This window comes from Narcine bancroftii, chromosome 3 (assembly GCF_036971445.1).
Source record: "Narcine bancroftii isolate sNarBan1 chromosome 3, sNarBan1.hap1, whole genome shotgun sequence".
In the NCBI taxonomy this organism is placed as follows: Eukaryota; Metazoa; Chordata; class Chondrichthyes; order Torpediniformes; family Narcinidae; genus Narcine; species Narcine bancroftii.
The window spans coordinates 201,734,411-202,022,768 of NC_091471.1; the positions used below are offsets into that span (position 1 = coordinate 201,734,411).

Below are 288,358 nucleotides of genomic sequence, written 5' to 3' on the forward strand. Positions count from 1 at the left end.
ATGCCAGTGTCTTGCTGGTGGGACGTTTTGCCCGAGGCACTCCATGTCATCAGATCGTTGCTATGCCCTGCTACTAACACCATCTCTTTGCTTTCCCTAGGAGATCAGTGAACAGTTCATCCATCCTTCCTTGGTTGGCAACCTCAGGGCCGGTCCTGCTACAGAAGCACTTCAGGGGTTATAAGAAGGACCCACTGGTGGAAGCGATGCACCTCATTCACACCAACCCCCAATATGCGTTCGTGAGGTACCCTGATGGCCACGAGGACACTGTACTGATCCGAGACCTGGCGAGGGCCGGAGACCCTGAAACAGCCCTCCCTGCCACCAACCAGACTACGGATCTGATCACACTGCACAGGAGCATAATCCTGTAGTCCGAGCTGCCTGTCTCCCTGCCGGACTTCCAGGAGTCTACCCCCCGCGAGTGAGCAGACCACCCATTCCCCTGGGAGTCCCCCACGAGCACCCCAACACCAACGGTTCCCGCCCCAGTCTCTCCCGCGACAGCCTCCTCTCCTAAGGAGCAATCCATGGATACGCCAGCTCTTCGGCGGTCCGGCAGAAGGAGGAAGTCACCTGTGCGACTGAACCTCCAGTCTGAGGGAGCGTCCACCTTTTTTTTCTTCCATTTTTCTTCTCCCCCCCCTTCCTCATGATTGTTCACGGTGGTCTCTATTTTTAAAAGAGGGGGTGAATGTAATGATATGGATCTATGTACAACAGGCAGAGGCTGGCCCGCCCTCCTGATGACATCCTCTCCTAGACTCCCCCACTGTGACCCAGGCCATAAAGGTCGAGTCACCTCTTCCTTCCCTCATTTCCCTAGTCTTGACCCATGCTAGCAGTCTCATGTGTAATAAAGCCTATTGTTCCCCTCAGTCTTTGTCTCTGTGATTATTGGGGTAACTGGTAGTGCCCAACACTGTAAAAAGCTCAATTCAAGATCATGAGAGTGGCAAGATAGTCAAGAACTTGCTTATTAAAAGTTAATTTGTATTTTTGTAAAGAATGGAGCAAAGAGCAATGTTTATCAGATATGGGCTATTGAATTTAATTAGATTACTGTAAAAAGGAGGAAAAACCCAACACCCAACCCCAACCAACCAATTTTCCCTTGCAACCGCTGCAACCATGCCTGCCTGTCCCGCATCGGACTTGTCAGTCACCAACGAGCCTGCAGCAGATGTGGACATACCCCTCCATAAATCTTCGTCCGCGAAGCCAAGCCAAAGAAAAAAGAGAAGATTACTGTAAAGCAGTGGTTCTCAAGCATTTTCTTTCCACTCACATACCACTTTAAGTATTCCCTTTGCCATTGGTGCTCTGTGATTAGTAAGGGATTGCTTAAGGTGGTATGTAGGTGGAAAGAAAAAGTTTGAAGACCACTGTTTTAATCGTACCTAAATGACTCATTATGTGCACGATGTCATAACTCCAAAGGAAATGGGCCAATGACAATTTTTCTCAAGCAAAATATTTCTGTACCATTTGGGTCTAGAGCAGTGGTTCTCAACTTTCTCATCCCAGTCAAGCCAAGTTCCCATCATTTAGGGTTCAATTTTCTTCCAGCAACAAGAGCCTCACATGACATGTAAAAGTCAAGATATCCAGTTACATCTGGTGAGCCATGAAGTCAAGCAGCAGGACAAAACAGTGGTGCTGTAGTAACCAAAGTATATGCCATTCTCATTAGGTGCAAGGAGATATGATCTGTCTAAGTATCTCTTCCAGAGAGAAAAAAATAGGGAACAGTGGGTTTACTTTAAGACCTGCTGGTGATTTTAGAACCCACTTATCACTGACTGCTCCAGGCAAATGCAATATTCTACAAACTATTAACAGAGCTGTCAACACTGGGTACACCTAAGTGCAAGATTTTTTAGTCACAATTTAGGTGCATTGTCTGATGTCAGAAATTAGTCAAAAACTGTAAGTCCATCATTGACCAGAGAGCTCTCATTAGTACTTCACTGAGTCACTGCCATTCTCCTTTTCACTTTTTCAACTTCAAAATGTCATCTCTGACCTCATTACTTAACCTTCACGTTGGTATATAAAACAGAAAATCTTGAAATACTCTGCAAATCAGACATAATCTATTCATAGAGTGTTTTTCAGGGTTATAATCTTTTATTGACAAAAGGCAAAGGAGGAAAAACCCAACACCCAACCCCAACCAACCAATTTTCCCTTGCAACCGCTGCAACCGTGTCTGCCTGTCCCGCATCGGACTTGTCAGCCACAAACGAGCTTGCAGCTGACGTGGACATTTACCCCCTCCATAAATCTTCGTCCGCGAAGCCAAGCCAAAGAAGAAGAAGAGAATCTTTTATTTCATTACGAGATGTCATTAACCTAAAAGATTAACTCTGTTTCACTCTTTACAGAAGCTGCCAGGCCTGCCATATCCCCCTTTAAAATTTCGACATACTCCACAATAACAGGCCATTTCGGCCCACGAGCCCATGCCGCCCCATTAGACCCAATTGACCTGCAACCACCAGCACGTGTTGAAGGGTGGGAGGAAACTGGAACCCCTGGAGGAATTCCAATAGCTATCAGACCCCTGAAATTCCCTACACTACCCTCATTATAACACATGAGAAAACCAACAAAGAATGTACAGACACAGCATTTTTGTTGGCTTTACAATTTATTTCCAACTATGAATGATTTATGATTATTTTCTTTTTCCTTTTATATATTTTTCTCTTATCATGCTCAGACATATCATTGGTATTTAATTCACACATCTGTTAAATAAAACACAATGCTGGAGAGTCTCAGCAGGTCAAAGAGTGCTCTTTAAAAGCAAAGATAAAGATACATAGACAATGCTTTGGGCCTGACCCCTTCATCAAAGCATGAGCAAAATGTAGGCAGGTGTCTGAATAAAATGGTAGTGGGGGAGTGGCAGGGTGAGGAGCACAGGCGAGAGGTAATTGGTAGATAAGGGAGGGGGCACACCCATAAGCAGGGGAGGGGAGATGGTTCTGTGAATGGAGAGGGAAGGGAGTGGAGAGCTGGAGGAAAGGAGACAGAGGGATAGGAAAGAGAGGGAGAAGGGGGTGTTGATGTATCGGGTGTTGAACATTGATCGTACTTATCAATATAACAACAATAAAACTTAAAATTAACACATGCACAGACATGGACCTGTAACTGTAAGGATCAATATTTAGCATAGAGAGGTAGAAAGGACAGAGGGGCATAATGGTGTTACGATAACCACGATCTCTCAACAAGGCAACAAAAATTCACCACAGAATGAGGAATTATAGCATAAAATGTAACATGAAAATCCCTGCCCAGGACTTCTGTGCAGTCATATTAAACTTGTAGTCCTAATGTCAGCAGTCAGCTAGATTTCAGCTGTAATTAATTGCCATTTGAAAAAGATATTGATAAATAATTGAAACCTATTCACAGTAAGTGTATTTGACAACATTACTTCAATTCTTTGATGAGCATCAGGAAGGGCTGGTGGGACTGTTGGAGTTGAGATGTGCTGATAAACTAGCAAAAATATTTTGATAAAAACAAGTAATATATGTTTTAAAAACTGAAGCCAGGAGAATTAAATTGGACTTGGTTGTGTGGATAAAAATGAGCTCAAGGACAGAAAGCGTGAAGTTGTTTATGAGATTGGAATAGAGTGTGTAATATGTTTAAGACTCAACAACTTTTGGCAAGGAATAGAACCATCAGGAATTCTGGATCACCACAAACTTCTAGAGGCTGCATTGTATTGAGTTTTGGGGTATTAAAGGAAATGGAACCATTGAGGAAATGCTGGTATAATAATGATTCTGTAGTGGCTTTAATGTTTTAATTTATTGTTTTACCAACATTGCAGAATCAAGTTCAAGTTCAAATTCATTGTCATCTGATGGTAAATATACATGCAACTGATGAAACAGCGTATTTCAGACACACACATGAAACCCTTCACACAACATATAAAATAGCGATCCAAAATTAATACATTTATAAATAATTTATAGATTTCTAGGATTTTCAACAGTCCTACCGCCTGCAGGAATAAGCTATTTCCTAGCCTTGCAGTCCTGGTTTTTTATGTTTCTGTACCTTTTCCATGAAGGTAGTGTCTCAAAGATACTGCGGGCTGGATGCAAGGGTCCTTGATGATTCTCTGAGCCCTTTTCAAACAATACTTCCTGTAGCTATCAGCAATAGAGGGAAGGGTGACCCCAGTGTTCTCGGCAGTTTTAATCACCCTGTACACTTATCTCTGATCTGATGCCTTGCAGCTACCAAGGCCAGAACACTCTCTATTGTGCTCCGAAAGAACATGGTGAGGTTGGGGGCCTGTTGCCTTGCTATTCTCAACCTCTTAGGAAGTGTAGGTACTCCTATGCCTTCCTGACTAATGAAGAGGAGTTTTGTGGCTCCAGGATGGGTTGTCTTTTAAATGGACACCAAGGAACTTTGTGCTCCCCTCTCTCTCTATGCCAGAGCAATTGATATGTAGTTGGGAGTGGTCCTTTGTTCTCCTGAAGTCCACTGTCATCTCCTTTCTTTTATGTATGTTAAGACTCAGTTTATTGCTCTTGCACCACACAAACCTTTCATTCTGTAAGCCAACCTGATGATTCTGTGGGAGCTGAACCTGGTGGTACAGTCGTGTGTCAGCAGTGTGAGCAGCAATGGGCTGAGTACGCAGCCCTGAAGGGCACCAGTGATCATTGTGATGAGGCTTGAGGTTTTGCCGCCAACCCTGACCAACTGCGGTCTTTCAGTCAAGAAGTCCAGTTGCAGAGAGGGGTGCTGAGTCCTAGGGAGGACAGTTTCTCCATCAGCCTCTGAGGGATGGTTGTGCTGAATGCTGAGCCGAAGTCACTGAACAACGCCCAGTGTATGAGGCATCATTCTCTTGGTAGGTTAGAGAAATACACATAATAGAAGTAAACGTTTTGATCCTTACCCATGTCAAAAATGGAAAAGAACAATTTAAGTTACTACAATATTTTTCAACATGATTAGCTCAGAGGGTGAAAAATTCAAATCACGGAATTCCCATCCCTGCAGGCCTGAAATTACGTGAGTAAAAAAAAGGAAATCTGCAGATGTTACGACTATAGTGAATGCACAGAATTGCTGGAGAAGCTCAGCAGGTTCTGTACCATCCTTAGGAGGCAAAGATATTTAACCAATGTTTTGGACCTGAGCCCTTCATCAAATGTCAGCTTTTCTCTATGGCCTTTTGGGTGATTGGCCTGTGCTCCTCTTCTTGCCCCTCCTCCCCCTGCCTTCTTATTCAGGAACCTGCCTGCTTTAAGCCCATACCTTGGCGAAAGGCTTAGGCCCAAAACACTGGTTATATTCAATACCTTTGCCTCCTGTGGATGCGGTGGGACTCGTTGTGTTTCTCCAGCAATTTTGTGCATTTATTAGATCAAAAATTATTTCTGGAAGATTCCTGGGAGGCACAGTTAGCATAACATTTATCAGAGTGTTATTGCAGTGCCAGGTTAGAATCTGTCTGTAAGAAGTTTGCACATTCTCCCTTGTGTTTGTGTGGGTTTCTTCTGAGGGTTCCTGTTTCCTCCCACTCTTCCAAATGTACAGGGGTTGTGGGTTAATCTGGTGTAAATGGGCACAAGGGCCAGTACCTGCTGTATGTACACGTTTGTCTGAACTAAATATTTTCCTACAAAATCTTAATTTTCCTTTCCATTTCCCTGCTCCTCCCTTAATCATTCTCCTTTCTTTCTATTTTCTTCATCAGTATTTAACCTATTTTTCTTCCCCATCATGACTTCTTTCTTTGTTCTTTGTTGCCATTGGGTGAAGAATTTCACTGTTGATCCTACGAAATCCCAGATGCCCTCGGTTTTATTTTGATATGGTGATCAATTTCTGCTTTGATCATTTGTGGCAAGGTAATTTTTTTTCAGCTTGAGATTGCAAAAAAAAAGTTTTAATGAAACCTATTACTCTTGTGGAACATTCCTGCCTATTTAATGCCACACAGCATCCGAGAAGTGAGCTCGTTTGGTGCTACTGGTGAAACGCAGATTACAGCATTAGAAGTAAGTCATTGTGAGAGAAGATCTTGAGGAACATTAGGAAACTCAAGATATTTGAGGGGCAGTTCACCAAAGGTGGCCTTGAAATCACGCGGTGCTGCAGTAGTGAACATTTTAAATTATTTTCTCATTTATTTTGTGGTCTTATTGTAATGAAAAGAGTGCTGAGAAAATTTACAAAGATAATATGAGGGAAATACACAGAAACAGGCCCTTCTGCTCATGGTGTCTTGCACCAAATGTGATGCCAAGTTAAGCTGAAGTTTTTCTCCCTGCAAGTTATCCATATCCTTGCATTCCTTGCTTATTCACGTGTCCAGACAGAAGTCTTTTAAATGCCACGAATATCTCCTGGGAGCCTGTTCCTAGCACCTGCATAAAAAATAGTTGCCCTGCACATCTCCCCTTTAAACTTTCCCCCTCTCACCTTAAATGCATGTCCTCTGGTAACTGACATTTTTATCTAGGGTAAAGATTCTGATTTCATTTCTCTCATAACCTTACGAACTTCGAGTATGTTTCCCCTCAGCCTCCCATGCTCCAGAGAAAACAACTTCAGGTTATGGAAAGTTTTGACAGAGTCCACACAAAAAGAATGCTTCTGCTTCTTATTATGGCTGTGGCAGGATATCAAGGAAAGCCTTATAGAGAGTCAGGTCTTTGTCATCCCTAGGAATTTTACTGCATTAACAGAATATATGAGGACTCACAACAGAGTTCTGAAGCGTAGATGGACTAATTGGACTTTTAGATTTGTGCCCATTTACAAACTGAAATTAATGGGTAAATGTTTGAGATTCTGAAATTCCTCTTGGCTGTCCTCATCTCCCAACATGATACTGCCACCATGTACACATCTGCTTCCCCATCCACAACTCCACCAGACCCAGAGAAATAGTGTAAACAACAAGACCAAGCAGCTCAAATGGAACACTATTGCTTTCCAGCTTCTCTTGGCATCACTGGCCTAGACTGCAATGCACAGTGACCCTGTCCAATATACTGGACAATTAAGATTTTGATTCCTGATCACTTCTGGGTGTATGTTATAAATTTTGAGCAGCTGATCAGGAAAACCTGAACATTTTCTTATCATATGCCGTTTGTTTAGATATAACCTATTTTTGTAATTTCCTGTCATATTTTAAATCTACTTCAAGCATCCAAAACCATGAAGTGTCACATATCAATGAAAATTAATTTTCTGCATTCACACTTGGACTTCTTCCCTACTGATCTTGGTGCGGTCAGTGGTGAACATGGTGAAGGGTTTCACCAGGACATTGCGACCACGGAAAAGCTATATCAGGGCAACTGGAATCCATCAATTCTGGCCGGCTATTGTTGGTCACTGACAGGAGAAGCATCAGATGCTGAGTACAATTGAAAACCAGCAGCAAAACATTTTTAGGTTATTATGTGATTAAACATGCTAAATTCAATAAAAGTTAACAAGGTTTCTCCAACTTCCTACATGATACAGGTTGTACTTCTCTTATCTGGTGCTCTGTGGTCCAACAACTCCCATGGTCTGGCACGCTTGAATCTGCCGCTGTTAGTACAAACTATTTACACTCAGCACAGGTCTGGAACCCCACTCCCGATCGCTGGCTCTGTAAACGCATTGCGTTAACTGCTATGCTAATTGTGCCGCCCCACAGTATTATTTCCTGTTTTAAGCTTTGTTCTCCCTTTGATATTTTTACATAGGGGGGTTCCTTTAGGGGTCAATATCTGTTTTCTGTCATTTTCTGTGGTACGGCAATGGCCAGGTCCCAACATTGCTGGATTAAAAAGGTACAACCTGTACAGCAAATCTGAAATTATCTATGTGTTCAATTGAAGATGTCAATAATAATCCCCAATTATTTTTGAGAAAGCAAACCTTTTGTAAAGATTTGTTGTACAGTATTATAGAGCCATAGAGCCACTCAACATAGAAACAGCATCTACCAACCACAAATCCATACCTGCCATCAAAGATTCATTTACCTCCCACACTAATCCTATGCTTTTCTCTCCCTATTAGCATTTAAGTATGGATTGACTTGCCTGGATAGCACACAGAACAAAGTTTTCCACTGCATCTTGATACACATAGAAATACACAATTCAATTCAGTTCATTTCACTTCAATTTGGTTCAGTTCTGTCAATTCAACCTCTCAGATTCTAACACTCACCTATACACTGGCAATAGTTTACCACGGTCAATTAACCTTCCAACCTTCACATCTGTGTTAGACAGCAGCTTTACTATCTGAATTTGGATAATGTCTGATGTATTTCAATTACGTTTGAAGCTTGTTTCTCTCCATTTAAACACAATGCTCTTGAGCTTAGTCTGTTATTAGTTATGGACTTATTGGTGTTTTCAAAAGGATTTTTCATGCTCCATTCTGATCAGCTTATGAGCTGTGGCACCTTTTTAAATGGAGGAAAACTGGGCATTGTATTACAACTAACAGATACAAACCCATGCATTATGTGTGGGCTGAGACAACTCCAGGTACATGCCGCTTACAAGAGCTTCCTTAACTGTCGGTCTGTAGATGGAATTGTGGTGATATATAATCACACCACTAGGTCACCAGGGGTCATCCCGGTGACCTTGTATGTAAAGCAGTCCAAAGCTACAGTCTAGCTTTCCAGGTTTGTCTTGCAGAGAGACAAGACCTCTTACTGTACATATTAGTTTATTAAAGCTGTCCCTCATCGGACTTATCAGTTACCAACGAGCCTGCAGCAGACGTGGACATACCCCTCCATAAATCTTCGTCCGCGAAGCCAAGCCAAAGTCTTATACTGGCACTGCTGGTGTGGTTCTTGTCAGTACAGGAATAGATTGACATTTTTCTTGAGATACTTTCCATTCAACCTGTTAACTGATTAAGCTAATTGGTTTTTTCCTAACACTGAAATTGACTTCTTTATGGAAGCACCTTTCTCTGATCTGGAAACCTGGTTTATCCTGTTTGCACTGTTCCTCTCCGGCCTCATTATAGCCCCTGGAATCTACAATGAACAGCATCACAATGAGACTGGTATGATTCGCATCCCTTTCTGTTTTCCATCTGTTATATACAGAATGATACTGTTGGCTTTCAGATTATGTATGTTTGATTTGTACTGCAATTGTCTCCAGAGATGGTTGAGCATTGCTCTTAAACTCACATAGATGGGAACAACATATCATTCTGACATTAAGATTTAATATTGAAACCTACAAGTTTAGATATCTTGACTTCCATCTGTATCAGTTGTCTATCAGTGATACTAGCTCATCTTGTTTGTTTCCCAACCCATCCCCGCTTTTTCCTTTGTTTCTCTCTAGAAGGCATGGCCAGCATGACCTCTGTGCATGTCTTCTAACACTGCATTTCACAACCCCTACATTATGTTGCCTATGTTCTCACTCTCTCATTCACTCATCGATCAGATAACCTTTCTTTCAGCTTATCTCCATGATCTGACCTTATAAAACACTTCTCCATTCTCTGCCCTCCCTGTAGCCTCTTGTTCTCCTTCCCAAATTTAACAAATTGTTCATCTGAAAGATTGACTCTGTTTCTCTTCTCACAGATGCAGCCTGAAGTACTATTATCACCTTTTTTTTGTTTTTTATTTAACATGTAATTCATTATCAGGGATGTTAAACATCTTTTATAAGTAGGAACCTCACTGTCAGGATGAAGCAAAGCTTCTGTGAGTGTCATGTGATGAAGCCTGTACAGAGTCGGTGACATTAGGATGATAGCTGGATGATTAAATTAATTATGCACGGAACAAGCTTACTGAGGGCAAGGTTAGAACACAGCACCCCAATTCAGTTCTCAGGAAAATTTAACCTTTACAGTTTCAGAAAAGTGTGACAGCTTTGTCTTGTTAAGTTGGAACAATGTCCAGTTTGTTGAGGCCAGAATTTTGCTGGGCTTTTTGGGACATCTAAATTGTTTTCATCTGAGCACAAAAATCCAGATACCTCTGTGTTGACCTCATTCCAACTGCATCAGGAGATTCAGCAAACAACTTTGGAAGAATGAGAATGGCTTTAATTATTCAGATTGTGTTTGAAATTGGACAAGAAGGAGCATTTCCTGAAGTCACAGAATATTCAGGCCAACCATTCATTTTGTGGTATCTGTGTTACTGTCAATAAATGGAAATATATAGCAGAGAATGTATAAGGGAATCATATTAACCTAAAAATGCTTTTCAATGGTCGTCAGAAGCAAGGGAAAATTTGTGAAGAAAAATGTACTGTATCATTATTTTGTATTAAAAAATTGGTAACACCACTGATGTTGCTGTAACAGCAGTGCTGCAGGCCTGGGAGAGTGGGGAGTGGAGACACAGCACTGCAACACAGGGTCAAACTGCCCAGTCCTAATGTCACCGACTCTGTACAGGCTTTAAACGACCGGAAAAGGAGATGACAGTTGTTAGGTCTGCTTTGTTCATGAATGAGTGAGACAAACACCAGGCTGAGTCGAAATCAGGGTTCTTTGTTCTTTATTACCGGATTGTAACACTTGCGACTAACAAAGTTAGTCGGAGAATGCATTCTGCCGTTATCAGCAAAATGGTGATTTTTTATACCCTTGGATACATGCTTAGAACATCATCATATCATTACTTGTCCAATGACTAAAACTGTTGCTATCCTTTCCCTGCTAGCTTCCTGCCTCTCAATCCATCAATGTCTCTCTTATCTTGTAAGTACAAGGATGCATTTACATCTTGTTACAGCCCTGTACATTCCCATTTCATGATGTTTTACCTAACAGGAGTACAAGGACACCTCCCCTTCTTGTTACTGCCCTGTACAGGGTAACTCCCTACACATTCCCATCTCATGATGTTTTACCTTACACAGTGCTTTTCATTAAAATCCTGCAACTGCAGGGTCTGTGCCCAAGATGCTGGCACCGATGTTCAACAGCAGTAGACTCCAGGAGAGCAGCGAGTGGACCTACTCATGGCACCAGAAATGGGGAGAAAACCCCCAGTTGAGAAGAAGAAGCAAAGGTGATGACTCTACAGTGTGAAGACCGTGGCAGCAGACCAGCGAAGGGTTCAGCAACTGGATGACCCACACAGGGAGCGGACTGCTGGAGACTGGTTCATGGGAACCATTTATCTGATTCAAGAGGGTGCTGAGGGCAAGAAGGGCTCCCAAAGGGCCACAAGTGTTGAAGGCTTCCTGATAGTTTTTTTGGATCTGAAGCTCAGGTTGCCAAATGGATCAAACGGGCCTCTGTGGGGGCGTAGCGTGATGCTGTAGGAGGAAGACATGGAAAACGCCTCTCTGGCAGAATTAATTAATACTCGATTTTTAAAAAACTTTTAAAAATTCAATTGCTTTTAAACAAACTTCTAAGAGGTCTTAGAAGATGGCTACAAAGAAATCTAAACATCAAACTACAAAAAAAAAATTGGCTACAACTGAAGCAACTCTGTTGGAAGAACCAGGGCCTACCTTGAAGACTCAGCCTCCAATTCCAGTTACTCTCCAGCCACGATCAACAAAGGCTTCCCGGGTGAGAATCCAGGCTCCAGCGCTACCTCCTCGGGGAGCTGGGGAGGCTAGTGCGGGAGCACGGAGAAAAGCCACGGAAACGACTGTGGAGCCTGTGTGCATGCGTGGAACTTAGCGCATGCGCATCATGGAACTGACCGAATCGGAGTTTCTAGACCCGACTCCGACAACAATAGCAGGTCACATAAGGGCTAAACAGAAAGCCCATTTTCAGTTTCAGCCCTTAACTACATCAGCGGAAGAGGAAGAACCTGAAGGAGAGGAAGACAGTTTTCTACAAGAGTCACAAGGAAAAGAAACAGAAGAAGAAGCAGGAGATCAACATATTCAAGGTATAGTGGATACATATTATATTACCCCAACACCTCTTGACACACAGGTTTTTGATAAAATCTTTGAAAAATATGGATTTAATTAGTCAGAAAATTGATGCTAATTTTGCTGAAGTTAAAGCTGATTTTACAAATCAACTGGGAGACATTAAGGAAGAAATAACTGTATTGAAAACAGATGTGATAAAATGTAATAAATGTGTTGATAAAATTAAAATTAAAGTTTATAAATTTGAAGAAGATTTCCATGATTGTCATATGGAAGTGGAACAATGTAAAGACACAGTTAAAAAGATAGAAGATTCCCTAACAATGTGGGAAGTTCATAAGAAAGATCTATTGCAAAAAGTTGATATGCTGGAGAATCAGAGTAGAAGAGACAATGTGAAAATTGTTGGTTTTTCTGAAGATTTTGAAGGTAACAACCCAGTGAATTTTTTTCAAAATTGGCTACTGAAAATTTTGGGACCAGAGAATTTTCCAGATGGTTTGGAGCTCAATAGAGCACATAGAGCTTGTGGGAACCAAGGAGTTAAATAATCATGGAAAAGTACAAAGAATGTCAGAGTAGAACAAAATGGATAAACCACATTCGTAGGAATGATGAGTCATAAAGGTACACGGGAGGTGTTGATTAGAACAGAAGATTATGGCCAAGACGAGAACAAAGAAATAATTAGAAATATCTGGGGTATGGATTGACTTCTGATCAAAACAACAGGATGTTCTGGCCTTGGGGATTAAGATAGGAGGTCTACACCATAGATAATTGCAGAACAGGAAATTGCTTGAGATAAATCTTATGCAAGGAGCCTATCGAAAAAAGCCAACTCTTGGTCAGTGTAACAATGTTGATCTATATAAACAGAAGAGACTGGACGGTAGGAGTCAGTCTTGGGAAATAGTTCACCAAGAAGGTGACCTATGAACTAACGACTGAACCAGAGCTCTGTTAAGCTTTATTCTTGTGCTATGTAATAAACTGATTGTGAAACCGAATACCTTCCCCTATCACTTCATTCAACGAGCACGCTGGACTCAGCCGACACACAGACCAAGTTGAGGGTAGGGTAAAGCCAGAGTCCAACAAGTTCTAAAGAAATAACTGTATCCCGGGCAATCGTCACAGTCTGTCTTGATTAAGTGCCTTTGTTATCAAGATAGGGAAATGATTCTAAGAATGGGATTTCAAAAAGCAAGGGAACAAGTTCCTTTGGTAATCCAGAATAACAGAGTATGTTTTTATGCTGATTTGAGTAATGAAATTGTTAAAAGAAGAAAAAAAAATAATCCAGCTAAGTCAGTTTTGTGGAACAAGGGATATAAATGTGCTTTTGCTATCTAATAGGCCTTAAAGTTTTTTATTGACAATATCAATCTCAATTTTTTGCTAATGAATTTGAAGCTCTGGAATTCGCCAACTCGTTGCCTACATTAAGCAGAATGGAAGGTATTCTTCTCCATCTTAACATGAGGGGGAGCAAGAAAAATCAAAAGGAGAGATTTCATCCGGGGGGGCAACCGACTGAAGTGCAAGTTGTAATTGATGATGATCAAATTAACAGAGACCTTGAAGAAGCTTACCATACTTGACTGATTAAAGTTTACTTTTGATATTCTATCTGGGGGAGGCCGACTCTTTTTTTTCAGCTCCTCTTTTCTGAGGCCTCATGCCACTAGTGGCAAGGGCCACTTCTCATTATTAAGGGAGTTAGTGCTGACTTAATCGGCACTTCTGGGGGCTTTAAAAAAAAACAGGGGCCTCTGTTGCTAAAGAGGGTGAAGGAACATTGGAGGCAAATCTATGGGCACTCAGTGTCTCAGAAGGGACACTTGCTTCTCTTTCTCTTATTCTAAGGGGGATCAGGCGATACTAATCACGACTCTGTCTTCTTTGGCAGGCAAAAGAAAATTTTGTGTAATATTACATTTTCTGTTTTATACATGACAATAAAGGAATCTTGAAACATCCCCATGAGAGGAATTCCATGGGAAGAAAAGTGAATCAGGGGCAAGACTCACTAAAGTTAATGTCATCAACATCATATAATGGAGAAAATAATGAGATCAAACGATGGCAAAATGCTTAAGAGATGGAATCAGGGAATTATAAACCATTGGACCTTGCATCTTGGAGCTCAAAAAGTCAGAGACAAACAAAGATGAAACACTGAGACAACTGAGAAAAAAATCATCTGGGCATATCATAGTCACATTCCTTCAGAAAAGCTTTGACTTCTTCTCGCAGTTCAAAGAAACGCGTTAAAGCTCTCCCACGTGACAGCCAGTGGACTTCCGTGTGGAAAACTAAAACTGAATGCTCACTTCCAAAATCTTCACAAAGCGACTTGAAGAGGCGGTGGTTCAGAGCACGACCCCTAATCCAGTTGATGGTCTTCGCAGAAGTGTCAAGGGCCTTTTTCAACTTTGGAGGCAAAGCATGTCGATGAAGAAAACAGTGTGTACCTTGAAAGTGCGGAATCTCTGGTTTCATCAGTGCAAAAAATCCTGATTTATTTCCTAGCGTAGCAGGGGCACCGTCGGTACACTCAGAACCAATAATTTGGATATATAAGTCATATTTTGCAAAGAAGTTCTTCACACACTGGAAGACATCTTTTCCTTTTGCGGTTGTTTTCAGATCTTCACAGAACAGGAAATCTTCCATTATGACACCATCATGGACATACCTCACTAATGCGATGAGTTGACTGCAATTTGCAACATCAGTTGTTTCATCCAACTGGAGAGAGATTTTCAAGGGATTAGCCCTGATATCTGCGATAACTTGGTCCAAAATGTCCAAACAAATCACCAATTCGGCTCTGAATAACATTATTTGATAACGGCACTAATTTAAGCTTGTTTGAGGCTTCTTTTCCCAGAACAATTGTTGCCACTTCTAATGTACACGGTTTTATCACCTCTTCTGCAATTGCATGGGGCTTCTTGGATTTGGCTACTTTATACGCCACGTGGTATGAAGCTATCAGCAGTGGTTTGTCAGCAGATATAAAACCTAAATTTGGAAGGGTTGCTCGAGAATCAAAGCAGGCCCTTTTCAACATCATGGCCTGCAACATCTGCTTCACCATGCTGGTTGTTGAAGTGTTCCTGCAGCTTAGATGGCTTCAAATTTGCGTTTGAAAAGACAGCGTCACAAAGTATGCACTGGGGTTTTTGCAGATCTTCAGTTGTTCCAGTGCAAGTGAATAATCATCATCCCATTTCGTTTTCTTTGACATAATGAAGGGTTAATTAAAATTTACATTACACAAATAAATAGTAAGAAATAAAAATCGAATGCAATTCGCTACAAAACACGAAACAACAAGTTTGGCCCCCATTTTAAATGTCCCAATTAAAAAAAAGTTTTAGGGCGATGCCATTTAAAAAGAAACAGCACGTCAAAACTCACTAAAATTCATAGAGAATCTCACAGTACCCTTAATATAAACAAAAAAAAACTGAAATGTTATAACCATATAACCATATAACCACTTACAGCACAGAACAGGCCAATTCGGCCCTACTAGTCCATGCCGTAGCAAATCCCCACCCTCCTAGTCCCACTGACCAGCACCCGGTCCATACCCCTCCAGTCCTCTCCTCTCCATGTAACTATCCAATCTTTCCTTAAATGTAACCAATGATCCCACCTCAACCACGTCTGCTGGAAGCTCATTCCACATCCCTACCACCCTTTGCATAAAGAAATTTCCCCTCATGTTCCCCTTATAATTTTCCCCCTTCAATCTTAAACCATGTTCTCTAGTTTGAATCTCCCCCACTCTTAATTGAAAAAGCCTATCCACATATACTCTGTCTGTCCATTTTAAAATCTTAAACACCTCTATCAAGTCCCCTCTCAATCTTCTACGCTCCAGAGAAAAAAGCCCCAGTCTGCACAACCTTTCCCTGTAACTCAAACCTTGAAATCCTGTCAACATTCTCGTGAACCTTCTCTGCATTCTCTCTATTTTGTTTATATCTTTCCTATAATTTGGTGACCAAAACTGTACACAGTACTCCAAATTTGGCCTCACCAATGCCTTGTACAATTTCATCATAACCTCCCTACTTTTGAATTCAATACTCCGATTTATGAAGGCCAACATTCCAAATGCCTTCTTCACCACACCATCTACCTGAGTATCAGCCTTGAGGGTACTATTTACCACAACTCCTAAATCCCTTTGTTGCTCTGCACATCTCAATAGCCTACCATTTAATGCATATGACCTATTTAGATTTACCTTTCCAAAATGTAACACCTCACACTTATCTGTATTAAATTCCATCAGCCATTTCTCAGCCCACACCTCCAGCCTTCCTAAATCACCTTTTAATCTACGGTAATCTTCCTCACTGTCCACAACACCACCAATCTTTGTATCATCCGCAAACTTGCTTATCCAATTCTCCACCCCTACTTCCAGATCGTTAATATATATAACAAACAATAGTGGACCCAGGACCGATCCCTGAGGAACTCCACTAGTCACTGGCCTCCAATTTTCTACCACTACTCTCTGACACCTCCCATCCAACCATTGCTGAATCCATTTCACTACCTCCTCATTTATACCTAATGCCTCCACCTTTTTTCCTAACCTCCTGTAGGAAACTGTGTCAAAAGCTTTACTAAAGTCTTGCACCCCTGGTTGGGAAACCCTGTCTTAAAGTGACAGTCCCACTCAAATAAAATTAAATGGGAAAAGATAAGAAAGCAAAGAGCATTACAGCACAAGAACACATGATAAGAGAAGGCAGAACTAGGGCCACAGCTCCTTAAAGATTATATTACCATTCAAAATGATCATGGCTGTTCTATGTTGGTTTCAAATCCTTTTCTGTGTCAATTCCCATTAACTCTCAATGTTTCTTGCTTTCAAATATTTATTGATCTCCACCTTAAAAATATCTAATATTCTGGCTTCCACCACCCTTGGGGAAGGAGAAGTATAGAGATTCATTATGGTCTGAGAGATGAAATTCCTCACTTTGAAATAACTGAGCCTTATTCTGCTCTGTTCACTTGGTTAGTGGCATTTTAGGATCACTGCAGATTGCAGTGTTTCATTAGCAGGAGATGTTACTGGCAATTCCGTGTGCACCTGTCTGCATTAATACCTGGGAACTCCATGCTTGAGCACAGAAGGCCTGAACTTGTTGCTGGCTGCACTCCTGTTTATTTGACTACGTCCTGAGGTGCAGTTTGGAAGTGCAAGATTTCAGAGACACCTCACCAATTAAAGTAGGAACCTGCTCAATCAACTTGCTTTCAACCAGACCTGGCTTAGCTGGCAATCAAATCTGACCTAATCAGTGAATGTGTCTGACAGTCCAGACAGTTTGTCAAAAGCTATTGTTTGAAAAATGGTGGAGCATAATTACAGTACTGTAGAGCTCGTCGAAAGAACCAAAGACTTGTTGATCCAAACCAAGGCTTTTATTAGCAAAAGACAGGAGCTCTTCACAAGTGGCCGACCAGTCCGGAATGATCCGACCTGGCTAGGGACACAACCCTTTAAGGCCCAGACAATAGGTGTGGCTTAGCTCTCAGCCAATCGCTGTAAGCACAGTCTAGATACAGTAACTATATACACTATGTACATTGGTGATAGATCTGTACTATCACATTCACCCCTTCTTGGAGAACTGACCCTGGAAAAAAAAACAAAAACGAGGGAGAGAATGAAAGGAAGGGGTAGGTCAAGGACTGTAGCGGTCAGGGGGTCTGACCATCCGGCGTGACCGCCATGGTGCCAGGATTGGGGTCGCTGGAGTGGTGTCGCCAGCGGGCTCGTCGGGTGCGACTGCTCCGTCGTTCAATTCCCCAGTCGTGTTGTCGGCAGGGTGGCCCGGGTCATTGGGGTGCTGTTGGTCCTTCTGTTGCGGCATGGGGCCTGGAGAATAAAGAGTTGGGGAAGGTTGGGTTGGGGGGTTTGCTGGGTCTACCGCGTCCTGAGCTAGGTCACGCACCGAAACAGTGTCCTCCCGCCCGTCTGGGAACTCAATGTAGGCGTAATGTGGGTTCGCTTGGAGTAGAGTCACTCGGTCGACCAAGGGGTCGTTCTTTGAGTGCCGGACGTGGCGTCACAAAAGGACGGGGCCAGGGACGGTGAGCCATGCCGGTACAGTGGTTCCTGATTCAGATTTCCTCGGGAAAAGGAACATCCTTTCGTGGGGGGTGGCATTTGTTGCAGTACATAGGAGGGAGCGGATGGAGTGTAAGGCACTAGTGAGAACCTCCTGCCAGTGAGAGGTGGGGAGACCTTTAGACCGGAGAGCCAGTGTAACCGCTCTCCATATGGTGGCATTCTCCCTCTCGACCTGGCCGTTACCGCGTGGGTTATAGCTCGTGGTCCTGCTTGAAGCAATACCACACTCCAGAAGGTACTGTCGCAGCTCTGCACTCATGAATGAGGACTCCCTATCACTGTGGATGGAAATGGGGTACCCAAAGATGGTGAAAATACTGTGAAGGGCCTGTATCACTGAGGAGGCAGTGGTGTTTGGGCAGGCCACAGCGAATGGGAAGCGGGAGTACTCGTCGATGGCTGTAAGGATGTAGGTATTACGGTTGGTCGACGGTAGGGGCCCCTTAAAGTCTACGCTAAGACGCTCGAAGGGGCGGGTGGCTTTGATAACGTGGGAGTTATCCGGACGGAAGAAGTTGGGCTTGCATTCAGCGCACACCGAACAGCCTCGGGTCATGGAGCGGATCTCCTCGACTGTGTAGGGTAAGTTGCGCGCCTTGACAAAGTGAGCAAACCTAGTGACCCCTGGATGACAAAGCGCCTCATGGAGTTTCCGTAGTCTGTCCATCTGTATGCTGGCGCACGTCCCCCTGGAGAGCGCGTCAGGCGGGTCGTTGAGCTTACGTTGATAAGAGGACGCGCCTTGTCGGCGTAGTCTGGAACCCATTGGGCGTAATACGAGAAAAGGCCCAGGCAACGTTTGAGAGTTTTCTGGGTATGTGGGGGGGTGGGGGGGTAAGTCCATTAGGGGACGCATGCGGTCAGGATCTGGCATGACTATCCCGTTCTCCACCACACAACCTAGAATAGCGAGTCGTGTGGTCCGGAAGACACACTTGTCCAAATTGTAAGTCAGGTTCAGCCGACGGGCAGTTTGAAGAAATTTGTCTAGGTTGGCGTCGTGGTCCTGCATGTTGTGGCCGCAGATGGTGATATTGTCCAGATACGGGAAGGTAGCGGTTAGCCTGTTCTGGTCCACCATCCTGTCCATTTCCCACTGGAAGACCGCGACACCATTCGTGACCCCGAATGGTACCCTGAGAAATTGATATAGCCGCCCATTCGCTTCAAAGGCCATGAATGGTCGGTCCTCGCAGCGGATCGGGAGCTGGTGGTAGGCCGAACGTAGGTCAATAGTGGAGAAAATGCGGTATTGGGCGATCTGGTTCACCACATCCGTGATGCGTGGCAGGGGATACGCATCCAGGAGTGTGAAGCGGTTAATGGTCTGGCTATAGTTGACCACCATCCGTAGTTTTTCCCCATTCTTGACAACCACCACCTGGGCTCTCCAGGGGCTTGAACTGGGTTCGATGATGCCCTCATCCAGCAATCTACGCACCTCACTCCTAATGAATTGCCCGTTTTCGTAACTATATTGCCGACTTTTGGTGGCCACAGGCTTCCAGCCAGGGGTGAGGTTTGCGAAGAGTGCTGGCGGGGCAATCCGGAGTGTGGAAAGGCCGCAGGATTGGCCCCGGGGCACGGGGGCGAGTTGCTCGGGTGCTTCGGGGGTGGGGCGATGGCAGACCGAGAGGGAGGCATGGGGTCCCCCAAAGTGTAGGGACACCGTTCGGAACTGACACTGGAAGTCTAATCCCAGCAACACTGGGGCGCACAATTGGGGAAGGACGAATAATTTGAAGTGGGTGACCGTTACGCCCTGTACTTCCAACGTGGCGATGCAATACCCCTTTATCCCAGTCGAGTGCGACCTCGTCGCTAATGAGATCCTCTGGGTAGTGGGGATAATGTCAAGTCCCCAACGGAGAGCCAGATCTGGCTGGATAAAACTGTCAGTTGACCCAGAGTCAAATAAGCAATTGGTGTAGTGTCCATGCACTCTAATCAGTTCCATTGCTCTGGTGAGGGGATGAAAGCATTGCTGGTTTAGTGTTATTGAAGCAGTTGACAGGGGAGTTTTGCGCGATGACGTCACGCAACGGGATGATGTCACGCAACGGGATGACGTCACGCCATGGGATGACATAGTCAACGCTCGAGGAGCAGGTTGGAGGACCTCCCGGAAGTGCTCTTGTGGCAGCGTTGGCGGGTGAATGGTAAATAGTGGGGTTTGTAGTTGCTCGCGATTGGCGGTAGGTAGGTCATTGGTCGCGGCGGTTGGGCCCTGGCGGTCGTCAGCGATGGACGCTAGGGTGAGCACCTGGTTGGCCCGGGGGTGGCTGTGGCGGCGGTAGCAGCGGCGGTAGCGTCGGCCCTGGGGGTGTCTGTGGCGGCGGCAGCAGCGGCGGTAGCGTCGAGTGTTCCGCACGGGGGCGAGAGGCGGGCCAACACCATGGTTGCGAGGGTGGGCTGCCCCTTCCGGGTTCGGCGTCTCCGTGACGTCAGGCATTGCCGTCCAGGGGAGCCCTCGCTCTCATTGGACGAGAGCTCTGGGGAAGAAGAGTTTGAATGGGATAGTGGCGATTGGGCTTCACATGAGGCACTGTGTTTGCTGGCGGCCATTTTAGACCTACAGACTGCAGCAAAGTGGCCCTTTTTAAGGCACTTCTGGCACCTGGCTTTTCTTGCTGGGCACTGGGACCTGCTGTGCTTATCCTTCCCGCAGAAATAACATTTTGGGTTCGCACGGGGAAGGGCAGCAGCAGCCGACAGGCCGTCAGTATCTCGGGGGGGTGGTAGGGTAGAAGGGCACTCTAATCACATCAGAACGAGGGGTCCAGTCCCTAGAGAGCTCGGTGGACTTTAAGGCTGCATCCTCCATTGTGATTGCAATCCGGGCCACGTCCTCTAGTTTTTCTACCCCTTGTTCGAGCAAGCGCAGCCTCACTTCATTCGATCGGAGCCCGGCCACATAGGCATCCCGGACGAGATCATTTGTGATCTCGGCAGCAGTTTTGTCCACACAGTTACAGTCCTTGTCCAACGCCTTTAATACTTGTAAATATGCCCTGCTGGACTCACCGGGCTGTTGCTTCCTCGAAGCAAGCACGAGCCGGGCATGAACTCTGTTCACCGGTTGATTATACAGTTCTTTCAGTACCTTTATGGCTGCGGTGTAAGTAGTCTCATCCTGGATGTTCTCGTAAACTCTCAAGGACACCATAGACAGCAATGCTGTTAGACGCTGGTTATCCTCCTCCACCTCAATGAGTCTCAGGAAGTTTTCAAAGTTCAGCAGCCAGAAGTTAAAGGCTTTGAAGGCTGTAGCTGACTGTGGGTCGATATCAAGTTTTTCTGGCCGAGTTAAACGCTCCATCCCTTTCAAAAAAAATTGTTTTTGCTAATAAAATTGTAGAGCTCGTCGAAAGAACCAAAGACTTGTTGATCCAAACCAAGGCTTTTATTAGCAAAAGACAGGAATGATCCGACCTGGCTAGGGACACAACCCTTTAAGGCCCAGACAATAGGTGTGGCTTAGCTCTCAGTCAATCGCTGTAAGCACAGTCTAGATACAGTAACTATATACACTATGTACATTGGTGATAGATCTGTACTATCACAAGTACATAAGTAGATAAAAAACTGAAAAAATATTTTTCTTTAAAACCTCCAAAATTATAATACTTACCTTAAACTGAGTATTTTCTAATTACTCCGTTCCTTCAGAAAATGGTGGGGATGAGATTTAAGGGAGTTGGTAACAGGACAAAAACCTACTCAAGGAAGTTTGTTCAATATAAACTTGACTCACAACATCTGCATTGCAGATGATCAAAATACAATTGTTGTTTACACTTTGTGAAAGAACATGGAAGAGCACAGCACTTGTCAGGCCCTATCATCCATAATAGCTGTGCTAAGCTGACGTTGAAAGTAATTCCATATACCTGCACATGGTCTATATCCTTCCATTCCCAGCCTGTTCATGTGCCTGTCTAAATATCTCTTAAACATTGCGATTGCGATCTGTGTCAATACTGAACCAAAGCTATCTTTTCTTGTTCTGATTCTCAGAAACTGCAAAACTTCACTGCCTCTGGTAGTATGGCAGAGGCATTTTGCAGACTTATTTCCCCCACATGCCACCTTAAGCAATCCCTTACTCATCACAGAGCACCGATGGCACAGGGATTACTTAAAGTGGTATGTGAGTGGAAAGGAAAAAGGTTGAGAACCACTGTTTTAAATGGAGAGATCTTCTGTTTGTCCTTTCCTGGTGCAACTACCTTTGCATAAAGCAATGACCATTTGGAGCATCTACATATTTTTCTGCCAATAGCAGAATTGCCTGTATATATGATAAATTTAACTTGGAAAACAAACTAAATATATCAAGGGATAATCATAAAATGTCATTAAAAACTCAATTGAATAGCTTGACAAAAAAAAACTTTTCAATGAAATGGGGTTTAACATGCAGGTGAGGTGTGGAGTGAATGGTAGGTGGTTTATCTGGAAGAAAATACGACTGCAAAAACAAAAAAAACTTTTCAATGAAATGGGGTTTAACATGCAGGTGAGGTGTGGAGTGAATGGTAGGTGGTTTATCTGGAAGAAAATACGACTGCCATTCATGGGTAGGGTGGAGGAAATGTTGGCCTGTAGGTCCTAGGAGGATTCAGAATTGGTTTGAGGGAGGAATTGTGTGAAAAATGTCAAGAATGTTAAATGTGAAGCTTTGGGGACTGGGAACTAAATATCGTACTGAAATGAGCTTGAGCAGGAATCAGTGAAGCACTGAGCATGGACCACTTCTCAAAATGAGCTGAAGGAAGAGATTGGTTGGGAGAACACTGAAATAAATGAGACTAGACAATATACAAGGGTATTACAGCACCACCGACAAATCTCCATAGTTATCTGCTGCCCTCTTCTGGTGAAGATCTGTAACTGTGCCTCACCCATCAGCATTGTTGAAATCTCAGTTGGATAGAAATATTGGAGCAAAATTTATGTTTCACCATGAAGAAAATAAACAAGAGATTGAAATGTATAGAGGTGTGCATGTGTATTTTGTTGTATTTAAGATATATAGGACTTCCTTATTCCCTCTTAAGAGCCAATTGGGACGGGAGCATAAACAGGCTGGGAATGGAGGGAAACAACATGTGCAGGCAGATAGGTTTAGTTTAAACCAGTGGTTTTTACACTCCCCCCTAAACTTACATTCCACCTTAAGCAATCCCTATGCCATAAGTGTTCTGTGATTAGTTAGGGATTGTTTAAGGTGGTATGTGAGTGTAAAGAAAAAAGTTTGTAAACCACCATTTTAATCATCCCTAATTGACTTGATATGTGCAGTTTCATATCTCCAAAGGAAATGGGCCAATGACAATTTTTTTCAAGCAAGATATTTCAATAATGATTGGATCAAGAGCAGTGATTCTCATCCTTCCCTTCCCACTCACATACCACCTTAAGCAATCCCTTACTAATCACTGAGCACCAATGGCATAGAGATTACTTAAAGTGGTATGTGAGTTTAGGGAGGGAGGGGCAGTTTGAAAACCACTGGTTTAAACAAATATCATGGTCAGTACAGTCACTGTGGGCTCAAAGGCCTGTTGGCAGCTGTACTATGTTCCTTTAAATGTGAAATAACCCTGATAAATTATTTCTGTTTCTTGACATCACCTGCATAAGAACTAAGAACTATAAAATCAAAGAACATTACAGCAGACATAGGCCCCTTTGATCCTTCCAGTCTGTGCTGAACCATTTTTCTTTGCTTAGTCCTACTGACTTGCACCCAGTCCATAGCCCTCCCATCCATGTGCCTACCAAATTCTTCTTAAATGTTAAAATTGATCCTGCATTCACTACCTCAGCTGGCAGCTCATTCCACACCCCAACCACTCTCTGTGTGAAGAAGTTCCCCCTCATGTACACCCTTAAACTTTTCCCCTTTCACTTTTAACCATGTCCTCTGGGTTTCTATCCTCAGTGGAAAAAGCCTATTTACGTTTACTCTATCTATCCTCCTCATAATTTTAAATAGCTCTATCAATTCTCCCCATCCTAGTAAATGTTCTCTGCACTCTTTCTATCTCATTGATATCTTTCCTGTAGTTAGGTGACCAAAACTATACACAATATTCCAAATGTGGCCACACCAATGTCTTATACAACTTTATCATAACTCCTATATTCCATATGTTCATTTATGAAGGCCAATATGCAAAAGGCTCTCATTACAACCCTATCGATCTGTGATGCCAGTTTCAGGGAATTATGTTTCTGTTCTCCATGTCCCCTCTGTTCTACCACAATCCTCAGGGCCCTACCATTCGCCATGTATGTCCTTCCAAAATCTAACACCTCACACTTGTCTGCATTAAATTCCATCTGCCATTTTTCAGCTCATTTTTCCAGCTGGTCCAAATCCCTCTAAAACTTTGAAAACCTTCTTCACTGTCCACAACACCTCCAATCTTAGTGTCATCTGCAAACTTGCTGATCCAATTTACCACATTATCATCCAGATCATTGATATAGATGACAAATAACAATGGTCCCAGCACCAATCCCTGAGGCACACCACTCGTCACAGGCCTCCAATCTGAAACCAATCATCCACCACTACTCTCTGGCTTCTCCCGTCAGCCATTGTCAAATCCAGTTCACTACTTCACCATGAATGCCTAATACCTGAACCCTCCTGACTAACCTCTTTTGTGGGACCTTGTCAAAGGCCTTACTAAAGTCCATATGGACAACATGAACAGCCTTTCTTTAGTCAATCTACCATGCACAATGCCATATTTCCAAATACTTGTATATCCAATCTCTTAGAAGATCTTCCAATAATTTACCGACTACTGATATCAGGCTCACCAGCCCATAATTTCCAGGGTTACTTTTGGAGCCTCTTTTTAAACAACAGAAAAACACTGGGCCAGAGCCTGCCATGCAGGAGAGTCCTCGCCTGGCTCACGCCGTGAACTGAAGAAGGAGAAACGTTTGAGTGCCACTGCTAAACAGGGGCAGAGCCACAACACTGCTGTGCTGACCTGGAGAGCCAATGATACATCTAGCTCTTCTTCTCCTCCTCCTTCTGAAACCATAAGTGGAACAGAGAGTGATGAGGCGAACACCATCAGATCACTGCCGTGGGGAGACCCTATTCTAGCTTCCTTGAGGATCAATCCAGATGGACCTCATGATCTGCAGCCTTTCACGATGAAGGTCGAGGTAAATGGGGAGCTAATTGACTGTTTGTTTGATTCAGGCAGTACAGACAGCTATATTCACCCTACGACCACTAGTGCCCTGAATCTTACCTTATATCCGACTAAGCACAGAATCTCTATGGCTTGTTCTGAAATAAAACAAGATGCAACAAGTTGTTGTAAAGTAACCCTGAAGTTACAGGGAAATGAATATACGTAATTCAAATTGCATATACTCCCCAGCCTGTGCACTCTGATACTTTTAGGTTTAGATTTCCAATGCCAAATGAAAAGTATCATATTAGCATTTAATGGCCCATTACCGTCGATTATGGTACCCCAAGAAGGAGTTTGCTGGCTATCAACTCTAAAGATTAAACCTCCATACCTTTTTGCTAATCTAACCCTGGATTGTAAGCCTTATAGCTACAAAGAGCAGACGCTATAGCAAAGAGGACAGACTCTTTATTAAGGACAAGGTTAAGTGTTTATTGAAGGAAAAAAATTATCAAACCCAGTAGAAGTCCTTGGCGCACACAAGTAGTAGTGGTCAAAAATGGTGCAAAACCCAGAATGGTTGTGGACTACAGCCAAATTATAAACAGGTTCACGCAATTAGATGCTTACTCCCTGCCTCGTATCTCAGACATGGTAAACCAGACTGCACAATACAAAATATACCCCACAATTGATCTCAAATCAGCTTATCATCAGGTGCCTATTTACAAAGATGAAAGGCAGTTTATCACTTTTGAGGCAGATGGCAAACTTTTCCAGTTTAAAAGAATCTCTTTTGGAGTTACCAATGGGGTATCTTTACCATATAACCATATAACCACTTACAGCACAGAACAGGCCAGTTCGGCCCTACTAGTCCATGCCATAGCAAATCCCCACCCTCCTAGTCCCACTGACTAGGAGAGATGGATAAACTAGTAGATACTCATAACCTATAAGCCACCTTCCCTTATCTGGACAATGTCACTATATGTGGCAAAGACTTAAATGATCATGATCAGAACTTATAAAAATTCCTCCAGGTGGTCAGACATCTGCATCTGACCCTTAACAATGACAAGTGTGTGTACCGCACTAAACACCTAGCCATACTAGGCTATGTAGCGAGTAAAGGAGAGATCAGCCCAGACCCAGAGAGAATGAGACCACTCATGGATCTGCCCCCACCGGTGATACAAAAGTCCCTCAAGCAGTGCCTGGGGTTTCTCTCCTATTATGCTCACTGGGTGCCCAACTATGCTGACAAAGCACAGCCACTGTTAAAAACTACTAGCTTTCCCCTGAATGAGGAAACCCTCCATGGTTTTGAAAACATCAAACAAGATATAGCCAAAGCGAACATGTCAGCTATTGATGAGGATTTAAAATTTCAAGTGGAATCCGATGCGTCAGATTGGGGCTTAGCTGCTACACTAAACCAAGCTGGTAGACCAGTAGCCTTTTTCTTTCGGACAGTACACGAGCCAAAGTTAAGACATTCCTCTATTGAAAAGGAAGCACGAGCTATTGTAGAGGCCATTCGCTATCAGAGACACCTTTTAGCCGGAAGGAAATTCACATTGTTGACTGATCAAAAATCTGTCGCCTACATGTTCAACACTAAGTTGAGGAGCAAGATCATAAACAATAAGATTATGCATTGGTGAATTGAATTTTCTACCTATGATTATGACATACTCTATCGCCCAGGAAAATTCAATGACCCTCCAGACGCACTTTCTCACATGACCTGTGCAAGTCTCTAACTAGACCGTTCAAAATGTCTTCATGATGAATTATGTCACCCAGGGGTCATTAGATTTTATCATGACGTGATATCTCTCAATTTACCATACTCACTGGAAGAGATCAAAAGACTAACTAAAGAATGTCCTGTTTGTGCGGAGTGTAAACCACGCTACTATAAACCCTCCACATATACATTGATTAAGGTGTCTAGACCATTCGAACGCCTCAGCATGGATTTTAAAGGTCCTCTACCCTCAAACAATAGAAATATCTATTTCTTCAATGTCATTGATCAATTCTCTCACTTCCCCTTTGCTATACCATGTGCTGATGTTTCTGCTAGTTTTGTTATTAAATGTCTTGATTTCATTTTCAGTATTTTCGGTTATCCTAACTTCATTCACAGTGACAGAAGATCAGCTTTTATGAGTTTGGAACTTTGGCAATATCTTCCTGACAGAGGTATAGCTACAAGTCACACTACAAACTATAACCCTCAGGGTAATGGTAAGATCTGGAAAGCTATCACTCTAGCACTAAAATCAAAAGGTCTCCCCACCAGCCACTGGCAAAAAGTACTGGCAGAAGCCTTGAACTCTATCTGTACTTTGCTTTGTACAGTTACCAATTAAACTCCTCACCAACGTCTTTTTCTTTTCCCTAGAAAAGCGAAAACTGGATCGACCTTACCGACTTGGCTATCTAAACCTGGAGATATTCTATTAAGAAAACATGTTAGACCCAGTAAGGCTGACCTGCTTGTGGAGCGTGTACAACTGCTTCATGCTAATCCACAATATGCTCATGTTGTATTTCCCGATGGTAGACAGGACACTGTTTCCCTTAGGGATCTAGCTATGCCTGGCCTGCAACAATTCCCTCTTTGGAGCAACAATTCCCTCTTCATGGGAATCTGCTGACCGAAGTCCTTCAGCCAACACCTGACGACAAGAGTTCTTCAGATAAAGAAAAATCTACATCTGTGTCCTTTACATCGATCTGACCATATATCAAGGCCCCCACAAAGACCATTTCTAATCTTTGTTGTGGTTTCAGTGAGCTCAGTCGTAATGTGTTTACTCAGGCTCGCAGCTGGTACATTATTCTCATTTATTCTGTTTGCAATCCATTTTTTTTCTCCTTGCCGTTGCTTTTGCTTTTGCCATTATTGCATTTTCTTAAAATTAGTCAATTTTAGAGGGGGGTAAATGTGATGATGTAATGGGGAGGGGTGTATTATACTGGTTGCTTGCTATTGGATATGGTTTTAGAGATATTTCACTTTACTGGTATAACAGATGGAGAACCTTTCCCACTGGCCAGTTTAGAGGTGGCCCCTTTCAGTCTGTTAATAAAAGCTCAGTATTGGAATGATACTTGACTGGTCATTGTCTATGGCATATCAATGCTGTTGCCAGTTCCAGCTCTGTCCTGGCTTGGTGACTGGATGAGGTTCTCATTGGGGACCCCTTCAAACCTTTCCTCATCTTGCTTCTCCCCTGCCAAGGTGCCTACACATACACCCCACCAGCCAACATTCGGCGCCTCAGAGCCGGCTACAGCTCATTCAGAAAGGCAAGTCTATAGACGTAAGGGCGGAGAACTTCTGCTTTTACAATCAGGCATTTTCCCTGCTTGAAAGGGTCTAGTGTTAATCCAGCATATTTTCTCAAACAAGCAATAATAGTTTTTCTTTATTAATAGATTCCTCTTCTATACTTCAATTATATATCTTTGCTTATTGTTTCAGGTAGTGGTTCTGTACATCGAGTCCACGCTGCTGAAGATCCAGCTGCGCTGGGTGGGTCACGTCTCCAAAATGGAGGACCATCGCCTTCCCAAGATCATGTTATATGGCGAGCTCTCCACTGGCCACTGTGACAGAGGTGCACCAAAGAAAAGGTACAAGGACTGCCTAAAGAAATCTCTTGGTGCCTGCCACATTGACCACCGCCAGTGGGCTGATATCGCCTCAAACCGTGCATCTTGGCACCTCACAGTTTGGCGGGCAGCAACCTCCTTTGAAGAAGACTGCAGAGCCCACCTCACTGACAAAAGGCAAAGGAGGAAAAGCCCAACACCCAACCCCAACCAACCAATTTTCCCCTGCAACCGCTGCAACCGTGTCTGCCTGTCCCGCATCGGACTTGTCAGCCACAAACGTGCCTGCAGCTGACGTGGACATTTACCCCCTCCATAAATCTTCGTCCGCGAAGCCAAGCCAAAGAAAGAAACTGTACAATAGGTAGGTTTATTTTATCATATAATCTGCTGCTTCTTCAGCCTTTAATACAGAAATGTGCAGCAGGTCTTTAAGTAACTCCTACATAAATGTGGTTAATAGATCCTGAGACAAAATAAACACCATTTAAATGGAAATCAGATTTGCTGCAATCTTGTTGAATAGCAGAATAAACAATTCAGATGCTCGTAGGTTGCTAAGATTAGAATAGTTGTGTTCTGTTTTCCATTTTTATTTGCTGCATTTATTTATTCCTCTATATTACACTGACAACATGCTATCCTTTATCTATCTGCATTAGCTTTATTAGGCGATTTCAAGCAGGGAAAACACCTGTCTGTAAAGGGGGAGGTTCTTCACCCTTACACCTAAAGACGTACCTCTCTGAATGCACTGTGGGCGACTCGAGGGGCAGATTCCTACCCTTCTCTGAGAAGGATAATCGGCGGAGTGCTGCACTCTGCACCTGACCTGAATGTACAGCCGCAGCAAGCGGCTGGTTAGGGACGGGCTGATGATGCCATCAGCCCACAACCCATCTCCTCATTCACCCCTCTCCCTCCATGACTCCCTCAAGGCAGGGGTGGCAGGTGGGAGCCGTCAGGCAGCAGGGGTTGGCGGGCACCATCGGGGCAGCACTGGCCAGCAGGGGACGGCGGTACAGGCTTTGACAGACTCACTAGGCCACTTCAGCCTTCGGGGCCACTCTCTGCGGCTCAAAATGCGGAACACATAGCAGGAGCTGCTCTGGGAAACAGAGCAGTTCCAGCTGCGAGGGGGATTATGTGTTGGGAAGACGGCCATTGCTCTGCCGTGTATTTATGACAGGTGGTGCTATATTACCAGTCGTCTCGCCTCCATCGGGTGCTATGACGTGCCTCTCAAAATGAATGCGACGGTGGAGAGCCTTTTAGGGCTGCTGTCTGAAAGGTAATCTTTGATCCACCATTGTAGCCAGCCTCCAGGCAGAGGCCTGACATGTCTCAATTTAGAGTGAATCTGAATCTAATGTGAATCTTAAATGGTTTAGCTTCATTTTATTTGCACATTTAATTCTTTTTTCCTGGGATGTTTTAGAATAGTAAGATACAGAGATCTGTTTGAATTTAAATGACATTTTTAGAATTGCTTGCTTTGTTACTTGCCATCGAGTCTCATAGTTCATTAAAAAGCCCTTCCTGTAATTACCAGAATTGGCAAACAGCACGTCACATAATGAGGTAAAAATTTGCTCGACAATATTCATTAAAATGTTTGTCTAATTTAAATACTGTGCTGTAGGCTACAAGCTTAAGAAAGCAGTTAAAGACACAAGGCCATCCACTTGTTTGGGATATTTTAGAACCAGAACTGCAAAGGCAGAAGAATCTTTTGATGGATGAGATTAATAATTTATTTCCAGAGATGGCATAAAGCTGATGATCTAACCATTTGTCAGTTCATTATGTATATATTGACTTCCTTTTCCATCAAAGTGAATGGAAGAGGTCATTGAATGTGATGAAAGCTGCTTTGTTGATTGATTATCATGCTCTCTTTAGCACTGGATGCAGATTGGACTAGCCCTTTGAGAAGAGAGTTGCATCTGTTGTGATTGAAATGTATTGAGAGGAGAACTGCAAGGAATTTTCAGGAATTAATGGATCTCCAGGAGTACTTATGACTACCAAGCCAAATGGGGATGGAATGGATCTATTTCCCCTTAAATTGGCTTCCGTTTTGAGCATCAACTTAGGGATGGGTTATGTTGCATCTTGTATTCGTATGTGTGAGTTCTTGGATGAAGGAAAAGGTTCTTTACTTTAAAGTAGTTGTAAACAGCACCATGAACCATGCCATGAGGCTGCAAGCCTCCATAACAGCTCTGCATACTGTGTGCCTTCTGCTCTGTGTCAGCCCATGGTGGCAGCCATGTATAATCATACAGTGAGGCATTGTTAGTTGCATTGCAACCATGATCTCTATCATTACATCTCCCTTTATTAAAACAAAAGTAGCTTACTTTTAACTCACATGTCTTCTTCAGATAACTCTGAAATTTTAACTTCATTATCATTATTATCAACTGTTTTTTAAACTTGTTTTGTGTGTTCACATTTATATATACTAAAATTTGAAGAATGAATAAGATAGCACAACTTCATTCTATAACAGGTGTCTTTAAATTTGCTCAGTGAGTCTCTTAGGAGGATTCATGTGTTTTGATGATCTCCTGATTGATTGTCCTTGAATCTGAAATGTTGCCTCAGATGATGTCTTCTCAGATATGCATTCAGATTGTTCAACAGTATCCGTCTTTCCATCCACTGTGTCTGGTCCCATTTGAAGGTCTCGACATTTTCTTCCCAGAACAGCACCTTCACCTGTCTGAATGGTATATGATCTTGGCCAGATTTCACTAAGGACAGTTCCTTTCTGAGTCCATAAGTTTGTTTTGTCTTTTAGCCTTATTTGGCCACCAGTGTAGAGTTCCAGTAAGTTTTTTGTTCCTTTGTCAAAGTAATACTTTTGCTTTTCTTTCTGTTGTTCTTTGAATTTCCTCACTTTCTCCCCCTTTTGTTTTTAGGAGGTTCTCCTGAATGGGTAGGTTCGATCTTAGCTTACATCCCATAGAAGTAGTCCTGGTGACATACCGCACTTGAGCAGCATTGTGCAGTATACTAACATGCTCTGGTAGAAGTCTGTTCTGCTGTCTTTTGCCTTGTTCATCAGTCTTTTCACTGTGTGTACTGATTTTTCCACTAGACCATTGGACTGTGGAAAATGAGGACTTGACGTGGTGCATACAAAGTCCCATTCTTTGGCAAACTGTCGGAACTTTAAATTGCAAAACTAGGGTCCATTGTCTGTGAAGATCTCGCTTGCCACACCATGACTGGAGAATATGACTTTCATATCTGTTGTGACAGCATCTGTAGTGGTGGTGTTCAGTTTACACACCTCAGATACAGGAAGTAATAGTCTGTGACTACAAGATAGTCCTTCCCTTGACATTCGAATAGATCAGCGCCTACCTTCTGGTAAGGTCTGTGTGGTGCTGGGTGTGGCTTTAGTGATTCTCCAGGATTGCTTGGTTGATATTTCTAGCAAATTGTACAGTTTGACACTTAATTTGTTATATCATTGTTGATTCTTATCAAGTACATCACCTCTCGTGCTCTTTTCTTACACTGTTCAATTGTGAGATATCCTCCATGGATCCTTTTAGCATCAATTTTCTCAGACTCTGGGATAAGGAGTTTGCTTCCTTTATAGATGATGTCTTCAAACACTGATAGTTCCACCCTGCAGTTCCAGTACTCTGAAATGTCAGGTGAGCAGTCCTGTTTCATGTTGGGCCATCCATCCAAGATGTTTTCTCTCAGTTGTCTCAGTGTTTCATCTTTGTTTGTCTCTGACTTTATGAGCTCCATTTTTGGATCTGATATGGGCAGTGCACTTGTGATCATGTCCACAAAGACATTCATGTCCTCATCCATTTTGGTGTTTGTGGGCTCTCTCAAGTCAACAGGTCGACATGTCTGCTATGTACATTAGCTTACCCAGAATGTATGCTACATTCAGTATATAGAGTTGCAGCCTAATCATCATTCATTATATTCTAAGTGGACATTCATTTAATAATTTTGGAACAATGCAATCAAGGGCTTATGGTCAGTCTCTACACTGATTGCTTGTCCTGACACAGGCATATGTGATGCTGAGCAGTTCCTTTTCAATTGAGCGTGATGCAAACGCAATGGGTTGCCAGTCATCATATTTTTACAGAAGAACTGCACTGAGCCCACTATGTGATGTGTCTGATGTCACAGTTTGCAAATGCAAAGTTTCTCAGCAAGTTAGATGCATCATCAGGATTTTTGGCAGTTTCTTTAGTTCCCTCCCTGACTTTTCATGGTCATGATTCCACTCTCATTCAATGTTCTTTTCTGTTCATCTTCTCAATGGAGCCATCTTTTCTGAGAGATTGGATATGAATTTACCTATATAGTTGACCATTCCATTAAACCTCTGTATAGTCCTTTTTGCATTGTGGCCTTGGCATATTCCCAATTGCAGACACCTTTCTGGGATCTGGTCTGATACCCTCACTGCCAATAATATCTCCTACAAATGTTAGTTCGGTCACCCAGAGCATTTCTCTCTGTTCAGGTTCAGGTTTGCTTTCCTTGTTGCTTCCAGCACTTTCCTTAAGTCTCTCATCATGCTCCATTCTTGTGGTTCCCCATATTATGATGTCATCCATTGAGGTATCAACTCTATTCTGCTGCTCATAGATCATCTGGATAGTTTTGTGATACATTTCAGGAGCTGAGACAATTCCGAATAGTAACTTTCAGAATCTGTATCTGCCAAAAGGACTATTAAACGTGCAGTCTTGAACTTGCTTCATCCAATTTCAACTGCCAAAAATCCTGATGATGCATCTAACTTGCTGAGAAACTTTGCATTTGCAAACTGTGACATGATTTCTTCATGCGTCGGCAGCTTAAAGTGTTCTCTTTATTGCTTTGTTTAGATCACTTGGATCCAGGCAAATTCTTTGCTTTCCATTCTTTTCGTCCACGATGAGTGAACTCACCCACTCCGTTGGCTCATCTATCTTCTGAATTACTTTCAAGCTTTCTACCCTGTCCAACTCTGCCTTTAGATGCTTTTGAAGCACTACTGGAACTTTTCTCCATGGATGAATTATCGGTGGCACATTTATCCACTGATCATATGTTCTCCTGGAAGGCAGCCTAGACCTTGAAATAGGTCATTGCACTCCTTCATGAATTCATCACAGACTGTCTCTCCTTCACTTTCCACCATGAGGACTCTTTTTACCAAGTTCAGTTTCTCACAGGCTGTTAAACCTTGTATGACCTGTGCATCCTTTGGTACCACGATGAACACTAGCATGTGTTCTTTATCCTTGTGTTTCACTTTGACCATGCAATCTTCTTGCACTGGTATATCGGAACCTAAATATCCTGTCACCTTCACTTTTGTTCCATACATCTTTGGTCTGGGTCTAAACTTCTTAAAATTAGTCTCTGATATTACATTAATTTGTGCTCCAGTATCCAATTTAACTGAAATGTATATGTCATTCACTTTTAATCTCAATATCCAGTCTCCGTTTTCTTTCATGTTTTCAGTCACAACATCTACATAGAATTCTTCTATCTCCCTTTCATCTACTGCATGAACCTTGCTTTGTTGCAGTTGCTTCCTACAGCAATGGACATAATGGTTGCCTTTGTTGCACATATTGCATATTTTAACATATGCTGGACACTTTTTTGGTAGGTGTTGTGTACCTCATCAACAGCATGGCTTTAGATTCTCTTTCATTTTTGTTCACTGCTCATGCCTCTCTTTCCTCTTTGGTGTACTTTTGTAAAATGGTTTATGTCTGTTCTTGCTCACTGCATCCACATTGCAGCTCGTTTCACTGAACAGCTCTTTTGCCCACAATTTTACAGTTTCTGTAGCTCTAGAGTGCTATGGCTTTTTTACAAGTCTAGATTTTGCTCTCTTAGCAGTCTTTCCCTTAGACTATTATCTGGAATACCACACACGTCTGTCTTTTATCAGCAAGTCTGTCAGTCCGCTAAATTCACACATTTTGCTTCTGTTTCTCAATTCAGTCACTGATTAATGCTTTCTTCTGTTTTCTGTGCACGTTAAAAATCTGAGCCTCTCAAATGTCGCATTACGTTTAGGTATGCAGCATGCCTCAAGCTGTTCCTTTTTTCCAGTTTAATTTTGTCTCCTTCAGCGGCAAATGTGAAGTTATTATACACCTCCAGGGCTTCATCACTCACGACATGTAAGAAAACTGATGCTTTCACTTTATCACTTTTCTCGTCAGCTCTGATTGCCACTAAATACGATCAAAAACTTGGTTAAATCTGTTCCAATTTTCAGCCACATTACCTGTCAGCTGAAGTTTCGCTGGTGAGTGTAATCCTTCAATATTTCACTGTTTGTTTCTCTTCACTGATCAGTTGACTTTAGATTTTACCTAAAGTATTTCCTTCTAATTTCCTTCATGCCACTTCTGACATCATGTTTCATCTTGTATTTGTATGTGTTAGTTCTTAAGACATGGATTAAGGAAAAGGATCTTTACTTTAAAGTTGTTGTAAACAGCACCATGAGGCTGCAAGCCTCCATTACACTCTGCATACTGTGTGTCTCCTGCTCTGTGTCAGCCCCTGGTGGCAGCCAAGTATAATGAAACAGTAAGGCAGAGCTAGTTGCCTTGCAACCACGATCACTATCATTACAGGTTGGAGAATGGTGACTGGATACAATAGTTTTGGAGTCATTTCTAGAACTCTAGTTGTACATAAGTAGTTGACCAGAAATAATTGATCCATGTTAATATAATACAACCTCTCTATTGCTTCATCAAACTCCCATCTTCTCACACAATGGTCACTTCCCTACCTGAGAACTTGGTTTCTCAGCACACATGTTGAGCCTCATTAAGTAACTGTGGGGGACTGAGCTAGGAAGTGATCTTTGAAGCCTTTCTCTATACTCATTCCTGAGTCTCAATGAGAGACCATTGCCTAGAAATTGGAGTTGATCCTTTTTTTGTGAGCCAAACATGTTCTTTGTGCCTTGCTAATGCCACACAAATAAAGCTACCCAAGGAGATCGCAGCTGCTGCACTTTTGCTCTGCTGATCCCTTGGAAGTGAGCCAGTACTTAAACTACTCCCCTCACATCAGGCATAGCAGAGAATACAGTGGAAGGGTGACACAGGATCTGGCTGCCTGCCACATAATGAACTGACCTGACCGACTCTTCTGCTTCAAAATGTTCCTTGTCACGACAAGATGTAGGATGATGAAGGGATTAGAGATTACAGCTTAGACCTGCTCCTTTCAAAAGGTTGCAATCGGTCGAGGGAGCTACCCTGAACTTTTCAGCAAAAGGCTGGCCATTGAAGATTGATGCTGGGGGATACCTGTGCAACACATCACAGGGACCGATCAAGCCATTTATTCGCCATCCCATTTTTTTTTTTACTTTCCCCAACATGCTCCTGTTTTGTTTTGGAAGGGAACTGTGATGGTTGCAAGTTTTCTCCAGAAGCCCTGAGTTTTGCTGCAAGTTCTTACATGCGTTGTACCAGTTTTTACATCATCAGTCAAATGGCTGTCGTGGTAATGGGAATCCCATACATCAGTGCCCAGGCCAATTCCCTGATGATTGCTAGTTGACTTCAAAATAACCAAAGTGTGCACTGGGAACATTTATCAGTGCACCATGTGGTAAGATAGTTCACAATCATCTGGAGGCAACCACAGGAAAAGTATCATGCCGACCTTGTGTGAACTGCTTCTGTAAGAGTAAAAGGGTACCTGCAGCTTGTTCCAATTATTACTCTAGCAGAGTATATAGATATGTTTTTGGGAGATAAATTGGGAAAGGTTTGTTAGAGTAGGTCACATACAAACACTTTAAAACAGATCTTATTTAAAATACTGGAGATCTGCCCCATGCTAGGCATACCAGGGACTCAAAGCTTTTGCAAGAGCTTTGAAGAGTGCTCAAGAGACTTCACTAATGGATTGTTGTTTACAAAAGGCAACAGATGAAAGAACTTGCTGAAGCCTTAGATTGTCTGGAAGAGAACTTGTTGTTCTAGGAGGGTTATGTGGTTTTACAAGTAAAGAGAGCCAAACAGGCTTTTTTGTCTGTGTCAGAGAGAGAGAGAGAGAGAGAGAGAGAGAGAGAGAGAGAGAGAGAGAGAGAGAGAGAGAGAGAGAGAGAGAGAGAGTGAGACAGAGATCACTTGTACAGTGTTACAGCCGGCAGACAGCAGCTGGGACTGGAACAGGACAAGAGGGTAAGCTTATGGAAAGCCCATTTTGTAAGACGGCCTGGTCAAAGCTCTTGTGGTTCATGCAAGAGAGGACTGGCTATCACTTGGAATAAGTGAAACAAAAAGGAACTCTGTGATGACCTGAAAGAAAGAGGTTATCATCTGGAGAACCCTGACATGGTGAATTTTGTCAGCAAGACACTGAGGTGACTGATGGAAGTACATCAGTTGTGCATGCCCTGGAACAACAAATCTCTATCTCCAACCTACAAATAACCTTCCTGAGCGGTAACCATTTACCTTTCAAGCACCAAAGCCTGGTGAACTTTATAAATGTTAAATTTTGTGCTCAGTATAAGAATTGCCTGCAAGCAGTGAACTTGGAGGAATGAGAAGTGAAATTGGACTGTGAACCAAAGAACTTTTCTGAACTAACACACATATTACATACATGTGTACTTAGAATTAGAAGGGGGTTAAGTAAGTCAATAGAGATAAATTAAAGTTTGATTTTATTTTCATGTTTAAAGATAATTAAAAGCAACTGTTGTTTAAGTAATTTATTTGTCTTGGTGAATATCTATTGCTGCTGGGTTTTGGGGTCATCTGGGCTTGTAACATTACACATTCTGAAGATTGGACTATGGACTTCCAGGATTGGTCACTTGCTGGAATTGTAGCTTAACCATCAAAGTTCTTTCAAATTAATAATTAAGGACAAAAGAACCCCTTTACTGTGATAAAAGTTGTAGCAGTGATTGCCTATGCTGCAGCATCAACCAGACAACTCTTAATAGTTTAATTCTCTGGTGACACAGTTCATGGAGTAAACATTTATCGTTGGTCACTCTAGCTAAATGAGCTACCCACTGCATTTCCCTCCTGCCATTCATCATGTTAGTGTTGGAAGCAAAAGGTGGACAGGGAATATTGCTCATTAAATGTGGGATCAAAGATATATTTCCACTGACCTTCTTGAGCAGAAGATTCAGAGCAGACAAGAAGTCTGAGTCATGCAAAGCATAATTGTTTATGGAAATAAACAGAATCAAGAGACCTACTCTTTTTCATGAAAACAACTGTATTGTCTTTAAAAGAGAAATGCAGCAAAGACAGTTGCTTAATTAATCAGAGTACATAATGTGAGAACTCTTGACAATAAGACATGTATTCTCTCTCACACATTGGTGAGTCATTTGTGTCTGTTCAGTGCTTCAACTGTTTCTATTTCTGATTCCGATCATCAACAGATTTTGCTTGTTCTCTGATTCTGACCAAAGCTCAGCTAAAGTCAATAAAAGAAGTAGCTTCTCAATAGAAATATCTGATGAGATGAGCTAAGATTCCTGCCAGTGACCAAAAGAGTGTACTAACTGGCTGCGACAATACTTGTCTGCTCTCGTGTTAAAATGTAGTCATATTTAAAGTTAAAGCCACACAACCTGTCACCAGTTCCAGGACAACTAGGTTATTGATTGAATTAAATCAAACTCTTTTTTAAAATTTTGATATAAGATTCCATGATTCTCTACACTTCTTTGAGGTTCAAATTCTTCACAGTCAAGTTTTTATAGGTAGGCTTACAGGCTTCAAGTCATCAAATAAATTGAATTTGTGTTGGCAATTGGGATGACTATTTTTCCATGAAAAGTATAAATTACAGTATTTACCTTTGGTGCTTCTCAGAGTCAAAAATTTTTTGGAACAGCATAACAAACAATGTTGAGGTAATAATGTCCTAACATAAAATTGTCTAACATTGTTTTTTTTTTAATCGCTATTATAACATAGGTTACAAAGTGCTATAAATTCACTGAATGTGACCAGCAAAAAGAGTAAATAGCAGTTATTAATAAAAAAACTAATTCAAGTCTTGTTCATATCTGTGATTTCAAATTCAACCAGGGGTTTAAAATCCTACAAATATACCATCTCATGTGGAGAACTTTAATAATGTTTCATTGAAGAACCCGTTAGAAAAGGAATAAAGTGTGAATAAAGTTCATGCATCATTCAAAGAATCACAATTAAATTATGCAGCACAAGGCAAATGCAGTTCATTGAATTTGGCAGCAGTATCATAAAGATGGAATAAGAGCAGAGAAAATCATAGCTAGACAGAGCATATTCATTCAGGATAGACATTCTGTATCTCCAGGTTTCACAGTAAGAAAAGGTCTGCATGGATCTTTGGAGAGGCTGGAGTTTAAAAACTTCATGAAAAAAAATCAGGGAAGACCAGCAGCACCAGGGTGCATTTTGAAAGAAAAAGTTGGATGCAAGATTTGGTGGGAAGATAGAAAAATGAAATCAAGAGAAACTCATTCCTGGCAGAAAGGTAAAGAACAGTTGAAATGTTTGGATGGATATCAGAAGATGGATCAATGGGGCTGCAAGGAAAGTGATATAGAGACAAGGTGAAAAGTGGATATGTGAAGGAATAGACTATTAGAAAAGGAGATATTGTGATAATATAATGATTCCCATTGACTTGTTTTCTGTAGGCATTATATTCGAAGGCACATACACGAGATTCTCACACTGACGAGGCAAGCTGATCAGAATGGCTAATCAAACTCCTGCAGATGGTTATTCCAGTGTTCTCCCTCTTCTCATTATTTCTCCATTTTATCACAAAGCAAAAACTTATGTAATGACTGCTAGACCACTTAAAGATATTCTTACAACAATAATCTAAAAAAATTAAGAACAAAACAAACTAAAAACTGTTCACATTGTACGAGCATTGCATTTAAATAACCATGCAGCGGTATTAAGAACTAAAATAAAGCAGAAATCATTCAGAGGAGCAGCAGGCCTCGCAAACTGATGACACCAAGATGATAAAGGCATCAATTCTGTCAAAGGGGAGTCACCAGGGTGAGCACCATTTGGTTCAACTGACAGAAACCAGTACCAACGTGTATTTTTCAGTGTCACACACTCAAAAAGGTTTCAAATATAAATAGGTCACTAAGTTTAAAAGATTGTTCATTTAATCCTTGGAACATGCACCTGCCAAACAGATCCTGACAAGAGTTTTACAGTTTTCCCACCTCAAATCCGAAATGGTAGGTAAGGAAATTAAGTTGTTATTTTCTTTGATTGCTCAAGAACGTGATGAGGCAAGGCACTGTTGGATAAGGCACTGAGATTTTGACTTCTTATACCAGTGTACGTACAAGGTGCACTCACTATAACTGCTTGTTAGACCTCTGAGCTGTCGCTACTATTGCTGCTTTGCCCTGTTATTACTGTCGCGTTGCTGCTGGTATGTCTTCCGTGTGATGACTTCATCCTACAGGTAAGAGAGTTCTTGTTCTTCAGTAGCAGGAAGATTATCATCGATATGCAGGCTAATAGCAGAAGACTCCCGGCTCCCCCTACCACAGAGAGGATGCTGCCTTCTGTCTCCCTGTCAACAGCAAGCAGGCGTGGTTTCTGGTAGTGTTCATTGATGGGCAGGTAGTCCTTCTGGTTGATGACAATTTTATTGATACGGTCAAGCGATATGTGCTGGATGTTGGTACCTCTGCTCTTCTCTGCCCCGATGTCCTGAGCAACATCAGGCACCTTCGACGCTGACCGGCGATTGCGGATAAATCCCAATTTGTCAGTGCTGTTTCCTGAGGAGGTCAAGGAATGGTGCAAAAATTCCAGGCTTCTCTTCCCAATTCCTCTGTTTGAATTCCCTTTGGACCGAACTGTGTAAATAACATGGATGTACCACTCTCGGCCTGAAGTCACCTGGAAGGGGATTAGGAAAACGGAGCTTGGTTGGGTAAAACTCTAATATTATTATGAACTGTATGAAGTTAAACATACCATAACTATTCAGCGAATACATCATTCAGCATGTGAGAAGCAGGAGTACTGACCAGGAAGCAGATGATTTGAATCTCAAACCTGGGAGACATTTCATCAGAAGAGCATAAAATGGCAGCAGTCTGTTTTTCCCCATATAGACCATTTTGTAGGGGTCTGTTTTATGCCATTACCATTCATAAAGAATGTGCTCCTGTTCCAAGCCCACTATATGTCCTCCAAATGTATATATTTGGTTACAGGATATTTTGGCCCACAAGCCCATGCCACCCAATTTACACCCATTAGCCATTAGCCATTAGTGTTTTGAATGGTGCGAGGAAACCAGAGCCCCTGGGAGACAAGGGGAGAAAGTACAAACTCCTTACAGATAGCATGAGATTTGAACCTTAGTCACGATCGCTGACGCTGTAAAGGCATTGCGCTAACCATTACACCAACCGTGCCATCCTTTTCATCTACTGCAGAGAACGATAGCAATGACTTTCACCCACTTGTAGAAATAGCTAAATGAGACTCGTCAAGTTGCTCTCTAAACTTAAATTGGTCTGATTATTTCATGTACATATTCCGCAAGCATTAATTATCATGTTCAGAAACTATTTGTTCTTCATTACAAATACTCTCTGAACTGTTCCCTACAGAAACTGATGAGGCAGCAGTAATTTCACATTATCACTACATCAGTTACTCCTTTCAATCTTTAGTTTCAACTGCATTCTGCCAATATGATCTCCATCATTTCTGGCTTGAGAAGGTCTCAAGCACCTCTGTACTGTAATATTCCTCTGCATTTTTATATCCCTTACACCTTCAGTAATCATGATTCTATAGAAAGTGATGGCTAAATGTAAAACCAATGTAAAGTGCATCAGGCACTCAAGGTCAGGTTACCTGGCCAAACCCCTGTGTTCAAATTATCACACTGTCACAAGCAGACTGTTTCATTTCAAGTGTTCAATATTTCAAAAGTCTCAAGTGGATGGTTTGAGGACTAGTCAATGACCATATCCAAACTATTAACCTTCCTTATGAATGGTCAGCTTTCCCAGTAAAAAGAATTGTCCCAGGGCACTAATCTCAGAGTTTCCAGAACATGACACCAATAAGGAAAGACACTATGATATTGTATATACATGTGTAATAGTTGATACTATGTAAAAGATCCCCCCCCTCCCCATTTTTGGCCCCAGCCACCCGACCACCGGAGCTCCCGAAACTCTGACAACAGACTCTCCCTAGCCTCCAGCCGCCCACCTAATGACCTAAATGCTGACCTATCACCCGGTCCCGACCACCCACCCATGCCTCCCAAGCCTACCCAAGCTTCCAATGCCTCGTACAACGTTGGTACTTACCATGGACATAGTTGACCACCTAAATTTTACCCACCAAATTCGACTATTATATGTGTATATATGATATGGCCTGGGTATTAGGATGAATAATGGTAGAATGCACCTGGTCAGTTTCATGAACTTCGCAACACAGTGTAGAAACGGTCATCATTGAGTCAAACAAGAAAATCTGTGGATGCTGAGGTCTGGTGCAATATACAAAAGTGCTGGAGAAATTCAGCAGAACCATGCATTCAGCATCCATAGGAAGCAAAAGGCTAGGAATGGACTCAGGCCTGAAATGTTGTTTGCCTTTTCTTTCCTATGAATGCCGTGTGACCAGCTGACTTTTTACAGCACTTTTGTGTCTTGAATATGGTCATCTTTGCGCTCCATTAGTAGAAAAACAGATTTTCATTGAAAGATACAGGATTTTGCAAATGCACTTGCTGGCAAAATATATTAACACATCCTCCCATTTGTAATTTTTCAGCAATCTTGAACTCTGCAGTGACACCGGCAGGGTTACTTGGCTGTTTAGCATTCTCCAGAAACAAATGTGTGGAGGTAATAGGAGAAAGTTTTCAATGTGCCATATTGCAGCACAGAAGCTCATTACTTACAGCAAACTGTATCACTGCAAAGTTGTTTCCATTGTTGATCTCATGGGATGGGAAGGGTATAAACAGCAAGCAAGAACTTGCCCAATTCTCCACAGGTAGATCAGAACAATTGAAAAGCCCACGAGGAATAGTGGTATGAATGTCGTCGTCTTCTCACCTGAAAGAGTGGATCGGATGCAAAGCTGAAGCCATCAGATCCTGGTTGCTTCACAAGTGACATTGCATCTGGTACATCAACAGCCAACCTAGCATCGAAGAGAACGTTACCAAAAACTGGGGCTTGGGACTCAGGCTGGGCTTTATCCTGAGGGTAAAAGGATATTTGGTGTTACTGTGTGGCTAAGTTGTGAATAGGCAACTGAATCATGCATGCACTCCTTTTCCCAATAGCTAACGTACCAGAATCTTGAATCTGTACAGTATAGATGGAGAATCAGCCAGACAACCAAATTCATTATTTATTGGATTGTATTTTGGAACGTATCCATCTGCACCAGTGCATAAGAAAACCTTCTCAATGTTGCAGGTGAAGGAACCTCCCAGGTTCTGCACTGGGTCCACCATAACACGACCATAGATAACAGACCCTGAATATAAAAGGAATAAAAGATCTAAAGGTGAAAGCAGAAGATCTGTGGATGTTGACATAAATCAGAACATCAGCAGTTCATTTGCCATCTAATTCATTTTTCCCAACAGAAAATCGGTCCTTCTGTACCACAAACACATTGCTTGGGAATGATGATGCAAATCCGCCTTCTAACTTTCCATCAGTATAGATCTCTGCACTCTGTACAATCTTAACTTCCCCTCTGTTGTACCATTAAACATTTCTTTGAAGAAAGTTTTTCCACTCAGCTAGAAGTTCAACTTGAACAGAAGTTCAAGTCCAGCCAAATAGTTGCCACAGGAGGGGGTTAACCCTGTTTTAACCTTGGGCCTCTTGCTGCAAATTATAGTGGAAATGAGCATTGTGTTGAAAGTTGAAAACATGCTGACTGGGACCAAGCCATCTGGGGTTTCGGGGTGGGGGAAGGAAGGAAAAGAGAGAGAGAGAGAGAGAGAGCGAGAGAGAGAGAGAGAGAGAACGAGAGAGAGCGAGAGAATTGACAATCCTAAAATTCAGGGGTAGTGATTAATGTCTGGGGTAAGGCTGGAGGAGGAGGCAGGGGAAACATCTCAGTAAAGATCAGGAACTTCATTGGAATAAAAAGCCTGGGCAGGTAAGATAGTAAAATGGTTTTGTAAAAGAGATGGGAGAGAGCACTTTGGTGGAAATCTTTTGGCCTTGGGTGATTGAGACCTGAGCCTTGGTGATTAGGACTATTAATTTGGGACTATCGGGGGAATCAAAGTGTGGGAGAGCACTAGGGATGGGAATAGTACATTGCATGGGCCATTTTTAGTATGCAAGGATATTCAGTTCCAGTGGGTTTGGGTTCCAGTTGATTGCAGATTGTACTGCTGGGTTCTGAAAGGCATGGGTTAAACTTTAGAGTATATGTGCATTAATAATCACAGACCTGGAGGAAATACCAACAAAGAAAATGATAATAAAGGAAAATAAGAATTCATTGTTGAAGGCACCAACTTTTCACATGATGATCTGCAATTTTTTTTGGACTGCTCAAAATACACTTAATTCTTCATGCAATCATAATTGATGAAGGAACTGATCGTAGACCTCAGGAGGTCCAGGCATGACCACCCTCCACTACACATCAATAACTCTGTAGTGAAGAAAGTAGAGAGCACAAAGTTCCTTGGAGTCCACTTAACTAGTGACCTAACATGGACACACAACATCTCCACTCGTCAGGAAAGTGCAACAGCGACCACACTTCCTAATAAGACTGAAGTGGGCAAGGCTACCTGCCACCATCATTTCAGCCTTCTACAGGAGCTCTATTGAGAGTGTCCTGGCTAGCTACATCACAGTGTGGTATGGTTGCTGTACAGAAATGGATCAGAGGTCAATTCACAAGACCATAAGAGTGGATTACTGGAGTCTCCCTCCCCTCCAACAATGTGATCTACCAGGATCATTGACTGAGGAGGGCGCACAAAATCAGTGAGAACCTCTTTCACCCTGCACAAGCGTCTTTCAGCTTCTCCCATTGGGAAAGTGATATGGGAAGTGATACTAGGCTGAGGAACAGCTTCTTTCCACAGGCAGTGAAAAGACTAAACGACCAAAGGAACCGCTCTCACTAACCACCCAAGACTCTCATATTCATGGAACAATTTTATTTATATATATGTATATACGAATATTTATCTTGCATATGTGTTATGTGTCTCTATGTGTGTTATGTCTGGATGTTTTGCACTGAGGACCGAAGAACGCTGTTTCGTCGAGTTGTACTTGTGCAATCACATGACAATAAACTTGACTTGAAATCTCATTTGAAGTATGTGAATTTTTTTCCCCACCATCTTTCATCAGAAACTGGGGAACAATTCTACTTTTGGACTTCTGTTAATGCCTACATGAAATTATGCATGGTAGGAAAGAGCAGTGATTAAAGTTATCTTTAGAGCTGTAAATTTAAAATTAAAAATTATAAGGGACCTAAATGGATTGGAGAGGAATTGATAACTGGGGAAGTGATTAAAGTAATTGGTAGAAGGATTAGAGTGGCCACATTATTTTCACCTATTGAGTGTTGGAGGCTTTCAGATCAGCATGTGAAAAGTTTGGTGGAAACAATTTCCCCCCGCCCCACCCTACCCACACCTTCCATCACATTTAAAGGCATAGGTAGATGATGCATGGCTCTCTAACTAGGATTGGGAAGTGGGGTTAGAATGGAAAGTTATTTTTGAGGTGGAGAGATTCACTGGGCTTAATGTTCAACTGATAAGCTGTAAATTTCTGTGATTAATCAGAAACAAACATTAAAAACATGCCTTCATTGACAGGGTTAATCATATATGCATACATGCACAAGGACATATTCTGCAAATCACCATGCGGTTTTATAGATATATTACAAATTTCAGCAAACCTTCTGAAAATGCCACATCCGTTCCTTCTCCAAATCCCATTGAGCCATCAGACAGCCACAGCTCTCTCTTTGACAAGAGGACCATTTCAGTATTCAAGCTAAACTCAGCAGCCACAGGGTCACTCACCTTTTAAAAAGAACAGAACAATATAGTGATTAGGTCTTGCCAAGGTAATATTACTTTTTAATTCCATATCAAGAACGATGATTTATCGGGAGGAGTCACGTGATGGAGTAGTGGCCGGACGGTGAACTCCAGCCCTCTCCAGAAAAGTCGGGAAAAACAAGAGAAAATACAAAGGCACAGAAATACAAGTTAAAGAAAAGTGAGTATAAAGGTGGAAAGAAGATGGAGACAAAAGAAGAAAAATCAAAATCAACGGTAAGAAGAGAGGAAGAGAAGACAACGGAGGAAAAAGGTGAAGGCCTTACCTGTCCAAAGAGGCCCGCTGTGGAGAGAGGAGCCCACTACCTCAGGTCGGTAGAAAAAGAACTACAACAATGGCTCACAGAGCCGAGTAAAAGTGCGCAACCGCGCATGAAAAAAAACACACCGACAGGAGGGGGAACCAGCTGGGGAGTCGATCTCCACAGCCGGCAACGACAGCTGCAGAACACCTGCAGCAAGAAGAGACCACAGAAGACAATAGAAACAAGAAAGAAGAGGAGGAAAGGGCACCAAAGAAACAACAGATGGCCAACCCAGAGGAAGAAGAAGAGGAAGAATACAGTGAAATAGATAAAGGGAAAGGCAAGGTAAAGGATATACTTGCTCTTGTTAGAGGATACATGGAGTCATTTAAAGAATGGCAAACACAGGAATTCAATGATTTAAGAAGAAGAATAAACAACACAGAAGAGAAAGTGAATAAAATAGATATGACCTTAACAGAAATGGGGAAAAAAATGGACAAGATGGAAGAACGGGCAGTAGCAGCAGAAATGGAGGTAGAAGACTTAAAAAAGAAATTGGAGGAATCTAATAAAAAAACTAAAGAGACACAAGAACTACTAGCTCAAAAAATAGATATAATGGAAAATTATAACAGAAGAAATAACATAAAGATAGTGGGCCTTAAGGAAGATGAAGAAGGCAAGAATATGAGGGAGTTTATAAAAGAGTGGATCCCTAAGACCCTAGGATGTCCAGAACTACAGCAAGAAATGGAAATAGAAAGGGCACATAGAGCATTGGCCTCTAAACCACAACCACAACAAAAACCAAGATCTATTGTAGTAAAATTCCTAAGATATACTACAAGAGAAAAGGTACTGGAGAAGACAATGGAAAAAGTAAGAGAGGGCAACAAACCACTGGAGTATAAAGGGCAAAAAATCTTCATTTATCCAGATATAAGTTTTGAACTCCTAAAGAAGAGAAAACAGTTAAATACAGCAAAGGCGATTTTATGGAAGAAAGGGTATAAATTTACACTGAAGCATCCTGCGGTATTGAAAATATTTATTCCAGGACAACAAAACAGACTGTTCTCAGATCCAGAAGAAGCACGAAAATTTGCAGAACAATTACAAAAATAGACTGAGGGATGAAGACGGGTAATGAGAGTAAAAATGATCACGATTGATATGTATGTGGGTAAAGACAAAAATAGACTGAGGGATGAAGACGGGTAATGAGGGTAAAAATGACCACGATTGATATGTATGCGGGTAAAGAGGTATAAGAGTGAAGAGAGACAATGGGCATACGTGAAAGTATCTGTAATTAGAGGAAAACATAGATAGTATAGACAAGAATTAATAAGGGAAGGTAATGGAATAGAGAGAATAAGGAGGGAATTAAAAGAGTGACCTTTGTGACATATGAAAAGTGAAATCTTTTCTGGGGGGGGCTGGGTGGGGGAAAAGAGCGGTCACTGCAAAATCAGTTGACGCTTGCGAGTGGATTCGCAAATCCAAATGGAGAGGGGAGATGTGGTTGTCCGACAAGGGATAAAGGACAACTCAGGAGGGGAAGGGGAGATTGGGGATAAAGAAGATAGAAATAGGAGAATAAGGAAAATGTTGGATGTTGTAGGAATGTTGTCTGGTAAAGAGTTGAAAATAAGAAAACAGAAATGGAAAAGGAGGAAAGGTAATGATGGAAAAACGGAAAGAGAAGATAAACAAAATATAAAATGGCTACGCTGAACTATATGACTTTAAATATTAATGGAATACATAACCAAATTAAAAGGAAGAAACTACTAAATTTACTGAAAAAGGAAAAAATAGATATAGCATTTGTCCAAGAAACACACTTAACTGAATTGGAGCACAAGAAATTAAAGAGAGATTGGGTAGGACATGTAACAGCAGCATCGTATAATTCAAAAGCAAGAGGAGTGGTTATATTAATTAGCAAAAATGTGCCATTTAAAATAGAAGAGGAAATAATAGATCCAGCAGGGAGATATGTTATGATAAAATGTCAGATATATTCGGAGCTTTGGAATCTACTTAATATATATTCACCTAACGAAGAAGATCAAAAGTTTATGCAAGATATCTTTTTGAAGGTAGCTAATACGCAAGGGAACACACTAATAGGAGGGGATTTCAATCTGAATTTGGATCCAAATATGGATAAAACGGGGAAAAAAATTAACAGGAAGAACAAAGTAACCAAATTTATAATTAAATCAATGCAAGAAATGAAACTTGTGGACATATGGAGGAAACAAAACCCAAAAGAAAAGGAATACTCATACTACTCGACTAGACATAAAACATACTCAAGAATAGACCTATTTTTGTTATCAGCTAGTATGCAGGATAGAGTAAGAAAAACAGAATATAAAGTGAGAATGCTATCGGACCATTCACCCTTAATACTGACAGTAAAGCTAGAGGACATCCCTCTAAGAATATATAGATGGAGATTAAACCCCATGCTACTTAAAAGACAGGATTTTAGAGAATTTATTGAAAAACAATTAAAAATGTACTTTGAAGTAAATACGGAATCAGTGGAAGATAAGTTTATACTATGGGACGCAATGAAAGCATTCATTAGAGGACAAATAATAAGTTATGCAACCAAGATGAAGAAGGACTATAATCAGGAAACAGAGCAGTTGGAAAGGGAAATAGTAAACATAGAAAAAAAATTAGCAATAAAGGAAGATACAACCAAAAGAAGAGAATTGGCGGATAAAAAAATAAAATATGAAACATTACAAACATATAAGGTGGAGAAGAATATAATGAAGACAAAACAGAAATATTATGAACTAGGTGAAAAAACACACAAAATCTTAGCATGGCGGCTTAAGACAGAGCAAACTAAGAAAATGGTATTGGCAACAAGGAAAAAAGACAAACAAATTACATATAATCCAAAAGAAATTAAGGAAAACTTCAGAGAATTCTATGAACAATTATACCGAACTGAAAACGAAGGGAAAGAAGGGAAAATAGATGAATTTTTGACTAAAATTGAACTACCAAAACTACAAATAGAGGAACAAAATAAATTAACAGAACCATTTGGAACAGTAGAAATACAAGAGATAATAAAAAAATTACCAAATAATAAGACACCAGGAGAGGATGGACTCCCAATAGAATTCTACAAAACATTTAAAGATCTATTAATACCGCCCCTCCTGGATGTAATCAACCAGACTGATGAGACACAAAACTTACCAGATTCATGTAAAACAGCAATAATTACAGTGATACTAAAACAAGGGAAAGATCCACTCTCACCAGCGTCATACAGACCAATATCTCTGCTAAACACAGATTATAAGATAATAGCTAAACTATTAGCAAACAGATTAGCAGAACAGGTACCGAAAATGGTAAATTTAGACCAAACTGGATTTATCAAAAAAAGACGCACAACAGACAATATTTGTAAATTTATTAACTTAATTCATGCAGTAGAAGGAAATAAAGCACCTGCAGTAGCAGTTGCTTTAGACGCAGAGAAGGCCTTCGACAGAGTAGAATGGAATTACTTGTTCAAAGTATTGCAAAAATTCAGTTTACCGGAGAAGTATATTAATTGGATTAAAGCATTATATAAGGGACCGTTAGCGAAAGTGACAGTAAATGGACATGTATCAAAACAATTTAACTTAAGCAGGTCAACGCGGCAGGGATGCCCACTATCACCATTATTGTTTGCGCTAGCTATAGAACCACTAGCAGAATCGATAAGAATAGATAATAATATAAAAGGAATAAAAATAAAAGACAGGGAATATAAAATCAGTCTATTTGCGGATGATGTGATAGTGTACTTAACAGAACCAGAACTATCAATTAAAGAACTATATAAGAAATTGAAGGAATATGGAGAAGTGTCGGGATACAAGATAAATGTAAATAAAAGTGAAGCAATGCCTATGAATAACGCGGATTTCTCAAAATTTAAGAAGGAATCCCCATTCAGATGGCAAATGCAGGCAATAGATACCTAGGTGTACAAATAAACAAAAATCTAGGCCAATTATATAAACTCAATTACAATCCACTAATGAAAAAATTACAGGACGATTTAGAGCATTGGAAAGAGCTACCACTAACACTGATAGGAAGGATAAACTGTATTAAAATGAACATTTTTCCAAGGATACTATACTTATTTCAGGCATTGCCAATACAACTGACAGAAAAATTCTTCAAAGAGTTAAAGAAAATAATAAGGAAATTTTTATGGAGAGGGGGGAAACCGAGGATAGCACTAGATAAATTAACAGAATGGTATAAACAAGGAGGCTTACAATTGCCAAACTTCAAAAAATATTATAGAGCCGCACAATTAAGGTACCTATCAGATTTTTATCAAACAAGGGAAAAACCAGACTGGACGAGATTAGAATTAGATAAAATAGGGGAAAAGATACCTGAACACATATTATATAAATGGGACGAAAAATTGGTACAACATAGAACTTCTCCAGTATTACACCATCTCCTCAATATATGGAAGAAGATTCATGTAGAAAGAAATAAAACAAATTATCAATTACCAAAACTAATATTGATGCAAAATAAGCTACTCCCTTTTACAATAGACAACCTTTCCTTTAGAAAATGGGGAAAAAAAGGGATTAAAAGAATAGAAAATTGTTTTTCAGGAAGTAGATTCTTATCCTTTGAACAAATGAGAGATAAGTACAATATAACTGGAGATACAGCGCTGGCATATTACCAACTGAGATCCTACTTGAAAGATAAATTAGGAAGCAATTTGAGTTTACCAGAGGGAAGTAACCTTGAATATGTGATTACAGATACAATGTTAATCAAAAGATTTATAACAAATATGTATATTAAACTGCAAGAAAAGAAGAATGAGGAAACAAATGGTAAAACTAAACAAAAATGGGAACAAGATTTAAATATAAAGATAAAAAAGGAAACATGGGAGAAATTATGTTCTGGAACGATGAGAAATACAATAAATACGAGGCTGCGTATGATACAATATAATTGGTTACACAGACTATACATTACACCGCAAAAGTTAAATAGTTTTGTTTCAATGTTTTCGATGTAAAAAAGAAAGGGGAACAACAATTCATGCAATCTGGACATGTGAGAGAGTAGAAAAATTTTGGGATGATCTCAATCAGATATTAAATAAAATAACAGAAAACAATACACCAAAGAATCCAGAGATCTTTCTCCTAAGTAACATAAAAAATAAAGAATTTGGAATTGACTTGGAAGATGCACAAAAAAGATTTGTTAAGATAGCCCTAGCCGTAGCAAAAAAATGTATTATGTCAACCTGGAAATTGGAAGATAATTTGAAAATACAACAATGGTATATAGAAATGAATAAATGTATTCCATTAGAAAAAATAACATATAGTTTAAGAAATAATATTGAAATATTCGAACAAGTATGGGAGCCTTACATTAAATACAATAGCGAAAACCTACCGGGGACAAACATTACCTAAGTTGACGGAAGGAGAAGGAAAGAAAAGAATGGACTCTGTAGAATTTCTGGTGTATTTTTGTTGAATGACAACATTGTCTGACTGAATTAATGCAACCTAGATTGTATACCTAAAATGGATGAGAGGGGGGGGTGGGGTGGGGGGGGAAGAAAAAGTCACTGTAAATGTGTGAAAAAGAAAAAGTGTATATCATGGCTATTGTGATTTATGGTGTGAAAAATAAAAAATTTAAAAAAAAAAGAACGATGATTTATCCAAATACTGGCCACCGAGACAGAGGTGCACCAAAGAAGAGGTACAAGGACTGCCTAAAGAAATCTCTTGGTGCCTGCCACATTGACCACCGCCAGTGGGCTGATATCGCCTCAAACCGTGCATGTTGGCGCCTCACAGTTCGGCAGGCAGCAACCTCCTTTGAAGAAGACCGCAGAGTCCACCTCACTGACAGAAGACAAAGGAACAAAAACCAAACACCCAACCCCAAACAACCAATTTTCCCTTGCAACCACTGCAACCGTGTCTGCTTGTCCCGCATCGGACTTGTCAGCCACAAATGAGCCTGCAGCTGACGTGGACATTACCCCTCCATAAATCTTCATCCGCGAAGCCAAGCCAAAGAAAAGAAAGAAATACAAAAGAAGCCACAAGCAAAGACCATGGCTTGGACCATACCTGTTGGAATCGAATATCCAAATCAAATGTAATCGGTTTCCTTGGGTTGCAGACAATTGGCAGATTGTACTCTTGGTTGGGAGCTGAACTGCATGGGACAAGCTTCACAGTATATGTACCTGAATAATCCCGAACCTAGAAGAAATCCCAACAGGATTATGATAGATTAAAATAATGCACTGCTGAAGACGGCAAGGGTTTTTTTTAATGGCCTGGTCTAAGTATTTAAATGTATTTAAAGTTTCAAATGATTACTAAGGTTACAATTTATGTTTATGTAGCATTAACAGAATGAGAAAAATACTTTAGACTTATTTAAGAAAGGATTGGCCTGAAGAAAATCGAAACAAATTAAGACCAGTGGAAGTAAACGAGAAATCTGCAGCTGCTGGGGTTAGATGCTTAGAAGCATGATCTATTGTGTTTCTGCAGCACTTCTATGTACTGCACAAATTAACCATGTCTGGATGATCTTCCTTCCCAAAACTATTTGGTAAAATTGAACCTGAAAATCTACAGTCTCAATTCAGCTTGTCGGACTACTTGCTCTGAGTCAGAAGGTAATGAGTTCATTCTCTCTCTTGATATATCACCATATATTCCAGGTTGACATACCAGCTCAGCACTAAGGATATTCAGCACTGCTCAGATTGATATTAAATCAAGACCATGTCCTCATTTTTTTTTTCCTCAAACAACAACAAATAAACAGTTTATCTGATTCTTAACTCATTGTTGTTTGTTGGACTTTCCTGAGTATGAACCAGATGGCATGTTTTTCTATTTGTAACTAATGACGATTTCATTACTTGTGAACTATTGAAATGTACAAGATAAACTTCTACTATTTCCATTAATTAATTATGGTCTCACCTTATCAGATTTTTTTCATTGTCCTGTCCATCTCTTTACTTGCATATCTGCAAATTAGAATCAGCTTGTTTCATTCTTTCTCAGCTCTGATCAAGGTTTTCAATGTTAAAAGCTATTTGTTTCTCTTTCCTTAGTTGCTTCTTAACCTGATGTGTATTTCTATCATTTTCTCGTTTTATTTCAGATTTTCAGCACCTGCAGTATTTTTAAATTTTGTCACCAACTCTTTCTTCTGATAGGAATTGTAACTTCACGACGTTTACTCAGAGAAATTTTAATGTTTCATGAATTCTCAAGCCAACATGTCCAGTAAGTAATGCGAATGACAGAAGACATTTGCTAGAGAGGAAAGGTGTGGGATTTGAGCCATTGTAGCTATGATCAGCAAGACTGCAGTGAATGAAGATCTCTACAGCATCAAAGAGGTTGCTTGGAGCAGCTTATTTAGGTGCAGGGATGAATATGTCAATGGGAGGAGCTTGGCATAGGCACTGCCTGTGAGATCCTGATAAATGCATGGAGGGTGGTTAATGTAAGGGAGTAGGCATCGGTGTTAGGTCAGGCCATTCATGAAAGATTTCCTTGTTAGGTGGAGAACTTACAGCAAAGTCAGATGTGAAACTCCACTGTTGCATTGGCTGGTTGTAGGTTGGCTCACTGCGAACAAGGCTGAGTGTGAAGGAGAGCCCGGGGTGATCAGCAGACATTACCATTGATGCCAGTGACGTACCTGGAATGCAACACAGTCCACACTTCAGATTCCAGCAGGAGATACCAGAAGCATAAAGCTTAGAGTGCACCTCAGGGCGAAACTTAAGATGGTTAACGGAAAGCTCAACAATCACCTGTTTGCCAGTCCTTTCCTTAAAAAGGTAATTAATCATCAGCTAGGATAAGATTTGTCTGCTGGCAATAATTCTGCAGCTATTATGGGATGTCAAATGCAGGATTTGTTTCATACATGTCAGCAGTGCTCATTATTCAGACCTATATTACATTTTTAATCAGTCTTCCACTAAAATAAGCATTAATAAATATTTTATTTCAATCCATATTTTTTTTTAAATGGCCGAGAATGTCCTTTTGTGTGACTGGCATTACCGGAGTTGTTTTAAAATGTGTGGGGTCTCACATGAGGTAGCAGCGACAAAAAAAAACAAGCACCCCCTGCCAATAATGATCCCTAAGTAAGAGTCCCCAACAAAATCCACAGATTCCGCTACTTACCAGGGTGTGACATGACGAACTGCCCTCTAAACCGCACCTCTGTCTTGAAATTTACCACCAGCCTCCCTTCTTCATTGATCCTCATGCTGGTTGGATACAAGGCTCCTGCATCAATAGTCAGACTTTTATTCACAGCTTCAAGATTGAGGTCATTAAACCACACAGTAATGCCCACAGTCCACAAATAAACACAAAAATTGAGCATAAACATTGAACGGAAATTCTTTTTATTGCTTATATACCTGCTCAGAACCACATCAATCTTACCTTCTCAAAGTTGTACATTGATTCATTCTTTTTCTCACATTGTCACATTCTTATGTTAACATTCATCTTTCAGCATAATGTCAGATATTGAAGACTATGGGATGAAAATGATCTTCACCAATCCCACAGATCAGGCATGAGTGAATGGGCAGCTTGCTTTAGCATCACATCCCACTTCCCTTTCTTCTGATGTGCGTGGAAAAGTAATCAGGGCAGAGTGTAAAATGCTCACCAATTCACTCATGCCTGATTCATGCTATTGCTTAGGGCCAAGGTCAATCCATTGGGCATCCAAAGAGCTCTAAAGTTTTCACAGTTATATATTTCACAAAGTGATTTTTACCCAGATGTGTGAAATCTATGTTCAGATAAGCATACTAATTTTATTTGCTAGTTTAACACAAATATAATTGTTTGTGGAAGTAATTTATTATTAAAATTCACAGCAGTACTTCCCACACTCCTCCCAGTTTTCTCCTGTGCACTCCCTCCCTTATCATCCTCTTACCTCCTACCTATAGGTCTGTGCACCTCTCATTACCTCTTTCCCCCACCATTTTATTCAGTCACCTTCATCCATTTTGTTCATACCTTGATGAAGGACTCAGGCCTGAAACATTGGTTATGTGTCTTTATACTTTCTATATATGCTGTGTGACCCGCTGAGTTTATCCAGCAATGTATTTTTAATTGCGGAAGTAATATCTGGAACAGCATTTTCTTATCGAGATCATGCTTGTCGTCCTGAAATGTAAGGCTGGAATTAACACTGAATTTACACTGAAACTGTAACTCTGAAACAGGCTTCACTCCAGAGATTCAACACACAATCTCACAAATCTCTTTGCTAAAACAAAAACTCCAGTACTTGGTCCATCGAACACTGTAAAAAAAACCCCAGCCTTTTAATCTAACTCATTTGGATTATCAACATGCACAAGAGTGGATTGTTTTAGATGGGGTAGGGAGAGTGCAAGGTGGATGGGGAGATAACTGCATTACATATTGTGGTGGTACACCACCAGCCTACTGAAGGGGGCAACCTTGTACCTGCAGGAGTGTAAGGGGACAGGACAACACCTGGCCGGCTGCCAATCAGTCGGCCTGAATGGATCAAGCCCCACCCAGTCGGGTGTCAATCACCCTCCAGGATATATGCCTGCGCCGGCCTCCTGAGGCCTCACACTGAGTTGCTGCAGCCACAGCCAGCCTGGTTCTGTGGAAGTCTTTGTGGATTAAAGCCTGTTGTACAGTCTTTACCTTGTGTGTGTGTCTGATTCTGTCTTAACAGCACACCACACATATGAATAACTGTGCTGGCCTAACCAGCTAGACATTAATCAAGACATGCCGAGAACAAAATATGAAAGGCTGCAGACGTTGTGACTGTAGTAAAAACACACAGAAATGCTGGTTATGTAAAAATGCTCCGAAAGAACCTCCTGCCAGCAGGAGACCTGGAGCCTCTTTGACCACAAAGCCTGGAGGACGGTCTTCCAGACTGTAGCATTCTCCCTCTCCACTTTCCCGTTAACCTGGGCATTGTAACTGGTGGTCCTGCTCGTGGCAATGCTTTTGGTCAACAGGCACTGGTGCAGCTCGTCACTCATAAAGGAAGGCCCCCAGTTGCTGTGGATATGACTGGGTAAGCCAAATAGAGTGAAGAGGCTGTGCTCGGCCTTGGTGACTGTGGCAGTGGTCATGTCCAAGTAGGGGATGGAAGATGGAAAGGAGGAGTATTCGTTGATGATGTTAAGGAAGTATAAGTTACAGTCGGTGGAGGGCAGGGGTCCTTTAAAGTCGACATTGAGTTACTCGAAGGGGCTAGTGGCTTTAATAAGTTGTGCTCTGTCTGGCCAGTAGGAGTGCAGCTTGCACTCAGCACAGACCTGGCAGTTCTTTGTCATGGTCCTGATCTCATTAATGATGAGTGCTTTGACGAAGTGAAAGAACTTGGTGACTCCGGGGTAACAGAAATAATTATGGAGGTTTTGCAGTGGGTCAATCTTGGTGCTGGCACAGGTCCCACAGTACAGGATGTCTCATTAAGTTTCCCCGGCCTGTACAGGATGTCATAGTTAGAGGTGGATAATTCTATTCTCTGCCACAGTATTTTATCATTTTTGATTTTGCCCTGCTGTTGATTGTTGAACATGGGTGCGGCAGCCCGTTGATCGGTCAGCAAGGTGAATCTCTTACCGGCCAGGTAATGGCACCAGTGCCGAACTGCCCCAACCATGGCTTGGGCCTCTTTTTTGACTGAGGAGTGTTGAATCTTGGGGCCTTGTAGGGTACGTGAAAAAAATGTGATTGCCTGCCAACCTGATTAAGGTGGCTGCCAGAGCGAAGTCTGACACATCACTTTCCACCTAAAAGGAGGTGGATTCGTCCACAGCAAACATTGTGGCCTTGGCGATGCATCATGGCCTTGATGCAGTTGAAGGCTGCACGAGCCTCCTCCTATGATGTAGCTTTAATAAGGGGGTAGGCCTTGTCCGCATAATTGGGGACCCACTGAGCATAATAGGAGAAAAACCCAAGGCATCTCTTTCAGGGCCGTGAGACTATGTGGGAGGCGAAGCTCCAGGAGCGGTCACATGTGATCAGAGTCTGGGCCAATGACGCCATTCTCCAGGTTGAGTTGTATGGAACACAAACTTAGCCTTGGAATACATCAGGTTAAGGAGCTTGGCTGTCTCGAAAATTCTCTGGAGATTGATGTCATAGTCCTGCAGGTCATGGCCGCAGATGGTGATGTTGTTGAGATACAGGAAAGTGGCCCACAACTCGTACTAATCCACCATACAGTCCATCTCCCGTTGGAAGACCGAGGCGCTGTTTGTGTCACCAAAGGAGACCCGCAGGATGTGGTAGAGGCGGCTATCTGCCTCAAATGCCATATTATAGTGGTCCTCTTGGCAGATGGGTAGCTGGTGATATGCTGACTTTAAGTCGATGGTTGAAAAGATCCAATACAAGGCAATTTGGTGACCATGTCAGTGATTTGTGGAAAGGGGTATGCGCCCAATTGAGTGTATTTATTGATGGTCTGACTGTAGTCGACAATCATTCTTTTCCCCGTTCCGCACTAGAGTTCCGCGCTCTCCAAGGGCTATTGATGGTTTCAATAGCCCCTTCCTTAAGTAAGCTCTGTACCTCCACCCAGATGAAGGCCCTGTCCGTGGTGCTGTACCGTCTGCTTTTAGTGGCGACAGGTTTGCAGTCAGGGGTGAGGTTGGTGACGGAGGGGGACTTTAAGTGTGGAGAGCCTGCAAGTTGTACATGGTGGGTGGTTAGGTTGGTGGACGTGTACGGCAGGGGTTGGCTATCGAATTGCTGGTTATGAATGGTGAGGGGTGAATGGGGCCCAACAAATGCGATTGTCACGCTTTTAAGGTGACATTGAAAATCAAGTCCCAACAGTGCAGCAGCACAGAGCTCTGACATTACCATCAGTCTAAAGTTGTCATATATAGAACCCTACACCATTAAAGTCACAATACAGAAACTCTGAATGTCTCCTGTATATGACTTGGATTCCAGGGAGATCTTCTGGTTCACTGGCAGTACTGTGAGGGGGAGACTCTGCACTGTGTCCGGATATATAAAACTCTCTGTGCTTCCACTATCAAACAAACAACTTGTCACGTGGACATTTACCTTGATGTCCATCATTGACCTGGTGAGTTTTTGCGGACTGTCCTAGTTAAGGGTGATGGAGGCTAGGGTCAGCTCACTGCACATTGCAACATCCAAGATGGTGGCCCACACTGCCCGCATGTAGTGTTGCCCAATCCGGAAGATGGCAGTAAGATGGTGGCCCCCCATAGTGCATCAGAAAAGATCCGCACATGGTCCTGCTAGGATTGGGTTTGGACTTGCACATTTTGGCATAGTGGCCCTTCTTTCTGCAGCTGGAGCAGATCGAATCCTTCACTGGGCAGCATTTCCTCTAATTCTTGCCCAGGCCAGAGACGTAGCACTTTGGAGGTTCCCGGAACACTACAACTGACGTTGGGTCATTACCAGAACTGGTCAAGAGCATCAGGAGGGTTTTGTGAACCACTGCTGCTGTAGTCTGGTCATTAGTGGAGAGGGGAGGTGGTGATGCATCCCAGGATGAATGCGAACGGAGTGACCACAAGGTGGCTGCGTTGTCAGTTGAGTAGGTGTCCATATTCTGGAGAGCTACCTCTAGCATTCCTGCCAGCTCAACTACTCTCCGCAAACCAAGCTTCCCTTGCTCCAAAGTCTCTGTCGTATGCAATTTGACCTCATCCCTATGATGCAGACGTCCCCGATCAGGTCCTCTGTATACTTTGCGGCGGATACTGCTTTGCATTCACAGGCCCTGCCGAGTGCTTGCAGGGCCCGGAGATATTCAGCGTTTGACTCACCAGGTTGTTGCTTTCTGGTCACTAGAAGGTGTCTAGGATCAACAACATTGACCTTATGAAGGCATTACCCTTTGAGGGCATCCATGGTCTCCTGGTACATTGTGGCATCCCTGATCATGGAGTACACGAGAGTGCTGTCCCGGGACTGCAGTATTTGCAGTTTGTCGGTCTCTGATTGCTTGATGGTGGAGGAAGTCTGCAGGAATGCATCAAATCAGCACAGCCAGAGTTCGAAGCTGGTAGATGCCTCAGGCGATTGAGGGTCGACTTCCAGCTTTTCTGATTTGAGGAACTGCTCCATTATAGAAAACTTCAAGTGAATTAAATTGATGCACCATTAATCACTCAGGAGACTATTGTGGAGAAGCCAATAGGCTTTAATTAACTTGAGAACATAACATATCCTAACTCTTCAGCAGTCTTGCACTGAGTAATAGGGGGCTGTGGAACAGCCACCTTTATACAGGAGCCTCTGGGGAGGGACCACAGGTACAACTGGCCAATAGGCATGCTTGACCAGATAATTATACATGACAGTGGTTTACCACGGCCATCTAGTTGGAATGTAGCCAGACTGAAGAAGAGGTGTTTACCCTTCAAGTAGTCTGAGATTGGCAGTGCATGACACCATGGATAGAAATATCAACGGGGGAATGGGACAGGGAATTGAAATGGGTGGCCACTGGGAGATTCATGCTATTGCAGGAAACAAAGCCAAAGTGCTCAACATACCGATCTCCCAGTCAGCGTCCTGTCTCTCCAATGTAGAGGAGACCACAATGGAAGCACTGGATGAAGTAGATGACCCATGCAGATTCATAAGTGAAAAGTTGTTTCACTGGAAAGGTCTGTTTGGGGCCCCAAATTTTGGTAAGGGAGGAGGTGTGGGCACAAATGGAGCACCTCCTACTGTCATAAGGGTAGGTGCTAAGGGGACATTTGGAGAGGGAGTGCTGGAGAGAGAAGTTCCTGCGGAAAGGGCAATATGTATCTGGTGGTGGGATCATGTAGTAGGTGGTGGAAATGACAGAGGAGGATATATTGGTCACAGAAGCTGGTGGAGCAGTAGGTGAAGACTTTGGGAATCCTGTCCTTGTTGTGCTTGGGGGTGGAGGGGCCCAGGGCAGATGTGTGGGTAATATATGATATGTGGGTGAGGGTCAAATTAATTGTGGTAGAGGGAAAGCCATAATGTTTGAAGAAGGAGAACATCTCTGATGATCTACCATGGAAGACCTCATCCTTGGACAGATGTGAAGGGAATGGAGGAATTGAAAGAAGAAAATATAATCCTTAGAGGGGACAGGGTGTGAAGAGATGAAGTAGCTGTGGGTGTTGGTGGGCTTGAAGAAGATGTCTGACAAGAGTTTGTCTCCTGAGATGAAGATGAGTTTGAGAAAAGGGAGAGTGTTGGTAGAGATGGACCAAGTGAATTTGAGGTTAGAGGGAAGTTGGTGTCATAGTGGATAAAGTCGATGAGCTCATCATGGGTGCGTAAGGCAGCACCAAAGTAGTCATCGATGTAGAGGATGAAGAGTTGAGAGGCGTTGCTTGTTTAGGTTTGTCACATGGATTGCTCCACATATCCAGCAAAAAGGCAGGTATAGCTGGGGCCCATGGCTACCCCTTTGTCCAGGAGAAAATGGGATGAGTCAAAGGAGAAAATATTGAGGGTGAGGACGTTCTGCCAGCTGGAGGAGGGTGTTGGGTGGAGGGGGACTTGTTGAATCTATTGTCCAGAAAGAAATGAAGGTCTTTGAGGTCTTTGGTATGGGGAACAGAAGTGCATACTGATTGGATGTCCAGCAAGCATAGACATGCTTTCATCCCACTAGGCATTTGATACAAATCAGGTTCAGATTGGTGACTGTGATCAGTTTGTTTGAAAAGAAAGCAGTATTTGAGAGAATGCAACAATACCTGGACACCCAGGAATTCAATCAAACTCCAAGCAAAGAATATTCATTGTGCACCAGTACATGATTGGAATCTCCCCTGAAGTAAGGCAGGATTTTGCTATGTCAAAGAGTAAAAGCTCTTGGTGAGACTGTTCAAGGTTTTCTTTGAAACTAATTTGATGATGGACATCTGCTACTTCAATAAATGGGGATACAAGTCCTTTCTTACTTAATGCTGCAAATACACATTGCCAACTGAGAATTAGCATGAAGTGAGATAAGGATGTACATCCTGAGAACTATTATGCCAAGCCTGACAGCTTCCTGAACACAATATACTTGGAACCAATTTGTTACAATTTGTATTTTAAATTTGAATGTATTTCAAGACAGGGAGTTCCAAATAATGTTAGAGGTAGGCTTTCTTCTACATACCTTGTAGCTCTGCTTCTGGAGGGCTGCCAATCCCTTCTTTCCACAGGATGGCAGTGTCGTACACAAAAGTGAGCTTCAGTTCAGACTGCAGGTCAAAATGTTGCCAGCCACCAACTGATGCAGGGGAGTGGAAGACGTAGGAGATGAAAAGTGGGACACGAAGTGTAACATATGATTGCACCAAGTTCAGGACCTGCAATTCAAACATCAAAATTAAAATAGCATCCAAATATTGGAATTCACTTTGGTGATTTGAGATCTTCATAGTTTTTTTTCCCCATATAATTCCTCAGAAATTTGTAAAGTTAACTGTTGAAAAGAGGAATATGAATAACAAACACAAATTGAGCAAATAATGAGCTGCTGAAGAAATCAGTGGTCAGGCAGAATCCGTGCATAGTAAATGTTATGGAGACAAAGGATCCCGATAGATGCTGCCTGACCTGCTGAGTTCCTCCAGCGGCTCCTTGTTTACCCAAGGTTCCAGCATCTGCAGTTTCTGTGTTTCTCCAACAAACACAAATTGTCCAGATATTTTTTCCTCAGAATGTTAAGCACAAATACATGGGCTTCTGCCAAAGTCAAGTTATTGGCCAACTCTTTTTTTTTAAACTTTATTTAAAATTTTATGACATGAATGAAATAATAATTACATTTAAAGAAATAATAAAAAATAAGATAATAAAAATTAGAATACTACATAATTAAACTACACAAATTAACCCCCCCAATAATTATAACACAATATTAATCATCTAATTTAAAATTAGTCCAACCCTCCGCCCAAAATAAAGAGTGAAGAATTAATTAACAATGTTGTAAATAAAATAGAAAAAACCCCACTTACAAAAACAGGATAAAACTTAACAAAAAAAAATTACTAACAACAAAAAAAATATCAATACTAAAATAATACCCTTAAACATATATTTAAATCAAACATAATACACGTATTTAACAAATGAAATCCACTTTAAAACTAAGTTCAAATATTAAAATCATATATCAACCACATATCTGTTATACAAAAAATCATAATTAATAATACATAAATACAGAATTTCCATTAATACCAAGTTTCCTTTATAATTCATCGAGAGAACAAAAACATCCCTTAGAAAAACAATCAGATAAACTTTTTATTCCCTTCCCCTCCCCTTATATATAAAAAAGAAAAAAAAAGAAAAAAGTTCAAACTCTTATAAAATTCTCCATATTCTTCATTTATAACATCTTCAAAATTCTCTATCGAAATTAACTTAATTTTATTAAACTCTTCTCCCTCAATGTATTTGTACTTAATTTTCTTCTTTTTCTTCTTATCACCTTTCCCCTCATCTTCCTCTTCATCTCATTCAACATCCTCAATTTTTGACTTATTATCTTCTGTGACATCATCCTCTTAAAAAAGAAAGAAAAAAGAGAAACCCCCCCCCAAAAAAGAGAAAAAAAACCTCCTAATTCCCTCTCAATTACAATCAGAAAACAAAAAGAGTTAAAAAAAATTATTTATTTAAAAAAAATAATTTAAAAAAAACCTTCACTTCTTAACCCAAAAATTAAAAAGAAAAAAAAACAGGTCGGAGGTCACAACTACCTCCTCCTGTTTAAACCACCCAAAGCGGTAACTCCCCCAAAATATTGGGTGTGAGATAACTCACAGGTAACTGATGACTTCTGGAAACTAGTGCCCACCCAGTTCCCTCTCCCAACTCCCATTTCATTAAACTATCATCATTATTTAAACTATTTAAACTCTTCTCAAAAAAAAAGATAAAAGATTTCTTTTTTTAAATCAACGTTACCACTTCGGTCACCATTGCTTCCATTTCTTTTAAAAAACTGGATCCCACCTTACATCTCTACTCTCTTTGGAGACCTTGAAGGACTACATCGTTCCTGAAACTGCATGATTGGTAGAGACTGAGCAAAGTCCATAACCTCTTTAGGATTGTCAAAGAACTTTGGCTAATTTCCATCCTAAAAAATCTTCAGTACTGCAGAATACCTGATTGTTGCCTTATGTCTTTTTTTCCACAACCGTTCTTTCACAGAATTAAATTCGCATCGTTGAAACATAATTTCTTGACTCAAATCTTGATAGAAGAAAACAGGATTATTCTGAACCATCAAAGGAGATCTATTTTGCTGGGCATTTCTAATAGCCGTACATAAAATTGTCTCTCTGTCACAATAGTTTAAACAACGGATCAAAACAGATCTTGGATTCTGTCCTGAAAAAGATTTTCTTCTTAAAACTCTATAAGCACGTTCCAGTATTAAACCTTCAGGGAATTTATCCTGTCCTAACACTCGTGGAATCCATTCAGTAAAAAATTTTTCTTGGATCTGGTCCTTCTATGCCTTCTGGCAAACCAACAATTTTCACATTGTTCTGTCTAGATTGATTCTCCAAATAATCAACCTTTTTTGCTAAATTTTTATTTTGGATCTGCAATGTTTCAATTATTCTATTTTCATCTTGCAGTTGATCCTGTGCATCGACTAAACCTTGATCACACATTTCAAATCTTTCAATGGTTTCAAGCTTAAAAGCTCCATTATTGACTTCCGCCATCGCATTAATCTTGGAAATAAACAGGTTCACAAAATTAACTAAGTGACTCGATACAGAGTATATCTTATCTTCAAGATCCTTAACAGACATTTCAACAGAAGTAGATTCAGGCATAATGGGGTCTTGCTGTTCCTTAGAGACCATGGGATCTTCTGTCCCTTCCCTTAATTTAGTATCTTTTCTAGCAGTTTGACTTCGTATAAAAATCCCTCTCAAAGTCCCCCCAGCAATGCCTGGAGACTGAAGATCAGGGTTATCTTTAAGCCAAATCTCTTTAATCATCTTCACTGAATCGATATCTGGAAAAACCGTTGTAATTGAAGATGCATTTTGCAGCGCCACCACTGTAGCAGTCGAATGACAGCTCTTTAACTCTCCAGCTGGTGGCGCCCCAGCTGATTCAACTGTCAAAGTCTCAGTAACAGCACTCACAGTGGCCGTTGTGTGAAATACTGGCACCCGTCCAGGCCTTTGTTCTGAAAGCTGTTGAGTGCAACCTTCAGAGAGCCTCACCGGCTTAAAATGGAGCTTCAATGCTGAACTCTGTACGTCTTCCTCTGGATCCATTCTACGCTGAGTCCTGGCTTCTTGTAAACAAGTAGGCTCAGACAATTTCGGAAAATGTAGTTTTTTAACAGTCTGTTGATGTTTTCTTTTACCTTTTTTTTGCATATAAACCATTAGGCACTAATCCAACACCTCTTATTATTTATAAACTTTTAAAAGAACTTTAACGGGCACTTAAAGACAAAACAATAAATCAGAGTCAGGAGAGGTCTGGAAGGCACGTCTGTTCCCTACGCCATCTTGCCACACCCCCCAAGTTACTGGCCAACTCATTAAAATGTGAACAAAAGTCTACATAAGGGTAAACAATCAGATTGTGCATATCTCAAATCATGTTTCATCTCTCTTATAACCATAACTACTAAATTATACTCTGATATGCTCAAATCCTGTCATTAATCTAAGTGCAAATCTTACTCTGCTCCAGGGACAAATACAAAGGGTATTCAGAGTATTCTAGTGAAACAAGAATTGGGTGCAAATTCTTCACGTTCTTCCCTCATTCTCTCTCCATTCTTTTCAGAGTTTGTTTTCGCTGGGTGAAAGTGATTGGCCGAGATGAAGTCCCGGGGTATGTCCTGAAAGCCTGCGCAGATCAGCTGGCAGATATTCACAGGCATCATTATCTCTCCCGACAACAGTCAAAGTCCCCTCTTGCTTCATAAAGCCCACTATCTCACCAGTACTGAAGCTGTGATTTTATATCCAGTATCACAAAGGGCTTTGAAAAGCTGGTTATGGCACATACCACTTTAATTTGCCTACCTGCCAAATGTTTCATCACCCAAACTCTCCACTCTGCCCCAGAACACCTGGATGCCGAGGATACTTATGTTAGACTACTATTCACAGTCCATAGCTCCACCTTTAATACCAAAGTCCCCAGCAAAGTCATTGGAAAATTTCAAGATCCAGGCCTCAGGTCCCCCATCTCCTGCAAACAAATTCTTGACTTCCTGTCTCACATGGGCAACAACATCTCCACCATAATCATACTTCACACTCCCTCTACAACATGACTGTACAGCTGCATTGTGCTCCAACTCCATCTTCAAATTTGTTAAAAACATTACAGTAGTGGGTCAGGGGTTAAATAATGAAGCAGAATACAGGAAAGAGATTGAAAGACTTGTGGCATGGTACCAAGATAACAACCTCTGTCTCAACATCAGTAAGATGAAGGAGATGATCAGTGATTTCAGGAGAGGGGGCAGAGTCCACACCCCCGTCCATATTAATGGTGCTAAAGTTAAAAGAGTAGATAGATTCAAGTTTTTAGGAATAAATATTTTAGAGAGTCAATGTTAGTATAAAGGTTAGAGCAATACTATTGCAACTCCAGTGACCCATGTTAGAATTGGGCGCTGTCTGTAAGTTCTCTCCATGCCTGCATGGGTTTCCTCCAGGTGCTCTGGTTTCCTGCGACCCTTCAAAATGTATGGGATTATGGGTTGATTGGGGTATCTGGGTGGCAGAGACTCATGGGCCAGAATAGCCCGTTACTGTGGTGTACTAAACTAAATTAAAAATAAAAATATTTCCAATTACCTGAACTTGGACAAATACATTGGCATACGGTCATCCTTCCAAAGACTACAGAGGGAGAACGTCCCTCACCTCCCACCTTGCCCCTCAACAACTTCTACAGGTGTATTATCCAAACTGTTTGTGGTACAGGTGCTGCATGGCTCAAGTTCAGAAGAAGCTGGAGACTGTTCCCCGGGGCCTCACACCTCCCCTCTCCCTTTCCTTCCCTCCCTTCTACCCCTCGCTCTCTCTAACCCTCTCCCTCCACCCCTCCCTCTCCACCTCTCCCTCCACCCCTCCCTCTCCACCTCTCCCTCACCCTCCACCCCCCTCACCACCCCCCCTCACCACCCCCCCTCACCACCCCCCCTCCACCCCTCCCTATCCACCCCTCCCTCACCCTCTCTACCCCTCCACTCGCCCTCTCCACCCCTCTCACCCTCGCTCGCTCTCCCCCACATTCATTACACCCATCCCCTCCCTGTCCTCCTCTGCTCTCACTCCACACACACACATACCTCTTTTGCTCTCCTTCCCCTTCTCTCTTACTTCTGAAGTTCACAATCAGACTCCATGGTCATTTCACCTCTGATTATATAAAAAAAAGAGGAAGCTGGAGAATGCAGTGAATGCAGCTCAGAACTTTAATGAAAATCCCTCCCCTCCGTGAACTCCACCTACATCTCCTGCTGCTGAGGAAAGGAAGCTAACATACCTAAAGACTGGCCTCAGCTCCCACTGAGGAGAAGCTTTAAAACATGCACCAGTGGGCTTAAAGACAATCTCTTCCCTGAAGCCGTCATGCTCCTGAGTGGACCCCATAACAGTACTATCACCCTATCCTTACTTGGTCCTAATCGATAGCCTGAATACGCCTGAGATGGTCTGATCTTGGAAGCTAACCATACTCAGGCCTGGCCAGTACTTTGAAGGTAGACCACCTAGGAACACCAGGTGCTGCAGGTTTCTGTGAAAGGCACTGGACAAGTGGCAACTCTCTGCCTGCCTTACGGAAGATAAAAGTTAAAAAATTTCATGTATGTTACATTCTAAATGTAGTATTATGCGTCAACAATGGAACCTTTACATCTTGGCAACCCTCTACTTTATAAATTGTGTTCTTTACACTCTGTATTAATATTAGAGATAATCTGTTAGCTTGTTTGCAAAAGAATCCTGCTCACAGGATTGAAAATGTATTCAATTAGCAAAATATCATTTTAGAGGAGGAAAATGAGAACTTTGGAACAAATGAACTTAAAGTAAACCAATCCAATTGCCAAAGAAGGCAAGCTTGTTATTTCTCCTTGCTCACTACTATCTACTGTTCACAGAAGCTGCATTGCAAGGAAGGGGAATAATAGTTTCTCCCTTACTCCGATATTAGGATTTTCTCAGCAATTCTTCATAATGATTGAGTTGGAAAGCTGCCAGTCTCGCACTAGTATATTATTGTGACTCTTTCATTGCAGATCCAAAATAGTAAATTCATTTAGTGACCATGCGAAATTAGAGCCCAGCAACACATAAATCAAGAAAAGGCAAGATCAAACTAAAATAGTACAGGTATACAATCCTTTATCCGAAAACCTTGGGGGACAGTCTGTTCCGAATTTTGGATTTTTGCGGATTTCAGAAAGCCAGATTTAAGCCCACCCAAACTGTGCTGCCGTATCCACCCCCACCCCCTTCCAGTCGCGCTGCCGACTCTGCCAACCTCCCCTCGCCCACCCAACTTGCACTGCTGGTCTCCCCCCCCCCCCTCCCTCGCCTGCCCTACTCACGCTGTCTCCCCCCCTCGCCCGCCCGATTGGTACTGCCAGTCTCTGGCCCGCCCATCCGACTCGCGCTCCTGGTCTCTCCACCTCGCCTGCCCAACTCGCGATGCCGACTCGCTCCCCATTTTCCGGTTTTTGGAGCTTTCTGGATTTTCGATGTCTGGATAAAGGATTGTGTACCTGTATCTCCAAACTATAAACCCTTATTTTCATAAGACCTTATCATTTATAAGATAATCATTTGTCTTACCTGCCCGTCAGTTCCAATGGTACCTCCACAGTCAGTTAGAAGTTCAGACATATCATAATAGTTTGTGAACTCCCAGAGACATGCTTCAAGGTTAAGGTTACGGTAGAATTGAAGAGTATTGGCAGAGCGGAGTGCAACGCTGTATTGATACGGAGAGGGTTCTCCAATTGCTTCAAGGTTCTTCACTGCATCATTTATGAAGCCATAACGGGTGGCTATTTCGTGATGATCCAAAAGGTTGGAGCATTTATGGTTACCAACCCGAGTGCCATCGGGGCTTAGGGTCAACTCAAAGTTAGACAGAGGTCTGGTTGAGATGACAGGAAGCATGCCTGTCAATTAGAAGGGAGATAGTTACCATGTGGTTAAGAAGAGATAATTTCAGATACATAAGTCTCATATTATGCATGGATTTTCAACCACAGGCATTTAAATATTTTGGCAAAATCCACGCAAGTAATCAGAGCCTGTATCAGAGTAAGAGCTCAGCTGTCAAACAGTTAGATGACAACTTATTCCGGAAACCCCTGAGCTATTAATTAACTGTAATGCGAGAGGCTACTTTTCAAAGGAGTCACAATCCCAGCATTTTCCTTTGTGAATGGAAATCATGCGCCGGCATTTCCACTTATGCTCAAGTTCATTTTTATGAACAGAAGAATTCTTTGCAGGTTGAAGATAGCATCATCTCATTCTTGATCGGTTTTCACTTCCTGTTGGTGATTCAATATGTGGTGAATTGTGACAATGTGTGACCGTGTCCTCAAGCTTCGATTTTTATTGCTCCCTGCAAGTAATTTCTCTGGATAAACATTATTTCATTTGGAGATTTTGAACACATTAGATTTCCAATAATTTTCATCAGAAAGAGAAGTACGGGAATTCAACCCCTGAGGAAACAAACACATTGGAGTACATCTCCCATTTTGGGTTCATTTGATTAACTTGTGTAAGTCTCACCCAGTGCTGCTTACAGCTTGAGGGTTCCTTCCTCTCACATTTCCTTGCCAGCATATGGAAAATCTCTTAATAACCAGAGAAATAACATATCTATTTTAAGAATCAATTAAAAAATTTCTGCCACACAAAAGGTGTATCCACATTTTTTTTTAAATCACTTTTCACTTCCGTATTCAAGTACTTCCTTCTCAAGGTCCTGAAGATATAGAAAGCCTCAGTGCCTCATTTTTTTTGTCTCTTTCTAAAATGCTAACACAATGACACCTCATGATTCAAGATTCCTTTATTGTTATGTGCACAAAATAAGCAACGTTTATTTTCCTTTGTTTGGCCTGCAAAGGAAACCCTTCAGAGTCGCCTTCTCCAATTGCGCCGTCTACAGTTGCCCCATAACCTCTATGTTCACATAGACTCATGATCTGTGCAGCAGTGAACTGGAGCTAGAGGCATCCAAGTTTCCCTTCTCAGCTCCTGGTTCTGAACCTCCTATGGGATTAGGAAGCACCCAAAGCCCTGTGGGAGCCCTGCTCGCTATCAGCACCATTATGAATCCCAGACCTGATGCCTGGCCCCCTCGAGCCAGTCATCGTCAGCCACCAGTCAGGTGTGAGGCCTTTGGCTGCCTATCCCCACTCTGGTCTGCTGCTGCAGGACCCTCTCCTGGACAGGATATCTTGAGCTGTGGTGCCCTGCACTAGTTCTCTGCTTTCCTGGAGCCTGCAAACCTCAATGTCCGTGCCACATTTTTAAGCAGGAATCTCAGTGGTTCTTCAATTAAGCAAAATGCCACCTGTCCCATTCTACAGGCCTGTTAAAAAGGCAGTCAGGTGGGACGGCTGGGCAGGAAAACCCCACTCGTCTCAGCACCAGTTGTAGCAGAGCCATTAGAGCACCAGCCACAGTCCTGCCATCTTAGCAACCTTTGAGTACCTTGATGCTTTGCCAACTTCTTAAAGTTGAAACCATTAAAAAGTCAATGTTCTGGGTGTTGACGTTTCATTCTGATCAACATATACCAGCATCACTGGAGTTGGCAGGGCTGATGTGAAAGGCAACAAACAGGAACCTAGCTGCTGGAAATACAGACATTCAATGACCAAGGCTTTGGGCTAACAGGAATCTCCTAATGCACTTACCATCTAAATGAGGCATGGTTACTGTTAGTTTGATGAGGTTTGATTGGTAAGGATCATCTGAACCAGTGTAGCGCAACTTTGCAGAGAATGGTTCAGCACCCACTGCTCCTGGCACACGCAACTGGCAAAGACCTGGGAGGACATTAGTAACCAGAAGTTTCAGGTTGCAATTACATTAACGAGTAAAGAAACCCCTTTTCTGATGAATCGCATCATTCAACATAAACAGTAAGACATGATGATCAAAATTAACTATCTCTTTACTTTAGAGTTTTAATTATAGGAACAGGTATGCCTTGCAGAACAGCTGTAGTTTTGGTCTTGTTCTACAAAATAATAATAAATAACGATCATGGAAATTAATTGGAGTTCTGCTTTATCTTGAATAAGATTTAAAACTAAATCTTAATGAACTCTTGCTATACATGTACATTGTAATCAGAGTACTGATATCACTGTGACCAATTAAACATAAAGCAAGAGCTCAGAGCTGTGACAAATTGATTGTGTGGTTGGTATAAATCCAAGTTCTGTGGTGTATAAATATTTAACTGAAATTCTTCTCCCCAATATTTGTTTGATGCAATATCAGTTATATAGTATTTATAATGCCAGACCCCAATGAGGAATGAGGTTTCTCTTCCTCAATCAATTTCAAAGAGCCAGGATATGCTCAATGTTTCTTTCCAAATTATGCCATCTGATGGAAAGTATACCTTTGCATTCTCAAACATACAAATTTTCCCTACCCATTTGTATGGAGTTACAAAATTGTGTGCCTGTTATTTCTGCAGAGATTCTTCCATGGGAGATCAATAGAAAATCATCTCTGTCACTTATAACAAGGATAACAAGGGAAATTAGAGACAGCATTGGGTCCAAAAAGAGAGCATATCAATTGGCCAAAAAAAGTACCCCAACCGAAGACTGGGAGCAGTTCAAGATGCAGCAAAGGAGGACAAAGGGATTAATCAAGAGAGCAAAAATAAATTACGAAAGTAAGCTTGCGGCAAATATAAAAACCGACTGCAAAAGCTTTTATAAATATGTCAAGAGGAAAAGATTGGTGAAATCCAGAGTAGGTCCTTTGCAGACAGAATCAGGGGAATATATAATGGGGAATAAGGACATGGCAGACCAATTAAATTCTTACTTTAGTTCTGTTTTTACAAGAGAGGATACAAATAACCTCCCAAGGATGTTGGGAAACATAGAGACTAATGCAAGGGAGGAACTGAAAGAAATCAGTATCTCTAAGGTCATGGTCTTGGGGAAATTGATGGGATTGAAGGCAGATAAATCCCAAGGGCCTGATAATCTACATCCTAGGGTACTCAAGGAAGTGGCCATTCAGATAGCAGATGCTTTACGAATTATTTTCCAGAACTCGATAGACTCAGGATCAGTACCCATGGATTGGAGGGTAGCTAATATTACCCCACTATTTAAAAAAGGGGGTAGAGAAAAAGCGGGGAATTATTGGCCTGTGAGCCTTACATCAGTAGTGGGCAAAATGATGGAATCCATTATTAAGGATGTAATAGCGGAGCATATGACTAGCAGAGAAGGGATCGGACAGAGTCAACATGGATTTACAAAAGGTAAATCGTGCTTGACAAATCTATTGGAATTCTTTGAGATGGTGACAGGTAAAATAGATGGGGGAGAGCCAGTGGATGTGGTGTACCTGGACTTCCAAAAGGCCTTCGATAAGGTCCCGCATAAACGACTGGCTTCCAAAATCAAGGCTCATGGGATTGGGGGCAAAGTATTGATGTGGATTGAGAACTGGCTGGCAGGTAGAAGACAGAGAGTTGGGATAAATAGCTCGTTTTCTGAGTGGCAGGCGGTGACTAGTGGGTACCACAGGGATCTGTACTGGGACCCCAGCTGTTCACAATTTACATTAATGATTTGGATGAGGGGATTGGATGTAATATCTCCAAATTTGCAGATGACACTAAGCTAGGAGGGGTTGTGTGCACAGAAGAGGGAGTCAGGAAGCTCCAGTGTGATTTGGATAAATTGAGGGACTGGGCAGATACATGGCAAATGCACTACAATGTGGATAAATGTGAGGTTATCCACTTTGGTAATACAAACCGGAGGGCAGATTACTACTTGAATGGCAATAGATTAAGAGATGGGGAAGTGCAGAGAGACCTAGGGGTACTTGTACACCAGTCTCTGAAGGCGAGCATGCAGGTACAGCAGGCGGTTAAAAAGGCAAATGGTATGTTGGCCTTCATATCAAGAGGGTTTGAGTATAGGAACAAGGATACCTTACTGCAGCTGTACAGGGCCTTGGTGAGACCCCACCTGGAGTATTGTGTGCAGTTTTGGTCACCTTATCTAAGGAAGGATGTTCTTGTAATGGAGGGAGTGCAGAGGCGATTCACCAGGCTGATACCTGGAATGGCAGGAATGACTTATGAGGAAAGATTGCGCAAATTGGGATTGTACTCCCTGGAGTTTAGAAGATTGAGAGGGGATCTCATAGAGACATATAAAATTCTGGCAGGACTGGACAGAGTGGATGCAGATGGGATGTTTCCAATGATGGGAAAATCCAGAACCCGGGGCCATGGTTTGAGGATAATAGGCAAATCAGTTAGGACCGAGATGAGGAGGAATTTCTTTACCCAGAGGGTGGTGAATCTGTGGAATTCATTGCCACAGAGGGCAGTGGAGGCAGGTTCATTAAATATATTTAAGAGGGAATTAGATCTATTTCTTCAGTATAAGGGTATTAAAGGTTGCGGAGAGAAGGCGGGGACGGGGTACTGAACTTTAAGATCAGCCATGATCTCGTTGAATGGCGGAGCAGGCTCGAAGGGTCGAATGACCTACTCCTGCTCCTATCTTCTATGTTTCTATGTTTATTGTTCCTCCTTATTGACCCCCTACCAAATTTTCAGGACAATATAGTGAAAAATTCAAGGGCACGGTATTTTGGAAATTCTCTTTGGACTACTAACTATACAATCCAACATTACTACTGGGTTTTTTTCTCACATTTTTCTCCAATGCATTTAAAGTCAACGATTTGGAGAATGGGGCTTGAAGGAAACCCTTGGGAAGGTAGTGAACTTTCTTCCTGCAGGCTTTCAAGTATCTTCAGTGGCCAGTGAGCAAAGAAAGACTTGTATTGTGCTCAGGAGTTGGAGTGACTGAGAAAGTTTTACCACCACTTTATGTGTAGTGACTGAGGTGATTTGGTATGAAATTTCATACAGCAGTTCCCATGTGACAATATACTGCCTCTGCTTGAATTTAGTTGAGGGTCAGATATTGCCAAGCCCATGAGGGAGGATCCACCTGGTTGAAAGTGTGATCAGGGGTTGAGGTCAGAGTTGCATATTGCTGCGATGCCACATCTTTCCTAATAAGCAAATCATTTACTGACCCTCACATGGAAGGGAGATGACACTCAACATCTTCTCAACTGTCAGGAAGGCATAACAGCAACTGCACTTCCTGAGAAGTCAGAAGACTACTGGCCACCATTATGTAGGACTTCTATAGAAGCTCTTCCGAGAGTGTCCTGGCCAGCTTTATCACAGTGTGGTAGAGTTGCTGCAGGAAAATGGATCGGATATCAATCCGCAGGACTATAAGAGTGGCAGAGAGGATCAATAGAATCTCCCTCTTCCCCCACCCCCCTCCATATCTATGTGCTCTACCAGAACAGTTGTCTGAAGAGGGCATGCAAAATTATTGAGGACCCCTTCCACTCCGCACACTGCATCCTTAAGCTACTCCTGTCAGGAAAGAGATACAGGAATATCAGAGCTAGCACCACCAGGCTGAGGAACAGCTTCTTCCTACAGGTAATGAGACTCCTGAATGACCAAAGGAACTGCTCACACTAACCATCTGAGACTCTCATATTCATGAAACAATATTTATTTATTTATACCTGTTCTGCATATGTATTGCTTGTCTCTATGTGTGTTATGTCTGATTGTATGTCTACATGTTTTCCAGTGAGGATTGAAGAATGCTGTTTCTGGTTGTACTTGTACAATCAGATAACAATAAACTTGGCTTGACTTGAAAATGTAAACAATTAGCAAAATATCATTTTAGAGGAGGAAAATGAGATTAAGGTGGCAAAAGCACATTCAAACTGAATGTCTTGAGTTTTGGCCACTTACCATCTTCCCTGCTGATTGTAATGATGGGACTGAGCAGCTCCAGCCCTGCATCACCACCAGCAGTGAATGCCCGGGCTGCACATTGCACCCTGGAGCCTGCCTGGAAGTAGATGGAGTCCAAAGTAATAATCTTGGTGCTGGTGAAGAATGTGTTTGAATCTACTTCACGCAGAGGGCTGGTGACTCCGTCAAGGCCACTGGGTGCACTGACCAGCCAGCGGTAATGGGTTAAAGTGTCATTAATATTCTCAGCTGAACAAATCGAGCCAGTCTTATCATAGTCTGAGTACTTGGGATTGCAGGCCTAAAGAAAAAAAGAGAAGTCACCATGCAACAAACTAGTGAGACATGGAGCCGAGTCACTTTCATGCTTTCTATTAGTCGAATGAATATTCGTAGACCACTATCTACTTTTGGATCCAGAGAACTAGATGCAATAAGTCTTGAGAGAAAATATTGATCATGAAGTGATAAAATTTGACTCTTTCTGAATGTTTCATTGCTCACAGAAAACCTGCAATCGAATTTATTTTAAATTATTTCCAATAACAATGAGTGCCAACAAATTTAAAAACAATGGAAAAAAAAGTTGAATAACACTGGGAAAAAAAATGAACAGACATGCAGCACATGATGAACCAGTGTGCCAAATCCCAATAATTATAAGATCCATCTCTCTCACACTTCTCCATCCAATAAGCTTTCATTACCATCCCAACAGCCATGTCTATAGGTTAGGAATCCTATCTAACATTCACGGGCTGAATAAATCCTCAGGAACTGACTGCTACTCCAAGCATCACCCTCAGATTGCCTAAGCTCGTTATGTGGGAATGGCAAACACACCTCCAGAACACACTACACGGTACTCTCTAATAGATTTGCCTATCTCCTACAGGATAAGGTCGCCCACAATGGCTGCCAACAAGCACAAACTGGTGGAGCATAGGTATGAAACCTCCTCTTTAGTGGCCTGCAAGAGAAGGCATAGTCCACGGAGAGTCTGCAGAGAGATATAAGTAAGTGGGCAACTGTCTAGCAGATGGAGTACAATATCGTAAATGTGAGATGATTCACTTTGGGGAGAAAAACCAGATGAGATTATTACTTAAACGGTGAAAGAGTGCAACAGGGACTTGGGAGGATTTCTCCATAAATCTCAATGGGTTGGTTTGCAAGTGTAACACATAATCAAGAATTCAATAATGGCCCTTAATTGAAATTAAGAGCTGGGAGATCCTGCTGCAACAGAGAACTGGTGAAGCCACACCTGGAGTACTGCGTACAGTTCTGGTCTTCTTATTTGAGAAAGGATATACTAGCTTTGGAGGCAGAGCAGAGGAGGTTTGCCAAATGATTCTGAAGATGTGGTGGTTACCCTATGTGGAGAGATTGCATTTCCTGAGATTGTACTTGCTGGAATTCAGAAGAATGAGAAGGGACCTATAGAAAAACATAAAATTATGAAAGGGATAGATGAAATAGAGGCAGGAAATTTGTTTCCACATTTAGGTGAGACTACAATCAGGGAACGTTATAGCATCAAGATTCAAGGCAGTAGGTTTTGGATGAAAATGAGGAGGAACTGATTTTCCAAGAATAGTGAATCTGTGCTATTCTCTGCCCAAGGAAGCAGTAGAGGTTGCCTCATTAAGGACATTTAAAACATGGTTGGTTAGATTTTTGCATCGTTGGGGAATTGAGGGTTCTGAAGAAAATGAAGGTAGCTGGAGCTGAATCCATGACCAGATCAGCCAGGATCTTAGCGAATGGCAAAGCAGGCCTGATCTTTTTTCCTTACTGTTTTTTTCATGAAAGTCTGCACACCCCAACAATATTGGGCAACAATAGCCTGTAGCCAGGCTGGAGTAGTTAAGAAAAGATTTTCCATGTAATGAAGGCAAAGTTGCATGTAAGGCAGGCACCAAACATATGCACAAGGGGTGATTGTTCAATAATTCTATGGTTACAGTATTGATTTAATATGCATACCGAAATATATGTTAACACCTACAAAGATATCTTCAGTGTTTCTCCATCAGTCGTCCTCCTGCATATTTACCAACCAAGCCTATGGGTCGCTGATGAATACATTAAATATTAGATATGACAGATTTTGATTGAAGCCGCAAATCGGGATGTGATGGATCATTGCAAGGCCATTTTGTCAGGGAAGGTGAAATGAAAAAAAACCTGCTGCATTGGCCAAGAGTCACAGTTGTTTTTACTTCAGATGCGAATGCATGAAGATTGCCTGGTAGCTCAGATCTCACTAAAACTTAATTGTCATTTGCGATTGCAATTAGAAGTCCCATTGCACCGCCAAATTTGTGTTCAGGGGCTTAATTTTGCTGCAATGGATTTTAAGCAGGACTTACTGTAACGCAGATTACTGGGTAGCCAGCGGATGCATCAGGACTTCCTTTTGCTTTTGTTGTGTCATCATACATCAGGAGTGAGATGACCTGAGGAACAGCTGGGAATGTGACATCAGCCACACTGTCCATTTCTTCAATATATACAATAGCTTTGTTCATCTAAAGGAAGCAAAAACAAAGCAGAAAAGTATTCATCCTAAAGGAATAAAAAAGATAGACTCTGAATTAAGAATCCTGTTTGTGGATAAAGAAAACTGATGCAATTGAGTTCTTTACATTTACCATTGTTTATCTTTGTAATTCATGGAGCATTTTTGGTCAAGAATAGCCAGAACAAAAAAATGAAAAATCAACAATCAATAATCTGAATGCAATGGAAACTGAAATCAATCAGTTTAAAAAAGCTGCAAGGCGTCATGCACAATAATTTTGGCTCTGTACACTGAAAGGCCCTTCCTGTGCTAGTTTAAAGGAAGGATACACGTTCTGCTGATGAGTCTGTGTCAAACAGAGTGTGCGAAGGCTCTGGGGGAAAATGATTTGGGGCTTGGAAACAAGATGGGGGACACTGAGGTAGAACTGGGACATAGATGGTGATTGCTGTGATTGGCAACTGGGAATGAGGTTAGACTCACTCTTCAGGACTAGACTTGAGGCCCTTTCGTGCCAGGTCTTCACCTGCAGGCTGGCTACAAGCACAGAGGGAAAACATAAAACTTACCTTTCATGAAGCAGCCCTAAAAGGCTGCTCCTGCACCACATTCGTGTTGAGCAGTGCCTCATAGTGCCCTTCAGATCCAATGGAGGTGGAGCAACTGGTGCCATAGCGCCACCCATCATAAATATGCAGCAGAGCAATGGCTGTCTTCCCTACCCATAATCCCCCATGCAGCTGGAACTGCTCAGGAAGGTTCTTGTTAATTTCAGAGAGAGATTTGTTGCTTGTTGGACAAAAACCTATTCCTTCCGATCAGCTATTTCAGTGTCTTGCCGAAGAAACTTGCCCTATCAGGATTTTCCAGATGAATACCTCTTTCTTTCAGGTCACCACAGAGTTCCTTTTCTGTTTCTCTTATCTCAGTTGAAACACCACATCGTCAGCCATCTCCTCTTGTATGGATCATAAGGACTTTGAACAGGCTGAACTGAGAACTCACAACCCATCTTCAAAATGAGGTTTCTCCACAAGTTTGCCAGCTTGTCATGTTCCAGTCCCAGCTACTGCTGCTGAACTGTAGAACTGAATTCTCTCTCTCTCTCTGAGAAAAGCCTGCTTTTCTCTCTCTGCTTGCAAAACCATCATGCGACCTTCCTAGAACAGCAAACTGCATTCAGACAGACTGGGGCTCCAGACCTAATCTTCGAGTCCATTCATCTGTTGCTTTCCAAAACAATAATCCATTACTCCATAACATGTCCAATTAACACCTGCTTGTGAAGTCCTTATAGGCATTCTTCAAAGCTTTTGCAAAGGCACCCAAAACCTGGACTATCTGGCTTGAGCAGAACTCTGACATTTTATATGAGATCTGTTTTGAACTGTTTGTATCTGTGGATGACCTAACTAAAAACATCACAATCTATCTCCTTTAAAACATAAATATAAAATATGACATAATGCATCATAGTAGGGATGGGTTGTAAATTGCGAACTGAATGAGAGAGAAACAGGATAGGATTACAATTTAGATGACAAAGCTTGTGTTTCTCAGCCATGGGTATCATTTCCTGGAAACTGCTCAGTAGATCCTGCCCTCTTCCACCCCCACCCCCTCCCACTCCCACTCTACCCCTTAGGCTTCATTGAAGCTGACCTTCTGTGTTGTGAAGATCTGTTATGTATGATTTCCCCGTGCAACCTACAAGATGGAACATCACAGCAATGATGTTCAGGCATGTTTTGCCCCATTGGATGACATTGCACAGATCTGGGAGCCTTAGAGGCAGAGCACACCTCGATAGAAAATTTCAGACCCAGTGATCCATGGAGGCGGTTCCCAAAGTGTTTTGCAAAACCTTATGCAGAAAAAAATAAATTGCGCCGAACACAGAAACTTTGCAATATTCAGTGAACTTCAATCTGTGAACAGTATCGTGTTATAATCTGTGGATGATATAATCATAAACGTGTTAGTTAAGTAGGCATAGTGTAAAAATTCTATTTCTCAATAATAATATACAAATAATTTCCAAACTAAACATTGTTAAAAAAGTCTCAAAGTACTTCAGAGCAATGAAAAAGAACCTGGTCACACATTTCTTCTCTCCTCTTTCATAGATAAATTATTGATCGAGGAGCAAACTTACATACCAGAGAAGACACCAGAGTATACAGCAACCCTGGGCCAAAGTATTACCTGCGTTTCAGCCACCATGTTCTCGTCTGGCTTCAAGTGAATAGTGAAAGCTTCTCTCATCTCCCGCTCTCCATCACTCACAACTTCTATCTCTACCACATGTTCAGTCTCCCCTTCTTTAAACTCAAGATCTGAAATAAATATCCCAGAATAATCAGTTCCTTCATATTGGATTGGGGATACCATTCATCCTTGTGTCTGGTCCTGGTCTGCACTAGTTTATTTAATATTGCTCTTGTCAGATTTGTCTGACCCTAGTCCCATTATTCATGAGTGCCTTAAAGAACTGGCACAGAGATGAAGTTCTGGTGCTGATATTTCACTTCTAGCTTCACTTAATAGTCAAATAATTCAATTATTATCCATAAAACTGTAACTAGTTTGAATTCTTACATAAAGGTACGGTGATATTCACACAAAGCAAAAGCAAAATGATAAATCTAGTTTTTTTGTTATAAATAGAAATAGTTGTTACATTCTCAAAATGAAAATACTCTAGATGGGCTGAATTGGGCTGCCTGAAAGCTAGCAGTTCTCAAGGGAACTGTTCACAGCTCTGGAAGTTAAGGGCTATTGTGTGCATACAGACAAATGCAGAAGTCTGAAACTTTGGAGGATCACACAGAGATACATCTGACTGTCCACTTCCCTGCTGAACTCATCATTGAGGCCAGTGACAGGGCAGCTTTATGTCCAGGAGAAATGATGCAGGGATCGAAACTCCAAATATTGGAAAGGGTTATCAACGCTTTGAAAAAAACTCAAAATGCAAATAAGTTTTTATATATCATACCATTTTAAAATTGTTCATTTTTTTTGAGTTTTGATTACTTTTTTTGAAATGTTGATTTAAAAATTTAAGAACAAAGAATCTATTTTCATCATTTTTAAATGTCCCTCATAACCATTAATAAAAACTGTTCAAAAGCTCTGTTCCCATTTTTAACAGCCCATGAGCTGTTTCCCTTACCACACATGTGTGGCGTGTAGGGGTGTCTGTATATACATGTGTTTGTGTGGTGTTGTGTGTGTGTGGGAACAAAATGGAGGTCTTGTAATATAGGGTACAGTCAAAGTGCAAGAGGAAACCTGCTCAACACTGAAATAAGGACAGTTATTCCTTACCTGTAGGGTGATGAACCTGAGGAGTTCTCTGCCACAGAAAACAGCTGATGTTAAATCATTCAAGAAGAAATTAGATATTGCTCCTAGGGGTTAGAAGGAGGAAGGGACACGGGTAGAATGCTGGAATGAGGTACTGAATTGGAATGATTAGCTATGATCGTATTGAATAATGAAGTAGTGCTGAATGGCTCCTATCTTTCTCTTGCTAATTTAATCATGCAAAATCTGGACTTTAAATATAAAATATGTACCACATTGCAAATGAAATCTATTACAGATTACCAAGAGAGCTAGTAACTCATGTCTCTGACCTTCTGATAGTGGATTATAGTCTTCACCAGAAGTCGCTGATCCATCTTTGGTGTGAACCCGTACAATGGAGACCTTTGACGTATCACCCAATCGCAGCACAGGGATTATCACAATTGCTAATTCTCCAGGGTTCTGAGGCTCCTGCACGCTGTATTTTGTTTCAGAAAACCTTATAATTGGTTCTAGTAAAAATAAAGAGACGCATTGGTCACCAACTTCCTTTTGAAAAGAAAGCCTTGATAAGACGCATCGAAAACCTACTGTCTCCTTCATCCTGGATCTTGATCAGCGTTTCATTCTGTTCTCCCACTGTAGCTCCAAACGAGGATTCACTGTGGGCTGCACCGAGAACCAACCGAAACTCTTCCTCCTCTTCGTATATGGTATTGTCCACCAGAACCACTGTGCAGGGTTTCTCTGTCTCTCCTAGGTACCAAACACCATCAGATTAAATCCTGGCAAATGCTTCTGGTCATCACCTTTCAAAACACTGATCAGAACCACAGCCCTGGTATTATGATATGGATAAATAATTCAGTCAAAGGAGATCAAAACTGAATCCATATGATGAGTAAGTTTAATGCACTTTCAAAACATTAAATATAAAACTATTTTTAAAAAAATCAAGATTAGGGGAATAATGAAAGTATAGCTGCGCTGGATGGGTCACGTCTCCAGAATGGAGGACCATCGCCTTCCCAAGATCGTGTTATATGGCGAGCTCTCCACTGGCCACCGTGACAGAGGTGCACCAAAGAAAAGGTACAAGGACTGCCTAAAGAAATCTCTTGGTGCCTGCCACATTGACCACCGCCAGTGGGCTGATATCGCCTCAAACCGTGCATCTTGGCGCCTCACAGTTTGGCGGGCAGCAACCTCCTTTGAAGAAGACCGCAGAGCCTACCTCACTGACAAAAGGCAAAGGAGGAAAAACCCAACACCCATCCCCAACCAACCAATTTTCCCCTGCAACCGCTGCAATCGTGTCTGCCTGTCCCGCATCGGACTTGTCAGCCACAAACGAGCCTGCAGCTGACGTGGACTTTTACCCCCTCCATAAATCTTCGTCCGCGAAGCCAAGCCAAAGAAAGAAGAGTGTATTTGACAAGGCATAATTGAACTGGCAAGCTGTTGAAATATTGCAAAAGAATATTCATAGTGAGAATCTTGTTCATAAAGCATACTTTGGTCATAAATCTTAAATTGATGGGTCTGGGAACACCACTTGGACTGTTACAGGTTTCCTCCTGTAAGTTCAGCAGTGAAGAAACTCAAATGCCTGAGAAGTGAGTCAAACCATTGAAAACTCCATTTTACTGTGGAGGACCACAAAACCCAGCAGCAATAGATATTCACCAAGATAAATGGTTAATTAAACAAAAGTTGCTTTTAATTATCTTTAAACATGAAAACAGAATCACACTTTAACTTATCACTATTGAATTAACTAACCTAACTTAACACCCTTCTAATTCTAAGTGCACATGTATGTAATGTGTGAAGTTTAGAAAATTTCTATGATTCACAGTCCAATCTCACTTCTCATTCTTCCAAGTTCACTGGTATCAGGCAATTCTTATACTGTGCACAGAATTTAACATTTATCAGGTTCACCAGGCTTTGGTGCTTCGAAGGTAAATGGTTACCGCTCAAGAAGGTTCTTGTTGGTTTTCGGAGAGAAATTTGTTGTTCGCTGGACACCCACAACTGATTCCTTGTAACCAGCCAGTTCAATGTCTTGCCGAAGAAACTTGGCTCATCAGGGTTTTCCAGGTCACCATAGAGTTCCTTTTTGTTTCTCTTATTTCAAGTGAAATATTAGGCAGCCAGTCCTCTCTTATTGCATGAACCACAAGGGCTTTGACCAGGCTGAACTAAGCACTCACAACCCGTCTTCCAAATGGGGTTTTCCACAAGCTTGCCCTGGTCCAGTCCCAGCTGCTACTGCTGACTGTAAAACTGCAGAAGTGATCTCTGTCTCTCTCTCTCTGAGAAAAAGCCTTTTTGACTCTCTCTGTTTGCAAAACCACATGACCCTCTTTGAACAACAAGTTCCAGACACTCCAGATAGCCTGCATCTCTGATGAGTTCTTTCATCTATTGTCTTTTGTAAACAACAATCCATTAGTGATGTCTCTTGGCTACTCTCCAAAGCTTTTGCAAAGCATCTTGGCACTAGCCTGTCTAGCATGGGTAAATAAGATCTGGTTTAAAGTGTTTGTATGTGACCTACACTGAAAAAAAAACTGCCCCAATTTATCTCCCAGAAACATATCTATATACAATCCAAACACAACATAATCTGTCATCTGCTTGGAGTTTCTTAGTGGAGATTTGGCTGGAAATCTGAAGAATTCTATCCCACGTGACATTTCAAGAATATGGATGCATCTTTTTTTTCTCATATGGCATTTGCTTTGACACTCATTCCATCTCTCCCATCTCACCACATGCAAATGCTCCAGGTGATGAAAAGAATGGTTAAGAGCGGTAGGTTGATTCATTAATATTTCTCCTCCCTAACCTGTCATCCATCATATGATGTAGAGTGTTAAGTTTGTAGTGGAACACCAACTATCATGTACATTTTTTGACTGAAGAATTCTCCTGAACTTGCATGTCAGAGTTAATTGCTTACCAGGTAGGAAGGTAACAATGGAATCATCTGTGTTCGGCCTTTCTTCATAATCTCTCATGACCTCAGCAGTTCCTTGGCGAGTGTAACAGCGGACTGTGGATGTGTTACTGGTGTCACCACTCCGGTACACCATAGCTGTCACATGACCAGCCTTTTCCTTTTGTACATACTGAGAAACTTTGAATTGCATCTTGGGCACTGAAGACACAAAAAAAAAGAAGCAGACCCTTCCTTTAAAGTTCAAAAAGATCAGATTACCCATCTGAGCAGATCAGCAAGTGGGCTGGTTTTCGATTCCATGCCTCAGTACTTACAGTCAGATATGGAATCATTAATGGTGACCAACGTCTTGCTAGGCTCACCAAGCACGGCGTGCATTGGCATACGAAGTACAAGTTCAAAGATCTCTGGCCCCTCAAGGTCAGGCTGCCCTAGGTCATCCAGAATTATAACACGGAACTTCTGCATTGTGACACCAGGAGCAAAGTCCAAATTTCGGCTGATCCCAACGTAATCAACTCCAGCTTGTAAAGAAAATGAAATCAAACAATTTGTGACACAGAAGGCATGGTTCTCATGCAGTGACACACAGGAAGTGTTTAAAAATACCTTGTATGAGGATGCTAAGTTGTTAAACACCATCTGGCAAAGTCGATGGCACTAAGTTCTAAGTAGCGAAGATGTGGGTTCAAGTCCTCTTTGGAACCATACAAATTTATTTTTTGTTCCTTTCCTGTGATTGGCTTTCATGGTTAGCACAATAAAATACACAAATTAAATTGAACCATGAATAACTTGAGCATTGCCTTCCCTCTCCTGAACTTGATTCCACGATCACTAATTCTTGCCTCTTGCACATCTCCAGTTTTCAGTGTAACTTGGGCTCTGGCCTCCAGAATGTATTGCTATTTATGTATTTACAGCCTCCATGAACAGTGATCATTTCTGGTGCTCTGCTCTCTGATGGCCTGAAAGGTTTGGAGAGGAGGAATAGATGGGTGGAAAAGCTTGAAGCTTGGTTTCTGTCAAAATCAGGACTACAATTTAGAAACATAAATAATTGCAGGCAAATAATTAAAGCACTAAATATAACATCAAAATTGAAATCATTAGAACTATGAAATAATTAAAAACAAAACCTAACCTGACTTTCCTTCCAATTTGGAATTGCCTATTCCAGTGAGTGGGGACTTCACTCTTACACCAGACCATTGGTACACAACACCAGCATGTGCCACTCACTACATTTCTGAATTTTATATGCAGGATTCAAACTGACCTGCTGATGGTTCAGCAAGATTCTCTCTGCTTTACCTAAATTTACCATACCAGGCTACTTCAAAATTTAAAGATCCCTTTCAGGTCAGCCCTTAGGTTTCTCTTTTACTCATGAAAACAATCCCAGCTATTTAATCCATGTTGCAATTGTTTAAACGCTCAGTTAGTCAATATTTTTGTACCATCTCTACAGTTTAGTGACGTTTCTGTTAATAAAGAGTTAGGATGAGTATGATCAAATTTAAAGTTTTCTATAATTTTAACAGAGCAACTTTTTTAAAGTTTTTTTCCTTGAGAACTTAAATCCAGTACTTTGTTTCAATTTTTATTGACTTATTAACTCACACCGATAATTTTAACCATTCACGTTCTCCAAGCTCTTCAATCCATATGGATTCTTAAGGAAAACATGGCCTAGTTTATTTTCCTTTCATAGTATAGCAATGTGCACTGACCTGAAGATTAATCGGTCATGTATATGCTTAAACTTAAAATGTAAACTAGGCCCTGAGAATGCAGCCCCTGTCTGGCATTAATTCCCAATTAGAGGCAGAGGTGAAAGCAGCCAAATAGCAGACTGGATTCTGCTCTCTGTTGTGCATAGTTTCACAAAGACCATTACACTGGTTTCCATTGTAGTTCGTGTGTAGTTAAGAGTAACAAAACAAAAGGTTGCTGAGATAAAATTATGTTTCTGTCAGTGACGGATATCTCCACAATTGATCTTAGTAGTCTTGAGTTCTGAACTGCCAAAAAAAAGGAAAATCAAAACTACAAAGCAACACAAAAATGGTCCATTTGGCCCAATAGATCATGAATGGTGTTTATCCTCCAGATCAACTCCTCCTTCCTATTCTATTCCATAACTTCGACTGAGCAAACATTGTTGTGAAGTGAAGAGGACCTAGATTGACAGTGAAGCAACCTCTTCAAACTTCTACATAAACAACAAGCACTTGTGCAAGGTTACAACACTTGTGAGGTTTTGGAAGAAACACTCCCCGAATAACAAAATGTTAACATTGTGTACAGACTCGACCGACAAAATGAATAAAGCAACAGAGGAAATATCGTTTTAGATTTGTACATTCACACACCTTTGGCTGATGTTGGTTCTGTTTTGCGGGATCGCACAGTGACTGTTGCGTTCTTTGACAGGTCAGTCCCCGTCCTCCAGACCCGCACCTCCACATAACCTGCACTTTCATCAACCTGGTAATCCTGGTCTCCAAAATAGAATGCAGGCTCTGCACATAGGAATTGAAAAGGAGCAAGAGGAAGTGAAAACTGAAGTAATGTGGAAGAACAAAATGATCCTCAGAGCCTCGCACTATCATTCATGCTGCAGCAACTTCTTTATTAAACCTGAATGCAATCTTTGATCAAAAAGAAAACCCAGATAGTGTAGCAAAAGGGGATGATTTAGAAGCTTTTTTTTTTAAAAATCACACACCTATGATGCTGCAGAAAGCAGAGTATCCTGTTGCCATAATTATGTCATTTACCAGCCCTCTCTAATGTTGTAATTAGCTTCATTGAATTGGGCTGTCAATCAAATTTGTCGACTAACATAAACAAGGTTAATGAGTGCATTAAATGAACTGGAACCTTTCTTTCGTATAAGCACAAAAAAAAATGTAGTCACTCTTTTAAACCTTGCCAATTTTAGGATGGAATTACACAAATCAGTTTCCATGATTAGAATAAATTTCTTATCAGTAATCAAAGAGATTAACATTGCAGCATTTGTGCTCCAAAATTGCCCTCCTCCAGCTACAGAGAGATCAATAACTTCAGTCATAGCTGGGGTATCCTTGTTTGGTTAAATGGACAGGATTGAGCAGAATTTTTCTGGCAGGACACATACTATCTCAACAGCAGGGTCCAGTTTTGCTGGAAATCTACTTAAGGATCTTGGATCCTGCAATGAATTTGGTTGAAGTTCTGAGACCATTGGGTTTATAGAGAAAGACTTAGGAGACTAAGAGGGAAATAAGTTACCTATTAAAATACATAAACTTGTCATTTTACTTAATTATATTATAGAAAATAGACATAGAACATTATAGCACAGTGCAGGGCCTTCAGCCCACAGTGTTGTGCTGACCTATGTAAACCTACTTAACAACAATCTAATTTTTTCCTCCATCACACACATAACACATTATTTTACTTACGCCCATGTGGCTATCCCAGAGTCTTTTGTATGTTCCTATTGTACCAGCCTCTGTCACCACCCCAGGCAGTGCATTCCAGGAACCCTCCACTTTCTGTGTAAAAAACACACCACTGACACTTCCCCTAACTTTCTCCACTCACCTTAAAGAGATGACCTCTAGTATATTATAGTTTGTGCTTTGACATTTTTTAAAAATAATTATCTTTGAATATCAGAGACAGTAAACTAGTGAAGTCAATTGCAACTTTGACAGTTGATAAAACTACTCCCCAGGTTTTGCAGTTGTCAAGGCCATCAGGATCATTTTGGTGCCAGATCCCCTGCACTGAGACACTATTGCTTTCCACAACACACAGTGGATGGTAGGATTTTGAACCAGTGAAACAGCTGGATGCAAAGAGCCAAAGTGCAGCAATGGTTGCACAGTTTGTAGTGATCTTGGTCAAAGGGGTAGGCCCTTGTTTTCTGGTTAACCAACATGATTCAGCTTAGTATTAGGTATAAAAATAGCTTCAGTAATATGTATTTTCCTTTGGGAGAATAACAACCAGAGTCTCAATGTGGACAAGACGAAGGAGATGACTGTGGACTTCAGGAGGAGAATCAGGAACAACCATCCTCCACTATACATCAACAACTCTGTAGTGCAGAGAGTTGAGAGCACCAAGTTCTGTAAGGTAAAAACATCATGAGATGGGACCGGAGAAGGAGTCACCCAGTACTAAGGAGTAACAGAATGCAGATGTGACCTTGCACACTCAAGATAAGCTTTGCACTAACAAGAATGATGTGCAGCAGACTAACAGAGAAGGATAGCAACAGTTTATTCATTGGACAATGTCATGGTATGATAATTTACTAAGTACGTATCCTGAGGTATAAAAAAAACACCACTTGCTGATAACGGCAGAATGCGCCTTCTCCAACTAACACTGTTAGTTGCAAGTGTTACAATCCGGTAATAAAGAACAAAGAACCTTGATTTCGACTCAGTCTGGTGTCTGACTCACTCATTCATGAACAAAGCAGACCTAACAGTTCCTTGGAGTTCACTTAATTAGTGACATATTGTGGACACTCAACATTTCCACACTTGTCAGGAAGGCACAAGAGTGACTCTGGACTTCCTGAGAAGAGTGAAGTGAGCAAGGCTACCAGCCTCCATTATGTCAACCTTCTGATGGCTGCAACAAAATGTGGTGCAGATGTGCAGAGAAATAGATCGAAGGTCGAACCACAGGACCATAAGAGTGGCAGAGAGGATCGCTAGAGTCACCCTGCCCCCCATCGACATTATATAGCAGGATCATTGTCTGAAGAGGGCACTCAAAATCATTGAGGTCTCCTTCCATCCCGCACACAGCATATTTCAGCTGCTCCTATCGGGAAAGAGATACAGGAGATACAGCACCACCAGGCTGAGGAACAGTTTCTTTCCACAGGCAATAAGAATGCTGAATGACCAAAGGAACTGCTCACACTAGCCATCCGAGACTCTCATATTGATTAAACAGTATTTATTTATTTATTTGTAAAGATTAATACTTGTATTCACACTATGTATTGCTTGTCTGTATGTATATTATGTCTGGTTTGTGTCTGTGTGCTTTGCACTGAGGACTGAAGAATGCTGTTTCGTCAGGTTGGTACTTGTCCAATCAGATGACAATAGACTGATGACTTTAAGCACAGCCTAATGGTCAAAGTATTCCAACATTCATTAAACCTGCTCACTTCTCACTGATGTCAAATATGATGTATATGACTGACCATATCCTCCTGTGGGAACAGCAGGTACCCAGTACCAGCTATATCTACTACACCAGTACCTGTACAAGTGTACAAGCCATAACAACGATTTCTGCCACCAAAGAGGAGTCCCAGAATTTTTGATTTTAATCCAACATTTTAGACAGCTCTGTGCGCCCACAGAATTCAACATACTTTTCTTTATCTGTCTGGTTCATTTTCTCAATCAATGCTCCCTGAGTCCCGCGTCTCAAATTCTGATCAACTCAACTTGAAGATCTGAATCTTCAAAATTAGTTTTCAATCAGCAACTTCAGATCAGTCAAGTACATGGTGAAATACCTCCCCATTCACTGACACCTCCTGAAAACCTGAATTTGTCCAGTGCTGCATTGCATGGAGGTTTAAATTCATTCTGTCAAGCTTTGACAATCACTCCTTGTATCTCACAGTTTGGCCTGGATTGATCAGTGGACTGTTCTGCCATGTTGACTCGAAGATTGGAGGAATTGTAGATGGAGCTGAAGGTTTTCAGAGGTTGCAACAGGACATAGAGAGTGTTGGTCAGAAAAATGGCAAATGGAATTCAATCTAGACAAGTGAGAGATGATGCATTTTGGCAGGACAAATCGAAAAGCTGAGTACAGGGTTAACGGTCAGTTATTTAAGAGTGTGGATGAACAGAGGGATCTTGGGGTTCATGTCCATACATCCCTCAAAGTAGTGGCTCAGGTTGATAGGATAGTTAAAAAAGCCTATGGGATTCTGGGCTTCATTAACAGGGTGATTGTGTACAAAAGTAGAGAAGTCATGTTGCAGCTTCATAAGTCTCTGGTGAGACCACATTTGGAATATTGTGTCCAGTTCTGGTCGCCTCATTTTAGGAAGGATGTGGAGGCTATGGAAAGGGTGCAGAGGAGATTTAATAGGATGTTGTCTGGATTGGAGGGCATGTCTTATAAGGCAAGATTCGCAAAGCTGGGACTTTTCTCTTTGGATCGTAGAAGGATGAGAGGAAACTTGATTATGGTCTACAAAATTATGAGAGGCATAGATAGTTTGGTCAGCCAATACCTGTTTCCTAGGGTGGGAATAACAACCATTTGTCATGTGAATAAAAGCTCTCATGAATGGAGGGAGAACAAATGCTTTTATTAGCTTATAGCTAATGGTAGGGTTCTACAGTAGTCTTCAGAAGGGTTCTGGGTTTAGGCGGGAAACCAGGGTTATGTGAGCAGATGGGGGCGGAGCTGAAAGGCAAGGCCAGCCATCAGCACAACACACTACCAGTGAATCCCAGTTCACTGCACCACCAGAGGACATATGGATAAGATTAAGGGAGGGAAGAATAGGGGAGACATCAGGGGTAAGTTTTTTTTACACAGTTGTTGAGGCCTGGAATGCCTTGCCAAGAGTGGTGGTAGAGGCTGAAACATTAGGGGCCTTTAAAAGACTATTAGATAGACACATGGATGAAAGGAGAGGGTTATAGGGTTTAGCAGGGCCTGTACAATGCCCTGACTACATCTATTACTTTGCTTGATTAGGTGAAGTACATCTACTGGCGAGGATTATTCTGCTCTACCCTCCAACACACAGTAGAATTATGGAGGAGAAATACATCTGAGGTTTGTATGTCTATCATGTACTACCTCTATGGCGGTTTTACTTCTCCAGGATTTAGTTACATCTCTCTTGGCACACCACTGCAGCTTGACAAGTCTCACCCCATATCTAACAATGGTTCTCAAAAATTAATTGTTCCAAGCAAATCCACACTTAACACGAACATAACATGTGAAAGAATGCAGTTTCGTTAGGTTGTACTTGTGCAATCAGAAGATAATAAATTTGAACTTGAATTCAAATCAATTTCTGGGACTTGCTCGTCACTTTTAGCTTATCTTTCTTTGAATAAAGTACCCCTCGTCTGGGTATCTGTTGGTTTCTAGTGGTTATACTATAACAACACTTTTGAGTTGCTCATAGCCTGCAATATTCTCCAGCTTGGCTAAAATCTTTGCCCACAAATTGCTTGATGCCAACAACTGTTGTAATACCATGCAATCACACCGGATGGCTCTACCCTGCTGACAATGAACAAAATATTTGGTTTTCCGAATGTCAAAGAGGATATGACTTCAGTCTCCCAGAATACATCTTCAATTGAAAAATAACTTGTTTTGGATGTTTTCCAATGGAGGTGATGAAGAAAATGAGCTTCTAATAAGATAGGGAGTTAGTAGGTTATTTGGTCACATGGGTGTATTTGGGCCTGTTACTATGATGTATCTCTAAAATTTTTTAAAAAGATGGTTTAATTAGTCGTGAAAGCCTCTACATTTGTCATCGGTACTTTTAATCAAAACAAAGCAAAGGAAAATAAATGTAATTTAATTCTTAAACTAGTAGTTATTTTCAGTGCACTGCATAATATTTGGGACAAAGACACTTTTTCTCTTTATTTACCCCTGTGCTCCAGTTTTAAATTTGTAAACAAACAATTCATGTGATTAAAGACCACATTCCAGATTTTATTAAAAGTTATTTGTATACATTTTGACTGGACTATTGTGGTGTGCATTGTGGAGGGCCATGTGACCGCTCTGTCTGGAACCTAGTCAGAAGTTGCATCACCTGCCAATCAAAGTTAGACTCTGCTCACGCATTAGAACACACCTGACCATAAAGCCCTTTAATCACCTAATGATTACCTGGGTCAGACCTTTAAGCTTACAGTACTATAAAGTTCACCACATACAATCGCTCTCTCTTTTGGCTCTTCAGTGCTGAGACGAACCCTGCTCAACTCCAGTTCGTGATCTGTGGACAATGCTGTGCACCTCACAGGGATCAGGACGGTTAGATAGCATTGGAGCCATGCCCCAATTAGACAAGGAAAAACAGGTAGCGTATTGTAATCCTTGGTTATTATAAATCTGTACATAATTGCTTGCATTGGTATTGTTAAATCCAATGTGACTGAGTTGCACTGTGCTTCTAAGTCTGTACAGATTTGCCAGTATCAGTAGTGTTAAGTCCAATATGACTGATTATACTGTGTTTTATAATTGAAGGTACGAGTGTGTTTATCCCTGTTGCAAACCCCTTAGGTGTGTTTAAATAAAGATCCTTCCTGTGTTCACCCTGTGTCCAGACTCATTGTTCTTTGAACCCATCAAAACGTTCCCTTCCCACACAAAAATCATGAAGAAATTACAGTCCTTTCTATACATAGTCCCCTCATTTTAGGGCACAATCATGTTTGGGACATTTGGTGTTTGTGAGTAGTCAGGTATGTTAATTGCTTCATTGGTGCAGGTATAAGAGATCTAGGCTTGCTTCTAAGCTTTTGATCACCTTTGGAGTTTATATTGCTATTTTTCTACATGAGGATCAAAGTTGTGCCAATGAAAGACAAAGAGCATAGTAGTAAGCTCTGTAATTGCGAAGGAACTGGTAGCCCAAGGAAGACCTCCACTGTGGATGACAGAAGAATTCTCATCATAAGGCTTTTTCAGGTGCATTTGATGCTAAGAATGCACCTGAAGAAGCAGAGCGGCCCTTTAAATTGCTGTTCAGGTGGCAGCGTTTAAAGCACAACGCTGGCCATCTGAAGGACACAGCTGCACAGGATGCGGCTCTGAGCACACTCCAGCTCCTGCCCAGTGTCAGCTGTGATCAGCAGCCTGACCCTTTAACATCCACTTTCAGCCAGCTGCATTCAGGTGGCTGGGGGAATCACTGAGCTGAGCTGATTATCCCTCTCGGAGGAGGGTTACGTAGCTCGCCTCAAGAGTGCCTCCTGCACATCCAGGTGGCCTCAAAACCGCCGCATATTGCCTAAACATGCGGCTTTACATGCGGGGCAAATGGCCACCTATAATGAAGCAAAATCCCCAAATGCCTGTCTGACAGATCAGAAACATTCTTCAAGAGGTAAGTGTGGATGTGTCAATGACGATTGTCTGCAGAAGACTTCATGAAGAAGCTAAACTGCAAGATGCAAACCACAAATTAGCCATAGAAACCGGATGGCCAAGAAGTATTTAAAAGAGCCTGCAGAATTCATATAAAGGTCTTGTGGACAGATGATACCAAGATTAACCTGTATCAAAGTGATGGCCAGAGCAAAGTGTGGAGGTGTAAAGGAATTGCCCAAGATCCAAAGGATACCACCTCATCAGTGAAACAGTGACGGGGGTGTTATGGCCTGGGCATGTATGGCTGCCACAGGTACTGATGCACTTATCTTCATTAATGATGTAACTGTTGATGGCAGAAGCAAAATTAATTCTGAGATATTTAGAAAAATCTGCTCAAGTTTGAGCTAATGCCTCCAAACTTATTGGACGGTGCTGTTTGATGATTGATGGGGAATTGGGAACCTGCAGTTCCAGTAGGTGTTAAGCATGGGATCACTGTTCCAATCTCGACTAGGGAACTGGGGTCCACTGATGATGAGGAATCAGAAGTGACAAGTCCAATGGTGGACTTGTTGATAGATCAGGTCTGTGACCTCTTTGAGCAAAGGGCAAGGGAAGGCTCTTTGGAGCCTTGGACAGGCAATTGAGGATTCAGGGGTTGTGAACAAAATTCAAGAGACAATGTGGAGAAAGGGTTTTGTCAATATTCAGGTATCTGCCAGATTTTCCTTATGAAGGGCCCAGGCCGAAAACCTTGGATACTGCATGACCAGCTGAGTTTCTGCAGCACATAATTCCATTGCACTTTTGTCAATATTTATGTTTTATTTGATGATTCACAACTTCCAAAAAAATGAATTAATGAAACACAATAAGAAAAATGAGCATAACAGTTCTATACACAGCTGAGGAACGTCTTCTTAAACAGTTTATTACAGATTTGAGTTTATCAGACTCGCAACAATTGGTCCCTTGGCCTCTGGCTGTTAAGAAAATACGAAGCAGCCTATCCTCCACCCCCTCCCCCCCACTCCTGTCCCTGGAGTTCTCACAATTGATCTTTTTGAAATATTTCATTCCTCTCAGGTGATGTGTGCAGGTCATTATGCTTGTAACATGGTTCTAGTGCATCCCACTGCTGCCCATGCAGGAATGTCATCAGGTGGCACATGCAGCTTGTGCTGCCCATTGCCCACCAGCAGGAGTAGGCTGTGCCTGGGGTAAGTTTGCTGATGACACCACAGTTGTCGGTAGAATCACAAACAGCAATGAGGAAGCGTTGAGTGGTGCCACACGAACCACTTTGCACTCGACAAAACCAAGCAAGCAAAACCAAGGAGATGATTGTGGACTTCAGAAGGAAGCTGGGTGGAAACACGATCCAGTGTTCAGAGGGCTCAGTAGTGGAGAAAGTCAAGAACTTCAAATTCTTGGGTGTCAATATCTGCAAGGATCTGTTCTGAAACCTCCATGATGATGCAATCACGAAGAAGGCTCGCCAGCGGCTCTACTTTGTGAGGTGTCTGAGGAGATGCCACTGAAGACTCTTGGAAACTTCTACAGGGGTACTGCAGAGAGCATTCTGGCTGGTTGCCACACTGTCTGGTGCAAAGGTGCTCAGGACAAGAAAAATCTCCAGAGGGCTGCTAAATCGCTCTGCGACATCATGGGCACCAGACCGCTCCATCAAGGACATCTACAAGAGGTGGTGTCTTAAGAAACCTGCCTCAAAGACCCCCACCAGCCAAGCTATGCCCTCTTCACTCTGCTATCAATGAGGGGAAAGGTACAGGAGCCTAAAGACGAGCACTCAGTGGCACGAACTCAGCTTCCTCTCTGCTGCCATCAGATTCCTGAATAATCAATGAACCAAGGACCTTACTTTGACTTTTTGTGCACTATTCTTATTTATTTTTTGTAAGGTGGTTTATATGAATATTTGAACTGTGATGCTGCTGGAAAACAATGAATTTCAAGGCAATAAATCCTAATTCTGAAGTGGTCAGCACAGATTGGTAACCAATTCAAAGTTTTACAGAGATGTTGTTTGCACTCCTTCCGAATGTGCAGGCTACATTCAGTCAAAATTCAATCTTTATTTGTATTTGCTTCATAAAAGCCTTGGAATAGGACAAGTTCTTTCACTATTGTTACTCTTGAGCAGAATTAACATAGAATATTCAGCCTCGTAGCAATGATCCTGCTTCAGTCAAGCGTAAATCACAGGCTTTTGAGTGAATGTTTATCGCTGAGCCCGATTAACCACAACTCTTCTGAAATAAGAGTGTTTTAGATTTCATGACAAATCAGAAAAGGAAATGAATTGACACCACCACTCTGGAGGAGGAGATAGTCATTTTCTTTCATCTGCCTCCACAGAATAGTCGCATTGTTCCAGCTGAGCACAATAGTTTTTTTCTCAGTTGTGGTATACCTTTGTACCAATATGAATAAAACAACAGACTCTTTGTGTACATGGACAGTCCTTCATTTCCTGATACACTAGTTATTATTTTCTTACCATACATTTAGCTGTGCAATTGGCAAGCTCAGTAGCATGGAAAATAGCAATGTGGGCAGGAATTGGCCACTGGTCTACAGACCAATCTCTCATCCATTTTCTTGCTGTGATGTTAGAAATATAGTTTATTATCATGTTTACCGAGATACAGCTGAGAGCTTAGTTTTGTGTGCTATCCAGGCATTGCAAAGGTTCATTTTTGATTTAAAATTCATAAAAGCAGCCACGTGGTAGCAAGTTTAACCACAGTGTTAAAGCTGGGGTTTTACCATTTTAACACTACAGGCAAATCAGATCCATTTACAGCAGCTTCCTGTATCCCATTTATTTACGAGAATGTTGGCTTTACTACTAATCTTGGACTGCTTCCAATTATCTCTGAATCTTTATCTCTTATGAATTGACATTTTTCAGAATTGTGAAAATCAGAAAGAGATTACATTCGTGTCCTCATTCATATTCGAGCAGCTGCAACAATATTACAGCAGACAGACTTCCTTTACTATTCAGTTTCCTTAGCTCCTCTACACCCATTTTCACTGCAAAGACTGAACAATTTTTGTCTTGCTTGAACATTTCGCTCTTAATAGCCACATTGCTAAGGAATCAGCGGAGACTCATTTTACCGTTAGTGAGAGGCTATAATTTTCAGGATGTTGGCGAGTTCTGCATTGGTTCTGCACCCTATTTTGGCTTCAGGCTGACAAAGAACCGACTCCTCTGCAAGAACAAAGGTAAAGAACCTCGTATAGAATTGCTATATCATATTTAGTCTTTCTTAAAATAAAAGGTGCTAATCTATCGTCTCAAACATCTCACTTACCAAAAAGGAACCACAAAACTTATGTCTTCTGAAACTTGGACAAATTTCAAGATCTCAGACACAAATATCATCTTTCATCACATTTAATATGAAAGCTTTAGCCTGCATTAAAATACCAGAGGAAACAGATGAATTCTTAACAGCTTGCAGTTTTTAAACTTGATTATCCAAGTAATCCACGTAGGTCAATAATCTTTATACAGGATCTCTTGGGGTTTGCACAGGATGCTAACAACTTTGATCAATCAATCACTAGCAGACTGTCACATAGAAAATGGAATTTATTCCGTTTTGACTGCATTATCATCATTGTATGTGCAAGCCTATCAAATAAAGCCCCAGGGACTGACATTCTCAATCTGGCTCCCCTCCCACTTCCAGGATAATTTATGCCAATCTTTTACATTCATCGAATGAAACCCTACCTTCGTTGTTTTCCACAGTGGTGAAACAGAAGTGCTTGTAACCTTTTTTTTATCCCATAATGATTTCCTAATTTTCATTGCCCCAATTGCTTTGAAAGTTTTACATTAGTTATTTTGACTTGCAACAGAACTATTTCAGTTGTTTGCAGATTAGGATAACACTGGAATTTTTAATGTTCTTTTTTATCTTAAAAACATTGAATTTTAAGATATTAATGCCGAAAAATACAATACAACTCCAAAACAGAAGTGATAAGACCTCACAACATAAATTCCAGACTCTGCCAGGGCTGTTGTATTAGGATTGTTGATACTCTACACTCGGGTTCATTGGTTTTACACAGCTGCCAGCATTTTATTGCATAGCTAACAGATAAGGTTCCATCCTTTAAAGGGATATTCTATTCAAAGGCACATCATGCTGCTGAACTGAGGAGGTTAGGAAGAGGAGAAATTTGTAGCCACATGGATATCCCCAGTAGAGGTGCTGACTCACAGCTCCAGTGACCCAGGCTGATGTTGCCTTTGTGGAGTTTACACATTTTTTTCTGTGAACTCATGGGTGCCCTCATTTCCTCCCTCATCCCCAATATATGGTTGTTCGGAAGATAACTGGCCATTGTAATTTCCCCTGCTGATTAATTGAGTAGCAGTGTGAGATGTTAATGGGAATGTAACAATGAAGGGCCAGATTCCCTTCAGGATTTCTCTATAATATTATTCTATAGGTTTATCAGAAATTGACCAATGCTTTGTATCACTGGTGTCCTTCATTGCAACTTCTACCATTCTATCAGCCTTGATTAAGATCAAGGAAGCACAAAAATCAAGAATAGATAGTGATGGACTTCCATCCACTGTGCCACTTCTATCGGAAATAAACATGGGGCCCTTTACAGAATGCTTATCAACAAGTGAGCGCACTATGGTGTACAGAAAATTATGACCATACAACCCTACAGGTAGTCTTCCAAGGAATGGTATGTGCAGCTAGGTCAGAAACTAGTACGTTTCTAAGAGGTCTATGCCAGTGGTTCTCAACCTTTTTCTTTCCTCTCACATACCACTTTAAGTATTCCCTATGCCATCAGTGCTCTGTGATTAGTAAGGGATTGCTTAAGGTGGTATGCGAGTCGGAAGAGAAGATTGAGAATCACTGCTCTAGACCTAAATGTTACTGAAATATTTTGCTTGAGAAAAATTGTCCTTAGCCCACTTCCTTTGGAGTTATGAAACTGTGCACATAACGAGTCAATTAGGTACGATTAAAACAGTGGTTTACAAACTTTTTCTTTCCACCCACATACCACCTTAAGCAATCCCTTACTAATCAAGTGAATTGTTGTTTCACTTGGAAGCATAGTTTGGAGCCCTGAACAGAGGTGAGGGAGGAGTTGATGAGGGAGTCATGGAGGGAGCAGTCTCACAGAAGGCTGAGAAGAGAGGGGAATATGAGTCTGGTAGTGGTGGAAATGGCAGAGGATGACATGTTGGATGCGGAAGCTGGTGGGATGGCAGGTGAGGATAGGGGGAATGATGTTCTTGTTGCTCGTAGGGCCACAGGGACTTGGGCAGATTTGTGGTTTATGGAGGATATGCAGGTGAGGCCAGAGTAGATAGTGGTAGAGGGGGGAAACCACATTGTTTGGAGAAAGAGGTCATCTCTGATGATCTGGCATGGAAAACCTCACCCTGGAAGCAGATCCGATGGAGGAGGAGGAATTGAGGGAAAGGAATTGAATCTTTATAGGGCACAGGGTGGGAAGAGGTGTAGTCAAGGTCGCTGTGGGGGGTGATGGGTTTGTAGAAGAAATCTATTGAGAGTTTGTCTCCCAAGATTGAGTCAGAGATTGAAAAAACTGTGTTTCTAGAAATGGGCCAAGTGAATTTGAGGTTAGGGTGCAAATTGACAGCAAGGTGGATAAAGTAGATGAGCTCATCACAGGTGCATGAGACAGCTCCAAAATAGTCATTAATGTAGCAGAGAGGGGCCTTGCCTTTGTAGACTTGTAGAGTAGATTGCTCCACGTAGCAAACAGAAAGGCAGGCATAGCTGAGGCCCAGGCAGGAACCCTGGCTACCCCTATAACTTGGAGAAAGTGGGATGAGTCAAAGGAGAAGTTATTGCGGGTGAGGACAATTTCTGTCAGCCAGAGGAGGGTAGTGGTGGAGCAGGACTGGTTAGGTCTATTGTTGAGAAAGAAATGAAGGGCTTTGAGACAATAGGCATGGAGATGGATGTCTATAGTGATTAGATGCCCATGGTAAAAATTGAGGCAGTTGAGTTCAGGGAAATGAAAGTTGTTGAAAGGATGGAGACCATGTGAAGTATTCCGGATGTAGGCGGGGAGGGAATGGACCAGGGGGGACAAAATGGAGTCGACATTTGCAGATATCAGTTTCGGGGTGGGGGGGTGGGGAGGGCGAAAGCAATGGGTGTGCCGTGATAATTGGGCTTGTGGATCTTGGGTAAGAGGTAGCAACAGGCAGTGCATTGTTGGGAAACAATGAGGCTGGAGGCTGTGCTAGGAAGACAACTGGAAGTGAAGGGCACTGTGTTGATCCAGACTACAAAATTTCATCTTAAAGCAAGGCAGTTTCATCTAAGCTCCTGGAGTCAACCAGAGGAGAGAGTCCTAATCTTTCCAGATCCAGCTGATGTATGGTAATTAAGGTGGATTGATCAAGAGTCATACAGGTTCCTTCCATACATGATAACGACCATGTGATTCATAAAGAAATCTGGGTGATAAGGAGCAGCCCAAAGCATCTTGGGAGTCCAGCCCAACACCTTCTTAAATCTGAGGAAACCAGCAGCTCAGTTCAATTAGATGGGCCATTTACTTTCAGTGAAAATTCTCCACTCAGAAGTTATTGTTCAGGAGATCTAATAATATGGCAGCTACTATAAGAGATTCTTACAGGCAAATATCCTTTTACTGAACAGCAAATCTGTCAGAAGAGACTTTAATGATACTGGGCAATTTATTTATCCACCAGTACTGTGCACAACAAGGAGATGAGTGTTTGGTTCAGATTGACATCAAATATAGTGTGTTGCTTCTGACACTTTTCTGTTATAGGTGTGTTTCCGAATCCTATTTGCAGTTTGTATTAACAGCATTTTTATAATTATGGTTGACTGCATACAGAAAATCATTCTTCGTTACACAAGCTCAGTGTTCTCTGATTTCAGTCATGTACGATGTACTTAACATGATGGCACTTATGAACTTTCACATTCAATTATTATACTCTAGTCTCTGCTAAAATTTCCTAGTGGTATTTGATCTTTCTTTACTTTTCTCTTTGTCTTTAACTGCCTCTTAGTTTAAGTAAGGCTTCAATTACACTGAATAACTGGTCTTTATGTGCATCAGTGAGCCTTGGCATTCCATTCTAGTAATCACAGTTCAAGCGACATTAATATTGGTCGTTGTAGAAAAGGAACACCATTTTTATTTAAAGGAGCAACTCTGACTGCTGTCTTTCAGAAAGGATTCCAGCCTGAGTGAAATTTTATACTTCAGACTAGATGTTAGGAAGTAAATAAATTAATATTATCCAATATTGTCTTCAAGTTCGGTTTACTTTTGTCAAACAGGTTACAATTGTTTTTCAATAAATTGCCTGCTTTTATGTAAATCTTTTTTTGACTTTGATTCTATTTCTTTGCTTCTTTGTTAACAATTAATTAAAATGAATGAAAGAAAAATTGGCTTGTGAGATCTCCAGTGAACAAAGTGATCAAAATAGATAAACATAGCTTGGTCCAGGTACCAGGCTGTTTTGAAAACAGATGGAGGACTTTGTCGGTTATTTCTCCAGTGTTGCTCCTGTCAACTACCTGGCAAACCTGTAGCTTATATAAAAAAAAGAGAAAGAAATAAATGGAACAAGAAAATTTCTATTTAATTGATTCAATGTGGCTTTAGCAGTTTCTTGAAAATTGGTAAACAGCTCTGGTAAAAAGAACTCTAAATTCAATTTCTCCAAACATTTTTTCTATGAACTACAGGTGAACAAATATAGGATTAATGTAAATGTGTATTTGATGGTTAGCATGGATTGGTTGGCTGAAGGGACAATTTCCATTTAATATCTATCTCTGACTTGATAATCAAGTTTTATTTTGGCTAACAGCATAGTCCTGTCTTAGACAACAACCTCCACCAAGCTCTTTATTGATTTTTGCCTGCAACCCCCACTTCCCGCCCAATTTAAAGGTGAATGAGTAAGATGTGGCGCTCCTATGCAGATGGGTTTTAAAGTGCTGTCATAAGAGACTGGCCACATAACTCAAGTATCATAGATGGTGCACCCTGCAGACATTGAACCCCAGTGGTGGAGTGAATGAATTGTTCAGAGTGGGGTACAGGATGCCTATCAAGCCTTGTATTGGATGGGTATTATTGGCACTGTATTCACCCAGGTAAATGAAAAGCAGTCTGTCATCTTCCAGATTTGTGGCTCTAGTTTTAGAAAAGTTGGGCATCAGAAGGTGAGTCACTGAAGGTAAATTGAAGGTGGAGTACTTGTTGATACTAATGTCATTGAATGGCTGAAGTAGGTGGTTAGATTCTCTCTTGTTGGAGATGGTCATTGTCTGGGAGTCTGCAACTTCTGCAACTTACCAACTGTCAGCACATTTCTGTGTGTTGTCTGCATCTTACTGCATATGGTCATAAGCTGCTTCACTTGTACATGTTCTAAACAGCACTAAACAATGTGCAATCATCATCTAAGATGGATGGGTCAAGGATACCACCCTGAGGAACTCCTGCATTAAAGTTCTTGGGTTGGGATGATTAACATACGACAATCGCAACCAATCTTCCTTTGTGTGACATTTGATTCTAATCAAGCCTTTGATATGCATTGACTTTATTTTGGGCAGCACGGTTAGTATTGACAATGCTATTACAGCACCACTAAACCGGGTTCTAATATGGCGCTGTCTGTAAGGAGTTTGTTCGTTCTCCCCGTGTCTACTTGGGTTTCCTCCAGCCGCTCCAGCTTCTTCCCGCCTTTCAAAATGCACAGAGATTGTAGGTTAATTGGGGCAGCACAGGCTTATGGGCCAAAGGGCCTGTTACCATGCTGCATGTCTAAATTTGAAAATTTGAAACACTTAAATTTAAAAAAATTAATATAAAAAAAATGCTCCTCTAAAATTATATCTGTTCCCACTGCAGGCTCAGACAAATGTGCCTAGTAGTTGGAAGATCTCTGTTTTTGGTGCTTTGTGGTATGATTGCATTTACTGTTCCTATACAAAATTTGAAAAGCTGGCCAATATCCAGTGTAGACCATATTAGGGTGGTTTACAAATGTATCCAATTTTAAAATGGGACCTGCACATCCTCAATGAGAATTGTAACCAGGCACACCATCCTGTTCCATAGCATATAGTGAAAGCAGTGTCATCCCTAAAAAAAACCATGGGAACCTGATGGAGGTAAACAAGGAGTTTGCAGATGCTGAGGAACTAGAGCAATACACAAAAAATGGTGGAGAGACTCAGCAGGTCACATAGCATTCATGGAAAGCCATAGAAAGCCGATATTTTGGTCCTGAGCCCTTCTTCCTACTTGAAGACACAAATAATAGAAAACTGCAGGTGCGGTAAATCTGAAACCAAAACCGATAATGCTGGAACACTAGCTGGCCAGGCAGCAGCTATGGATAGTAAAACAGTCAGTTGAGTGAAAGGTCTACTTATCCAGTCCTGGGTCACAAAAGGAACATGATAAATCAGACATCATGGGTACAGCAAGGGAAATGGTGCAGAGATGCAGGTGGATCCATGGGCTGTTGGCCATTGGGGTTCTGTTCACATCAGCACAGTCTGGACCTACACCTTGTGCATTGCAGTGTGGTCAATGGAAGAGTTGGAGATCAGATGCTGCTCATCTGACTTGCTTTATCCTTGGTCTGAACACAGAGTACAGAATATTTTGTACTTTTCTGATCCAAAGGGCCAGTTGCAGAAATATTTGATTGAATGCCATTACCTATCTTCATAAAAAGGTCAATTTAGTTCAGTTATTTGTTTAATTTTCTTTATTTACTTGCAATTTAAATTCAATAGGACACAATGCAGGAGCTATTAAAGACTGGGTTTGAATCTGGCACCCCAGTGTCTGAGTGGGTTTCATTTGGGTATTCTGGTTTCCTCCCTCAAAATATATGGGGGTTATAGGTTAATTGGGGTATGTGGGCCAGAAAAGCCTGTTACTGTGCTGTGTGTCTATTTATTTTCAAAATTAAAAAAACTACCAAGATAGAAATTACAGTTTCAGTCTTAAGGTATGACTGTCTTAAAGTTTTAAAGAAGAAAGATCTATTTGGTGTCTATTTTATGAGTGAACAGATAAGTATTGCATGAATGCATTAAACTTTTGTCTGATGATCTCATACTTACCATCAAGTTAAAAGTGCAACTATTGGTTAAGATCTTCCAGCAGCTAGTTTTACTCAAGACCAAACATATAAGTAGGGTAGCCATCCCATATTGTGTCTGATATATATATAATATATAGATAGAGAGTGTGTGTGTGTGCGTGTGTGTGTGTGTGTATTTATCTATATATATATATATATATAGATACTTTGGCTTGGCTTCGCGGACGAAGATTTATGGAGGGGGTAAAAAGTCCACGTCAGCTGCAGGCTCGTTTGTGGCTGACAAGTCCAATGCGGGACAGGCAGACACGGTTGCAGCGGTTGCAGGGGGAAAAATATATAGATACACACACCATTTAAATGAAATGGTATTGTAAAAACAACAAATGCAAACACACAATATATGGTAACCTATGACCATGTCCTCTCGATTGGCCACCCAATATAAGGCATCTCAATCGATGTCTAGTTTTAAGCCAAGTGAAGCACACAGAGAGAAAGGGGGGTAAAAAAAACACTAACGTTTTGTCATATTTCCTCCAGTAGTACTCATGCTAAAATGCAATTGGAACCTTTACTGTTTTCTGAGCTCGATCTTGAAATATATTTAGTGGGCCTTTTATTCCTAACAATGGATTAGCTCCTCTTTTATTTTTTCCTTCCTGTTCTTTAAAGCAGGATTTCATGAAAGGCAGATTGAACTCAACACCCAGGCCTTCCTGCTGCTGATTGGATTTCCATTAGTTTTGTCACCTGCTTATGGAATTAGCGCTCTCACTGTTGGTGAATTACAAAGCTCCATACAAGTCAAATGAAAACCTGTGGAACAATGAACTCCTCCCTCCCTTGGGATTCTTTGATTTTTTAGGGCTAATTCTCAATTCATTCTAACAATATCTATTATACCAAGTGGCAATTAATGCTAAAATGAAAAAGATTATGATTTACTTTTAATCTATCATTTTACAGATTTTTAGCCTCTTGATATAGCTGGTGTAAATAATCCAAAATATGGAAAACCTGGACAGGAAAATCAAAGAATTTATTTGGAGAATAAATCTATGTAGATTTGTGACAGTGACTAAAAGCCCTTCTAATTTATACGTTAAATCATTCTTTGACATCACTCATAAACTACTGGCAATCAGAGTGATAAAAATCCAGGTTGAATCATTCCAGACTAAGCAACTTTGAAACCTGACTGGTGACAGATGACAGAAAATAAGGACCACAGAAATTTCTCCTGATCAGCTTTCTCTGAGCAGAACTTATGCATTGACACTTAGTTGTACAGTCCTATGTTAACTTTAGATCTTTGCTGGATCTTATATAGAATTAGATAATTAGTGTAGATCCATAAAACAGATTCAAAGCATGCCGGACCACAGAATGCTGGACTGGAGAGCTTCAAACTTTATTATTAAGTATGGAATTTGTGCAGTGTCAAATTGAGGAACTCGCAGTTTCTGTTTCATGTTGGCAATAAATGATCAGGTGAAAACCTTTTGATGAAGCAATTTAGATTATAACTGAACTTGCCTTGACAACTAATTTACTGCAGACATGGGCTGGAATGTGGGAAAGCAGCTATTCTGTATGTCAATATGAAGCTGAGAAAATTGTAGCCGAGTACTGCTGCTGGTATTATAGAAATTACAGCTCCTTTCAGCTGGCCTTGGAGAGACCATTGGAATAGCAACCGGCTGTTATAGATTCCAGAGAACCCCAAAAACCAGCAGTAATAGGTATGCACCACAACACAGAGTTACTTAAACAAAAGTCGTTTTTAATTATGATTGAACAAGTAAACAGAATTAAACTTTAACATTACTTAACCTACCTAACTACTTAATTCCCCCCCCCCCCAATACTAAATGTGTAATGTATACTTAAGGTTAGAAAAGTTCTTTGGATCACAATCCAATCTGACTGGTTGCAGGCAATTATTGTACTGTGCACAGAAATTAGCATTAACAAAGTTCACCAGTCTTTGGTGCTTAACAGGCAAACGGTTACCACTGAGGAGGGTTCTTGCTGGTTTTCAGAGATTCCTTTTCCAGGACATCCACAATTGATTCCTTCTCAACCAGTCTTGCTGACGAAACTTGCCCCCTTCAGGGTTCTCCAGATGATCCTCTTTCTTTCAGGACACCTTTCAGACAGCCAGCCTTCTCCTTTGACTAGACAGTCTTCCAAAAGTTTGCCAGCTTTGTCCTTCTGGAAATAATTTCTGTGACTCCTCTCTCTGTTTCACACCCTCCCTCTCTGAGAGCAAAACAGTTCTACTCTGCCTGCAAAGATCATATGTTCCCAGGCAAGCTGCTGTCGATACTTTGTTGCCTCTTGCAAAAAGCATTCTGCAAAAGTCCTGCAAATATTCTGTGTTTTAAAATGTGTGTGTGCAAGCTGCTCTAACAATTCCACCCAAACCACCTCTGTAACACGGACTCAGTGTCATAACAAAATTAACATCCCAAAACACATCCCTTCATTCTTTTGGTAGGAGAGAGAGATCATTCCAAATTTAAAGATAAGGATTATCATAATCTGTAGCCCATGACTGTTTTCTCTATAAAACTAGAATCTTCTTTTAATCTTTTAACTGGGACCAAACATCTGTGAAATTATCTCAATTTAAGTTATTGGCTGTCCTAAGCATTGCATCAACTAGTGAACTTGTGAGTGCAAGAATGTTAATTCATATAAAAGAACTTCAGAAATTTTACACTACTGGTATGAGAACTGGAAAGATGGTCAAGGTAAAATGCTCAGAAGTTCAACTGTGCAGCAGCCCTCCAGCCTTACTCCCAATTAATCATTAAAATTTTGTAATACAAATCCCCACCCTCAAGTTTTGGCATTCCCTACCCCCAGCTCTCTTACCCAATCCTCTACATGTCTATCATCTAACATTCCCCTACCAATCTGCCAGCTGCCCAGCCCCAATTCACTGATCTGCCAATTGCACACTTTACCACTCTTATGTCAACCAATGCATACAATACTAAGACAACTGTCACCTAATCAATCTATTGGTTATATTGTGTTATATGGTTATATTGTGTACATGGATATGAGGGAGTTGGAGGGTTATGGGTGGAGAGTGGGAGGAGGGAACTAGTGGAGTTGTTCAAGTGAACTGGCGAGGACTCGAAGGGCTAATATGGCCTGTTACCACACTGTAAACTGTTATATGGTTATTATCTAACAATTCCCCACCACCAAACCACCATTCAAAAATTGCCAAACTTCCACTGGCTGATTTCAACCCTTGTCTCTTCCCTGATGCTTCTGTTACAGAGCTGTCAGAGGACCCCAAAAACCAGCAGCAATGGATATGCACCACAACACAAAGGGGTACTAAAACAAAAGTACAAGAAAATAGAATTAAACTTTAACTTATTACTATCAACTTACTTAACCTACTTAATCCCCCCTCTAATACTAAGCGAAGGTGTGTGTAATGCGCAGGTTTGTGTAATGTGTATGTAAGTGTAGAAAAGTTCTTTGGATCACAGTCCAATCTTACTGGTTACAGGCAATTCTTGTACTGTGCACAGAAGTTAGCATTAACAAAGTTCACCAGTCTTTGGTGCTTCACAGGAAAATGGTTACTGCTCATGAAAGTTCTTGTTGGTTTTCAGAGAGAGATTTCCTGATTTCTTTCCAATCAGTCTTGCTGACGAAACTTGCCCCCTTCAGGGTTCTCCAGATGATCCTCTTTATTTCAGGTCACCTTTCAGACAGCTAGTGTTCTCCTTTGACCAGGCAGTCTTCCAAAGTTTGCCAGCTTGTCCCTCTGGAACTGAATCTGTAGCCACTTTCAGGTGGCCAGAATACCTGACTGTAAAGCCACCTATTCTACACCAATGCAGCTGTCGGGTGGCCACCTGAAAATGGAGAACCAAGCCAGGAGGAGCACGTACCTAACCCTCCTTGGGTAGGTATATTCTCCAACTCAGAGAATCCCCCGTTGCACCTGAAAGCAGCATTGGCAAAGCGGCTTGCAGCTTTCAGGTGCCTAGCAGTCCCCGCTGCCTGACAGTATCCCAGCGTGGGTCGTCAGGGCTGGGGCGGTCGGCGCGGGATGTCAGGGCTTGGGCAGCCGGTGTGGGATGTCTGCACTGGGATGCCCGGTGTGGGTTGTCAGTGCTGGAGCGGCCAGCACGGGACATCGCCGGCCGCCCCAACCCTGACTTCCCACACTGGCCACCCCAGCCCTGTAGTTCCACACTGGGGGGCTGTCAGGCAGTGAGCAAGGGGCTTTCGGCAGTGGGGAGGTGAGCTGTCAGAAGGCTGCCCCTGCCCGACTCAGGAACCGGTGTTTGCTCTGCGGCACCTCTCCCCGCTTCGGACCTTTCAGGTGGCAGAACACCACCTTCTGCACTGCCACCTGAACGTCCCTTCGCAGACACCTGCAGCTACATTCTCCAGGCAATTCCACCTGAAAGCATTTGTGTCTCCCTGCAAAAATCACATGCTCTCCCAGGCAAGCTGTATGCTGCAACTTTGTTGCTCTTTTTGCACAAAGCTCTCTGCAAAAGTCCTGCAAATATTCTGTGTTTTAAAATGTTTGTGTGCAACCTGCTCTAGTAATCCTTTCCAAAACTCCTGTAAGTACTCTGTCACACTTCAGATATCAATCTCTCCCATTCCCTCTCCAACCGATAACTAGTGCAAAACCTTGTCCACACATTAACCGCGACACCAATCTGTGACTCATTTGTCATCCTTCATTCAATCTGAAAAATATATGAAACATTTTATATTTCATAAGTACTGATGGGGTCTTAGGGAGGGATGTAATAGCATCATTGATGAAGTACCATAAGTAATTGAACTTTGTTGAACTTTAACCCTCCTGATAAGTATAACAGTCATTTTCTTCAAAATTTATCTCATTTATCCTTAATCTGGAGTAACCTGATCCATATTTTACCCAAGAAATAGAAGGCAAGGATGTATTTGGCTAAATCCATATTCAATAAGTCAAACTTTCTTTTACAAACTTCATCCAAATTTTTAAATATGCTCTGTTGAGAAGAACCTGGCAGAAATGTGAAGGTACAAGATGTGGAAGCAAGAAATAAGTACTCTTTTTAAGCACTCTGATTACACTGCGTGATTGGATAACCCTGTTACCTGGAAGTTAAGCAGTTTGAAGGAAATGACTTTGCAGGTTCAGTTGCGAGGAAGGCACTCCCCGCACCTACAGTTGTAAGGAAGACACTCTACACTTTCAGTTGGAAGGAAGACATTTTACACCTGTGGTTGGAAGGAAGACACTCTACACTTCAGTTGGAAGGAAGACACTCTACACCTGTGGTTGGAAGGAAGACACTCTACACTTCAGTTGGAAGGAAGACACTCTACACTTCAGTTGGAAGGAAGACACTCTACACCTGTGGTTGGAAGGAAGACACTCTACACCTGTAGTTGGAATGATGAAACTCTACACTTTCACTTGGAAGATATTCTGCACCTTCAGTGGTACAAGGCAAGAAAAATGAGGGTAATCAAATTAAAATATTTAAAATTATAAAGGGATCTAATAAAATAGATGCAGAGAAACTATTTTTTTTCTAATGAAAGAACCTCAAATAAAATGGCAAGATTTAAATTTGGAACTAGGTTATGTTGGAGCTAAACCAACTAATCACACAAAGGAAATGTATAACTTGAACTGTCTCCAAAAGGCTAAGTATGAAGCTTCATAAAAAATTTTCAAGATTAACATCATATAGATTTTTATTAAATCAAATTATTGAGAGACTGAGTCAAGTAGAAACACAGATTAGCTACCGACACCTTTGCATTCTCTGGATAAGAGACTAATATTGTACACAGTATTCAGACTGTGGTTTCACCAGTGCCTTACATAATCTAGGCATAATCTCCTGACATTTGTGTTCAATTCTATTAGCAATGAAAAATAATAATTTGGTACAATTCCTAATTAGTTACTGTAACTGCTTACCACACCTAGATCACTCTGTATCTCAGAGCTCCACAATCTCTCACTATATACATAACTCACATTTTTTATTGCCAAAGTAGACAGTTTTATACCCCCACATTATCTTTAATTTGTCAAATCTTTGCCCATTCACCCATTCTCTTTGTTTCTAATTACCTTATAACAACAGGTTCTAACTGAGAAAGGATATTTTGAAGAATAACTGCCAAATTTTAATCTATAAAATTCTATAAATTTAGAAACTGACTCAATAGAAGTCAATATTACTTTTTATCTCCTATCTAATTTCATTCTTGGCTTAAGTTATCAGATAATTATCAGGTAGCAATTTATTTGATCCCTTATTTTTTTCCTGTCTGAGATGTTACGTTCAAGATTTTGCTCCTGTGATTTGCCTCTGCAAATATCATCAGAGGGAATAAATACACAGATTACTTTTGCTCACCTATTAGATTTCATGTGCCATAGATTAATTCAACAAAAAGTTAAAAAAAAACATTTGAACATAATTCTACAAAATCTGTATCTTCACTGAGTAGCGATCTATGCAGTGTTTCAATATGAGTAGAATCATACAGGGTATTAAAATACCTTTAGACCCGACGGTATTTTTATTGGGTAGTTTGCAACCTTTGAAAGGTCTGGGATTAGATAAATTTCAACTTGCTTTTGTATATTTAGCATTATCTGTAGCGAAAAAATGTATTGCTAGTACGTGGAAGGATATGAATATGATTGATATTAATAGATGGCATAATGAGATGAAATATTGTTTAATAATGGAAAAAATTAAATGTCTCGTGTGATAATTATAATTTTTTTCTTCATAAGTGGTTGTTATATTCAGAATATTTACATTTTGATTTACATTGATTAGATTTTAATATGTATGTTTCATTTTTCTTTAATTTTTTTTCTTTTTTTCATGGCTCTCCTTAGGAGTTGGCTGAAGGGGGGGTTCTTTTTTTTCTCTTTTTTTATTTTACATAAAATAGAAAATGTAATATTCATGTTTAGTTTATTGTTATATATGTTACTTATTACCTGTATCTTGAGCGAATAAATAAAGTTTTAAAAAAATCATACAGGGTGATGCCAATGTAGTTTGTGTCCATAGAACAGGGTTTCCCGAACTTGGTTCCGTGGAACCCAGAGGTTGTGTTGAAAGGCAAAGGCGTTCCGCAGAAGAAATGACAGGGATTAATAGCAATCTACCTGTTTTTCTTTATATTATTTATTACCTCTCCTCAATTCTATTTGTTTCTGGGATGGCAGCAAACAGTGCACTCCACCCAAACAAGTTATTGTGCACCCCACCCCACCCCCACCCACCCACCCACCCACAGTACTAGTTTCATCTCCACGCACATTTGTCTGAAATGGTGAAGGGAGGGGGAAATGTGATGGCGCAGCAGACAAAGAAGGTCCATGGCAGGTTCGGCACCCCCCTCCCCCCCACTGAGTGAGTTCTTGAATGGCAGTTTGTGCCCCCCCCCCCCAGCGGTCACCCTAATGCCCGCCGCTTAGATCTCTTCTGACATCGACTTTGGGGGTTCCGCGATTTTCAAGTCCTCCCCAAAAAAGTTCAATGAGCTAAAAAGACTGGGAAGCCCTGCCGTAGAGGAATGAAACAAAGTGCATTTATGTCATTGTACCAAATTTGTTGATGAAGTATTTGTATCTTAAACTAATAGATTCATCTTGCAAAAGGTCAATGATACATGTTTTCTGTAGAGAGTGGTATAGTTGACAGGGCATTATAAGCCAGATGCAAGAGGAATGTTCCTAATGTTGGGGGAATCCAGAACAAGATGGGGGGGGGGAGGGGGGGTCACAGTCTAAGGATAAGGGATGAGCCACTGAGATGAGGATAAACTTTAATGAAAGAAAAAAACTTGCCATAGAAACTGAGCAGTGGACCGAGATAGAAAGTATCCTGCAAAGTAAGTTTTCTTAAGGATATATTGCCTTCCAAATGAGGACTACACCCACCATCTCCTTCCTATTCTTCTCCTTGCAACAGAGAGGGCATTCCCAGCATGAACTTTCAGCAATCTAAAATCCTGCTGCCCTCCACATTACTTATGTTTTTTTATTACACACAACCGCTGCGTTTCAGGAAATTATTGCGATTTTCCCGGAACACATGATGTGTAAAAAGATCAGAATGGGAATGAGGGTGCCATTCCCGTTCCAATATTTTACCTTCTAGACACCTAGTAAATTTCACAGAACACTTACAGTCTAAAGTTAACAGCAGGCATTCCGTGAGCAATGGGCTAATGAATAGCACGTATTGTGACACAAGAGTATTTTGAGGTGGTTTGGGAGGAATTGTTAGAGCAGTTTGCACACACACATTTTAAAGCACAGAATTTTTGAAGGACTTTTGCAGAGTGCTTTTTGTAAAAGAGCAACAAAGTATCAGCATACAGGTTGCCTGGGAGAGCATGTGATTTTTGCAGGCAGAGAGAGCACAGTTTTGCTCTCAGGGAGGGAGGGTGTTAAACAGAAAGAGAGGAGACAGAAATCAGTTCCAGAAGGACAAAGCTGGCAAACTTTTGGAAGACTGTCTAGTCAAAGGAGAAGGCTGGCTGTCTGAAAGGTGACCTAAAAGGAGGATCATCTGGAGAACCCTGAAAGAGGCAAGTTTTATCAGCAAGACTGATTGAGAAGGAATCAGTTGCGGATGTCCTGGAAGAGGAATCTCTCCCTGAAAACCAGCAAGAACCCTCCTGAGTGGTAATCATTTGCCTGTTATGTACCAAAAACTGGTGAACTTCGTTAATGCTAACTTCTGTGCACAGTACAAGAATTGTCTGAAACCAATGAGATTGGACTATGATCCAAAGAACTTTTCTAATCTTAAATACACATTACACACACTTGCACTTAGTATTAGAGGGGGGGATTAAGTAGGTTAGGTAGGTTAAGTAATAATTTAAAGTCTAATTCTGTTTTTTATTGTTCAAATATAATTAAAAACTACTTTTGTTTAAGTACCCCTTTGTGTTGTGGTGCATATCTATGCTGCTGGTTTTTTGGGGACCTCTGGACTCCGTAACAGTATCGATGAAGTGCGCTGCAAGTCCTGCCTCTTTATTTACTGCACTTCCAGTATGCTGTCTAAACTCATGTAAGGAAACAGAGATTTCAAATTTTGGTTGTTTTGTGTGAACAACCAAGGCTGAGACGTCGGACATTTTTCAGAGCGGTAAATCACACAAATTCTAACTAAAATCATAATTGTTTCCTGGATTGGTTAGCAGACACCATTCCAAATTATTACCTCAGGACTATGTAATGTGTCTGTTTGAGTTTATCGACCTTCATTCATTGGATTTTTTCCCTCAAACATGACAGATTAAATGCAGCCCTGAAACCCTGATTTATTCTCAAAATAAAAAGATTCCAATTGTCTTCAGTACCAAGTTGGTATTTCTCAGGTGAAAATGTAAAATGGGCCAAGTGTGAGTTAACCTTGCATAAAACAACAGGAGCTGTCAATGGCCTGTGTGACTTGATGCTCCCCTTTACTAATATTTAATAATTGAACTTGTTTCTCATCACTAAATTGATTATTTACTTATATGTAGTGAAATGAGTTGCGAGGTAGGCTCAAACACCACTGATTAGCCCCTAGCACCACCCTTCCTCATTTCCAATCACCATGATTACAGACATGTTACCTCCTTGTTATAGACATGCAAACGTCCAAATCACAAGTTCATTGGAAACTGAATGGCAAAGATACCCAACAGACTTACCATCTGCCACATCTGGAAGAATGATAATGCGAGTTGTGGGATGCTGCTTGCCAACCTGACCACCCATGGGCATGCTGATGGTAACGTTAAAACTTTCCTCTTCTTCATAAAGTGAATCATCAATGATGACAATGCGACAGAATCTTTCTATCTCTTCCTTGTCAAATCGAATCACACTGGTGTGATCCTCTGGCCGAGTGATAAAGTCAGAATAAGACAAGATGGTACTTGGAATCGTTCCTGTGGCAGTTCCTGGAGGAAAGACATGCACTCATCAAGCATTTTCCAGACCAAATCTGAAATGCTTCTTACATAGAAGACCTGCATTTACATAGCACTTTCCATGGCAATTTTTGTGTTTATTTTATTGGTTTTATAGAAATGCAAATATTTGTGAGCTCACCTTGTTGTGTAAAGCAGATGACCATGAGTTCCTGGCTAAGATCACCAGATCTCTTCACAGGAACAAACACTTCACCAGCATCTTCCTCTACCCTGTACTCTGACTGTGGAATATAGATTGTTGGCTCTGTTAGAAAGAAAAACAAGAGTTTGGGCATCATTGCAGAAATGGATCCAACACATTGTCCCTACCCGAATACACGGACACAGAGACTGCATTTGATTCTCAGGCTGAGCCTTGATCGAACACTGACATATTCAGACCATATTTTGCACTCACATTAAGACTTCTAGCTCTGGACCATTCAAAGTCGTGTCTAAAATGCAAGATCTGTGCCATCCACACAGGCTGGTGTAATAGTAGACCTAGTAGAGGCACCAATCACAGTGTCAGACACCCAGATTCAATCCTGACTTCCTCTGTGTAGAATTTATATGATCTTCCTGTGACTACGTGGGCTTCTTCTGGGTGCTCTGGTTTCTTCCCACATCATGAAGATATAAGGATTGGTAAATTGCCCAAATTTATCATTGATGGGTAGAATCTGGGAACAGTTGATGAGGATGCAAGGAAAATAATTGAACTAGACAGTGGTGAGTAACTCACGTCCTAACACTCCAAAGCATTTCCACCACAACAAATGTGATGGAATACTTTCCCCTTGTCCGAGTGAATACAGAAGGAATTCTTCTAAGAAGCTTGAAGCGATACAGTAAAAAAGTAGCCCACTTAATTGGTACCCTACCTCCACCAAAAGCAGTTCACCCCCAAAGGGGCAGAGTGTCCCATCTGCAAAATGCACTGCACTTACTCACATTGCTTATCCTGTGAGAATCTTCTAAATTGTACTTCTACTGGCAGGGTGCAGAAGGCTAGTAGCTTAAGTGAAAACCAAGATTTACAAAGTCCTAACCCATCCTGACTTGCAAATGTGGCATAGCTCCTTCAGAATCACCTAAGGAGGACCTTCACCAGGACTGGATTTGGTTTATGGAGGTGGCTGAGCACCACACTCAAGAGGCAATTATGGATGGACTACAATGCCAATTTTTAACATTCATACCCACTGCCACATGGCTACAGTGCATACTGTCCACAAAATACACAGCTCTTAGTTATTGAGGTTGATACAACACTTCCATTAGGATGGAGGGCAACAAGTGCATGAGAACACCTCACTGTCACACATCATTCTAATTTGGAAAGATAGGACATTTTCTTCCTTGTCACTGGAACTAAATCCTGGAATTACCTGCTCTGGAACAACACCACGCAGGCACAGTGAAACTGCACCTGGCACCCACACAGAGCCTGCACCTGACACCCACACAGAGCCTGCACCTGGCACCCACACAGAGCCTCCATTCAATGCACTGATCGTAGGGACTGATATGGAAGTTATACTCAGAATATCAAGGACTAATGCATAATAACTTTAGACTTTGCAAATGATTATTCCCCTTTGCTTTTAATCTTCATCTTTCTATTTATTTTTGAATATTCTCTGAACTACTATCCTGTTTGTTGCAGATGATGCGATAGTTACTTTTTATAGATGTCTCTAGATAAACAGTTGGTTGTGTCCCTTGCCAGCTTGTCTACCCTCTGCTCCTCATGAGGTTCTTTCTGTGATTGGACAGCACACTTTCTTGAAGAAGCTAACCCAAAAAAGTTCAACTTGGCCTGTCTCCAAATGTGTCTTTTAACCGAGAGTTCTATGCAGTGGACACTTCTGAAATTCTCATCAGAAATATGACGCATGTTCTTTGTTCAAAATTCTATTACTGAGTACCTCTCACACAGTAGATCCATCTCCTAGTGGGGCACATTCTTTGTGCGAAACAATGAATATTATTAAAAATAAATAATGTTTTAACTAAATCTGGATGCAGTGTGCTCACCATCGCCTGGATCAACAATCTCAATGGTAGATAATTCTGGGAACTCCAGTACTGCCATGACAGGGTCAGACAGAACAATGTGGAATGTTTCAGAACTCTCGTATTCATGATCAGCTAATATCTTTACTTTCCAAGTGGCTGTGGACTGGCCGGGGTTGAACTGGACCTGTTTCTGGGATTTTCCTCTGAAATCTTTGTCTCTTTTAGCAGTACCATCCCTGGTAGCAATACCTGCATAATAATGGAAACAAAAACTCACATCAATCTTGATTTTGCAGCTCCAAATTCATTTTAGCTTCACAGGAAGTCTATTTTTAAATAATTGTTCAATTTTATGGTGCAGTTCCAGATTATCATGAAGAGAATGGGCAGTTGAGCCATAGCACAAAACTATTTATTCCTATGTTCTGACCATGCACTCTAGAAAACATCAGGGTTGTGAAAAGTGCCTGTCATTCTTTTTTATTGGATAATATAGTAATGTGGCTGTGTGGGGTGCGTGGGGAAGCAACTTATGACTCGACATTGCTTGGAGGTGCTTGCATATCCCATGCTAGCAAAAGAACCTGAAGATGAAGAAGAGGAGCACTTATCTGAGGAAATGGGTGGACTGGAAAGCCTCACAAAATACCCCAGCTGCCTGCCCCAAGCAGGAATATGCATGTATTCATGGCTGTGATAATAGATAGCATCATACTCAAAATCCATTTCCAAGTAGATCCATCTTTTAAACTGAGAAGTTGTAGACTTATGGTGTGAATGAAATGAAAATCAAATGAGTTTTATATTGGGCAGAAGGTTCAATTCACAAGACTAAAGTCTGTGTTATGAAGACAAATACTCCTTCTATTCTTCCTCGCAGAGTTGTGCCATGGTATTAATTAGAAGGTCAGTATTTTGTTCTGCATTTAGCCGAAATGATAAAAGCAAAAGAAACTGTGCTTCAAAACAATTCCAAGACATAATCTTTGGCCCTTGTCAGAATGATTTAGGAAAGTGCTGGTCTTTTTGCTGGTCTTTTCATGAATCCATTGACCTCTCCCATCCCCACCCCCTTATGCTTGTGGTTCAGTGAAAGGGTGTTTAATTAATCAGAACCTGTTAAAATAATTGGCTCTTAAACGGTACTGCATCGCCATTACTTGCAAAAGAAACAAGAATCTTATGGAAAATACTTTTTCTAATAATCCAAATATCATGTTTTAAATGGAATTAATCAAAGTTCCCTGCATTAAATCATGAACTAAATAACCATGTTATAATTCTAGTTTCAGTTTCGAACAGCAGAGCAGTCCCATCCAGAAAAACCAATAAGTTTTCTTTGGAATCCATTTGTGAATTTGTTTATTTTTCCTTTTCTCAAGTGGGATACAGGATGACTCATGAGGCCCCAAAGTGGAAGACATGGTATTGAGTCGGTTTTACATTCAATATTTTGTACTTGGATTGCATTGTTAAACTGTACTCTCACATACTCCTTGTGGAATAGCAGAAGTCTGAGTGGGTACTTCCTTGAAACATCAATGATACCTTTATGAGTGAAACGCTTGGAGGTCTGAGAGGATGCTTACCAACAAAAGATGTTTCTCCCAAGTACCCCCTTCGCTTCAAAGCTACTTCCAAAAAATGGGAATCTTCATCCACAAGGTAATAGTCCCTCTCCAAGGAAATCCAAGCCCAGTTCAGACGGAATGGCTGAGTCTTCAATTTGTTCCCTCCTGCAATGGCATGTTTTGAAAGAGAAGGAAAAAAGACATTTTAAACCATCAAATTGCAGAAATTAATGTAGGTCAAATCAAATTCCTCCTGCAACAATCAACCAACAGACTACACTGCAGCACAGGTACAGGATCAAACAGATGCATGGCTACCCTTCTTAGATTTCATGGTGTGCAATTATTTTAGATAGGCAGAAATTTTATATAATTATTTTGGTATTCAAGATGACAATGTCATGATATTCCACTGGGCTTTCAAAGCAGCAAATTTCTAATGAAATACTGCATCAAGCACTGTCAGTTCAGATAAAGCATCACAGGAGGAGAATCAACATGGAAGGAAGCTAGTTGTCCCATTGCATTTGACCCAATTATTTGTGATGTAGGCCATTCATCTTCAATTTTCCCCATCCCTTCTTCTCTCCACCATAAGCCTGAAGATCATATAACCAGATAACCATTTACGGAGCAGAAACAGGCCATGTTGGCCTTTCGAGTCCGCACCGGTTCATATTCTAATGTCTGTGCAAAATCTTTCTGGTGCTGTTTTATCTAACTCGTTAACCTATTGGTGTGTACATCCTTCCATTTCAGATAACAAATGTACTTGTGTAATTGTTGACACGCACTTTTATTGGCCCAAAATAAATGGCATGTTTTCCATACATCCTGTGTAAATGTCAGCCCTCCTATTTTTCACCCCGCCCATCTGAGTGCCCAATGCCCCAACAGCAAACCCTCGCCTTGGCCACCTACCCATCCGAGCTTCTAACTTCGAAGTCCCACTCCGGCTGCCCGACCACGGAACCTTGCCCTGGCTGACTGCCTGCCCACCGGAGCTCCAAACGCTTCAATTGCCTGCCCATCCGAGCTCCCAACACCCCAACCATGGAGTCTTGCCCAGGCTGCCCACCCACCAGAGCTCTCGATGCCCTAGCCAGAGTTTCAGAGGCAGTATCATGGAGGCTGATTTTTCCTGGATCATACGGTTCAGGAGGTGACCACCCTATGGCCCAATTCATGTAAGCAGGTGAGTAGGTATCCTAAGCAGCGTGAAGGAGGAGGAAGCACAGGAATCTTCAAGGTGTGCGACACTTGTAACCCATTAATCAGAATGAGAGATTAATTGGAGGGGGGTGGGGGGAGCAATGGAAGGAAGGAATGCAGTCCAGAATATGGCACCTTGGGACGACAGACCCGTCAGAGGAAAAACAAACCTAGATATTAATCATCCAATGAGAATTCCATATTTTGGGGTCTGGAATGACATATCCACAACCGTCAGCAGAAATCCTTTAAGGTGTGCAGCCTCCCAAGTGCCAGGGTAAAGATCATTAAGAAAGTTAAGGCATTCTGCAGTGGAAGGAAAGGGCGACTTACAGTTTGTAGTATATTAACAAACTCCAAGTTAAAGAAGCATGAGGTTTGCAGGCAAATTTTAAGGAGTTAGAAAAAAGGTCAATGGATGCAAACTAGAATTCTGAAAAAGAATGAAAAAGAAAAAAACCTAAGAGCTGAAGGGGTTGTTAAAATCGTGAATGCATATATCAGAATCATAATTTATTGTCATGAACTTGTCACAGCATTCATTGTTTTGTGGCAACATCACAGGTGCAAATATAGCTATAAATTACATTTTTTAAAAATTAGTGCAAAAGAGGAGAAAGGTGAGGTAGTGTCTGTGGTTCAGTGTCCATTCAAAAATCTGATGGCGGGGTGGGGAGGGGGGGAAGAAGCTGTTTTGGTACTGCTGGGTGTTTGTCTCCAGGCTCCTGTACCTCTGTGCTGGAGAGATTGGCAGATTAAGATGAATCAAAGCACACAGAGTGAAGTGAATGCTGGACATTCAGAGACGACTGGATAGAATCTGAAACAAAACAAAATTGAAAGTCGATGGGGAGAGGGAATAGGAGTGGATTAGCTCGATTTGAATTGTATAGGGCAAGCGTGGACTTGGTCAGATGAGTTGGATAATCAATCTCCCACAGTTCTAGAATTTTTGTGATTCTGTGATAAAATTCAGGCTTTTTTTCCTCTAAAGGACCCATCATTTCCAATAAATAATCAGGGAATTCATGAGATAATATCCTCTTAGATACTTTCCCAGGCTCCTACAAACCCCTGATAAATTCATTGGGTCTGTAGTTTAGTTACTGTCGCATAACAGCATTCAGCAGACCCACAAATCAAACCATGACAAATTATCATCTCACCTATTTTAGATGTTAATTAAAGGATGTACGTGAGCCAAAACATGAGTAAAGGTGTCAAACAAGGCTGCTGCACAATATAAGCTTGCATGGATTGTTGGGACAAATGAGTCTTTTTCATGCTGGGGGGGAGGGGGTGAATTCTTGACCTGCAATGATTTAGCAAGAAAATCAAAAAAGGGGTCCAGGTTTATTGATGATACACAAAGATGTGTTACAATGCAGAAATTGTAACATTTCAACAGGATCATCGTCATTCTGGCTATCCCTCAAGGTCGAGGATGATGGACTTCGTTCCGTTGATCTATTTATGGGCTCTCAGGTGGCTTGAGTCCAATCTTACTTTTGAAAGTTCTTCCACATTCAGGACAGGTAGCTTCAGATGGCAGATCAGGCTTTGGTTGCTGCCGCCCCTCTTTCCATTTTCTTCTCATTCTGCACATCTGTTGGCTTCAAAAGTTGCTGTACCTCCTCGGAGAATGGTTTGCCGGAGTTTCCTGTCCTTGCCATTGGTTTCCCAGTTGTCGATGTCGATGTTATGTTTCTTCACGCTGGCTTTTAAGGAGTCTTTAAATCTTTTCTGTTGTCTTCCTCTTTTACGATCGCTTTCTTTAACATAGGAATAGAGGGCTTGTTTCAGCAGATGTTCATCTTTCATCTGAACAACATGACTGCTCCATCTTAGCTGGTTCTTGATGACATAGGCATCAATGTTTGGTGTTTTTGCTTCATTTAACACACTGACGTTAGTTCTTCTATCTTCCCTGCTTATATTTAAGACGCTTCAAAGGCAGCGTTGGTGGAGCTTTTCAATTGCCTTTAGATGTTGTCGTTATGTTGTCCAGGTTTCTGACGCGTACACGAGTGTTGGGATCACCACTGCTTTGTACACTAACATTTTGTTGTCCATTTGGATGTCATGATTGTGAAAGACTCTTGTTTGGAGATGTCTTAAATGCGCTGGAACAGCAACTGGATATAGATCGGTTGAATGAGTGGATATAAACTTGACAAGTGTAATCACTTCTCATTTGTTTTAAATCCTAATGAATATAGATTCAACTTCTCTAGCCTGCTGATGAAAGGACAATCTTCTATTTCCATGAATTTAGCCTGGTGAGTCTGCTTTGGACTGCATATCTGTAATGATAGTGATGGTGGTTGCAAGGCAACTAGCAATGCCTTACTGTTTGATTAGACTTGGCTGCCACCAGGGGCTGACACAGAGCAGGAGACACACAGTATGCTGGATCTATAATGGAAACTTAGAACCTCATGGCGCAGTTCGTATCAACTTTAAAGTAAATAACCTTTTCCTTCATCCATGTGTTGTCTTAAGAACTCACACATACGAATACAAGATGAAACAATATCCTTTCTTGAATAGGGGACAAAACTGTCCAGTGTCCTAGTTGTGACCTCACCAATACCCTGTACAATCAAAACAATACCCAAACCTGGAATGCTCTGAAACTCTAGACCCATTCCCATTCATTTCACTGTTAAGTCACCTGGCAAACCACACAGGTCTAGATGGCCTTCTTAAGGCCATTTAGATGTAAGCAGAGAAACTTACATGAGCATAAAACAATATTAGCTTAAAAACATCTCAGGATATCGAGGTTTAGAGATGTGTTGTATCAAAACAAGTCTTCATTTTATTTTCATGAGTGAAGGGCAGTGAAATGAATCAAAGCTCTAAAATAAAGAGATTTAATCACAGAACAAATAAGTAAGATTTTAAGCCATTGTTCTTATTGGATACCAAACATTCTAGGTCACATTGCAGGGAAGAATGCAGTCAATGCCTTAGAAACATATGCAACATAGGATTGGCTTGGAGTGATTAAGCAGTGTGGAACACGTCTGATGAAAATAATGACTGTTTATGCAGTGCTTCGGTTGGGTGTAGTGAAACCAGACAAGAACAGTGAAATTAGACCAGTAATGGAATGGGTTGTTGAGTTTCTCACACTTCAGTTCCTCCAACAGATTCCACACAAGGTCAGGTCATTGGTAATTCTGACCTTTGCCTCTCTGTGGCCACTGGGGCGAACCTCGGAGTCTTTGATTGAGAGACTGGTACAAGCTGTCCTTTGGGAAAGGTCATATGGTGTTAAGGATGTCAGTATTTAATTATGACATGTAAGGACTTGTTATAGAAATATTACTTCCACTCTGCCTGATTGACATTGATCAAAAGTATTCATGAAAATCAAGAAAATGTGACCCGGTTTATCTTACTGAAAACAGAAAGTTGCTCCGGTCGAAGGAAGTTTGAAAAAGTATCATGATATTCAAAACAGCTGGTCTCTGATATTTTATTTTCATGTCATGCTTTTGCTTCCTAGCAACAAACTTCATGTCAATAAAAATTATAAACAGACAATGTCTTCACATCTTTGTTGATAATATCATGTGGAATGATTTCAGAATTTTTGGCAGTTCTTCAGTAAATTGGATCTGCATTTAGGGATTTATCACTGTTCAAATGAGCATCATTAAAATTACCTGTTGGATGGTCTGTCAGGTCTCATCTTGTTATCTTTGCAGAACCTGCTTCTGTCCCATGTGAATATTTACCAAACAAGGTGTCCCAACTGCAGGCTTGCCATTAGTCCCCAGTGCTCACTAGAGCAGCTCCAAGAAATCCAAATACATGTTCTCCTTATTAATTCTGCATATTACATCCTCAAAGTCTCAAACAACTTTGTGAAATATCTATCCTTCATTAAAGTCAAGTTAAATTGGGTCTTCTTATGTTGTTTTTCACATAATTAGCTATTCTTTAATTATTGTCTCTAGATGACCTATAGCATTGGTTTTCAAACTTTTTCATTCCACTCACATACCACCTTAAGTAATTCCTAGGCCATAGGTGCCATAGTAAGGGATTACTTAAGGTGGTATGCGAGTGGAAAGAAAACATTTGAAAACCACTGTCTTAATCATACCTAACTGACTTGTTATGTCTCATAACTCCAAAGGAAATGGGCTGATGACAATTTTTCTCAAGCAAAATATTTCAGTAACAATTGGGTCTACAGCAATCATTCTCAACCATTTTTCCATACTCACCTTAAGTAATCCCTTACTAATCGCAGAGCAGCTATGGCATAAGGATTATTTAAGGTTGTATGTGAGTGAAAAGAAAAAGTTGGAAAACCACTGATAGTTTCCTGCATTTTTGTCTTAAACTAGGGAGCCATGTTTGCTGTTTTTTAATCCATTGACAAACTCCTGAATCTTGGAGTTTTACGAAACTTCAACCTATGCTTCTCAGCCTATGAATCCATATCCTTTCAAACTTTCGGGCGCAAGCCATTGGATAAGAATTTAGCCCTGCTAGTTTTCCAATTCCTTGTCTGATGTGCACATGATTGTTACAAGTTCTACCATGCTGTTTGAAATTAACCTACTGCCATCTCCGAGATATTTAGTGTCCCAGAGATTGGTTCAAAGTATTGGATTAATGTATTTGCCATTTTTTTGCATTATTAAATCACTTACCTCATCCTCCAGGGGTTCCACACTTACCCCAGCTATCTCATCCTTTTGATATAACCGTGGTTACTCTCATTGCTTGTTTCAACATTACTTGCAATTGTTCTCTCATAATCAGTTTTCTCCTTCCTTATTCAATCGTTGATGGCCCTGAAAAATATTCCTACATCCCTGGTCTTCCACTAGTCCTCACCACGTTGCATGCCCTGGTTTTAATTTAACTTCATCTTTATCCATCTCTGATAACCACACATGGTTCATCTTTCTCAAAGATTCCCTATTTCAAATTGGAAAAGCTTTCTGCAGAATGTAATAAACTAGCAACTTAATATCTCTCGAATTCCACCACCTTGTGGCCACTACTTGCTAGGGAATCCTTAGATCTCATGTTAATCTTACTTTATTACACATAACCAAATTCAAGATAGCCTGTTCCTGGGTAGATTCTCAAACATCCCTGACACAACCCACAAATGTCTTTTTTGGACACCAGATTTGATTTGTCCAATCAAGATGAGGTTGAAAGCACCCATGATAAATTGCAGTTATCTTAATACATACCTTTACATTTTATCATATTGAGAAGGCACACTTCATCAAGGTCTATAGAGTTCTCTTTCACAGCTTCTTTCCCTTATTATATATTATTTGCAGTCAAACTGCCCGAAACATTGGCTACATGTCTTTATCTTTGCTGTATAAAGGATACTGTTTGTTCTGCTGAATTTCTTCAGCAATGTGCTTTTGCTTCAACCACGGTGTCAACAGACTTTAACGTTTTACTTCCATTTCACCATCCATTGCATCTCTTTTGCAAAGCACTTATAACTTCCTTGATTTGTAATGATGGCCCACCCATTTTCCAACTTTGCCAATTCTCTTTGAACATTGAATAATCTTGAATATTAAGTTTACATTAAAATGCTGGAGAAACTCAGCAAGTCATGCAGTGTTTCTTTATGCAGTACGATATAAAACCAACGTTTTGGTGCTGAGCCTTCCATCAAGTTATGAGCAAAAATGCAAGCAGGTGCCTGAATAAAATGGTGGGGGAGAAGACCATGAGGAGGAGCATAGGCACGAGGTAATAGGTGGATATGGATGGGATGGCACAAGAGGAAAAAAGCTGAGAAGTGTTAGGGGGTGGGGATAGCTCTCTGAATGGCGAGGAAAGGGGTGAAGAGATGGAGGAAAGGAGATAGAGGGAGAATAGAGATAGCCCTTGCAGAAACTGCTGAAATTGATGTTAATGTCATCCATTTGGAGAGTATCCAGACAGAATATTAGGTGTCGCTTCTCCAGTTTACGGGTGGCCTTCATTTGACAGTGCATGAGGCTATGGACAGATATGTCGACAAGGAGATTGGGCATAGAATTGAAATGGTTGGCTACTGGGAGATCCCTGCCATTGTTGTGGATAGAGTGAAAGTTCTCAGCGAAATGATCTCCTTGTCTGCATCCAGTCTCTCTGATTTAGAGAACATAGGAACATAGGAAGTAGGAACAGGAGTAGGCCAAAAATGGCCCATCGAGCCTGCTCCGCCATTCAATACGATCATGGCTGATCTAATTTATGACCTAACTCCATCAAATGGGATGGGTCAAGTGACGGAGGTTAGTGTTGGCGAGCACTTCGGGTCCAGTGATCATAATGCCATCAGCTTCAATGTCATTATGGAAAGAGAGAAATCAGGGCCAAGGATTGAGGTTTTTGATTGGGGAAAAGCTAGATTTGAGGAGATGCAAAAGGACTTGCAGGGTGTGCATTGGGACAATTTGTTTTATGGGCAGGATGTAGTAGAGAGATGGAAGTCTTTTAAAGATCAGATTTTGAGAGTGCAAAAGCTTTATGTTCCTGTTAGGTTAAAAGGAGGGGCAAAAGGTTTGAGAGAGCCGTGGTTTTCAAGGAATATTGGAAACTTGGTTCGAAGAAAAAGGGAGGCGTACATTAGATATAAGAAGCATGGAGTTAAGGAGATGTTTGAAAGATACATTGAATGTATCTTAAGAGAGGAATTAGGAAAGCTAAAAGAAGGTACGAGAAAACTATGGCAAGCAGGGTGAAAACTAATCCAAAAGAGTTCTACAAATATGTTAATGGTAAGAGGAAAGCTAGAGACAAAATTGGTCCCTTAGAAAATCAGAGCGGAAAACTGTGTGTGGAGCCTAGAGAAATGGGGGAGATATTGAACAGTTTCTTTTCTTCGGTATTCACTAAGGAGAAGGATATTGGGAGATGTGAGATAAAAAAAGCAAATTGGGTAAATATGGGGAATATAGAGATTACAAAAGGTGTAGTTTTAAGGCTTTTGAAGAATATAAAGGTGGATAAGTCTCCGGGACCAGACGGGATCTTCCCCAGGACATTGAGAGAAGTGAAGGAGGAAATAGCAGAGGCTCTGGCGGTAATTTTCCAAATGTCATTAGATATGGGGATAGTGCCGGAGGATTGGCGCATTGCGCATGTGGTTCCGTTATTTAAAAAGGGTTCAAGGAGGAAGCCTGGCAACTATCGGCCTGTAAGTTTGACGTCTGTGGTAGGTAAATTAATGGAGAAAATTCTTAGAGATAGTACTTATAAACATCTGGATAGACAGGGTCTGATCAGGAGCACTCAACATGGATTTGTGGGAGGAAGGTCATGTTTGACCAATCTGATTGAATTTTTTGAAGAGGTGACTAGCAATGTGGATGAGGGTAGCGCAGTGGATGTTCTCTATATGGACTTCAGTAAGGCCTTCGATAAGGTACCACATGGAAGGTTAGTTAGGAAGGTGCAGTCTTTAGGTATAAATTTTAAGATAGTCAAATGGATTGAACATTGGCTGAAAGGGAGAGGCCAGAGAGTGGTAGTGGATAATTGTCTGTCAGGTTGGAGGCCGGTGACCAGTGGTGTGCCTCAAGGATCTGTATTGGGCCCATTGTTGTTCGTTATATACATTAATGATCTAGATGATGGGGTGGTGAATTGGATTAGTAAATATGCAGACGATACTAAGATAGGTGGAATAGTGGATAATGAAGGTTTTCAAGGATTGCAGAGGGATTTGGGCTGCTTAGAAAAGTGGGCTGAAAAATGGCAGATGGAATTTAATGCTGATAAGTGTGAGGTGCTTCATTTTGGTAGGAAGAATCAGAATAGGACATACGTGGTAAATGGGAGAGCATTGAGGAATACAGAAGAGCAGAAAGATTTAGGAGTGACGGTACATCGTTCCCTGAAGGTAGAAACTCATGTGAATAGGGTGGTGAAGAAGGCTTTTAGTATGCTGGACTTTATCAATCATTGCATGGAATATAGGAGTTGGGAGGTGATGTTGAGATTGTATAAGACGTTGGTGCGGCCTAATTTGGAGTTCTGTGTGCAGTTCTGGTCGCCTAATTATAGGAAGGATATAAACAGAGTGGAAAGAGTGCAGAGAAGGTTTACCAGAATGTTACCTGGGTTTAAGCATCTAGAGTAGGGAGAGATTGGACAGATTAGGTCTTTATTCTTTGGAGCGTAGAAGGTTGAGAGGGGATTTGATAGAAGTATTTAAGATTATGAAAGGGATAGACAGAGTGGATGTGGATAGACTATTTCCGTTAAGAGGAGGAAAGATTAAAACAAGAGGACATGAGTTAAGAATTAAGGGGCAGAGGTTTAGAGGTAACATGAGGGGGAACTTCTTTACTCAGAGAGTGGTAGCCGTGTGGAATGATCTTCCGAGAGAAATAGTGGCAGCGGAGTCAATTGTATTATTTAAGAAAAGGTTGGACAGGTATATGGATGAGAAGAAGATGGAGGGTTATGGGCATTGTGCAGGGAGGTGGGACTAGAAAGGGGTGTTTGGTTCGGTGCGGACTAGAAGGGCCTAATGGCCTGTTTCCGTGCTGTAATTGTTATGTTATGTTATGTTACCTGCCTTCTCCCCATATCCCCTAATTCCTCTATCATGTAAAAATGTATCTATCCGAATTTTAAATATGTTTAATGAGGCAGCCTCAACCACTTCCCTGGTTAGAGAACTCCAAACATTCACTACTCTCTGGGAAAAACTATTTTTCCTCATTTCTGTCCTAAATCTACTCCCCCGAATCTTGAGACTGTGTCCTCTCATTTTAGTTTCCCCGGCCAGCTCAAAAAACCTTCCCACATCTATTCTATCCATACCCTTCTTAATCCTATATGTTTCTATAAGATCTCCTCTCATTCTTCTGAACTTGAGCGAATACAATCCTAGACAATTTAATCTTTCATCATAAGTCAACCCCTTCATCCCAGGGATCAACCTAGTAAACCTCCTCTGGACCGACTCCAAAGCCAGTATATACTTCCTCAAATATGGACACCAGAACTGGACACAGTACTCCAGGTGCGGTCTCACCAGTACCTTATACAGTTGCAACATTATCTCCCTACTCCTGAATTCAATTCCTCTAGCGATGAAGGCCAACATTCCATTTGCCTTCTTAATAACCTGCTACACCTGCAACCTAACTTTTTGTGATTCATGCACAAGCACTCCCAAGTCCCTCTGCACTACAGTGTGCTGTAGTTTTTCACCCTTTAAATAATATTCAGCTTTTATTTTTCTTGCCAAAGTGGATAACCTCACACTTACTAACATTGTACTCCATCTGTCAGACCTTTGCCCACTCATCCAGCTTAATTATATCCCTCTGCAGACTCTCCACATCCTCATTACAATTTGCTCTTCCACTCAATTTGGTGTCATCCGCAAACTTGGCTACACCACATTTTGTCCCCTCCTCCAAGTCATCAATGTAAATGATGAACAGTTGTGGGCCTAACACTGACCCCTGCGGAACCCCACTTACCACTCTCTGCCAACATGAAAAACTCCCACTTATCCCAACTCTCTGCCTCCTGTCAGACAACCAATTTTCAATCCAGGCCAATATACTTCCCTGGACACCACTTTCCTGTAACTTACTGATAAGTCTCTTGTGCGGCACCTTATCAAACGCTTTCTGGAAATCCAAATATACAACATCAACCTGTTCCCCTCTATCCACCGCACCCATTATATCCTCAAAGAATCCTAACGTTTGTCAAACAAGATCTTCCCTTTCTAAAACCATGCTGTGTCTGCCTGATTGAACGTTCCAAAAGTTTCACTATTTCATCTTTAATGACGGCTTCAAGCATTTTTCTAACTACAGGCGTCAAGCTAATTGGCCGATAATTTCCAGTCTTCTGCCTACATCCCTTCTTAAAAAGTGGCGTGACATTTGCTGTCCAAGGAATTTTGGTATAAGACCACCAATGCATCAACTATAACTTCTGCCATTTCCTTCAGAACCCTTGGATGCATATCATCAGGACCAGGTGATTTGTCTGGCTTTAGTCCCATTAGTTTCTCCATCACTACTTCCTTTTTGTAACAACTATTTTATCAAGGCCCTCCCCAACATTCGCATCCTTAACTCCGCACTTGGGCATGCTGGACGTGTCTTCCACCGTGAAGACTGACACAAAATATTTGTTTAATGCCTCGGCCATTTCCTCATTTTTTGCTACCAGTTTTCCTTTCTCATCCTCCAAGGGTCCTATGTTAACTCTGGCCACCCTCTTCCATTTTATATATTTATAAAATTTTTTGTTTTGTTTTTATATTTTGTGCCAATTTACTTTCATAATCCTTTTTCCCATTTCTTATTACCCGCTTTGTAACCCCTTGTTGTCTCTTAAAGTTTTCCCAATCTTCCAGTTTCCCACTGCTCTTTGCAGCTTTGTACACCTGTGCCTTCAATTTTATACTCTCCTTTATTTCCTTTGTTAACCATGGTTGATTTTTCCCTCTCTTGCTGCCCTTTTTCCTGACCGGAATATATTTTTGTTGAGCATTACAAAATATTTCTTTGAAAATCTTTCACTGTTCCTCAACTGTTTCATCAATTAGCCTGTGCTCCCAGTCCACTCTGCCCAATTCCTCCCTCATCCTATGGTAGTCACCCCTGTTTAAGCATAATATATTAGTTTTAGATCTAACTATTTCCCTTCCACCTGAATGAGAAATTCAATCATACTATGATCGCTATTTCCCAGATGGTCTCTGACTATTACATCATTTACTCTACCTATCTCATTGCACAACACTAGATCCAGGAGAGCATTTTCTCTTGTGGGTTCCTTAGCATGCTGCTCAAGAAATCTATCGCGGATGCATTCTATGAAGTCCTCTGCCAGACTCCCACGACCAACTTGATTTTCCCAATCTATGTGGAAGTTAAAGTCCCCCATGACTACTGCCGTATCATTATTACATACCTCACTTATCTCTCTATTTATTTCCTGTGCCACTAAACTATTGTTATTTGGTTGGCGATAGATAACACCCACCAATAATTTTTTGCCTTTGTTATTCTTTATCTCTACCCAAATGGACTCAACATTATGCTCTTTAGATCTTATATCATTCCTCACTACTGCCTGGAGCTCATCTTTGAGTAAGAGTGCAACTCCACCTCCCTTACCATCCTGTCTATCTCTTTGCACCACCTGATACCCTTGAAAGTTTAATACCCATTTAGGGTCACCTTGTAGCCATGTTTCTGTGATGGCTACCAAATCATAGGCATGGGTACCGATTTGCGCCTCAAGCTCATTAACCTTATTTCTAATACTGCGGGCATTCAGATAAAGTGCCCTTATGCTCTTTGTCCTTTTAATATCTAGTGACTTCTGTAACCTTTTCTTTTGATTTTTCTGCCCACTATTTTTCTTTGTAATTTTCTTAAGACTATCATTGACCCGAAAACTCACTGCACCATCTGATTTTTTACTTTCTCCTCCCAACATTACTTTTCCTATTTTACTTTTCCTGGCCATTACTTTATCTTCCCTACCCTTTTTCCTATCACTCTGGTTCCCATACCCCTGCCAAATTAGTTTAAACCTGCCCCATTGCTGTACCAAACATACTTGCCAAAATATTGACACCTTTTGGATTTAGGTGCAACCCGTCCCTCTTGTAAAGATCATGCCTTCCCCAAAAGAGATCCCAATGATCCAAGAAGCCAAATCCTTGCCTTGTACACCAGCACCTCAGCCACACGTTCATTTTCCTTATCCTTACATTCTTTTCATCACTTGCATTTGGAACAGTTAGTAATCCCGAGATCACCACCCTAGCGTTCCTGTCTTTCAGCTTTCGTCCCAGCTCACTGTAATCCCTTTTCATTATCTCCTCCCTTTTCTTGTCAATGTCGTTTGTACCCACATGTACCAAGACATCAGGCTGCTCTCCCTCTCCTCTCAGAATATCTTGTACCCTTGCACCAGGGAGGCAGCACACCATGCGGGTATACTTATCTGGCTCACAGAACCTCCTGTCTGTACCCCTGACAATGGAGTCCCCAATAACTACTGCATTTCTTCTTTTCCTTTTCTTTTGCACCACTCTGCCAGGCTCATTGCCATTGACCTGGTGCCCGTGGCCATCTTCTGTCCGGTCATCTCCCTCAACAGAATCCAACACAACATAACTGTTGCTAAGTGGGATAGTCACTGGTGTGCTCTCCATTTTTCTTTCCGCCCCTGACGGTTTCCCACTTACCTGACACGGGTTCTGGAGTATTTATCGCCCTGAAAGTTGAGTCGATTAGCTCCTCACTCTCCCTTACAAGCCGCAGGTCATCAATCTGCAACTCCATATCCCTAATTCGCTCCCTTAGTAACTGCATCTCGGTACACCTGGTGCAGATGTGGCCATTTGGGAGGGTGGAGGTCACCCATTGTTCCCACATGTGACACCCAGTACAGAGCACTAACCCTATTGGCATGACTCTGAATACGAAGGCAAATAACTCAGCTTACCTTTTCTCCTTGCCTGCTTTCGCCGAAGCCTGAGAAGCCAAAGCCAGGAAGTCTCACTCCTTCACTGCTTCACTCCTTCACTTCTCCACTCACTCACTGAGCCACTCCTCGCTGGCCGCTCCCTCCCCTTTCACTCCTTTTATTGGCCCTTTGACCAATTAACCGTCACTTTCAGCAAGCTCCTCCTCCTCTGATTCACAGCCCGACTCTCTCCAAGCTCCTCCTCCGACTCCCAGCCGAACCAAGTAGGCCCAAGCCCCGGTAAGCCCCCGACTTTAATAGCTTACCTTCTCAAGGCCACAATGGGAGCACTGGATGCAGTAGATGATGCTGCAGATGCACAAATGAAGTATTGCTTCACTTGGAAGGTCCGTTTGGGGCCCCAAATGGTGGTGAGGAAAGAACTGTGGGTGCAAGTGCAGCACTTCCGGTGGTCACAGATGTAGGTACCAAGGGGGTGATTAGTGGGAAGGGATAAGTGAACGAGGGAGTCATGGAGGAAGCAGTCCCTGTGGAAGATCAAGAAGGGAGAAGAGGGGAAAATGTGTCTTGTGGTGGGATCATATTGTAGGTGAGGGAAATTGTGGAGAATAATATGTTGGATGTGGAGTGGTAAGCAGGGACATAGGGAATCCTGTGTTTGTTCAGTTTCAGTTAGATTACTCCCTTGTCTCCCTCTCTTCCCCATCCCTCTCGTCTCCTTTCATCCAGCATGCCACCAACTTCCCTCTCCATTCAGAGAGCTATCCCCTCCCCCATCACCTCAGTCTTTTTCTCTTATGCCTCCCTCCCATATCCAATTCTGATCTCTTGCCTGTGGGCCTGTACTCTTCCCCCTGTCTCTCCCCTCACCATTTATTCAGGTGTGTTCCTACATTCTGCTCATACCTTGGTGGGATTCAGCCACAAAACATTGTTTGTGTATCTTTGTCTTTGCTATATAAACAGCATCTGAAGTTCTCTTGTTTAACATGAATATTAAGTTTCCTGTCCTGGTCACCCTCTCACCAATTCCCTACTGTCACTATGAGATGATACATAGTTTCTTTGGCTTGGCTTCCCGGATGAAGATTTATGGAGGGGGTAAATGTCCACGTCAGCTGCAGGCTCGTTTGTGGCTGACAAGTCCGATGCGGGACAGGCAGACACGGTTGCAGCGGTTGCACCATCAATAACTCCAAAAGACTGAAAGTTAGGTAAAACTAACAGGATTTTATTCACAATGGAATGGAGGCACGTCCATGCTAGTTGACTCTCCTGAGCTGGGGAAGGGGCCGTGGAACAGACACCTTTATTCAGGAGTCTGTGGGTGGAGCCACAGGTACAGTCAGCCAATGGGCGTGTCCCAAAGTTAAAGATTCAGTGGTTTACCACATTTACATTTCACTGTTTGTACTGTCAACTCACCAAATACTGCATGTATTCAAATAAAAAAGGCCATGTGTTCTGAATTTTTAATGTTTTTGCATACTTTGAAATTCAGTTTCTATTGTACACATTTCATAAAATTCCTGCCTTTTCTTGTCATACTTTGATTTTCATTCTTCTCCTCACTATCCTGTTCCACTGCACTCTCATTACTTCCATCATCAGAACATTTACCCACTCCTACCACTACCAATGTCTATCAGGATGACAGATTTGCTTATGTAGTGGGTATCTCAGCATGGGGACGTATTGTGCATCTCAAGGACATGCAGCAGGACTGCACACAGCTCCTATGTAAACAAGAGAAAGGAAGCACCTTCTCACACCCACCCACCTGTCTTCCCCAACAGTGCCCTCTTGACCAATCTGCAGCTCCCACGTTAGCTTCAATAACACCTTAGAACCCAGAATGGGAGCAATTGTAGTGCACAAAATTGCTCAAGAACTCAACAGGTCATGCAGCATTCTTATGAAGTAAAAACCAGTTGACACTTTTGGGCCTGAGCCCTAATTCAGGACTGCTAAAAACCAGGCAGACACCTGAATTAAAATGTGAGACGTGAGAGGAGGTAGGGAAAGGGGAGGAACACAGGCTCACAGCAGAGATTACTGGTGAAAATAGGTGGGTGGGTAGGTGATAAAGTAGTTGAGAATTGATGGAGGGGGAGAGTAGAGAGTAAAGAAGGGTAGGTCTCTGATAGAAGAAAGAGAAGTGGGTGGGGAGCTGGAGAAAATAAGACAGAGGGATGTGGGAAAGAGACCATGGGCCAGGTTAAAGGAAATTGGAAGTCGATAATGATGTCATCTGGTTGCCAGTACAGAATATAAGGTATTGTTCCTCTAATTTGTAGGTGGCCTCAACTTAGCAGGACATGAGGCCATGGATAGATACATCAGTATGGGATGTGGAACTGAAGTGGTTGGCCACTGGGAAGTCTTTGCTATTGCAGCAACAGAGTGAAGGTGCTCAATGAAGTGACCTCCCACTCTGCAGGACAGCCAAAGAAGATGATATTTTTAAAAAACAAATGGTAAATGTTACGAGGTTGGCTTTCTTTTTTATTCCAAACCCACATTCCTAACTGAATTTAAATTCTATAGGTTCAAAGGCTGGACTTGAAATAGGCCTCATAAATGTTCGTCCGACTTTCTGGATCATTATTATTCTGGCAAGTTAGTGACCGTGTCACCACTGGATCTTAAAGACCAAATATATTGTCACAGATTATGTTGTATTTGGATTGTACATAGATATGTTTTTGGGAGATAAATTGGGAAAGGTTTGTTAGGGTAGGTAACATACATACACTTTAAAACAGATTTTACTTAAAATACTGGAGCTCCACTCATCCTAAACATGTCAACCCCAGAGCATTTGCAAAAGCTTTGAAGAGTGCCCAAGAGACTTCACTAATGGATTGTTGTTTACAAAAAGGCAACAGATGAAAGAACTTGTCGGAGCCACAGACTCTCTTGAGTGGAACTTGTTATTCTAAGAGGGTCATGTGGTCTTGCAAGCAGAGAGCATAAAACAGGTTTTTTTCTCTCTGTGAAAGTGAGAAAGAGAGAGAGATCAGTTCTGCTGTTTTACAGTCAGCAGCAGCAGTGGGACTGGAACAGGACAAGCTGACAAGCTTGTGGAAAACCCCGTTTAGAAGACAGGTTGTGAGTGCTTACTTCAGTCTGGTCAAAGTCTTTGTGGTTCATGCAAGAGGATAGGACTGGCTATCTAATGTTTCACTTGAAATAAAAGAAACAAAAAGGATCTCTGTGGTGACCTGAAAGAAAGAGGTTATCATCTGGAGAACCCTAATGGGGCAAGTTTCTTCGGCAAAACAATGAAGTGGCTGATTAATAAGGAATCAGTTGTGGGTGTCCAGTGAACAAATCTCTCTTTGAAAACCGACAAGAACCTTCCTGAGTGGTAACCATTTATCTTTCAAGCACCAAAGCCTGGTGAACTTTATAAATGTTAAATTCTGTGCACAGTATAAAAATTGCCTGCAACTAGTGAACTTGGAGAAATGAGAAGGGAGATTGGACTGTGGCTCAAAGAACTTTTCTGAACTTACATACACATTACATACACGTGCGCTTAGAATTAGAAGGGGGTTAAGTTAGGTTAGTTAAATCAATAGTGATAAGTTAAAGTGTGATTCTGTTTTGACGTTTAAAGATAATTAAAAGCAACTTTTGTTTAAATAACCATTTGTCTTGGTGAATATCCATTGCTGCTGGGTTTATGGGTCCTCTGGGCTCGTAACAATATTTTACAAATAACTAAGTCAGAGCCCCTCAGTTGAATGTCTCACCTGTAAGGCATACCTCAGAGTGTAGCATTCAGTTCTGCATTGGAATGTAAGCCAAACCAAATTGTACGATCATGATCTTTGAGAAGGAACAAAGGAGTTTTAGCCGAAATTTTACCTTGAATATCTATAATTTCATTTTTATTTATTCCATAATTCCATTAAATGTTTTAACACAGGCAAATTATAATTTTATTTAATAACTGGGAATTCCATCTATAAATAAACTGATCCATCTTCTTCTCACCAATTTGAGATAATTCAATATTAGCCCATATCAAAGTTTATCCACTTCAAACATCCTATTAATAAGTTTCAACTGTGCCAATTCATAATAATTTTGAAAATTAGGAAGTTGCAACGCTCCTAATGCATCCTTCCAAGTTAATTTCTGTAATGACTCCCTGACCATTTTATCTTTCCACTAAAACCTCCTCATCAAAGCATTCAGATTTTTTGAGGAATCTTGCAAGGAATAGATTGAAAAAGATATTGAATTTGGGAAAGATATTCATTTTGATATAAATGTTACAAATAAATATGCAAATCTTTCTTTGGCTTGGCTTCGCGGTCGAAGATTTATGGAGGGGGTAAAAAATCCACGTCAGCTGCAGGCTCGTTTGTGGCTGACAAGTCCGATGCGGGACAGGCAGACACGATTGCAGCGGTTGCAGGGGAAAATTGGTTGGTTGGGGTTGGGTGTTGGGTTTTTCCTCCTTTGCCTTTTGTCAGTGAGGTAGGCTCTGCGGTCTTCTTCAAAGGAGGTTGCTGCCCGCCAAACTGTGAGGCGCCAAGATGCACGGTTTGAGGCGTTATCAGCCCACTGGCGGTGGTCAATGTGGCAGGCACCAAGAGATTTCTTTAGGCAATCCTTGTACCTTTTCTTTGGTGCACCTCTGTCACGGTGGCCAGTGGAGAGCTCGCCATAGAACACGATCTTGGGAAGGCGATGGTCCTCCATTCGGGAGACGTGACCCATCCAGCGCAGCTGGATCTTCAGCAGCGTGGACTCGATGCTGTCGACCTCTGCCATCTCGAGTACTTCGACGTTAGGGATGTAAGCGCTCCAATGGATGTTGAGGATGGAGCGGAGACAACGCTGGTGGAAGCGTTCTAGGAGCCGTAGGTGGTGCCGGTAGAGGACCCATGATTCAGAGCCGAACAGGAGTGTGGGTATGACAACGGCTCTGTATACGCTTATCTTTGTGAGGTTTTTCAGTTGGTTGTTTTTCCAGACTCTTTTGTGTAGTCTTCCAAAGGCTGTATTTGCCTTGGCGAGTCTGTTGTCTATCTCATTGTCGATCCTTGCATCTGATGAAATGGTGCAGCCGAGATAGGTAAACTGGTTGACCGTTTTGAGTTTTGTGTGCCCGATGGAGATGTGGGGGGGCTGGTAATCATGGTGGGGAGCTGGCTGATGGAGGACCTCAGTTTTCTTCTGGCTGACTTCCAGGCCAAATATTTTGGCAGTTTCCGCAAAGCAGGACGTCAAACGCTGAAGAGCTGGCTCTGAATGGGCAACTAAAGCGGCATCGTCTGCAAAGAGTAGTTCACGGACAAGTTTCTCTTGTGTCTTGGTGTGAGCTTGCAGGCGCCTCAGATTGAAGAGACTGCCATCCGTGCGGTACCGGATGTAAACAGCGTCTTCATTGTTGGGGTCTTTCATGGCTTGGTTCAGCATCATGCTGAAGAAGATTGAAAAGAGGGTTGGTGCGAGAACACAGCCTTGCTTCACGCCATTGTTAATGGAGAAGGGTTCAGAGAGCTCATTGCTGTATCTGACCCGACCTTGTTGGTTTTCGTGCAGTTGGATAATCATGTTGAGGAACTTTGGGGGACATCCGATGCGCTCTAGTATTTGCCAAAGCCCTTTCCTGCTCACGGTGTCGAAGGCTTTGGTGAGTTCAACAAAGGTGATGTAGAGTCCTTTGTTTTGTTCTCTGCATTTTTCTTGGAGCATTTTTCTTGGAGCTCCAAGAAAAAAAAATATGCAAATAAAATCAAATAAACATACATAGCAACCACAAAATGGTTGAGTCATTGAATAAATGAGGGATTAAAACTACTTTTATTGGTATGTGAAACTGACAGAATCCTTTCCTTCACCCTTCATTTTTCAACTCACTTAATTTGCACTTTTTTTGACTGTCAACCTTCCTTCAATGCATTTGAAAAGATACTTGACGTCTAAAAGACAATTTAAAGAATAAGATAATGATGTTAAAAGAAACCTTTGAGAGCATCATGTAGGATTAGTTTGCACAATCAGATCAGATGAGAGTTCCATTAACTAACTTGAGTCTTGAAATTCAAATGTGATTATCTCCAGTTATAATTTGGATCAGACCCTTTATGAATCATCTTATTACCATCAATGCAAAGATTTGCTTAAAACAAGTACAGAATGAAGAATTGACATGACTAAGCAACAGTGAAGTATTTTTAATCAGACAACTGATCTCGATGATCATTCTGTTATCCATATACTACTGAGCAATATTTTGTACTCAGGAAAAGAGTCACAGAAAATTTGGTTCAAATTTCTAATTTTTCAATGTATCTATTGAAGCAAAAGTTTCTTCTCTGAAATTACATGTTTACAATCTACACATCCAACATTAACCTAATAATGAAAGGTTGGGATTTCAATTGATGATTGGCTTTCAATGTGCACTAACAAGGACTAAGAACCCGGCAAGGACTGAAAAAAATAAAGGAATCTTGAATCTTTCAAACAGAAGATTTGGACAGAGAAATTTTATTACAATATTAATTCCAAGTTCCACTCCAACATCATCATCAAAAGTTTACTTTCCACCATTCAGCTTTTGTACATCTGTAACTCTGTTCCATTTACACTCAACAAATAATTATTCTGGCATGTGTTTGTGTGACAATTAACTATTTGGTGTAATCCTGGGTCTCAGAACCAAGGATGTAGTGTGGTGTCATCTAAGCATGTATCATGATTAACAGCATAAACTCTGACTCCAACACATCACAGCATAATCAACACAAGTGTGAAAGATAAATAAGTAAATGGTTCCAAAACACCAGGTATGGATCACATTTCTCATGGAGTCAATTCCTGCAGAACACACATTTGTCTGGTGACTGTGGCAAAAAAGGGTTCTGCGTGTGAAGAGGATAAAATTTTGCCAAAATAAACCATTCACTCAATTCACCAGACATCTCTGAAAAATTGATCCTTTTGCCTCACTGATGTGCGCAGGCTGGCCTTTTCCAAACCCCAGACTGAATATATTGTTCAGCTGAATATATTGGGAAGTACTAAGGGTGATAGCAAACATAAATTAGGAACATTTTAACAACGTACACCAGTAAAAGGAAAGCTTGGCATGTATTAATTTGTTAGATTTTTTTTAAGGTTTCCTTGATTCATGCAAGACTTTGGTTGGGAACAAAATAACATTTAAAAACAGGTTAAACAAACATTCATAGTGTTAGATCTGAAAAATGTTAATGACAACTGCTGGCAACCTTAGGATACTCCTTGAGGACCAATCAGATCATTTTGAGAGAGTAAACTACCATTCATTTCAGATACTGCTAAATTGATGATTGTTTAGCACCTCTCTTGAGAAAAAGGAAAGTATTTTTCCCTCAGTCACAATAGATGACAGCTGCAAACTTATTATTTCAAAGGCTGGCTTTCTCAATTGTTTTTGTTAAGCTCTAGCAGAGCCCTGCTCTATGAGGGGGGTTAAAGGGGGGGGGGGGGGGAAGTCAGGGGTTGGATGATGACTACATGGGTGGCCATTTCAAACAAAGTGCTTGATGGTGACCATGACAAAGTCACCTCAGTCACTAAAGAAGTTTTAGTTTTACATAACCTTTGTTTCATAACTTTCCCAAATCTTTTTCAATTGAGCTAGTTTTCCAGCATGTCTGAAAACAATAGTTCTTGACTTTAAATTGATGCACATTTTTAAACTTTTCAACACTTAGAAACATGTGTCTTCCTTTGTTAATATAAATGAATGCATCCACATGGATGAGGCCACAATATTGTAATTTTGAATCTATTCTTCTTGCGGACTTGAACATTGTTTTCTTCAGTGTGAGGGACAACCATAACTTCTCATTTCACTACTAAATTTTCCCAGCTCGAAGACCACAAATTGGAAGCAGAGCACCACATGTTCTGGGCTGTCTTTAAATGCCCCATAAGGTCAAACACCATTGGAAATATGTGATTTATTTTTATTTTTCACTAATCCTCTCCAATTTTATTCAACTCAATCTCTACCCATGCTGGCTTAATATTTTCAAATAAAGAAGCAAGAAACCTTCACTAATCCTATTCAGGATTTAGATGCTAGACTTCACATTCCAAATTTAAATTTAGACATACAGCACAGTAACAGGCCATTTAGACCCACGAGTCTGTGCCACCCAATTTACCTACACCCCAGTACGTTTTGAACGGTGAGAGGAAACCGGAGCCCCTGGGGAAAACCTATGCAGATACAGGGAGAATGTACAAACTCCTTTCAGAGAGCACGGGATTCGAACTCCAGTTCCGATTGCTGGCCCCGTAAAGGTGTTGCGCTAACTGCTATGCCAACCATGCCACCCTAACACTTGGGTTAAAATTGTTCAAAACAGTTTTCATGTGGGATGCAGTCAGTTGCGAGAATGAAACATCGAATCTGGATGTTCTCTTGAGTTACAACTTGATTCCTGGAGGTGAAAGGCAAAAAATGGAAAGGCCAACTAGTTCATATTTTCAGTCAATCACTTAATTACCAGCAGTTTGGTTCATCCTTCCTCTGAAAATGTGTTTTCCATTTCAGCATCTAAGTATTTGGGCAGCAGAGGTTTAAATGGCCGGAATGAGTTTCTAACGTGTTGTAAATAATAAAAATAAATCTTGAATGATGAAAACATTTTTACCTGCAGACTACATATTTGAATAGGTTTTTCAAAAAATTACCTTAGGCACCTATACATTTAAAAACATAAAAAATTCCATTGAGCCTTAATTCACTGACCCTTTCCTTGAAAGTACCTTTACCTCACCAAATCTTCGTCCGCGAAGCCAAGCCAAAGAAAAAGAAGACCTATCAATAATTTTTTACCGTTCTTTAGTTTGTGTATTATGTTGATATAGATTATGAGAGTTGGCAGCAATCCCTGTATTAGTTCATATGGAATAGACAATTTATGGATATGAGCATAAGAATTTTACTGCATGGGTATGTGGCGCTTAACGTCCGATCACATGTGTGTGTGGCGCTTAAAGTCCAATCACATATATGTCCATGGTCTGATAAGGTTATAATGGAGTTCAGTCAGAAATCCCGGTCAGAGAATGTGAGAATGCGGTGTAGTTGACATACTGGAATGGAAGAAGAGGCAAGGGTAAAGGAAACTGCAGGAGGAGAAGAAGACCAGGTGCAGAAGAGGTTCACTGTTAAGGCGTTAGCCAAATTCTTTGCAGATCTTAACAGCTTGGTGAAGAGATGGACACAAATACTGAACACTTTTCACTGATAGAGGGGAATGCTCAATTAGTGTTTGCTGTATGTAAAGAATTTTATGAAGAGAAGAAAAAGCAAACTAGGCAAACAACACTGGACATATTCCTGATGAAGCCAACACCTCCCCAAGATCCTTCAGGCATTTCAGGGTGGACAGTTAATCAATGGAGGTTATTCAGCCTGAAACTCTTCCAGTGGAGACTACAAGGAAGTTGAGAACAGTGATGTGGATGACCCTGATCCTCTTTGTTAAACTGTGTGAGATATCAGCTAAGAAAATGTTTACATAAAAGTTTAATATGTGAAAAAAAATTAAAGTTTAATTTAGCATAAGTTCAGTATCCAATATAGTTTTACTAAGTATATACAGTAATATGATGTTTGCACAACATCCACATTGTATAATGCCCAGTTTCATAGAATGTATTGTGGATGTTAAGCGGGGTATACCTTGTTTCAATCCTACATATGTAATTCAGATATAGGCATAGTGCTGCCATTTCAAATGGTTATCATAGTGTGAAATTATGCCATTCATGGCCTGAAATCAGGACAATTTCAAACTCTGAAATTGCCTTAACTGGCAGGTTAAGGACTCCTTTAGCACTAAATGACTTGACCTTTCTTGGAAGTCTAATCCTCAATGTTGTTTGATGTTCTCATCATCTGCCGCAACATCTTTCCCAACAGCCTAAGTGTTTAAACTCGCCACCCAATCCAGAGCACCTCCCTGAACTCCTGATGGTCTCCACAATCCTTATACAAGTACCTCCTTTTCCACAACCAAACCCTGATTCTCTCCATGATTCATGACCTTCTCCCTAACTTTTTCCCTTGCCATCGTTTCTATGGCATGACTTCATCTCTGCCACTAAGTGCCCCTCAGATCAGCTCCTTAACACAATGAAAGTATCCTTGAGCCCTACCTCTGATTGTTCATCTAATACTTGTCTACCACTTAACTTTATGTCTTTTTAGATAGACTGTGTGATTTTACTGGCCTAAATTCCGACATCTCTGCATTGGTCGTTCACACATGAACATCCAAAACTCTAAATCTACCTTTCTTTACGCGAGTTTAGATAGCATACTGGAAATGTGATGAGTAAAGAGGCGGGACTTGCAATGCCACTGCGCCAACATCTCATTCATAAGCCCGATGTTCACAGAATGCCTGCAGTTCACTTTGGACTGCAGGTGTTCCAGGAAATTGACAAGGAGTCTAGGAGGTAAAATGTCGCAATGGGAATGGCATCCTCATTCCTTTTCCTGCTTTTTTTTTAATATACACAGCATGTATTGTGGAAAAATGGGAATATTTTCCTGGAACGCAGCGTGTAAAAAAACAAATTATGGCAGAGGCGGCAAGTATGTGGAATGAGCTGTCAAATAAAGTGGTAATGGGAATCCAACTGCAATTTTGAAAAGACAGACTGGTAAATGGATCAGAGAAGATCAGTGGAATGTGGGCCAAATGCAGGAAAATAGCACTAATTCCAGAAGACAACTTGGTTGGCATGGACAGGTTTGGTCAAAAGGCTTGTTTTCTGGTTGTGAAACTATGCATTAATGGCTTTTTCAGCTTCAGTAACACTACACCCTGATCATCTCCCTTCCCAGAACCCTCTTCTCACCCCAGTCTTTCCACAGTACCACAACCTCGGCCTCAGCACCCTATCCACGATCAGATCCTCTGGCATCTCTATTTCAGGAATAATGGGAGATCTCAGAGGAAAGGCATTTTAAGGTATTGAAAGCCAAAATGAGCAAGAGGCAAAATATAAAGGAATATCAAAGAACTGGAGATCACACAATCAGCATGTGCTTCCCATGTTTCACAACTTCAATATATAGTTTTACAAACTGAAAACCTGATGGGTCATAATATTTTGCTGATCTGACACCAAATTGAACTTAAATTCCATTGATTATTCTCTGTAATATAGATCTCTGCGGCATCAAATGCATGTTTACATTAATCCAAATTATAGGGAGAACTGGTGGTGCAGATCAATAAAGTGATACAGCATATTAAAACGGGGCATCAGGGACTGAAGCAGGTGTAGAAGGAAGAGAAAAAAATCATTTCTATTTTCTCCCTCTTGTGGGAGAAAGTCCTCAATGACATTCGTCCTAAATTTAACATTTACGACAAATAAGACGTACATGTCTTGTTGTCAAACCTTAATTCAGAAAGACAATTAATTCATTTAATCCATTTAGGTTGGAATCCTTTTTTTTTTTATTTTTTTTTCACACTGTGAACTATATCAATCAAAATACATACAAACATTTCCCTCTTAAATATACACAGTGGCATTTTCTCCCCTTTTTTTCCACCCCTACCTTCCCTCCCCCTTCCCACCCCCCTCCAAACCCATTAAACGTTCAACATATACAATACAATAAAACCATTAAACAATGTCATCCCACAATGAAAATAAACAAGAAAATTGTGTCATCTACTTTTACACACTGGATCAAGTCATTTTGTCTTCTTATCATTTTACTATTTTAGGGGGTGGAGGTCCGAGGCAAGCCCTCTCTGTTATGTTCCATGTACGGTACCCAAATTTGTTCAAATAATGTGACTATTTTTTAAATTATATGTTATTTTTTCCAATGGAATACTTTTATTAATTTCCATGTACCATTGCTGTACCCTCAGGCTCTCTTCTGAGTTCCAAGTTGATATTATACATTTTTTTGCTACCGCTAAGGCTATCATAATAAATCTTTTTTGCGCTTCATCTAGTTTGAGGCCTAATTCTTTACTTCTTATATTACTAAGAAGAAAGATCTCTGGATTTTTTGGTATGTTGCTTTCTGTGATTTTATTTAATACCTGATTTAGATATTCCCAAAACTTTTTCACTTCCTCACATACCCAAATTGCATGTACTGTTGTTCCTGTTTCCTTCTTACAGCGAAAACATCTATCTGATAATGTTGGATCCCATTTTTTTAACTTTTGCAGCATGATATACAGCCTGTGTAACCAATTATATTGTATCATGCGTAACCTCATGTTTATTATATTTTTCATAGTTCCAGAGCATAACTTTTCCCATATTTCATTTTTTATCTTTATGTTTAATTCTTTTTCCCAATTTTGTTTGGGTTTATAACTTATTTCATCATTTTCCTTCTCTTGCAGCTTGATGTACATGTTTGTTATAAATCTTTTTATTATCGTTGTTTCTGTAATCACATATTCAAAGTTGCTTCCTTCTGGTAATCTCAGTCTGCTTCCCAATTTGTCCTTTAAGTAGGTTTTCAGTTGGTGGTGTGCAAACATTGTACCATGAGTTATTCCTTATTTGTACTTCATTTGTTCAAATGTTAATAAATTATTTCCGAAAAAACAATTTTCTATTCTTTTAATTCCTTTTCTCTCCCATTCTCAAAAGGAAACGTTATCTATTGTGAAAGGGATTTGTTGATTTTGCGTCAATAATAATTTTGGTAGTTGGTAATTTGTTTTTTTCCTTTCTAAGTCAATCTTCTTCCATATATTTAGTAAATGATGCAGTACTGGTGAACTTTTATATTGCACCAGCTTTTCATCCCACTTATAAAGTATATGTTTCGGTATCTTTTCCCCTATTTTATCTAGCTCTATCTTAGTCCAATCTGGTTTTTCCCTTGTCTGATAAAAATCTGATAAATACCTTAATTGTGCTGGTCTATAATAATTTTTAAAGTTTGGTAACTGCAAGCCACCTTGTTTGTACCACTCTGTTAATTTATCTAACGCTATCCTCGGTTTCCCCCCTTTCCATTAGTATTTCCCTATTATTCTCTTTAGTTCATTGAAAAATTTCTCTGTTAAGGGAATTGGTAACGATTGTAATAGGTATTGTATCCTTGGGAAGACATTCATTTTAATGCAATTTACCCTCCCTATCAATGTTAGTGGCAATCTTTCCAATGTTCTAAGTCTTCCTGTAATTTCTTCATTAATGGCTGATAATTTAATTTGTATAGGTGGCCTAAATTCTTCTTTGGCTTGGCTTCGCGGACGAAGATTTATGGAGGGGTATGTACACGTCTGCTGCAGGCTCGTTGGTGAATGACAAGTCCGATGCGGGACAGGCAGGCACAGTTGCAGCGGTTGCAAGGGAAAATTGGTTGGTTGGGGTTGGATGTTGGGTTTTTCCTCCTTTGTCTTTTGTCAGAAAGGTGGGCTCTGTGGTCTTCTTCAAAGGAGGTTGCTGCCCGCCGAACTGTGAGGCGCCAAGATGCATGGTTGCAGGCGATATCAGCCCACTGGTGGTGGTCAATGTGGCAGGCACCAAGAGATTTCTTTAAGCAGTCCTTGTACCTCTTCTTTGGTGCACCTCTGGCTCGGTGGCCAGTGGAGAGCTCGCCATAGAACACGATCTTAGGAAGGCGATGATCTTCCATTCTGGACACGTGACCCACCCGTCACAGTTGGGTCTTCAGCAGCATGGATTCGATGCTTGCGGACTCTGCCAGCTCGAGTACTTCGATGTTGGTGATGAAGTCATTCCAATGAATGTTGAGGATGGAGCGGAGACAGCGCTGATGGAAGCATTCTAGGAGCTGCAGGTGATGCTGGTAGAGGACCCATGATTCGGAGCAGAACAGGAGCGTGGGTATGACAATGGCTCTGTACATGCTGACCTTTGTGTGTTCCTAAAAGTGGTTATTTTTCCAGACTCTTTTGTGTAGTCTTCCAAAGGCACTATTTGCCTTGGCGAGTCTGTTGTCTCTCTCTTTGTCGATCCTTACATCAGATGAAATGGTGCAGCCGAGGTAGGTAAACTGGTTGACCATTTTGAGTTCTGTGTGCCCGATGGAGATGTGGGGGAGATGGTGGCCATGGTAGGGAGCTGGCTGATGGAGGACCTCAGTTTTCATCAGTCTGACTTTCAGGCCAAACATTTTGGCAGTTTCCGCAAAACATGATGTCATGCGCTGAAGAGCTGGCTCTGAATGGGCAACTAAAGCTGCATCGTCTGCAAAGAGTAGTTCACGGACAAGTTGCTCTTGTGTCTTGGTGTGAGCTTGCAGGCACCTCAGATTGAAGAGACTGCCATCCGTGCGGTTCCGGATGTAAACACCGTCTTCATTGTTGAGGTCTTTCATGGCTTGTTTTAGCATCATGCTGAAGAAGATAGTAAAGAGGGTTGGTGCGAGGATGCAGCCTTGCTTCACGCCATTGACAATGGAGAAGGGTTCGGAGAGCTCATTACTGCATCTGACCCGACCTTGTTGGTTTTTGTCCAGTTGGATAACCATGTTGAGGAACTTGGGGGGGCATCCGAGGCGCTCTAGTATTTGCCAAAGCCCTTTCCTGCTCACGATGTCGAAGGCTTTGGTTCAGTCAACAAAGGTGATGTAGAGTCCTTTGTTTTGTTCTCTGCACTTTTCTTGGAGCTGTCTGAGGGCAAAGACCACGTCAGTAGTTCCTCTGTTTGCGCGAAGGCCACACTGTGATTCTGGGAAGACATTTTCGGCGACACTAGGTATTAGTCTATTAAGGAGAATCCTAGCGAAGATTTTGCCTGCAATGGAGAGCAGTGTGATTCCCCTGTAGTTTGAGCAGTCTGATTTCTCACCTTTGTTTTTGTACAGGGTGATGATGATGGCATCACAAAGGTCCTGAGGCAGCTTTCCTTGGTCCCAGCAGAGCTTGAAAAACTCATGCAGTTTGGCATGCAGAGTTTTGCTGCCAGCCTTCCAGACCTTTGGGGGGATTCCATCCATGCCTGTTGCTTTGCCACTTTTCAGTTGTTCAATTGCCTTATATGTCTCTTCCCAGGTGAGGACCTCACCCAGCTCTAGCCTTAAGGGCTGTTGAGGGAGCTGGAGCAGGGCGGATTCTTGGACTGAGCGGTTGGCACTGAAAAGAGATTGGAAGTTTTCTGACCATCGGTTGAGGATGGAGATCTTGTTGCTGAGGAGGACTTCGCTGTCTGAGCTGCGCAGAGGGCTTTGGACTTGGGGTGAGGGGCCATACACAGCCTTTAGTGTCTCATAAAAACCCCTGAAGTCGCCAATGTCGATGCTAAGCTGGGTTCGTTTGGCAAGGCTAATCCACCACTCATTTTGGATCTCCCAGAGTTTGCACTGAAGGTGGCTGCATGCTAGACGGAAGGCTCGTTTTTTCTCTGGCCAGGAAGTCTTTGCAAGGTGAGCCTGGAGGGCAGATCGCTTCTTTGCCAGAAGATCCTGGATTTCCTGGTTGTTTTCGTCAAAACAGTCCTTGTTTTTCCTGGAGGAGAAGCCCAGTACCTCTTCAATGGATTGGAGTATGGCCGTTTTCAGCTGATCCCAGATAGTTTCAGGAGACATGTCCATGAGGCAGTTTGCATCCTCGAGCTTTGCTTGGAGGTTTGCCTGGAAGTTTCCTCTCACTACGTCTGACTGCAAGTTTCCAACATTGAACCTCTTTCTGGGGGCTCCACTGTTCTTGAACTTTGGCTTGAAGTGAAGGTTGAGCTTGCAGTGAACATTGTCATTGCACTTGCCGACACCATGCTTGCCAAGGATTCCTGGCCAGGTTTCTGAGTCTTTGCCAACCCGAGCGTTGAAGTCGCCAAGGATGACAACCTTGTCGGCTGTAGGGGTGCATTGGATGAGGTTACGCAGATCAGTGTAGAACTTGTCCTTTTCTGCTGGTTCTGCCTGAAGGGTTGGAGCATAGACACTGATGAGAGTAATGAGTCACTTGTTTTGAAGGGGGAGTCGCATGGATATGATCTGCTCAGAGTGGCCTGTCGGGAGGTTTTTGAGTTTGGAGGCAATGGAGTTCTTTACCATGAAGCCAAGACCAGATAGGCGTCGTTCAGCCTGAGGCTTGCCAGACCAGTAGAGTGTGTAGCCCGTGCCGTGTTCTTGGAGGCTGCCTACATCTGCAAGGCGGACTTCGGTGAGAGTGACTATGTCGATGTCGAGTCTGAGGAGTTCGTGTGCGATGAAGGCAGACCGACGTTCAGGTTAGTGGCTGTCAGCCTTGTCTAACATGGTTCTGATGTTCCAACATGCTAGCTTGAGTTTGTGTGCATCTTTTGAGGGGAGGACATGGACCTGTCCTCGGGCCTGCACAAAGGAGCTTTTAGGTGGAGTGCAGTGTGCGCAGTACTGGCCCCACCCTTTACACCCATGGTTCGTGTGCCGTGGCCAAGCAAGCTGGGATGTGGCAGCGAGGTCCTTGGGTCATAGGTTTTATATCGGAGTGACCTTCTCCTATGCAGGTTGTTTAACCGGGCTGAAGTGGCCTGCCTCCCCTTTTAGGTCGAACCATTTCTGGAGATCTCCGACCGCTGTCCCCAGTTATGAAGTGGTGCACCCTGGAATCGGTCTGCGTGCATTTACTCCTGCCGCAGCCGAGTAAAGGGGATGCAGCATTGGTTGAGGATCAGAAAGAAAAGTTCTAGTAGAAAATTTTTTAAGACTGGAGAGATCACTGCAATGGAGTTCACAGTTGTTAGTGTTTAGACTATTGGTTTTTGAGGTGTGTATTAAACTCTGAAATACACTAAACAGTTCTCATTGACTGCTCCCGGACCAGGGCTCAACTGCCAACGGTCGGGCTGTGCGGGCTTCCGGGATTTGCCTGGCGACAGCGGCCTGTGTTCGGTGCTCAGGCAGCGGTGCGGGCAAGCCCGGTCTCGGCTGGCTGTCTCTCCCCACGATGCGGCCATTACCTCAGGCGGACTCAGGCAGGACCTCGGGCTCCCCCGGGCGGCAGCGGGTCCTCGGGCCTCCGGCGGCGGCAGCAACAGGACCTCAGGGCCCCCGGGGCGGCAGCAGGACCTCGGGCCTCCGGCGGTGGCAGCAACAGGACCTCGGGCCCTAATACCTAATACCTAGGTATCGGATTGCTTGTGTTTGCCATTTAAATGGTGATTCTTTTTTAAATTCTGTATAATCCGCATTACTCATTGGCATTGCTTCACTTTTATTTACGTTTATCTTGTACCCTGATATTTCTCCATATTCCTTCAATTTCTTATGTAGTCATTTTATTGATATTTCTGGTTCTGTTAAGTATACTATGATGTCATCTGCAAATAAACTGATTTTATACTCCTTCTCCTTTATTTTTATCCCTTTTATTTTATTTTCTGTTCTTATCAGTTCTGCCAATGGTTCTATTGCTAAAGCGAACAGTGAGGGAGATAGTGGACATCCCTGTCTAGATGACCTACTTAATTTAAATTGGTTCGATATATTTTCACTTACTATCACCTTCACCAATGGTCCCTTATATAATGTTTTAATCCAATTAATATATTTTTCTGGTAGATTGAACCTCTGTAATATTTTGAATAAATAATTCCCTTAACAGAGAAATTCTGCAAATTCTCATGCTTTCTCCGGATCTGAGAACAGTCTGTTTTGCTCACCCGGGATAAATGTTTTAAGCACAGCTGGATATTTTAACATAAATGTATAGCCTTTTTTCCATAGGATCGATTTTGCAGTGTTAAATTTCTTCCTCTTCTTTAGGAGTTCAAAACTTATGTCTGGGTAATAAAATATTTTTTGACCCTTGTATTCCAATGGTTTTTTGTCTTCTCTAATTTTATTCCTTGTCCTCTCCAGTATATTTTCTCTTGTCGTGTATCTCAGAAATTTTACTAAAACGGATCTTGGTTTTTGTTGTGCCTGTGGTTTCGGGGCTAGTGTTCTGTGTGCCCTTTCTATTTCCATTCCTTCCTGTATTTCTGGCATTCCCAGGACCTTTGGTCGTTTACTTCCATTTCTACAACCATTTCTCGTTCTTCCACATTTTCTAATCTTTTCCCTATTTCTGTTATGACAGCTCTATTCTACTCACTTTTTCTTCTATACTTTTCATTTCACTAAATTAAATATTCGAACAAATATGGGAGCCTTACATTAAATACAATAGCGAAAACCTACCGGGGACAAACATTACCTAAGTTGATGGAAGGAGAAGGAAAGAAAAGAATGGACTCAGTAGAATTTCTGGTGTATTTTTGTTGAATGACAACATTGTCTGACTGGTTTAATGCAACCTAGATTGTATACCTAAAATGGATGAGAGGGGGGTGTGGGGGGGTGGCTTGGGAGGAGTGGGGGGGGGGAGAAAAAGTCACTGTATATGTGTGAAAAAGAAAAAGTGTGTATCATGGCTAATGTGATTTATGGTGTGAAAAATAAAAAATTAAAAAAAAACATTCTTTTAATGCTCTCATTTGTTCTTGAAATTTTTTTTAAATCTATATACTGTCCATCTATTTTACCTTCTATTCCTCTGTGCAGAGCTTGGTCTTCTTCTTCCTCTTCTTCTGTGTCTGCACCTGTGTTTGTGTCTTCTACCTCTCTTCCTTGTATCTGTGTCTCTTCTGACTTTCTTGTTGAGCTGCTTGCCTCACTTTGCTGGGCGTTTTTTTGCATGGCTTCTTGCTGTTGGTCCTCTTGTTCTGAGCTAGTTATCTGTTGGGCCTCCTGTTGCTGTTCTTCTTTCCTATCACTCCCTTTCCCATCGCTTTCCTCTTCTTCCAGTTGAGAGCCCTGATGTTGGGCATCTCTCAGCTGGTCACGCTGTGTTAGTTTGCTCCTCAGCTGGGCCCCCCTGCCGTCGGTGTTTTCTTTTCCCTTAGGGTACGCATTGCGCACTTCTGTTTGGCTCAGAGAGCCACTTTTGCAGTCCAGCGGTTGGGCGGTCATGACTCTGCGGGGTTGTCAATAACCTTGGGGAGCGGGCTCTTTTCTCTACGACGGCTCCCTGTTTCTTCATGCAGGTAAGGCCTTCTCCTTTCTCTTCTGGCATCTTTTCTTCTTTTTTTCCCATTGTTTTTACTTTTTCCTTCTTGGTTGCCATTTTCTTTCTTTTCTCCACAACTTTATCTTTTATTTGTTGTGTTTTGTGTTTCTTGAACTTTGTGTTTTCTTCATTTTATTTCTTCTTTTCTGGAGAGGGCTGGTATTCTCCAACTGGCCACTACTCCATCACGTGACTCCTCTCAGGTTGGAATCCTTGAAGAAGTGTCCCATTGCCTTTCAGAGATTAGCAGACACTATTGTCAACCAATCACATCTATCACATAACTCTGGTTGTCCAGGAAACAAGATCACAGTGGATTGGATAACAATATTCTGGAGCAAACTAATATTTTATGCCTAATTACATTTAATGATTTCATTTATAAGATTGATTAAAAATAATTATGGTTAGCATTCACAATGTTCAAAATAATACTTATATGTAGAAAATATGGATCAGCATAAAATTGCATTATTATTAACTTTTGTCTTCAGTTATGAGAGATGAATAACCTTAAATTTATAAAAAGTACATCAAATTATTAACAACGATGTGTAATTCTGTTTCACTGGTTAACTCTCATTTCATAAACCAGATGCCAATATGTCACAGGGCTTTCCTATATGATTTGAAAAATAAAAATTGTTTGGATATTGATATGGATTTGGATATCACACCAGGCTGCAGGCTGCTGGACACTGGCTTATATAAACCAGGTATTGCATCCAGGAATCGAGAGGGTGTTGAGGGTAAGGAGGGTTCCCAAGGGTCTTGGCCACCAAAGGCATCTTCATCACTTTGGAGTTTTGGAACTGGGCATAAGTTGCCGCAGGGTCGGCAGCAGAATATATGTTAGAGGGGAGCAATAGCGTCTTAGAGGGGGCCAGGGACCGACCTGTCGATGGGGAAAGGGTGCTGACCGGATCCGACCTGTCAACAGGATGTGGGGTGATACTAGCAGGAGCCTACCTGTCATTGAGGCCATCCATCCAACATGGGACAAGAGGGCACTCTTTTTAAATCTTATTAAGCTTGAGTGTTACAGAGTATATAGATATATATGCTTTTGAGAGATAAATTCAGAAAGGTTTGTTAGAGTAGGTCACATACAAACACTTTAAAACAGATCTTATTTAAAATACTGGAGCTCTGCCCTAAGGTAGAAGCATCGGCTACACAGATTTGAGTGTTCAAGAGATTTCTCTAATCGATTGCTGTTTGCAAAAGGCAACAAATGAAAGACCATGCTGGAGCCACTGTTGTCTGGAGGAGAGCTTGCTGTTGTAAAAGGCTCATGTAGTTTTGCAAGCAGAGAGAATCAAACAGGAAACCGGAGCCCCCAGAGAAAACCCACGCATACACGGGGAAAGCATACAAACTCCTTATAGACAGTGCGGAATTCAAACCCCAATTCCGATTGCTGATGCTAACCGCTACACCAACCATGCTGCTAATGTTACCATCCTCTACATGTTCTTGGTAAGTGATTTATTGAGTTTGATGACAGGCTGATTCCTACCTCAATTACTGTTCAAACATTGTTCAATGCTGCTGGCAGTAAGTCCCCAAAAGTAGGAAGGAGAAATTGTCAAAAAGTGTACAGAACTATGATCTCTCCAGATTAATGAAATGCAAAAGTCTCTTATAGGGAAGGATAGCTTGAAGCTGGCTAAAGCTATAGCCACAGACAGAGCCTTGGAAGCCATGAGGATGCAAATGAAATCCCTATCAATGCAGACTCACCCACAGCAAAGGGAAGGAAGGGTGGATGCTATAAAGAACACATTCAGAAAAGTACAAACACCCAAGATCTGCAGGAAATGTGGCAGACAACACCCCTTTGATGACTGAAACAAATGCCCTGCATACAGTCTGAATGTAGAGCCTGTGGTAAAGCAAACCACCAGCGAAGATGTGCAAGTCTGGTATGAAGAAAATAGTAATACCAGTGAAGAAAAAAGACAAGATCCTCCACATAAAAGGAAATAACAATTAGGACTCCGACACCCAGATACTGGACATAGAATCCATACACCTTCACGAGATATCGGGTGAGATGAAAGAAGGAAGCAAGTTGCACACGAGGATTCAAATACAGAGGGCAATCCAGAATAAGCCTACAATATTTAATCTAAAGATGAAGCTGGATTCTGGATAACAAAGCCATGTCCTTCCACTCAGATTCTACCACCAGATGTTCCCAGAGAACATAATAAAAGGGTACTCAAAAGACGGTGCATTGGAAACAGTAAATGTCACATTAATGGCATTTGGTGGACCCATGATCAAGCAGCTAGGGAGAGCTAAGATCAATGGCTGTCATAAGGGAAAGAACATCCTCTGTACATTCTACATGGTAGATGCAGATGGACAAGCAATTCTGGGTCAGATAGCTGCCAGGAGTTGCGGTTGATCTCTGTCAATTATGAGATCCAGATGAAGATAATATCCAAAAGGATCAACAGAGACACAACAAAAAGAGGAAATAATTTCCACAGATGTACCTGCCAGGTCAACAGAAGATGTGATGAAGCAGAAAGCTTTAATAGCAGCAAAGCCTGTAACACCAATATCAAGTGAAGAGACCACAACCACTAATACTGAAACATCAACACAGCAGTTGTCAGGTGAAGCAAAACAAGCTACATCACCTACACGTGTACCAGCAACACAGAGCCCAGTGGTCGCAGCCAGATCACAAGATGGTGAAGGAACATACTGCCGCCAGTGCAATATTGATAAGAACTATATAAAAATAATTGTGTAAATAAACTTAAGTTGCACTGTAAAGAAAGTGATAAAGAACTCTACATTTTTCTTTATCTTGAGAAGGAGGGATGTTATATACTCAGGATAATGTGAACTATTTTGCAACCGTGTAAGAATACACCCTTCTCACTGTAGTAGCTGTGGTGCACCTGTTTGTGTGTGTGTGTGTGTGTGTGTGTGTGTGTGTGTGTGTGTGTGTGTGTGTGTGTGTGTGTGTGTGTGTGTGTGTGTGTGTGTGTGTGTGTGTGTGTGTGTAGGCACAATTCAAATGCAATCTCCACAGTCATCAGCAGAATCACAGACCACAATGAGGAAACGTACTGGAGTAAGATAGATCAGCTAATTGAGTGGTATCACAACAACCACCTTGCATTCAATGTTAGCAAAACTAAGGAGGGTAGGGAAATCAGAACACAAGCTAACCTTCAGCAAGGGGATTAGCAGTGGAAAGGGTAAAGAACTTCAAATTCCTGGCTGTCAATATCTCTAAAGATCTACCCTGGAGCCTTCATGTCAATGCAATCATTAAGAAGGCTCACCAGCAGCTATACTTTGTTAAGAGTTTGAGAAGATTTGATATGTCACCAAAGACTCTTGCAAATGTATCGAAGAGAGCATTCTGACAGTTTGCATCACTGTCTGGTATGGAGACTGGAAAAAGCTTGAGTTGTGAGTTCAGTCAGTGCTATCATTAGGCATCCTCTTAACTCCATTGACGACATCTATAGGGGGTGGTGCCTCATGAAAGTGGCCTTTATCATCAAGGGTCCTCACACCCTTGCTCTGCCCTCTTGTCACTGCTACCATCAGGAAGGCGATACAGGAACCTGAAGACGAACACCCAACAGTACAAAAAAAGTTTCTTCCCCTCTGCCATCAGATTTCTGAATGTACAATTAACCACAGACACAACCTCATTTTTTCTCTTCTTTTGCACTCATTTACTTTATTTAAAAATGTAATTGGAAGCAATTTTTGCACGGTAATGTTGCCGCAAAACCAAAAATGTTGTGACATAAGTTCATCAAAATATATTCTGATTCTGAAAGTAAATATTCGCAATCTATTGTGCTGCTCCAGTGAGTAGTTCAGTGACAGCTACTCCAGTAATTCTGGCTCAATTCTGACCTCTGGAGTAAATGGTGAAGGTTCCCTTGATGTCACATAATACTACATTCAGAATGTAATATACATGAAATTCTTTAACTTTTCTCTACCGTAAGGCAGACAGAGAGTCGCCACTTTGTCCATCGTCCCTCACAGAGACCTACAGCAGCTGGTATTCCAAGGCAGCCTCCCCTCCAAGTACTGGCCAGGCCTGAGCCTGCTTAGCTTCCAAGATCAGACAATCTCAGGAGTGTTCAGGCTATTAGGCTTCTGATCTATTAGGAGTTTACATGTTCTTCCTGTGGGTTTCCCTTGTACTTTGGTTTCCTTCCTCATTCTAAATATGTGATTCGTTTAATTGGCCACCACTGTTCCCTGTAGTGGAGGTGACTTGCAGGATTATTGGGATTTCCAATGGGCAATTTTAAGAGGATAGATTATGGGAAAAAAAAGGTGGGATAGGAAGTTTGCTCTGAGAACTGCAAAAGATTAGATGGGATGAATGGCTTCCTTCAAGGACAATAGAGAATCACAATCAGAAGTTATTGTCATGAACATGTCATGAAATTCATTGCTTTACAGTAGCATCACAGAGTAAACAGATATATACCATCTTACAACAATAAATAAATATAGGGCACATAAAATCAAAGTAAGATGCCTTTTGTTCATTGATCACTCAGGATGATAGAGGGGAAGAAGCCGTCCTTGTGCCGCTGAGTGCTCGCCTTCAGGCTTTTGTACCTTTTTCTCGATGGTAGCAGAGTGAAGAGGGTATGGTCTGGGTGGTGGGGGTCTTTGAGCATAGAGGCTGCTTTCTGAAGATACCGCTTCTTGTACGTGTCTTCAACAGGGTGAAGTCTGGTGCCCGTAATGTCGCAGGCCGAGTTAACAACCTTCTGCAGTTTTTTCTTGTCCTGAGCAATGGCACCTCTACACCAGACAGTGATGCAACCAGCCAGAATGCTATCCATAGTACACTTGTAGAAGTTTTCGAGAGTCTTCGGTGACATACCAAATCGCTTCAAACAGTTCACGAAGTATAGCCGCTGGCAAGCCTTCTTTGTGATTGCATCAACGTGGAGGCTCCAGGACAGATCTTGAGATGTTGATACCCAGGAGTTTGAAGTTCTTGACCCTCTCCACTACTGAGCCCTCAATGAGGACTGGATTGTGTTCTCCTGACTTCCTCCTAGAGTCCACAATCATCTCTTTGGATTTGCCAACTTTGAGTGCAAGTTTGTTGGTCTGACACCACTCAACAAGCTGATCTATCTCCCTCTTGTATGTTTCCTCATTGCTGTTTGTATAGGAAGTATAACGTAAAAATGGAAAAAAATATCTAACCAACATTGGCTGCATTTTCCATCAAAGGGCTATTGAACCCAAACACAAAAATTAAGGCAAGGGCACTAGCTATGCAAAATGCATATAATCTTTGCTGATATGACTGAATGAATGCATCCATTACTTAGACAACAACTTACACAAAATAAATCTCAGCACAATTAACCTAATGTATCAATTAATATTTTACAACCAGATACGCTCCACTGATGAGCAAGAAATTATAACCAGAAGACTCTCTGCACAGGTGCCACTTTTTGTGTAGATCACCTGGTCTTGAAATTCTATTGCATACAAGGTTCAAGGAAGTCTGCATTCCTACAATCGGGAAATAGAACAGTTAGAAAGGGAAATAGTAAGAACAGAAAAAGAACTAGCAACAAGGGAAGATACGATAAAATGAAGAGAATTGGCGGACAAAAAAATAAAATACGAAACATTACAAACGTATAAGGTGGAGAAGAACATAATGAAAATAAAGCAGAAGTACTAGAAGCTAGGAGAAAAAAAAACGCACAAAATATTAGCCTGGAAACTTAAAACAGAACAAGCTAAAAGAACTGTATTGGCATCAAGGAAAAAGGACAAACAAACTACATGTCACCCAACAGAGATCAATGAAAACTTTAAGGAATTCTACGAACAATTATACCAAACTGAGAACAAAGGGAAAGAAGACAAAATAAATGAGCTTTTAGCTAAAATTGAACTACCGAAATTGCAAGAAGAGGAGCAAAACAAATTGATAAAACCATTTGAAATAGAGGAAATACAGGATATATTAAAAAAGCTGCCGAACAATAAAATGCCTGGAGAGGATGGACTCCCAATAGAATTCTATAAAAAATTTAAAGAGTTATTCATTCCTCCTCTCCTGGAAATAATGAACCAGATCGAAGAAACACAAAACTTGGCAGGTTCATGTAAAACATGAAATTACAGTAATACCAAAGACGGGGAAAGATCCACTAACACCAGCATCATATAGACCAATATCTGTACTTAATTCAGATTATAAGATAATAGCAAAACTATTAGCAAACAGATTGGCTGACTGTGTACCAAAAATAGTTAAACAAGATCAAAATGGATTTATGAAGAAAAGACAAACAACGGACAATGTCTGTAAGTTCATTAATTTAATCCATGCAGTACAAGGAAATAAGATATCAACAGTGGCTGTTGCTTTAGACGCATAGAAAGCCTTTCACAGGGTAGAATGGAATTATTTATTCAAAGTATGACAGAGGTTCAACCTACCAGAAAAATATATTAAATGGATTAAAGCATTTATTGGCGAAGGTGACAGTAAATGGATATGTAGCGAACCAATTTAAATTAAGTAGGTCAACTAGGCAGGGATGTCCACTATCTCCCTCACTGTTCGTTTTAGCAATAGAACCATTGGCAGAACTGATAAGAAGAGCAAATAAAATAAAAGGGATAAAAATAAAGGAGAAGGAGTATAAAATCAGTTTATTTGCAGATGACATTATAGTATACTTAACAGAACCAGAAATATCAATAAAAGAACTACTTAAGTAATTGAAGGAATATGGAGAAATATCGGAGTACAAGATCAACGCAAATAAAAGTGAAGCGATGCAAATGAATAATGCGGATTACGCAGAGTTTAAAAAAGAATCATCATTTAAATGGCAAACACAAGCAATCCGATACCTAGGTATTCAACTAGATAATAATCTAGGCCATCTATACAAATTAAATTATCAGCCATTAATGAAGAAATTACAGGAAGACTTAGAAAATTGGAAAGATTTACCACTAACACTGATAGGAAGGGTAAATTGCATTAAAATGAAAATCTTCCCAAGGATATAATACCTATTTCAATCGTTACCAATTCACCTAACAAAGAAATTCTTCAAGGAGCTAAAGAAAATAATAAGGAAATTCTTATGGAAAGGGGGGAAACTGAGGATAGCGCTAGATAAATTAACAGAATGGTACAAACAAGGTGGTTTGCAGCTACCAAACTTTAAAAATTATTATAGACCAGCACAATTAAGGTATTTATCAGATTTTTATCAGACAAGGGAAAAACCAGATTGGACTAAGATAGAGCTAGATAAAATAGGGGAGAAGGTACCAGAAGATATACTTTATATACTTTAAAAGCTGGTGCAATATAATTCACTTCTACTGCATCGTTTACTCAACATATGGAAGAAGATTCATGTAAAAAGGAAAAACAGATTACCAACTACCAAAATTATTACTGATGCAAAATCAACTAATAATATAATCTTTCCTTTAGAGAATAGGAGAGAAAAGGAATTAAAAGAATAGAAAATTGTTTTTTCGGAAATAATTTATTAACATTTGAACAAATGAAGTACAAATATGGAATAACTCATTGTACAATGTTTGAATACCACCAACTGAAAACCTACAAAGGACAAATTGGGAAGCAGTCTGAGATTACCAGAAGGAAGCAACTTTGAATATGTGATTACAGAAACAGCGATAATAAAAAGATTTATAACAAACATGTACATCAAGCTGGAAGAGAAGGAAGATGATGAAATAAGTTATAAACCCAAACAAAAGTGGGAAAAAGAATTAAACATAAAGATAAAAAATGAAATATGGGAAAAGTTATGCTCTGGAACTATGAAAAATATAATAAACATGAGGTTACGCATGATAAGGTATAATTGGTTACACAGGCTATATATCATGCCCCAAAAGTTAAATAAATGGGACCCAACAGTATCAGATAGATGTTTTCACTGTAAGAAGGAAACAGGAACAACAGTACATGCAATTTGGGCATGTGACAAAGTGAAAAAGTTTTGGGAAGATCTAAATCAGGTATTAAATAAAATCACAAAAAGCAACATACCAAAAAACCCAGAAAACTTTCTTCTAAGTAATATAAGAAGTAAAGAATTAGGCCTCAAACTGGATGAAGCGCAAAAAAGATTTATTATGATAGCCTTAGGTGTAGCAAAAAAATGTATAATGTCAACTTGGAAATCAGAAGAGAGCCTAAGGGTACAGTAATGGTACATGGAAATGAATAAATGTATTCCATTGGAAAAAACATATAATTAAAAAAATAAAGTCACATTATTTGAACAAATTTGGGAACCGTACATGGAACACAACAGAGAGGACTTACTGCAGACCTCCACCACCTAAAATGATAAAATGAGAAAAAGACAAAATGACCTGATCCAGTATGTAAAAGTAGATTACACAATTTTCTAATTTATTTTCATTATGTGATGACATTGTTTAATAGTTTTATTGTATTATATATGTTGAACGTTTAATGGGTTTGGAGGGGGGTGGGAAGGAGAGAGGGAAGGTAGGGGGGAAAAAAGGGGAGAAAATGCCCCTGTATATTTAAGAGGGAAATGTTTGTATGTATTTTGATTGATATGGTTCATAGTGTGAAAAATAAAAAATAATTTAAAAAAAGGAAGTGTGCACTCAGAATAAGCTTTGTACAGCTTGGAGTCCCCAATGATCTATCATCCACTGGATAGCATGCACAAGTCATTAACTGGACTGTAAATCCTGGGATTATGAAATAGAGAGATCAAGCAGAAGTCTGGGTCATTTGGAAGAAGGACTGTGGTTGAATGGTGTAGTTGGGTAAAGTGATTGGTGGGGGGTGGTGGTTTGGGCGTCATGCAGATTTAGTTAACAGGCCATTGAGAATTAAGTTGGAAATCCACCACAAGTTGATGTTAAACAAAGAGCTAAGCAGAGCTCTTATCAGGCATTGAAGCAGAAAGCAGAACCCAAATGGGTGGGGACATATAACTTAGGTCTTGATATTAGATCATAGAAATTTAGAATTGTACAATTCCAAAAGTAAATTGGTTTCAAAGCGGCAAAGCTAATTTAGGCATCTTACAAATCACACTGACTCTATAAATCTTCATCTCTAACAGCCTGCTGGTTAAACGCCCTGTTTTAGGATTCAACAAATCTTGCTTTTAATCAAAATTAAAGGAAGCACAATGGTCGTGTACTGTTCAACAATTAAACAGCCCATCATTCTATCTGTGACCTCCACTGGTCGAAAAATAAACTTTTTTTCTTTTCTAAGAAAATAAATGTCGGTTTTCAAACAAGATTAAGCCAATAAATATTTTTTTAAAAATACAAAAATTATCAAACATTATCTTTACTATTTTAAACTGAGCATTAGATATTTTAAATTCCACTTAAGGTGTACGAGATATTAGTCCTTTCAGATAAATATCTCTTTCCATCAGAATGATTTATGGGACTATAAAGCAGTCCCTCAGGTGCACTAACTTGTAAAATGTTTTATTAACCCTGTCTGCTTTTACCAATTCTCAAAGGAAATGATTGGGATAGTAGAAGCAAAGGGCAATTTTGTCCACAATCAGCATTTATGCTACTGAACAACATACTCTCAACATTTAAACACATGCCATGAGCTAATAGAGAGTTCAATACCAGCAGTAAAATCTCATGAGCTAATAGAGAGAAGTTCAGTACCAGCAGTAAAATCTCATGAGCTAATAGAGAGAAGTTCAGTACCAGCAGTAAAATCTCATGAGCTAATAGAGAGAAGTTCAGTACCAGCAGTAAAATCCCTTGAGCTAATAGAGAGAAGTTCAGTGCCAGCAGTAAAATCCCATGAGCTAATAGAGAGGTTCAGTACCAGCAGTAAAATCACATGAGCTAATAGAGAGAAGTTCAGTACCAGCAGTAAAATCCCATGAACTAATAGAGAGAAGTTCAGTACCAGCAGTAAAATCCCATGAACTAATAGAGAGAAGTTCAGTACCAGCAGTAAAATCCCATGAACTAATAGAGAGAAGTTCAGTACCAGCAGTAAAATCCCATGAACTAATAGAGAGAAGTTCAGTAAATCCCATGAGCTAATAGAGAGAATTTCAGTACCAGCAGTAAAATCCCATGAAATAATAGAGAGAAGTTCAGTACCAGCAGTAAAATCCCATGAACTAATAGAGAGTAGTTCAGTAAATCCCATGAGCTAATAGAGAGAAGTTCAGTACCAGCAGTAAAATCCCATGAACTAATAGAGAGAAGTTCAGTACCAGCAGTAAAATCTCATGAGCTAATAGAGAGAAGTTCAGTACCAGCAGTAAAATCCCATGAACTAATAGAGAGAAGTTCAGTACCAGCAGTAAAATCTCATGAGCTAATAGAGAGAAGTTCAGTACCAGCAGTAAAATCTCATGAGCTAATAGAGAGAAGTTCAGTACGAGCAGTAAAATCCCATGAACTAATAGAGAAGTTCAGTACCAGCAGTAAAATCCCTTGAACTAATAGAGAGAAGTTCAGTACCAGCAGTAAAATCCCATGAGATAATAGAGAGAAGTTCAGTACCAGCAGTAAAATCTCATGAGCTAATAGAGAGAAGTTCAGTACCAGCAGTAAAATCCCTTGAGCTAATAGAGAGAAGTTCAGTGCCAGCAGTAAAATCCCATGAGCTAATAGAGAGGTTCAGTACCAGCAGTAAAATCACATGAGCTAATAGAGAGAAGTTCAGTACCAGCAGTAAAATCCCATGAACTAATAGAGAGAAGTTCAGTACCAGCAGTAAAATCCCATGAACTAATAGAGAGAAGTTCAGTACCAGCAGTAAAATCCCATGAACTAATAGAGAGTAGTTCAGTAAATCCCATGAGCTAATAGAGAGAAGTTCAGTACCAGCAGTAAAATCCCATGAACTAATAGAGAGAAGTTCAGTACCAGCAGTAAAATCTCATGAGCTAATAGAGAGAAGTTCAGTACCAGCAGTAAAATCCCATGAACTAATAGAGAGAAGTTCAGTACCAGCAGTAAAATCTCATGAGCTAATAGAGAGAAGTTCAGTACGAGCAGTAAAATCCCATGAACTAATAGAGAAGTTCAGTACCAGCAGTAAAATCCCTTGAACTAATAGAGAGAAGTTCAGTACCAGCAGTAAAATCCCATGAGGTAATAGAGAGAAGTTCAGTACCAGCAGTAAAATCTCATGAGCTAATAGAGAGAAGTTCAGTACCAGCAGTAAAATCCCATGAACTAATAGAGAGAAGTTGAGTACCAGCAGTAAAATCCCATGAACTAATAGAGAGAAGTTCAGTACCAGCAGTAAAATCCCATGAACAAATAGAGAGAAGTTCAGTAAATCCCATGAGCTAATAGAGAGAAGTTCAGTACCAGCAGTAAAATCCCATGAACTAATAGAGAGAAGTTCAGTACCAGCAGTAAAATCCCATGAACTAATAGAGAGAAGTTCAGTACCAGCAGTAAAATCCCATGAACGAATAGAGAGTAGTTCAGTAAATCCCATGAGCTAATAGAGAGAAGTTCAGTACCAGCAGTAAAATCCCATGAACTAATAGAGAGAAGTTCAGTACCAGCAGTAAAATCTCATGAGCTAATAGAGAGAAGTTCAGTACCAGCAGTAAAATCCCATGAGGTAATAGAGAGAAGTTCAGTACCAGCAGTAAAATCCCATGAACTAATAGAGAGAAGTTCAGTACCAGCAGTAAAATCTCATGAGCTAATAGAGAGAAGTTCAGTACCAGCAGTAAAATCCCATGAACTAATAGAGAGAAGTTCAGTACCAGCAGTAAAATCCCATGAACTAATAGAGAGAAGTTCAGTACCAGCAGTAAAATCCCATGAACTAATAGAGAGAAGTTCAGTACCAGCAGTAAAATCTCATGAGCTAATAGAGAGAAGTTCAGTACCAGCAGTAAAATCTCATGAGCTAATAGAGAGAAGTTCAGTACGAGCAGTAAAATCCCATGAACTAATAGAGAAGTTCAGTACCAGCAGTAAAATCCCTTGAACTAATAGAGAGAAGTTCAGTACCAGCAGTAAAATCCCATGAGGTAATAGAGAGAAGTTCAGTACCAGCAGTAAAATCCCTTGAGCTAATAGAGAGAAGTTCAGTGCCAGCAGTAAAATCCCATGAGCTAATAGAGAGGTTCAGTACCAGCAGTAAAATCACATGAGCTAATAGAGAGAAGTTCAGTACCAGCAGTAAAATCCCATGAACTAATAGAGAGAAGTTCAGTACCAGCAGTAAAATCCCATGAGCTAATAGAGAGAAGTTCAGTACCAGCAGTAAAATCCCATGAGCTAATAGAGAGAAGTTCAGTACGAGCAGTAAAATCCCATGAACTAATAGAGAGAAGTTCAGTACCAGCAGTAAAATCCCATGAACTAATAGAGAGAAGTTCAGTACCAGCAGTAAAATCCCATGAACTAATAGAGAGAAGTTCAGTAAATCCCATGAGCTAATAGAGAGAAGTTCAGTACCAGCAGTAAAATCCCATGAACTAATAGAGAGAAGTTCAGTACCAGCATAAAATCCCATGAACTAATAGAGAGAAGTTCAGTACCAGCAGTAAAATCCCATGAACTAATAGAGAGTAGTTCAGTAAATCCCATGAGCTAATAGAGAGAAGTTCAGTACCAGCAGTAAAATCCCATGAACTAATAGAGAGAAGTTCAGTACCAGCAGTAAAATCTCATGAGCTAATAGAGAGAAGTTCAGTACCAGCAGTAAAATCCCATGAACTAATAGAGAGAAGTTTAGTACCAGCAGTAAAATCCCATGAACTAATAGAGAGAAGTTCAGTACCAGCAGTAAAATCCCATGAACTAATAGAGAGAAGTTCAGTACCAGCAGTAAAATCTCATGAGCTAATAGAGAGAAGTTCAGTACCAGCAGTAAAATCCCATGAACTAATAGAGAGAAGTTCAGTACCAGCAGTAAAATCTCAAGAGCTAATAGAGAGAAGTTCAGTACCAGCAGTAAAATCCCATGAACTAATAGAGAGAAGTTCAGTACCAGCAGTAAAATCCCATGAACTAATAGAGAGAAGTTCAGTACCAGCAGTAAAATCCCATGAACTAATAGAGAGAAGTTCAGTACCAGCAGTAAAATCCCATGAACTAATAGAGAGAAGTTCAGTACCAGCAGTAAAATCCCATGAACTAATAGAGAGAAGTTCAGTACCAGCAGTAAAATCTCATGAACTAATAGAGAGAAGTTCAGTACCAGCAGTAAAATCCCTTGAACTAATAGAGAGAAGTTCAGTACCAGCAGTAAAATCCCATGAACTAATAGAGAGAAGTTCAGTACCAGCAGTAAAATCCCATGAACTAATAGAGAGAAGTTCAGTACCAGCAGTTAAATCACATGAACTAATAGAGAGAAGTTCAGTACCAGCAGTAAAATCCCATGAACTAATAGAGAGAAGTTCAGTACCAGCAGTAAAATCTCAAGAGCTAATAGAGAGAAGTTCAGTACCAGCAGTAAAATCCCATGAACTAATAGAGAGAAGTTCAGTACCAGCAGTAAAATCCCATGAACTAATAGAGAGAAGTTCAGTACCAGCAGTAAAATCCCATGAACTAATAGAGAGAAGTTCAGTACCAGCAGTAAAATCCCATGAACTAATAGAGAGAAGTTCAGTACCAGCAGTAAAATCCCATGAGGTAATAGAGAGAAGTTCACTACCAGCAGTAAAATCCCATGAATTAATAGAGAGAAGTTCAGTACCAGCAGTAAAATCCCATGAACTAATAGAGAGAAGTTCAGTACCAGCAGTAAAATCTCATGAGGTAAGAGAGAGAAGTTCAGTACCAGCAGTAAAATCCCATGAACGAATAGAGAGAAGTTCAGTACCAGCAGTAAAATCTCATGAGCTAATAGAGAGAAGTTCAGTACCAGCAGTAAAATCCCATGAACTAATAGAGAGAAGTTCAGTACGAGCAGTAAAATCCCATGAACTAATAGAGAGAAGTTCAGTACCAGCAGTAAAATCTCATGAGCTAATAGAGAGAAGTTCAGTACCAGCAGTAAAATCCCATGAACTAATAGAGAGAAGTTCAGTACCAGCAGTAAAATTCCATGAACTAATAGAGAGAAGTTCAGTACCAGCAGTAAAATCCCATGAACTAATAGAGAGAAGTTCAGTACCAGCAGTAAAATCTCATGAGCTAATAGAGAGAAGTTCAGTACCAGCTGTAAAATCTCATGAGCTAATAGAGAGAAGTTCAGTACAAGCAGTAAAGTCCCATGAACTAATAGAGAGAAGTTCAGTACCAGCAGTAAAATCCCATGAACTAATAGAGAGAAGTTCAGTACCAGCAGTAAAATCCCATCAGGTAATAGAGAGAAGTTCAGTACCAGCAGTAAAATCTCATGAGCTAATAGAGAGAAGTTCAGTACCAGCAGTAAAATCCCATGAGGTAATAGAGAGAAGTTCAGTACCAGCAGTAAAATCTCATGAGCTAATAGAGAGAAGTTCAGTACCAGCAGTAAAATCCCATGAACTAACAGAGAGAAGTTCAGTACCAGCTGTAAAATCTCATGAGCTAATAGAGAGAAGTTCAGTACAAGCAGTAAAGTCCCATGAACTAATAGAGAGAAGTTCAGTACCAGCAGTAAAATCCCATGAACTAATAGAGAGAAGTTCAGTACCAGCAGTAAAATGCCATCAGGTAATAGAGAGAAGTTCAGTACTAGCAGTAAAATCTCATGAGCTAATAGAGAGAAGTTCAGTACCAGCAGTAAAATCCCATGAGCTAATAGAGAGAAGTTCAGTACCAGCAGTAAAATCCCATGAGCTAATAGAGAGAAGTTCAGTACCAGCAGTAAAATACCATGAGCTAATAGAGAGAAGTTCAGTACCAGCAGTAAAATCCCATCAGCTAATAGAGAGAAGTTCAGTACCAGCAGTAAAATCCAATGAGGTAATAGAGAGAAGTTCAGTACCAGCAGTAAAATCCCATGAACTAATAGAGAGAAGTTCAGTACCAGCAGTAAAATCTCATGAGCTAATAGAGAGAAGTTCAGTACGAGCAGTAAAATCCCATGAACTAATAGAGAGAAGTTCAGTACCAGCAGTAAAATCCCATGAACTAATAGAGAGAAGTTCAGTACCAGCAGTAAAATCCCATGAGCTAATAGAGAGAAGTTCAGTACCAGCAGTAAAATCCCATGAGCTAATAGAGAGAAGTTCAGTACCAGCAGTAAAATCCCATGAACTAATGGAGAGAAGTTCAGTGAATCCCATGAGCTAATAGAGAGAAGTTCAGTACCAGCAGTAAAATCCCATGAGGTAATAGAGAGAAGTTCAGTACCAGCAGTAAAATCCCATGAACTAATAGAGAGAAGTTCAGTACCAGCAGTAAAATCTCATGAGCTAATAGAGAGAAGTTCAGTACGAGCAGTAAAATCCCATGAACTAATAGAGAGAAGTTCAATACCAGCAGTAAAATCTCATGAGCTAATAGAGAGAAGTTCAGTACCAGCAGTAAAATCCCATGAACTAATAGAGAGAAGTTGAGTACCAGCAGTAAAATCCCATGAACTTATAGAGAGAAGTTCAGTACCAGCAGTAAAATCCCATGAACTAGAGAGAAGTTCAGGACCAGCAGTAAAATCCCATGAACTAATAGAGAGAAGTTCAGTCCCAGCAGTAAAATCCCATGAGCTAATAGAGTGAAGTTCAGTACCAGCAGTAAAATCCCATGAGCTAATAGAGAGAAGTTCAGTACGAGCAGTAAAATCCCATGAACTAATAGAGAGAAGTTCAGTACCAGCAGTAAAATCCCATGAACTAATAGAGAGAAGTTCAGTACCAGCAGTAAAATCCCATCAGGTAATAGAGAGAAGTTCAGTACCAGCAGTAAAATCTCATGAGCTAATAGAGAGAAGTTCAGTACCAGCAGTAAAATCCCATGAGGTAATAGAGAGAAGTTCAGTACCAGCAGTAAAATCTCATGAGCTAATAGAGAGAAGTTCAGTACCAGCAGTAAAATCCCATGAACTAACAGAGAGAAGTTCAGTACCAGCTGTAAAATCTCATGAGCTAATAGAGAGAAGTTCAGTACAAGCAGTAAAGTCCCATGAACTAATAGAGAGAAGTTCAGTACCAGCAGTAAAATCCCATCAACTAATAGAGAGAAGTTCAGTACCAGCAGTAAAATCCCATCAGGTAATAGAGAGAAGTTCAGTACCAGCAGTAAAATCTCATGAGCTAATAGAGAGAAGTTCAGTACCAGCAGTAAAATCCCATGAGCTAATAGAGAGAAGTTCAGTACCAGCAGTAAAATCCCATGAGCTAATAGAGAGAAGTTCAGTACCAGCAGTAAAATACCATGAGCTAATAGAGAGAAGTTCAGTACCAGCAGTAAAATCCCATGAGCTAATAGAGAGAAGTTCAGTACCAGCAGTAAAATCCAATGAGGTAATAGAGAGAAGTTCAGTACCAGCAGTAAAATCCCATGAACTAATAGAGAGAAGTTCAGTACCAGCAGTAAAATCTCATGAGCTAATAGAGAGAAGTTCAGTACGAGCAGTAAAATCCCATGAACTAATAGAGAGAAGTTCAGTACCAGCAGTAAAATCCCATGAACTAATAGAGAGAAGTTCAGTACCAGCAGTAAAATCCCATGAGCTAATAGAGAGAAGTTCAGTACCAGCAGTAAAATCCCATGAGCTAATAGAGAGAAGTTCAGTACCAGCAGTAAAATCCCATGAACTAATGGAGAGAAGTTCAGTGAATCCCATGAGCTAATAGAGAGAAGTTCAGTACCAGCAGTAAAATCCCATGAGGTAATAGAGAGAAGTTCAGTACCAGCAGTAAAATCCCATGAACTAATAGAGAGAAGTTCAGTACCAGCAGTAAAATCTCATGAGCTAATAGAGAGAAGTTCAGTACGAGCAGTAAAATCCCATGAACTAATAGAGAGAAGTTCAATACCAGCAGTAAAATCTCATGAGCTAATAGAGAGAAGTTCAGTACCAGCAGTAAAATCCCATGAACTAATAGAGAGAAGTTGAGTACCAGCAGTAAAATCCCATGAACTAATAGAGAGAAGTTCAGTACCAGCAGTAAAATCCCATGAACTAGAGAGAAGTTCAGGACCAGCAGTAAAATCCCATGAACTAATAGAGAGAAGTTCAGTCCCAGCAGTAAAATCCCATGAGCTAATAGAGTGAAGTTCAGTACCAGCAGTAAAATCCCATGAGCTAATAGAGAGAAGTTCAGTACGAGCAGTAAAATCCCATTAACGAATAGAGAGAAGTTCAGTACCAGCAGTAAAATCCCATGAACTAATAGAGAGAAGTTCAGTACCAGCAGTAAAATCCCATGAGCTAATAGAGAGAAGTTCAGTACCAGCAGTAAAATCCCATGAGCTAATAGAGAGAAGTTCAGTACCAGCAGTAAAATCCCATGAACTAATAGAGAGAAGTTCAGTACCAGCAGTAAAATCTCATGAGCTAATAGAGAGAAGTTCAGTACCAGCAGTAAAATCCCATGAACTAATAGAGAGAAGTTCAGTACGAGCAGTAAAATCCCATGAACTAATAGAGAGAAGTTCAGTACCAGCAGTAAAATCTCATGAGCTAATAGAGAGAAGTTCAGTACCAGCAGTAAAATCCCATGAACTAATAGAGAGAAGTTCAGTACCAGCAGTAAAATCCCATGAACTAATAGAGAGAAGTTCAGTACCAGCAGTAAAATCCCATCAACTAATAGAGAGAAGTTCAGTACGAGCATTAAAATCCCATGAACTAATAGAGAGAAGTTCAGTACCAGCAGTAAAATTCCATGAACTAATAGAGAGAAGTTCAGTACCTGCAGTAAAATCTCATGAGCTAATAGAGAGAAGTTCAGTACCAGCAGTAAAATCCCATGAACTAATAGAGAGAAGTTCAGTACCAGCAGTAAAATCTCATGAGCAAATAGAGAGAAGTTCAGTACGAGCAGTAAATTCCTATGAACTAATAGAGAGAAGTTCAGTACCAGCAGTAAAATCCCATGAACTAATAGAGAGAAGTTCAGTACGAGCAGTAAAATCCCATGAACTAATAGAGAGAAGTTCAGTACCAGCAGTAAAATCTCATGAGCTAATAGAGAGAAGTTCAGTACCAGCAGTAAAATCTCATGAGCTAATAGAGAGAAGTTCAGTACGAGCAGTAAAGTCCCATGAACTAATAGAGAGAAGTTCAGTACCAGCAGTAAAATCCCATGAGGTAATAGAGAGAAGTTCAGTACCAGCAGTAAAATCTCATGAGCTAATAGAGAGAAGTTCAGTACCAGCAGTAAAATCCCATGAGCTAATAGAGAGAAGTTGAGTACCAGCAGTAAAATCCCATGAACTAATAGAGAGGTTCAGTACCAGCAGTAAAATCCCATGAACTAGAGAGAAGTTCAGTACCAGCAGTAAAATCCCATGAACTAATAGAGAGAAGTTCAGTCCCAGCAGTAAAATCCCATGAGCTAATAGAGTGAAGTTCAGTACCAGCAGTAAAATCCCATGAGCTAATAGAGAGAAGTTCAGTACGAGCAGTAAAATCCCATGAACGAATAGAGAGAAGTTCAGTACCAGCAGTAAAATCCCATGAACTAATAGAGAGAAGTTCAGTACCAGCAGTAAAATCCCATGAGCTAATAGAGAGAAGTTCAGTACCAGCAGTAAAATCCCATGAGCTAATAGAGAGAAGTTCAGTACCAGCAGTAAAATCCCATGAACTAATAGAGAGAAGTTCAGTACCAGCAGTAAAATTCCATGAACTAATAGAGAGAAGTTCAGTACCAGCAGTAAAATCCCATGAACTAATAGAGAGAAGTTCAGTACCAGCAGTAAAATCTCATGAGCTAATAGAGAGAAGTTCAGTACCAGCAGTAAAATCCCATGAGGTAATAGAGAGAAGTTCACTACCAGCAGTAAAATCCCATGAACTAATAGAGAGAAGTTCAGTACCAGCAGTAAAATCCCATGAACTAATAGAGAGAAGTTCAGTACCAGCAGTAAAATCCCATGAACTAATAGAGAGAAGTTCAGTACCAGCAGTAAAATCTCATGAGGTAATAGAGAGAAGTTCAGTACCAGCAGTAAAATCCCATGAGCTAATAGAGAGAAGTTCAGTACCAGCAGTAAAATCCCATGAGGTAATAGAGAGAAGTTCAGTACCAGCAGTAAAATCCCATGAACTAATAGAGAGAAGTTCAGTACCAGCAGTAAAATCTCATGTGCCAATAGAGAGAAGTTCAGTACGAGCAGTAAAATCCCATGAACTAATAGAGAGAAGTTCAGTTCCAGCAGTAAAATCTCATGAGCTAATAGAGAGAAGTTCAGTACCAGCAGTAAAATCCCATGAACTAATAGAGAAAAGTTCAGTACGAGCAGTAAAATCCCATGAACTAATAGAGAGAAGTTCAGTACCAGCAGTAAAATCTCATGAGCTAATAGAGAGAAGTTCAGTACGAGCAGTAAAATCCCATGAACTAATAGAGAGAAGTTCAGTACCAGCAGTAAAATCCCATGAACTAATAGAGAGAAGTTCAGTACCAGCAGTAAAATCCCATGAGGTAATAGAGAGAAGTTCAGTACCAGCAGTAAAATCTCATGAGCTAATAGAGAGAAGTTCAGTACAAGCAGTAAAGTCCCATGAATTAATAGAGAGAAGTTCAGTACCAGCAGTAAAATCCCATGAACTAATAGAGAGAAGTACAGTACCAGCAGTAAAATCCCATCAGGTAATAGAGAGTAGTTCAGTACCAGCAGTAAAATCTCATGAGCTAATAGAGAGAAGTTCAGTACCAGCAGTAAAATCCCATGAGCTAATAGAGAGAAGTTCAGTACCAGCAGTAAAATCCCATGAGCTAATAGAGAGAAGTTCAGTACCAGCAGTAAAATACCATGAGCTAATAGAGAGAAGTTCAGTACCAGCAGTAAAATCCCATGAGCTAATAGAGAGAAGTTCAGTACCAGCAGTAAAATCCCATGAGCTAATAGAGAGAAGTTCAGTACCAGCAGTAAAATCCCATGAACTAATAGAGAGAAGTTCAGTAACAGCAGTAAAATCTCATGAGCTAATAGAGAGAAGTTCAGTACGAGCAGCAAAATCCCATGAACTAATAGAGAGAAGTTCAATACCAGCAGTAAAATCTCATGAGCTAATAGAGAGAAGTTCAGTACCAGCAGTAAAATCCCATGAACTAATAGAGAGAAGTTCAGTACCAGCAGTAAAATCCCATGAACTAACAGAGAGAAGTTCAGTACCAGCAGTAAAATCCCATGAACTAGAGAGAAGTTCAGTACCAGCAGTAAAATCCCATGAACTAATAGAGAGAAGTTCAGTACCAGCAGTAAAATCCCATGAACTAATAGAGATAAGTTCAGTACCAGCAGTAAAATCCCATGAACTAGAGAGAAGTTCAGTACCAGCAGTAAAATCCCATGAACTAATAGAGAGAAGTTCAGTCCCAGCAGTAAAATCCCATGAGCTAATAGAGTGAAGTTCAGTACCAGCAGTAAAATCCCATGAGCTAATAGAGAGAAGTTCAGTACGAGCAGTAAAATCCCATGAACGAAAAGAGAGAAGTTCAGTACCAGCAGTAAAATCCCATGAACTAATAGAGAGAAGTTCAGTACCAGCAGTAAAATCCCATGAGGTAATAGAGAGAAGTTCAGTACCAGCAGTAAAATCTCATGAGCTAATAGAGAGAAGTTCAGTACCAGCAGTAAAATCCCATGAGGTAATAGAGAGAAGTTCAGTACCAGCAGTAAAATCCCATGAGCTAATAGAGAGAAGTTCAGTTCCAGCTTTAAAATCCCATGAGCTAATAGAGAGAAGTTCAGTACCAGCAGTAAAATCCCATGAGCTAATAGAGAGAAGTTCAGTACCAGCAGTAAAATCCCATGAACTAATAGAGAGAAGTTCAGTACCAGCAGTAAAATCTCATGAGCTAATAGAGAGAAGTTCAGTACGAGCAGTAAAATCCCATGAACTAATAGAGAGAAGTTCAGTACCAGCAGTAAAATCTCATGAGCTAATAGAGAGAAGTTCAGTACGAGCAGTAAAATCCCATGAACTAATAGAGAGAAGTTCGGTACCAGCAGTAAAATCTCATGAGCTAATAGAGAGAAGTTCAGTACAGCAGTAAAATCCCATGAACAAATATAGAGAAGTTCAGTACCAGCAGTAAAATCCCATGAACTAATAGAGAGAAGTTCAGTACCAGCAGTAAAATCTCATGAGCTAATAGAGAGAAGTTCAGTACCAGCAGTAAAATCCCATGAACTAATAGAGAGAAGTTCAGTACCAGCAGTAAAATCTCATGAGCCAATAGAGAGAAGTTCAGTACGAGCAGTAAAATCCCATGAACTAATAGAGAGAAGTTCAGTTCCAGCAGTAAAATCTCATGAGCTAATAGAGAGGTTCAGTACCAGCAGTAAAATCCCATGAACTAATAGAGAAAAGTTCAGTACGAGCAGTAAAATCCCATGAACTAATAGGGAGAAGTTCAGTACCAGCAGTAAAATCTCATGAGCTAATAGAGAGAAGTTCAGTACGAGCAGTAAAATCCCATGAACTAATAGAGAGAAGTTCAGTACCAGCAGTAAAATCTCATGAACTAATAGAGAGAAGTTCAGTACCAGCAGTAAAATCCCATGAGGTAATAGAGAGAAGTTCAGTACCAGCAGTAAAATCTCATGAGCTAATAGAGAGAAGTTCAGTAACAGCAGTAAAATCCCATGAACTAATAGATGGAAGTTCAGTCCCAGCAGTAAAATCCCATGAACTAATAGAGAGAAGTTCATTACGAGCAGTAAAATCCCATGAACTAATAGAGAGAAGTTCAGTACCAGCAGTAAAATCCCATGAGGTAATAGAGAGAAGTTCAGTACCATCAGTAAAATCTCATGAGCTAATAGAGAGAAGTTCAGTACCAGCAGTAAAATCCCATGAACTAATAGAGAGAAGTTCAGTACCAGCAGTAAAATCCCATGAACTAATAGAGAGAAGTTCAGTACCAGCAGTAAAATCCCATGAGGTAATAGAGAGAAGTTCAGTACCAGCAGTAAAATACCATGAGGTAATAGAGAGAAGTTCAGTACCAGCAGTAAAATCCCATGAGCTAATAGAGAGAAGTTCAGTACCAGCAGTAAAATCCCATGAGCTAATAGAGAGAAGTTCAGTACCAGCAGTAAAATCCCATGAGCTAATAGAGAGAAGTTCAGTACCAGCAGTAAAATCCCATGAACTAATAGAGAGAAGTTCAGTACCAGCAGTAAAATCTCATGAGCTAATAGAGAGAAGTTCAGTACGAGCAGTAAAATCCCATGAACTAATAGAGAGAAGTTCAGTACCAGCAGTAAAATCTCATGAGCTAATAGAGAGAAGTTCAGTACCAGCAGTAAAATCCCATGAACTAATAGAGAGAAGTTCAGTACCAGCAGTAAAATCTCATGAGCTAATAGAGAGAAGTTCAGTACAGCAGTAAAATCCCATGAACTAATATAGAGAAGTTCAGTACCAGCAGTAAAATCCCATGAAAAATAGAGAGAAGTTCAGTACCAGCAGTAAAATCTCATGAGCTAATAGAGAGAAGTTCAGTACCAGCAGTAAAATCCCATGAACTAATAGAGAGAAGTTCAGTACCAGCAGTAAAATCTCATGAGCCAATAGAGAGAAGTTCAGTACGAGCAGTAAAATCCCATGAACTAATCGAGAGAAGTTCAGTTCCAGCAGTAAAATCTCATGAGCTAATAGAGAGGTTCAGTACCAGCAGTAAAATCCCATGAACTAATAGAGAAAAGTTCAGTACGAGCAGTAAAATCCCATGAACTAATAGAGAGAAGTTCAGTACCAGCAGTAAAATCTCATGAGCTAATAGAGAGAAGTTCAGTACGAGCAGTAAAATCCCATGAACTAATAGAGAGAAGTTCAGTACCAGCAGTAAAATCCCATGAACTAATAGAGAGAAGTTCAGTACCAGCAGTAAAATCCCATGAGGTAATAGAGAGAAGTTCAGTACCAGCAGTAAAATCTCATGAGCTAATAGAGAGAAGTTCAGTAACAGCAGTTAAATCCCATGAACTAATAGATAGAAGTTCAGTACCAGCAGTAAAATCCCATGAACTAATAGAGAGAAGTTCAGTACGAGCAGTAAAATCCCATGAACTAATAGAGAGAAGTTCAGAACCAGCAGTAAAATTCCATGAACTAATAGAGATAAGTTCAGTACCAGCAGTAAAATCCCATGAACTAATAGATAGAAGTTCAGTACCAGCAGTAAAATCCCATGAACTAATAGAGAGAAGTTCAGTACCAGCAGTAAAATCCCATGAGGTAATAGAGAGAAGTTCAGTACCAGCAGTAAAATCTCATGAGCTAATAGAGAGAAGTTCAGTACCAGCAGTAAAATCCCATGAGCTAATAGAGAGAAGTTGAGTACCAGCAGTAAAATCCCATGAACTAATAGAGAGGTTCAGTACCAGCAGTAAAATCCCATGAACTAGAGAGAAGTTCAGTACCAGCAGTAAAATCCCATGAACTAATAGAGAGAAGTTCAGTCCCAGCAGTAAAATCCCATGAGCTAATAGAGTGAAGTTCAGTACCAGCAGTAAAATCCCATGAGCTAATAGAGAGAAGTTCAGTACGAGCAGTAAAATCCCATGAACGAATAGAGAGAAGTTCAGTACCAGCAGTAAAATCCCATGAACTAATAGAGAGAAGTTCAGTACCAGCAGTAAAATCCCATGAGCTAATAGAGAGAAGTTCAGTACCAGCAGTAAAATCCCATGAGCTAATAGAGAGAAGTTCAGTACCAGCAGTAAAATCCCATGAACTAATAGAGAGAAGTTCAGTACCAGCAGTAAAATTCCATGAACTAATAGAGAGAAGTTCAGTACCAGCAGTAAAATCCCATGAACTAATAGAGAGAAGTTCAGTACCAGCAGTAAAATCTCATGAGCTAATAGAGAGAAGTTCAGTACCAGCAGTAAAATCCCATGAGGTAATAGAGAGAAGTTCACTACCAGCAGTAAAATCCCATGAACTAATAGAGAGAAGTTCAGTACCAGCAGTAAAATCCCATGAACTAATAGAGAGAAGTTCAGTACCAGCAGTAAAATCCCATGAACTAATAGAGAGAAGTTCAGTACCAGCAGTAAAATCTCATGAGGTAATAGAGAGAAGTTCAGTACCAGCAGTAAAATCCCATGAGCTAATAGAGAGAAGTTCAGTACCAGCAGTAAAATCCCATGAACTAGTAGAGAGAAGTTCAGTACCAGCAGTAAAATCCCATGAACTAATAGAGAGAAGTTCAGTACCAGCAGTAAAATCCCATGAACTAATAGAGAGAAGTTCAGTACCAGCAGTAAAATCCCATGAGGTAATAGAGAGAAGTTCAGTACCAGCAGTAAAATCTCATGAGTTAATAGAGAGAAGTTCAGTACCAGCAGTAAAATCCCATGAGGTAATAGAGAGAAGTTCAGTACCAGCAGTAAAATCCCATGAGCTAATAGAGAGAAGTTCAGTACCAGCAGTAAAATCTCATGAGCTAATAGAGAGAAGTTCAGTACGAGCAGTAAAATCCCATGAACTAATAGAGAGAAGTTCAGTACCAGCAGTAAAATCCCATGAACTAATAGAGAGAAGTTCAGTACCAGCAGTAAAATCCCATGAGGTAATAGAGAGAAGTTCAGTACCAGCAGTAAAATCTCATGAGCTAATAGAGAGAAGTTCAGTAACAGCAGTAAAATCCCATGAACTAATAGATAGAAGTTCAGTACCATCAGTAAAATCTCATGAGCTAATAGAGAGAAGTTCAGTACCAGCAGTAAAATCGCATGAACTAATAGAGAGAAGTTCAGTACCAGCAGTAAAATCCCATGAACTAATAGAGAGAAGTTCAGTACCAGCAGTAAAATCCCATGAACTAATAGAGAGAAGTTCAGTACCAGCAGTAAAATCCCATGAGGTAATAGAGAGAAGTTCAGTACCCGCAGTAAAATCTCATGAGTTAATAGAGAGAAGTTCAGTACCAGCAGTAAAATCCCATGAGGTAATAGAGAGAAGTTCAGTACCAGCAGTAAAATCCCATGAGCTAATAGAGAGAAGTTCAGTACCAGCAATAAAATCTCATGAGCTAATAGAGAGAAGTTCAGTACGAGCAGTAAAATCCCATGAACTAATAGAGAGGTTCAGTACCAGCAGTAAAATCCCATGAACTAGAGAGAAGTTCAGTACCAGCAGTAAAATCCCATGAACTAATAGAGAGAAGTTCAGTCCCAGCAGTAAAATCCCATGAGCTAATAGAGTGAAGTTCAGTACCAGCAGTAAAATCCCATGAGCTAATAGAGAGAAGTTCAGTACGAGCAGTAAAATCCCATGAACGAATAGAGAGAAGTTCAGTACCAGCAGTAAAATCCCATGAACTAATAGAGAGAAGTTCAGTACCAGCAGTAAAATCCCATGAGCTAATAGAGAGAAGTTCAGTACCAGCAGTAAAATCCCATGAGCTAATAGAGAGAAGTTCAGTACCAGCAGTAAAATCCCATGAACTAATAGAGAGAAGTTCAGTACCAGCAGTAAAATTCCATGAACTAATAGAGAGAAGTTCAGTACCAGCAGTAAAATCCCATGAACTAATAGAGAGAAGTTCAGTACCAGCAGTAAAATCTCATGAGCTAATAGAGAGAAGTTCAGTACCAGCAGTAAAATCCCATGAGGTAATAGAGAGAAGTTCACTACCAGCAGTAAAATCCCATGAACTAATAGAGAGAAGTTCAGTACCAGCAGTAAAATCCCATGAACTAATAGAGAGAAGTTCAGTACCAGCAGTAAAATGCCATGAACTAATAGAGAGAAGTTCAGTACCAGCAGTAAAATCTCATGAGGTAATAGAGAGAAGTTCAGTACCAGCAGTAAAATCCCATGAGCTAATAGAGAGAAGTTCAGTACCAGCAGTAAAATCCCATGAACTAGTAGAGAGAAGTTCAGTACCAGCAGTAAAATCCCATGAACTAATAGAGAGAAGTTCAGTACCAGCAGTAAAATCCCATGAACTAATAGAGAGAAGTTCAGTACCAGCAGTAAAATCCCATGAGGTAATAGAGAGAAGTTCAGTACCAGCAGTAAAATCTCATGAGTTAATAGAGAGAAGTTCAGTACCAGCAGTAAAATCCCATGAGGTAATAGAGAGAAGTTCAGTACCAGCAGTAAAATCCCATGAGCTAATAGAGAGAAGTTCAGTACCAGCAGTAAAATCTCATGAGCTAATAGAGAGAAGTTCAGTACGAGCAGTAAAATCCCATGAACTAATAGAGAGAAGTTCAGTACCAGCAGTAAAATCCCATGAACTAATAGAGAGAAGTTCAGTACCAGCAGTAAAATCCCATGAGGTAATAGAGAGAAGTTCAGTACCAGCAGTAAAATCTCATGAGCTAATAGAGAGAAGTTCAGTAACAGCAGTAAAATCCCATGAACTAATAGATAGAAGTTCAGTACCATCAGTAAAATCTCATGAGCTAATAGAGAGAAGTTCAGTACCAGCAGTAAAATCCCATGAACTAATAGAGAGAAGTTCAGTACCAGCAGTAAAATCCCATGAACTAATAGAGAGAAGTTCAGTACCAGCAGTAAAATCCCATGAACTAATAGAGAGAAGTTCAGTACCAGCAGTAAAATCTCATGAGCTAATAGAGAGAAGTTCAGTACCAGCAGTAAAATCCCATGAGGTAATAGAGAGAAGTTCACTACCAGCAGTAAAATCCCATGAACTAATAGAGAGAAGTTCAGTACCAGCAGTAAAATCCCATGAACTAATAGAGAGAAGTTCAGTACCAGCAGTAAAATCCCATGAACTAATAGAGAGAAGTTCAGTACCAGCAGTAAAATCTCATGAGGTAATAGAGAGAAGTTCAGTACCAGCAGTAAAATCCCATGAGCTAATAGAGAGAAGTTCAGTACCAGCAGTAAAATCCCATGAACTAGTAGAGAGAAGTTCAGTACCAGCAGTAAAATCCCATGAACTAATAGAGAGAAGTTCAGTACCAGCAGTAAAATCCCATGAACTAATAGAGAGAAGTTCAGTACCAGCAGTAAAATCCCATGAGGTAATAGAGAGAAGTTCAGTACCAGCAGTAAAATCTCATGAGTTAATAGAGAGAAGTTCAGTACCAGCAGTAAAATCCCATGAGGTAATAGAGAGAAGTTCAGTACCAGCAGTAAAATCCCATGAGCTAATAGAGAGAAGTTCAGTACCAGCAGTAAAATCTCATGAGCTAATAGAGAGAAGTTCAGTACGAGCAGTAAAATCCCATGAACTAATAGAGAGAAGTTCAGTACCAGCAGTAAAATCCCATGAACTAATAGAGAGAAGTTCAGTACCAGCAGTAAAATCCCATGAGGTAATAGAGAGAAGTTCAGTACCAGCAGTAAAATCTCATGAGCTAATAGAGAGAAGTTCAGTAACAGCAGTAAAATCCCATGAACTAATAGATAGAAGTTCAGTACCATCAGTAAAATCTCATGAGCTAATAGAGAGAAGTTCAGTACCAGCAGTAAAATCCCATGAACTAATAGAGAGAAGTTCAGTACCAGCAGTAAAATCCCATGAACTAATAGAGAGAAGTTCAGTACCAGCAGTAAAATCCCATGAGGTAATAGAGAGAAGTTCAGTACCAGCAGTAAAATCCCATGAGGTAATAGAGAGAAGTTCAGTACCAGCAGTAAAATCCCATGAGCTAATAGAGAGAAGTTCAGTACCAGCAGTAAAATCCCATGAGCTAATAGAGAGAAGTTCAGTACCAGCAGTAAAATCCCATGAGCTAATAGAGAGAAGTTCAGTACCAGCAGTAAAATCCCATGAACTAATAGAGAGAAGTTCAGTACCAGCAGTAAAATCCCATGAACTAATAGAGAGAAGTTCAGTACCAGCAGTAAAATCTCATGAGGTAATAGAGAGAAGTTCAGTACCAGCAGTAAAATCCCATGAGCTAATAGAGAGAAGTTCAGTACCAGCAGTAAAATCCCATGAACTAATAGAGAGAAGTTCAGTACCAGCAGTAAAATCCCATGAGGTAATAGAGAGAAGTTCAGTACCAGCAGTAAAATCCCATGAGGTAATAGAGAGAAGTTCAGTACCAGAAGTAAAATCCCATGAGCTAATAGAGAGAAGTTCAGTACCAGCAGTAAAATCCCATGAGCTAATAGAGAGAAGTTCAGTACCAGCAGTAAAATCCCATGAGCTAATAGAGAGAAGTTCAGTACCAGCAGTAAAATCCCATGAACTAATAGAGAGAAGTTCAGTACCAGCAGTAAAATCCCATGAACTAATAGAGAGAAGTTCAGTACCAGCAGTAAAATCTCATGAGGTAATAGAGAGAAGTTCAGTACCAGCAGTAAAATCCCATGAGCTAATAGAGAGAAGTTCAGTACCAGCAGTAAAATCCCATGAACTAGTAGAGAGAAGTTCAGTACCAGCAGTAAAATCCCATGAACTAATAGAGAGAAGTTCAGTACCAGCAGTAAAATCCCATGAACTAATAGAGAGAAGTTCAGTACCAGCAGTAAAATCCCATGAGGTAATAGAGAGAAGTTCAGTACCAGCAGTAAAATCTCATGAGTTAATAGAGAGAAGTTCAGTACCAGCAGTAAAATCCCATGAGGTAATAGAGAGAAGTTCAGTACCAGCAGTAAAATCCCATGAGCTAATAGAGAGAAGTTCAGTACCAGCAGTAAAATCTCATGAGCTAATAGAGAGAAGTTCAGTACGAGCAGTAAAATCCCATGAACTAATAGAGAGAAGTTCAGTACCAGCAGTAAAATCCCATGAACTAATAGAGAGAAGTTCAGTACCAGCAGTAAAATCCCATGAGGTAATAGAGAGAAGTTCAGTACCAGCAGTAAAATCTCATGAGCTAATAGAGAGAAGTTCAGTAACAGCAGTAAAATCCCATGAACTAATAGATAGAAGTTCAGTACCATCAGTAAAATCTCATGAGCTAATAGAGAGAAGTTCAGTACCAGCAGTAAAATCCCATGAACTAATAGAGAGAAGTTCAGTACCAGCAGTAAAATCCCATGAACTAATAGAGAGAAGTTCAGTACCAGCAGTAAAATCCCATGAGGTAATAGAGAGAAGTTCAGTACCAGCAGTAAAATCCCATGAGGTAATAGAGAGAAGTTCAGTACCAGCAGTAAAATCCCATGAGCTAATAGAGAGAAGTTCAGTACCAGCAGTAAAATCCCATGAGCTAATAGAGAGAAGTTCAGTTCCAGCAGTAAAATCCCATGAGCTAATAGAGAGAAGTTCAGTACCAGCAGTAAAATCCCATGAGCTAATAGAGAGAAGTTCAGTACCAGCAGTAAAATCCCATGAACTAATAGAGAGAAGTTCAGTACCAGCAGTAAAATCTCATGAGCTAATAGAGAGAAGTTCAGTACGAGCAGTAAAATCCCATGAACTAATAGAGAGAAGTTCAGTACCAGCAGTAAAATCTCATGAGCTAATAGAGAGAAGTTCAGTACCAGCAGTAAAATCCCATGAACTAATAGAGAGAAGTTCAGTACCAGCAGTAAAATCTCATGAGCTAATAGAGAGAAGTTCAGTACAGCAGTAAAATCCCATGAACTAATATAGAGAAGTTCAGTACCAGCAGTAAAATCCCATGAACTAATAGAGAGAAGTTCAGTACCAGCAGTAAAATCTCATGAGCTAATAGAGAGAAGTTCAGTACCAGCAGTAAAATCCCATGAACTAATAGAGAGAAGTTCAGTACCAGCAGTAAAATCTCATGAGCCAATAGAGAGAAGTTCAGTACGAGCAGTAAAATCCCATGAACTAATCGAGAGAAGTTCAGTTCCAGCAGTAAAATCTCATGAGCTAATAGAGAGGTTCAGTACCAGCAGTAAAATCCCATGAACTAATAGAGAAAAGTTCAGTACGAGCAGTAAAATCCCATGAACTAATAGAGAGAAGTTCAGTACCAGCAGTAAAATCTCATGAGCTAATAGAGAGAAGTTCAGTACCAGCAGTAAAATCCCATGAACTAATAGAGAGAAGTTCAGTACCAGCAGTAAAATCCCATGAACTAATAGAGAGAAGTTCAGTACCAGCAGTAAAATCCCATGAGGTAATAGAGAGAAGTTCAGTACCAGCAGTAAAATCTCATGAGCTAATAGAGAGAAGTTCAGTAACAGCAGTAAAATCCCATGAACTAATAGATAGAAGTTCAGTACCAGCAGTAAAATCCCATGAACTAATAGAGAGAAGTTCAGTACGAGCAGTAAAATCCCATGAACTAATAGAGAGAAGTTCAGAACCAGCAGTAAAATTCCATGAACTAATAGAGAGAAGTTCAGTACCAGCAGTAAAATCCCATGAACTAATAGAGAGAAGTTCAGTACCAGCAGTAAAATCCCATGAACTAATAGAGAGAAGTTCAGTACCAGCAGTAAAATCCCATGAACTAATAGAGAGAAGTTCAGTACCAGCAGTAAAATCCCATGAACTAATAGAGAGAAGTTCAGTACCAGCAGTAAAATCTCATGAGCTAATATAGAGAAGTTCAGTACGAGCAGTAAAGTCCCATGAACTAATAGAGAGAAGTTCAGTACGAGCAGTAAAATCCCATGAGGTAATAGAGAGAAGTTCAGTACCAGCAGTAAAATCCCATGAACTAATAGAGAGAAGTTCAGTACCAGCAGTAAAATCCCATGAACTAATAGAGAGAAGTTCAGTACCAGCAGTAAAATCTCATGAGCCAATAGAGAGAAGTTCAGTACGAGCAGTAAAATCCCATGAACTAATAGAGAGAAGTTCAGTTCCAGCAGTAAAATCTCATGAGCTAATAGAGAGAAGTTCAGTACCAGCAGTAAAATCCCATGAACTAATAGAGAAAAGTTCAGTACGAGCAGTAAAATCCCATGAACTAATAGAGAGAAGTTCAGTACCAGCAGTAAAATCTCATGAGCTAATAGAGAGAAGTTCAGTACGAGCAGTAAAATCCCATGAACTAATAGAGAGAAGTTCAGTACCAGCAGTAAAATCCCATGAACTAATAGAGAGAAGTTCAGTACCAGCAGTAAAATCCCATGAACTAATAGAGAGAAGTTCAGTACCAGCAGTAAAATCCCATGAGGTAATAGAGAGAAGTTCAGTACCAGCAGTAAAATCTCATGAGCTAATAGAGAGAAGTTCAGTACCAGCAGTAAAATCCCATGAACTAGTAGAGAGAAGTTCAGTACCAGCAGTAAAATCCCATGAACTAATAGAGAGAAGTTCAGTACCAGCAGTAAAATCCCATGAACTAATAGAGAGAAGTTCAGTACCAGCAGTAAAATCCCATGAGGTAATAGAGAGAAGTTCAGTACCAGCAGTAAAATCTCATGAGCTAATAGAGAGAAGTTCAGTACCAGCAGTAAAATCCCATGAGGTAATAGAGAGAAGTTCAGTACCAGCAGTAAAATCCCATGAGCTAATAGAGAGAAGTTCAGTACCAGCAGTAAAATCCCATGAGCTAATAGAGAGAAGTTCAGTACCAGCAGTAAAATCCCATGAGCTAATAGAGAGAAGTTCAGTACCAGCAGTAAAATCCCATGAACTAATAGAGAGAAGTTCAGTACCAGCAGTAAAATCTCATGAGCTAATAGAGAGAAGTTCAGTACGAGCAGTAAAATCCCATGAACTAATAGAAGTTCAGTACCAGCAGGAAAATCTCATGAGCTAATAGAGAGAAGTTCAGTACCAGCAGTAAAATCCCATGAACTAATAGAGAGAAGTTCAGTACCAGCAGTAAAATCTCATGAGCTAATAGAGAGAAGTTCAGTACAGCAGTAAAATCCCATGAACTAATATAGAGAAGTTCAGTACCAGCAGTAAAATCCCATGAACTAATAGAGAGAAGTTCAGTACCAGCAGTAAAATCTCATGAGCTAATAGAGAGAAGTTCAGTACCAGCAGTAAAATCCCATGAACTAATAGAGAGAAGTTCAGTACCAGCAGTAAAATCCCATGAACTAATAGAGAGAAGTTCAGTACGAGCAGTAAAATCCCATGAACTAATAGAGAGAAGTTCAGTACCAGCAGTAAAATCCCATGAACTAATAGAGATAAGTTCAGTACCAGCAGTAAAATCCCATGAGGTAATAGAGAGAAGTTCAGTACCAGCAGTAAAATCTCATGAGCTAATAGAGAGAAGTTCACTACCAGCAGTAAAATCCCATGAGGTAATAGAGAGAAGTTCAGTACCAGCAGTAAAATCTCATGAGCTAATAGAGAGAAGTTCACTACCAGCAGTAAAATCCCATGAGCTAATAGAGAAAAGTTCAGTACCAGCAGTAAAATCCCATGAGCTAATAGAGAGAAGTTCAGTACCAGCAGTAAAATCCCATGAACTAATAGAGAGAAGTTCAGTACCAGCAGTAAAATATTGCATTCCAGAGCTATAATGACTTGAATGGTAATTGCCATTAAGACTGTCTTCTACTTCAGTCTGTAGAAATGATCACTGTAGAAGACAGTCAAGAGCCAACTGTGTAGATGTGGAACTAGATTGTAGAGATACAGCATGGGAACAGGCCCATGCTGCCCAATTACACCCCATTGACCTACAACCCCCAAACGTTTTGAAGGCTGGGAGGAAACCCACACAGACACGAGAAGAACATACAGTACAAACTCCTTACAAACAGCACCAGATTCGAACCAGGGTCGCTGGTGCTGTAACAGCATTGTGCTAAACGCTATGCTAACCATGATGCCATGTGTTTAAGTCACACCAGGTAAGGTTAGAAAACACATTGGGATTTCACAAGTCTGACAGCTTCACAGGCATCTACACCTATACAGTTACAGATTACTATGAATGTTGGGATCTGGGCATATTCTTTGCAAGCACAGTTCTCCAGCATTACATGAATTGATGCAATACATACTTGTCATTTATACAGTTCACCATGGAATTAGTTCAAGGTATGGCAACAAGTCAGAACTTGCAAAACAGCAAACACACAATGTTAAATGAGGAAAAAGCAATTAATCATTCAGAAATGCAGAACATATGAAAATAAAATCCAAAGTGTTTGATCAGGAATAAGCAGCTGAGTCAATTAACTACAAATTAGAAATCAAAGCCAGAGAAAGCTAAATGGCCCCTCTGGCCCTCTTTTCTATCTGGTACATATTCCTTAGTCCCCATTAATCTATTGTTCAGCCTTATTGGCACTCAATATCGGAGTAAATATATTTAAACAAAGACATACATCTCTAGGACCACCTATTTTCTGAGACTATTCTCCAGGTTTTGCTCTCTCCAGCCAGAGGAAAGAGCCTCTTGCCACCAAGTTTGTCAATCAGATATTTACCCCATTATCCATCTTCTTGCCATTTGCTTAACCTGTCATATCCCTTTGCAGGATCTGTAACCTCCTCACAGGACACTTGCCAAAAATGTTGTACGATCACACACCAACGAGGATAGGAATAAGAGGTTGTGGCAGATGAATGCGTGGCTGAAGAGTTGGGGTAGGAGGTAGCGTATCAGATTTGTGGAATTTTGGGATCTCTTCTGGGGAATGCCTGACGTGTACAAAAAGGACAGGCTGCACCTGAACTGGAGAGGAACCAATATCCTGGTGGACAGATTTTGCTGGAGCTGTTAGGGAGGGTTTGAACTAGTTTGGCAGGGATGGGGACCAGAATGTGAGTGCAGAGAATAGGGCAAAAGGTGAAAAGCATGATGTAAAGTGTGGCGAGTTTGTGACGAAGGATAGGCAGGGGAGGAAGCATAAACATAGTGAGTGGAGAGTTTGAAATGTGTCTATTTCAATGCAAGGAGTACATGGAATTATGATGTTGTTGTCATTAAAGAGACTTGGCTGGCGGATACCAGAGTTTACGTGCTTTTAAAGGAATAGCTGGGAGGTAAGGAGGTGGGGGAATGTAGCATTACTGGTGAGGCATAGTATCATGGCTGCAGAAAGGGACGATGCTTTGCAGGGCATGTCTACTAAGTCGATGTGGGTGAAATTCAGAAATAGGAAAGGAGAAATCACTGCACTGGGCATAGTCTATTGGCCCACAATAGACTATCCCTCAGGACACCAAGGAACAGTTAAGTAGGCTGATTTTGGAATGGTGCAGAAATTGTAGGGTTGTTGTTATGGGAGACTTAAACTTCCCTACTATTGACTGGCACCTCCTTACTGCAAAAGGGAAAGATGGATTAGAATTTGTCAGTTGTGTCCAAGAAGAATTTCTAACACAATATGTGGACCAGACGACTCAGAGAAAGGCCATACTGGATCTAGTTCTGGGAAATAAACTTGGTCAGGTGGCAGACCTCTTGGTAGAACCATGGAAGATTACAGCACAGAAACAGTCCCTTTGGTCCTTCCAGTCTGCCAAACCATATTTTAGCCTGGTTCCACTGACCTGCACTAAGCCCATATCCCTCCATATCTCGCCCATCCATGTACCTGCACAAATTCTTCTTTAACGTTAAAATTGAGCCTGCATTCACCACTTCAGCTGGCAGCTTGTTCCACACTCCCACTACTCTCTGTGTGAAGTTGTCCCTCATGTTCCCCATAAACCTTTTCCATTTCACTCTTTACCCATATACTCTGATTTGTATCTCACCTACTATCAGTGGAAAAAGCCTATCTACATTTACTCTGTCTATCCCCTCATAATTTTAAATACGCTCCAGGGAATGAAGTCCTAACCTGTTTATCCTTTCCCAGTAACTCAGTTCCTGAAGTCCGGACAATATCCTAGTAACTCTTCTCTGCACTCTTTCTAACTTATTGATATTTAGGTTACCAAAACTGCACACAATTCTCCAAATTTGACCACACTAATGTGTAACACAACTTTACCATAACATCTCAACTTCAATAGTCACAACTTTGATATATGAAGACCAATATATCAAAAGATCTCTTTATAAACCTATCCACCTGAGAAGCCACTTTCAGGGAATTATGTACCTGTATTCCCAGATCCTTCTGTTTTATTGCCCTCCTCAGTGCCCTACCATTTACCATGCATGTCCTTTCTTGGTTTGTCCTCCCACTTGTCTGCATTAAATTCCATCTGCCATTTTTCGCCTCTCTTTTCCAGCTAGTCCTTTGAAAACCTTCTTTGCTGTCCACAACTCCTCCAATCTTAGTGTCATCTGCAAGCCTGTTGATCCAATTTACCATGTAATCCAGATCATTGATATAGATGACAAAGAACAATGGTTCCAGCACCAATCCCTGAGGCACACCACTAGTCACAGGCCTCCAGTCTGAGAAGCAATCATCCACCACTACTCTCTGGCTTTTCCTGTCCAGCCATTGTCGAATCCAATTCACTACTTCACCATGAACACCTAGTGTCTGAACCTTCCTGACTAACTTTCCACGTGGGACCTTGTTGAAGGCCTTACTAAAGTCCATGTAGACAACATGCACAGTTTTTCCTTTGTCAATTTTCCTGGTAACCTCCTCGAAAAACTCTATGATTGGTTAAACATGACCTATCATGCACAAAGCCATATAGACTATCCCAAATCAGTTTCTGGCTATCCAATTATTGGAACACCTTCCAATAACTTGCCTACTCCTGATGTTAGGCTCACCAGTCTATAATTTCCAGCATTACTGTTAAGAGACTTTTTTTAAACAGAGCAACATGAGCTACCCTCAAATCCCCCAGCACCGCATCTGTGGCTAACGACATATTAAATATTTCTGCCAGAGCCCCTGCAATTTCTTCATTAGCCTCCCTCAAGGTCTAGGGGAATATTCTTTACAGACCCTGGGGATTTATCTACTCTTATTTGCTTTAAGACAGCCAGCAGATCCTCTTTTTTAATCTGTATAAGTTCCATGAACTCATTACTTGTTTTCCTTACTTCTCACAACACTGTGCCCATTTCCTCAATGAATACTGATGCAAAAAAAAATTTAAGACCTCCCTGATCTCTTTTGGCTCCTTACAGAGCTGACCACTCAGATCTTCAAGGGGATCAATTTGATCCCTTACTTTCCTTTTGCTTTTAATATACCTGTAGAACCCCTTAGGATTTTCCTTCATATTATCTGCCAAAGCAACCTCTTTTAGCGCCACCCCCCCCCCCCCATCAAAACCTTATGTTTTCTGCAGCTATCTGCTATCTCTCGATAGATAATACAACCCCATAAATGTGGACATGTCTTTTCTATTACTCAGCTCTACCCATGTAGCCTCAGTAGAGGAGTCCTCTGATCTGCCCTCCCTAATCACAGCTGTGATATTTTCCCTGATGAGCAATGCCACTCCCCCCTTTCATCCTTCCCTCTGCCCGCCCACCACCTCCTCTCCTATTGCCTCTAAAGCATTTGGAGATAGAGATCAGAATTCACTGAATTTTAACATAGCCAAAGACAAGGACAAAAGCAGACAAAATGGGAATGTGTTTAATTGGGGTTGGGCTAATTATGTTGGGATGAGGGAGGAACTAGGAGGAGTAAATTTGGAACAGATGTTCACAATTGAAAGCACAGAAGTAATGTGCGGAATGTTCAGGGCCACTTGCACTGGGTTCAGGACAGGTTTAGTCCCACTGAGACAGAGAAAAGATGGTAGGAAAATAGAACTGTGGTTGACAAACAGGAAGGCTCATGAGAATTATATGACACCCAGGAATGAACAAGAAAGGATTTAAAAGAGCTTGAAGGGTACGCAAGAAGGCCTTGGCAAGTAGGAACACCCCAAGGTGTTCTCTGCATAGATGAACAACAGAAGGCTGATGAGAAGGAAGGTGGGGCCACTAAAGGAGGCAACATGTGCCTGGAGGCAGAGGAGGTTGGAGAAGTTTTCAAATGAATACTTTGCTTCAGTATACCTTGATCAGGATGAGGCCAGAATAGAACAAACTTGAGTGCTGAATGTTGTTGAGATTAGGGAAGAGGGAGTGTTGGATCAAAACATTAAGATTGACAAGTCCCTGGGGCCAGATATGATATTCCCCAAGTTCCTGTGGGAAGGGAGGGAAGAGATAACTGGGATATTGGCTATGTTCTTTGAGTCTTCCTTGGTCACAGGGAAGGTGCTGGAGGATTGGAGAATGGCAAATACAGTCCCTTTCTTTTAAAAAGTTAAAAGTGAGAATCCTTTGAATTATAAACCAGTGAGTCTTTTGTCAGTGGTGTGCAAACTATTGAATTCTTAAGGTTGGGATTTATGAGCATTTGGAGAGATACAGTCATCTCCAGGATAGTCAGCATAGGTTTGTGAAGGGAAAATCATGCCTCAAGCCTGTGATTTTTGAGGAGGTAAGAAAGGAAATAGATGAAGGTAGAGTGTAAATATGGTCTATATGGATTTTAGTAAACCTTTGGACAAGGTGTCCCATGAGAGATTCATTCAGAAAGGAATGGGATTCATGGAATGTGGGCCTGTGGATTAAAAAATAGGCTTGCAGGTCGAAAGCAAAAGTATACTGCCTAGATGTCAATGAGAAGTGAAGTTCTGCAGCAATCTGTTCTAGGATCCTGCTTTTTGTATTTTTTATAAATGACCTAGATGAAGAAGCAGAAAGTTTGTGGATAATATGAAGGTTAGAACTGAAGGTTGTCATAAGTTTCAAAAGGATATAGACAGAATGAAGAGTTGGGCAGATGGAGTTCAATCTGATTAAGTATGAGGTGATGCATTTTGGAAGATCAAACCAGGAGGCTGAATACAGGTTTAATGGTTGGATACTTAACAATGTGGAGGAACTGAGGATCCTTTGGGTACAAATCCATACATCTATCAAGGTTTCCATACAGGTTGATAGGATAGTTAAGAAGGCCTATGGGATGCTTCATCAATAAGGGGATTGAATTCAAGAGTAGAGGTCATGTTGCCACTCTACAAATCTCTGGTAAGACCATAGTTTGAGTACTGTATTCTGATCCAGTCACTTCATTATAGGAAGGGTGTGGAAGCGTTGGAGGGGATTGTGATAGTATGGGATCCTATCACCACTCTCTACATTTGTATATATTTACATATAGCGATAGTGATTGGCTGAGAGCTGTAGCCACACCTTCTGGCAGGTCATAAAGGGCTGCTCCTAACCAGACCCAGGTCAGTCTGGACTGGTCGACCTCAATGTACTACACTCCAGTCTTTTATTAATAAAAGCCTTGATTTGAGTCAACAAGTCTTTGAGACATTTGACGCTCTTCAGAGATGCAGAGGAGATTTACCACAACGTTGCCTGGATTTGGAAAATAAATCTTGTGAGGCAAGCTTAGCAGTGCTCGGACTTTTCACTTTGGAGCAAAGAAGGATGAGAGGAGACTTAAAGGTTTCCAACAATCTAAGAGGCCAGTATAGAGATAACAAACACCAGGGAACATCTCTACAAGAGTTTTTATATACACAGAGTTGTGGGTGCCTGGAATGTCTTGCCGGGTGGTGGTGCTGGAGGCTGAAACATTAGGGACATTTAAGAGGCTCTTGGTCAGGCACATGGATGAAAGAAAAATAGAGGTTTAAGGGATAGGAAGGGTTCAGTATTTTTTGGTAAGACTATAAAGGTCGGCACAACATCGAAGGATGAAGGGCCTGTACTGTGCTGTAATGTTCTATGTTCATCTCAAAACCTGTTGGAAAGTTTTATTTGATATTTTTTTCTCTCAGTATGTGAAATGTTTCATATCTAATATATTGTTGGATCTTAAAATAATTCTATGAATTTGCATATTTCACTGTAATAACTTTAACAATAAATTTGCACTTTGTGCCTCCAACATAAATGTTTCTATTAGAGATGCCTGGTTAAGTGAAAGAGCATGCTGTGAGCTGCCTTCCCCTCAGAGTACAGACTCTGCTGGATTATTTGGAAAATACATGCATATTAATGGTACATTTGTGGCATTTTCAGAGTTGAAGAAAGACACTGCAAGCTGACCATTAGCAATTTGGTGTGGTCAGTTACTTGGACACCAGGGACAAAGTGTAAAGGTTTAAACAGTCTGCCTTGCTTAATCAATCCTTCTCTGTTCCTCCATGGTAACATAGTCCTTTACATTTCATCCTCCTTCACTACCTTCTCCCCACCTTCCTTTATTTATTTAATTAATTGAAATCAGACCCCCATGAGAAAAGGATGAACCAACAGGTAAGACTGCTAATATAAAATCAAGTCATTACTCCCTGTCATTTGTGAATGATAAGAAGCCAGAGAGACTCAGTAGATCATGCAGCCTCCATGGAGAAAAATGGTCTGCTAATGTTTTGGGTCAGGACTCTTTGTTGAGACAAAAATAGATGGGAGAATAAAATGAGAGGAGGAGTCTTGGGTGGGGTCAAGAAGTGATAAGTGACTGGATAAATGAAGGCATGAAAGGTGGAGAGACAGGTAGAAAATACTGTAATTTAACTGGATTTGGGTAAGGGCTACCTAAATTTGGGCTACCCAATATTTATGGTGTTCCTCGAGTTTTCATTTCACCTCTCCTTGGCCATGGATGAGGCCAAGAACAGACTTGTCAGCATGGGAATGGTGAAGGGAATTAAAAAGATATTCAACTGGGAGTTGCAGCTTGTATCCAAAAACAGAGAGCAGGTGCTTGACTAAGCTGTCGCTGATTCTGCATTTGGCCTCACCAACATAGAAATGTCTGCACCAAATCCACAGAATGTAGTCATTTAGGTTGGACAATATGCATGTGAAATTAACTCATCATTTGGAGTCAGCATAGCTAATACTGAGGTCCTGTGGACGTAAAGGTACCACACTCACCCATCAGGTCTATTTCAATAACATTTTAGGATTCAACTGAATAGAACATGAACCATGCATATTGCTTAACAGTTGGGTGGATTTGGAGAGGATTGCAAACAATAGCACAAGCCTCCAAATATTAATCACAAGCAAAAGAACCATTTTATAGATATGTGCACGCACATTTATTCCAATGATACTACAGATATGTTTACTGTCCTTCAAAACTTCCTGTTTGGTAACTGGTTTGGCAGCCAACCTAGAAAGGTCATGCTGGACAATAAAGATTTTGCTTCCTGAATACTTTTGGGTGCATTTTATGGATTTTGGGCTGATGATTAAGAAAAATCACCTTAAAATTTACCTATCACATACAGTTTTCTAGATATAACCTATTTTTTTTTTTTACTTCCTGGTATATTTTAAGTTTACTAGTATATTGCCCATAAAGCAAGCTGTTTTGGTCAGTCCAAGCAGGACAGGGCATGCACTCAGTGAAGGTGCTATGCAAATGTTGTCTTAGGCCTGGGAATGCTTAGTCAGGATAGATGCAGACAGGCTATAAAAACAGCTCCATATACAGGTGCTATGCATTAGATTTCAGATTTATTGTCAGAGTACATATATGATATCACATACAACCCTGAGATTCCTTTTTCCAACGGGCATGGCAGAATTACCACTAATTGGTAGTGCAAAAAATAAACTGGACACAGCATAAAACATGTAAACAAACAAAGAACTGTAAACAAACTAACTGTCCAATACAGAGAGAACAAAATGAAAATCAATAAAATGCACAAGAAAGAGTGCTTAAATGAGTCTCTGATTGAGTTTGTCATTGAGGAGTCTGATGGTGGAGGGGTAGCAGCTGTTCCTGAATCTGGTGGTGTGAGTGTTGTGGCATCTGTACCTCTTTCCTGATGGTAGTAGCGAGAACAGAGCGTGTGCTGGGTGGTGAGGGTCTATGATGATTGCTGCTGCCCTCCTACGGTAGCATTCCCTTTAGCTGTACTCAATAGTGGGGAGGGGTTTGCCTGTGATATCCTGGATTGTCCAAACCTTTATCCCATTTTTGGGCCTGTGTCTGCAGTTAATGTAAATTTTGAATACTTGCTTTTGAGTAGATCATGTCAGTGATCTCCTATCCAACCAAGGTCTATCATTGATCTTACATCAACAATTTGTAATTTAACTATACCATGGTATTGCAATTATTGTCCTTACAAGATAATAGTTATGTGCATAAGCAGAGTTTATTTTTAGACAATAAACTACTCTTGTTATTCAGCTCATGATTTTATAGAGTTCTGACAAAAGGTCGTTGACCTAAAAGGTTCACTTGAATTTCTTCTACACAAATGCTGCCTGATTTGTTTAAATTAAATCTTGAAATAAAAAGTGAGATCTGATTGAAGATTTATATTTGTCACCAAATCAGAATACAGTGGATGCACTTGACAACATGAGAACATTGGTTTAGAGGGAATGAATGGTCACTTTATAACCAAAAATAAAATCATACTCTGTCAATAGTAAAAAACTAATTTCTGAAGTGACATATTATTGATGGGGGTATAACACTGTAAAATGCTCTATTTCTAAGCCTAAGTATAACAGAATGAAAGATTACATGTTTAACTTGTGTCAAATGTATGTATTAGCATTAGAAATAATACTTTCCTTCTAGCAACAGGTTCACACAGATTCTTGAAAAAGTTCAAGTTCAACTTCAAGCTTTTTGACTAGATTATAAATCATTTTTGGCTTTACTGAAGTCGATAAATAAAATAGGACTGCATCATCACATATACAGTTGTGCCAATCCATAATACACCTGTGGAATCCTTTGTCAGTCAGAGATGAAACTGAGATGGGCTGCCAGCTGTTGTGACTAATAATATATAGGTAACTGTACAAAACTGCTTCCCATACTCAGTTCCTCAGTGGTGTGAAGTGGCCTGTTACCACTTCAATCTATGTACACGTATGTTGCTGTGCTGGTCCATCCTGGCTCACTCATCCACTGATGCGATTTATGTGTCCTGCAGACAGATTGAGTAGTGGCTTCTTAACCTTTGACCAGAAAGTCTTGATCCATGAAGCAAACAATTCATAAACTAGACACCACTTTATGTATTTTTCTGCATCGTAGATATTAACAGACAAATAGATTTTTCTTTGACTTTCAAGACAGCTAATGAAAATGCATCAAAATTCAGATTGAGAAAATTTAGCAGAACAAACTTTCTCCATCAAAATCCAAGAATGATTATTCTAAAATGGCCTTCTATCCTGCATGCCCTATTCGTGGAAATAATAGTTCTCCTAATTTTGCCTTCAAATATATCTGCACAGTTCAGTCTTAATTCTTACATGATATAATAGTGAGTTTTACTGTTTTGGTCCTCTTCTGTAACAAGCTGATCAACTTCAATGCCATTGAATTTCATTCTTCCTGGAGAAAAGTAAATAAAATATTCCCATGAGCAGCAAGTGCTGGCTCAATTAGTGATTTTATGTCTGCTTTTTAATGGCAAAACAGGCTCAAGAGGCTGCAAGGTATAATCCTATCCATGTTTCAGTGAGAGGAGAGAACAGATTTATGGACACTGAACGAGGATACATTCGGACACCCAGCATTGACTACATGAGAGGTGAACAAGAGGATTGACAGGAGCAGGATAATTGACATTGCCTGCATAGACTTTAGCAAGGCCATTGAGAAGGTCCTGCATGGTAGGCTCATCTGAAAGGTGAACTCACACAGGATCCTGAGTGAGCGAGCCAACTGGATTCAGAATTAGCTTAATGGCATGAATTGGACTGCAGAGAGTTCTTTTTCAGATTGGAGGTCTCTGACCAATGGTGTGTACAAGGATCAGTGCTGGATCCACAGTTTTTTGTTAACTACAGTGAAACCCTGTTAGAACACAATCACTGGGGTCCATAAAATCTCATTGTGAAAACAGAAGAGTCACGCTAAATCAGGGTTTTTTTTCATCGTACTTGCATTTTGCATGACATCCCCACTCCAGCCGGCAGCCCAACAATCGAGTCCAATGACTCATTGTGTTATATCCAAATTCACGTTAAATGGGGTTTTTCTGATAATTAATGACAATGTAGTTGGCATGTTTAGTTGGCTGCAGATAACACCAAGATTAGTGGTATAATGGGGAGTGAGGAAGGTTATCCAAGATTATAACAGGATCTAGATTAACTGGGAAAATTGACCAAGAAATACCAGATGGAAAATGTACAAAGCAATAAAATTTGGCATGTTAAACCAGGTCAGTACTTTCACAGTTAAAGTTAGGGCCCCTGGAGATTATTATAAAACAGGTAAACAGTTCCCTGAAAGTAGACAGATATGTTTTGAATGCTTGCTTTCATTGGTCAGAGCATTGAGGATGTCATGTTCCAGCTCTACATCGGTAAGACCACACTTGGAACACCATGTGCAGTTCTGATCAGCCAGCTATAGCACAGACATCAGACAATGCAGAAAAGAATCAAGAGGATGTTACCACCATTGGAAAGTTTGAGTTATAATAAGAGGTTGGAAAGACTATGGTGTTTTTTTTTCCATGGACCGTACAATGCTGAGTGGTGATCTGAAAATGGATACAAAAAAATGAGGAGCCCACATAAGGCCTTTTCTCCAGGGTATAGGGAATCAAAAACAAAAGGGAATAGATTTAAGATGAAACTGAGGGGCAATTTTCCTCATACAGGGGTTGATAGGTGTATGGATCAGCCAAAGGAAGCTGAGGTCCAATTACAATGTTTAAAGACATTTCCAGAGGTATATGGATAGGAACTATTTAGAAATAAGAGCCAGATAATTCAGATAAAGAACTTGTTCAGCATGAACAAGGGCCTGTTTCTATTTGAAGCAACTTAATTATCTTTTATAATGACTCGGCTTTTGGATAAAGTAGAGATTGGCCAGGGAACCCAATGGCATTTTAAGGCACCACCTTTAGGAGGGTTAAAAATAAATTTTGAAATTCACAGTTGTTATACATAACTAAAGGTGTGATAGGCACTTAGTGTAAATTCAAAACTGAGTGCCACAAACTACCTGTAGCCACAGATTGACTATTTCTGATTATCTTATATCACTTTTTTTCCCCCCAATATTTGGAATGAATTAGAGGGTAAACACCCTTCCATATGATTGGAAACTGAGAATATAGTTATTATTTACAGTAAAATAATAAAAATGCTCATTTTACTGCATAAAAATAATGGTAAATGAATTGTGAATACTATTAATAGTAAGTCTGCTCAGGATCACGTTAACAATTTTATCAGTCATGATGCATATGGTTTGCCTCACTGAACATTGCAATACTGTTATCACTTAGCTTACAAGAAAGTCTAACATAGACATTAGGGAATTTTGGTTTTCTTATAGACATGAAAGAGTGAGATACAATGAGTGTGATATTCAAAATGTATCTTATCTTAATATTCCTTCCTGAATTAATTATTCCAAGTGTTCCTCAAGTAAATTTCAGCATCATTTATCAGGTCACATCACTTAAATCCTTTGGAGATCAGTCACTTAGAAGGAAATAAAGCATTACATCCAGACAAATCTGATTAGGCAAGGCGGTACAGAATTTGCTTCAGAATGATTTAGTATTTCAGTGAATGTTGGATAATTATAATTTCAATAGTTAGGTTTTTTACATATCAAATGTTATTACATTTAGTATATTTATACCAATACACCTTTTGATACTTGGATTGATTCAAATTTATTGGCAATATAATCACCATAATTAATATCTTTCTCCATGAGAAGTCTACATTGTGTCATAATATGCCAGCTATTGGTAATTATCATCAAATATAGCCGACTGAGCAGACAAATTGCTTCAATTGATCTCTCTTGCCAAGTTACCCAACAGGACAAACATTGGCATAAGCTTAATATTCTCCAACCAGAACCTAATCAACAAAAGGATTTGATAGTTTTCATCACAATTCTATAGGTAACTGTCTCACTCGTCAGCCAAGTGCAAATTACTCCCAGTTTTTGGGTTGCCAAGATTACCTGCTCCAGCAATCTGGTATGCAGCTATATATTACCCAACTTTCCTTTAAAATTCTAATTTTATTATGCATACACCCACACCATGAAGTCAGCCAATTTTACAATGACAAAACCCTTCTGAACTTTAGCTATTTCAAACAAAGTTAGTCTCCATTGATCAGATTGGTATCTGACTCTATTAAGATGCCCAAAACCTTTATCAGCTGAATTTCAATGGAAAGTAAACTAAGGGGTCAGTGAGGTCCTGATGAAGGAAACAATTGTAAATATAAATTTAGAAAGGAGAATTTGATCAGTTTTTTTTATAAACTATCATACAGGTATAGATAATGTGGAGTTGAATTGTTGGACAAATGTCAAACACACAGCAAGACACAATGCTTCCTGGAGGAACTCATTCTCAGAACAAATGATCAACTCTCAGACAAACAGTGTTCATCCATTTATTGTATCAGTTTAATCGGCTCCACTCTATTTGTCCAGAAAGCAGCTTCATCCCTATACTTCAATTATAATTGTTTAATTTTCATCTAGAATGTTAGGAAACCTATAAAACTTTTTTTCTTGGTTCCTGAGAGGTTTATTTTTATTTCTACCACTTTTTCTCCACCATGAATATTCCATTTCAGAAATGTCATTCATTTATTTTCTGCTGCTTTGCTTTTGCACATCAACAGTCATCCACAAGTGGCATGATTTCTTTCACTATACTCATTTAATCCTTTGTAAATGTAGCCTTTTGCAGACACAAACTGACAGAGACATGTCTGCTTTGTTCGAATGGGCCTTTTTCACTCCTAATTTGCTCCCCACTTTTGCTTAAGGCATAACCCACACTGAAGTGTTGTTACAACCTCTACTATACTGCCCGTGAGGTCAGTACATCAACCATTGCTACAAGTGCTCACAGGCACCATTTAGCAATAGTGCTCAATGGAGAATGAATGTAACAATGTACACTGGTGGATATTGTATGGATGTGCCACCATTATTTTTGTAAATAATTTATTGTGAACAAAGTTTATTTTTGAATAAAAAGCTGAATTGTCAGGGCATCCTGGCAAAGAAATGACCAGATCTCCTGCATAAAAGATGTAAATTGCAGACACCTTACTGTGAACTCTATTGAACAGCAGCCACAAAATTAGTATTTAAAGTCCTTTAGTAGTCTGACCTGTCTTGAGATATATGATTTACAAATTTAATGGAGTGATTACAGACAATACAACTTCCATACAGTGCCATATCAAATAGTGTTCATGGATCAAACCTACATTTCCCAAAAGTTAGAAGAATGTGAAACACCAGAGGATGTTAGCTACTGTAGAGAATTCCTAAAGCCTATCCTGAGGAGTTTACAAACCTACCCTAGTGGGTAAAGATGGCAACATGAATTTTGAAGCATACTGTTTCAGGAACAGAGTTTAGCTGGTGCTGACCTGCAGTGGTATTGCAGCCATGGCAAAGGATAGAATTAAAGACCAGTGAAAATTAAAGATACTCACAAAAATTGTTTTCTTTGCTTCTAGCATTGTTATACCACTGGTATAATCTGAGCACAAAAGCTCAAATGACACTTGACTATAATTAAATTTGAATTAAAATCAGTAGTGCTTGATTCTGCACTTAATTGTAAACAGTTATCAACAGTTGATAGCAGAATTTTCTTCAAGCAATTAGCAATTGATCATCTGTCACTATATTGAGTTTTACATTCTGTTCTATAGCATCACCAGCTAATTTTCCATGAATGTAATCAAGCTACAAGGTATTACAAGGTATTTAAATTATTAGAAGATTTTGGATATGGATTTTTTAAACTAGATTAGAGGATTATATAGGAGGAAAAACCCAACACCCAACCCCAACCAACCAATTTTCCCCTGCAACCGCTGCAACCGTGTCTGCCTGTCCCGCATCGGACTTGTCAGCCACAAACGAGCCTGCAGCTGACGTGGACATTTACCCCCTCCATAAATCTTCGTCCGCGAAGCCAAGCCAAAGAAAGAAGAAGAAGAAAGCTAAAGTAGTAACAAATTGGCATGTGTCTAAGCCATTTAAGTTAATGAGATCAAGTAGACAAGATTGTCCTTTATCACCAGCTTTATTTGTTTTAGCTATCAAACCACTTGCACAGGTGATTTGTTCTGATTTACAAATTAAGGATTTTAAGATGGGTCAAGAGGAACATAAAATTAGTTTATTTGCAGATGATGTTTTAATATATTTTACTGACCCTGAGTCACTTTTATGAAAATTGTTTTCCCAATTTGAAGAATATGGAAAAATTTTGATTTACAAAATAAATTGGGATAAAAGTGAAATTATGCCTTTGACAGCAGATAATTATATTCAGTGCCAGAGAGATACACAGTTTAAATAGCCAAAAGGTGTTAAATATTTAGGAATATGTACAGATAGTAATTTGAAGAATTTATATAAATTGAATTATTTGTTTTTACTTAAAAAGATTGAAAAGATTTTTTAAATTGATTAATGTGCTTATTACTTTTGTCGCAAGGATGAATTGTATAAAGATGAACATATTTCCAAGGATGCTATATCTTTTTCAGATATTACTGATGTAATGCCTCAAAAAATTCAAGAATTAAATAAACAAATAAAGACATTTATTTGGATAGGTAAAATGCCAAGAGTTTCTATACAGAAGTTAACATGGATATATGAATTGGGAGGACTACAGGTTCCTAATTTTAGGAATTATTATTGAATGGAACAGATGAGATTCCTGATTTTTTTTTAATAGAAAACCAGCATGGGTTAATATAGAATTGAATAAAATAGGAGGAAAAAAGGCAATTTATATATAAATGGAAATCAAAATTGTTGGTTGCTCATAAAGAGATATTATTATTGAAGCATTTACTTACTATTTGGAAAAAAATAAATCAGGATATTGGTGGAGGGTCTATATCACCTAAAATGCCATTGATTCATTTTTTTTTGGTTTTATGCTGTATTATATTTTATATTGTATATAGATATGTTTTTGAAGGAGATAAATTGGTTGGGTAGTGTAGGTCACAAACAAACACTGCACAAAACAGATCTCATTTAAAATGTCAGAGCTTTGCTGAAACCAGACAGTCCAGGCTCCAAGTGCATTTGCAAAAAAACTTTGAAGAATGCTTATAGAGATTTCACAAGTAGGTGTTAATTGGACATGCTGTGGAGTAATGGATTATTGTTTTGAAAGCAACATATGAATGGACTATGGTGCTGCAAACTGTCTGGTTGCAGTTTGCTGTTCTAAGAAGGTCATGTGCTTTTGCCAGCAGAGAGAGAGAGAGAGAGAGAAAGGAGACCAAACAGGCTTTCTCTCAGAGAGAGAGAGAGAGAGAGAGAGAGAACTGGTTTCTGCAGTCATGGCAAGCTACAGCTTGTTGAAACCCCATTTTGAAGATGGGTTGTAAGTTCTGAGTTCAGCCTGGTGAAATGGTTGGCTAGAGTGTTTCACCTGAAATCAGGAAAGCGAAAGTAATTCTGTGGTGACCTACCAAAGAAGAGGTTATCATTAGGAAAACCCTGATGGGGCAAGTTTCTTCAGCAAGACACTGATGTGGTTGATTGTAGGGAATCAGTTTATGTGTGTCCAATGAGCAACAAATCTCTCTCTGAAACCAACAAGAAGCTTCCTGAGTGGTAACCAATTACCTTTAAGCACCAGAGCTTGGTGAAATATTCATAGATGTTAAATTATGTGCACAGGATAAGAATTGCCTAATACCAGTGAACTTGGAGGAGTGAGAAGTGAGATTGGACCATGAATCAAAGAACTTTTCTGAAGTTATAGACACATTACATACATGTGCGCTTAGAATTAGATGGGATTTAAGTTAATAGTAATTAGTTAAATTTGACCTGTTTTATGTTTAAACAAAATTTAAAATGACTTTTGTTTAAGTAACCATTTGTCTTATTGAATTTCTATTACTACTGGGTTTTGGGGTCCTCTGGGCCCGTAGCAGTTTTTTCAAGAGATAATCAGTTCTTAAATATATGGTACTGTAAAAGGATTGTTAATGTGGAAGATTGTTATGAAAGAGATCAATTAATGTGTTTTGAACAATTGAGAAACAAATATGCTATATCACGTTATACCCTTTTTTGTTATTTTCGGTTAACAGCATATTTGAGAAATAGGTTGGGACCAACAATGTTTCTGTGCAGCTGTATGGAGGTAGAACTTTATTAGGAATGGGACTGGTTTTTTTTCTAAATAATGTATTTCTTTGATGTATTTACTATTACAAGCAGGAACTCCTAAATTAAGATTATATAGATCTAGGCAGAGATGCAAAACAGATTTGAATATTACAATAGACCAACAAATGTGGGAAAATTTATGTAGGGATGATGTGACTAATACTATTAATGGAAGATATAGATTAGTTCAATTCAATTTTTTACATCAATTATATCTTGTACCACAGAAGTAGAATAGATTGAAATCAGATTTATGAGATCAATGTTTTAAGTATGGTGAAGGTGTAGGATCTTTTATACATTCAACTTGGTTTTGTCCCAATGTGAGAACTTCTTGGGTGACTAAACGTAACTTTTTGGAGCAAGTTACAGGAATTGTTTTTCCCTTAAATCCAAATTTATTTTTGCCAGGAAATATTAAAGGTACAAATCCTAAATTGAAATTATCAATTTATCAATAAAATTTGTTAAATTATCATTAGCGGTAGGAAAGAAATATACTGCAATTACTTAGAAATCAGATACATTAAAATTGTATTCCTTTGGAAAAATTACATACTTTTGGAAATTAGTACTGTTTTTATAAATTTGGTGCCCATACACTCAAATGATGGGATTAAATTTGTAGTGATTTTCCTTTTATCTCCCTTCCTCTGCAGAATTCTCCTTTGTATGTTTATGTTAGAACCGATGAGTTGTACTGCATGACATCTCTCTCTGCAATCCAAGGATCTTTTCTACTTTCTTTAACTTCTTGTTATTTTGTACCTATATTTTTTTTACTTTTTTCATTTTTTTTGGGGGGGAGGAGTTTGGGGTTTTTGGGATGGGTTGAAAACCATCTTGTATGTAATCATTTGTTTTTTTTATATCTATACTATTATAATTGTAGTTACTGCATAAATGGAGTATTAAATAAAATATTTTTTTTAAAAAGCTACAACAAATGTTGGTACATATTCAATGGTAACCTGCAAGTATGCTCCTTCAAAGAATTACCCTGGTACAATGAACTATTCTGAAATGTAACTAATGATAAATTTAGCAAGATGCTGTCCATGACCGGGTCCTTCAAATATAATCCAGGTGAAAGAGTAATTTATGTGTTGACAGTGGAAGTATTTGGAAGCATGCTGGAAGAAATCTTTAATCTTTTCTAACAGCATATCTACACCTTGGTGTAATATTTAATCAGAAGAGCTGCACCATTGACAATTAAACATTTCTAGGAGAACATTGAAATGTTTTGAGAATGTCTTTTTTTTTTTAAACAGTATGAATAACAGTGAGAATGATATTTAGTGCTCTGGTGGGTAAATTCTTCTCCAAAAATAGAATCACTGAAATACACAAAATGAGTCACAATGCATTAAATTGTTTGGGTATCGCGCACTTCTTACTTAACAGCCTAATAATTTTTTTTTAAATGATAAACAACTACAATAATATTGTATTAACTTGTGCAACTGGAGGATCTCATTCCTTCAAAGTGGCATTTCTGGTTTCAGATTCTGCACTGCTCATTAAGTTTATTAATCTCATTGACTCGGGGGACCAACACTTGGTTTTCTAGGTATTAGTTACTTAGTTCCTAGGTATTAGTTCATCTGACATGAACTTCCATATATACATTCATTGAAAGTAAATGGGCAAGTACAAGTGGTGTCATTTGTTTGCAGAAAACTATAAAGCCCCTGTCCTTGGTGCTAAAACCTGTAGATTAAATTGATCACCTCTCAACTCTGAGCCAAAAATACAAACATCAGGGCCAAAAATGTACAATTCTAAAGCATGCACATTAAATGATTACACCAGGTATGATGCTGGATTTGTTAACAAATTATGCAGAATTCTTCAACATGTTTTCAAATGGAATTGCCTTTTATTTCCTTTTTTTCCCCCCAAGCTTTGTTGTTTGTTTCTTGCTCCAACTTAGTTTAACAGATTATCAGAGGAATTAGAGAAGCAATTAAAAATATTTACAACACTGATATTCAAAAAAAAGAACGTTTTCTAGCTAGTGATCTAATCTTAAAAAAAATAAGCAAATTTCATTCCAAATAATAAATGTGGTTCTGAATCTTCTTACACCATGTAGAGAAAAACTTTTTACTTCATAATCTACAGAACTCGTCTGATATGGATTATTGCCTTATTTTTCTGTAACAATCAGTTAAAAATCCATGCTCGAATGGGTTAGGTTTGATTCCAACACTCACCTGTATTGCAGCTGAATTTGATGGAATGCCATGCTATATTTAAATATAATTGTCTTGAAGTTGTACAATGAATTTCTGTGTATTCATCCATTTTTAAACAATTTCACATGGCCACAAGAAGTGACAGGCAACATATTAGCACATGTACAGGTACACGATGCTTTATCCGGACATCTAAAATCCGGAAAGCTCCAACGGGGGCCAGCAGTCAGGGGAGATGTCCGGGCAGCTGAGGGACTGGCGGTCGGGGGAGACGCCCGGGTGGCCGAGGGACCGCGGTCGGGGGAGATGCCCGAGTGGCTGAGGGACCACGGTCGGGGGAGGCGGCCGGGCGACTGTAAGGGGGTGGGGGTGGATACAGCAGCACAATTCGGGTGGGCTTTCCGAAATCCGGAAAAATCTGAAATTCGGAATACACTGTCCCCAAAGGGTTCCGGATAAAGGATCATGTACCTGTAATAATAAAGATGTAGCTTCCTCAGTGCACCAGCAGCAATTCCTGAATTAAAGCTGTTGGATAATACAGAACAAAAACAGTATTAAACACATAATAAGTGAATTCTTACCAGCATCTTCAACAGAGAAATAGAAGATATCACTCGTTGCTTTGTCACCTTCACGCAGAATATAGGAAATCTGCATATCATCGATGTCAGCTATTAAAATGGAATTTGCAGGCAATGAGCAAGTTATCAAGTGAATAGTGCTCTTACTGTTCTAAATGTATGTCAAGCTTATCTATTATAGCGAAGTGTGCAAAATATCATAGTTCTACTGATGAAATTCGATCATTAATACCTGCCTTAAATTTAGTCGTACGATGCACAGTACAGATTATTGTTCTTTGCATAACTGATGAATAGCAAATAAAGAAAATGCTAGAAATTACATCAGAAAGCACGTGAAGGACATCATTAATATTTCAGTTTGACACCTCTTTGTTCACTTCTGATGCCCTTTTCTCTCAAATGACAGATGCATTTTCCATTATTTCAGTCATTCAATATCCACACTTTCCTTTTGAATGATGAAGAGTAACAGTTCAGAATGCACCAATTTAATCATTTTGTTCTTGCAGCCTGTCAGCAGCAGGCCAACAAAAAGGTCATCTCAATCCACCAAAACTGTAAAAAAACAATCAAAATGCACCTTTCTTCTAAGTAATCTTAAACATAAAATTAAGCATTCCTTTAAAAAATGATAAATTTGACCTTGTGGGTAATCTAAGGGCAAAAAAAAAATGAGAACTCTCATGGCGTGAAATTAAAGGTTTGAACCAAAGATTCTCTCCAAGGATTAATCATAACCTTTGCTTGACTATGCAAGAAGGATCTAAGTGACTAATGATATCTCCTCAAGATAGTGGGGGAAAAGAGGATAAAAACTATCACAGCATTACATGCATAACACATCCATAACTCTTAAATATGCAAAAAGGAACGATTTTCTGAGAATCTTGTATCCTCATTGAAAAATGGAATAAGGTGTAATATTGAAGAACTGGGTGCAGGAAGGATAAAATTACAAAATAAAAGCCACTATTTGATAACTATTCTGCAAATTGCATTCTACAATCCAATTGTATCAACAAATATTTTATTTAAACAGCCTTTTTTCTCTCTCCTTCAATCAGTGCATAGCTGTACATATAATAACAACTATGACTAAGGATATGTTTTGAAATTTTCTCCCCCTAAATTTCTAATCTACTCCTCTTACTTTTTTATAATGATTAAAATAAAACAATTCAATCATTCATTCTGATTTCTCCTCATTGCTTTTATATCAAATATTTAATTTCAAGTTAAGTCAAGTTTATTGTCATCTGATTGTATAAGTACAAGTCGACGAAATAGCATTCTCCAGTCCTCGGAGCAAAAACATGCAGACACACAACCAGACATAACACATGCAAATAATACATATGCAGGGAAAGAATTATAACTATACAAATAAATAAATAAACATTGTTTTGTACAAATGAGAGTCTTGAATATTTAGTGTGAGCAGTTTTTTTAGGTGTTCAGCATTCTCACTCCCCACAGAAAGAAATGATCTAAAACCAATGGTGCTGGCTCTGATCCTCCTGCATCTCTTCCCCAATGGAAGCAGCTGAAATATGCTTTGTGCAAGGTGAAAGGGGTACTCAATGATTTTGAACATCCTCTTCAGATAATGATCCCAGTAGATCATGTTGATGGAAGGGAGGAAGACTCCAGTGATCCTCTCTGCTACTCTTAAGGTCCTGTGGATTGACCTCCAAACTATTTCTTTCCACTAGCCGTACCACGCTGTGATGCAGCCGGCACGGACACTCTTGATAGAATCCCTATAGAAGGTTGACATAATGATGGCCGGTAGCCTTCCCTGCTTCAGTCTTCTCAGGAAGTTCAGTTGCTGTTGCACCTTCCTGACAAGTGAGGAGATGTTAAGTGTCTACGATAGGTCAATTTTCCTCATGAGATGCACCTTAGTATATTTTTCAATACAAAATATGCATTCAATATCTATTGTTATATCTACCTGAAAATTCCATTGCATCAACCTCTGTCTTGAGATCCATAAAAATGAAAATTGACTTTTCCACTGGCTCAATCCTTTCCCACTTTCATCTGTGACACCCACCAATATGACAGCTTCAAATTTCTAGTCCCAATCAGTTTGTCATGGTCATTTCCATCCTCAGCAGGATGGTTTGAGGGCCTTCCATTCTTAACTAGTTCCCCTTCATCAACACACTCATTTTCTGGATAAAGCTTTTGTCACATTGAATAAATTCTCCTTCCACTCTATTTATTTTCTCCTAAACAGCACCTGATATTCTGTCTGGGTATTTTGCAGCCTTCTCCACTCATATGGACATAAGAACATAAGAGATAGTAGTAGGCCATCCGGCCCTGCTCCACCATTCAATGATTGATCTCCATAGGCTCATCTTTACCTACCTCCCCATTTTCCTTAATTCCCTATTATGTAGAAATCATTCCAACCTTCACTGAGGTCACCTCCACTGCTTCAAAGAGTGGTGAATTCCACAGATTCACCACCCTGTGGGAAAATCAGTTCCTCCTCATCTCTATCCTAAATTTACTGCCTTAAATCTAGTTCTAGGCTCCCCTACCAATGGAACCAACTTACCTACCTCAATTTTATCTATGCCTTTCATAATTTTATATGTTCCTATAATATCCCCTCATTCTTCAAAATTCCAGTGAGTACAGTTCCAGAAGACTCAATTTTTCCTCATAGGCCAACCTCTTCATCCCTGGAATCTAACTGGTGAATCTCCTCTGCACCAATGCCAGTACATCATTCCTCAAGTAAGGAGACCAGAACTGCACACAGTACTCCAGATCTGGTCTCACCAGTACAGTTACAGCAAAACTTTCCTGCTCTTAAATTCAATCCCTCTAGCATGAAGGCAAACATTCCATTTGCCTTCTTGATAGCCTGCAACACCAGCAAACCAAACTTTTGGCATTCATGCACAAGCACTCCCAAGTCCTTCTGGATGGCAGTGTGTTGCAATTGCTTGCCATTTAAATAATATTCTGATCTTACATTCTTTCTTCCAAAGTAGAAAACATCACATTTACCAATATTATACTCCATCTGCCAAACCATTGGCCACTCACTTAACCTGTCTATATCTCCCTCCAGACTTTCCATACCTCTGTACAGTTTGCTTTTCCACCTAATTTAGTGTCATCGGCAAACTTAAATACATTACACCCAATCCCCTCTTCAAGAATATTTATGTATACTGTGAACAGTTGCCATCTCAGCACCAACTCCTGTGGCACTCCACTCAGCACAGATTGCCAACCAAAAAATACTTTCTACTTTCTACTGGTTAATTAATCCTCCATTCAAGCTAAAACATCACCGCTAATTCCATGCCTCCTTATCTTCTGAATAAGTCTTTAATGCGCCACCTTATCGAATGGGTGGCATAGTTGGCGTGGTGCTTAGCTCAATGCGTTTTCAGTGCCAGTGATCAGGACTGGAGTTCGAATCATGCACTGCCTGAAAGGAATTAGTACTTTTCCCTGTGTCTGCGTGAGTTTTCCTTGGGAATAATTACAAAAACTTTTACTGTCCTTTTTGAGCTAATCTTTTCTATTAGTCTATCTTCCCTCTCCTTATTGCTCACTTTGTGGTTCTTTGTTGCTTTTTAAAGTTTTTCCAATCTTCTATTTTCCTACTGGTCTTAGTAACTTTGTTGCTTCTTAGAGGTTTCCCTCTGTTCTTGGTGACCTTGAATACACGAGCTTTTAGTTTGATGCCCTCTTTAATCTCCTTTGCAATCCAATGCTGGCTGCCCCCACCCTGTCCTTACTTTGAATTGGAATATACTTTAGTTGAGCACCGTGAAAAATCTCTTCGAAAGTCCTCCACTGTTCTCAATATTGAAATCAATAATTTCAGGTAACTTATTTTCTCATTTTCCATCAGAACTTTACAATTTTCTTTAGAGGTTATCCATTTGCAATATTAAGCCTTTTTTTCTATTTCCACACACACTTCCTGATCAGCTGCTTATTTCCAACATTTAAAAAAATATTTTATTAAAAATTTTAAAACCATGATGCATACAATAGATAAAAGTAAATAATACATTATAAATAATATCAATAACACATACATGGTATATAACCCAAAGACCCCTCTAACCCACCCTACTATCAATACAACCCTCCCCCTATATCCCCCTCCCCCAACCTAACCATCTAATCTACACCCCCCAAAAAAAGTAAAAAGGAAGAAAGAGAGAGAACTACAATAACATAATTCCTATGGATTGAAGCAATTCCACCACAATGTGGCTGAAGAATTCAAAATTTTAAACCTATATAATACAAATAAGAGCTTCAAATTTTCCGATAAAAAAGATAACTATCACATAAATTATATGTTATTTTTTTTTCCAATGATGTACAAGATCTCAATTCCATATGCCACCTATGCAAGTTCAAATCAATATCATTTTTCCAAGTAATCATGATACATTTTCTCGCTACTGCTAATGCTAATCTCAAATTTAGTTAATCTTAATTCCAAAAATATCTTTTTGATATTACTTAACAAAAATATTGATGGATCCATTGAAAATTTAACTTTAAAAATATTTTGTAAAAGTTCTTTAAATCGCATCCAGAAAGGTTTCACCTTATCACATGGCCAAGTAGAATGTAAAAAAGAACCTATTTCTTTTTGACATCTAAAACATAAATCTGAAGAAAGCAGATTATATATATATATATCTTTAATTTTTCAAGAGTCAAATATAATTGAGGTATAAAATTATAATGAACTAATCTATATCTCACATTTACAATTTTAGTCATACTCTCTTTACATAAATTCCTCCAATCCTCAAGTAATTATTATCCCTAAATCTTTTTCCCATTTTAATCTAGACTTTTGGAAATCTAACTTAGGCATTTCATTCTGCAATAATGCATACATTTCAGATATAAACCTTTTCTTTCCACCATCTATAATTAAAATTTCAAATTTAGTCTGTCTTGGTTGCCTTAAAAGTATTCCCAAAGTTATCCAATAACAAGGGCACCAACTTGATAATAACAAAAAAAAAGAGTATTTGATGGTATTTTGTATTTTTCTTCCTTTGAAAAAAATAAAATAACCAACCTCATAACAATCCTGTACAATTTTAATTCCTTTTTGATCCCATATTTTCAAAAGCTGATCATTAACTGTAAAGGAGTTTATTCTGATATAAAGGTGTCCTCCTAGAAATGTTGCCTTGTGTACCTATTTCCTCATTTATCTTATTCTATATTTCCATCAAATGCATCAAAATAGGTGAATTATATTTACGCAATTTTTTCAAATTCCATTTATAAATAAACTGATCCATCTTGTTCGCATTCATTGGATTTAACTCAATATCTGACCAAACCAGTCAATTTTCTAAATCAACATTCTATCAATAAACTTTAATTGTGCTGCATTATAATATTGAAAATTCAGAAGCTGTAAACCTCTTAATTCATATTTGACATTAATTTTTGTAGAGACACTCTTGCCGTTTTATCTTTTTATAAAAACTTCCTTACTATAAAATTCAAATCTTTCAAGATTTATTGGTACCTTTACTAATTGAAGTGCTTAAAAAAGCTGTGGAAGTTCATTCTTTACCACATTCTTTTCACCAGACAATTATTATAGTTATTCTTTGATTTATATAGATCAAGCTGGATTTATTAAAAACTGTTATTCTGCAGATAATATTATAAAATTAATTAGTTTGATACATATTTCCAAGGAGCAATTCAACTTACCAATGGCCTTATCATTAGATGTTAAAAAGCATTCGATAGAGTAGAATGGAGTTTATTACTTAAAGTATTGGAAAAATTGAAATTTGGACCAATATTTATTAATTGGATTAAAGCATTATATAAAAATCCTACAGTTAGAGTAGTGACAAACGGACAGATATCATTGGCGTTTATATTGGAAAGATCTACTAGACAAGGTTGTCCTTTGTCACCAGCATTGTTTGCATTAGCTATTGAACCTTTGGCTCAATTGATATGACAGAATAGTAATATTAAAAGTATTAAAGAGAAATCTGAAAAGTTTAAAATCAATTTGTTTGTGGATGATGTTTTGATTTATTTAACAGAACTTCAGGAATCGTTAAGATCCTTATATGATGGATTGGAACAGTATGGAGAAATATCTGGTTATAAAATTAATTGAGAAAAAAGTGAAATTTTGCCATTGATTGATGCTGATTATACTTTTTGTAGAAATATTATTCAGTTTAAATGGTCAGATCAAATTAAATATTTAGGTATTAAAATAGATTAAAAATGTAATCATTTATATGAATTCAACTATTTACCTTCATTCCAAAAAATTAGAAATGATTTAAATCAATGGAAAGATTTGCCGATAACACTAATAGTTAGAGTGAATTGTATTAAAATGAATATTATTCCTGGATTACAATATATTTTTCAATCTATTCCTTGTAATGTTCCTCAAAATTTCCAACATTCTTACTTTAGTTTGATTTATCTGCAATATGAATTCCCTGCATTTACATGTGGCTTTGTTTGCTTTCTCTAACTACCTTTACTTATTTGTCAATTGCACAGCTTTATAAACAGGAAATCAGTATGGTAACTCTGACCTCAGCCTGACAGAGATATTTTCCTTGTCCTTTTCATCCCTCTCCCACCCTTTCTGATTTGTTTTCTCATTTTTCCAGTCTTGATGAAGGGTCTTTGACCTGAAAAGTTAACTGTGTGTCTCATTCCACAGATCCTGGATGATTTGTTGTACTTCCAACATTTTCTATTTCAGATTTCCAGCACCTACAGATTTTTTTAAGTGGTGTAAATGAATGTTTGCAGATGTTGTGATTATGATTATAGTTAAAATAGAGAAATGCTGGAGGAACTGAGAAGGTCTTGCAGCATCCATAGAAGGTCTTGCAGCATCCATAGAAGGTAAAGATGTGTTACTGACATTTCAGGCCTGAGCCTTTCATTGAGGTATGAGTAAAAAGCAAGCAGGTGCCTGAATTAAACTTCTGGGGAGAAGGAAAGGAAAAAAGGAGAGTTCGGGCCAAGAGACAAAAGGTATTAATTGGATATGGAGGACAGGAGAGAGGTGAGAATTTATAGGGAGGTAAGGGTGTGGGCTCTGTGAATACAGAGCTGAGGGAAAGGTGACAGAGGGAAAAGAAAGCTCTTCTCCAAATTAATTGTTCCTCTGACCCGATTCTCTTCCCCCCATCTTGAAACAAACCACTAATCTGGTTATTGCATCTGGAAGACCAGCTGGGCCCAGGTTTCTAAGTATCACTCTCTCTATCTCATCACTCCAAGCCCACCCTCAGAAAGATCAGCAGCTCATTTTGTTCTAAATACTATATTTGGTCAGAAATATTCTTTCTTAATATTCTTCAGCCAATTCAATTTCATTCCTCATTTACTTATTGCTGCATTCATTCATTTTCTCACAATTGTCCACTTTAAATTGCCTTCACCCTGATTTATCTATTTTTGTTGTAGGCATTCACCCATTTGCATTCTGATGTCTGTCATTCTTGTTCCAATCTTTTTATTTCCATGAAAATTCAGTTTTGCACTTCTTATTTTCAAGACTGAACCATAAATAAGGCTTGAACACAATTCAAAGCAAATGCAGGATTCAATCTGGAATTTACTTCACCTTCATGCCACATTTGTGGTCTACTGTCCTGACACTGAAATACTGAAGATGAAAGGGATTTATTCAGTAATCCTTTCATATTGCCATACAATGCATTAATTCCATATCACTCATGGTGGGGAGGGAGGGAGGGATTAAGTTTATACAGCACATGTATTTTCTTACATATAATTCATCATTAATTGAAATGTATGGTGGTTTTAAAATTTTAAATAAAATATTCCATATCTCTGTGGTCAAAATCCATCAATTCAAAGGTCTGATTGAGATTATCATGATAGCTAACAGAATAATTGCATCAACAAGATGATGGTTATTGACTGAAATATGAAGTGAAAGAATATCCAATTAGGTGCTCAGCGATAATTTTTGTCATATCTCAGGAATAGTTTCCAGTTACAAAACAATTTTAAAAAAAGAAAATATTTTCTCTTTCAACAAGTCTGAGTCAGGGTGTGTGTTAGTACCACATCAAAATGCATTAACCACATTTGCCTCATTAGACTGAGGAATCTGAGGATGTTTGATAGACAGTAATTATCCATGCTTTAAACTTTTGGCATGGTGATCATAAATCAATACACTAAAGATTGCATAATTAATCTCAATGTATTACTACCCATTCTTCTGGTTGTTTTCAAATACCTTCACTTAAAAGTTCAAAAGAATAATTTTCAATACAAGAACAGTAATTGTTCAGATAATTCATATTCATTTTACACTGCAGTAATGCCTCAGAGTTGAATGGCTTTTTAAATGAGATTAACTAATGTTGTTATGTGAACTGCCTCTTGAAAAATGTACTGATTTATGCTGTGTTGCCTTTTTCACTCTACGCAATTCATTCACTATTTCTACAAATTGTGGACTGGAATGGAAAGTATTTCTAAGGAACTTCAAAGCATTTTTAAAATAAAAGTTTTTTGATCAAATTCCAATGTCAGACCGCTAATACTACGCAAAGAATTTCAAAGTTCAAAGTTTAACTCTTAATTTTTCAAATCTTCTTTCACGCATTTAACTTTTGACCAACTTTCACTGATCAGAACTTCCTAATCTTTGTTTGACGACTTACAACACGCAGTCATGTGAGAACAAATTAAGCATAAAAAATGTGACTGATAAAATAGTTAAATGCATATTAGATATCCGTTCTGTGCAACCAATGTTTAATTACCATGGATAATGCCATGTGGTTCAACACCGATCATAGATAACATGGAAGTAATTGCAAGAGAAGTAGATGGGCTATTATACAACACTCATAGAAAGCACATGTGAATGATGCCATTGTTTTTCGGACAGGCACTACTTGCTCAGGCTACTTTCTTGTCTTAGCCTAATATTTTTAGAAACATTATGAAAAGCCAAATAAAGATTAATTTTATGTGGCATGAATTATTGTCCTTTGATATTAAATAAATACTAGAAAATCAGGTGAAAATAAACATCCACAATGAAAACTTGACTTTAAAAATCCCACCAACCTTGACTGAATGAAGTAATGCTGTCGTTTCCCAGCTGAGTGTTAATGATGTAGCCATGCTCTGGTCCCTCAAAGATCTTGTACTTCAGGAGTTTGTGTGGGCTGTCACGATCCTCAGCTTTCAGTGCCTTGTTTGTGATCATAAATCCAAGGTGACCAGTAGGCATTACCTGAAGCGTTGGAGCTCCTTTGTTGATGACAATTTGTGGGACACCATTGTCAACAGCTGCTATTTGGATCTTCATTGTCTGAGGCTTGCGAGTTTCAAACACAGTGTCCGGGAAAACATAGTATTCAGTGTGGGTGCCATCAGTTACCGTGAAAGAGAAACTGTCTTCATTTGTCTCTGTGCCATCATGTTTGTAACTAATAAGATTATCATTGAGGTCCTGTTTGCTGAAGCTGGTGATTGGTTGGCTTTTGTTATATAACAACTGACCATGAACAGGAACCTGAGTGATAGTGAAATGCAGAAAAGAGTCCAGAGTGTCATGGTCCTCTACTGTGAGTTCAAATGGAGTAATCAGCTTCATTTCCCCCTCACTCACTACCAAATCATGGACTGTGAGTACTGGTTTCTTATTATCTACGTCTGTTATTGAAACTCGAAATGTCCGAAAAACTGGATTGAAACCATCAGTAACCTCAAATTCAAAGCTGTCCATTCTAACTTCATCGTCCGATGTATGGATATAATAGATTTTGTTTCCTGCTAATTCAAGTTGGGTGAAAGAGGTAATTGGGAGACCAGGGCTATCAGTTTTTTCTAGATGCCCACGTCTTGGGGTGCGAGTGACACTGAACCTTAAGTTTTCATCAGGGCTGTTAATGTCACTGGTGCTTAGTAAATCAGTAGTCAGTGTAACCTTCCCACCTTCCTTGAGTGTGACACCTTTGTTAATTACTTCTGGGAACACCTTATCAATGCTGCCAATGCTAATGTAAAAATAACGATCAATCAGTGGGTTGATGCCATCCGTTACATCAAACTTAATGAGATCACGGACACCTTCTTGGCCTGTGTGCACATACTGAATCAAACCCTTATCAATTTCATCCTGGGTAAAGTTCATACCAACTGTAAGGTTCTGAACCACATCACCATCTTTCATCAAATGTTGCAATAAGCCTTTTCTTTGGCTGTAACGAATTATATATGTTAATGTTTTGTCATCAGAATCCAAGTCCGTCGCTTTTAAAACTTTGTTCGTTATTATCTTCAATTCACCTCTTTCAACTTCCAGACCATCATTTATAGTCATCCTTGGTGTTTCATCATCAACAGGGATGATCACGATCAGGACAGTCTTCTCCACAATATGTTTGCCATCGGTAAGTCTGATATCAAAGTTATCTTCTTTGGTTTCAGAATCATCATGTTCATAGACAACAGTAGAACCAATTGAAATGTCCTCCAGAGTAAAACTTTTGATTGGCACAGGACCAAGTGCGGACTGTTGCACAAACTGACCGTGCTGAGGCGGTTTTGTTAATATAAAATGAAGTTTATTGGGGGGGATATCAGCATCAGCTGCGTTCAAAATCGGGGTGTCAACAACAAGACTCATCCCTTCCATCACCACGAACTCACGGACAAAAAGCTCTGGCTTCTCGTCATTGGTTGGAATGATGACAATTGGGAAGAAGTGGCGCTGAGAGAAGTTAATGCCATCCGAGCAGTGGAAGGTGAACCTGTCTTCAACCTTTTCAATCCCCTTGTGAATACTTTGCATGTAGTAGATGTGGCCATCGTGAATGTCTTTAATGGTAAACGCGCTAATGGCCACGCCGCTCCTCGACTTCTCAGACCCTGGGGCTGGGGATATATTTTCTACATAACCAGATGTTGATTGAACAATAATCGTGCACAGGATATCATCAATAGGAGTGTCTAAGTCTTCAGCATTTAAGTTTGCCATTGTGATGACATTCTTTTCCCCTTCCCGAACTGTATACTGCTCACCCACATTGACTTCAGGTGCCACATTGTCCAGGGGCAAGACGGTGACTTGGACTCTGACCCCTTGCACTTTATTTCCACCAACAACCCATTCATTGGACATGTCAGATAGAGTCAAGTTGAAGGAATCTTGCTTCCTTTGAGTGCCAATTTCGCCACTGGTATGAGAGTAGACTACTGCTCCGCTGATGACATCCTGCTGAGTAAACCTCTCGACAGGCAGCCCGTGTACCAATATCTCCCCCAGTTTGGGGGGATTTTCCACAATGAATGTCAATAGTAAGTCGTCGGTATCTTCGTCTGTGCCCCGAATAACGTTGGTGGTGATTTTAGTGGCGCGGTTCTCGAGAACATCGATGTGAGAGCCAAGTTGGCCATCGGGGAGAATAATGGTTGGTGTCTGGTCGTCCACAGGGCGCACTGTAACTCTGATGGTCACCGGCACTTCGTGGACCAAGTCGGCAACGTTAAGTTTAAAGGAATCTGTGGTCGCTTCGTCGCCGCTGTGCCAGTACACAACTCGCCCGTTTGCAATATCGTCCAAGACAAAGGACTCGCCTTCGGTAATAGTGATTCCCATATATTGAAGGCGGCCGTGCTCCGGAGCCCGGGTAAGGGTGAAAGTAATTCTGTTCTGGTCGGTGTCCGGGTCGCTGGCATCTAACTCGGCGTTGGTCAACACGTAATCGCCACCCTCGGATACAGTGAAGCCGGTGTTGGTGATCTGCGGGGGGTTGTTGTCCACCGGCTGCAGGAAGATGGTGAAGGTGCCCCTGGCACTGTTACCCGCGGGATCCTGCACCACGTAGGTGAACTGCACCACTCTGGGCGTGACGCCCAGCTCCTGGTCGGGGGGCCGGTAGGAGACCTTGTGGTGGTTCACCTGCGCCTGGGTGAACTCGCTGATGGCCACCTCGGGTTTCTCGGTCAGCACCAGGTCCCCCGCCTTCACCTGGTTGTTCTCGTCCACGTCGGTGGGCGGAGAGAGGACGGTGTACCTGAGGAGGCGGTCGTCCGAATCCAGGTCGGTGTAGCGCAGCAACTTCTTGCGGAGGTGGCTGAGCTGGTACTCCTCGACCACCATCTGGAGAGTGGTGCCGGGGAAGACCTCGGGGGGCAGGTCGTCCACGGGCTGCACCTTCACCACCAGCGTGTGCTCTCCAGACTGGTTGGGAGGGTCGTGGTCATCGTGGACGCGAAAGACCAAGGTGTCCATCACCGTGTGGGTGCGGTGTGGACCGACGTGCCGGTAATACAGCTTGCCGTCCAGGAGGTCCTGCTGGGTCCACTGGGTCACCACCTGCTCGTCGGTGTGCAGGTGCGGCCGCAAGCCGGACGGCTCGCTCTGCCGCAGGAGCAGCACTCCGAGGGGAGAGTAGGGCGGCTGCAGCACGAAGCTGATGGCCGAGTCCGGCGAGTCCACGTCGCTGGCGCTCAGGGCGAAGGGCGAGATCTGCTGCGTGCGGCGCTCGGGCAGAGCCAGGCCGGTGTTGGCGTTCACCACGGGAGGCTGGTCGTCGGTGGGAGCGATGCTGATGGGGAAGAGGAACTCGACGCGGTGGCGGCCGTCGCTCATGCGGAAGACCACGTTGTCGCTGTGCGTGTCGCTGCCGTCGTGCTGGTAGACCACCAGGCCGGCGTGGAGCTCGGCCGGCGTGAACCAGGTCCGGGGGGTCCCCAGCACGCTGAGCCGGCCGTGCCTCAGGCCGTGCAGCACGGCCACCCGCACCCGCGGGAGGTCGTCCTCGTCGCTGAGGCGCAGGTCCAGCGGCCGCGACTGGCCCTCGAACAGCCGCTGCCCGCCGTTCCTGGTGGCCACGGGCGCCAGCGTGTTCATGGGCTTCACCACGATCACGAAGGCGAAGGGCTCCGAGATGGCGCCTTCGGCGTCCACCGCCTGCAGCTCCAGCTGGAAGATGCGCTCGGTGTCCGAGTCGGCCGCCGGTGGCCTGTAAGCGATCTTCAGCTCTCGGATGTCCCTCTGGTAGAAAGACGTGACGGGGAGGTTCTGGTCATCGGTGCTGATCAGGTGGCCTTGCCGCTGGCCAAGGGGCGAGGTGACGTTAAAAATCAGCTGCTCGGCGTCGGTCTCCAGGTCCTCGGCCGCCAACATATCGCCGGTGATGGCCGTCATCACGAACTGGTCCACTTCCATCATCAACATGGCCACGAAGCTGGGCCGGGGCGCCGTGTTCTCGGTGCCCTGGAGGATCCTCACCGTCACCTGGAAATGCTCCTGACTCACCGGCGCCCCGTGGCCGTCCAGCAGCTCCACCCGCATGGGGAGGTAATCCCTGTTGGGGGAGCCGGTGCTCGCCGTGTGCTGGTAGCGGACGCCCGCCTTCACGAAGGCGGCGCAATCCGCCGTCCGCCCGCCGCCGGTGAAGTTGGAGAGGCTGCCGTAGCGAGGGAGCCCGCCGGTGCCCAGCAGCGCCGTGAGCCGGCAGCTCTCCGAGTCTCGGTCGTAGTTGAAGCCCAGGACCTTCGCATCGATGGGGTTGCTGGCGCCGTTCAGCTCCTTCACGACCAGGGGGACGTTACGCGTCAGGACCCGGAGCTGCTGAAAGGACACCTGCACTTGGAGCAGGAACGGGAGGAGGATGGTGTCCGACGGCGTGTCGTACCGGAGTTGCAGCCTCACGCGGTCTCTGCTCGGGCTCCTCGAGCCGAAATGGGTGTACTTGACGTCCTCCGGCCCGAAGTCGCAGGGGAATTGCTCAGGGGACAGCATGCCGGGTCTCTGTGACAAGGGGTCGTTCTCCAGCACCGTGACCACGCACCTGTCTCCCGGACGCACTTGGATGGCCAGGTCGCTGACGGGGTCGACGTGCACGGATCTGCCGAAGGGCACCGTCACCACGTTGTTGTCCATCAGTACGGTGTCGGGGCTCGGTCCTCGGAGCAGAGCGGGCTCCAAGTGTCCCTCGGCTCCCAGAACGGCCAGGAAGCACAGATAAGCAGCACCCAGCACGATCTGCCCCGGGTTCCGTCTGCGGCGGCCTGACCCTGGCCGTAGGTCTGCGTGGGGTCGGGAGGTGGTCATCGTTCGCGGCTGCGGTTTCTCCGAGCCCGGGGGGAACTGCTGCCTCCGCTGCAGTTGTCAGCAGCACATGGACACGCTGCTGCTCGTCGCGGGCGCCCGGCGCTCCAGGTAAAGCCGCCCCGGGCTGGACCAACCCCACCCCCGGCCGCCCTGAAGAATGCAGACCCCGCCTCCTGGAAAGAAACCGTAACCCCGCACCCTGGGGGGAGGAGGCCAATGCAAAAAGCAATAGGACCTCTCCCGTCAGGCAGAATGGTGGGCGACGGGTCGGGTCGTAATCCGACATCCGGCTGCAGAGGAAAGATGCACTCAGACCGCCCTGGGGGAAAGTGATCCAAACCCCTGGGAAATGTAATAGCCCGGGAAAACTGATCCAGACCCCCGGGGAGACCCGTTCGCCCCCGAGAAAGATAATGTCCCGGTAAAAACTGATCCAGACCCCCCAGGAAAACTGATATTGTTCCAGGGGAAAGACAGATCCAGATTCCCGGGGACATTGACCTCAGACTGGGTAAGCCTGATCCCATCCTCTGCGAAAGATTGATCGGTTTTCCTGTTGAAGGGGGTGGGGGGTGTTGGAACTGACCCAGGCCGCAGGAAAAAGCCTGGTCCCCCCGGGAATAACTGCTTCAAATTCCAGGGAATACGGACCCATCCCCCGGAGTCACATAGTTCGGAGTGACCAACCACCCTTGTCCTCCAGACCTGCTCTTGCGAGTGATGAGTCCAAGCAGGTTGCACGAGAAATGCAATTGGACTGGCGCCTCGTCGGAGGGCGAGGGCGTTTCAATGTTGCTCTGGATTGAAAATGAAACGTGTGATGCTTGATAAATTCCGTGTCCTTCAGTCAAGTTGAAATGTTAAGATGTTGTGCTTTTTGTTGCTGGACCGTTCTTTAACGTGTTAATGTTTGCATTTCAACTTTCCAATCTCAGTTTTCTGCATCATCCCTGAACTGCAATCCATTTAGTTGCATTTGAGAATTTGCTGTTCTTGTCTTTCCCGTTAAGAGGGCGATTATGGTTGTGCCAGGTCAGTTGTTTCACACCAGGTGATAAGCCATTTCCAGGTGGAAAATCAAGTAAATTGGCGTAAAGGGCTTTTCTAGCCAACCAGCTGTGGTGCACTGAGGTAGCAGCAAGCAACCACAAAACTCAAAAGACAAACAGGCTTTATTCCAGTAAAAGTCCGAACACCAGTTCTAGCCTTGGTGGCTCCCCATGTGACTGGCTCAGGAAGGGCTCAGGTCGGCTGATTGACAGCTGGCCAGGTGGAGTCAGCCCCTTAGGTAGTCTTCCTGCAGGTACAGAGATCGCCTCCTGAAGTAGGCTAGTGGTCATATCACCACACTAGCCTGCGCCACCCTCACAAATACCCCACTTACCTATAAGCCCCGTGCATTTTTGAAGGGTCAAAGGAAGGCCAAGCAGACATGAGAACGTACAAATGCCTTACGGACAATGCCGGATATGAGTACGTTTCGCTGGCGCTGTAATAGCATGGTACTCACTGCAATGCTACCCATGGACACTCCCCCCCCCCCCCCCCCCCCCCGATGCTAACTATGCCCATTGATTTTTAAATAATTTATTTTATGACTGCAAATCTTCAGGCAGCAAGATGAGGTTGGGTGCAGGAAAGAAGTAGGATTCGGTGAAACTCTTCCTGTTTTGCCTCTGGTACCTCAGTGGCTTCCTTCTGGGTTTTGCCCCAGGATCACAAAACTTGGCAAATTCTTCACCTGAAATCCATAATCAAGTTTCAAGGTTTTGTGACCCCCTGAGAGCCAAGGCTTTCATTACCCAATCTAAGAACTGGGGGTGTTCCTGCCATTGCACTGGGTACTGATGAAGCCACATCTGGATTACTGCCTGCAGTTTCAGTCTCCTGAAATGAGAAAGGTTAAACTGGTTTTGGAGGTGGTGCAGCTGAGGTTCACCAGGTTGATTTCTGAGATCATGAGTTAGCCTATGAAAGGAGACTAAGTCACATGGGACAAGGCTTGCTGGAGATTTGAAGAATGAGAGGAGATCAGATAGAACTGAGAGATAAGATCAAAGCAAGGTAGTTGTTTCCACTGGTACTTTGAGACTAGAACTTGGGCATACTGCCTCAAGATTCAGGAGGACTAGATTTTCCTGGTTAATCTGTAGAATTCTCTTCCCAAAGAAGTAGTAGATGCTACCTCATTAAATGTATTTAAGACATCGATAGATTTTTTGCATAGTCAGAAAATTAAGGGTTATGGGGTAAAGGAAGGTCGGTAGAGCTGAGTCTACGGCCAAATCAACCACGATCATATTGAATGGCGGAGCAGGCTCCAGGGCCAGATTCCAGGTGGCCTACTCCTTTATCTTATATTTTCATGTAAGCTTTGACTTCAGCAGTGCCTTTGACTGGGCAGGAATGGAAATCCCAGCTCTGCTTCAGTGTTATGAAGATGTTTGTGGCAGGCATGGGATACATGTCCTGAATGTTTTCAATATGCTTATTAAAGTTAGGAGCTGTCAGTTTCTAGAAATGTTGCAATAAATATTATTTACATTGTGTTGGGAATATTTCACTACAAAATAGTTTCCATTGAATTAAATGCATATTTGAACAGCAGCGTTCTTGCTGGTCTGACTAATCTTGGATGGTTAAAGTAACTATTATTTATTAGCTACTGTTAGTCTTTAAATAGGACTGAGTCAGAATCGAAGGAGAGGACACAAAAATAGTGGCATAATTAGGAAGATTGTCAAAGAATACAGGAGGATAAAGCAGTTGAAAATTTTAGCAGGAAAATAGCAGATGGAGTTTATTCAAGACAAATAGATGTTTTGCATTTTGGAGGTCAAATGAAAGACGAAACTATATGACAAATAGTAGGACCCTTGGAATGTTTGATATGCAGAGGGATATTGAGATCTAAATCTATTAGCTCCTTGAAAGTGGCAACACAAATGGATCAGGTGATAAAGAAGGCACCTGGCATGCTTACCTTCATTGGTTGTAGCAATAAATATAAAAGTCGGAAAGTTATTCTGGAGCTTAAACTCTTGTTAATCCACATTTGGGGTATAATGTACATTTCTTGTTGTTGTACTACAAGATGGTTTTCAAAAGGGTACACAACAGGTTTGCCTGGATTGGAAAATACTAGTAATAAGAAAGGTTGGAAAAACTTTGTCTATTTTCTCAGAGCCTGAGGGGGTAACCTGTTGGAAATACATAAAGTTATAAGAAGTATAGGTAGGATATGTAAGAGTCTTTTCCCAGGATGGAAACATCAAATACTGGAGACTGCAGATTTAAGATGAGAGGATGTGCAAGGCAATTATACAGAGAGTGGCAGGTTCCTAGAATGTGCTGCCAAGTGAAATGGTAGAAGCAGATGTGATAACAATATTTGAGAGGTATTGAGCATGCAGAGGATAGAGGGATGCAGAACACATGCAGGTGAATGGATTATTTACATTGGCTTTGTAGATAGCCCAAAAGCAGAGACTACAGGGTCTGTTCCTGTATTGTACTAAGTTCCATGAAGCAGTTCAATATTAATTTGATGAAATTAAAAACATGATCAGTTCCGACGAGATAAATTATGTTGACCATGGCCAGTTGTTTGCTTCAGACTGAACAATACCCCAAAGCTATTGAGAGTCCAAGATTTACCCACAGACCCATAGGTGCACAAAGTTTAGGATACAACTGGGCAGATTGCAAGTTTCAAATACACAACTATTAATATTGTTATGTTTGAATATACAGTAAAACCCCTCATATCTGGCACCAACAGGGATTGTTAGATGTCAGATAACCTGGTTGTTTGAGTCTACATGTTGTGTGAATGGAGAACTAACTAGCCTTTTATTTTCCACAATTTTTTTGCCATTTGCTGGTTGCTTGAGTTCCGGATAACAGATTTTACTGTTCAGCCTTGGGGAGCTCTTCTAAACTATTTGCTAATAACTTTTAAAATATCTATCAGTTAATAAGAAAATATGATAACCTTGTCCTTTTTTTTGCTTTTTGAGGGTGCTCGTCCCTTCACCACCACAGAGAACATTGTTTCAAAGCACTTTGCAACCTTTGAAGGCGATGCACCATCAATTACACAAAAGACTGAAGTTGTGAAACTGATAGCCTTTTATTAACTATAGACTGGAACAGCTGTCATTCATTGACTGATCGAGGCAGAATAAAATAGGGAGCAAAGGGCTCTGTGTAGGATCAGTCTTGGGAGGAGTGTCCAGCCGGCAGAAACCAATCATTGCATAATAGCGGTTTACCACTGAAGGGTTCTAGGATGTGCTCTCTATGAATGTTAATACATACTTTTTTTTTTAGGATCTCCTCTAACTGTACTATCTGTTAGCTTAAAGCCGTGTTCCCATTCAGCATTGCATTATGTTTGAGCTATGGTATTTTGATGCTTCGATCAGGACGTTTCCCCAATGTTAAGTTTTCAACGAAAGAACTCATTTACCCTTTTGCTACATATTGTTTTTTTTTAATACATGGTCATTTTATTTCCAACTTTGATCGCCATGAGATTACTTCCAGTTGGACTGTGAGTTTACAAGGACCCAAATCGAAGTGGACAGAAATGGGCTCTCAACAACCTGCTTTGCGGCTCTGCAGACCTTGTCCTTCTGGATCAAATGATGCAAACAAACAAACGTAGGGTAGGAGAATTGTGTTCTCACTTTCATTCATCAGACTTCTTTTTTTTTTGGTGAAGTGCTGAATGACAAGGTCAGCACATAACTGTAGTGGGTAAAAGTCTGATTCATTTCCCCTCTGTTTTTAATTTTTAAAATTCACGACATGGTCAAAGCTGATACCAGCCTTGTGCTGCTGAATTGCATCCAATTAACCAAGAACCCCCGAATATTTTTTTTCAAGAGGGGGAGGAAATCGGAGCACCTGGGGTAGGTCCTCACAGGTCACAGGGGGAGCATACAAACTCCTTAGAGGCAGCACAGGATTTGAACCCAGGTCACTGGCTCTTTAATAGCTTTTGCCACCCATCACAGGTTTTGTGCCCCATAGGTTGTTGTGTATGTGCCAGTATTACTGAAGTACGTAAGCTTATAGGATTAATACTGACTGTCCATTGCATTGTTCCACCCATGTCAGTTCAAAACAATTTACTATGATATCAGTGTATGATGTATAAGAAAATCCAATGAACTGGAACACTTTTCTCACTGCTGCAACCGGCGGAGTGAATACATAAACAACAAAACAGCTTTATTTGAATTTTAACTCTTACTGTGAGTAATCACAAGATTTTGTGGATCAATAGCTTGTGCCATTCATGTTTTAGTTAAGTCTTATGTTTCATAAAGACATGAGAAAGAGAAGCCCGTTCAGAGTAGTTCCATTCAGTAAGATGGTGATCATGATCCTGGACTCAATTCCACTTATCTGCCTTTCCCCACAACCCTTAATACGATGAAAGTCAAGTCAAGTGAAGTTTATTGTCATCTGATTATAAAAATACAACCTGACAAAACAGCGTTCTCCGGTCCTCGATGTAAAGAAAAAAGCAGACACACAACCAGACATAACATAGTGTTTCATCACTACAAATAATGAATATGGGAGTCTCAGATGGTTAGTGTGATCAGTTCCTTTGGTCGTTCAGCATTCTCACTGCCTGCGGGAAGAAGCTGTTCCTCAGCTTGATGGTGCTGGCTCTGATCCTCCTGCATCTCTTTCCCAACAGGAGCAGCTGAAAGATGCTGTGTGCAGGACAGAAGGGGACCTCAATCATTTTGGGCACCCTCTTCAGACAATGATCCCAGTAGTTAATGTTGATCGGGGGGGGAGGGAGGGAGATCCCAATGATCCTCTCTGCTACTCTTATGATCCGGTGGATTGACCTCTGACCCATTTCTCTGCAGCAACCGTACTGTGTTGCAGCCGGCCAGGACACTCTCAATAGAGCTCATATAAAAGGTTGACATAATGGTGGCTGGTAGCCTTGCATGCTTCAGTCTTCTCTGGAAGTGCAGTCATTGTTGCACCTTCCTGAGGAGTGAGGAGATGTTGAGTGTCCCTGATAGGTCACTAATTAAGTGAATTCCAAATAACTTGGTTATCTCCACTCTTCCACGACAAAGTTGTTGATGTACCATGGAGGCTGATCATACATGGTCCTCCTGAAGTCCACGATCATCTCCTTCAACTTGTCCACGTTGAGACTCAGGTTGTTACACTCACAACATTTCACGATATTTTCCTCCTCTTCTCTGTAGTGTGACTCATTGTTGCTGATGTGGCCAACTACTGTTGTATCATCTGCAAACTCGATGACACTGGATCTGGCAATGTATTCATGGGTCAGTAGCGTGAACAGGAGCAGGCTATGCAGATGCACCAGTGCTAAGCTTGGCAGTGCTCGATGTTCTGCTACCAACCAGGAGGGACTGTGGTCTTTTGATTATAAAGTCAGGATCCAGTAAAAGGGAGGGGTGTTGAATCACAGCGAGGAGAGCTTATCCACCAGCCTCTGGGGAGTGATCATATTAAGTGCCGAGCTGAAATCAATGAACAACAGTTTGGCATATGAGCTGTCATTCTCCAGGTGGGCTAGGATGGAGTGTTGTGACAAGGTGATAGTATTACCCGTGGAACGGTTTCTTCTACACCCAGTATTTCTGGGAGGTGCGCTTTGATACATTTTGAAACATTTGATCTTGCTGATGGAGCCAGTCACAGAACTCATGCAATCCTCTATGTTCAAATAACCACTGTAGGTGGCCACTTCCCTGAAACAGTTCCAGTCCGTGGTCTCAAAGCAGTCTTGCAGTGCTGCTGTTGCCCACCCCAGGCCATGTCCTGATCTTCCTGTGAACTGACCTGATGAAAACATCTATGTAACCATGATGTAAATATATCTCAATGAGTTCCTTATAAGTTAATTCCTTCAATTCATTTATGATGCATCTGCAATTCAACAACTGTAATTTTGCAAGTTTTGCATTTAATTTTGAAATGCATGAGCATAGAAAATTCTGTTTCACTAGATTAATCCTCAGAGGATGTTGCACTTTCAAAAAAGCATTTTAATATTTCCAGTATTCCCAATTCATCTTTGAGAGGTAACCTCACTGGATACACCTTTGGTTTGCCTTTCCTAAAGTCTGCAATTAACTCCTTGGTCTTGGTGCTGTTGAGTGCGAGGTCATTCATATACATTCAGCCAAGTTTTCAATCTCCCTCCTGTGTGCTGACTCATCGCCCCTTTTTTATGCAGCCCACTATTGTGGTACCATAAGCAAATTTGTAAATGGAGTTGTCATACCGAGACACACCTCATCCCTGAGATGCCCCGGTGCTGGTGCAGATTGTGAAGGAAATGTTCTTGCTTATCATACTGACTCGGGTCTGGAGGTGAATAAATGCAGGATCCAGTTGCACACTTGGTTATTGAGGGACAGGTCTTGGAGTTTGCTGATTAGTTTAGTGGGGATTATGGTGTTGAATGCCAAACTGTAGTCAATAAAGAGTATCCTGATGTATACATCTTTGTAGTTCAGGTGCTCCAGGATATTGTAAAGAGTCAAAGAAATGTCATCCACCATAGACCTGTTGCTGTGGTTGGAAAATTTGAACAAATCCGTGTTACCCCTCAGACAGGAGCAGATATGCTTTGATATCAGCCTCTCAAAACACTGCATCACTGTGTATGTGAGTACCACTGGTCGATAGTCATTTAGGCAGGCTACAAAATTCTTTATCAGCACTGGTACAATTGAAGCCTCTTTGAAACAAGTGGGTACCACACCTTGTCAGAGTAAGATATTGAAGACATCCAAGAATACACTAGCTATTTGGTCAGCACATGTTTTCTGTTCACAGAACATCATTAATGAGTTTCTGTGTGTAGTGCCATGAATACCCGGCATTGATGGCTTCAAGGTGACATTCTCTGCAATCATCACAGCCAACGTTTATTCCAATTTATTCCACAAATCTTGCACTATTCTACCAAATGTAGAGAGATACTGAATAAATGGTATGGAAATAATGTAAGAGGGATGGGAGAGTATTTCAAAATGGTTCAAGAGACCAGGACTAGTTAGTGAAGAAACGTTCCTGCTATTGAACCACAGAACACTACAGCACCAAAACATTTTGGCCCATCTCGTCCATTCTGACCTATTGTTATGCCTCATCTCATTGACCTGCTCCTGGACCATAGCCCTTCATATTCTTCCCATTCATTTACCTGACCAAATTTTTCTTATGTGATGCACCATCAATAATCACAAAAGACTGGGGTTGTGAAACTATCAGGCTTTTATTAACTATAGACTGGAACAGCCATCAACTTTATTGGCTAATTGACTAAGTGGAGTGGGTATGCAAGGGGTTATGGGTAGGATCAATCTCAGGAGGCAGGTCCAGCTGACAGCAGCCAATCATGGCATAACAGTGGTTTACCACATTGTGCCAAAATTGAGTTCACATTCTCTATTTCAGCTGGCGTCTCATTCCAAACTCTCACCACTCTCTGTGTGAAGGTCCCCCTCATGTTCCTCCTCATCATCTCACCTTTTACCCTCAACCCATATCCTCTGGTACTTGTCTCACCGAGCCTCCGTGGAAAAAGCCTGCTCCCAAGGTTACAACCCCTAGATGCCATTGGCTGAAGATTGCCAGGGAGATACTGCAATGAGTTCACTTGATGGCTAATGACATACTTGCTCAAACATACCCTGTGGGCTGAAAGTACATTAAGTTCTTCTCCCCATGTACTGAGTTAAGGTGACCAAACCCCTCCCCCACCCCACCCCACTCCCTGCAATGCAGCAATGAGCAGCAGACCATGAGATGTAATGTGGTCTTGAACCTGAGGTTAGGAAGATGAGAGTGATAAGGCACCATGAGATTACATATGAGGTCAGAGGAGCTCATAAATCCCAGTGAGGATAAACCAATGCAGTTCAAAAGTTGGTCTTTTAAACAGTATGCATTCAAGGGTAATAGGGTTGGTAAAACCCTAGGTCAGTGGTTCTCAACCTTTTTCTTTCCACTCACATACCACTTTCTACTTTAAGTTATCCCTATGCTATTGGCGCTCTCTGATTAATAAGAGATTGCTTAAGGTGGTACTTGAGTGGGAAGGGAAGGTTGAAAATCACTGGTCTAGACCCAATTGTTACTGAAATATTTTGTTTGAGAAAAATTGTCACATGCCCATTTCCTTTGGAGTTATGAAACCGAGCACATAACAAGTCAATTAGGTACAATTAAAATAGTGGTTTTCAAACTTTTTCTTTCCACCCACACACCACATTAAGCAATCCCTTACTAATCACAGAGCACCTATGGCATAGGGAATACTTAAAGTGGTATGTGAGTGGAAAGAAAAAGGTTGAGAATCACTGACCTAGTTGATCTATAAGTAAATAGAAAATTGCTTTTCAGATAAATGAGGTCAAAATACTCACTGCAGATGAACTTTGGCTATTGTATATCATTTGGGGCAGTTTTACACCTGAAGAGCCATACTACAGAGAATGACGACCTCACCAAATTTCTGGATAAATGCTAAGGTTCAGATAAATTAACAAGTGCAGAGTGGTAGATGATGTAAAAATGGGCTTTAGCAAGACCTTTGACAAGTTCTTGCATTACAGTGTGCAAAAGTGCTAGAAAACTCAGCAGATCATACAGCATCTATATGAAGTAAAGGGTGACCAACATTTTGCACCTGAGCTCTATGTCAAGGTATGATCAAAAAATGGGTAGGGAGGGGGGAGGAGGAGAGGACAGGAGGAAGGAAGGAGCACAATGAACCGGTAAGTAGTGAAAGGTAAATATAGGTGGGAGGGTAGAAAAGAAAAATGAGAATTAATAGGACAGGGGTAGGTCTCTGAATGTAGAGGGAAGAGAAGGGGTGGAACTGGATCAAAGGAGACAGAGGGATAGGCAAAGAGAATGACTCGGGGAGAGGTTCTTGCATTGGGAGGCTTACCAGGAAGGTTAGATTACATGGTATCCAAAAAGTGAGCTCGCCAAATGGATACAGTTGACTTAGTGGAAAGAGTCAGAAGGTGGTAGTGGAGGGTTGCTTTTCAGATTAGAGGTAGGAAACCAATAGTATGGCATTGGGATTGTGGCTGGTTTCATTGTTTTGCATCATCGAAATGAATGACTTGGATGACAATGTACTTGGAATACAGTAGTTAGTTAGTTTGCTGATGTCACCAAAATTGGTGTTAGAAAGGACAATGAAGTAGATTATCTAAGACTACAACAGGATCTAGTTCAACTGGACCAAAGAATGGCAGACAAGTGTGAGTTATGTATTTAGCAAGCAAGCCAACCAGGGTAGGACTTACACAGTAAATGGTAGGGCCCTGAAAAGTAAAGGTAAAGGTTCCATTATTGTCACGTAATACTACATGACATACATGAAATTTTAAAACTTTTGCCTACCCTGAGGCAGACAGCGAATCGCCATTTTGTACAGCACCCTTCACAAAAACCTACAGCACCTGGTATTCCTAGATGGTCACCCTTCCAAATATTGAGCCTGCTTAGCTTCCGAGATCAGATTACCTCAGACGTATTCAGCAGAGTGCTGTTTAACAGAGGAACTGAGTACAACTAGATGGTTTCCTCAAAATGGAGACACATGCTGATGAAGAAGGCACATTTTAATTCAGTGAAGCTTGTCTCACAGCTGTACAACAAATAGATGAGACTGCATTTGGATTGTGCAATTCTTTTTGTTGTACTATAGGGAGGATATGATAAGCAACAGATGATGCAAAAATACTCTTCAGGATCTTGCCAGGCCTGGAGTGCTTGAGTTATATGGCAAGATTGGATAGGCTGGGACTGGTTTTCCTGAAGCAGAGAAAGTTGAGGGGTGAATAGAATCATGAGGAGAATGCGCAGGTGACCAAAGTCTTTTTCCAACGTAAGACTGTCTAAAATAGGTCATAAATTTTAGATGAGAGGTCAAAGATTTACAGAAAACTCAAGGAGCAAAATTTTCACACAGACAGTGGTGACATGTGGAAATGAGTTGCCAGTCAGAAGTGCTAGAGACAGATATAATTACATTTAAAAGACATTTGGACAAGTACATTAAGAGGAAAGATTTAGAGAGATATGGGCCAAATACAAACAGATTGGACCAGCACTCTGTGTGCACCTTAGTTGGCTTGAATGAATTGGGCCTTGGCCTGTTTCCATTCTGTATAACTTGATGATGAATAGAAAATACAAACAAGAATAAAACTGTCACATTTTTGACAAAATTTTTTTCACTTACTGGTCAATGATCTGGAAAAGAACAGATTTCTTCATTAGCAGTAAATATTTTGATAGTTTGATCATTTTCTTTGATAAAAGGAGTGCAAAGACTGAAAATGGGGGCAAAGCAGAACCTGTACTTAATAGAAGGAGGGTAGGCAATGGGTTTTAACAAAAGGTCGGTCTGCCATTTCTTAGTGAGCAGATACTTTGAAGGCAAAGCAACAAGAGTGACTTTGCAGAGAACCGAGGTGAGACAGATGATGGAACTGAAGAAAATTTCCTTGAGGGTGCTACACTGCCAAAGATATGTCAACAGAAAGATACACAGTGGTTTTAAGGACATTACATTCAAGGTGAAATGGGAATTGGCTGGGACAAGAAAGGAATAATGGTAGAAATCTAATGGAGAAGCCAAAAGTTCATGTCAATGCAGTTAGAGCACGTCCACAACATTCAGAACTTGTGCTCCACTCTTCTTTCATTTTCATTCTATTAACACTCCTCTTTGTTCCTTTCCTACTCAAAAGCCTTTCCAGCTTCCCCTTAAAAAAAAACATAAATTGACATTGAAAAGTAGTAGATTATCAACAGGCAATTCAGAAAGACGAAGAGATTTCTTCTGCTCCTTGGTGTCACCCAAGTAACCAGAGCATGAAACAATTAGCTGTCTAAATTTAAGCATTTTGTTAAATGAGAATGGCCTATCATTGGAAAATCCATGTCATAATCAGTATTACATACAACGCTGTAACCCACGTATTAATGTTAGAGGTCAAAATTCAAACATCCAGAAGTACAAATAAGGAGCTAATGATACTACCTGCTTGATTTTCCAGTCCAAGGAAAAGAATAAAGTGATCATGTTGTACAAGTTAAACAGGAAAGTCTGCAGATGCTGTGACTGTAGTGCAATACATAAAAGTGCTGGAGAAAATCAGCAGGTCATGCAGCATCTATAAAGGGTAACCAACATTTCAGGTCTGAGCCCTACATCAAGGGCCAAGCAAAAAGCAGACAAGCACCCACCTGAATAAAAAAAAAGGAAGGAGGGAGGAAGGCACAGGGGGAGTACAGGCTAGCATAGATGGAAAAAGGTGGGAAAGTAGAAGGGAAAAATCTGAGAAGTGATGGGGAGGGTATAGGTCTCTGAAGGGAGAGAAAAGGGGATGGGGAGCTGGAGGAAAGGAGACAGGGATTGGAAAAGAGAGAGACTCGGGGAGAAGTTTAATGGAAGCTTGAGAAATTGATGTTAATGCCATCTGGCTGGAGAGTGCCCAGACAGAATATAAGGTGTGTAGCTCCAACTTGCACGTAGCTCTAGATAGACATCTCGGTGTAGGATTGGTGTGCAGAATTAAAGTGGTTGATTACTGAGAGATCTCTGTTGTTGCAACGGACAGAGTGAAAGTGCTCAATGATCTCCCTGCCCACATCCAATCTCTTCGATTAGTGGAGACCACAACGGAAGCACCGGATGCAGTAGATGATGCCTACAGTCTCACAATTGGTGTTGCTTCACTTGGAAGCACCGCTTTGGGCCCTGAATGGCAGTGAGGGAGAAGGTGTGGATGCAAGTGTAGCATTTCCTGGGGTCACAGGGGTAGGGGCTAAAGTGACGATTGGTAGGAAGGTAGGAGTGGATGAAGGAGACATAGGGAAAGCAGTTCCTGTGGAAAGCAGAGAGGGGAGATAAAAATGTATCTGGTAGATGGTGGAAAATGTTGGATGGGAGGTAAGGACGAGGAATCCCGTCCCTGTTGCATTTTGGAGTGGGGGCCAGGGCAGATGCGCAGGAAATAGAGGAGATTCAGGTGAGGGTTGAGATGATGGCAGTAAAGGGAAACCCACAATTTTTGAAGATGGAAGACCTCGGATTTCATACAATGTGGTTTTAATTTCTAATGGAAATCTTGTGGCTTTGATGAATAAATCTTAATTCATGAATATATTGTTGGATGTTGCTGGATTTTTATTTGTGAAATGCATGACCCAGTCAGAAGCAAGACATTTGTGTTGGACGCTCAGTAGGAGAGGGTTTGTGGAAGTTCTACAAATTTGGGTTAGTTGTGCAATTTCATTCATAACAATCAACAACATACCCTCACACTGATTAAATTGAGTTTGACTACATCTCATATTTCTTGCATCTCTGCTCTCACCCCATCCTCTTCTGGACAGGTCAGGGATAGAATTTGCTTGGCCTTAACCTTCAGCCTGACAACAAACAATTCAATGTGTCACTGCCTTAATATTCTCTGCCTTCAACAATATTCCACCACTAGACCACCCTCACTTATGTTTCCCATTTCTACTCTTCCATCTCCACCACCCACATCCCTTCTAATGGAGCTTTGCAAAGCAACTGCAGAACATGCAACACCTCTTTTACCACACACCTTTCCACCATAGAGGGACCCAAACAGTCCTTTCAGATGAGGAAATGATTCACTTGCACTTCTTCATTATCTCGTGTGTTCCATTCAATGCTTGCAATTGAGTCTCCCTACAATGGAACCCAGACAGTGACATGGAGCACTTCATTCAGTCTGCAGGCTCAGCTCTGTCTCTGTGATTCTCCATCCATTCCTACCCTAAGCTATCTGTGCTTCGATTAGGCCAGTTGTGAACCTAAGAAGTAGCATCTCATTTTTCATCTGGGCATACTGAAATCTTCAGGACTCAACGTTCAACTATCTTGAGTTACTAATTTTCTCTGTTTGGATCAGAACTTGACAGTCCTTCTCTCAATTATCCATCTGTATTATTGCCACAGTTTTTCACTTTCCCTTGATGTTTCCTAATCAGCTTTTATATCATTCACGTGTCTTGTTTGCTTCTCTGTCTATCTGGCCTCATTAATCTTCATTGGCAGATTACATTCTTGGCCCCACCCTAAAAGTGATATTCCCTCTGTCCTTATCCATACCTCCTGCACCCAGTCAACAACTTCAAGCTAACATGTTTTCTCTATTTGCCAGTTCATTTGAAACGTTTTTAACCTGAAATGTTATCATTTTTTTTCTTTTTACTGGTACTTCCTGGCCTGCTGAGTATTTTAGTAGTTTTATTTTTTATTTCAGCTTGGCCATATCAATATGTCACTGTGAATTTATTTTCATGTTTGTAAATACAATCTCCAAATCCACCAAAATTCTTACTTGCTGTAGCTAAACAGGTATGTATAAATACTATTTACAACAGTATAAATTTAAATTGCCACCAATGCCAAGACAGAAAAAGAGATGTAAATATCAAAGGGCTGATAAATAAATATTTACATTTGCAGTTTGTGCATGAAAAGGAAGTGATGAACAACAACCTGACATGGGTGTTCTCGTGGTCCAATTGATCTAACACAGAGTGAAGGGCCTGTGGGATGGCATCCACTGTTAACCAGCTGTGACAATAGGTGAACTGAAGTGTATCCCAGGTCCTTCATAAGTTACTAACCAACCTCTCAAAACACTTCATCATGGTTGGCATAAATGCCACAATCCAAAAGTCATTGAGGCAGGTCATCTTGTTCTTCTTGGTATCATGGATGTCCTTTTAAAGCAAGTGGGAACCTCAGACTGTATCAGTGAAAGGCTGAAAATGTCTGAAATAACTCCAGGCTTTTGGTTTGCACAGGTTTTAAGGATGTGGCCAGACACATTCCTGTTCTTGATGATTCTTTACACACCAGCCTCAGAGATTGGGAACACAGGTTCATTGGGAGTTGTGGGGAAGTGCAGAGGGAGGAGGTAGCATCACTCCAAACTTGAATCAACAGGAAATTCAGAGTTTAATCGGAGGGTTATCAATTGAAGTGAGTTGAGGAAACAAATTTCCTGGTTTCATCTGCTTTTGGTCATACCCTCTCAACATCTACTCCATTAGTTCTCCTGAATCTTTTTTTTTCAGAAAATATAACTCTTGTAAAGTCATTTGAGTTTTCATCCATTTTACTCAAATGTGCCGCATTTTATTATTTCCTTATCCCAGGAATCGACCTAATAAACTTACTTTAAACTATTTTCTTAAATTAAAAGAACAATGGTTTTCTTTGTCTTTTTAGTTTCATAAACTTCTGTTACTTTTCTACTCAAGCCCACCCGACCCCTCCCACCCCTACTCCTACCACTAAACATCTCTGGAGAATCTTCTCTTCCCCCTTTTAAATACTTTCTTGTCATTCCTCAAATGTGGTAACAAGATTTGATTGTAATACTCTGTCTGGTGCCAAATCAGAGCTGCATTAACATTAAAAATAATTTGGCATCTTTTGGACTCTTTACTTATATCACATATTTAAATAAAACTTTCATAATATGTGTGACAGATTATGTATTATTTTATATTGTATACGCATACATTTTAAAGGAGATAGATTGTGGCTGATTTTTTAATGTATGTCACATACAAACACTTCAAAACAGATCTTATTTAAAATAACAGACCTCTGCTCAAGCCAGACAGGCCAGGCTCCGAGTGCCTTTGCAAAAACTTTGAAGAATGCCTATAAGGACTTCACAAGTAGGTACTAAATAGACATGCTGTAGAGTAATGGATTGTTGTTTTGGAAAGTAACAGATGAATGGACTCGAAGATTAGGTCCAGTGCCACTCTCTGTCTGAGTGCAGAGTGCTGTTCTAAGAGGGTCACGTGGTTTTCTCTGAGTGAGTGAGAGAGAGAGAGAGAGAGAGAGAGAATTCAGTTCTACAGTTCAGCAGCAGCTGGGACTGGAATATGACAAGCTAACAAACTTGTGGAAAAAACATTTTGAAGATAGGTTGTGAGTTCTTAGTTCAGCCTGTTCAAAGCCCTTGTAGTCTATACCAGAGGAGAAGGCTGGCTGTGTATTGTTTCACTTGAAATAAGGAAAACAAAAAGGAACTCTGAGATGACCTGAGAGAAAGAGGTTATTATCTGGAAAACCCTGATGGGACAAGTTTCTTTGTCAAGACACTGACGTGGCTGATCAGAAGAAATCAATTTGTGTCCAATGAGCAACAAATCTCTCACATTGAAAACTGACAAGAGCCTTCCTGAGCAATAAAGCACCAAAGCCTGGTGAGATTCATAAAGGTTAAATTCTGTACACAGTCTAAGAATTGCCTGATACCAGTGAATTTTGAGAAGTGAGATTGGACTGTGAATCAAATCACTTTTTTTGAACTTATACATGCATTGCATACACGTGCACTTAGAATTAGAAGGGAGTTAAGTTAGGTTAAGTTAAATAATAGTAAGTTAAAGTTTGATCCTGTTTTTATGTTTAAAGAAAATTAGAAGTAATTTTTTTTTAAGTAACCATTTGTCTTGGTGAATTTCTATTGTTGCTGGGTCTTGGGGTCCTTTGGGCCCATAACATATGTTCTGCCATCTTCAAAGAACCATGTCCATGGATCACTAGGCCACTCTGTCTCCATTCACCTTTAGAACTGTGTCATTAAGTAAGTCCATGTTGTCTCTCCCCACCCCTCTGCCAAGTGTCTCACCTCCCTCTTTTCTTCAAATTCCACCTCCAACTTCTCTGCTTATTTTGCCCATTTATATTCATGCCATTTAGCAATTAATCAGTATCAGCCTCATTAGTTGCCACACATTCATTTGCAAATTATGAAATTTTACTCAGTATTTCAATAATCAACTTGTATGTTTATATCAAAAGCAGTATTTCTTGTTACGACTGTTAGATATTATCACTGCCTTGCTCTGATCTGATAAATAATTATTTAACGCGGCTCATGGTTTTTCATTTTCTTATATTCTAACTGACATTGACCTCTTGTTTCAGGTGTGTGTGCATCTCCACAAAGTTCAAGGCAAACTCATTGAAATCTGCATTCTTGTCAAATGTACACCCATAAGTTTTCCTTAGGCACTAAAGTATGCACAAATAAAGTGGACTATTGATTGCCAGTGCTGAGCCTCTCTGGCTTCTAATTATTTTTATTGTTACTGTATTCTTCCAGAATTGAGGAACATTAATGAAACTGTATTGATAGTTCAACCTTAGCTGCCCATAGGCTGTGATGATTCACTGTCAACTTGAACTGGCTTAATCATTACAGGAATAGCAACTCAAAATTGCAGAGGTAATTCTAACCTAACATGCCGAGTGTAAATCTGGTAAGGTGGGATCCAATGCCCCTTTGACCTGCTGGCTGATTTATTTTTTGCTGAGTTCTCTTGTTAAGACCATCAACATCTAAACCAGAAGCAAGGTGAAGAGAAAAATACAGGAAGCACTATTTTCCCCTCACTAGAAGAATGAGAGAAAGCATATTAAAATGAACATTGGGGTAATTATGTTGGCTTTAGTTATGTTACAGAACTGACCACACTTTCAGGTAATTTAAATATGTTGTTAATAACTGTGAAGTACTGGCCAATTCCAGGCAATGAACAGGTTCTGTTTTTGTAGATCACTATCAGTCAACTATGCCTAAAAATTTAAAAATACAAAAAAAATCACTTGATATAGGACCATATCTCCTCAGTATCATAACGAATACCATCGAAACCACTTACGACTGATAAGACTAAACAATGACTAAAAGTGTAATGAGAGTGAGATGAAATTAGTTCTGTCATTCACAGGAATTCTGTTATAGGCTCTGGGGGTAAGATTGTGGCCCAAATTCCGTTACATCAAATAGAGTTATTCCTTTTTTGATGAATAATCTGTATTTAAAGATTTGGGATTCTAAAGATATAAAGGTGATCGATGATTGTTTTGAAGATGGACAGTTTCTTTTATTAGACTCTGGGAAAAATTTGGAATACCACTTAATTCTTTATTTGTATATTATCAAGTGCGAGCTTTGGTAACAGATAATTTTGGAAGAGAAATTATGCTACGTAAATTAACTAAGTTTGAGCTTTTGATTTTTGATACATTAAAAAAGGGATTTATTTCAGATATGTATCCTTTGCTACAGGATAAGACGAATAAATCAGATTTAAATAAATCCAGAATTAAATGGGAAGAAGATTTATCTTTTGATATATCTCAGGAGGAATGGGAAATTATGTGTCAAGATAGTGTGACTAAATTACTTAATGTAAGATGTAGTTTAGTTAACTATAACTTTTACATCAGTTGTATTTGACTCCCGAGAAGTTAAAAAGATATGGCTTTAGTAGTTCAGATTTATGCTTTATGTGTGAACTTCATACTGGAACATCTGTACATGCAGTTTGGTTTTGTGATAAGGTTCAACCATTTTGGGAAAAATTTAAAGTCTTTTTGGAAAAATTATTTAAGATTAAATTACCATTGGATCCATTCATTTTTTTTTGTTGGGTTACACTGTATCTTTAACTGGTTTAGAGTTGGACAAATTTCAGATGGTGTTTGATCATTTAGCATTGGTGGTAGCGCGGAAATGTATTGTGATTTCTTGGAAAGACAATGTGGAATTAAGTATAGCCTGCTGGCATAAATGAGTTGAGATCTTGTATTTATATGGAGAAAATAACACATAATTTGCATGATAATTATTCCTTTTTTTTGTAAAGATGTGGTCACCTTATTTGGAATTCATGGGTTTAGAAGTATCTTCATTTTTTATTAAGTTTGAAACCTCACACAGCGTATGTAAGTAATTAACTGATATATGCTTCTTTTGCTCCCCTTGTGGGGTCTGTTGTGGGAGGGGGTGTGGGGGGAGAATGGTTTTGTTTATTTTATTTTGTCTTGTTATTTGCTTTTTTTATATATGTATTTTAAAATTATAAATAAAGTTTTCAAAAAGGAATGAACATGTGTATATAAATCAGACTTTTGTATCTAATAATATTATGGGACCTCATTCATATATAGGGGTGTCCATGAGTCAGACATTCATTACCCAGGGATGTCATGTACTTGGGACATGAAAATGAAAATCTGGCAAAAATGTGAAAACACTAATTTGCTGAAGAGGTTGCACCTTTCATACCTATTTTCCTGGAATTCCATTCCAACAACCTCAGTTTTGTTAATTTAAAGCAAAATGTATTTGTTCACTATTTTAACCACTTATTCAATGCAGTGAATATTTTATGTCATTATTACACAGTGGCCACACCCAAATAATCATTTAAAAATTTCACTTTTTGTTATAATTATAGCTACAGTATAGTTGTGAAGTTTGCTATGAGATTTTAGGGAAAATGCAGTAAGTGAACCACGAAGTCAGAAGATCAATGAGCTCATGTATTCTGGATGAATAAGTAGCAATAGATGAAAAATAAACCCTTTTGATCACTGTCACTGATTTTAAAGTCTGTTTGTATTACATGGTAAATATGCCAAGAAGGAGCTAAAACATTGTTATAGTGTGGCAGCTGGAGTTTATCACATCTCAAGTTATATCTTCTAAATTCATGGTTGCAGGAATTTACTGATGATGGTTTGTTGTGAGTCCACGACTGTGAGGCTCCCGGAAATTTGGAAATCTTGAGGGACCCTACAATCCTTTGACCTTTTTATTTACCAAATGTTAATTGTGGAACAGGATTGAAAACGTAAGTCAAGAAATGGAATGAGCTCGTTTTCAAATCTGGTCGATAAGGGGAGAATACACAAAAGAATCATGGAAAGGAAAAGTGAAGCTCAGGTTACTTGTTTATTGCCATTGATATTGGTCACCTGATTGATTCAATTGGATATTAGTCCTAGGTACTTCCCTAACTGTTGTGGCAAAATCTAAGTTACATTAAAGGACCCTGAAAGAACTCTAACTCTGTGTATTTACAACAATATAAGTAACAGAGGAAGTAGACCTTTCAACCTACCCTGCCTTTCAATATGATCATGGCCGATTCTCCGTGCCAATCCCATAGAATTGTACTGTTCCCATATCCCTTGAATCTAGAAATTTATCTGTCTTCCTCTTACATATTCAATGACTTGTGACTATAACCCTCTGTGCTAGAAAATTCCATGGCTTCACCTGCCTCTGAGTCAGTAGTTTCACCTCATTTCAATTAAAAATCTCTTACCTGAGACTATTATCCCTCGATTTTGTTGCCCCTCATTGTAGACCCCAGCCAGGGAACATTTCCTGCCCACATCCGAGCTCCCTGGCCCTATTCAATTATTGGGGTTTTCAATAAGATCCCCTTGCTTTGGAATGATAGAGTCACTGAGGTTCACAGTACAGAAACTGGTCCTTACGCCCATCTCATTTATGTTGACCAAGTTGGCCATCTGAGCTAGTCTCTACCCCCTAATCCAACCCATCCTCCTCCCCTCTCCTCCTCTCCTCTGCATTGTCCCTCCCATCAACCCCTGTCTGGTCTTCACCATCCACTCTGACCTTCCCCTCTCGGTCCTCAGTAGAGGCCTCACCTTCATCCCTCTTCGCCTGAACCTTCACGAGTTCTGCACGTACCATGATGCTGAACTCTTCCTCCATCAGCTCCGGCCCCATGCCTTCTTCCACACCCATTATTCTCTGGCCCCCACTAAAGACCACCTTCTCCCACCTTAAACCTGCTTCCTCCTCCTGAACATCTTATTCCAGTCTTCTGCCTGCTCTGGACTGCTACATTTCCAACTGCCGCCAAGACATCAACTGTATTGACTGCACTATTCTCCTCACTCATTCCAATCTCACCCCTTTGGAACACCTGGGCCCTCATTCTCTCTGCACTAATCCCAACATTATCATCAAACCCACAGACAAGAGTGGCACTGTTGTGGTCTGATACACTGACCTCTACCTGGCTGAAGCCAGATGACAACTCTCAGACACCTCCTCTTACTTACCCCTGCATAAAGACCACACCAAAACTCATCAAACCACTGCATCATGCACCATCTCTGAACTCATCACTGACGGTCATCTTCCCTAACATGGCCTCCAACCTTATTGTTTCCCAAACCTGTACTGCCAGTTTTTACCTCTTATCTCAGAAACATAAACCCAATTGTCTTGGTAGACCCATCATGTCCACATGCTCCTACACCACTGAAGTAGTTTCTGCTTACCTTGAATCTGTTTTGTCCCCCCCACCCCACCCCAGTCCTTCCCCACCTACAATCAGAGTAATTCACACACCCTCCATCATTTTAACAAATTCCAGTTCCCTGAATTCAATCACCTCATGTTTACCATGGATATCCAGTACCCATACACCTCCATCCCCCATACCAAAGGCCTCAAAGCCGTTAATTTCTTCTGAACAATAGACCCAGCCAGTCCCCCTCCGGCTGGCAGAACTTGTCCTCCCCCCTCATTAACTTCTCCTATGACTCACCCCACTTTCTCCAGGTGAAACAGGTGGCCATGGGTACCAGCATGGGGCCCAGCTACGCCTGCCTTTCTGTTTACTATGTGGAGCAATTCATGCTACATGCTTACACAGGCAAGGCCTCTCAATTCTTCCTCTGCGATATCGACGACTACTTTAGTGGTGCCTAATGAACCCATGATGAGTCCATCAACTTCATCCACTTTGCTGCCAACTTCCACTCCAACCTCAAATTCACTTTGTGTAGTGTGAATAAAAGCTCTCACGACTGGAGGGAGAACAAACACTTTATTAACTTAAAACTAAGGGTAGTGTTCAATAGTAGTCTTCAGGAGGGTTCTGGGATTAGGTGGGAAACCAGGGTTATATGTGGGCAGATGGGGGAGGAGTTGGGAGGTGGGGCCAGCCATCAGCACAACACCCTACCAATGAATACCAGTTCACTGCATTCACCCCTTCCTGTAGAATTTAGGGTCTGTGAATGAAGACAGAACATGGGTTCAGAAACAAGTGCTAAAAACAATACAGTTATTTACAAATTTAAGCGGTCTGGAATCTGGAGATCCTGGGTAGAGCACCTTAGCAGCAGGGGGTCTGGGACTCCTTGGGTCTCCTGGTCCCCTTGTGAGGGAGGAGAGATGGGATGGGTCTCCAGCTCGATGATGGAGGGGGGTGCATGTTCCTCCTGAACCAGATCCCCGAGGCCCTGACTAGTGGTGGTGTGAATGAGCTCCATGGCTCACAGGGCACCTGATGGAGACGATGTCCTCCCGGTCATTTAGGTACTCCTCATAGGCGTACGTGGGATTGGCATGGAACAGTTTCAACCCTTTCCACCAGGGGGTCGGTCTTGCTTCTCCTCACATGCTTCTTAAGAAGGACTGGACCAGGAATGCTGAGCCAGACTGGGAGTGTAGTTCCCAATGTCAACCTTCTTTTGAAAGTGAATAGGAGCTCTTGAGGAGTAGTGTTGGTTGCGGTACGTAATAGTGACCGGATAGAGTGGACCGCGATAGGGAGGGCATCTTGCCAGCCTGAGTATGGAAAGCCTTTTGACTTCAGAGTCAGTTTGACAGCCTTCCAAACCGTGGTGTTCTCCTTTTCAACTTGCCCATTCCCCCGAGGCTTGTAGCTAGTAGTCCTACTGGGTGCGATGCCCTTCACCAGTAGGTACTGACGCAGCTCGTCACTCATGAAGGATGAGCCCAGTCACTGTTGGTATAGCTGGGATACCCAAACAGAGTGAAAATGGAGTCTAGGGCCTTCATAACTGATGAGGTGGACATGTCTGGGCATTGAATGGTGAACGGAAAGCGGGAGTACTCATCAATGACAGAGAGGAAGAAGATGTTCCCAGTGTGTCTCCAGTGCCTTACAGCTTCTACAATGGCTTGAACCTCCTTTTCCACCAATGGGTTCTGGAGCTCGTGGCCTTGTAATATCTGAGAAAATAATGCAACTAGCATGCCCACCTGGTTGAGGGTAGCAGCCAGGGCTATGTCCAATGCGTCGCTTTCCACTTGGGAAGGTGCATTCTCGTTGACCATGTGCATGGCAACTTTCACAATGTGATAGGTAGTTAAAAGCCATTTGGGTTTCAACCGAGAGGGGAAAATTAATGGTTTTTAAGAGAGGGTGAACCTTATCAGCATATTGAGGGATCCACTGGGCATAATATGAGAAAAACCCCAGGCATCTCCTCAAAGCCTTTTGGTCCTAGGAATGGGGAGCTCTAATGGGGCGCATCTATTGGGATTTGGGTCAATGGTCCCATTCTCCACCACGAAGCCAAGGATAGCCAGACGTTTAGTCCTGAACATGCACTTATCAGAGTTATAAGTGAGGTTCAGGGCTTTCACCACGTGGAGAAAACTCTGGAGCTTGTCGTCATGGTCATGGTCGAGGTAGGCGAAGGTAGCCTTCAACCCATACTCGTCCACCATTCTGTCCAGTTGCCTCGGGAAGATGGAAATCCTGTTAGTAGTACCAAAAGGGACCATTCGGAATTGACGGATTGGCAGCTGGTGATAAGCAGCTTTCAGGTCAATGATCGAATAGACCCAAAACTGCGCGATATCATTCACCATGTCCATAATTCGAGGGAGGGGGTTATGTGTTCAGGAGTGTGTACCAATTAATAGTATGGCTATAGTCAATTACTAGCCTGGACTTGTTTTCCCACTTTACCACTCCCACTTGCACTCTCCATGGAATGGTCCTAGGTTCAATGATACTTCATCCAGCAGACGTTGAGTCTCTGACTTTATAAACTCTTGGTTTGCTGCACTGTACCTCCTGCTCTTAGTAGCAATGGGCTTACAGTTTGGGGACAGATTCAGGAAGAGAGGAGGGGAGGGGGGTTGATATTCAGTGCGGTGAGGTTGCATGTGGGTTCTGATTTTAGGAGCCCTCCTTTCTGAACCATTACAGTGAGGAAGGGACCAGAATACTCTAAGGTCACACTTTTAAAGCAACACAGGAAGTCCAGACCCAACAACACCTGAGCACATGTTGATCAAGAATATACAAGCAAAATTTACAGAATGCCCCCCCTTCAAACGACAGGTGTACTATACAATGTTGTTGAACACACATAGAATGTGAATGAGACGTGAAGAATATGCAGCAATTAGAAGGATGCATCTTCAGGTTATATTTTTGCATAGTCCGTGAATATGAAGCTCTCAGTAGAGCCTGTGTCAATTAGGCATTTAGTGGAATGTCCATTTACCTTCACAGTCACTATAGAGTTGCTGAGCTGGTGAGGTCTGTCCTGCTCTAGGAGACTTCAAGTTCCTAACTCAAGTGGCCCCCACCGTCCTGGGTGGCCCTGCGTGGGTAAGATGGCGTCGAACTTGTGGCACAGTGAGATAGCCGCCCTCCTTCCTCCTATGATGATGACAGTGCCAAGCCTTTACGCGCCACTTACTCACTGCCACTGCCACTCTCTGTTTGCGTGTCACGCATCAAGCGGGCAGATAGCTTGGGGCTGGAATTGGATCTGGGAGCAGTGCAGGCTGTGGACTTCCCCAGGCTTCCCCTCGCATGGCAGACCCTCACCCAATGGCCTTTCTTGCCACAGCTGGAACACATTGAGTATTTTGCCAGGCAATGAGATCGGGGATGCTAGCACTTGTCGTGAAAAGAGCACTCCGTGGCATGAGAAGTGGCAGATGTTAGGACGGGGGTAGCGGGTGCAGCTGGTCCTTAGAAGGGGTCACCAGGGTGAGCAAGCTTGCCTCCACATTGGTCTCTTATTTATAATTATAGCCACACAAGCCTTACTGCTGTTTGCAAATCTTCAGGAATAAAGGACAAAATACTATTTGCCAAAAATGACTGCTTGATACTCCTGAATGTTTGCTTTCAATATATTTGTCCAAAAACTTAAAATTTTCTTTGTATGTCACCTCTTCCAAATCAAACACCATTTAAATCACATTTTCTTCACTTTTTTCACACTGAAGTGGAAAACTTCACATCTATTGAGGTTATTCTGCATCTGCGATTTATTTGCCCAGTTATTCAATCAGTATAAGCTATTTTGGAGTCTATTTGCAGCTTCCTAACAACGTGCAACTTGTGAGTCCAAGCATTGATTCCTCTGGTACTCAACAATTATCACCTGTTATCCTGAAACTGACCGATGTAATCTTGTTGTTAGGGATCCTTTTGGAAAGAGTGATCACAGCATGATTGAGTTTCTCAGACAAATGGAGTGCCATAGTTCGGTCTAAAACCAGTGTATTTTGTCTAAACAAGGGAATCTGCAAGGGGATATGGAAGGAGTTGGCTAGGATAGACTGGCAGCACAAGCTATATGGAGGGATGGTTGAGGAACAGTGAAAGACTTTCAAAGAGATTTTTCACAGTGCTCATCAAAAGTATATTCAAGTTAAAAACAAGGGTGGGGACAGCCAGCCCAAGATAATTAATGAAATAAAGGAAAGCATCAAACTAAAAGCTTATATGTACAAAGTTACTAAGACCAGTGGGAAACTATAACCATATAACCATATACAGCACAGAACAGGCCAGTTTGGCCCTACTAGTCCATACCGGAACAAATCCCCACCCTCCTAGTCCCACTGACCAGCACCAGGTCCATTCCCCTCCAATCCCCTCCATGTAATTATCCAGTCTTTCCTTAAATATAAATAACGTTCCTGCTTCAACCACCTTCACTGGAAACTTATTCCACATCCCAACCACCCTTTGCGTGAAGAAATTTCCCTTCATGTTCCCCTTATAATTTTCCCCTTCAATCTCAAACCATGGCCTCTGGTTTGAATATCCCCCACTCTTAATTGAAAAAGCCTATCCACATTGACTCTCTCTGTCCCTTTTAAAATCTTGAACACCTCCATCAAATCCCCCCCTCAATCTTCTACGCCCCAGAGAAAAAAAGCCCCTTTCTCAGTAACTCAAATCCTGACATCCTGTCAACATTCTCGTGAACCTTCTCGGCACTCTCTTTATTTTGTTTATATCCTTCCTATAATTTGGTGACCAAAACTGTACACAGTATTCCAAATTTGGCCTCACCAATGCTTTGTACAATTTCATCATAACCTCCCAACTCTTGAATTCAATACTTCGATTTATGAAGGCCAACATTCCAAATGCCTGCTTCACCACTCTATCTACCTGAGTATCAACTTTGAGGGTACTATTTACCATAACTCCTAAATCCGTTTGTTGCTCTGCACTCCTCAATTGTCTACCATTCAATGTACATGACATATTTAGATTTGCCTTTCCAAAATGCAACACTTCACACTTATCCGTATTAAATTCCATCAGTCATTTCTCAGCCCACTCCTCCAGCATTCCTATATCTCTTTTTAAGCTATGGTAATCTTCCTCACTGTCCACAATACCACCAACCTTTGTATCATCTGCAAACTTACTTATCCAATTCACCACCCCTTCTTCCAGATCGTTAATATATATAACAAACAATAGTGGACCCAGGACCAATCCCTGAGGAACTCCACTAGTCACTGGCCTCCAATTTGACAAACAATTTTCTACCACTACTCTCTGACACCTCCCATCCAACCATTGCTGAATCCATTTCACTACTTCCTTATTTATATCTAATGCCTCCACCTTTTTACTTAACCTCCTGTGGGGAACTTTGTCAAAAGCTTTACTAAAGTCTAAATAGACAACATCCACAGCCTTCCCTTCATCAATCTTTTTCGTAACCCCCTCAAAAAAACTCTATAAGCATGATCTACCCCTGACAAAACCATGCTGACTACTACCTATCAATCCCTGTTCATCCAAATATTTGTAAATGCCATCCCTCAGAACACTTTCCATCAACTTACCCACCACAGACGTCAGACTCACAGGTCTATAATTTCCAGGCTTACATTTGGACCCTTTCTTCAACTGTGGAACAACATGAGCCACCCTCCAATCCTCTGGCACTACCCCTGTCACCAGTGACATCCTAACTATCTCTGTTAATGGCCCCACTATCTGTACACTAGCCTCCCTGAGTGTCCTTGGGAATACTTTGTCCGGACCTGGAGATTTGTCCATCTTTATCTTTTTTAACATTGCCATCACTACCTCCTCGGTTATCCTTAAATGATTCATGACCTTCCCACTATTTTCCTTTACTTCAACTTGTACAATATTTTTTTCCCGAGTGAATACCGAGGAAAAGAAATCATTTAAAATTTTCCCCATCTCCTCTGACTTCTCACATAGCCTACCCTCCCTATCTACAAGGGGTCCAATTCTATCCCTCACTTTTAATGTACCTATAGAAACCCTTTGGATTTATTCTTACTCTGCCTGCAAAAGCCTCTTCGTGCCTCTTTTTGGCCTTTTTAATTTCTTTCTTAAAATTTTTTCTACACTCCTTGTAGTCCTCTTTCAATTTCTCAGCACCCTGCTGTTTATACCTCTTGTACACCTCCCTCTTTCTCCTAACCAAATTTCTAATATTCTTCGAAAACCAAGGCTCCATATGACTTCCAGCCTTTCCTTTGATCCTCACTGGGACATAACTACTCTGTACCCTCAAAATTTCTTTTTTGAATATTCTCCATTTTTCATTTACATCCTTTCCTGAAAGAATCATGTCCCACTCAATACTCCCCAAATCCATTCTTATTCCTTCGAAATTTGCTTTTCTCCAATCCAGAACCTCAACTTTAGGCCCTTTTTTGCTCTTCCCTAAAAATACCCTAAAACTAATATAATTGTGATCACTAGACCCAATTGGTTCTCCAACATTAACCTCAGACTCCTGACCTATCTTGTTCCCTAACAGGAGATCCAGTATTACACCATCCTGAGTTGGTTACTCTACGTATTGATTAAGAAAACTCTTTGGCTTGGCTTCGTGGACGAAGATTTATGGAGGGGGTAGATGTCCACGTCAGCTGCAGGCTCGTTTGTGAAACTCTAGCCCATCCAGCCCTCTTACTGTATGGGTATCCCAATCAATGTGAAGGAAGTTAAAATCTCCCATGATCACTACCTTATGTTTATTACACATATATGCTATCTCCTTACAAATTTGTTCCTCCAATTTTCTTGGCCCATTTGGTGGTCTATAATACACTCCTATTAGTGCCCTCATGCCTCCTCCACCCCTCAATTCCACCCAAACAGACTCACTGGACGATTCCTCCAAACCATCCTGCCACATCACGGCAGTAATGTCCTCCTTCACAAGCAGAGCAACTCCTCCCCCTTTTTTACCCCCTGTTCTATCACATCTAAAACATTTGTATTCTAGAATATTTAGTTGCCAGTCCTGTCCCTCCTGTAACCAGGTCTCACTAATTGACACAACATCATGATTCCAAGTGCCAATCCATGCTCTAAGCTCATCTACCTTGTTCACTATGTTTCTTGCATTAAAGTACATGCAATTCAGAGAATGACCCTCACATATATTCCCTTTTCTACCTTTTACCTTAACCTCCATCCTTCCTTTGTTACCTTTATAATTCTTAACTAGGTGGTCATGCACCCTAGACACTGCTCGCAAGCTCTGCTCCCCACCCCCCTGCCAAACTATTTTAAACCCTCCCCCACAGCTCTAGCAAATCTGCTTGCCAGGATATTGGTCCTCCTCCAGTTCAAGTGGAGTCTGTCCCTTTTGAACAGGTCCGACCTTCCCCAGAAGAGATCCCAATGATCCAAAAATCTTATCCCCTGCCCCCTGTACCAGCTCTTTAGCCATGCATTCATCCTCCACATCCTCCTATTACTACCCTCTCTAGCACGTGGCACCGGCAGCAATCCAGAGATTACTACCTCTGTTTTTTAACTTCCTGCCTAATTCTATGTATTCCTGTTTCAGGACCTCATCCCCACTTCTAACTAAGTCATTGGTCCCCACATGGACCACGACTTCTGGCTGCTCACCTTCCCCTTGCAGAATTCTGTGAACTCAATCTGGAAAAGCTTTAAAAAGCAACAAAGAATGACAAAGTGAGCAATGAGGAGAGCAAAAATGCAAAAATGGACAGCAAACATTTTATTATAATTATATAGACCACAAAAGGGTGTCTAAAGTGAATGTTGGTCCCTTGGAAGATGAGAAAGTGGAATTGATATTGGGTAATGAGGAAATGGCAGAGCCTTTGAATGACGATTTTGTGTCAGGCTTCATGGTGGAGAACACTTTGAGCATGCCAAAAACAGATGTTATGAATGTGTTGGGAGGTGAGGACTTGGATGTAATAGCTATCACTAAAAAGGTCTTGCTCAGAAAATTTGAGGGTCTAAAGGCAGATAAGTCATCTGGTCCTGATGGAATGCACACCAGGATACTGAAAGAAACAGCAGAAGTAAAACTTGAGGCTTTGGTGATAATTTGCCCAAATGCTATGGTCCCTGGGCAGGTCCCGGTGAATTAGAATATGGTCAATGTCACATCACTATTCAAAAAAGGATATAGGCAAAAGGCAGGGAACTATAGGCCAGCTAGTTTAACATCTGTAGTAGGGAAAATGCTTGAAGCTATCATTAAAGAAGAAATATCAAGGCATCTGGAGTGAAATGGATCCTTCAGACAAATGCAGCCTGGATTCAGCAAAGGAAGGTCCTCTTTGACAAACTTACTGGGACTTCTTTGAGGATTCAATGAGTGTGGTAGACAGAGGGGAGCAGATGGACATTCTTTACCTGGATTTCCAGAAGGTGTTTGATAAGGTGTTGCATAAAAGACTTAAACAGAGATAAGGATGCATGGAATTGGGAGTGATATATTAGCATGAATAGATGATTAGTTAACCAATAGAAAGCAGAGTTGGAGTACAAGTGTGTTTTTCTGGTTGGCAATTGGTGGTGAGTGGCCTGCTGCAGGAGCTGGTGTTGGGCCCGCAACTGTTCACGATATACATTAATGATAGGGAAGAGGGGACAGGGTGTTGTCTATCTAAGTTTGCTGATGACACTAAATTGAGTGGAAAAGCAAATTATCCAGAAGATACGGAGAGTCTGCAGAGATATATAGCTAGGTTAAGTGAGTAGGTGAGGGTCTGGCTGATGGAGTAGAATGTTGGAAAATGTGTGGTTATCCACTTTGGAAGGAAAAATCAAAGATCAGAATATTATTTAAATGGAAAGCGATTGCAGCATGCTAATGTGCAGGACTTGGGAGTCCTTGTGCATGAATAACAAACATTTGGTTTGTAGGTGCTGCAGGCTATCATGAAGGCAAATGGAATGTTTGCCTTCAGGCTATAGGGATTGAATTTAAGAGCAGGGAAGTTATGCTGCAACTGTACAAGATATTGGTGAGACTGCATCTGGAGTACTGTGTGTAGTTCTCATCTCCTTACTTGAGGAAGGATGAACCAGATTTGGAAGCAGTGCAGAGGACATTCACCAGGTTGATTCCAGAGATGAAGGGATTAGCCTATGTGGAGAGATTGAGTCATCTTGGACTGTACTCACTGCTAAGTTCCAGAGGATATCTTATGGAAACATAAAATTCTGAAAGGCATAGATGAGATAGAGAAAGGAAAGTTGTTTACATCATTGGGGGAAACCAGAACTAGGGGACATAACCTCAAGGTTCAGGGTAATAGATTTAGGACAGAGATGAGGAGGAATTGCTGTTCCCAGAGAGTGGTGAATTTGCTGCCCATTGACGCAGTGGAGACTACCTCAGTAAATATATTTAAGACAAGCTTGGATAGATTTTTACAAAGTAGGGGAATTAAGGGATATGGGGAAAAGGAAGGTAGATGGAGAAAAGCCTATCATCAGATCAGCCACAATCTTATTAAATGGTGGAACAGGCTTGACGGTCCAGATGGCCTACTCCTGCTCCAATTTCTTACGTTCTTACATTATTATGTGTGACCACCGTGGTTTTGTCACATCCAGTGAAGTCCATTTGCAGAGCATGCCGACAAATGAATGAGATATAAGTGCTCAAGTTAAGGTTTATCCTCTTTAGTTCAAAGGCTCCTTCCAGGCTGTTTCTCTGGAACTTTCTGTAATTGTGGGGCAGCCAAGGGACCAACCTTGTCCAAGAAGTAGCATTGTCAAACAATACTTTTTTGTTCACAGCTGATATTAAATATAATACAAATAAAATATATCAATTTTTTTTGTGAAAAAGGCCATGAAAATTGAATTAACCTCTGTAGAGCTCGTCAAAAGATTCAAAGACATGTTGATCCAAACCAAGGCTTTTATTAGCAAAAGACAGGAGCTCTTCACAAGTGGCCGACCAGTCCGGAATGATCCGACCTGGCTAGGGACACAACCCTTTAAGGCCCAGACAGTAGGCGTGGCTTAGCTCTCAGCCAATCGCTGTAAGCACAGTCTAGATACTGTAACTATATACACTATATACATTGGTGATAGATCTGTACTATCACAACCTCTTTGGTAGGTTTTACAAATTTCATTCCATTTAGTTCTAAAGTCTTTTCATGATTTAAATAATGATCCAGGAAGAATATCAAAAGTGTTTCTTCATGTGAAGCCAATAAAAAATAACATTGGTTGTGGCTATTTGGGAAAATTACATTTAATCCCATTTCACACTTTGTTTAAAAACATAAAGATTTAATATTAATTTCTGGATTTTTTTGCAGTTATCCCAACATTATTCTGTTTGAATGCTCATTGATGTCACTGGAAATAATTATTGTATTCACCACTGTGAGGAAACTGGATTAACCGGAAGAGCTCAAGTGACCTATGATCAATGTTTTAGTACCCTGTGGTGAACTGACAGCTCCCCATTCTCAGTCCTCTAGGCAGAGGGATATGTGCCAAGTTAATAGTACAATCTGAATTTCAGTCCTGTGAAATAAACCAAACCACAGCTGAAAAACCTTATCTGACCTTTAAACAATGACAAATTACATGTTTTTTTCTCTCTGTGTCAGAATGAATGAAAACACAATTAATTCAAAAGAGCAAAAATACCCAGTGCCTTAGAATTAAAAGAAGAAGCAAAATCTCTCTTCAATTTTAAATGTTCTTTTTCTGTCAAATGTGTTTCTTATAAAAAACCACTATCAACTTTCATTTTTTTAATATAAGCCAATACACATTTACGCTTAATCGGATTATTCAATCCATGTACATTAAAAGTTGCAAAATTTAAATTAGACATTTCTTTACCTTAAAAATATACACACTTCACACTACTACAAAATATTGCTCCCCTTGCTAAAAAAAATCCTAAATAAAATACAAAGAAAACCCTTATATATAAAAAACCCACAATAAACTAAAAGAAAAATATTTCACCTCTTAAACTACAATAGTATAGTAACTCCCCAAAAATCTGGGTGTGGTAAAACCCACTAGTGGCAGATGACTACAGTGCCATCCACACTCCCCCCCCCCCCCAGTCAAATTATTCCAAAGTTATTAATCAAACATAATCATCCCAACGATTCCAATCCCAATGACTGTTCCGGATCTTCAATATCAAGAAGACTCTGTGTCAGTTCGACATTCTTTCTATTCTTCCCATTCCCATTCCCATTCTGTTTATCAAATACCCTCCTTTTAGGTGACGATAACAGTGACCGTCTGCCTCTTCATAAATCTGGCAATGAATTAGCAAAGATTCTCAAAGAATGAAAATTTCCATTAAAAATGTCAATACAGCAGGATAATGAAAGGCAAATTTATAACCCCTTTCTCAACAATACTTCTTTAGCTGAATTAAATTCTCTACACCTCTTAATAATTTCTTGACTCAAATCAGCATAAAAAAGCACTCTATTGTCTTGGACTATCATTGGAAACTGATTTTGTTGAGCCTTTTGAATGGCAATCCACAATATCATTTCTCTATCCTGGTATCTCAAACACCGAATCAAAACTGCTCGTGGTGGTTGGCATGGAGAAAGCCTCTTCCTCAATGTACTGTGTGCCTGGTCCAATTCCAGACCATCTGGAAAAATTTCACTTCCCAACACGTCAGGGATCCACTTCTTGAAAATTTTCACCGGATCTGAACCTCAATATCTTCTGGAAGACCTACTATTTTTATATTATTCCTCTGACCTTGATTTTCCAAAGAAGCAATTTTCTTCAACAATTCTCTCTTCTGGATCCCCCAACCAACAAAAGAATCCTCCACTTTTTCCATTTTTTCTCTATTTCATTCCACTTGGTCTTTACACTCATGAAAAGCCTCTTCACTTTTAACCTGTGGTGATATGTAATTACACCACTAGATCACCAGGGGTCATCCTGGTGATATTGTATATAAAGCAGTCCAGAGCTACAGTCTAGCTTTCCAGGTTCATCTTGCAGAGAGACAAGACCTCTTAGTGTACATATTAGTTTATTAAAGCTGTCTTATACTCGCACTGCTGGTGTGGTTATTGTCAGTACAATTTAATAAACTAATATCATAGCTACTAGGATGGAAGCTGCTTCTGCTCCAACACGCATTTCCAATGACCTGGAGACTCTTCCTGAGGAATGGAATCCGGGGATGACCAGCACGCCTGTGCATCCGAGGACAGAGATGGCGAGAGTCCGCTGTACTGGAATCGTGGTGGAATGTGGGGAAGACCACAGAGTACAATAGGGCAGGTAAGAAATGGCCAAGAGCCTGGCCTGCCCGTGGGTTCACTGGTACAGGCACCACCAACCCTAAACCCCAGTCCGATCAGAAATGGGCCACTACAAGCACGGGTGTAAGGATCTCCACAAATCGTGCTCCCGATCGCCACGTATGTGCAGAATTCCCAACCACTCCAGAGCCAGGGAAAGCAGACACCACTACCGTCACTCCCCGAGCAGCAGTTTCCCTAGTACCACGGAGACCTGACGCTACTGCTGGGATCCCCCCTAAGTCCGCTGCAAACGTCCCAAAGCCAGTGACTCAGCCAATAGCCCCAAGCTGCCAGGTTACTCCTCCAGCAGAAACAACCCGCACAAAGGCTCTATTAACAGCTCCCAGTACCCCAGGGTCTGCCCTTGCTACACCTAGACCCAGAGACCATGTGAAGACCAGAAACAACCCCCGAGTGCCCCCACATTACCTAAGGGATTAGAGACTGCAGCTTAGCCATGTGCTGTGACCAGACAGGCTGGAGCTCGACCCCAGAAATCCCGGAGCTGGCACGCACTTTGGCCACTGGCAGAGATGCTTACTGAATTACGTGGAGGGTGCTGAGGCATCGGATATTAATGCTGCTGTTAGCACAGCTGGGAGACCACCCTTACTCCCTTATACAGGATGCCAGGTCCTACCAAGAGGCAATGAGCACTTACAGAGGCATTACAGTAAGGGGCATAGCGAACTCCACTCCCAATACAGGCTCATGACCAGGTCACAACAAGTAGGGGAGTCTGCCAGAGACTTTATACTCTCTCTGAAAGACCTGGTGAGAGGCTGCAACTTTAAAGCAGTATCAGCTCAGGAGTATGCGGAGGACCTTATTTGGGACAGAATTGTTGCAGGCATACGGTTCACTGAGACGAGACATCGATTGCTGGAGAAGGAAATGGTAGGGCTAGATGAGGCAGAGACTATTGCAGAAGCTTTAGAAAGCACCAAGAAAGAATTGGAGGAGTATTCACAGGACCCTTGGACTGGGACAAACGTAACACTGCTGGACTCTCTAGCCCCACGAAAAGAAAAGTATGGTGCCTCACAGGAATTCACAGCAGCAGCAGCACCTTGAGGGTCCCAAGTGCTTTTTCTGTGGACAAAGAAAGTACCCCAGAGCCCTCTGCCCTGCCAGAGAAAATGGCTGTTCCAACAGTGGAAAACATGGATATTATGCAAAAGTCTGCAGAAGCCCCAAGTCCACAGCCAAGGCCCATTCTCATGCTAATGAGAGGCAGGAAAACTCTTCTTTCTCCACAGACGAACAGAAGAAGAAGAATGCCATGTGCAGTCGGCCATCTTGGACAAATGCTACAGAGTAGAGGACACAGTCTTCAGGAGATGAATATGACACTGAGTACTATCAGATGGAAGGACACGAAGGACACGACAGACTTGCTTCCCTACGCATGAAGCAGGCGAGTCCACACAATTTATCTGATGCCACTGTGTGCATCAAAATTAATGATGTGAGGGTAAATTGCTTAATAGATAGTGGAAGCACTGAAAGTTTTATTGACCAGGGGTTAGTCAACCGCCTTGCCCTCCCCACACGCCTGAGTGAGCACCAGATCCTGTTAGCAGCCAGCAGCCTTGCGGCTGAGGTAAAACAGTTTTGCAGGATTACTCTAGAAATCCGGGGCACAAAATACGAAGGGTTCAAATTACTAGTACTCCCTCACCTCTGTGCCCCGGTACTATTGGGGTTAGATTTTCAATGCCAGTTAGAAAGCATTACAATAGGGAATAACAGGCCTCACCCCCCACTACGTCTTACGAAGAAACAACATTGCAGCCTGTCTGTCCTGAACATAGAACCCCCTCCACTGTTCACACACCTGACCCCAGAATACACACCAATAGCCACAAAGAGCAGGAGGTACAACCCGAGGAATAGAGCCTTCATTAGGACAGAGGTCCGCTGGCTACTACAGGAGGGCATCATAGAGCAGAGCACTAGCCCCTGGAGAGCCCAGGTGGTTGTAGTAAAGTCAGGAGAAAAACTGCGCATGGGAGTGCATTACAGCCTGACAATCAACAAATTTACACAACGAGATGCCTACCCGCTGCCAAGCATAGCAGACATTGTCAACAACATTGCGTAGTATAAGGTGTTCTCCACCATAGACCTGAAGGCAGCATACCACCAAATGGCCATTAGAAACAGTGATTGTATTTACCCGGCATTTGAGGCAGTCGGCAGGCTGTATCAATTTCTGCGACTCCCCTTCGGTGTCACCAATGGAGTGTCCCTGTTTTAGAGAGAAATGGACCGAATAGTAGATGAGTTCCAATTGAAAGCGGTGTTGCCCTACTTAGACAACGTGACAATCTGTGGCCACACTCAGGAGGATCATGATATGAATTTAAAACACTTCTTCCAGGCAGCCGAGGAAAGGAACCTAACATACAACAGGGACAGATGCGTCTTTAGCGCCAGGAAGTTGCCAATCCTGGGCTACATAGTGCAGAACAGGGAAATCAGCCCGAAGCCAGCTCGTATGCGCCCTCTCCTAAACCTCCCAGTGCCACACACGCTGAAAGCATTAAAAAGGTGTTTGGGACTGTTCGCTTACTACGCCCAATGGGTCCCCAACTACGCCGACAGGGCCTGCCCACTTATAAAAGCCTCAGTTTTCCCACTGTGCCCAGCAGCCACCAGAGCATTCAGGGACATTAGGGACCATATCGCTAAAGCTACCATACGGTCCATAGATGAGTCGATCCCGTTTCAAGTAGAAATGGATGCATCCGATGTGGCTCTGGCAGCCACCCTAAACCAAGACAGACAACCAGTGGCCTTTTTCTCACGAACCCCACAGGGATCAGAAGTAAGACACTCAGCAGTAGAGAAGTAGGCCCTAGCCATTGTGGAAGCAGTAAGGCAATGGCGACATTATCTGGCGCGCAAGCACTTCACCCTCGTCACGGACCAACGGTCTGTGGATTTTATGTTCGATAACCAGAACAGGGGGAGAATTACACTCTATACGTTCTTTGTTGTGTTCTGCCACTAACGTGACCCCACATGACCGTATCTTTTCTTTCACAAGGAAAGCCACGACGAGCACAATGCTGCCTAAATGGATGATGACACCGGGACCTGTTCTCCTCCGGAAGCACTGCAGACCCCACAAAGTGGACCCTCTGGTGGATCAAGTGGTTGAGGCACGCAAACCCTCCGTACGCCTTCGTCACATTCCCAGATGGAAGAGAAGACTCAGTGGCCGCCAGGGATCTCGCGCCAGCCGGATGTGTGAACAACGCGGAGGAAACACAGATGTCTACAGATCAACAAGGAACGCAGCAGCAGTCACTAGAACAGTCGTCTATCGAGTCACCCCAGAGGACTATATCACCCACCCCGGAAATCAGGACCCTGGGTACGCTCGCCCCACAAAATATGACCACCCTAGACTTGATGGCAGGACCTAATCCCATGCAAGAGGATCCCCAGCCCACATGGCCACATGACCAACTAGTACTTCCCACTCCCACACCTCCACCAAGAAAGGCCAAAAGGCAGACCGCACTCCCCAACCCTATACCACTTCCGAGGAGGTCCAGAAGGCAACGGAAGCCACGAAAAAGTTTGGACTTATGAACTTACAAAGAAGGGAAGGAGGACATGGGGGGTGGGGGGAGCAGGGGGAAATAATTTTTTAAGGTGTGATGAATATGGTGATATGTAATTACACCACTAGGTCACCAGGGGTCATCCCAGTGACCTTGTATATAAAGCAGTCCAGAGCTACAGGTTCATCTTGCAGAGAGACAAGACCTCTTAGTGTACATATTAATTTATTAAAGCTGTCTTATACCCGCACTGCTGGTGTAGTTATTGTCAGTACATAACCACATTCATATCATTCTTCACAGATGACATTTCTTCACAAATATTAGTCATTTTAACTTTCATTTCCATAAATCCTTGATTTAACTGTGTGGACATCTGTACTAACATATTTTCCATCTGATGGGCGATCCCTTCCAAAATAGTAAACACAGAATCAAACCCAGGTTCTATTACTCCCCCTTGGTGCCTACCTTCTTTAGCCACAGCCCCCAGGCTAAATTCCTCCTGTCTTGGCTCCAACAAGACAGGATTTTCTTTCTCTTCACCTGCACTTATTACTCGTCCAGCGCGACTGTGGGTCTTAATTCCCATCAATCGTGGGTCAAATTCGTCAGCCCGCTGCCGGACCGTCGAACACGCAGGTACTTCTTCCGATGCCACACTGCGCACCTTTAGGCCACCAGGCAATACAGGGGGCTCGCGCAGCAAATGTCACTCGGCCGACTCACCTGCGCGCACGGCTTCACCATAAACCCCATAATCATTATCTTCTTGCTCAGGTTTCATGAAAATGAATAGTTTTTTTTGGTGTCAGATTCCACTAATTAGAGTAAACTTTTAAATTCTAAATAACATTTATGTCTGCATAGCTAATCTACTGTTGTAATTACAATCCAAACTTTTGTTCTTCCCTTTCATTCAATTCTTACTTTCCCAAGGGCATATTTGAATATCCTGCAAGTAATGATATAACAAAACCTAGAGAGTGCGTTGTTTAGACTTCAGTTGAAACTGACATTTTCTAGTCAAAGTGCAAATTTTTATTTAAGTCACAAAGAAGGCTTTGCCATTTGATTTTTAAAAAATCAGTGCTTTTTGTATCTGTTTAGAAGATAAATGTTTCTGTGAATCAGTGGATGTAAACCATTTCTCTTCAGATGCATCTCATTTGTTGAACTAATAGATGTAGTCAAGCACATTTTGCCACATTTTATCTGCATACAGAATCTTCTGGACATCTGAATCGGCCCTACACCTGCTTACTGCTGGATAATGACTGTACCACTTTGCTGGATCCCTACCTGACCTGAACTTTCCGAAGGATCCAGAAAACATCGTAGAGAAACCTTAACTCCTCATGCATATTATTTGTTAGACCATATATTTAAAATGGAAGTCCCCGTCACTTGTTTCGAAATTGGAATGTACAGCACCACGGGCAGAGTATTAGGTGAACATTCAGCTTTCTCTAGAATTAACAGTAAAAACCTGACACAAATTAAATATTCAGAACATTAAAGCTTAAATTGTGGATTTTGCCCAGATTTCCTTGTTTGATGTTATCTTATGCTATATTTTTCTTTTTTATGGTGAGAAAAGGAAAGATGAGTATTTCTGTTTTTACTTTTGGAAGCTGTAGAACAGAATGAAAAGAAGGATAGCAAGCAGGTTTATTTATAAGTGAAGGACACTGCTGGCATCTTCTATTCATCCCACACCTGTAAATAGTCATTTATTTATCCTTTTATATTTATTATTCCTTTTCCTGACTTGGTATATGTGGTAATTTAAATTATACAATTGGCTTTGGGGTATCTTTATGTAGCTGCTTAGATGCAACAAGTAAGGATTTTAATGTATCTGAAAATTATAGTGATCTATATGACAATAAATTCCCTTCTCATCATTTTAACCCATATGAAATGGCAGGCACAATGACAGGGAAGAAGTGATGGGGCAGTACTTGGTTCAGCATTCTGACAGTAGACCAGGAGGATGGATACCTTTCCTTTCTTGAAGCCTTGAAATTTTAGTTTTCAGACACATCTCCAAATGATCTTAAGGGATTCTGTGAAAGTCTGATACATCTGAAATATTGTGCGCGCATGAGATAGAAAACATACAGTTCCGCAGTTCACCAGTTTCCTGGGGTGTTGGGTTTGTCGTACAAAAAGAGATCTATCAGGCAGTCTGTGGTCTGTTGCATTTAGAAAAAATAAAAAGGGATCTCATTAAAACATAGAAAATTCTATGGAACTTGACAGGGTTGATGTCAAGTCAATAATTCCCCTGCCCAAAGGCTCTTGAACCTGGTATTTAAGTCTGGAGATCCAGATCACTACAGCAGGAGCAATTATGACCTACAGAAAGCCATGTCCCAGATGAAGTGGAGTTTCCAGATGAAAACGTAAACCATGAAGGATACCCGACATGTGATAGGGCCTAAATGACATAACCTGCTATAAACCAAATCCAGTGCAGTAGGAGATGGCAAGGTTTCACTCCCTGATGAACTCAATGACTTCTATCCCCGATTTGACAACAAGAACAAGAAAGAACCACCACTGCAAACTGCCATGTCCCCTGATGATCCTCTCCTGTCCATATCCATGAGCTGCCTTCAGGAGAGTGAATCCGAGGAAAGCATCTGGTCCAGATGGAGTGCTGGGCAGAGCATTAACAATCTGTGCTGACCAACATATAAACGTATTCATGGATATCTTCAACATCTCACTCTGGCAGGTTATGGTACCCACCTGTTTCAAACTGGAGTCAATCATACTGGTGCCAAGCAAGCGAAGTAACCTGCCTTAATGACTATCGGCCAGTGGCACTCACATCAACAGTAATCAGCAAACTCCAAGACCTGGGCTTCAACACCTCTCTGTGTAATTGGATCCAGGATTTCCTCACCTCCAGACCACAATCAATGAGGACTGATAAGAACATCTTCTCCAGGATCTCTATCAGTGCTGGAGCACTACAGGGCCACATTCTTAGTCCCCTGCTCTACTCAGTTTACACCTATGACTGTGTGGCTCAGTACGACAGCAACCCCATTGACAAATTCACTGACAATACCATGGAAGTGGGTTGTATAAAAAAGGGCATTGAGTCAGCATACAAATTGGAGATTGAAAACTTGGCCAAATAATGCACCAACAACAATCTTGCACTCTATGTTACCAAAACTGAGGAGCTGATTGTTGACTTCAAGAAGAGAAAATCAGATGTATATGATGCAGTGATCATTGGAGAATCAGAGGTGGGGAGGGTGAGCAAATTTATGTTCTTGGGAGTCAGTCTCTCGGATGATTTTTCCTGGACCCAACACACTAATGGCATCGTGAAGAAAGCATAGCAGCGCCACTATTTCCTCAGGAGTTTGCAGAGGTTTGGTATGACATTGAAAACCCTGGCAAATTTCTACAGCTGTGTGTGAAAAGTGTGCTGACCATTTGCATCGCATTCTGGTGTGGGAACGCAAATACCCCTCAGTGTAAAGCTCTGACAAAGCCCAGGACAACACAGGAAAAATCCTCTTCACTATTGAGAACATATACAAGGAACGCTGCCTTTGGAGAGCAGGAGTGATCATCAAGGATCCACACCATGCAGCGCATACTCTGTTCTCACTGCTACCGTCAGGAAAGAGGTAGAGGTGCCACAAGACTCACACCACCAAGTTCAGGAACAGCTGCTACCCCTCCACCATAAAACTCCTCAATAACAAAGTCAATCAGTGGTTCATTGAAAGGCTCTTACTTGTGCACATTATTGATTATTTAAATTCTCTCTGTTTCTCACAGTCAGTTTGTTTACATATGTTCGTTATGTGCATTTTCTTTGCGCAAGCAATAAGTGGTAATTCTGCCTGGCCTGCAGGAAAAGGAATCTCAGGGTTGTATGTGATGTCATGTATGTACTCTGACAATAAATATGAAATTGGAAATCTGAATCTGAAATCTGCAGAGACCCAATCTTTGAATCTGTTCAAGACAGAGATGAACAGATTCATCTATAATAATGTGTTATGAGCCCAAAACCCAGCAGCAATAGAAATTCACCAAGACAAATGGTAACTTAAATAAAAGTTACTTTTAATTGTCTTTAAACATGAAAAGAGAATCAAACTTTAACTTATTACTATTAACTTAACCCCCTTCTAATTCTAAATGCATGTGTATGCAATGTGTGTACAAGTTCAGAAATGTTCTTTGATTCGCAGTCCAATCTCACTTTTCACTCTTCCAAGTTCACTGGTTGCAGGCAATTCTTATATTGTGCACAGAATTTAACATTTATGAAGTTCACCAGGCTTTGGTGCTTGAAATGCTTACCGCTCAGGAAGGTTCTTGTTGGTTTTCAGAGAGAGATTTGTTAGTCATTGGACACCCACAACTGATTCCTTTCGATCAGCTACTTCAGTGTCAGGGTTTTCCAGATGATAACTTCTTTCTTTCAAATCATCACAGCGTTCCTTTTTGTTTCCCTTATTTCATGTGAAACATTAGACAGCCAGTCCTCTCCTCCTGTATGGACCACAAGGGCTTTGACCAGCCTGAACTAAGAACTCACTACCCATCTTCAAAATGGGGTTTTTCGACAAGCTTGCCAGCTTGTCCTGTTCCAGTCCCAGCTGCTGCTGCTGAACTGTAGAACTGAATTCTCTCTCCCTCTCTCTCTCTCTCTCTCAGAGAAAACCACATGACCCTCTTAGAACAGCCAACTGCACTCAGACAGATGGCGGCTCTGGACCTAATCTGAGTTCATTCATCTGATGCTTTCCAAAACAATAATCATTACTCCACAGCACGTTCAATTAACACCTACTTGTGAAGTCCTTATAGCCATTGTTATGGAGTCCAGAGGACCCCAAAAACCAGCAGCAATAGATATGCACCACAACACAAAGGGTTACTTAAACAAAAGTTGTTTTTAATTATATTTGAACAAGAAAACAGAATTAAACTTTAACTTATTACTTAACCTACTTACTTAACCTACCTAACCTATTCAATCCACTCTCTAACTAAGCGCAAGTGTGTGTAATGTACGTTTAAGATTAGAAAAGTTCTTTGGATCTCAGTTCAATCTCACTGGTTGCAGGCAATTCTTGTACTGTGATTCCTTTTGTTCCAGGACATCCACACCTGATTCCTTTCCAATCAGTCTTGCTGATAAAACTTACCCCTTCAGGGTTCTCCAGATGATCCGCTTTCTTTCAGGTCACCTCAGACAGCTAGACTTCTACTTTGACCAGATTGCCTTCCAAAAGTTTGCCATCTTTGTCCTTCTGGGACTGATTTCTGTGTCTCTCCTCTCTGTTTCATTCCCTCCCTCTCTGAGAGCAAAACTATTCTGTCCCTGTCTGCAAAAATCACATGCTCTCCCAGGCAAGCTGCTGCCTTTACTACTTTGTTGTATTTTTGCAAAAAGCACGGTGCAAAAGTCCTGCAAATATTCTGTGTTTTAAAATGTGTGTGTGCACAAGCTGCCCTAGCAATTCCTCCCAAACCACCTCAGAGTACTCTGTCACAGCTTTCTTCAAAGTTTGTGCAAAGGCCCTCGAAGCCTGGAATGTCTTGTTTCAGCAGAGCTCTGGCATTTTCAATGAGATCTGTTTTGAAGTGTTTGTATGTGACCTACACTTAAAAAAAAGCCTGCCACAATTTATCTCCGTTTAAAACAGATATAAAATATAGCATAATCCATCTGAAAGGGAATCGATGAATCTGTGGATAGTACAGAATAGTGGTTTGGAGGTAACAGAGCATTGCCAGAGCATGATGAAGGCACTGAATGACCTATTACTTTTTCTGTTCCTTTCATTTTTATGATATTAGCAGCTTGACAATTTCCAGTGCATGATGCATCAAAAAATCATGGATATTTATTTTTTCTTTTTTTAATATTTTATTTAAGATCAACAGATATATAACAAATGTAAAAAAAAACCATATATCACATTGTTACAGTTGTTGATTTATATGAAAAAAGAAGAAAAAAGAAAAAAATATAAAAAGAATCCCATCTAAACCCTAACTTAACCCTCCACCCAACCCCCCAAACCCCTCTACCCCCCACTAAAAAACTATAATGAACTACAAAAAAAACCTAACTTGCTAAAATACATAATGAATTTGAATTGGATTGCCTTAGGAAACGCTCAAAGATCCCCAAAAAAAATTTCTCAAGAAAACATTATTTATTTGATATTTTTTTAATGTGGCTTACATGTTTAAAGCAAGGAGCCTTTCAACTGTTTACTTGCTAAATCCCAAACATTTAATTGATAAAGCTCCACTTCATCAGACCTTCACCTAAGCTCTGGTGGTCAGTAACCAGCAGCAAGGGAAAGACAAATGCCCAAAGTTTGTCGTCATTACTTGCTGATGAATTATATGAGGGAAATGCACAAATTGCATTTGCCAAACATGCAAGGTAGCTACTATCAAGTTGGCCAACAATTTCTGCTGTGTTAGCACAATTTTTGTGAATGTCTATCCTGGGACCTGCTAAAATGCATTAGCATCAGGAAAGAAAATCATGAAAATTATTGAAATAAACTGTAAAACATCATGTGTTCAATATATCAAAATGTGCGCGCTATTATTCTGAATGTCCAGAAACTTTTTTGATGCTGTTTCCAAATTTTTCTGAAAGAGCACTTGTCACCTGGTGTCGTAATAGCATCAGGTGCATAGAGGACTGTTGCAACGAGGGGCAGCTAATGTCATTTGAGCAACTTAGGAATAAGTATGATTTATCAAATAAGACGTTTCACTGATACCTTCAGATAAGATCTTTTCTACAGAACAAATTAGGTCCAACTATGGCCTTACTATCTTGCAGCGACATTGAGACCATGATTCGAAGAGGGAGCATGCGGAAGTTCATTTTGGCGATGTATTTCTTGCTCCAAATGGAAGGCCCGAAGCCAGGCCTTGATAAGTTGAGGCAGAGGTGGGAGTCGGTCTTAGGAATAATAATTGATGAATGGTGCTGATCCGACCTATGTCAGATCAGCATGACTGCAGTCATCAGTGTGAGGTATAGGCTGCTGCAATACAATATTTTGCACTAGCTGTACCTGACACCATAAAAACTGAACAGATCTAAATCAAAACTACTAGACCAATGTTTTAGATGTGGCATTGTGACTGGAACTTTTGTACATCAACCTGGACATGTGCCAAGTTGAAACCTTTTTGGATGGGATTGAACCAAGCCCTGGAAAAAAAATTATAGGCCAAGAATTCCCACAGGACCAAGAGCTGTACTTGTTTGGAAACATAATGGATGTAAGACTTACAAGGAAGCTATCCAAATTTAAAATTCAATTTGTCATGATTGTGTTGGCAGTAGCCAGGAAGTGCATAGCAGTTGCCTGGATGTCCAACTCCTACATGAGCATTGAACGATGCAACACAGAAATGCAGAGCTGGGTTCCTTTGGAAAAAATTACCTACAACCTAAGGAAAAAATATGGTACTTTCTTGAAGGTTTGGCACTCCTATTTGAACTACATGGGGTGCAGTTGTAATGTGGACCGCTGAGCCTTGATGCTTTGCCCTACCCTCCCAATCCTCCATTGGTGAGGGAGTTGAGGACGTCCATCCTATTCTGGCCAGGGAAAGCTACAGAAAAAGGAAGGCAGATTGTGTTGACTGGTTGGCTGCTGTGACATAACAAACCCATAAATCCACAAATATGTCTCATATCTTTGTTGTGAGTGTCTTGGTCTTTGTCTGTAAGTATAATTAGTTTGGTGTTAAATGTTGAATGTCAGGGAGGAATGGGGGGAAGGGGAGAAGACTGTAAGGAATTAACAAACACGAAATGGAATTAATGTGGATATCGTTGATAATGATATTGATGATGCTGACAATCGTTGGAGTTTATTTGGAAAAACTATAAATAAAATATTCAAAAAAATAAGTAAGCGATCTGATATTATGACCTCTCATGACACCCAAACTGGATGCCAAGAGATGACCATGCAACTGGAATACATTTCAATTATTTGTCATCTTACACTTTCCAAAAATGTCGGTCTTCTGTGTTTTAAAATGTGTGTGTGTGCAAGCAAAAATGTCGGTCTTCAAAGAGTGTTTGTGGTAAATCACATCTTTGTTTATCTGTCCTCCTGGAGGATAAGCATCTAGGCTTAGCAGTCGAATTTGTTTTCCAGGATGGTGGAAGAACTCAGTGAGTCTGTCAGCATGCATGGGTAGATGGATGGGACCTTCTATCAAGGTTTCCAAAATGCTTGGTAAAAGCAAACAGGCCATCACCAATGATTAAAAATCATCACTTTGGCATCCATCTATGGGTCATTGATGTGATTATATAGTATTAGTTGATCCAGTCTCAGAGAGGGGAGAGAGGCCTGGGGGCCACTCCCAGCAGGAGGGGAGAGTGGCCTGATATACAGAACCAGAGAGGATGGGGGAGGGGCACTATGGACAACCCCAGAGAGAGAGAGAGAGAGAGAGGGTGAGGCCTGGGGGCTTAGTTCCAGAGGGAAAGGACCACGCTATCATGACAACGGCATTAACGTCAGGAATCATGTACATTCCTAGCATTCATGGGGGAGTGATGATCTCTTGTGAGGAAGTTCCCATTCCCTGCTCAGGGAACCATGTAAGTAGCCCTTCATCTCATATTACAGCACCTCGAATTCTTCTTCACCAAACAGAAAGGTTTTCTAATGTTTTTCGTTCAAATTTTTCAAGATTCATTTTTCCTCCCAAACAAATTAAGGGCATTTGTGGAAGCATTAATTTGTTGTCTGTAACATTTTGTGTATCTGGGTATTTTTATCCTGATGTTAAACTTTAAATCCTCCAACAGCCCAGGGAAAGGAATACGTTTCCATTCCATACTCATTGTAGTAACCTACAGGGGAAATATATTTGAACGGAAAGGTAAGGGAATAATTTGAACAGGAGGATGAAGATGAAAGCCAAGTCTGGATGATTGTTTCAATGCACATATCAGGTGGCTAACCTTTGATTTCCTCACTAGAAAAATAAAGTTAACGCGGACAAATAGTAATTTCTAAAGAAGTCACTGAAAAGTTTATTGTAAATTAGCTTTTGGCATGCATGTTTTAAAAATTCAAATAGAAAAGATGAAGAACATTATACAAATAATGAGAAGTTAGCATACATACAATGAACACTTCATAAATGCCATAGTCAACATAAGCAAGTGGAGAAAGACTCCAATTTTAATTTCAATAGATTTTGTTGAGGCAATATTTATGAAAGCATGCAGGAAAGAAATCCCATCCGAGATACCATGATAACTATACAAATAATAGGATAAAAATGACAGGATATTTTAAAAAATTGGCCTTTCTGTAATCAGTCTCATGATAAACATCAATTTTTTAAACAAAGTTGTGAGATACTTATGATTTTAGTTTTCTGATGAGTTAAAATCAATTCTCTCTCTCTCTCTCTCTCGTGAAAATAAGCCTGTTATTCTCAATCAACTTCAGAGAATGCAGTGTATAAGATACCAAACTAGAGTAATTTGACAAGACCTACCAAAACAAAACTAAAGCAACTATTCCAAGCTTTTCAGAAAGCTGCAGGAAGTGACCAAACAGTTTTCCTATTGATCCAACCAGCAAGATCCCACTTCGCGTGACGTTATGGGTGTGAAGGACGGCCGTCTTCAGGTCTCAATCAGACAACTGGCTTCCTCTGTATGAAGAAGGGAAAAAAATAATCAGTGAAAATAAATGGGTTAGCACAATGTATATACTCTCTGCGATCATCTCTCTGAGCTTTTAAAGAACTGGCTGTAAAAGAAAGAGTAATCTCTTGTCTGAAATTTTGTTAAAATAATATTATAATCAGAGGTCAATCTACAGGACCATAAGAGTGGCAGAAAGAATCATTGCAGACTCCCCTCCACAACCCTGCCCCTCCTCCCCCACCAACCCCACTATTGACGATCTGCTGGGATCGTTGCTTGGAAATGGCTCACAAATTAGTTAATTACTCCTACCACCCCACACACAGTATCTTCCAGTTACTCCTGTTCGGAAAGAGATACAGAAGTACCAGAGCCAGAACCACCAGGCTGAGAAACAGCTTCTTCCCACGGGCAGTGAGACTGCAGAATGACTGATGAGCTGCTCATTCTTTTCATCCTGACATTTTTCTTTCCTCCAGCCACCTATTTTCAACCAATGGAACGTAATCTTCAATTCTATAAGGAAAACTGAGTTGCATTGCTTCAAAGGCTTTTGCAAGTCTAAGTGTGCTGCATCAATCATTTCTCCTCTCACTTGTAATGATCGAAGATTGGCAGTCTGCCATTACAGAACAACATTAAATTCATTCTTACCAACTTTCACTTTTTGTAGCGCATTCTTCATTTGTCTTCAATAGTCAATCCAAGCAATTATTGATGAATTTGCCAGGAAATCCACCTGAACGTTCATATGAGTTTCACACTGTATGATTGTCATTTTAATCTCATCAGCATTTGCACAGGACAGTGCAAATCTGGAGGGATTTAAAGGTATAATAATATTTCCACCGATCTTAGTGTTCAGCAATTATCAGTTGTTGGCAAGTTAGTGTTAGCTCCTTAAAATCAAAATGATTACTGCAGCCCAGGCTCATAGGGGTCTGAGTTCCTCCTCAGATGCTTCCTGACCTATTGAATATTTACTGCCAATCCATTTCTTTCAGTTGTGCACAATCTGGATCATTTTGCATACGATCTTGGTTGTGGCATTTGGCCTTTTGTTTTGTTCTCTGATTATCGTGGCCTTCAACAAATTGTCACTGATATCTGATCCATGATTATAGTGTTACCTTGTAACATCATTAAGATGCACCTTTATAGGTTGTTTCACATTAAATGTAACATTTTAAATTTAGACGTACAGCATGATAACTTGAAGACCACTAGCACATGCTGCCCAATTACACCCAATTAGCCTGCAGGTCCTGTACGTTTCGAAGGGTGGGAGGAAACAGGAGCATCCAGAAGAAATCCATGCAGACAAGGGGAGAACCTACAAACTCCATACAGACATGGCCAGATTTGAAACCAGGTTGCTGGTGCTGTAACCATATAACCACTTACAGCACAGAACAGGCCAGTTCGGCCCTACTAGTCCATGCTGTAACAAATCCCCATCCTCCTAGTCCCACTGACCAGCACCCGGTCCATACCCCTCTAGTCCCCTCCTATCCATGTAACGATCCAGTCTTTCCTTAAATGTAACCAATGATCCCGCCTCAACCACGTCTGCCGGAAGCTCATTCCACATCCCTACCACCCTTTGCGTAAAGAAATTTCCCCTCATGTTCCCCTTATAATTCTCCCCCTTCAATCTTAAACCATGCCCTCTAGTTTGAATCTCCCCCACTCTTAATTGAAAAAAGCCTATCCACGTTTACTCTGTCTGTCCCTTTTAAAATCTTAAACACCTCTATCAAGTCCCCCCTCAATCTTCTATGCTCCAGAGAAAAAAGCCCCAGTCTGCACAACCTTTCCCTGTAACTCAAACCTTGAAATCCTGTCAACCTTAACTGATATGCTAACCCCACCGCCCCATTGTGTCACATGTATTGAGTTTTCCTCATTGATCAGAAGAAAGCTAAAAGCTATATTTCTCTTTCAGGGACGACAGATTGAATTCATGAAGCTAGGGTCTAATGCCCTGAATACGCCTGACATTGTCTGCTCTCGGAAGCTAAGTAGGCTCAGGCCTGGTCAGGACTTGGAGGGGAGACACTAGGTGCTATAGGTTTCTATGAGGGACGCTGGACAAAGTGGAAACTCTCTGTCTGTCTTATGGTAGAAAACAGTTAAAGAATTTCATGTATGTTACATTCTAAATGTAGTATCACGTGACAATAATGGAATCTTTACCTTTTTGTTTGTGTGAGACTGTCTGAATGAGACACAGGTCTCCACCAGTGGATTTCAAGCTGCATGATGACCAGTCTGATAGTTTTCTGGATCCGTCACTTATTTTTCAATTTTGTGTTCGATAAGTCTGTGTTGGGGACTCATTTCAGGTTTATCAGCCTAGTGCTGGTGTTTTCAGAACAATGAACATAAATCAGTATAGCATAGGAACCGGCCCTATGGCCTCCTGCGCTGAACATGGTTTTAATAGGAATCACCAGCTAAAGCCATTGCAGGCTGGTTCCTTATGCAGCACAACTGCAAATAAGCATCAGATCAGGTGTCCCGCTGAAATGGCTTCCTTTAGATTAACCAAGTGGAAAGAGAAAAATTGTCCATTCCACAAAGCACTCTGACCTTATTCGAAATTTCGAGGTCAGGAGAATCTGCATACTCCTGGAGATCAAATAGAAAATGTCATTAATGAATGGTTAAATTAAAGCAAAGGGCAGCTTGTACACACCTTGTGCTCTTCAAGACATAAAGATATCCCAAAGCATTTTAATAAATGTAGTGGTCCTGAAAAGAAAGCAGCAAATTAACTCATGTTCCATAGATATATGCTGTCACTTTGAATCCCAATAAAGTATCTTAACATGTTACTTTTCCATAGTATCTTCCTGTTTAAAAATATTGGATCTGATTGAGTGAAGATGTCGTAACCTGAGGCTGAACTTCGGACAGGAAAGAGAGGATCAAAAAACCACTCAAAAAAATAAACTTCCTGGGAACTCTGAACAAGTATGAAGTTCTTCTCTTGATGGCAGCGTTATTATTATTGATTTGTGGCTTCTCTTGTGATGATAAATATCAGAAGGCAAACTAAATTAACTTGTGTTAAGTGAAACTGAAGATTAAAATACAAACACTTTCCGTTCAATGTCATAGATATGTTAGATGTTCCTATCAAACACATCTAAGGCTAATACTCTGTTGATTAACTTTTCTATAAGAGCGTGAAAGAATGTCAGTGTATGAAAGTATTTGAAATGCTTAAGGAGAGCCATAGACAGAGATCATAATGTTCTCTATGGAATAATTCAGTTTCAGTCCTGCTGGGATCAGAGACGGTCATTTCTGGAATAGAATTGGTGAGTGTTGAGTGATGCAGTTTGCAACATCCTGGCAATCTTACCCTGTTACTGTACTTCTGGAGCTCCAGTTGGATAAACTTTGGATAATAACTGCAAATACGTTGAACAGGTAATTTTTTGTTAATGATGCACATGTATTGTATACAGAAGAAGCCAAAACAGAGACCAGACAGTATTGTGTCTACCTTTAGTTCCTTCATTTGGGTACACACCTGCTTCATAACTCACCACCTTTTCTTTCATGTGAAATTAATGCTGGCAATATTAAAATACTAAATGTGGATGACATATCACTCCTCTGTGTGCCCTAGTTATTACCTGAAGAATTTGTTCATCCCATACAGAACTTCGCGTGCCACATTTGAGCAAAACAGGGTTATATCTTCATTTAATCAGATTGATTTTGCAGAACCCAGAACCTAAAATACCTCAATAATCTTCACCCTCTTTGAGAATATAAAAATATGGTTGACCACTAACCCATGCATGTCAGAAAGATTGTGGATTCAAACATGCTCTGCGTAATAGTGAGCGGCCCCAGTTCTAACAATACCACCATTGGTTTTTCTTATCCCCCGGCTCGGGAGGAATAAGAAAAGAAAGCACAGGTCCAGAGTTTCTCTATATATTGGCATTAAATGAGTGCAGGATCATCCTGAGGTCTGACAGTTGCCCTTTGCTTCCCAAGCTCTGACCTCATGGTCAAATAACTTGTAGCTCGGAATCCAGTATGAATATGTTGTAAGAATGAGAGAGAAAGAAAATACTTTAAATCTTTTTAAATCTATGTGAGCACAGCTTCAGTAAGAGTTGAACCAGCAGATGCTGTGATTACAGTGCAATACACAAACATGTTGGAGGAACTCAGCAGGTCACGCAGCATCTGTAGAAAGCACAATGTTTTGGGCCTGAGCCCTGAGTCAAGGTATGAGCAAAGAGCAAGCAGTCAGGCACCTGAATAAAGCTTCAGTAAGAGATCAATTGAAATGATTTTGACAACTCTTACTTATATGATCAAATTAATCAGGTCCACTGCTGGGATTGTAGGAAACATCAAATTAAATTTTTAATTTGGGAATTGTATATGTCACAATAATATACATGGATGGGTAAACATTAGAAATGACCTTGTGCACATGAAAATAGTTATTGTGCCCTCCTCTGCCTCTCCACTTGCCATTTTATTCATGCACCTACCTACATATTAATCATACCTTGATGAAAGGCTCAGGCCCAAAATGTCGGCTATGTATCTTTATTATTTAAAGTACGCTGTGTGACTCGTTGAATATGTATTGGACCAGGCAGAAGAATCAAGTTATGCAAAGGCTTGTGGCCCTTAATTAACACAAACATTCCATTGGTGTAAAAACTTCATCAGTATTTTTTTCTGTACTGATCTGTTAGTGATACGAATAAATGGCTGGTCAATTTTCATCTCTAGCATTTTGGAAGGTGTCTCGAAAACATGATCATTGATTTATATCAGCATCTATACTGAAATGCATTCCAAATGCGCCAGCTGCCTTCTCCTGATCAATCCTTATTTGACCTCAGTGACATGTAGTATTCTCTTTCTTTCTTTTTCAATCTTTTTATTATTATTATAATTTATAAACACATACAGTTCAAAGAAATATAAAAAAAATACATAGTAAGTAATGAATTAACACAGAGATATTAAACAATAATATTACAGAATAAAAATATATCATAAAAAAAAATTTTTGATCAGTTTAGGGTGTGAACTATCTCTTAAAAAAAAGATATAATTAAAAACAATATATGAAAAAAGAGAAAAAAAACCCCAAAAAAGAAAAAACAAATCTGAATTAAAAAAAACTTAAAAAAAAACTTTAAAAAAACCCTACAGATATAGCTAAACCACGCCGATCACTCCGATCTCATCTTACAGCCCAATTATCATACATAATCATAGAAAGAAAACAGAGCCAGATCAACTCACCACAAATGAAAATATTGAATAAATGGTCGCCAGGTTAACTCAAACTTAGAAGGGGATTCATATTTCTAATGAAAATTGGAATAAAATTCTGCGACTGGTAAACTCTTCTTCTCTATGTGCAAAACATTCACTAATACAGTTTAAAGTTGTTCATAGAGCTCATATGTCTAAAGATAAACTCCATCGCTTTTATTCTCATATCGATAAATGTGATAAATGTCAATTGGAAATAGCTTCCCTTACACATATGTTTTGGTCCTGTCCCTCTTTACAGAATTATTGGAAGGAAATTTTTTCCATTATATCTACTCTTTTGAATATTGATTTACAACCACATCCCATTACTGCAATTTTTGGATTACCTATGATAGATTTGACTTATTTATCTCTTCCTGCGGATTGTATGATTGCTTTTCTTACACTAATGGCTAGAAGATCTATACTATTAAATTGGAAAGAGGTAAATCCTCCCACTGTTTTCTAATGGTTTACCCAAACTATACTATGTTTAAATTTAGAGAAAATTAGAAACTCTGTCTATGACATGTAGTATTCTCAATACAAAATAACTTTACGTATATCTCTCAGGTTTTACCAAGTCTGCTGTGCTTGATAATATCATATTTTCAGGATTGGGACTTACATGTTTATTCTTCACATAGCTTTTTGTTGGAATAGATGATTATAATACCAACATTGTACCAAAGAGAGTGGGGAAAGATTGAATTTCCAATAATAATCAAAGAGGCCTCCAATTTCTGAGGAAGCTATAAAAAATCAGTGGTGATAAACAAAATTTAATTTCATCCTGTCAATTAGTAATTAAAGAGAATGGTGGACCAAATTCTCTGGTGGATTACAGTTCCTTAATTCTTTATTTTCTTTGTTCTGTTCTTTGGCTTGGCTTCGCGGACGAAGATTTATGGAGGGGGTAAAAGTCCACATCAGCTGCAGGCTCGTTTGTGGCTGACAAGTCTGATGCGGGACAGGCAGACACGGTTGCAGCGGTTGCAGGGGAAAATTGGTGGGTTGGGGTTGGGTGTTGGGTTTTTCCTCCTTTGCCTTTTGTCAGTGAGGTGGGCTCTGCGGTCTTCTTCAAAGGAGGTTGCTGCCCACCAAACTGTGAGGCGCCAAGTTGCACGGTTTGAGGCGATATCAGCCCACTGGCGGTGGTTTGAGGTGATATCAGCCCACTGGCGGTGGTCAATGTGGCAGGCACCAAGAGATTTCTTTAGGCAGTCCTTGTACCTTTTCTTTGGTGCACCTCTGTCACGGTGGCCAGTGGAGAGCTCGCCATATAACACGATCTTGGGAAGGCGATGGCCCTCCATTCTGGAGACGTGACCCACCCAGCACAGCTGGATCTTCAGCAGCGTGGACTCGATGCTGTCGACCTCTGCCATCTCGAGTACTTCGACGTTAGGGATGAAAGCGCTCCAATGAATGTTGAGGATGGAGCGGAGACAACGCTGGTGGAAGCGTTCTAGGAGCCGTATTAGCCCAAAACACACACTTCTCCAAACATTCTTGGTTGCTGATTTCAAACCTACTAATGAGCCAGATTGCAACTCAGATCAAAAGTACAATGAAAAATGGTGATATTATCTGAAAAGGCGATATTATTCAATGATGTATCAGCGTACCATAATTAGAATGTTGACCAAATCTGCACTGATCATCAAGCACTCATTTTTAAAATTTAGACATCCAGCACAGTAACCAGCCATTTTAGCCCACGAGTCCGTGGCTCCCAAGTTACACCCAATTAACCTACATCCCCAGCACGTTTCGAATGGTGGGAGGAAACCAGAGCCCCTGGGGAAAAACCCATGCAGACATGAGGAGAACATACAAACTCCTTACAGATAGAACGGGATTCAAACCCCAATCCGAATTGCTGGCACTGGAAAGGCATTGCGCTAATCACTATGCCAACCATTAAACCCCTAAATGTGACGTTAATCCTATTTAAAAAATTTTTGCCTGCGTTTGCTCAAATCCTTTCAGACTCTACCACTCACCTACATATTTACAATGTCTAATTGATCTGTCAATACACATGATTTTGGGGTGTAGGAGGGAACTGAAGCACTAGGAGGAAATCCTCAATGTGCCATTGCCTCACAGATAGCACCTGAAGTCAGTATTGAACACAGGTAAAGAGAACTGTGAGGCAACAGCTCTACCACCCACAATGTTTAGTACAATGGACAGGTGAAATATTCAGAGGGCTTGTTTATTGCTCAACAGGCTGCTGCACTATTCAGAGGACCCTTATCAAGTTGAGGGGCTGCATGCACTTTGCATCTGGTCCCCCTAGTGACCCCATTTATTTTGATGAAGTTATTAATCAAAAGGTACTGTAATGGAATATTTGGGAGATAACTTTGTAAAATTAGAGTAGGCTACATACGTATGCACACTTTAAAACAGATCTTATTTGAACTATTGAAGAATTCATTTTCAGTAACTTTACAGAAACTATGGAGAGTGCTGTGCACATTTCACAAGTCAGTGCTAATTGAAATAACATGATTAAAGCAACAAGCAGAAGGCACTCTGGCTGTTAAAAGCTCTTTGCAAGGGTTTTGACAGAGTGCACAGAAAGGTCACTCCTGGGTTTTTGTTTACATAAAGACAACAGCTTGACCAAGAAGACTAACTCCTATTGTTTGCTGGAGAAGGTCAAGGGTTTTGCAAGTGAGAGAGTCACATGGGCTTTCTGGCAGTTGGTATCTCAGACGAAAGAGAGAGAGATAGTTTAATAGTGCAGGGCAAGAAACTTGTAGGAACTGAAACAAACTCCAGAGCGGTGGATGGTTGGAAGTGCTATCTGGCTGATGTTTCTCTTGGAATAAAGGGAACAGAAAGGAACACTGTGATAGCCTGAAAGAAAGAGGTTATCATCTAGAGAACCTTGATGGGGAAAATTTCATCAGCAAGACATTGAGGTGACTAGTGGTGGTACCTCAGTTGTGGAAATCCTGGAACAACAAATCTCTCTCTGCAAACCTACAAGAACCTTCCTGAGTGGTAAACATTTACCTTTCGAGCACCAAAGCCTGTTGGACTTTATACATGTTAAATTCTGTGCACAGTATAAGAGATTGAACTGTGAATCAAAAAATTTTTCTTAAATTTACACACACACATCAAATACACATGCGCTTAGAATTAGAAGGGGTTTAAGTTGGGTAGTTAAGTTAATAGAGAGAAGTTAAAGTTTGATTCTGTTTTCATGTTTAAAGATAACTAAAAACAACTTTTGTTTAAGTAGCTACTTGACCTGGTGAGAGGAGAGGAGAGGAGAGAAGAGAAAAGGAGAGAGGAGAAGGACAGAAAAGAAAAGAGTCCGGGGCAGGTAAGAAAACTTTTTTAAAAGTCTCTTACCAGGGTCTGCGGGGAGGAGTCGGCGTTGGAGGCGGCCATTGGTCGAGCGAGCGTACAGGAGAGTGTGTAGGGGTTAATTGGTAAAAGGCCAATAAATAAGAGGGACAGCGAGCGGCCAGCAAGTGAGTGGCCCAGTGAAGGAGTGGGACTTCCAGGCTTTGGCCCAGTGAAGGAGTGGGACTTCCAGGCTTTGGCCCAGTGAAGGAGTGGGACTTCCAGGCTTTGGCCCAGTGAAGGAGTGGGACTTCCAGGCTTTGGCCCAGTGAAGGAGTGGGACTTCCAGGCTTTGGCCCAGTGAAGGAGTGGGACTTCCAGGCTTTGGCTCATCAGGCTTCGGCGAAAGCAGGCGGAGAGAAAGCTAAGATAGTCTTTATTAATACTTCATTGGGGTAAGGGATGAGTGTTAAGGCTGTGTGTTGTCGGAAGTGCCAGATGTGGGAGGTCCTGGAGTCTTCCAGACTCCCGGATGTCCATATCTGCACTAGGTGTGTCGAGCTGCAGATTCTCAGGGACCGTGTTAGGGAACTAGAGCTGCAGCTCGATGACCTCAGGCTGGTTAGGGAAACAGAGGAAGTCATAGACAGGAGTTACAGCCAGGTGGTCACGCCAGGGCCACGGGAGGATGAAAGGTGGGTAACTGTTAGGAGAGAGACAAAAAAAAGTAAGGTGCCAGAGAGGAGCCCTGTGAATGTAACCCTCAGCAATGTACACCTCTTTGAGCACTGTTGAGGGGGACATCAAGGTTGGGGGGAGTGACAGTGGCTGTGCCTCCGGCACGAGGTTGGCCCCTGTAGCTCAGAAAGGGAGGGAAAGGAAGAGGAGGGCAATTGTGGTAGGAGACTCCATAGTTAAGAGGACGGATAGGAGATTCTGCGGACGCAGCAAGGAGAATCGGATGGTGGGTTGCCTCCCTGGTGCCAGGGTCCGGGATGTTGCTGCTCGTGTCCCAGATATCCTAAAGTGGGAGGGACAGGAGCCAGAGGTCGTGGTACATGTAGGTACCAATGACATAGGGAGAAATAGAGAAGAGGTCCTAAAAAGTGAGTACAGGCAGTTAGGTAGGGAGTTAAAAAGAAGGACCGCAAAGGGAGTAATCTCTGGATTACTCCCTGTGCCACGTGACAGTGTGAATAGAAATAGAATGAGGTGGAGGATTAACACGTGGCTGAAGGGGTGGAGTAAGGGGCAGGGTTTTAAGTTTCTGGATAACTGGGACCTTTTTTGGGGGAGATGTGACCTGTACAGTAAGGACGGGTTACACTTAAATCCCAGGGGGACCAGAATTCTGGAAGAGGTATTTGCTAGGGCTACTCAGGATCCTTTAAACTAGAATGGTTGGGGGGAGGGAACAAAATAGTACAGAGCAGTAAGGAGAAGTATTTGAATATGGATGGGCAGGTGATAGAGAAGGGAATTTCTCTGGAAGAAGATGAAGGGCAATTGGCAGGAAAAGTAAATAATGTTGTTATTAAAGATGAGGGAAAACAGGGATTAAAAATTGGGAAATCTCTGAAATTCATATATTTTAATGCCAGGAGTATTGTAAAAAAGGTGGATGAGCTGAAGGTGTGGATTGATACTTGGAAGTATGATGTGGTAGCGATTAGTGAGACATGGTTGCAGGAGGGATGTGATTGGCAACTGAATATCCCTGGGTTTCATTGTTTTAGGTGTGATAGAGTCGGAGGGGCAAGAGGAGGTGGGGTTGCATTGCTTGTCAGGGAAAATATTACAGCGGTGCCTAGGAAGGATAGATTAGAGGGCACATCCACGGAGGCTATTTGGTGGAACTGAGGAGTAGGAAAGGAGAGGTTTCACTTGTAGGGGTGTATTATAGACCACTCGGAGGGGACCGAGACCTAGAGGAGCAAATCTGTAGGGAGATAGTAGATATTTGTGATAAGCACAGGGTTGTAATTATGGGAGATTTTAATTTTCCACATATAGATTGGGAAACACATTCTGTGAAGGGACTGGATGGGTTAGAGTTTGTGAAATGTGTGCAAGATAGTTTTTTACAACAATATGTAGAGGTGCCGACCAGAGAAGGAGCAGTGTTAGATCTTCTGTTGGCAAATGGGATGGGTCAAGTGACGGAGGTTAGTGTTGGCGAGCACTTCGGGTCCAGTGATCATAATGCCATCAGCTTCAACGTTATTATGGAAAGAGAGAAATCAGGGCCAAGGGTTGAGGTTTTTGATTGGGGAAAAGATAGATTTGAGGAGATGCGAAAGGACTTGCAGGGTGTGCATTGGGACAATTTGTTTTATGGGCAGGATGTAGTAGAGAGATGGAAGTCTTTTAAAGATCAGATTTTGAGAGTGCAAAAGCTTTATGTTCCTGTTAGGTTAAAAGGAGGGGCAAAAGGTTTGAGAGAGCCGTGGTTTTCAAGGAATATTGGAAACTTGGTTCGAAGAAAAGGGGAGGCGTACATTAGATATAAGAAGCATGGAGTTAAGGAGTTGTTTGAAAGATATATTGAATGTAAGAGGAATCTTAAGAGAGGAATTAGGAAAGCTAAAAGAAGGTACGAGGAAACTATGGCAAGCAGGGTGAAAACTAATCCAAAAGAGTTCTACAAATATGTTAATGGTAAGAGGAAAGCTAGAGACAAAATTGGTCCTTTAGAAAATCAGAGCGGAAAACTGTGTGTGGAGCCTAGAGAAATGGGGGAGATATTGAACAGTTTCTTTTCTTCGGTATTCACTAAGGAGAAGGATATTGGGAGATGTGAGATAAAAAAAGCAAATTGGGTAAATATGGGGAATATAGAGATTACAAAAGGTATAGTTTTAAGGCTTTTGAAGAATATAAAGGTGGATAAGTCTCCGGGACCAGACGGGATCTTCCCCAGGACATTGAGAGAAGTGAAGGAGGAAATAGCAGAGGCTCTGGCGGTAATTTTCCAAATGTCATTAGATATGGGGATAGTGCCGGAGGATTGGCGCATTGCACATGTGGTTCTGTTATTTAAAAAGGGTTCAAGGAGGAAGCCTGGCAACTATCGGCCTGTAAGTTTGACGTCTGTGGTAGGTAAATTAATGGAGAAAATTCTTAGAGATAGTACTTATAAACATCTGGATAGACAGGGTCTGATCAGGAGCACTCAACATGGATTTGTGGGAGGAAGGTCATGTTTGACCAATCTGATTGAATTTTTTGAAGAGGTGACTAGGAATGTGGATGAGGGTAGCGCAGTGGATGTTGTCTATATGGACTTCAGTAAGGCCTTCGATAAGGTACCACATGGAAGGTTAGTTAGGAAGGTGCAGTCTTTAGGTATAAATTTTGAGATAGTCAAATGGATTGAACATTGGCTGAAAGGGAGAGGCCAGAGAGTGGTAGTGGATAATTGTCTGTCAGGTTGGAGGCCGGTGACCAGTGGTGTGCCTCAAGGATCTGTATTGGGCCCATTGTTGTTCGTTATTTACATTAATGACCTAGATGATGGGGTGGTGAATTGGATTAGTAAATATGCAGACGATACTAAGATAGGTGGAATAGTGGATAATGAAGAAGGTTTTCAAGGATTGCAGAGGGATTTGGGCTGCTTAGAAAAGTGGGCTGAAAAATGGCAGATGGAATTTAATGCTGATAAGTGTGAGGTGCTTCATTTTGGTAAGAAGAATCAGAATAGGACATACGTGGTAAATGGGAGAGCATTGATGAATACAGAAGAGCAGAAAAATTTAGGAGTAACGGTACATCGTTCCCTGAAGGTAGAAACTCGCGTGAATAGGGTGGTGAAGAAGGCTTTTAGTATGCTGGCCTTTATCAATCATTGCATGGAATATAGGAGTTGGGAGGTGATGTTGAGATTGTATAAGACGTTGGTGCGGCCTAATTTGGAGTTCTGTGTGCAGTTCTGGTCGCCTAATTATAGGAAGGATATAAACAGAGTGGAGAGAGTGCAGAGAAGGTTTACCAGAATGTTACCTGGGTTTAAGCATCTAGAGTATAGGGAGAGATTGGACAGATTAGGTCTTTATTCTTTGGAGCGTAGAAGGTTGAGAGGGGATTTGATAGAAGTATTTAAGATTATGAAAGGGATAGACAGAGTGGATGTGGATAGACTATTTCCGTTAAGAGGAGGAAAGATTAAAACAAGAGGACATGAGTTAAGAATTAAGGGGCAGAGGTTTAGAGGTAACATGAGGGGGAATGTCTTTACTCAGAGAGTGGTAGCCGTGTGGAATGAGCTTCCGGAAGAAATAGTGGCGGCGGAGTCAATTGTATTATTTAAGAAAAGGTTGGACAGGTATATGGATGAGAAGAAGATGGAGGGTTATGGGAATTGTGCAGGGAGATGGGACTAGAAAGGGGTGTTTGGTTCGGAGCGGACTAGAAGGGCCTAATGGACTGTTTCCGTGCTGTAATTGTTATGTTTTGTTATATGTTATATCTATTGCTGCTGGGTTTTGGGGTCCTTTGGGCTCATAAAAGCTACACAATTTTTACTTAATTTGAATTTGTGTTCCTGATTTGAATGAATTGACATAAATTGAATCTATTTCTTAATACTTTGATTTTTCCATGTCAGAAGGCTTGAAGGACAAGTAGGGGTATGGGCTCAGTGTGCACCCTCTGAGACCTATTCACTCCAATGTTTGGAGCCATAAGGCCATCAAAGTTAAATATGACTGTGAATATTCATCAGGAAGTGATTATTTCTCATAAGCCAGGCCACAGTCAATCCAACTGGATACAGAAAATAATTGAGTTACCATCCCAGCAATCAGATGATATTAAATAATAGAAGACAAGCTTGAATGGAGTGTTTTCCAGCAATAAGTCAGTATCATGGCATCTACAGCTGCAAAGCTGTAAAGTTGGGAATTGCTTCTGGATCCTTGCAATTAAAGTCATGACTGATGACCTTTGGGGAAAATCAGATGGTAAGGCAGCTTGTAACTAGCCTGAGGGATAGAAAGACCATCTTCACTGAACTTTACTGAGCATGCATGACTGGGTCAATGACAGATACTTTTGAAGTTCATTGGACTATTATCATTCTTAAAAATTATTTGCTTCATTAAAAGCAGAGAGTGCTCTAAATATGAAATGTATGCATACCCTTCTGGGTATGCTGCTGTTTCCTTTGGTCATTGTAATTGAATACCTGAAAATGAAGTGCTGTCTGACTTTTTGAGTGCAATGAAAGGAAGATCATTCTTCTTTAAACATGGATACATTCTTCTGGGAAGTGGTGGGATGTCCCTTCAATTATAATGCCAAGCCAAGTTGCATGTTGACATTTCAACCTGATAGGTCCAAGTGTGCTATGTAGAGGGAGACAGTGAATTCATTAAAATCTCAAAGCTCCTTTAAACTCCTTTTGTTTAATACTTGGCTATAAACTTGTCCTGCTTTCATTAATGTGGCTGCCTTGTGAAGTTGCAATGATCTTCCAGCTGAGTTATCATGTGTTCGATTTTCACACTACGTTCATTTCCTGATGTGGGCGATATTAATCTTTGTTTTGGCCAACATGGGATGTGAGAGTAATATAAACAGCCTGCGGAAAGACCTTTGCAGCAACAAAGGATTTGTGGTGAAAGGTAATTACTGTAGCTCTTTGCTTTAGCCCTTGTGTCATTCTTTCCTTTGTTATGTCCTGTTAGTTATAAGCTACACTATTCTGTGTTGTAAAGTTTTTTTAACAAAGAACTGACAGATCAGACGATACCCTTTCTTCATGAACAATTCCAATAAGTAAACACTGGAGGTCAAATAATATTTTAAAGAAATGTAAAAGGTTAGCAGCTAGTATATAAAGCCTTGAGGATAATAAAACATAGGAACTAAAAGCAACATAATCAATCCTGACACATGAAAAGGTTGATCACTCCCACTTGTATGTTTTCAGTCTAAACCAGGCAGGGCTACAAAGTTTGCCTTAAGCACAAATATGCATAATTGATCTTGTATTGAACCTAAACCAAGCACTTCTAGATAACTCCCATTTCAGTAATCCTTTTCTTGGCCAATGTATTAATTATTATTTAGTATTTCTGACAAATGGATATGAATGTGCTGGAGTAATTTCTACGCAATCCATCGCAATTAAAATGTTTTGCTTTAATTGAAATGCATCAATTTGGACACTGCAATCATTTTCTAAATGAACCATCTTTTCTCCCCACATTTCTTCTTTTGTCATGGAGCGATAATAGAATTTTTATCATGCAAAATAAATGAAATACACTATATGTAATACTTGTTATAACAAGGACAAAGGCCTGGAAATTGGTTTATCAGTGTTACACAATTAAAAATAAATTTCTCCTGGAGTAAATTGACCATTTCCAAGTACCTGTAATTACACTTTACCCCATATATTTGACTGAATACTTCCTAGCATGAGATATACCTGCACCCTGGATGATTTCTGTGTTAATGGCACTTAGGAAGATATAGAGTATATTGGTGGAGGAAAACGTGGACCACACTCAGTGAGCCCCCATAACTTGACATTCCTGAACCAACCTGGATTTCTCAGTGCAGTGGAGACCCAAGCCCCTTCCAGGTTAGTGAATTACAAATCTTCATCCTTTGGGCCATACCAGCACAGACAGACTCTCTAAGAACCTAAGCCCCAAGCTTTATCCTACTGCTCTGACTGACCATTGATTTTGTAATTTTGTGATTCCTGGCCTGATCCTGCTCATACAGGAGGGAGGTTGAAAACTTGGCTGAATGGTGTACTAACAACAACCTCTCACTCAATGTCACCAAAACCATGGAGCTGATTGTAGACTTTAGGAAGGGAAAAACAGATGACTACCATCCAGTGATCAGAGCTGGAGAGAGTTAGCAAATATAAATTTTTGGGATTTGCTATCTCAGAGGAGCCTTCCTGAACCCGACTAATGTGATCCTGAAGAAAACACGTCAGCATCTCTACATCCTCAGATATTTGTGAAGATTCAGTATGACTTCAGAAACCCTGGCAAACTTCTTCAGATGTGTAGTGGAATGTGTGCTGACCAGCCTGGTAGACCAGCCTCTGACTGAAAAGCCCTGCAAAAATTAGTAGACACATCCCAGTACATCACAGGCAAAACTCTCCCCATCATCAAGAAAATATACATGGAATTCTGCTGTTGGAGAGCTGCAGCAATCATCAAGGATACACACCACCCAAGACATGCTTTGTTTTTGCTTCTACCATCAGGAAAGAGATATAGCTGCCACAAAACTCATACCACCAGGTTCAGATACAGATGCCACCCCTCCACCATCAGAATCTCAAACAACAGACTCAATCAGAGATTCTTTAAGGACACTTACTTTGCACATTATTTATTAATGAATATTTACTTTTTTCTGTATTTGTGCAGCCAGTTTGTTTATATTTCTCTCTTTGAATCTGTATTTTTTTCTTCTCTTTGGCTTGGCTTCGTGGACGAAGATTTATGGAGGGGGTAAAAGTCCACGTCAGCTGCAGGCTCGTTTGTGGCTGACAAGTCCAATGCGGGACAGGCAGACACGGTTGCAGCGGTTGCAGGGGAAAATTGGTTGGTTGGGGTTGGGTGTTGGGTTTTTCCTCCTTTGCCTTTTGTCAGTGAGGTGGGCTCTGCGGTCTTCTTCAAAGGAGGTTGCTGCACGTCAAACTGTGAGGTGCCAAGATGCACGGTTTGAGGCGATATCAGCCCACTGGCGGTGGTCAATGGGGCAGGCACCAAGAGATTTCTTTAGGCAGTCCTTGTACCTCTTCTTTGGTGCACCTCTGTCACAGTGGCCAGTGGAGAGCTCGCCATAGAACACGATCTTGGGAAGGCGATGGTCCTCCATTCTGGAGACGTGACCCATCCAGCGCAGCTGGACCTTCAGCAGCGTGGACTCGATGCTGTCGACCTCTGCCATCTCGAGCACTTCGACGTTAGGGATGAAAGCGCTCCAATGGATGTTGAGGATGGAGCGGAGACAACGCTGGTGGAAGCGTTCTAGGAGCCGTAGGTGATGCTGGTAGAGGACCCATGATTCGGAGCCGAACAGGAGTGTGGGTATGACAACGGCTCTGTATACGCTTATCTTTGTGAGGTTTTTCAGTTGGTTGTTTTTCCAGACTCTTTTGTGTAGTCTTCCAAAGGTGCTATTTGCGTTGGCGAGTCTGTTGTCTATCTCATGAGAATTTTTTTCTTAGTAGTGTGTAATACTACCAATAAGTAGAAATTCTGACTGGCCCAGAGGAAAAAGAATATCACAGTTGTATGTGATGTCACGTACCATATATTTCAGCTTATAAGATGACCCTTGAAGCACCCAAAAAACACGCCAAAAAACAGGGGTCGTCTTATTGGCCATATACAAGAAAAAAATGACCAGAAAGTTCTACTCAAAATACCACTTTATGTTATTGTAAAAAAACACATCTAAAATCCTTCAAAATCGCTATCTCTCGTGTTTCTGCCACTGATGTATAAAAAACTACTGGAAACTGATAACTTTATGACCAAGATCTTTTGATAGTTTCTGAGCAATTTTTGTCTTTTGTCGAATTACCAGGTTTTTCCTGTTCATGAAATGGCTGCACCACCCCACTGTACCTTTAAATCTCCACTGTGTTCTGGGTTTGACCTTGTCCACTTGTTCTGATTTTATTTCTTGTGACTATGTTGTCATCTTGCCTCTATTTGAGTACCCATTCTGCAACGTGATTTTCCCAACTCTGGCCAATGAGTGATTCCTCTTCTCGTTGAACATTGTATCTTTGGTATTTTTCTTAGAGCATCTTCATTCTTCCTCCGCTCTCTTATCATTCTCACGGTGATGTCAAATGTCCTCGTAGCAGCACAGCTGGTAGATTCCTTGACCACTTCGATGACTTTTAACTTAAAACTTGCTTCTTACTTTCTTTGTTTGGCTGGAGGATCCGCACCCAGCAGCCCAGTCAACGTAACACCAGCTCAGTCAGCTCGTGCATTTTTTGGGAGAATCATCTTATACAGCCAATATATGATAAAACCATGAAATTCAGGCTGAAATTGGGTACCCATCTTATCTGAAGGTCGCCTTAAACACCAAAATATATGATATGTCTTCTGACAATAAATTTGAATCAACTCATACCTGATTTCAACATCTATTAGTTCAGCAGATCCTTGCAATGATTCTGCAATTCAATAATCTTCCCCATTGATATGATTGATCCCAATCCAACAATACATACCAATGTTGCAAATGATTATCCTGATCCAAGCTCCCCATTAATATCCAAAATTTGATGCTGATCAAACCTCTGCTCACGCTCCTTCCTCCACTCCTTATCCAAAGTATCAGAGAGATGTTGTTGAATGTTCGTGATTGACTTGGACAGTACCACAGTGAGAAATCTTAGGAAGAGAAATTTTTCACTGAGCTTACTTTGATGCTTTTTCTTAAATACTGTCTATAGTCAAAATAACTAGAGACAAAGTCTTGAGTCTCTATTTCCATTCCCCAAAATATCTCTTGAGCCTATAGCTTGTTAAAATAAAATTATAGCAAGAAGAGAACATGTTTTGTTAAACAAACGTAAAAGCCTAAAAGGACTTTGGTTCTCTTTTAGGCTGTGTGCCAGGGAATAGTCCTGGTTTGATCTTCTTTTGGAATTATCAGCCCTATCTTTGGTGAAATATTTGGCAAGGCGAGTCTTATGTTATTGCCATCTTCATCTGCCAAAGACAGGCCTTTGAACGAAATTGGACGAAGTTGGATCTAGATTTGGATACATTGGAATTCAGTTTCTCACTTCCACAAGTCAAACCCATGCTGCTTTATAGATAAGGTACTTTACACAATCTATCAAGGGATCATTTATCATCTACAGTCAGCATTGTTAGCCCAACATTATTGCAGGGTCAGTGCAAATGATAAATCCGGTGTTGTCTGTAAAGAGTTTGTACATTCTCCCCATGTCCGCGTTGGTTTCCTCTCCTCTGAATGCTCCCGTTTCCTCCCACATTCCAAGATGTACAGGATTAGAAAGGTTAATTAGTCACATGGAAGCACATGAACAATTTGGGTTTGTGAGCTGGAAGGTTCTGTTACTGTGCTGTGTTTCCAAGTATGCACTGCAAATGCATGTGATTTTGTGGGTAGAATCTCTATTGAACATGGTGATCCTGTTCAGGCTATGCTGACAGCCTCTGCTGAACCTACAGCCTCTTTTATCAAGGAAGACAAGGTCAGCAGGTGCATAGGAACTTGACCATCTGCAGATTGCCCCCTGCACCATACATTATTCTGGTCCTTCATTGTACAAGAAAGACTACAACAGTTCCCCAGGGCCCAACTGGTCAACTGAAGCATGATTGACCTACTTTTCTATTAATTTTCATAGCAATAATGTTCTGTGAGCTTACATGCTGCGTATACACAATACCTTTTCACAAATCATCCCATCCAATATTCAGATCTTACTCAATCTCAGAGCCCTGCAGTTCCTCATCGTTTGAATAATATATGTTTTAATTTTTTTTTTGGCCAAAATGGACAAATTTAATTTTTTTCACATTTACCAGTCATGTATCTCTTTCACTTAATATTGCAATATCAAACAAAGCATATTCCACCAGTTCATTAAATGCTTAAGCATTGATTTTACACTATATAATTTCAAAGACTTTGTCAAATTTCTTAATGCATATAATACAAGAGAGGAAAAATATGCTACACATTTTCTAAAAAGAAAAACTGTTGAGTCCAAATCCCTACGTGTCAGGTTTACAGGTCTAAACAGGCTATCTCCAGGCTGCAATCAGGTTCCACTTTTTCAGATGAGTGTCCTTAAGTTAGAAAATTAACAAAATCATTTGATATAATAGCCACATGCCACACCTCGACTTCATTGCAATGAATAGCAAAAGACAGATAAGATAGAATAGTTACCTACAAGTGGGAGAGTGGGAGGAGAGAAAGAGAGAGAGAGAGAAAGAGAGGGAGAGTAGTTCCTCTGCTTGTAGGGATGAATGTATGTACATGTGATGTACATATGTCAGACTTATGCATTTCATAATATCATGGGAGCACTTGCTTATGTGTAAATGTCCATAAGTTGTGTTCGTTACCTGGAACAGCTAGTAAAATTAGTAAATGAGGAATTTTGTTGTTCAATTCTGGATATAATTCTTCCAAAAGGTGTTACTTTAGGGATGCATGTATAGCAGGTGAAACCTCAGAGTTTAAAGTCATACATAGGTTTAAGCTGTGTTTTGGCTGACAATACTTGAAATTTTCAGATTATAGGCACCATCTATTCAACTAAATATATTCCCAAAGTTTCTCTCTGACAGACAATGCCTCCTGATTGGATTCCATTCTGTGTGAGACATTGAGCAAACCATTGGCTCTGTTCAATTAGTGATTAGCAGTTTTAGCAATGAAATTAAATATTCCCCAGTCAAAAAGCAAAGCTTTCATATACAATGAATCTTGAGTCTGCAGAGGTGCACATGATTTGTCCATTAGATAGGATGGTAAAAAAAAAGACAATGCTATTATGTTACTGCAACACATTGCATTGCTGGTGAGATTCTGAAACTTAAGCATTATGCTTGGTGTTGGCACTTGGGTCAAGTTGTAACTTGCAGCTGACTGCAACTGACTGACCAGAAGAAGATTACAGAAGTTTAGGAACTGGGAGGGTAAGCTTCACATCAGTGAGTATCTGCTTGGGTAGAAATTCTCTTGGGATGTAGTACAAAAAATTATCTTTGTTTCAAAGATGATTAAGATTGTGATAGTCTCCAAAAACTGCATTCATCTGAAATTTAGAATTTAGGCTGAGCACATGCTGAACCAGTCACATAAACATTGTGAGGCCTAAGGGGACAAATGCACATGTCTCCCTGATGTTTGTTATTTATAGCTTTCTCTTTTCTTTGTTTATTTCTCCAGGCCATAAACCATTCCTTCTGTTTATTTGTCCTCATGTTTATTCTTGTCATTTCTTTTTTGCTCCTTTCTCAGCCATCCATATTCCCTCTCTGGCTCCTGGTGATCTGTGACAATTAATTATTTCTCTCCTTTCCACATAGTAATTTAGACATCCGGTTTCCTTTCAGCATTACACACTGAAATAGTGAAATACTCACGTGTATCACATAGAAAAACATAGAATAAATAGCACCAAAATAGGCTATTCAGCTCAACCGTTCCCTTTGCTCACTCCATCCATTTCACAATCCGTGCTTACTCTCAAACAACACCCATATATCTGCTTCAAATAATGCTGCCACTCTTATTGGGGGCTGATGGTGGTTCTATCCCCAACAAAGCCCATAGAAATTCTAATGTCAGGCCAAGATCTTAACAACACATTTTCCATCAAATTGCTAGTTGGTCAAATGCACTCAAGGACTAATTGTGCTTTATGGTCTTGTTTTGCTTATTTTAAATTGCTGCACCTTGCACCTTTTAAATTAATATTCCTTAAAAATACCAATTTTTGTTACAAGAGATGTAAATATATCAGGAAACTGTGAAAGATTAAGAATTACACAAGCAGTTTCCTCATTTTGAATATTAATTCATTTCTAAAATCATAATCAAGCAATTGGGTGTATTTATGGCAGAAATTGATAAACTCAATTAGCCAGGGCATCATAGGTTATGGGGAGAAGGCTGGGCAGTGGGACTGAGTGGCAAAATGGTCTTCTTTTGCCAACAGTTTCAGAAGCTGAATTCTTGAAGTGATTCTCAGAAGATTACAGGAGATGAAGGAAAATGAGTCGTGAATTGCCTCAAAACTGATGAAGTTCAGAGATGAAAATATTCCCGGTGATAGTATATTTTCAATGTCTTTTCCAAAATCTCATATAAAAGGTTAATAGATAGTATTTCACGAGAAGGGAAATTAGCAGTAATTCAGTTGAAATATAATTGAACATTGACTTGATGGGAACAGTCAAGTAACTGAAATGAAGGTACTGACACAAAAAAAACTGCAAATCTAGACCCAAAAAAAACCTCTCAAACTACTGGAGGAATTTCACAGATCAGGCAGCATTAATGAAGGGAAACAGTCTGTTGACATTATGGGTCAAGATCCTGCTTCAGAGCTGAGAAATAAGAGAGAAGACAGGCAGTACTCAGAGGAGAGGGGGATAGGTCAGAAAATAATAGGTGGACTAAAGAGGAGATGAACAATGATAGACAGAGGGAAAGAGGAGGGAGATCTGAAGGGCGGCATGAGGAAGATAAAGCTGAGTGTTAGTTGGAAAGGACTTTCATAAATATAATGCGTCAGACCAATTTCACCAAATTAAATACTTCTTTTCTTTTAGTCATTTGCACGCAATTAGATCAACAAATTGCCATTAACAAAATTCCAGATAATTTATGTTGGTGAATTTGAGGGGTAAAGATCAAACAAGGCAAGGAGGATGGCCACTCCTGCTCTTCTTTGAAGTATGTCCAAAGTAATTTCATATACACTTATACCTCTTCTAAAAACATGCCTAGAAAACATCCCTAATTCTAAAGAGTGAGATCAGTGTCTCATAAATTCTATTGAATGAGTGCAGTATGCTCTTAGCACCACAATGGTGAGCATATTTATCAGATCCACCAGGAACACATTTCTCGACAAGCACCTCCAAGGAGGAGTGACTCCTTGAGTACTACATTCCAATTATTTTTTTAATAATTATTCATACAGCATGGTAACAGACCATTTGCTTCTCAAATATCCCAATTAACCTACAATCCCAGTATGTTTTGAAGGCTGGGAGGAAACTGGAGTGCCTGGAGAAAGCCCATCCAGACGCAGAAAAAATGTACAAACGCCTTACAGACAGTGCCAGTTTCAAAGCCCAGCCCCGATCACTGGTGATGTAATAGTGTTGCGCTAACCCTTATGCTAACCGTGCCACTCATAATTCTTCTCAGATTGTCCTGATTCAAAAGTAAACCATGTATCATTTCTGGCACTTAAAAATCTCTGCAGTGCTGATGTAATTTTCACTGAGTTTTGCTGAGCAGTATTACCATGGTATGCGTTGTAGTGCGATGTCCAGTAAAGGCCAACATGGTGACTTAAGGTTTGGCGATATTAACATGCAAGATTTGAATCCAGATTATGGTTACAATGTGAAGGTCCAAAAACTTGATGAAGCTTTATTTGCTCTGTGATGAATGCAGATAGCAGAGAATGACAGTATTTGTAATAGGCCAGAAAAGTGAGTCATGGTTTGCAGAACATGACACTGTTTGCAGAACTAGACACTGTTCTAAACAGCAGCACTGAAAATGTTTTAACTGAGAAGATGGACGTAGATAAAATGACCTGGGTGCACATTTAGCACATGCCTATGAAGAATGTTAATATGGCTCTATCCTCATCAGCCATAAAAGGGAAATGGTCACATTAACCATTAGGTAATGAAATACAACCCAATGCTATAGTTACCTTTCCATGGGTCAAAGCTCTTCCTTTAAACAATGGAGTGAAATGAAGAAAATGAACGTTTATAAACGTACAAGTGGGGTTTCACTGCTCAAACCAAAGGAATTATTTTTCTGAGTCGATAAAATCATGGGCAATGTATGATCACGTCCATTGATAAATAAAAAATGTAAGCAAAGAGCATGAAATGAACGAATACATGAACTACCAGGAAGTACATTATACTTGCGACAAATGGAAAACCAAGGTGATGATGTGAAATAATTAGGCTATTTAATGTTTCTACTGACATGTCAACAACAAGACATGTCAACAAGGGAATGGGGCAGGCAATTGAAATTGGTGGCCACTGGGTCGCATATTAGATATACAATAGGTGAGTGTGACAAAAGGTAACCTGATCACATCTATCGATAAAGGGTCACATTGCCTCAGGAAGTCAAAAGATTCCAAATTCCAACAACAACGGACCATGTGGAATCCTAACACTAAACGTTGCTAAAGTCAGGAGGTTTGATTGCTTAAAAACATTTCACAAAGTTGTATTCTGAGATTTTAATCCAGAATTTAGGTAAATGAAATTATATTTCCTGCAAAACAACTGAAAATTGTAAAATTTGAAATTTGAAAATTATAGTAGGCTTATATAACTAAAGCTTTTGCGGCCAGTGTGTTGTCTAGAATTGAATACCGAATTGTTTCTGTGCTATCATGGACTCTTTTTAAATATCGCCAGAGTATGATAAAGGGAAATGCTGCAATTTCTTTAGATTAGTGACAAACTAAGAAATCATTTTTCATAGAATATTTTCTAAAAAAAAATTCAATTATCTGGAAATAATTTGCTTACAAGTGAACAAGTGATAAACTTCACCCAATCACTTGGGTAAATGTTCACATTTCAAATTTGTGATTATTCTGAGTACATATAAATCTCCAACTTCATAGAAGAATGCTTGAAATGCAATTTTTCATCCTCTTTCCAAAACAAATTAAACATTGAAGTTAAGTGTTTTCACATTCAGACATCATTGATGAGGTTAATTATTTTCATTTTCCTCGTTACCATGAACCTTTCCAATCCCTTCCATGCTTTGAAGGTCAGCTGCAATCCAGCCCCACTCCCCACCTTGGACCCTCATTTTAGGCTCACCCACAGTAATCCAACCTCCTTCTAAATAAAACATCCTGTGTAACATTATTATTCAACAATCATTTTAAAATATTTTTTTCTCGTTCATTTTATTATTTTTGGCTCTTCTCTCAAGTTTGCATGCAAGGAGGTGTATCCAATGGATGCAAATGCATGCAGCTTTATCTTAGCAGCAGTGAAACATTTATGGAACAGATTTGCTGCGTGTGTAATTCTTCAGCTGAATAGATAGCTGAATGAGGAACAGAGCAACATGGCAGACAGCGGTTTATGCAGTAACATCTCAAAATATGTCTCGATAAAGAGTCCTTTTTCAAACATTGAATGATCAATTCTACCCCTGGATGCTGTGCCTTGCCCATTGAGTTTCTCCAACAACTCCATCTGCAGTTTTTCTGGCCCTCTGTAAAAAGATGTCACTTTGACTGTTGAGAAAAAAAATATCAGCAGAGGGGGATACTAAAGCTGTATTGAAAAAATTCTGCTGTTTGGGGAAATGTTCATAATTCACCGTGCTTCTGATTCCATTCATCGGATTCTTAATGGCAATTGATTTTGCTCAATTTGAGAAAAGGTTATATGAAGATGGTGTTCTGCCTACCTGTAACACATGCCAAATAAATTGGCTTCCTAAAAGGAATTTTGTGTTTGCTGTGATTATCTGGATTTGCTGAAGGCCAGGTCGAGGAGGATACAATCGACACAGCATTCCAGCATTTTCTAAATTAGTTAAAACCACTGTTTAATTGAAGTGGAAAACAGGGCCTTCATTAAAACGAAACTGTCGTTTAAATTAAATCATTGTTTATTCAAGGAAAAATGCAAATCCTTATTTAAGATAAATGATTTCTATCTTTTCTAGTTTTCAATGGGAATATTTATTTTTATATTCCCTTATATTTATTATCCTTTTTTCTGTCTTATCACATGATAACCTAATTCATACTATTATTTTTGGTGTCTCTTACGTGCCTGTGCAGTTGCAGCAAGTGTGAAATTTGGTGCATCTGTGAACTGCAGGTATGCATATGGCAAATCGTAAATATTAACTACTTAACATTTCTTAGATTTTTTTTTAAACTTATTTTTTAAAATTTAGAGTCCGTCGAGCCCACACCACCCAATTACACCCATGTGACCAATGAACCTTGTATCCCCGTATATCTTTAGAACATGTGAGGAAACCGGAGTACCCGGAGGAATCCCAGTGAGAAAGGGATTCCTGTCACAGGGAGAACAGATAAATTCCTCACAGAAAGTGGTTCTGTAATAGATTTAAACAAAGCACTACGCTATCCATTTCGAGATATTGCAAGATAAACAGAAATTTTGATTTCTAAAACCTTTGGATTTTCTTTTGTCCAGCTGGATTCAAGAGTCCATAATTCACCTAATATCAGAACATTTCTGCTTTACATCTATTCAGGAGTGTACTTCCTTGGTCCTTTTGGCTTGGCTAACATTTTGGTGAAGAAATTGCTCTCATCTCTGTCATGAATGGTCAACCTCTTGTCCTGAAACTGTGGTTCCTGATTCCAGACAGTCCAATCTTTCTGGACACAAGAGAGAAACAAGCTTGGTCTTCTTAATCTTGCATAAATCCTCTCATTGTGAATACTATAACATGTTAATGGCCAATAAATCCCAAATGAACTCTGAATCTTTTCTTCATTATTCATTATTTATGTAAAAGGTGGCAGAGAAATGATTGCAGCCATCCTTCTAAAGGGAATTTTATTATTCTTTTAAATGGGAAGTCAAAACTCAAGAGGTTTATTGACTCTAAATCTGCCAGAATCAAATTACTCTCTCATCACATCTACTGAAGAATGCTTAAACGGATGGCGCTCTATTATTGATTATGACATGGTACTCAAACAGTTCAAAATCTGAAGGTGAGGTGCTGGCATTCCTCCTGCGTATCCATATCTTTTTCTTCTTTGGCTTGGCTTTGCGGACGAAAATTTATGGAGGGGGTAAAAGTCCACGTCAGCTGCAGGCTCGTTTGTGGCTGACAAGTCCGATGCGGGACAGGCAGACACGGTTGCAGCGGCTGCAGGGGAAAATTGGTTGGTATAAGGCATGCTTATAATTCAATAAACATGGTGGAGGTCTGCTTTAGATGTTGAAAGCTTTAATCAATCTCAATATTAGGAATATTTTTGAAATTATTAGCTATTAATGTGCATTCTCCTAGCTGCAGAGAAACATTGAAACTAACAGCTGGCTTGCGCTAAAGAAGTTCATTGAGTTACAATGAGAAAGAGTTAACTCAGTCTGTACATCTCATTTAATTGTGATTAAGCTATACTATTTCCAAGTCCTTCCAAGTGATTTTTTTTTCCTTTATCCAACAA

General features: G+C 40.8%; 1 protein-coding gene across 1 annotated transcript; it reads right to left on the reverse strand.

Annotated features, from left to right (window-relative positions):
* Positions 1 to 40,053: 40,053 nt before the first annotated feature.
* frem3 (Fras1 related extracellular matrix 3) lies at positions 40,054 to 214,912 on the reverse strand. Its single transcript, XM_069923127.1, has 24 exons — positions 209,911 to 214,912; positions 200,776 to 200,865; positions 116,247 to 116,393; positions 114,676 to 114,906; positions 112,775 to 112,900; positions 112,372 to 112,623; positions 85,697 to 85,846; positions 83,636 to 83,845; positions 83,322 to 83,519; positions 80,945 to 81,109; positions 80,683 to 80,865; positions 79,247 to 79,377; positions 76,890 to 77,048; positions 74,512 to 74,815; positions 70,355 to 70,486; positions 68,259 to 68,590; positions 61,559 to 61,751; positions 54,562 to 54,666; positions 53,937 to 54,064; positions 52,462 to 52,596; positions 45,869 to 45,995; positions 43,260 to 43,447; positions 43,018 to 43,164; positions 40,054 to 40,822 (listed from the first exon to the last, which is right to left on the reverse strand). The coding sequence occupies exons 1-24, from the start codon at positions 214,910 to 214,912 to the stop codon at positions 40,283 to 40,285; spliced, it is 9,375 nt and encodes a 3,124-aa protein (XP_069779228.1). The 3' UTR covers positions 40,054 to 40,282.
* Positions 214,913 to 288,358: the final 73,446 nt, after the last annotated feature.

Excerpts from the sequence above, each read along its gene's own strand:
- frem3 (XM_069923127.1), bottom strand. The coding sequence starts at position 214,912 with ATGACCACCTCCCGACCCCACGCAGACCTACGGCCAGGGTCAGGCCGC. Across the intron at positions 81,110-83,321 it reads CATTGTTACCTTCCTACCTG|GAGAGACAGAGAAACCCTGC; the intron begins GTAAGCAATTAA and ends TTTGGTACCTAG. Across the intron at positions 70,487-74,511 it reads TACAATCAGCAGGGAAGATG|GTCTTTGCCAGTTGCGTGTG; the intron begins GTAAGTGGCCAA and ends ATGTCCTCCCAG.